This window comes from Phoenix dactylifera, chromosome 7, assembly GCF_051530095.1.
Source record: "Phoenix dactylifera cultivar Ajwa chromosome 7, Ajwa_hap1_PhDact_Kaust_v1.1, whole genome shotgun sequence".
In the NCBI taxonomy this organism is placed as follows: Eukaryota; Viridiplantae; Streptophyta; class Magnoliopsida; order Arecales; family Arecaceae; genus Phoenix; species Phoenix dactylifera.
The window spans coordinates 30,228,848-30,484,789 of record NC_143196.1 but is presented as its reverse complement, the minus strand read 5'-3'; the positions used below and the strand labels follow the sequence as shown (position 1 = coordinate 30,484,789).

The window sequence follows — 255,942 nt, the reverse complement described above, 5'->3', positions numbered from 1 at the left end:
AGGCATTAAAAAATAACGGTAAGATAGCCACGGATCTCAGTTATGAGAATATATTTATTATTATTTGGCATAGAGTTGTATTTTTTTATATTAAACTAAGGTTTCCCAGACTGGGCTAGTTTTGGTCCTGTGATTTGAGTTCCAAGGCACGGACCCTATTGAATCTGTGGGTTTAAGGGATCAGCCTTTGGGTTAGGTCTCAATTTTACGAGCGAGAGAGCATGAGTTGAACCATTAAGTAGATGTTGGTCCATCCAATACACTTGCGAGAGTATAAAATAGATGGTCGTGATTCCCAATTTGATTAAATATTTTTTATTATTTATACAACTTCATTATCCAATCATGTTTCTTTGATTTATGTTTCCTTCTCTCTTAAACAAAGAGAAATTAAGGAGAGAAGGGAGATATGCTTGTAAACTAGCCTTCAAATAGGTAGGAACACCGAACAAAGTTGGCTACATAATATATGTAGCAAGAGATTTTTACAAATCTTATTAGATTGGATGTATGTAAGTTTGTGAAGTCACAAATGGATTCTAGTCAACAAGCTTATCCGGTCTGGAGCAGCGAGCCTGACCTAATGTTCTGACTCCCGAAATTGATTTGGATAAGAACAGGTTCTAGGTTAGGCAAGTTTAATTCTCCGTTCAACTTAGTGGATGATGGAATGGCATTTAGATAGTATAGCTTTGGGAGCGTCAATTTGCCTGGGCTTTGGTGGGCAAAGTTAAAACATGGAGTTTGGCTTGTTTTGTGACTCGGCTAGGTAGTGACAAAATTGTTCATTTAGAGACGTGAACAATCTCATGCAACATATGTCAGTGGAAAATCAATTATTGAAATCTGCCTTTATATTTTATATAAAAAATATGTTATCATATTTTCTATAAGAAAATTCCGTTTGGCTTGTTGCATGTCTATTGCCATAATTTCATCTCGTGAGCAGCTATAGTGATAAATTTATCTGGAATTTATATAAGCATTATAGTACTTTGTTATATTAGCTGAAATCCATAAGAGCTACAAAATGCAAGCTGAGAACATTTATTGTCACCATTTATCTTTTACACATTGGCGATTGATTCTATCATCTTATCACTGTCAAATTATCAAGTTCAATTAAAGCTTCTTTCCGCACTTCATTTATAATGTCACATATTTTTATCTCTTAAAAACATATACCTATGGAGAAAAAAGGCATAGCATACGAAATATATCCAATAACCAAAATATTTTCATTACCGTAAGTTTCAATCCATGGGCTGCACTTTCAAATGGCGGTCTAAGACTGAGACCCTCAATCTTAGACCAAACATAGAGGTCTCCCCCCCAACTTGAGGAGAAATTATTGCCTACATGCACCTTACGGCGGTGCATGCAGCCAATCACGGCTTACTTTTTTCCTCATTCATCAAGCATGCATCTCGGTGCACCACTACAAATTTCAGCAGCTATGATTGGCTGTGTGCATAGTGACATGGCAATAATTTCTCCAATCTGAGGGAGTCCTTTCAGTTTAGAATGAGGAAAGATGATGGATATTTCAATATTCTGATTGGCAATGGATCCCATTCATCTTCAGCATTGTAAAATTTTCCTTTTAGGCCACAGCCCACTCAAGAAGTCTAAAGTTGGGCCTAACGCCACTTTAGACTAGAGAAAGATAGCGGGTGTCACTTCTGCAAAGAAAGAAATAAAAAACTAAATATTAAATGATAGACCTACCAAGAAACTTTTAGTCCTCGCCTCTTTTTCTTAAATTACATATTTTTCATAATATTTTAGACTAAAAAGTGTCTTCAACCATAGTTGCTAAGAAACGTGACGCATACCAAGAAAAATGAATTGAGTTTTGCCTCCAATGGTCATCTAAAAAGTTCTTGTCCATAATTTAGACCTTGATTTGAACACCAAATTAGGCGTCATCTAAAACTTCAAAGATGTGGGGTCATAAATTACATTCATCAGTACACGTCCAGATTAACCACCCATATTGAGTTACAGCGAAAACCATGCAAACTCAATTTATCTAAACAGTAAACTTTTACTTTTAGCTTGTGAAGTTACACCACTGCATTCTCGTAATTGTCATCCTTGGTGTAAAATGGGATTTGATTCCCCTCAAGCTCCCATTAGTTTTTGTTCATCAGATTGAAGGCATACTGGCATTTACGCGTTTTCAACGTACTAAGAGTCTTGAGAATCTTAGCATCTCTGTGACACGTCACTTGTTCATAAACAAATTAAATTCACTCCATGGAGATCCCTATCATGACATTATGGACTGTCCTAGATAAAAGGATGTATTATTCCCTTCCTGCGGTCATACACGCGTGCAAACCCATACGGATACCAATGATGCATTGCATGTTAACATGGCGAGTTCGTCCGAGGCGTGCCTTAGACTCTTCATTAGATTATCTATTATAAAATATTTTGTTTTAATAGTGATGAGGTCAAGGGAGATCGGCCTTCGGCCAGCGCTATGGGGGGATTTGCTACCCTCCGATCTCGTCCCCAGCGGTCTAAACAGCGAAAGCGACTGCTTTTCCTCAGAGGTATTGTTCGCTTTGAAAGGGGTTTTATAGTTTCTTCACAATGCATGGTTTTGCCCCGCAAAAGACACCTCTGAAGAGAAAAGGGTAGCCCCCTTCCATTTAAGGAACAAACCTCTTCGCTATTTAGTCGATGTGGGACTAAGTCTAGGCCCCTTTATTTTCACAACATAGCTCCCTAGCGAGGAGGTCTGTGCCGGAGTCAAGGGGACTTGCATGGCCACTAGTGATGAGGTCAAGGAAGATTGGCCTCCGGCCTGCGCGTCCAGCGCTACGGAGGGATCTGCTGCCCTCCGACCTCGTCCCCACTGGTCTAAACTGCGGAAGTAATTGCTTCTTCTCAGAGATATTGTCCGCTTTGAAGGGGATTTCATAGTCTCTTCCCAATACACGATTTTGCCCTGTAAAAGGCGCCTCCGAAGAAAAAAGGGTAGCGCCCCTCTATTTAAGGAACAGACTTCTCCACTATTTAGTTGATGTGGGATTAAGTCCAGGCTCCTTTATTCCCACAACAAATAGTATTAGTTGCTAATGGTTTAGGCTATCCTTTCACTTTCATCCTTCCTATCTTTTTTCGGATATATACATACCGATCTAAGCTTGATAGGGATATTAATCATTTAAACTTGGTCATCTGGTGGTTCTTTTTGCTGTATTTTGCTCAAATAAAGACATAACAACGTATAAATATTTAGTTGGGCCCTCTCTCCCACCACCATTACTTGAAACTTTTCCTAGCTTTTGATGGGAAACTACACTCGTGCTTTAACATGGTGGACTGCTTTTGAATTGCAAGGTCCCTTTCTTGCTTCAACTCCCAGTAAGTTAATGACGGAGGAACGCACGAAGGGGTCACCCTCCAGTTTACAGGTCAGTTGGCACTACCATCTCTGATAGCCTTCCTTTGTGGGCCTGTGGCTGATGATGAGCCTTGTGGCCATAGGAATAGGTCAAGTGATGGGTAAATTTCCAATGCTTTTTTTCTTTTTCTTTCTTTCTCTCTCTCTCTCTCTCTCTCTCTCTGATTTTCTTTTTTTGAAATTTATACTCACAGATAATCTTCTATTTTCAAGAATTGTCGTTCACATTATCTACTCTCTCTTGTGAACTTCTAAATTTTGTTGTTCCTTTCCATCAAAGTGGTCTACAACAATGCCATTCCTACCACATTAGTGGCTTCTCCAGCCTACTTTCTAATCCTACTTTGGTGCAATTTTTCCTTTATCCAAAGAAATTTAATCCCACCTAGCCTACTTCCTTCCATAAAAAATTTCAAGTGTATCTAAGATATCAAGAAAACCTGCAGCAAAAGGAAGAGTGCTTCATTTGCACTTGTTCTTTCAGCAGATAGGTGCAGATCCACCCAGTTCAATTGCCTCCTCTTGTTTCTTACATACAATTGGCAATTGCAAAGCAGGCAGGTACTTGTTTTACCACCTTTCTGAAGAAGACAATAGAGGGGATTGAGGAAGGCAAGGAGAAGATGTGACGAACAACCACTTGCTTCACATGCTTAAGGGCCCCAAGACAACTTAGCTTTCACAGAGCTTGCAGTGCTTTTTTGAGTGCCAAACTAGCTTTTGTTTGTCCCTACCAACACCAGCTGATGCTTCTAGTTTGCTTTACGAGACGCAAGGAAATCAATGGAACATTAGAGTGGGGTAAAACAGAAGGAAGGAGATCGAATGGCTTCTTTTGTTACCTTTCTTGGGAAGAGGCTACAAAAGAAATCTACAGCTCATGACGGTTCATGTGGGAGCACCACGTTTTATTCGAAATGGTTGTGGCTTACCAAATAACCATGCCTGGATTTATAGAACTAAAATCATGTTTATATTATTGATTATCTGATAAGTTTAGCTTCAGATGAAATTATGAACGAATGCAGGACCGGACAAGGTGATCTTTGGAGAAGATGAGGAATTAGTCCCTGTATTAACTCAGATACCCTCGTACTCTCTTTTACATCTTCATGAGCTAAGGCTAATTGTTGTAATTTAGTTTGATTTTTTTTAAAAAAAATTGAATTAGGCCCCAACCTAATTCCTTCCCTCAAAAAATAATGAAAAAAATCAATGAATGAACTGAATGCTGCAAATAGACTGATGAGCTTTGTTGCATTAAAAGCAGTGTGATTTAAATTTTGCTTTGTTATAATAAGAAATATCACCCATTGCAGCATTATTACAGATCGAGAAAAGGAACAAACAAGGCATGTAGTATTTCGTTTCACCAGCCCTCAAGAATTTTGGTTCATTAGATGCAGGACCAACTCTAGGGAGAAAAATAACATGCTTAAAACTTAAAAGACCTAGTTTTTTGCGCTATGACATCTCTGTGGTCACTTGGTTGTTTTTATCCTTTAAATAAAGTATTGTTCATGACATAGTTAAAGGAAGTCTTTTCTGCTTTCGCTAATTAGGAAATGTTATCACTATGATAGATGACCTTTATTTGTGGATGTCTACCTGGAGTTCAAAAGTTGACTAGCAAGTCTAACAATATTCAACCATTTGAAAAATAAAGTTAGTCATCCTGCAAGTGCAAATGGCATCACTTATAATTAAAAAAAAAAAATCAAAAGTCAAAAAGATTGAGCACCAAAGATCAAAAGTCAGCAGATCAATCATGAAATCAACAATCTCAACCCTTTTGACTGGGAAATGCTCATAATTCTTTATGCAATATGAGTCGACTGCATAAATTAGTTAGTGAAACTTTTTGGAATAGCTTTGCATTCTAGGGTTTCGATATCTCTCTTGCTACTGTTTTGGTGGTTGCTAACCAGAGTTAGGAGGTTCAAGGTGTTTGAACTCATTTACATTTATATTGTAGTAAATTGAGCTCGGTAAAGCCTTAAACCTTTTTTTCCCTCTCTTTCTAAGTATCTGAAATGGACTCTAAACTTTTAGCAATTCAGTTCTGTCATTTTAGGATGTTGTTTCTGTATGAATTGTAGTCATGTGCTAAACTTTCTGGCTGATAACCGCCTGTAATATCTGAGGTGAAAAATTTTGTGACCCTCTTTCCCTCTCTGAAGAATTCTGTTACTGTATAAGTGATCAAAATCCTGCCTGATACAAAGGTGAGCTTTCATCCACACAATTACATGCTGCCCTGGATCTTGTTCAGAATCAGCATAAAGAAAACCTTTAACAAATTAATTCTTTATCAAAGTGGAAAGCCTTGATTTCAAATTGTTATGAAATTCATAAGCTCTTCCTTATGTTTTGTATAGATAGGTCACATACTAATTTAAAAAGTATAGAATAAATAATATTACAAAGAGGAGTTAATCTAGTTACAGATAATAGTATATCAACTCTTATTCAAGCGGTATACAAGTTTGTCCAGATTCGTTATGGCAGGATAGAAATGCACTACATGTGGCACTAGAGAATAGATGACTAGCTTTTTGGAATTATGTTCCTCCTTTATGAATTCAGAAAAGGAGACATTTTTTAGTGGTATTTTATGCCTTCAGAAAGCTCCTTTACCTCCAACTTTGGTTATGAGTTATCTGGACTAGGTCTCTTGGAAAAGAAAGGTGCTGGCCTCTTTGTGGAAGGCATTCATGTATATCATCACAATAGATGGGCCTACAGCAACTTTTGTCCTTTTGCTTTACCAACTTTTATGTATCTTGTTTTGGCTTCAATTATTTGGACTTTCTGCCAGTCTGGTCTCCTCTGTGCCTCCATGAATGCGCTCTTGGATCTTTCGCTGCAACTAAAGAAGGCATGCCTCAGTCCTTTGATTTTTTTGGCCATTGCTCATATCTCTCCCACTTTGGTTAACACCAGCAAACTTGTTATTGACAGAAAAGTAGCACAGAGCGAAGCAAATGAGACAGCTCTTAGATGTAAAGCAGGGAAAAAAAAGGCACGACCGTAAGTTCGTGAAATTATTTACAGTACAACGGCAAGTATCCATTTCTTCCTTGCATCACTCTTTTCTTCTCAATCATTTGATATACATACATGTAGGTAAATTCAGCCAAGACATAAGCTATGTGAAATTAAAGGGGAATTCTACTGTTACATCGAGGAAGGACTGAAAGTCACTTGAGCTACCACCTAGATGGCTTCTGATGGGAAAACCAGAGATACTCTCACTGTCTTCCTCAAGTTCATGGAGTGACCGCACTACGATGATTGCACTCGGAAAATCTCAGGATTGTCAACTTACCTAATCAGTTAAACTTCACTTGCTATATGTAAGAAAGATCTTACAACGGCCTTCAGCTCCACTACGAGCTCTCTTGGAAGTCGAGGGATCGTGACAAAGCTGCAGGATTGGCATACAAGAGTTGGGAGGTTTCTGCAGTGTGATTCTTTGACCCTTCCTTTTTCTGGAAGGCTTTGAATAGCCCTCCACCACTAATTCCATCAGCACTGTCGTATCTGAAACTCATGGCTGCCCATATAGAGTTCTTTGCAGCTTCTTCGGGGCCATGGATCCTCAATGTTTTAGGCATCCAGAGACACCTCTCCTGGTTGCTCTGCTTAGGACTATCTCCTTTCTCTGAATTGGTATGATCGAGCACTTCTCCTTCCCTTGGACGCTTGCCTAATGTTGGAGAACTGGATTTAGCTCCTGAGGAACCATTGCTTGAAGAAGCTGGAGGCGAGATCCATGGGAAGCCCCAAGTGCCAGGGATTGCGCAACCCCAATAAGCCGGTGCAGGGTAAAATGAGAGAGGATAGTTTGAGGGGCAGAAAGCAGGAAATGGGCTCCAGGGATACCGCCAAGGTGATGATCCATTAATGTATGGGATTGGAGCTGGAAATCCTTGACAGTTTTGAATGACTGTCTCTTTCTGATTAGCACCAATTCCATCACCAGTAGAATTCGAAGCTGTCACTGAAGATCCACTTGACTGATCATCGCCATTTTCTACAGCAGGTAATGGAGTCACCTGCTCTTCTGGTCGATGGAATCCATTTCGATTGCAATTCTTCATTGTCTTCTTGGCAAGATTGAACACAGAGGCCATAGATTCACGGAGAGGGGCATCGGAGCCGAAACTAAGAACAGTACCATTCGGTTCTATTGGAGGATGATGAAGTGGGTCGGGAACTTCAGGTCTGACTGTCTGGAAGGTGGCATTGGAGACAGAATTGTGACAAAATTGGGATGCTGAGTTCTTATTCTTGCGGCGACCAGCTCCAACAGGCACATTCCTAATTGTGCCCCCGGCAGTCCAGTATCTCTGACAGTGCTTGCAGAAATGGCGTGGCTGGTTGGCATTGTAGTTGTTGTAGTAACAGAACTTGGTATCTAAGCTGCCGCACCGAGGACAAGGAAGTATCTTATCAGGCTTCTTTATCATTTTCTCTTGAGAGCCACCTGTTTTATTCTTTTGTTCTTCAGGCTCTAAATTCTTCATAGGTGCACCCTCTTGATCAGCAGAGGTTCTCAAGGTCTCGTTTGCTGAGGAGGATATTGATGGCCCGCTTTTTGTTTCTAAATCTCGAGAGCCATGAACTTTGTCCTTGGTTTCATGGATAGCTGCTTTATCTGAACTACCCTGAAATTTCATAGTCGAGTTTCTGTCAGAAAGCTGCAACAAAAAGTGAAGGCCTGTTGCTAATAATTATTGACACAAAATCTTAAGATCATGATATATCTAATGCTGGAATGGTAATACATAATAGCATTTCCTAACTGCACTCCAAACCAAAGTCCAATGGTCAAAGCATTTGAAGGAAATCCAGTATTATTAAATTGCCGCATACTCGCAATAAAACGATTTAATCTTACGATTATCAGTAAGATGGAACAAAACCCAAGTTCAAGAGAGATAATTTGTTTTAACTTTGCATATCAAAACACTTTTTGTAATGATTACATTCAGTAGATTTACACACTAATCTGTAGCATTTAACTGCAAATATAATTTTAGTCATAAAGGGTAAATAATTAACTACATGCGACATATGGAATAACTGCTAGTAGGTGAGAAGGTCAATTTTTTTTCTTTCAGCTTTTGTGCATCGGAATATATCATATATACTAGGTGAAAATTTTGCAACGGAGGGTTCTATTGGAACTAACTCTCAGAGACACGAAAGTTAAAAAGTAGAAATACGAACAAAAAAATAAATTGGCAGGTTCTAGTGGGATGGAAACATCCTTACAAGTAAAGAAAATCAGAGTTTCTTTCTTTCTTTCCATGAAAGTCTAATGAAAGTTAAAAATGTCCATCTCCTTCTCTAGTTTTCCTAACCAAAAATTCACAAGAATCCATCCTAGAAAACCAAACAAAAATATGGGATTAAAAAGCACAATCAAACTAATCCCCAGAACAACCAAAGAATTTCGCAGCAATCCACCACCCAAAACATCGCAAGATCAAATCTTTCCTCCACAAACCCATCATAACATCCAATCCTGATCGAGAACACAAGGACATAAAAGGAACAAACTAAGAAGAGATACTCGTTTCTTTTTTCTTACCTTATCCTCCTCCTCTTTTTGTCTGTCGTCGTCGCTGGCCGGGAAAGGAATCGTCTTGCCGAAGAGCTTGATCGCCGGGTCTCTGCTCTCTGCCATCTCCCCCTGGCTCTCTCTTCTCTATCTTCCACTCTTTTCGACTTTTATTTTAGAAGAACCGGGGAGGGGTGGGGGGTTGCGATTACTTGCCGTGTCTCTGAGGGATCTTTCTCTCGTCGTCGCATTCTTCTTCGTTCGTTTGATGGCTTCTCCTGGTTGGTTTAGCGACAACAGAGGTGGGAAGGAGGGGAATACGAACCACAGGTCAGGCGTTTGTGGACTCCGGGGAGGGCGTTATTTGATTCTTTGCGCTTTAATCTTTCGCCGAGTGGAAAGACGGGAGGGGAGAGGGAGACCCCTCAGAACCCAATACCTCTCTCTCTTCCTTCTCTTTTATTTCTCTCTCTACACTTGGTGATGACTTATTACTTAGCTTTTTTAGTTCATACATCAATTATGGACAGAATAAATTTTAAATATTTATATAAAATTGAAAAATTTAAATAATATTTTTTGATTATTTTTTTGGATGAAATTTTGGATTGTAATAAATAATGTATCACGATCTATAATCTATGCAGGCTAGTGGATACAAATTTATTTGGCGTACTAGTTATGATACTTATGATTAGATTTGAATAAGTTTGAACTTTTAGTCTAACAAGGATGCCGGAGTTTGAGAATCTATGTAGTTGTGTATTTAGTCCCACGTTAGATCTTGAAACTTGGAAACTTATATAAGGTTAAAAAATTTAAATATTATCTTTTGATCAGCTTTATTGTACCACCACTTTTTAACCACCTTCAACCATTTTTTACAGTTTTTTCTTTCCTTTTTATATTTTAAGAAAAGAAGTGGCCTCTTTGCGTGTTCTATAAGACTATTTGAAAAAGAGCGGTTCTGGAAATAAGGAAAGAAAAAGAAAAGAACTTCACCTCGCCAGCTTTGAAAAACCGGCTCCACGCAAGCAAAATTTTGGCATGGAAGGGATGGGCCGTGAGTGTCGGATATCCACTTTGCGGCCTGCAATGCCGAATTTTTTTTCCCCTCTTTGTTAAATGCTCATTTGTGAGAAGCATATGGACAACACTGAAGACATGTCTGCATTTTAGGGGGATGGCCTACTAATTTTCAGGACTTACGAGCTTCATGGAGGAGAAAGAAGATTCAGAAACCAACTAGAATATCCTGGGATCAGCTTGCGATGGAATTCTGTTAGCATGTGTGGCAAGAGAGAAATAGAAGAAATTTCACAAAAACAAAAAACCTCTGTTTTTTCTGTTCTTCTGGAGATACTACATTTGCTTTAGGCTTGGGATCGGCTTGGCTCCCAAAGAACTTCAGAAGGTCATCACAGATCCGGGGGTGTTAGGAGAGGCTTAACTCAAAACATAATGGATAGGTCGGCAATTTTTCAGAGGTTAGAACCGAGTTTCGAAGTATTTCTACAACGGTGGCATATGGCTGAGCAATGTGTTATCTTGTAATCTGAGATCAAAATTGTTGCTGGAAATTGGACCCGGAGGCGGCTGCGACCTGAGGAGGAGGAGCTCCAGCGAACACTGGCGGACGGCGATCCGTCGGCGAGCGGCGTCCTCCGAGGGACCTGCAAGAAGCCGGTGGCCGGGCTTTTCCGACGCCGGCCCTCCGATGCTTAAGTCAGAGGGGGGCTTAATTTTGGAGAAGAGAGAGGGACCGTATGTAGAAGTCCGAAAAAACCCCCTTTGGGAGGAAGAAGCCTCCCTTTTTATAGGAAGAGTGGCAGGGTTACCTGTGATATGACTGGACGAATTAATGGGTTACCGTCACGATTGGATGTGGGCGTGGAAGTAATGAGTTGCCATGGATGGCCCATTTCCATCATGGGAAGAGATGGCGTGCAGCCAGAGCTTGCTTGTGGCGCGCAGTGCAGTACTTTCTTGAAAATGATGAGGCGTTGACAGTCGTAGCAGGGTATAGTCCCTGATTGATATGTCATGGCGTGGCCGGCAAGTAAAGCATGGTACGGTGAGGCTGCTGCAGGGCATGGCCGCAGCATATAGACGACGAGGTCAGCCTTCTGAGGTCAGCTCAGCCTTCTGGTCTCGGCCTGCTGTGCTCGGCCTTCTATGCTCGGCCTGCTGTGCTCGGCCTTCTGAGCTCGGCAACCTTCTGTGCTCGGCAGCCTTCTGGTCTCGGCCTGCTGTGCTCGGCCTTCTGTGCTCGGCCTGCTGTGCTCGGCCTTCGGAGATCGGCAGCCTTCTGTGCTCGGCCTTCTGAGCTCGGCAGCCTTCTGTGCTCGGCAGCCTTCTGGTCTCGACCTTCTGAGCTCCGCCTTCTGGTCTCGGCCTTCTGTGCTCGGCTTTCTAAGCTCGGCTCGGCCTTTGAGCTCGGCTCAGCCTTATGAGCTCGGCTCGGCCTTCTGGTCTCGACCTTCTATGCTCGGCCTTCTGGCCTTAGTCTTCTGAGCTCGGCAGCCTGGATGAGCTCGGCAGCCTTTGTGCTCGGCCTTCTGGCCTTAGTCTTCTGAGCTCGGCAGCCTGGATGAGCTCGGCAGCCTTCTGTGCTCAGTTGCCCGGATGAGCTCGACAGCTTCTGTGCTCGGCCTTCTGGCCTTAGCCTTCTGAGCTCGGCTCGGCCTTCGGAGCTCGGCTCGCTGTCGGATTTGGGTGCTTTAATTGTATTTGTGGGGTGGTCCATTTTTTTCCCCAACACTACCCCTCGACTTCCGAGTTCGAGCTACTTTTTGGCTCGGGCGAAGGAAGTAGGCCAGTCGTCGATCATCCTGTAATATAGCCAAATATGTATAGAGATGTACGTGCTAAGTAGGGTGTATCTCTAATGCAGTTGGAGTTAAGTGCTCCAGGTTGACTCAGCGGTCTTCTTTGGCCTTGTCTATTGGCGATCGAGCCGAAATCAAGTCGAGCTCGATAGTTGGTGGAGATCGAGCCGAGCTCGATTAGTTGGTGGAGATCGAGCCGAGCTCGATAGTTGGTGGAGATCGAGCCGAGCTCGATAGTTGGTGGAGATCGAGCCGAGCTCGATTAGTTGGTGGAGATCGAGCCGAGCTCGATTAGTTGATGGAGATCGAGCCGAGCTCGATAGTTGATGGAGATCGAGCCGAGCTTGATTAGTTGATGGAGATCGAGCCGAGCTCGATAGTTGATGTAGCATGACGTTAATCCTTTAACTGGGAGATCCGAGCTTGGTCGGGCATCCAATCTTGGAGACATACAGGAGATGGACTTCATTCGTTGTCGATCGTGCGCCCTTATTCGGAGCGGGGCGACATTGGAGATAGAGATACCCGTAGGTCGTTTTTTGGGTTCTCCGACCTGAAAATAGATAAAATATTGAAATTATTTGAAGCCAAAGTGGCGTCCTGTACCTTTTGGAGATATTTTGATGGCTCTCGAGCTTCGAAGTCCCTCAGGACTTGGTTCAGCACCGGCTTTCTTTGGCTCGATTTTCTAGGAGGTGTTCTGCGCTCGGGCTTCTAAGCCCGGCGGCCTGCTGAGCTTGGCCTTCTGGATGAGCTCGGCAGCCTTCTGAGCTCAGCAGCCTGCATGAGCTCGGTCTTCATGAGCTCGGCCTGTATGAGCTTGGCGGGGGCTTCTGTGATGGCGTCGCTCTGAAAGGGAGCAACGTCGCGGGCGCCGTCCTAAGGACTCGCCCGTGAGGAGGGAGTACATGCTGGTTTCTTGCTTACTGCCGGAAGACAGAAGACTTGGAAGGACAATGGGATTTAATGGGGCTGTACCCTTTGTCATAGAGGCTTACAATCCCATTTTAAAGCTCCATAACTCTCCTTCTCCAGACCTCAGCTTTTATTTCTCTTTCCACCCAACTCGTTGACGTGAGACTTGGACTACTATTTCTCACTGGTTGCCCCCACATACGTCGTTGCAGCGGGAGCCATGCCTGATTCGAGATGGCTCGGGAGAAAGTTTCTTCCTCTGCTTAACATGATCCCGTGGAGGCGGCACAGGAGGGGCCTCCACTTGTTGCAGGCTTTGGGCTGCAATGGCTAGCGCTTGGACTTGCTGCACTAGCGCATCGAAGTGCTCGAGTTGGACTTGTGGAACTTGATCTACCGGAGATCTTGGTGGTGAATTCTGGACTGAGCGTTTGGGACTTGGAGCATGATGCTGAGAGGCGTTAAAGACTCCTCTGCTCCTTAGTTTCATGGCCGCGACTCGGTCCCTTCCTCTAGCACCAACTGTTGCTGGAAATTGGACCCGGGGGCGGCCGCGACCCGAGGAGGAGGAGCTCCGGCGAACACTGGCGGACGGCGATCCGTCGGCGAGCGGCGTCCTCCGGAGGACCTGCAAGAAGCCGGTGGCCGGGCTTTTCCGGCGCCGGCCCTCCGATGCTTAAGTCAGAGGGGGGCTTAATTTTGGAGAAGAGAGAGGGACCGTATATAGAAGTCTGAAAAAACCCCCTTTGGGAGGAAGAAGCCTCCCTTTTTATAGGAAGAGTGGCAGGGTTACCTGTGATGTGACTGGGCGAATTAATGGGTTACCGTCACGATTGGACGTGGGCGTGGAAGTAATAAGTTGCCGTGGATAGCCCATTCCCATCATAGGAGGAGATGGCGTGCAGCCAGAGCTTGCTTGTGGCGCGCAGTACAGTATATTCTTGGGAATGATGAGGCGTTGACAGTCGTAGCAGGGTATAGTCCCTAATTGATATGTCATGGCGTGGCCGGCAAGTAAAGCATGGTGCGGTGAGGCTGCTGCAGGGCATGGCTGCAGCATATAGACGACGAGGTCGGCCTTCTGAGGTCAGCTCAGCCTTCTGGTCTCGGCCTTCTGTGCTCGGCCTTCTATGCTCGGCCTGCTGTGCTCGGCAGCCTTCTGTGCTCGGCCTTCTGAGCTCGGCTCGGCCTATGAGCTCGGCTCAGCCTTATGAGCTCGGCTCGGCCTATGAGCTCGGCTCGGCCTTCTGGTCTCGGCCTTCTATGCTCGGCCTTCTGGCCTTAGTCTTCTGAGCTCGGCAGCCTGGATGAGCTCGGCAACCTTTGTGCTCGGCCTTCTGGCCTTAGTCTTCTGAGCTCGGCAACCTGGATGAGCTCGACAGCTTCTGTGCTCGACCTTCTGGCCTTAGCCTTCTGAGCTCGGCTCGGCCTATGAGCTCGGCTCGGCCTTCGGAGCTCGGCTCGCTGTCGGATTTGGGTGCTTTAATTGTATTTGTGGGGTGGTTCATTTTTTCCCCCAACAAAAATCATTCGTATATAGATTGCAAAAATATTCCCATGTTCTTTCAATAAAGCTTGGTGGCTTCCAGCCTCCCTTACATTCATTAAAAAAAAAAAAGGAGTTTTAGGATTTCTTTTTCTGCTTCCTGGAAAACAGGATTAGCTTGGGCTGCCATGGATATTCTTTTTTTGTCTGAAGTATTTTTTTATTTATTTTGTTAGTAAGAAAAATTGAAACTGTTTGAGATAGGATCTTAGCAACATTGACTACAATCCTAGATAGGATAGTTATTGGTTTGCAAATGTGGTAATTTGACCTTCAAATTGATATAGATTTGTTGAATTTTTATCTTGAGAAGCTAACTAGCATTACATGCGAGGTAAGCTATATATTTCCTTCATTTGGGAGAATCTCCACTCCAGTGTTGGTCTAACCATTATGAACATCGTTTACAAACATGTTTGCTAGGATGGGGCTGTGAATTACAAGTGATCATCATGCATTCAAAATGGATATGGATCATGCAAGGTATAGGTCAGTAGGACTTGTCCAGTGATTGCCATCTCTGTTTTTTCTTTGTATTTTTCTTTTTTCTTTTTCTTTTGGGTTGCTGGGTTTGGAATCTCTATTTATAATAACGGTGTTGGGTCAAATTCAGAAGGCCTTATGGTCCACGAAGTAATAGGCGGAATCCAGACGTCAGTATGTTTAATATGGCTTAATTTCTTGCCCCAACTTGTGGACCATTTTAAGTATCCACACATTTGTGCATACACAGCACAAAAAGCTTGCAAACAAATTCCAAGTGACCATAGGCCTTGCAATCACTTAAATCTTGTAAAAAGATAAAGCAGATTCAGCGAATTTATGACACATAATTTCCGTTCTCTTTCATTTATTCTTACAACTAGAGATATGATAAGAAAAATAATTGACTCAAGCTCTTCAAAAGAGAAGATATATCCCTTACGATTTCTGATGAATTCTAGTCCTCTCCTCTTCACGTTTCAAGCAGAGAGAATTACGTACAATCATAATTTACCTAGCGGTCAGGTACGTGTAACATACATTCTTAAGAAATTCTGGGCATCAAACAAAAGGAAATTACAAAAACAGAATTAGAAATTCTGAATTTGATTCTTGACAACGTATTCTGAAAAAACTTGGATCTAAGTAATTATCGTACATGTTAGTTTCCTTTCGTTCGAAACAAAAAGAAAATTATTTTAAATTTTTTTATTTAAAATAAAATTTTATTTTTATTTTTTAAATTTATTCTGCTGCTGCTGTTTTTTTAAATCCTGGGGTGACACTTCCTGGCCTTTCCGTTCTCTGTTCTCTTCCTCCTCCCCTCTCCTGTACCTCCCCACTCTCAGATCCCTCCTCACTACTACACTCGATATCACCGTTGGCTCTCGCCAACTCTTTAAGGCCTACGCTACCCCCACCACAGCGTTTACCACAACTTCCTCGTTTCCCACCTTTTCCTTCACCCTGGAAACCATTGCTCCCCGTCTTTGCCCAAGTCCTCCACTCCAACCCCTTCCTCTAGACCACCATCCTCCTCTATTATCCCCACCCCCTTCACCTTTATGCCTGTATGTGCCACCTCTGACGTCCTGCTCCATTCCTCTCCTTCTACTTTCTCACCCCCCCCCCCCCCCCCCCCCTCTCAAGGCTGCACGCCGCCGGCTCCCTCACCATGGGCATTCAGGTCAACACCTAGGCCCTCTCCTTCTACATGCGCTCAGTCGAGGGACTTTCCAAGAGGACCCTGGTGAAGGAGATGCTGGGATGAACCGTCATGGTCATGGGATACATCAATATCCCCTCTCTTATCTATCTTTCGTGCTTCGTCTCTCTTTTTCCAAAAGTCTTCTTCGAAGCATAGAAAGTAGAGGTTTTTATATATCAACTGCTGCAATTTAGGTTGCAGTGCAACTTGAAACAGCCCTGTTGAGTTCTTATAAAGGAGAGATATTTAATGCCACCTTATAGAAATAGTATATTTGCCGTATGTAATGACCAAATACAGTAAAGACAAATAAATATCGTTTGCTACGATCTAAGATTGCCTAATTGAAATAATTTTTAAGGTCCTAATGAACGTTAGGTAATTCAAAATACCTTTTACTTTTTTGACCGATCATATGTTATGAAAACGTAACAATGTCAGTGATTTTGTTTGCACAATATAATGATGGAGATGAGATGATGTTTGACAGCGTTAAGTCATTCAAAGGATTTCAGGCTACTTACGTGAAATCAAGCACTCCCTGGGATTTATGGCAACTATTTTATCATTAAAAAAAAAAGAAGAACACCATGCGCCTTATCAACAGTACCATGCGCCCGGCAGGATATATACCGGTGCCGACTTTATATATGGGTATATAGATTGATTTATGTAGCAGTTAATACATTGGCAAATTGTTATAAATGTATAAGCCCAACCAGGCTATGTGAACTTATGCTAATGATTAGTTCTGTTTTGATTGGTTTAGTTTGGAAGAAAAAAAAAACCCCTTTGAGTTACGGTCACCAAGAGGTTGTGTTAGGTTAGGTCAAGTTAGGAGACTCTGAAGAATGATCCCGGCTACTCCATTTTTTGCCTCTTTTTATACAAGTATCTACTTCTCTTGTAAGTATTGTCACTTAACTAATCAGCCCGCGTAGCTGTCAGGTTGCGATTAGCCCTTCCTTCCTGTCAGTTCTTCAACTTTGATTTCTGTCCATGACTTTGCCCTACATAAATTGCAAAGAGCATGATATCTTTCTGGCAGGGCCATTGCTAGGTGAATTGGTAAAAAGTTTGGACGCACAAGTGCAATGATTCAGGTTCAAGTCCCGGTGCAATGATTCAGGACCGTAACTAGTTAATGGTTCGTTTTTGTGATATCTTCCTAGTTCATGGTGGCTACGGTTGTCTCCTATAAAATACTTTCATAGAAAATAACTTGAAATCATGGATTTGGGGTCATTTCTTAGCTTGTGAAGTGGCATAAGGAATGTAACAAAAAAAAAAAAAAATGGCATAAGGAATTAAAGAACATAATCAATATATTCTTTTAGCATAAGTCATTTCTTAACTAGTCATTATTGTAAAACCCAACTCTTTAAGCGAATTGGGCCTGGTCCATTTGACCGGTTCAATTGAATTGGCCCAACACACACACACACACACAAAAAAAAAAAAAAAAATTGGCACATGCCTAGAAAGAAGAGGATTATTGATGGAAGTCTTCTTTCTTCCATTTTGCCGAAGGGAATCCAACTCCAAGTCAGATTCTGGTCATGGCCGAGGCCTATATAGAGGCCTCCCGATCCCTTTTTCATGCCCAACCGAAGTTCCAGCCATGACCGAAGCTCTTCATCGGATATTTTCTCGTTTTCTTCTCTGAATACCAGTCGCCATCGCGCCGTTGCCGCAAAAAACTAGTAAGGACCCTGCCACCATCGAGCTACTCCTTTCTTCTTTCTTTTCGAATATTTGGAGCTTCGATTTTGGCGGGTGATTGCCGGAATTTGGTCGAGAAGGGTATACCCCAGTTTTTCCTATTTTCAAAAATGAATCTGTTTCTTCTTGTTTGTGGCTGGTTCCGCCGTTGGAGCTTGTCATCGGGGAGCTTTCTTCGGTGCCCCGCAGTGGCTTATGGCCATGGTCGAGATTTTGGCCATCGAGATCCTTTGTTCCACAGTCTAAGGGGTCGGAACTCCTATTTTATTTTTGATGATATTGGTGCTGCTAGCCACCGGTCGCCGCCGGCTGCCCATTGGCCGGCCATGGGTCCCTTGACCCCAGGCACCACTGTAGCCATCGTCTCTCCCTTGAATCCACCGACGAATCGTTGAGTTGATCGCGGACAAAGTCTCTCCTATTTTGGTACTTCTTTTCTTCCGTTTTGTCGGTCATCGCTAGGCGTGGCATGCCGCCGACACCGCCATGGGTTTTGGCCGCTGGGGGTCGTCGAGGGCCTTCCTTTATTTCAGGAAGGAGATGGAGGGAAGGAGAGAGGGCCTCACAGTTTTCTTCTTCTTCCCTTATTTTCTCTCTCCTCTCTCTAGTTTTTTCTCTTATTCTCTCTATTTATCATTCTTTCTTTCTCTACTCATTCTCTCTCTACATGTTTTAATGGACAAGTAGCGAGTTTAGGTATTTTGTCAAGTCAGGTCGACCCTTAGAGAGGTCTCGACCAATATTGTGTGACTTGGAGCTTTGAGCCGGTATTGGTCTCGAGTCGGCATTATGCAACAGTAGGAATGGATCTAGGTCAATGTTATGCAACCATATGAGGGGTCTTGAGTTTTTGGGTTGACTTTGTTCTCTCTATCTTGATGTTTTCTCTCTCTAGCTTGATCTGAAAAAATTTTGGTTAAAGGGACTCAGAGGGTAGTCCTAGATTACTAAATGATGGTGGACCCTTTAGTAGATCAGTAAAGAATTCTGGGTTGTTGGACACCTCGGATGATTTTTGATGTTGATCTAGTTCTATAAGAGAATAATCTTCTGGGCAAAACATTGAGTAGGATTCTATGCACCCCAGTCCATAGATCGCGGTGTGGGCAGGCGATTAGCCTGTCTGGATTGTCAGCAAAGAGGTAAAAATCTTTGTACTTGAATCACAATATATATATATATATATATATAAATATTTATTGGTTTGCATCGTAGGATTTGTATCGTGAGATTTGTATCAGTTTGGCATATGATGGTATGCTTTTATATGATTTTCAATACAAATATATTTATGTAGTTATTACATGTATCAGACGTTGAGAACATGATTATATGAATAAAGATACTTTGAATTTGAAAGAAATTCATTGGATACGTTATAATTGATTTGATAAGAGTGACAAGTAAATCAAATAGATAAGAAATGGTTTGGACCAAGGTATACTGAACCGGTACCGGTAGGTGTACTGGTGGTCTATCAGTCTAGTTCGGCTTATTCGAAACCGGAATTAAAACCGGGCCTGTATCGAAACGGACCCAGCTGGAGCCAGAGGAGACGAAGGCCTAAAGAGAGCGAGTGGGGGAGGGAGGAAGGAAGAGAGGCCCTCCGCAGGGAGGGGGGGTGGTTGGGACGGAGCTCGCGGGGGTGCGACGGAGGCCGAGATAAATTTTCACGGATATTGAATTGAGGAATTGAGATCATTATTATTCACGGATATTGAGGTTGAGATAAATTTTTCTAGCCTAACATATTTTCTAGAGCTCTGCCCTAGGGAGTGTATGGTCGTGTCACGTTTCAGATTCGGGTGCTGGATTCAGGGCCTGACAATTATATTTGCTTCATGGATATAATGGACATAGGATAAAGAATGTCTTTTGCCTTCTAAATATTTTTTTAAAAAGCAGACATAATTAAAAACTAGTTATTTTAGTGAAATCCTTTCATGCCAACCATAACTTCTCAAAAAAAAAAAAAAACTCTAACTATCTATACCTGGTGCAAAACCTTCACTCTTTTTTTCCTTGAAGCAAAAAACAAAGCTTTTTTAACCTAAAATTATTCTAGAGATTGTAATTGAATAAAAATAAAATGAATTGAGAAATATCTATTTCAATAGCTATGGCTATTCCTATTTTCTTTTCCCGAGACCTAAGGCAGCCTTATGGGGATCAGCTATGAGATGAGTAATACCTTGTTTGCTTTCTTTTTTGCCGCCCGTTGGTATCCAGTGGCTCTTGGAGCTTTTGGGAGGAGAAATATAGTGCGGCCTTTAACCGTTTAGTTTAAGGAAGAAAAGTAGAACCGCCCATGCTTGAAGTCTATTTGTCAAACTGTGGCTATATTTCACATCAGAGGCACAAATCACTGGACTTTTGACTTAAACGAGGTGCTATAACTGCCTCTCCTATCATGCGCAGTAAGCGCAATGAGGAAGTCATAACTAGTGGTTGCTCGAAATGCTAAAGGCACCACTTATTATTTTATGACTTGAGTGTAGAGTACGAGCCTTTACTTATTTTATGCCTGAACCTTTTCCCAAGACCTCACAAAAACTTTGGACTTGAACTAATTGGTTGCACTCTTGAGCTCTCAGATTGTTGGATATCACGATCTATCTAATGTCATAGCCCACTCCTAGAGTGGGTTACTCCTTTTCCCCTCCATGTGGACTTGCATCTCCCCCACTTCCAGTCAAGAATAATCTAAGCTTCATTGGCCGCTGTCCCACCCCCGTGATAACCTACTCACCCACCCCCAACTAAATATCCATTATGATAAGCTACTCACCCACCCCCAACTAAATATGTCATTTGTAGCCTTTTTCACCTAAAAAATAGATAGTCCTGCATATATCTAATATCTTCTCAGCAAATAACCAATATTGGACTAAACACACACCTGCACGAATTCTTACAGACTTCCTTGAAATTGCTTTGAATTCAAATCCATTCAAATCTAATCACAAGTATCACGATCATCGACTCGTAGTTAACCTTTATGAGCCTGTACTGCAGTATTTCCGAGTCTATATATATTATGGATCGGATTTGCTATGATACCATTTGTAATAATTAAGGATCGAAAAGTATTTTTTTGGAGCTTCTTAGTCTTTTATAAGTAAGATTTTTTTTGACGAATAACCAATATGAGATCAAACACACATCCGTATGAATCCTTACAAACTTTCTTGAAGTTGCTCTGTATTGACCAAACACTCCTTGTGCAGCAATTACTTTTCTTGGTACACCACAAGGGCATCATTGTCGTTCCCTATACGAGGGCAGAGTAAGAATCATGTGATGCACTTTTTTGAGATGGAAATCATATGATATTTTGTTCTTGGGAACAGCAATGTGACAATAAAGAGAGAGAGAGAGAGAGTGGGAGTTAGGTAGATGCCCATTTGCATTCAGACCGGGTGTTTCCTAATCTTTCTGACTTTTGGTTCAAGTGTGGAGGAATGTGCCCCACACGAGAGCTGTCCATGATAAGGAATTGTATAAAAGGAGATTCGATCAAGGAGCAATACATGTGATATCAACACCTGCTTCGCAGTGAGAGCTTGAGAAATGGCAAGGGCCTTCCTTCATCTACTTGTAATTCTATTGGTCTTTTGTCACCACATCACCCCCTCCCATGCTGTTCCTTCCACAAGTAATCATCTACTAGCCCCCACTCAATGTCGCAGCGATCCCCCCCAACACCCCCCCTTTTTTTAACTTCTTAGCTTTTTTCTATGAACTACTTTTGAGAGGATTCTCCTGAACTACTTGATTGTTTGTGTTTGATGCAGGGGTTCAAAAGCTGCTGCAGGAGACTGGAGATCTTCCATCACTTGGTGATACTTCAAAGGTACCAATAATTTCATCCAAAAGCGGCAACTAAAGTTTAGGTTCATTCAATGTTTTTGACATCTTCATCTCAAGTATCCCTTGTGAGGCCCAAGCCGAAGGAGAGGCCGGAATCCTCGGCTGCATCTTCTCGAGCGTAACAGGGGCGAGATCCGCGGCGGCCATTTGAATGGCCGATGAACCCGCACAACCGCCGCTGAAATCGCGGCGGTAATTTGAAAATTTTCTCTCTAAAATCCCCCATTGAACCGCATCTGAGAGCCTCTAACCCCTTTTCCCTCCTCCGCTGCTAGGGTTTGGAGCTCGCACCAGTGCCGCCGGAGAGAGGAGCCGCAGCTTCTCTTCATAGCAAGGTAAGCCTTAACCCTATATCCTTCCTACCTTATGATAATGAAATAAAAGAAGAGAAGAAGAGGAGAAAAAGGCGTATCTGTGGTTGTTAGCTTGCCGGCTCTCGGTCGCAGGTATCGTCTGGCTTCGGCCGCAACCACCGCCAGTCGTCGGAGGGGGCTGCAGTCGGGTCGAAGTCCTTCCCTTTCTCCCTTCTGGTGGGACAAAGGGGGCGACTCTCGTCTCTTTCCTGGGTGAACAGAGGAAGAAAGAAAGAAAGAAAGAAAGAAAGAAAAAGGGGAGGGGACTCACCGTGGACTCACTGCGGCGCCGGAGGCCGAGGAACGTCGGCCGCAGGCGCGGCCTGCGACTACGGGCGCCGGAGGCCGGGGAACGCCGGCCGCAGGCGCGGCCTGCGACTGCGGGCGCCGGAGGCCGGGGAACGCCGGCCACGGCCGCAGCCGCGGACCGCAGGTGCGGCCACGGCCGCAACCGTGGGTGCCGCAGGCACTGCGGGTGCCGCTAGCCGGCCGAGGGGGCGTCGCCGGCTGCTGCTTGGCCCTCTCGAGCCCGATCTTCCCTTGCGGGAGAAGAAAGAGGGAAGGAGAAAAAAAGAAGAAGAAGAAGAAGAAGAAGAAGAAGAAGAAGAAGAAGAGGCGGGGAAGCTTCGAGAATGAAGAAGAGGGGAGGTTTCGGGAGAAGAGAAGAAAAAAAAAAAAAAAAAAAAGAAAAAAGAAAAAAAAAAAGAGAGAAAAAAAAATAATAATAATAATAAATAATAATAATAAATATATAATTAAATAAATAGAGAATTAAGGTAATAGATGTATTTAAATAAAATGAAATAACAATAAATAAATAAATTAAATAGAAAATGATAATCTGTCCTCAATGATGATGATAGGTACAGTGAAGTTGTCATCTGGTTCTAGAGATTCGTGAGCGAATCAAGGTAAGTAACCTTGGCACTGATCTTAAAGTTTTTAAATTACTATTTATTCATCATTATGAAAATGCATTGCTTTACGATATATTTTTCTCAAAATTAGGATCAAGTATATGATTGCATGTGATACATGAATTTGATTAAAGAGTATCCTTCATGAATATTTGATGATGTATGAGTTATGAAATTATGATTATGTTAGACTGCATGAAAAATGATATTTGAAGCATGATTATGCATTTTAAATTATATAATGCCATTTATCATTTTCAAACCTATTTATGATGATTATGATTTATGAAAGAAAAAGAATATGATTTATGAACTCTCAGATAGCTATGACCACCTCTAGAAATAGAGGCCAGTCGACACCCTGGAGCTAGCATCCAACGAATATGGCCCTCTGCCAACGGGTTAAAGTTGGTAACGAATAAGAATAAGTTATAAAACTTGTCGACTACGAATACGAACCCTGTCACGGGATTATAGTGACCATAGCAGCACATCCGTCTGAGAGTAAGATTTATAAAGTATGGATGAATGGCAGCATTTTATAAGACTTGCATTATCATGTTTATGAACTTGCATGGTTGAAGCATATTTTGCTTTATAACCTGTTTTGAATAATTTATCTATGAAATGCTTTATTTTCTGTTAAGTTCTTTAAATGATGCATTGGCATGAGAAAAATTATGCTTAATCTAATGAGATAGTACATGGTTACTTACTGAGTAGCAAGCTCATACCCTTCCTGTTGTTTTCTTTTATTTATTTCAGATAATTAAGGCGATTAGGAGCAGGAAAGAGTGAATGAAAATTGGAGTTGAAGCATAGTTACAGGGACTCTTAGTATCTATGTTAATAAGTTTGAGTTGTAATATTGCAAACTCAAGTATTTGATTTAGATGCTCGGTATTTGCTTCTTTATGATTAGTCAATAAATTTGATCGGATTTGGTTTTATTTCATGAAATAAAATTGTTATCATGGGCTGCGTGTTATTGTGGGCAGCAACCTACAATAGCACGGCCATGTCATGAGCCGGATCTGGGGTGCAAAAAAAAAAAAAAAAAAAAAAAAAAAATCATGTCCGGATCTGGGGCGTGACATTTAGTGGTATCAGAGCAATAGGTTTGATCATGAATAAAAGTTAGAGCTTGGTAATAGGCACACTCAAAGTCTAGAAATAGATGGTTAGGTCTCATTCACTTGGGTCTAACCAGTTAAACAAAAGTAGATAGATTTTCATAATCCTACCGTTGCTCAACAATGGAAACTGATAAACGTTGGCCTTCTGATAGGTAAAAATGAGGAACAGAGAGGAACAAGCCTTGAGGAATATTGCAGCTAGAAGGAGAGGGACAAGAGCAACCTCTCAAGGAACTACCAGCCAACCAGCTGAGCCAGCTCCCACTGCGACCACTACCCAACCAGATTTTGCTGGGGTATATCAAGTGATGACTCAGCTCCTTCAACAGCAACAGCAGATGCAACAACTGATACAACAACAGATGCAGGCCATGGTCCGACCTGCACAACGTATGGACTCTTGTTATGAGAGGTTCCGTAGGCTGAATCCTCCTATGTTCGAGGGTGGAGCTGATTATCTAGCTGCTGAGACTTGGATTCGGGAAATAGAAGAAATGTTTGATGCACTACAATTTCCCGAAGACGTCAAGATCAGACTGGCGATACCCATGCTCAAAGGAAATGCCAAGTTTTGGTGGACGGCCATGAAAGCTACATTCGAGGGTGATGATGAACAACTGACTTGGGATGAATTCAAGGATATATTCTATGATCAGTATTTTCCTAAGTCAGTAAGGCTGACAAAGGAGAATGAGTTCCTATCTTTAATGCAGTCAGAGAATATGACGGTGCTGGAGTATGCCAATAAGTTTAATGAATTAGGCCGGTTCTGTCCTCGACTTATGGAAGATGATCAAAGCAAGGCCAACAGATTTGAGCAAGGCTTGAGATACGGAATTCGATCCCGGTTGTCAGTTCTAATGTTTAATAGTTACAGGGATGTACTCGACAGGGCTCTGAAGGTTGAAGCTGAACTGATTAGATCAGAAAGAGAAAGGGGTAGCCAGAAGAAGCCTAGAATATTAGGGAATCAAATCAAACAGCCAAGGGACTCTGAAGGTCCTCCAAACAAGAAGAGATTTGAAGCTTGTTACTACTGTGATAAATTCCATGCTGGACCTTGTCTAAAGAAAGCAGGAGCCTGTTTCATTTGTGGGCAGCCGGGGCACATAGCACGTGACTGTCCGAATAAAAAGGAGAATGACTCTGGGCCTGCCAGACCTACGGATCAAAGACAGAAGGGTGGTGCACGGGTTTTTGCACTAACACAGCAGGACGCTAGTGCCAGTGACGAAGTGGTGGCAGGTATGATTCCCATTAATACTATAGATGCTTATGTATTATTTGATTCTGGCTCTACTCATTCCTTTATATCCTCCAAGTTTTCTGCCTCCTTGAATCGCACACCTGATAAGCTAGATGAGCCACTACATGTTGCCACTCCTCTTAAGAAAACAGTAGTAGTTGATTTTGTTTTTAAGAACTGCATAATTCAGATAGGAGATAGAGAACTGATGGCAGACTTGATACAATTAGATATACATGACTTTGATGTGATTCTTGGGATGAACTGGCTGTCTGAATATCATGCTCATATTGACTGCTATGGCAAGAAGGTAGTGTTCCAGATACCTGATGAACTGAAATTCTTCTACCAAGGTGATGCACCCACCATGAAGCCCTCCTTGCGTATTATTTCTGCTATGAGTGCAAGGAAGGCACTAGGAAAGGGGTGTCAGGCCTATCTAGCCTATGTTGTGGACACTCAAAAAGAATCAGGACTGGATGATATTCCTGTTGTGAGGGAATATCCAGATGTTTTTCCGGAGGAGCTACCTGGGCTACCTCCTGATCGAGAAATTGATTTCGAAATTAATCTCATACCGGGTGTTGGACCAATCTCTAAGGCTCCTTACCGGATGGCCCCTGCGGAGCTGAGAGAATTGAAAGTTCAGCTACAGGAGCTTCTAGAGAAGAAATTTATCCGTCCGAGTGTTTCTCCATGGGGGGCTCCTGTACTATTTGTAAAGAAGAAGGATGGAAGTATGCGGCTGTGTATTGATTACCGAGAGCTGAACAAGGTGACAGTGAAGAACAAGTACCCTTTGCCCCGCATTGATGACTTATTTGATCAGCTGCAAGGTGCCCAAGTCTTCTCCAAGATAGATTTGCGATCCGGTTATCATCAATTAAAAATAAGAGCTGAGGATGTGCCTAAGACTGCATTTCGAACCCGATATGGCCATTACGAATTTTTGGTTATGTCTTTTGGACTAACCAATGCACCTGCTGCCTTTATGGACTTAATGAACAGGGCCTTCAAACAATATTTGGACCAATTTGTTATTGTTTTCATAGATGACATCTTGGTCTATTCTAAGAGTAAGGAAGAACATGAAGATCACTTGAGAAGGGTATTGCAAACTCTTCGGGAGAAGAAGCTCTATGCCAAATTGAGCAAATGCGAGTTTTGGCTGGACAACATCGCATTCCTTGGGCATGTGATTTCCAAAGAAGGGGTATCAGTGGACCCAAAGAAAATAGAAGCAGTGGTGGACTGGCCTCATCCTACAAATGTGACTGAGATTAGAAGCTTCTTGGGCTTGGCTGGGTACTATAGAAGATTTGTGGAAGGATTTTCCCGGATAGCTACTCCTCTGACTCGTTTAACTCAGAAACGAGCAAAGTTTGAATGGGGCGAGGATTGTGAACGAAGCTTTCAGGAGTTAAAGCAAAGGTTAGTGTCTGCTCCTGTTCTCACTCTGCCGTCTAATATTGGGGGTTTCACCATTTATAGTGATGCCTCCAAGAAAGGGTTGGGTTGTGTACTGATGCAAAATGATAAAGTAGTGGCTTATGCCTCTAGACAGTTGAAACCCTATGAGCAGAACTATCCGACGCATGATTTGGAATTGGCAGCGGTAGTCTTCGCTTTAAAAATTTGGCGACACTATCTGTATGGGGAGCCATGTGAGGTATTTACTGATCACAAAAGCTTGAAGTATATATTTACCCAGAAAGAGTTAAACATGAGGCAGAGGAGATGGCTCGAACTACTGAAAGATTATGATCTAAATATTCAGTATCATCCGGGTAAGGCTAATGTGGTGGCAGATGCCCTCAGTAGGAAGTCAGCAGTGGGCACAACAGCTTTGCTCACTACTCAAAAACAAATTTTGAAAGATCTCCATATGATGCAGATTGAGGTGACTACCAAGGATGCTGAGAACATGCTGGCTAGTTTGATGGTACAACCCACCTTGATAGAGAAAATAAAGGTTGCTCAACAAACAGATGCACAGATGTGTCAGCTCAAGAAAGATGCAGGAAGAGGGTTGCGACCCGAACTCAGGATTCACCCAGATGGTACTCTACGATTTGGGAGTAGACTGTGTGTACCTAAAGATGCTGAATTGAAGAAAGAGATTTTGGAGGAAGCTCACCAATCCATTTTCTCTATTCATCCTGGTAGCACTAAGATGTATAGAGATTTAAGGGAACATTTTTGGTGGAACGGTATGAAAAGAGAGATAGCCGAGTTTGTATCTCGGTGCTTGGTATGTCAACAAGTGAAAGCTGAACACCAAAGACCTGCCGGATTGTTGGAGCCATTGGAGATACCAGAATGGAAATGGGAACACATCACCATGGACTTCGTTATTGGGCTTCCCAAGACCGTTAAGAAAAATGATGCAGTGTGGGTGATTGTTGATCGCCTCACAAAGTCAGCTCACTTTTTACCCTTTAGAGTTGGCACTTCACTTGATAGGCTGGCGCAGAGGTACATTGAGGAGATCGTGCGCCTACACGGAGTACCGGTGAGCATTGTATCTGATCGAGACCCACGATTTGTATCTAGATTCTGGAGAAGTTTTCAAGATGCTATGGGTACTGAATTAAGGCTCAGCACTGCTTACCACCCTCAGACCGATGGTCAGTCAGAAAGGACGATCCAGACCTTAGAGGATATGTTGAGAACATGTACAGTTGATCTTGGAGGTTGCTGGGATAATCATATAGCCTTGGTGGAGTTTGCTTATAATAATAGTTACCATTCTAGCATCAAGATGGCACCATATGAAGCTCTTTACGGGAGGAAGTGCAGGTCTCCTCTGCATTGGGATGATGTTGGAGAAAAGAAGTTATTGGGTCCAGAATTAGTGCAGAATGCCAGGGAGAAAATCTTGTTGATCAAGGAAAGACTCAAGGCAGCTCAGGATAGACAAAAGAGTTGGGCAGATAAAAAGAGGAGAGAAGTAGAATTTCAAGCAGGTGATTTTGTTTTCTTGAAGATTTCACCCTCGAAAGGTATCATGAGATTTGGAAGGCATAGTAAACTAAGTCCACGCTACATCGGGCCTTTTGAGATTCTGGACAGAGTTGGAGAGGTTGCTTACAGATTAGCCTTGCCACCCGGGCTATCTAAAGTACACAATGTTTTTCATGTTTCCTTACTAAGGAAGTATGTCTCGGATCCCAGTCATGTGGTACAGTATGAGCCATTGCAAGTTGATGAAGATTTGACTTATGAAGAATTTCCTTTACGTATTATCGATCGCAAGGAGCAAGTTTTGAGGCGGCGTACCATCCCATATGTGAAAGTACAATGGAGCAACCATTCAGAAAGAGAGGCAACTTGGGAGCTTGAGGATGAAATGCATGCGAGGCATCCGCAAGTCTTCGAAGTCTCAGGTATGTGAATTTCGAGGACGAAATTTTATTTAAGGGGGGGAGAATGTGAGGCCCAAGCCGAAGGAGAGGCCGGAATCCTCGGCTGCATCTTCTCGAGCGTAACAGGGGCGAGATCCGCGGCGGCCATTTGAATGGCCGATGAACCCGCACAACCGCCGCTGAAATCGCGGCGGTAATTTGAAAATTTTCTCTCTAAAATCCCCCATTGAACCGCATCTGAGAGCCTCTAACCCCTTTTCCCTCCTCCGCTGCTAGGGTTTGGAGCTCGCACCAGTGCCGCCGGAGAGAGGAGCCGCAGCTTCTCTTCATAGCAAGGTAAGCCTTAACCCTATATCCTTCCTACCTTATGATAATGAAATAAAAGAAGAGAAGAAGAGGAGAAAAAGGCGTATCTGTGGTTGTTAGCTTGCCGGCTCTCGGTCGCAGGTATCGTCTGGCTTCGGCCGCAACCACCGCCAGTCGTCGGAGGGGGCTGCAGTCGGGTCGAAGTCCTTCCCTTTCTCCCTTCTGGTGGGACAAAGGGGGCGACTCTCGTCTCTTTCCTGGGTGAACAGAGGAAGAAAGAAAGAAAGAAAGAAAGAAAGAAAAAGGGGAGGGGACTCACCGTGGACTCACTGCGGCGCCGGAGGCCGAGGAACGTCGGCCGCAGGCGCGGCCTGCGACTACGGGCGCCGGAGGCCGGGGAACGCCGGCCGCAGGCGCGGCCTGCGACTGCGGGCGCCGGAGGCCGGGGAACGCCGGCCACGGCCGCAGCCGCGGACCGCAGGTGCGGCCACGGCCGCAACCGTGGGTGCCGCAGGCACTGCGGGTGCCGCTAGCCGGCCGAGGGGGCGTCGCCGGCTGCTGCTTGGCCCTCTCGAGCCCGATCTTCCCTTGCGGGAGAAGAAAGAGGGAAGGAGAAAAAAAGAAGAAGAAGAAGAAGAAGAAGAAGAAGAAGAAGAAGAAGAGGCGGGGAAGCTTCGAGAATGAAGAAGAGGGGAGGTTTCGGGAGAAGAGAAGAAAAAAAAAAAAAAAAAAAGAAAAAAGAAAAAAAAAAAGAGAGAAAAAAAAAAATAATAATAATAATAAATAATAATAATAAATATATAATTAAATAAATAGAGAATTAAGGTAATAGATGTATTTAAATAAAATGAAATAACAATAAATAAATAAATTAAATAGAAAATGATAATCTGTCCTCAATGATGATGATAGGTACAGTGAAGTTGTCATCTGGTTCTAGAGATTCGTGAGCGAATCAAGGTAAGTAACCTTGGCACTGATCTTAAAGTTTTTAAATTACTATTTATTCATCATTATGAAAATGCATTGCTTTACGATATATTTTTCTCAAAATTAGGATCAAGTATATGATTGCATGTGATACATGAATTTGATTAAAGAGTATCCTTCATGAATATTTGATGATGTATGAGTTATGAAATTATGATTATGTTAGACTGCATGAAAAATGATATTTGAAGCATGATTATGCATTTTAAATTATATAATGCCATTTATCATTTTCAAACCTATTTATGATGATTATGATTTATGAAAGAAAAAGAATATGATTTATGAACTCTCAGATAGCTATGACCACCTCTAGAAATAGAGGCCAGTCGACACCCTGGAGCTAGCATCCAACGAATATGGCCCTCTGCCAACGGGTTAAAGTTGGTAACGAATAAGAATAAGTTATAAAACTTGTCGACTACGAATACGAACCCTGTCACGGGATTATAGTGACCATAGCAGCACATCCGTCTGAGAGTAAGATTTATAAAGTATGGATGAATGGCAGCATTTTATAAGACTTGCATTATCATGTTTATGAACTTGCATGGTTGAAGCATATTTTGCTTTATAACCTGTTTTGAATAATTTATCTATGAAATGCTTTATTTTCTGTTAAGTTCTTTAAATGATGCATTGGCATGAGAAAAATTATGCTTAATCTAATGAGATAGTACATGGTTACTTACTGAGTAGCAAGCTCATACCCTTCCTGTTGTTTTCTTTTATTTATTTCAGATAATTAAGGCGATTAGGAGCAGGAAAGAGTGAATGAAAATTGGAGTTGAAGCATAGTTACAGGGACTCTTAGTATCTATGTTAATAAGTTTGAGTTGTAATATTGCAAACTCAAGTATTTGATTTAGATGCTCGGTATTTGCTTCTTTATGATTAGTCAATAAATTTGATCGGATTTGGTTTTATTTCATGAAATAAAATTGTTATCATGGGCTGCGTGTTATTGTGGGCAGCAACCTACAATAGCACGGCCATGTCATGAGCCGGATCTGGGGTGCAAAAAAAAAAAAAAAAAAAAAAAAAAAATCATGTCCGGATCTGGGGCGTGACATCCCTTCTCTTTTATCATTTCCTTTACATTTCATTAGTTTTTGTTTTTATGGCAAAGGACATCATTAGACATGCTCCTCCAAAACAGCATATCATAAAGCGTCGAGTTGTAAATTCGAGTTTCCTGGGTTTCTTCAGTTTTTTTTTTTAAAAAAAATTTTACTTGAACAACGCTAATTATAAAAATCTCATGTATGTTTGTTTATCAGAAAAAAAGGAGTTTCGTGCAATTTAGGAGAGATTCTCGGTTACTTTGAAAATTGAAAAATCTACAAGTCAAGTTGAACCTTCAGATGAAATGATCTATTTAAGGATTTCTGTTTCCGTATTTTATTTGGAAACCTGGACTAGACTTATGGATTTATAGCAAAATGGTTAACTTGTCACCATCATTTCATTAAGGAAACGAAATGATACAAAGGAGAAGAAAACGAATAAAGAAAGGAGAAATAAAAAGAGAGAAAAAAAGAAAGAACAAGGAGGAGATCAAGATATAACAACACGCCAAGGCCCGCCCCTTCATCGGCCACCCCCGTACATAGCCAACAGGAAGCGCAGGCCGGCCTTTACACGCCATAAACCCCACCCAGATCTATGCTGCAGACTTTGGAATCTTAAAAGATATCTTGGTACCTCTATCATATAGGACTCCTTTGGTAGTAGGGGAAAAAAAAAAAAAAAAAAGTGTGGTCAACGAAAGTTTTCAATAATAATAATAATAATAATTTTTAAAAAAATTATATTTTATAAAAAAAATTTATATGAGAATTAAGATTTTTTTTAAAGTACTTTTTAGCTTTTAGATAGTATGTGGTAGGACTTTTTTCTTCCTTAAGAGCAACAAATTTTTACACAGCTTTCTCAAAAAAATAAATGCCCAATCAATGTAGGCTACCATATAATGTACTTTTTCTATAGTCAACCAAACATATAAAAATTACTTTTTTTAGAATGATACATCTAGATATTAGCTTTGCAGGAAAAATATCCAGTGAAAGAAATTTTTTTCTATGAACCAAATGAGCTTACATTTTCAAACATGCATCCGCAACTAAACATTATGGAAATATCAAGGAGAGACTCTTGTTTAGGTAGTTCTACCAATATGTTGGTCCTTGGCACAGTCTGCTAGGATTTTTTTTTCTATATTTTATGTGAAATCATGAAGCAGACTAGCTAGTTCTTCATAATAATGTATAGATATCCAAACAACAATCAGTAGACGAACATCTTTGAGAAGGCCTTTAATATTATGTTTCTCTCATGGAAAGTATAATTTGTTTCTTCATATCTAGCATTAATTATATGAAATGCGTGAACTATTTGCCAGACAAAAACATTAACAAGAAAAAAAAAGCGAAGCAATCCAATGAAAGAAAAGAATCCATATTTCTAAAAGATATATACATTTTTCATTGAGAATATATATTCAAGGCAGTGGTTGGTAGCAGGTTTGAAAACAAGGGATCCATTTGCTATAATCTCTCCTCTCTCTCTTCTTTTCATCTTTTAGGCTCTCACATAATTTTTGCTAAGCGAATTGCACCAATAAGTCATCGGTAATGAATGCAGATAAACATAGAAGAAGCCATATCTGAAGTTATCAGCGGCAGGATGGATTTGCAGATCAGCAACGACTATCCGGGATCTGGTGCTAACAATCGCCACACTCCGAAGCCACCTGGAAGGAGCTGACTCAGAACTAGTTTTAAGATGATTCGATTTTTCATTAGTCAGTGCTGTTACTAGTAGTCTCGTACAATCTAACAACTTATTAGTACTGAAATAGTTTAATGGGATGAATGACAAGAAGCAAGAGTTGTTGTTGTAATAATGTACTCTGATGTGTGGTGAAGATGACACTTGAATACCATGTTCTGATGCTTCGTAACCTACCAGACTATCAGACAATGGTGAGAATGGGAAGTACGTGCAAGTACTTAGATATATGGAAGTCTTTAATGTAACAGAGAGAAGACTAGAAGTGCGCCGGATTTCTTTTTAGTTTAGTTTTTCTGAATTAAAGCCACTGTAGGCTTGTACCCACCCAATGGACACGGATGGTTTTCCTCTTTTTTTTTTGAATGAAAAGGAAGCAGGAAATGCCACCGAAATTTATTAAAAATGAAGAAAGGGAAACTATCTTCATGAAATCCGATTGCCTAAGCAATCAGCTGGCAATTACAAGCAAAAGTTCAGCAGATCAAGAATAGTACAGCCCAGGAAAATAAATGCTTGAATCATTTCTATTGACCAAATTCAACTTACATTCCGACCATACATTGCAGAATGAGGATCCAAGGATGGTTGTGCTTTGGCTGCTAGGATATTGAGTCTGATCTCATCGAGTCTTCACCGAATACGAGAACAAGTGGTATCGGCATACGATTCTAGCCTAGCCTCTGACTGTGTTATAACAATAAGAAATATTATAAACAAGGCGAGGGAGAGAACTGGCCAAGATGGTAGTTGACAGATTAGAGGGGCTTCAATTTGTGTGATGGATCGAAGGAGAAGGTGAAGTCTGAAGGTACTATGAATTAAAGAGATTTGGGTGATCGACACTGAAGAGCCCTTCGTATAGGCATACATGAATGAAGAATCTGGAAAGTTGACCTGAAATTAATATTTGAGATAAAGTTTGTTGGTTCCTTACCATTACAAATGACTGGCTGGTCTGATCATGGTATTGGGAGTTTACTATGCATACATCACTAAAGAGAAAGGAAGCCAATAACATGTGGATTTCCATTTTCTAATTATTTAAGTTTGAAATCAAATCATTACTTTTGATGGCAATGTCAGTTTTAAGTTTAGTATAATTAAAATAGTCACCTGTATTTTTGTCATTATCGTATTAATGTACACCTTGGTGCATTAAAGAAAATTTTATAAAATAGAAATGAGATATGCAATATTATATGACTCAAAATATTAGATAATAAAAAGGTTACCAAAAAAATAAATATAAGAAAAATAGTAATATGAGATATATGGGAGGCAAATCCACAGAGGATAGAGTAAGAAATGAGCATATTACGGAAGTTACAAGAGTTAAGAAGAAAATAATTAATAACTAACCAAGATGATATGGGTTAGATAGTAAGAAGATCACGGAAGCTTCACTAAGGAGGGATGCTATTTAAGGTTGTAGAATAAAAAAAAATGTTGTGACAAATAAGAATGCTTAGGCAAATGAGGATTATAAAGTTGTCCCAATAGTTGGAACAAGGTTGGGTTGGTCATGATAACCAAATCATGACTTAGTCTAAAGCTCCATTTGGAGAGCTTTTGGAGGGTCAAAAAGCACTTTTAAATAAAATAGAAGTGTTTGATAAAAATTTCGAAAAGTTGTTTTAGCTTTTTCAGATAGCTAAAAATAGCTTTTTGGAAGAAGCTCCATTTTAGAGCTTTGCGAAAAAGTACTTTTAGGCCCGGTCAAGAAGCTATTTTTATGACCAAAAAACTCATAATAAAATATAACAATTATACAAAATGTACTCTTTAATAATTGTTTAACCAATTTTACCACCTAGCTAGAAAATTTGTTATATTATAAAAAATTAATTTTTGATAATAATTATAATATTTTATATTCTTATTATTATATTATACTATAAATATAATATTATATTATATTATATCATAATACATTGATATGTTATATTAAATAATTTAATATTATATTAAATTATTATGCTATAATATACAATATTATATTACTATATTATAATAATATTATATTTCATTACAATAATATTATACTATATCATATATTTATATATTGATATATATTATATTTTATTATACTCTATTGTATAATTTTATCTTACATCTAATTATTGATTTTATTTCTGCTACTTTTGCCATATCCCTAATAATCATAACCTTTTGCTCCGGTATATTTCTATCATAATCTCTAGTGATTTTAAACCTAAGCTCTGATGCCATTTCTATCATGTCCCTACCTTCAAAGTTGTTAAGCTTGTTTGAGCTTTTAGCTATTCTCAAAATTCTATCTACCAGTTTCTTTGCGGATAAGGCCCCTATATGTTTTCCTTTAGCACATGGGGTCCTCCTCTGTCACTATCTTGTGAAGCCTCAAGGAAGAGAAGAATCATCTGTTCTTCTGATATGGTTGATTGAAGGTTCTTTTGAAGCCTTTAGGATGAGATATTGGAACATAGGGTATCTAAACAGGATAGAAAACATCATGTGAAGGTTGTCATTGTTACTATAACTAGATTCTGTTCTAGTCTTCATGGCTAAAAGATACTAAACTATTAATTATCATGCAATATTGAGGTATCATTATGTTCTCTTTAAAGGTGATTCCTCCATTTGATGCTTGAGGATCTCCATTGTTTCATCCGTCATATGACCTTCTTTTCACCTCGTGATGTCCTTTTGTCTTCGTAAAAACTGTACGAATGTTTTTGAAGTGGAGATGCACATTGTGCAGCTCTTCGTTTCTTTTGTTGATGCGTAGGAGTTGAAATGTGATCATGATGTCGAATTAGAGATTGTCACTAGAAACCAAAAGGATGAGTTTTCTGGTATGCATGGAATGATCCCTCATATATTCCAGACTCAAATTCTCAAAATGTATACTTGGACATGCTGACCGAGTCAAACCATCTAGCTGCCAGGAAATCATCTTTATATCCTTGACTTTGTCAGCTTTGCAGGTAATAACATTTGGTATTTAAATTTTTACCAAATTATACTACTCAAGTTGATTTCACTGGGAGTGGATGACACTGTAGGCAAGAATGTGGTCCTTTGGCAAATCAAGTGTAGGCTAGAGCTTCAATTTACCAGAAGAATCGCAGTCGTAAATCATCATTATTAAGTAAATACAATGTTGTACCTGCATTTCTTGGTCAGTCATTCTGTTTGGAGCATTTTTCATCATATTCTTTGTTTCTGCAGTCCTTCCTATATGCTGTTGGGCTTGTACCATATCACAAATTGATGTGCAACTAGCTGTATGATGCCTAAATAAAGGCCCAATGGCTTTGGTAAATGCCACAAAAGTAGAGGTGATGATGAAAGCATCCGCAGTAGGTGCCGATTGGGTCAGAGTCGGTAACTTGATCTATGGTGCTTTAGCCCATACTTTCAAAATTTTGCAGCTTTGGTGTGTCCCGTGTTGGATATTCTAACTAGTATGCTCTCCAAGTATGGTCATATTTTAGGCAGCTGAGCTTGGCAAGCCAGCTGTAATTATAGCTACTCCTCCCTCACAGAACTGAATGCTGTCATCAGAATCTTGCTGCAGCTTTTGAATCGGATTCTCGATTCTTTCCATGTACATCTGAAAGCACAAAGCCAGCCAGCCACTTAGCCAAGTCATGTTTGAAGTTGGGCTGCGGATACCTGAGTCAGACTTCTAATATCTTGTCAGGCTCAGCTAAGGTTATCCTGCCTTTTTTCCTCAGAAAACAAGGATCATCTTGTCTTTTAACCATCTTTCCTTCAAATATGATGATTCATGAACGCATCCATAACTTGGTCAAGAAAGTTGGTAAAGTCCATCATCAACAAAACACCATCTCATCATTCATTTCCATTGCGCCAATGTGAAATCATGCTCACATAATATTGGAAGTTTTCTGTATACCATCCTTGCGACTGCAATGATATATATGGAAATTCTTTTAGGTGGGGTATCATGCTAGTTCCTTTCTTGATTCCTTCGGCCATATTCTCACCTCCTTTGCATGCTTTTGGATTTAGGTTGATGAGCTCTTTGGGAATTATTGATGGGCACCTTTGCCAAATGACTTATGAGTAGACTCACCTACTGCCTACTGACCTTGGGTCTCTCAGCATCATCCCGGAATCTGCTTTTCTTTTTGTGGAATATATTAAAGCAAGAAAGCATTCCAAAGTACAGCAGTTGATTAAAAAAAAAAGGTGCCTCAATTGTTCGCATCTCTTCTATACTTTAAATATTTTTGCTTACTTCAATATATGGAAAGTATTCGGAGAGATATGATTATTAGCTCCTTGCACAAGAAAACCTGGTATTGGGAACTGTAGTGTGACTTGATTTTGGCTATAGGAACCATTCCCAGAGGTCAAATGGTTAAACAAAACCTTTGAACTACTATCACAAATCTTTGTTTTTTTTTTTTTTAGGGGAATGCTATCACAAATCTAATATTCCAGCATGCCATCTTGGTGACTCACCAAAGGAAACATAGCTGATTGTATGAGGACCCATGCGAGCGTGTGTTTAATCCCACATCGGTTATTCACTGGGTATATTTTGGGTACTTATACAAGATTAAGGAACCTAAATAATATCTTCTGGCTAGCCTTTTTGGGTGAGGTCCTGGGTTGTGATAAATAGTGTCGGAGCGTCTAAGTTCAAACAAAAAAAACCAAACCTATAATCTTTACTATTCAGAAAATCACTACTAACTACAATTTTGTAATGAACTGAAGAACTAAAGTTCTACTCTACTATATAGATCACCAAGCTTGCTAGTACGAACTCTCAGCCCAGACCATCCTTACCTTTCACTAGCATGACATCATTTATGGAAAATAACATATATTCTAAAATAAGCATCTCATAATACAGTATATTAAGAATATGTCATAAAGCAAATCGTGTATGAACAAACAATCCATCTGTTATAAATATAGTACCATGTTCATTATTGCAAATAATTTCGTAAATCATTCTTCATATCATTTAATCCTATCATAGATCAAAATATTGCTCACAGATATTCATGCTATGGTCACTATAACTGGTGGTAGAGCCATTTTCCTAAACAACAAGATATCATAGTTCATATTCGTTATTAACTTTAACCCGTTGTTAGAGGGCCATTTTTATTGGATGTCAGCTCCAGGGTATTGATTGATCTTATTTCTAGAGATGGTCATAGCAATCTGAGAGCTTTTAGAAAACTTATATATTTTTCTTTCAAATTTACACATATATATAAATAAAGAATAATAAATGACATGATCAGATTTATATTTCATAATAAAGTTATTTTCATCAAATAATTCATGAAACTATTTTTCATAATAAAACACGATTTTTATAACACATATGCCGATTCATTATTTTAAGAAATACATGATACTTCCACAAGCAAATTTAATGCATGGAAGACATGATCATTTAAAAGATAATAAGGAGTGCAAGATCTACTTACAAGTTCAAAAACTAATAAGGAGTACAAGATTTACTTACCTCTTTCATTTTAGATTGTCAAACTTTAGTAGACAATTCAGTTAACCCTATAAAAATATTAAAAACAAAATTAATTTTGGTTTGACAATTTTAATCAAATTAAATAACAAGAAATAGGGACGATTGTTCGACGATTCCAGGTGGGCCAGGCTCGAGCAATTTGATTAGTAAATCATAAGCAATGGACTCGATCAGGGCCAAGGTCGTTTAATATAGTCCATCGGACCAATGGACACTAGATAAGGCCGGGTGATTGGTCCAGTAGGCGACTCGAGAACCAAGGCAATTTAGCGACTCATTTCAGGGGTCAACTCGAGTTTGCAAATTAGGTTGACAGGGCCTGTCCTATGACCTATGTGGATTAAGGGACACTGCAGCATGGGCTCATTGAGGCTGACCACAGGCCATCTGGTACTTGTGATAAGATTTGAATGGATTTAGACTCTTAGTCTGACGAGGACGTTAAGGCTTAAACGGAGGGAGCATGTGAGGACCTATGCAGGTGTGTGTTTAATCTCACATCAGTTATTCGCTTGGTAGATTTTGGGCACTTATACAGGATTAAGGAACCTAAATAATACCTTTTAGCTAGTCTTTTTGGGTGAGGTCTTGGATTATGACAGCTGAGGGCACTTAGGAATGAAGCAATAAAAGATAAAGGCAAGTTTTCATTCTATTGGATTACATTTGCTTTCACACCGAAAGTAGGGACCAAATTTGCATCATGAAGATGGGGTCTTTTTTTTTTTTTTGGAGGAAATAGACACCAAGGACTACAAGTGGTGCTGTTGAATAAGTGGATGCTTTGTCAGATCCTTTTATTATTGCTTTGATTGTGTGCTGTTGCACCGACACAAGGTTAGAATATAATATGGCACTATTAATGTCTAAACTTAGGCAGATTAGCATGATTAACAGACCATGAGAATGTTTGGTAATGACATGGCAGCACTTGAAGATGAATCATCAAATTTTGATTTGGGAAAGCACATTTAACAATCCGCATCTCAAGAAATGTAAGTAATCTGCTTGTCCTTTCAGATGTGTTAATGGACTCATCTCATCCATCCCTTCTGGATTAAGGCAATAGCCTACAACAACCACAAATACAATTCCTCTTGAAATGTATGTTTCCATGCTAACAATGCAATTGAAACAATCTGGTGCAAAATTGTCATTTTGCAAGAGCAGGATTTCATGTTCAAAGAGATGAAGTAGAGAACGATATAGCGTCCAAACTGCCCACTTAAAGATTACTGGAGTGTCCCTTTTCTCGACAATTTTAATAATGAGTGATAGATGCAAGAGCTTCAGAATACCATGATGTCCAGATTCAGAATGGAAAAATGGCCTCAGTACAACCTGTGCAAGGCTTTTGTTTCTGTATTTCAGAGTCTGAAGCACTGGTACAACATGGATTTGCATCCCATGCTGAGGTATTTCAGGTATCTGTTTTTATTGCCAGAAATATATGAGAACTTGTGCCAATAAGAGGTGCTGCTTTTCATGGAGTGCAAATCTATGTACTAGCACTCATTCCCTTCAAGAATTATAATAAAAAGCATGTGAAGTCACCATCTGGATACAGAGTGTGTGCTGCATTTTAACCGCTTTTCCATACAGCTCTAGCTTAAAAAGTTTGATTCCAATAGGGATATTATCTTGCTTCTTTTGTATTCTTGTCATCCTCATTGCCCTCTGGAGTATTGTGTTTCCACGGAACTTTTGTCTTTTTGCATGGACTAACGAGCAAGAGAAGTTCCAAATTTTTCTGTTCTGAGATCTAGATTGGATTCTTTGGTTCTCCTACCAGCAGAAAAGCCAAGTACAATCCTCCACTTCTATCAAAAAAATTTGTTGCCTTCTGGAATGAGAAATTTCCTTTCGGGCAATCAAATACCTTTGCTGTGGTGATTAGGAGAGAAACATGTGATAAAGAGCAGTCAATTATATTTGACATTCGAAGCTACATGCTGCTGGTGAAAGTTGCAACCTCATTATTCAATATGGTAGGGGGGAAATCCAGCAAAGAGAAGATAATGTGGAATATCGAAAAAAATGGTAGCTACTTTTCTTTTATTTTCTATCCTTTCGAGACCCAAATTTGAACTGTTTTGCTTTTATCTGTTTACTGCGCCAAAGATTCTCTCCCTATCAAGTCAAAAGAAGTGGAAGAAATAGAGAGGAAAACAATGAAAGAAAGATGGCATGGATTGGAGAAAAGATGAACCACAGCTCATGCATATATTCCTCCACAAGGCCCACTCATGTATTCATACATGAGAAGGCTGAGTGAAACCCAGAGACAGCAGGAGAGCATCTCCTGCAATAGATATATGGTGGAAGAGAGGCAAGGACCTAGGCCCCATATCAGACTCCAAGGGTGTTAAATACCTTCTGCAAGTTCTCGTGCCTTTAGTTTCTTGATGGGTTCGCAGGAAACGCCCAACCAAGGCAACAACCGAGGATTGGTCCTGTCAGTTGATGCTAAGCCACGGCTTAAATGGACCCGACAGCTTCACGAGTGCTTCGCTGATGCAGTCTCTCAACTTGGTGGAGCGGATAGTAAGTGTCAATCTCTAACTCGTTACATTAGAATTGTTAATCTGCACTCTCTCTCTCTCTCTCTCTCTCTCTCTCTATTCTGAAGTTACTCATTTCTCTTATCCAATCACAGAAGCAACACCGAAATCATTGATGCGGACGATGGGAGTTCCCGGGCTTACTCTCTACCATCTGAAGAGTCATCTTCAGGCATGCTCTCTCCCTAACAAGATTCATACCTTCAGTATCTTCTTGAAAGGAGAATTTTTTGAAGTATGGATACTAAATCCACTCTTGTATCTTTTAGAAATATAGGCTAGCAAAGAATCGAGATACGAACACAGCGAATGATGATAGGAAAGAAGGTCAAGTACTCTAATTTTGTATGTGTTTGAACTTAAAACTTCTCTTGCTGGACTAAAAGGGTCTTCTGCAGCAGATTGCGAGGCAGCAAATAACAAGACCGTAGAGAATGAAGCTGTGCATATTGACGAGGGGAAAACACCAGCTCATTTTAATGGGTATGATGAATGAAATCACAACCCTCTTCTTTTCTCAATCTATGCTCCCAGTATTGGTGCTGCATACGAAACAAAAGTTCTCTCTTTCTTTTAGGACCATGTTGCAGATGCAAATAGAGGTGCAGAGAAAATTGCAGGAACAAATTGAGGTGAGATCAGATGATACTTACAGCCATCTGATTCAACCAAAGTTTTTTTCTAATGGAGGACTCGAATGGCTCCTTCAGGTGCAGAGGCACTTACAGCTCCGCATAGAAGCGCAGGGGAAGTACCTGCAATCGGTTTTAAGAAAGGCACATGAAACACTTGCTAGTTGCAGTTCCAATTCATTGGGAGTGGAGGCTGCCAAGGCTGAGCTCTCGGAGCTGCTCTCTGCAGTGGAGACAGAGTGCCTGAGTTCTTCCTTGTCGCTAGGTAGCTTGATTCCCAAACGAGCTGAACTTGCTGATTGCTCCACAGACAGCTGCTTAACTTCATCTTTAGGGAGACAGGAGGCTAAGATTCAAAAGCAATGGAAGCTGGAGCGCAGCTCTTCTCTTGACAATTGGAGTGAAGGGTCTGAAGAGATCAATCCTAATAGCAGGAAAACAATTGAGACTCAAGCTAACAACAAGCTCAGTGGGGCGAAGAGAAGCTGCAGTAGCATCCATGGGGAGGCCAGTGTTAAACAGCCAGCAATTGGCATGCAGGAAACTAATAGTTTTGGGGTGCCACGAGGGCTTGATCTAAACAGATAGTTGAGCAGTAAAAGCTGGGAGCGAGCAATGCCATCAATAGCCTATGAGGCACTCGTGAGAATTTTCTCCTTTCTTGAGGACCACAGCATCTGAGAGCTCATCTGCCATTAGCTGCTGCTCTCCTATATGTTTGTTGCTGTTGATGTATGCGTATGAATGGTGGCCCGAACCAGACCCTCCTCCTCTCTTTTTTTTTTCTTCCTTTTTTTTTTTTTCTTTTGTAGGGTGAGAAAACCCAACCCTTCTAAAGCTTGGTCCTCCACTATAGCTCGCATATACTGTATGTTTATTTAGGTATGTTTACTTAGGAGAGATGACACATGGCATTTGAATGTGTTTTGCTTGAGCCATTGTTAGGTGAGCCTGAGGTCACCATTTTTAGGATGCTCCATGGGATCCTGGACCCTGTTCATAGGGTTCTCTGGGATGCCGACCAGCCTTTGCCCAGTCTGTTGGGACCCCTTTACCCAGCAGTTGCACTGGGGAGAGATTCCAATAGAAACTCAGGCTCTACCTCTTCTGAGTCTAAAGGCAATAATACAGTATTTTATTGGAAGGCCTACACTATTAATTATGATTTATATCACTAAATATTTAGAAATCAAATATCATGCATTTTGGTGGTCTCTAATCTAGTATCATAAAAACACAAATATGAACGATTTTTATTGTATTAGTAAACTAAAATATATGATAAAATAATTAAATTAATAATCTATTTTATTGATTATAGTCTATAAATGTTAAAATATGTATAGACTGAGAAGCAAAAGATTTTAATGCTCGGATCATAACAAAATGTGGTTTCATATCATTTTACTATGAAAATACATGTTTTTTTTTGTTTCTACGTATTTTTAGTGATATAAATTATGACAAATGGTGAGAATATTTAATTTGGATGCCCAATTTTTGATTTTGATCTCGATAGTAGCATACACCTCTTTTTAAAAGGAACAAAGTCTATCTTGCACTTGCACGAATATATATAAAAGAGAGAGAGAGAGAGAGAGCAAGCATGATTTGGCTACACTTGAGTGGATTTCTACTCAAATTTGATCAGATTTATAAATTGAAATATCTATATCGATGATCTAAGTAGTTGGATATGATCTACTATCTCTAAATTGCTTACATACGAAAAGTTATACGATTAAATATCTCTACCCTATGCTTTAAGTAGTCAAAAAAAAATGTATTTTGTTTGTATTATTCAAATTGTCCAAATTTTGATCAGTTGATACATAAGTTAAGGGTCTCCGAATTATATAAATTTTATTGTATAAGTAATCTAGAGATAGTAGATCACATCAAATAGCTCGGATCATCGATATGGAATCTCCTAAGTCTAATCTAAACTTAGCAGGGTTTAAGAATATATTCATATATGGATGCATATATATATATATATATATGTGTGTGTGTGTGTGTGTGTGTGTGTGTGTGTGTGTGGTGATTATAACTCAAACTAGACTAGAAGCCATTGGTATTCTATTGCAAGAACTTAACCGGAAAGAAATTATATAGCATTAAACAATAATAATAATGAGACATTCACAAAAGATATGTTATAAATCATGATGACCATTATCATGTGCTCCACGACCGTCTAGATAGCAGCAAGTAGGAACCACACATGTTTCATGAAATCAAAAGGATTGCTTGGAAAAGAATGATAATTTTCCCACAACTATTGTTGGCCATTGAGAGCCAGCTTTGCTCCCTACCTTTTATTATTGCTGTTATTGTTATTTACTCGTTTGGGCTTCTGAATTTGCATATTTCCTTTTATTTGTTAATTCTACTATAATATATTTAACCAAGTAACTTTTTATTTTATTTCTCAATGCTTTCCTTTTACTTTAATCGGTGCATAACATGTCAACTGCCAACGTCCCTCAGAAACATTGATATTCTCAGAAACAATAGGAACTGCCAACGTTCTGTTGGGATTTTTTTTTTTTTTTTTCTGAAATGACAAGAAAAGATTTCGAAGTAATATCTAATCTATTGGGATAATAAATTTTAAAAGTGTGAGCTTCTCAAATTCAAGATATTGGAATTGGTACATCTTAATGACTTCACTAAATCATCGGAATGTTTACTATCAGAAGTTGTACAACCTACGCCAGATGCATCGCATAGTTGCGTACCATATCAATCAAATTTTTCGTTCATGTAAGCTTCATACATCACGCGGCTTGTTTTGAATTATTGCTCCCTCTTTTTTATCAAATTATTTTTGCGATGTACCGCTGATGTGGTGCATATGATGTAGGTATAATTTCTAATTTATTATACATTTTGAGTCTTTTTTTTTTTTGTTAAAACATGCATTTCATATATTACAGGTACAAATACATCCAATAAAATCGAAAAACAAAATATTCCAAAGTGCTTCGGGCATAGGGTATCTCCTAAGTGGCTCGCAATATATGCTGCCATCCAGCCGGTCGCCCCATTGGCCTATCATGTAGCCTGGAATGTGATACCCTCCCTCCCCATTCGGTTGGATAGAAATGAGGTCCAAAACGTGGCCCTGGAAAACCTGTCTTCAGCCATGGTGCCTTTAAATCACATCACATGTATTATCTTGCTCGCAAATTGCTTCTCATGTTATATTTTTTACACTCTCACATATGTAATGAAAAGAATGTGAAGTCCTGCACGTGTGTTGGATTTCTCTCTATTAGTACGTTGGAAGTTCAGCACGGGGACTCTCATGAATCCACCGAGCCCACTGCAGAGCGTTCTCTGAAGCTTCCAAAATCCAGCAGGTGATCCTCTAAACTCTAGTTTTGATATAGTATGAAGAAATGCTTCATCTCACACTGAGATTTATTTAGCAAGCGTTTTTTTCTTGAAATGTTAGGGATAAGGTTTGTATTTTGGCCCTTAATAAGACACCTACCCATTGTGTTTGGTAAAGAAAAGATCAGGTTTATACTAGCATGTCTGGCAAAGTAAAAGAAAAACTAAGGTTTACACCCATTCGAAGAAGATTATGTGGGAGATTATCAAGTAAACATAGTAGTGTGCTAGAGACAGAGTGCCTCTTTCTAAATGTTTGCTATTTCCTATCTCTACTATTATTTCTATCTTTAATAGATGTAAACATTTAATATTAAGAAAAATTACAGAAACGACCATTGAAATTTAGACGAAAAATATTTTGATGCAATGTGGCTAAGCTGTTTATCTCTATTAGAAATCATTATCATATAATGGTCATATGATAATAAAATAATTATAAATTTCAGGATATCTCTCCCTCAGTAAATTAGGAGCGGAATTTTAGTTTTGGTGGAAAGTTATTTAAGGTCAACTAACTTCCGCCATCCCTGCCGAATTCAGAAAAATAGTAGCTTTATCCTTTTGTAATGGAACCAGTTAAAGTTATTTAGCCATAAAGGAATATCTAACCCAAATTTTTTCTATATACATTCAAGGCCCTATCCTTTCTTTGTACATTTATACTCCAATCTCAAATGAGATTAGAAAAGGTGTCTCCATAATTTTCCCTCATGTAAAGAAAGAAACCAAGTCAAAAAATTTGATGCAAACCAAGAAATCACAATCTCATGAACATTTTATGCAACCTATAATCACAAGGATCCCGTGACATCATGCAAAAATCCATAACTGGTTATCTAATTGGGCCTCTCAAATTCAATCACAAATTAAAAAAATTTGAACTCTTAAGAGCTCACATCTATTAATCATGCCAAATCTAACATGCGAATCTAGATATCAATAAATGTTGACTAAAAATAAAAGATTGCTTCAGCTTTCATCAACTGCACATAATCTCTATAAACATAAAGGGAAAGAATCCCTTAACAAAAAAAAAAAAAAAAAATCAAATCCCAAAGCATCAACCTGCCTCCCTAATGATCGCTTGCTTCCTCCTCTCTTCCCTGTCCCCCGCTCAAAGCGATCGTAACCCAAACCTCCCTCCTCCTCCTCCTCCTCTCTTCCTCCGCCTCCCCTTCTTCCCCGCCGCCGCCGCCGCCGCCCTTCTTCGAGTCCCCCTCCTCCTCCGGCGGCATCCGGAACCGGCACACGGGGCACGACCCGTGCATCCCCAGCCACTTATCGATGCACTGCCCATGAAACCTATGCCGGCACGGCATCTCCTTCACCACGCCGGCGAGCTCATCCAGGCACACCGGACACTCCCCCACCTCCTCCCCCTCCTGCCCAACCTCCACCATCGTCATCGCCTCGATCGACGCCCTCGACGCCGGCGGCGGGCCGCCGGATCCTCCCCCGCCGCCGGCTCCCCTTCCTGACAGGAGCTCCGCCACCAGCTCCGGGTCCCCCTGGAGCACCACCATCCCCTGCGTCAGCGGATTTACCAGCACAATCCGGTCCGGCGGCGGCACCGGCCCTCCGTCAGCCGGCGGCGGCGGACCCATAACGCCGACGTAGATCGGGAAGAATCTCCTCCTCTCCCCGCCGCCCGCCGACTCCGCCGCCGCCTCCCTCACCCGCTCCGCCGCCTCGCTCTCCGACTCCGCCGCCGCCTCCCTCATCCGCTGCTCCGCGTTCGCCTCCTGGCTCTCCGACTCCGCCGCCATCTCACCTCGCGAGAGAGATTTTGGAATTCAGATTAGAAAAGAAAAGGAATAGAATTTAGAAGGGAGGCGGCTCGGGTGGGGGATTAAGAAGGACTGATGATGGAACTCTAGAATGATCTGGAAGTTTCCTTACAAGTCCAACTAAGCCAAAGTTTCGTAATTATTTATTTATTTATTTTTTTTTTAATTCTTTCTGGTTGATTCCAGAATCATGCTATCAATGTTTACCGACCTAAAAGTGACGTTTTCTTTCTTTGGAGATTTTTAATGCTATGGTAGTCTTGTTACGGTGCGTGAATAAATAAATGAATAAATAAATAAATAAATAAATTAAAGAGAGACAGCAAGAGTTGTCCTGGCGTCGATTTGGTCCTGCTGGCGGAGGAGGAGAGATTACCTCTTGCCTGGCTGGTGTTGGCTTGGGGTGGATGCGCCCAATGTTTTGCTTGCGTCCTTTTATTTTAGGCAAGGAAGAGAGATATTTTCGAGTTTGGAGCACTCCCGGTGCTGATACCGCACCGCTGGCATTAAATCATATCAAACATAGATTTTTATAATATCTAGTCTAACCTAACCTAATCTCCTTTTAAGACTATCAGTTCAGCTCAAATTTTATTCAACTTTTCCTTCTTTTTTTTTTCTCCCTCCCTTTGAAAGAGAGGAGGGGTGATTATTCCAACTAGCTTCATACCTGAGATCCTAAAACCAAATCAAGAATTCATAATGTAATTTGTGATGTAAATCTAAACTTGAATAGAGACGGTTTACTTCGAATATAATTAGATTTGGTCAGATTTTTCTGAAAAATAATTCTGTTATTCTGAAGGAGATGTGAAGCAAATGAGTAAATGGGTTGGAACTAGCTTAGGTTGTCCCGGGCCAGATATTTATGAATTCCGAAACCAAATTTATTTTTTTAAGAAAACCAAATTCAATCCGCTGAAAATAGAAATATAAACCAAACCAAGCCCAAAATGCATATTAGGTTTGGTTGTGTTTAGCGACGCAGGACTTGTCAACTTCTCTTAGTGGAGGTGACAGCATAAATCCCCCACCACCTTTCTTCCAAGTTTATCTGGAATTCAGAACCGTGGGCGCACTAGTTTGTTTGCAAGCTTTGGGCTTATCATCTGGCCAGACGATGAAGCTCCTATCCACACGACTAACTCTTCTGTCTGGCACGTGGACTGCTATGTATTTTCATCCCTGAAACAAAGGTGGCTATGTCCCATCCGCAGTTGGCCAGCTTGGCCCACGTCATTAACTGGGTCCAGTCATTCATTGGATACGCTTACCAAAACCCAAAATAAAAATTAGCATAAAAATAAATAATAAATATATTTTTTTTATAAAAAAGGAGAAAAATAAAGATAGACTATTACACTAGGCGACACACCACCAAGTGTGCAGAAGCTCGGCCTGCTAATTTTTTCTCTTTTGATGAACTTATAAGCGGAAAATCAAGAAGTTGCTAGGGTGTGGAGCGTACAGAGTTTTTTTTTTTTTATATTATATAATGCTGGCGCTAAAGACGTACGGACACGCCCAATAAAAGAGCGTAGAGAATTTTCAGACACCTTCATTTGCAAACACTTGGCTTCACGTACCTCGAACCAAAAACGAGAAAGAAAGGAAAATTATCAGCTTTTTTATAAACTCATTCTTCACTTGCATCCGCGTAGCTAAAACCAAATAGGCATCGACTGGATCCCAGTGATTCTGCATGGACTTCCCTGCAAGCAAACTATTTCTTGGGTATTCACAAACACGACAAAGTCCAATAACATGCGCCTGATGCTCGAGTCATCAGGTTCGTTCACTTCTATGTATGTATGGACAATTGGACATGCATCTCATCTTTTGTTTGAAGAAAAAATCCGTCACAACTACGACTAGTTTGTCATGATAGTTCAGCAGCATTGATCAGCTCCATACACGACAGAGCTTTGCTGCAGATGAGTGCTATATTTGCTTCCTACCAGTGTAGTTGCTTACATGAAACAATGCATCAGCCACCACAACCAGAACAACGATATCATTAACCAATGGTTAAAATTCAAGTTTCCTCAAAAAAAGAATCCCTCAAAAAAAATAAAAAAATAAAAATCAAGTTCCGGCTTTGAAAAGAGAGCCGGGGGCATACAATGTCATTTTACCTCCTTTTCCTCTCTTCTACATATAAAAATAATGCATTCATATAGTCATCAAATTTATGCTTCTACCTGGCAAGAAGAATGGTGGAACTTCATGTTAGATGAAACATGAAATCACCGGAACAAGGGCTCCAAAAATCTGGCCCTTCTTTCTTTAATTTTTTGTGGCCTCTGTTTGCCTATACTGTTACAAATGAGCAATTACTGAACTCGGGTTTCCCTGTCAAGTGTCAACAGCTTCTTCTCTCATCATATGCGATTTTTATGATCTAGCAAAAGAATTGTCAGAAGTTATAGAAATGATGACTAACTGTGCTGGCATTGCTATGAGTTGGGGGTGAAGGTGCCAACATAACCAAAGCCGACTACCAAAAATGCAAGAGCTTGGAGGCAGATATAAATGTAGTAGTAATTTTCTCCAAAAGCAACATTGTAGCATGCACAAAAGAAGAGGAAGACTGCGAAACCAATTTCTGAGAACGTGAATCTGATGAAAGAATGCAAGACGCTGATGTCAGTAATATGTCCATCTGATGTAAACATATACGATATGCATTGGTGTTACCTGTCTCTCAATCTGATCGGATGCTTTTCGAGTATCTGGGTCTCAGGCTTTCCCTTGAGAGTATCTCCCAGTTTCTCTGTCACAACCCACTCATTTACACCTCCAGCCTCAAACAGACCAACCATGGTTGCTTTCATCCGGTGCATGGACATCACATTTTCAAAAAGAATCCAAAATGGCATAAGATGGATCGACCTATTGACAGCCAAATCAAAGCATAACATGTTAAAGAAATTAAGAAAATGGGCAGTTTGTGCACATGTTTTTGCTTAAAAGGACAATAAATGTAAGATCAAATAGTCAGTGATTATGTTAAGAAGACGGTGGGGCTACTTTTAAGATGTGACTCTACTACTCAAAAGCAGTTCATCAGGGGAAAAAGAATATTTAAATAATTTTTGAAAGTTTCAGACCTAGGATTTCTGATGGCATTGAGAACCGTAATGGTTGTTGGGATATAAACCACTCCCCAGGTAGGAATGCTGACTTCGGGAACCAGAACCGACACTGGAATTACAATACAGTAGAGAATAAAGGTGACGATATGGGCTACAACCTTCCTCACAAAGAAAAAACTGTAAAGCACGTGAAACTTCTTCCAAAATGATACCTCCTGTTGCATATAAAGAACATATCAGATAATACAAAACACAATTTTCTACATAATATCCTCATACCCTGCACCTTGCAAGAATGCTTACCTTGGTCATTACAGTCTCTATGGCCACCTTCCTGAATAAATTTGCTGCCCCGCAAGTCCACCTATGCTGTTGATGGCGGTATGCCTTAAAAGTACTTGGCAGTTCACTTCTGACCTACAGTCAATGTTAACATCAAAAACAATTGGTTTCATCAGAGATTTGCAGATTAAAACGCTTGACAGAATGTGGTACACAGACAATAACCTGTCAGAGAGTCAAAGTGAAACTGAGATGATTTCATAGCCTACAGAATATCTGGTAATTGTCAGTGCTCCCGATACTACAAGAATGATTAATCTAGTGGGAAGTTCGTCAACCCTTTATTTTGCAGAAATAGTTCAAATTCATACATTATATACGTATATATAAGCTAGGTTAAACAACTTTATCCGGTAATAGGCCATTGGTGATCTTCAATTTTTATTTCGCTGGATTCCGGAATAGCGCCAGTCATAACTTGAAGGTCTGTGATCCCATCTTGCATGGATCGATTTGTCAATTTTATTCAATTGGTGCAATTTTCCTGTAAGGACAGCGATAAAACTTGAAAGATACAAATGAAGACACTTAAACCATTATCCACGGTTTCACTTAAAGTGAGGCATTCATCAAACCATGACAATGGTTAAGACTTAAGAGAACACGACTTTGTTTTTTTCCACATAAACTAGGTTACAATGTCCCGTACCTCAAACTTCAAAAACAAGCTTGAACTAAGGCAGATTTAATACCTTAATATCACCAACGTATACAAATTTCCATCCTTTAAGACTTGCCCGAACAGCCAAGTCCATGTCCTCTACTGTAGTTCGATCCTTCCAACCTCCAGCTTCATCAATAGCTGATTTCCTCCACACACCAGCAGTTCCTATAAACAGATCCAATATATAAGAAGCTATCAATCTAAAGAGGTTAAGTCTTAGTATATCAAAAAAAAAAAAGAAGTGGTTAAAGTCCTAGAAAAAACATCATTTCTTGCAGAATGTGTTTTCAGCTTATCACTTTTGTTTAGTTCCTATTCCATTTTTAAAGCATCCGGTTGATTTGCTTCAGTACTACTTAATCGAAGTTCAAGTCATTTTTCTATAAAATAACAAATACCAAAAAGAAACTTACCGAGTTATCTTAACAAAAAAAAGAGTGCAAAATTGATATATCTACTAGGACAATAAACAAATTTCTATTCCAAATAATTAAACTGAGATTAAAAGGAGTGGCAGTTTACCATTAAATCCGAAGAAGCCAAAGGTGGATGAACCTGCTTCCTGCTCCACTTTGAAGTGGTAATCTAGGGTCATCTTTTGTATCCTTGTCATCAAGCACTCAGTAGAATTCACTGCAAAATCGTCCGGGAAATGCCACGTCAGCAACTTCCTGTCAATTAAAAACAGAAATATCAGAACGAATAAAAACTTTTTTTGAAAAAACTTGTTGAGGAAACTTTGCAGAAAGAGTATCAAGCCTCATACATCACCAAGTGTAAGGCAAAATTGCTGCGATGACTCATTAATTTTAGCATACATGTTATTCACTCTCTGTCTCTTTTTTTTTTTTTTTTGGTGCAATGGGGTGGTGAGGGAGGGGAGGAGAGAGGAGGGGTGGAAAGGGGGCATTGATAGTCCCTTACTAGGTCTGGAATTGTTGGGTTTCTGCTTACATCGCCATTAGAAAAGCCAGATTAGCCAAGTCCCATTTGGAGTTGATTATGGGACCCATAAGGATAGGACAAAGTCCTTGTCTAACTTGGGTAATAAGAGAACTGATGCCTTCTCTCAAGTCATATAAAGAGGGACTGCAGTGTCTTTTATGCAGGAGTGGAACAAGGTTAGATTTCTTGGCAAAGTCTTGTTCTTACATTTATCTTTCTTATATTTTTTTGGATTATTTTCCTTGGTGAACTCTTCTAAAAGGCCCAATACTATATTTATTATAGTGGATCTCTCACTCCTCCGGTGGATATCCAAATTGTTGGTGACTCACGTTAAATCTTGTAACGTGACAGATTTATTTTCTATTATTTTTTTATCATTTTATTTAGCTGTTCCTGGGGTTATAACAAGAAGGACTTGAACCTATCCATCCCCTTTTCACCATGAGTATGCTGACTTGACAAAGATCATATATGCGGTGAACCCATAGATAGCCACACAAATAATTCTCTTAGACGACTCAAGATAACTGCTTCTACGAAAAAATAACATGCTGTTTAAACAAATGGAAAGTAAAAAATCTTCACCAAACAGTACATGAAATGATTTTTAACAAACAGGAAGCAAACATCAGGAGAAAAAAGGCAAGAAAACAAGGTAGGAAAGAAAGGCCAACAGGCAAATTGTTTCATCATCCTCAAACCAGACGTTTATGTTTATAGGAATGCGATGAAAATGGCACCTGAAGGAACTCCACATTTGACTGTGGAGTCAAAGTTACAGCCATACAGAACACTTCTCCCAATTAAAGCATCCCAGCTAACTTTTCACATTCTTCTTTCAACCCTCAAATTCTTGCAAGTGTTATCTTTTCCTCAATTTTTTTCATCATTCTTGAGCTCTCAATGGCCAATTCTAAATTCATGATTCAACTTCCCTAGAACTTAAATTACAAAATGAATAGAGAGTATTTTGTTCTATTTGGTTGATCATGAAGATCTCATATCCACTTGTCTAGGCCACTTTCCAAGTCAAATTGTCTCGGGATAAAATTCCACCATTTGCATTTCATCACCACATATGCATCTATTAAACTTTCCTTGTGCTTAAAATGCAACCTAATTATTCAGAGTACTGTGTTCTATTTAGCCAAACTTTATGATTATGTAGCTTGTTTTAAACATCTAGTGTTTTAAAAGTTTAACTGTTTTTCTATAAAGTCTACTTATCAGATTAGGCTGCATGTTTGCGTTGACAAGATAGATTTCACTAGGGCTAAATTAATGTCATCTATGGAGATGAATTAATGAAGCTTTGAAGTGGATTCAGAATTGCAGACACATTTACCTAAGTTTAGATTCAACAGGGAAGACAGCATTTTCTGTCTACCAGTAAACAGGAGTTTCTGCATGTCTTCAAACTTGAAGTCTTTCTTTTTTTTCCCTTTTGTTTAGCTGAAGGTACAGTCTTGTGCTTAGGTATGTGAGTCACTCAGAAAAATGCAATGCCTACATATGCATGCATAAATATAATGATTCACAATTTAGATCATGTCCTACTTAATGGAAAGTAGTTTTAAGCTGTCTTAGCTGAAGTAATGGCATCCATTATTTTTGGAACTCAAATCACTTGGCAATTTAGATATACAAAATAGATGCAGTCTGGAGCTAGCACATTATGAAATGAGTCATTAAGTAACATAGTAAAATTCTTTTATATGTGAAATTACTGCTATGGATATTGAAGCTTATGCCGAAGAACGTGTTGATCTTACCAAAATCCCAACGTGCTTGAACAAGAGCAATATTTGGATTATACACCAGAAAAGGGATAGCCCTCATAAGAAAGTCAGATTCTGGTTGGAAATCAGAGTCAAAGATGGCAACAAATTCACATTGTTGAACATAGCTATGTTCCATTCCTTCCTTTAGAGCACCTGCTTTGTACCCTTTCCTGTTGCCTCTGACCTCATAATATATATTCATGCCTTTACTTGCCCAAAACTTGCATTCCAGTTCCACTAGATCCTAGCATGGAAATTTTGCAAAAGAAAATTAAGAGCATTAGAAAACTCAAATTTTTTAAGAAAGAAAATTAATTTGCTAGCCTATTTATCTGGCAGATAGAATTGGAAATTTGGAATCATTAAAGTATTTGCTGAAAAACCGTAAACTTACAATTAAGACAGGTTAAACTACTTGGCTGCAACAACCCCTTAGGTAAGGTTTGGACTCAAAGGTATATCTTTGATATGTAATAATATATCAATGCCAATTTTCAAGGCAGGTTTCCTCGAATTAATTGGGTGCCAGATACCAACAGCTTCAGATGTCAAGATAAGCCATGTAAGAACCAGAACCTTGAGTTTATTGTTACTCCCATGTCCATAGAAAATTGGCATGAGGGTTTAATTTTATTTATTTATTTCTTTTCGATGTTCACTATTCCAATGCAATCTCTTCATAGGTGCCCTGAACATAATTTGTTACTGTGATGTGTTATGATGACCCAAGTATTTGGGATGAGTCTTGAAGGTTGGTAATGATTATGTGATATGATGTGCTATCAATGCTTATTTTAATGAAAGGTACCATCAAAGATATAGTTAAACGCTAACTTTAGCAGCATATGCTTGCTGGATAAAAAACAATATCATAAGAGCCTAGTGGAAATATGCTGTATGTAAATTTCGATCATTGGCTATGATTATTGATACTTGTTGATGCATCTGAAAACATCAACAGATGCATGATTTTTAGAATTGTAACAAATAAATAGAATATATATCTAAACTGAGTTCTGTTCACAAAGAAAAAGAAGGTTACATCAATGATATAATCAAGGAGCAGAAGGAACTGTATGCTGGGTCACAAATCTTAACCTACTCTAGAACCTGATAAAGATGGGCTAAGAGGCTTGGCATAGTTGAAAGGTAGTATCCAAATTCCTTAGAACTTTTAACAAGTGTGAATAGCCACACCATAGCAATACACACTGCCATTCTTTGTAGGTGATTCCAACCAAAATTATACTTTGAAATGCTGTACTATATACTAAGTGGCCTGAGCTGAGGTCATACACTAATGGATTATAATGATTTTAAAGAGAAGATGGTTGGGAAAATTACCATGGTTTAACCAAGTTGACCTGTCTACTGATCTTGAGTTAAGCAGAAAGCAGAACTTCAAAAAAAAAAGAAAAAAGAAAAAGCTAAACCTCCAGCAATGATATCTTTCTTTTAGTTGTACTTACAATGCAGACATTGTAATCCGAATTAACTAGAATTCACTTAGTTGCAGCTAATTCAGAGGGTTCTTTATATTGACAAGCGTATGTTCAACTAACTAAGAAACAAAAAGAACAAAAGACCATAAGGAATAATTTATTCATATTTTCAGATGAAATTTGGGCCACTAAGCATAAAATATCTTCAGAAGAAAAACTTGATGAAACTGCCAACCGGTGGAGGTCATTTGAACCAATTTGAACCATATCGTATAAAAGAAACATCAAAGTTCAACAAAATTATCCCGTCCACTGCCCATTTAAGCATCATGCTGTATATCCAATCACTACAGAATATTTTCAGGTAAATCACCATGATTCTATATTAATGGTATTACAAATAACTGATTAGTCCTTTGAGTACAAATAACATTTCTGTCTTTGACTTGCTAAATCAATTTTTCATACGCAATTTTTCCCTTTGGAATCAGCATGCTCACGGCAGACAGAAGGCCTCATTATGGCAAAGTTAGGAGGAGCAAATAATCATGTCCTAAATTGGGAGGAAAACCAAACTCCTTTGGACCATAATCTCAATGAAAAACTTGTGAACAATTACCACCCAGTCAGCCCCTCCTCAGATTAGGAATAAATAATGAAACCTCCAAAAAGAATATGACAAATGCTACACCCCCACCAAACCTTAGGACTTTTCTCACAGTTCTTCCATTTTCAGAAGTAAAATCATACTCTCACAAGTAAGGACCACCCGCACAGCATCCTTCTTTCCATGTCTCTTTCCATATTTGTTTTCACAAAGTTTGTCTCGATGTCATTTTCTTAGAAAATCCCCTGGGCAAATTCGGATGCCATCACCCAACTTATTAAAAGAAGTCCGTCTGCAGCTCACCACAGTTTTTTATCTCGAACCTAGACTGACCAAAGGATTAACAAAACAGGCCACTCATTCTGACCAACCCAATAACAACAAATTTACCATGCGAGACAAGTATAACTTCGAAAGTTAAATTGACATAATTTTGTCTCACACACCAAAAAGAAGGAAAACACAACTCCACCAATAGTTTATATCAAGTTGATATAATGGGACAAGATTAGCAAGGTTAGTATCCTAGGACCTAACATCAGATGATCCCACAATTCCCACGGACTCCAAGGGGCAGGAGGAAGTCATTAAACAGGTCCGGTCGTTAGCCGTCTAACTCACAACCACCCATGTACGACCAACCCGCGCGCCTATTGTTTTCTCATATATAAAATTTTAAGCGCACGCCAGCCAAGCCACAAGCCTAGGGATAAAAAACGTTTCGCGATGTGTGGGGCCCACGTGTTCACAATTACAGGGATACTTTCCATGTGACGCGATACGGTAACTTTCGTCAGCCGCATTTTTTACCCTTCCATTATTAGGTCGAAGAACGTAAAATAATGATATTCTCATCCGATGCTTTTCTTGTAGCAGGAAAACAAAAAAAAACAGTAGACTACAACTCAGTGGAAATATAAAAATACTGGGTGAAAATAACATTATCTCACCCGATCGAACAATTAAAATTTGTAAAACAATGTGAGGTGGGAAAATGTAAAATAATGGGTGAAATTATCAATTATCGAAATGTAAATGTAGTTAATTAGCGAATCTACCTGGTTAGTGATATATATTTATATGCTGTAATAATCCACCTACTAATCGAGATTATGATGCAATGTACCTTGATCGTTGGATCCGTGGAATCGTCGAGCACTTGGATTATGATTCGATCCGACGGCCAGGAGAGCCCACAAGCTGCCCCAATAGATAGCTTGTACACCTATGAGCAACCAACCATTCCCCCATTAATCCCCACAGCGACTGCAAATAAACCTAGAAGAGAGAGAGAGAGAGAGAGAGAGAGAGAGAGAGAGAGAGAGGCACCTCTATCTCATTGTACATGGGGATCTGGACAAGGACCATGGGGTAGCCCAGATTGCCGGACTCGAGATCGCCCTTGATGGGCTCCCATTTGTACCGCTTCTCCGGCCGCCGGCGGAGGAGCTTGACGGAGAGGCTGAAAGCGGCCATGGAGACCACCTCCACCAGCAGCATCACCGACATCGCCAGGCACAGAACCACAGCTGCTCGCAGCAGAGGCGCCACCGCCATCTTCCGCGCCACCCTCCACGCCACCACGATCCGATCCAAGAAGTCCCCCTCCTCCCATCGCAAAAAGAACCCCAATCTCCGCGAGATCGAGACCCGGACGGACCGAGAGACGTTCCCCAACCAATCTTCTACTCAAATGGAAGCAATAAGAACCCTTGGATGATTTGAGAGGAGGAAGAGGAGGAGAGGGTTTACCTGCGTCTAAGGAGGTCGAGAGGAGGAGCGCGGTGGCGGCGTCGCTTGTCGCGGTCGCGGCGGCGGTCGCGGTCGCGGCGGCGAGGACGATGAAGAGAGCGACTCTCACGGCACTCGCCTTCATTTCTTTCTTTTTTCCTTCCTTTTCCGCCCGCCGCTCTCCTCACTCCAATTCTTCCGCTGGTTTTTGAGCTATGGGGTGCTTTTCCTCCACCGTCCCTACTTATAAAAAAAGTAAGATAGGTCTGGGGCCACGTTTGCGCTGCATTTTCTCGCATAATGTTCTCGCACCTCGCAAAGGGACATAAAAATGGGACCTATTTCTTTATGGCACCGTTCTCTTTGATTGGATCCCTTCGTTCTTACGTTTTGCCGGTGCGCAAATTTTTGTTATTCGGATTGGCTGTGAGATTATCTGCAGCGATTCCAATGAGGGTCGGGCTACTCTGAATAATCGGTTGCATTCGCGCGAAACAACGGTGTACCTTTTTCCGCAAGAATCCACCGTTGGATCTCACAATGGAAGCTTCAAGATCTGTAGAAGCCGCGAAGGGAGAAATCAATTGAGTTCCGTGTGAGATGCGATCCAACGGTCGTGTAGCCAAAACAATGATCAATCGTTCTTTCGCGCGAAAGATACAACCCGAACCCGGTGGAGAATTGGGTACGTGATAAGATGTGAGTGGTTTAGCGCAGGTGTGGCTCCATAGTATTTTAGGGGATTGGGCAGGGCTCCCTCTCAAAGCAGGTCAGTCAGGGGGCCATCTCCGCCGTCCATTTCATGGATGTAAATCTAGACGTCTGATGCTTGTAGAATTTAGGTAGACATATGGAAGCGCGAAATAAAACTGGAAAAATATCCCCTCATTCAGCTTTTTTTTTTTCCTATTAAACGTTAAACAAGAGTAATTATAAAGGTTACTTTTTAATTTTGTAAGAAATATTCAGCTGGAAATCATGGAATGGTTTTATTTAATAGTGCTTTTGGTTTGCGATCGGAATGGCCATGTTCTTCGACGCGTTTGATTCGTGGCTGAAATCGGAGTTGGAGTCGGAATAAAATTTGAATATTTTAGAAGAGCCGAACCTGTATTTTAGATGCTTGGAGTGCTTTCATTCTTTTCTGAAATCGAGATTTCTCCCAATTAAATGGCAAGAATATAAGTCATTCATTTTATTTTTCATTCTAGCAAACTTTTTTTCGACCAAATATGCCCTAGATATATTCAGCTAGCATGGATCTTTATTCTAATTTACTATTTCTTTTTGAATAACTGGGATGATAAAATTTGTTGCCGGAAAGAAAGAAGTTCTTTGAGATGCCATTGTAGAATTAGTGGCTTCGTCCACAAGGAATACAAATATAATTGTTCCGAGACATGCTGCCATCTTCAACTTGGGCTTTTCTTCATTTTGCTTTTAGAAATTTTAATCATTTGAAACCTAATTGCCATGCACCTGGTATCCTATGCAGGCATCACATGGATGGCACCCACAGAGCAATCTAAATTATTGTACGAGGAAGTTTGGATTTTATATATTTTTCCTGAGCAAACACATGAGTGTCATGCGGAAAACGTCCACAGTTGATCGTTTGAGGGCGGTCCAATCATTCAAATCACCTTTTCGTTTTAAAGAACTTTACTCGGTTAACTTATCCATGGAACAAGGGTTACGCCACTATATTGTGCCTCTCCTAGATTCCTTTTGTTGCTGGAAATTGGACCCGGGGGCAATCTTCGGTCGAGGGAGAGGGAGCTGCGGGTCACCACGGCGGGGCGGCGACCAGTCGGCGGGCGGCGTCCTCCGTTTGGGATGGCCGGAGAGAGGGAGCAGGGGTCCTCACGGCGGGGCGGCGATCCGTCAGCGGGCGGCGTCCACCGTCTGGGGTGCCTGCAGGCAAGCCGGTGGCCGGGTTTTCCGGCGCCGGCCCTCCGACGCTCAAGTCAGGGAGGGGGCAGAGTATGTAGAGAGGAGATAAACAGTGTTTGTAGGGCACGGAATTTCCCGACCCCCTCCTGAGAAGCCAAGGCTCCCTTTTATAGGTGGGGGTCGGTTTACTTGTGATGTAACAGGGCGAGGCCATAGTACGGCTCGGCATGTGGCTCAGGTCGGCGCACGGTCAGGCGAATCATTGTGCTGATGTCGGCGGTGAGGGCGTCGTACGACCCGAACCAGTACGCTACCAGGCGAATCATTGTATTGGTGTCGGAGGTATGGCCGAGATCAGAGACTTATCATGGTTGACCAGACTCTGCTGGGCTAACTTGCCGTGGAGAGCTGAGAGTCCGTAGATGACAGGAGCCATACGCATTAAATGTGGAGTAAGCCGGAGATCCGCATTAATTGCAGAGTAGGCCGGAGATCCGCATTAATTGTGGAGTAAGCCGGAGATCCGCATTGATTGTTGAGTGAACTGGAGGTTTACAGTAGCCATGTGCAATAAATGCTGAAGCAGCGGCAGGATATGGTCCTTAGTTGGACCTCGGAGGAGTACGGCCGTAGTAGGTGGCTGACAAGGGTAGACCTTGAGCATCAGGATTTTTCTAGGTCGGAGGTCTCGAGGTCGGATGTATTGAGGTCGGGCGTTCCGAGGTCGGACGCCGACTTTGGCTGTTCAGGGTCGGCGATTGTGCGGCTTCTTGGGGGCATTCGTGCCACTTGGGGGGAAAAATCTTATTCCCCCAACACCTTTAATGGAACTTTTCCCAACTTACAAGGCACAAAAGGGAACGAGCATACAAGTAGCGTATGGCAGGATGGTGCCCGTTAAAAATGAAAATGTTTTCACATTTGATTTTCTATTTGATTTTGTCTTGAGTCTAAACCATCTTCGGAAGAGAAAAATAACAAAAATAAGAAGCGAGAATTCAGATTGCACGGAAAACAGGATTTTGTTACATACATTATCTTCGTGCTATGTGATGGTCCAGTCCACTGGATCAGCCCAAGTCCCCTTCCAACCCCCCACCCCAAAAATGGTAAAAGAAAAGGCTGGGCGTATGCCTTGCACCTGCCTAACTAGAGGAAGATTCTCAATGAAAGTTTTCTTTCTCTGGAGAGTTCGAAAGGAACTGGAAATCGAGGACAGAGAAGCTCATTAGAGCCAAGGTAAGGCCACCAATGCTTATCAGTTGCTCCCTCATGACTAGATGTTAAAGCCTAGACGCCGGTGAGTGGGCTGGAACTCAAAAAAGACCGAGCAAAAAGGGCCTTTTTGTGGGAAAAAAAAATTATTTGGATTTATTTTGTATTAAAATAGAATTATTTGTATGCCGAATAATATATATATACATATATTATTCCTTTTAAAAGTTTCTATTAATTGTATTTATAGATTCATTTGTTTATTTAGGTGATATTATGCTAACAATCCAAAAAATTGTTTATTCATTTTTTTGTTAGTAATATATAATTCATTAAATCCTTTATTACAATTGTGACATATTAGATTTTAATTAAAATAATTATTTTACTGTCATAAAAATTAATAATCAATTATTCTAAAAAAGGTAATAATTTGCTTAACCTCTAAGAGGTTTATTATATCTCCATTTGGACTCCTCAAGGAGTAATTTTCAGATCTCATTCAAGCGAAAAATTCGGAAATTGGTTAATGCATAATAATTTAATTCATTAAATTAACTTATTAGATCTCAATCAATTATTCTAATAAGATAATAAATCTTATAATTCATTTAATTGACATTTTAGATTTCAATTACAATAATTGATTTGTTAGCACAAAATTAGCAATCAATTATTCTAATAAGGTATTAAATCTTATAATTCATTGAATTGACATTTTAGATCTAAATTATAATAACTAATTTGCTGGCACTGAATTAGTAATCAATTATTCTAATAAGACAATAAATCAATTCTAATATATATATAATTCATTGAATTGACAAATTAGATTTCAATTACAATAATTGTTTTGCTAGCATTAAATTTAGTAATCAATTGTTACTAATTCGAAAAATTCAAACGGAAAATTCGAAAATTAGTTAATCCATAATAACAAATTTAAGTTTGCACTTAGGGTTTTCTAAAAATTGAATTTGTGTGATTTCTAGTAACTATATCCACTAACTAATAGTGTCAAAGAAAAACTTGTCAAAAAGGCATACGTGTCTAAGAAAGGCTGGTACTTAAGTGAGCCTAGTGCTCCACCATCAATCTTGAGCTGATATGGCTATTAGTTTTTTGGATATATCAATTAGATATCTAAGTTCAATATAAATATTAGTGTAATTTTTTGACATTGACTTTTTACCTTCATTCAGGTTTCTGTTCCTTCTCTTTAACTTTGAACCTATGGCCTCAAACACTAGTGACCACCTTAGTGCCAAACCTGAAAAATTTGATGAACATAACTTTAGGAGGTGGCAGAACCAAATGCGGTTTTGGCTCACCACATTAGGGTCGATCTCAGCTATAGGTAAAAGCACTACTGAAGTTGATAATTGGTCCAATCCAACTACTTCACGATATGCTACTCGCCAAAACTCAATCTCCTTCAACACTTAACCTTCTGCCTCCACCAGCACACACTCTAGGACACCTGATGAGATAGACTATCATTGCATCCATAGAATCCTAGATGCCCTTACTGAGAGGCTGTATGATATCTATTACACAACCAAGAGTGCCAAAAAACTCTGGACACCCTAGATAGCAAATATGGTCTTCATGATGCTGGGGTAAAGAGGTTCAAGGTCTTCGACTTCAATAATTTTAAGATGGTAGACTCAAAGCCTATGAATAACCAAATTCATAATTTTGAAACCTTGATCTACCAGCTTAGGACTAATGGAACCAATTTGGATGAATCATGCCAGGTGGCATGTCTGATAGATAAACTATTTACTTCCTGGTTTGATTTTGCTAAGACTCTGAGCCATACTCAAGGAGGTCTCATCCTAATCCAAGTTTTGAACTCCATTAGAATTGAAGAGCAACATAAGCTCTGGAGTAAAACCTCTACTGAACACAAAAATAATGCATAATGTAGAGACCCCTCCTAGAAAAATCAGAACCAACTTTTCCGTAAGAATTTCAAAAAGAAACCTTACAATCCTATAAACTCTAACCACCATTACAATGGGAAACCTATTCAACCGCAGGAGCAGAAGAAGAAGAAAGAGGAAGGCGATGCTCATTTCTGTTATGTGTGTGGTCGGACCAACCATTTATCTCCCTAGTGCTTCTATAAGAAGACTGCACCTCTTCAATCCAAGAAGAAAGGTCCACACACAACCAGTGCTCAAATCAACATGGTGACTTCTGACGCTGGCTCCTCTGAGATAGCTTTCAGGTCTGTTTTCTTCACTCCTGAAGTTAACATGACTTTACAAGTACTTGATTGGTGGATTGATACCGAAGCTGGTATTCATATTTGTTCGAATCGCTTCTGGTTTTCTTCTTACCAGATCTCAAATGGATGAGCTGTGATCATGGCAAACAGCTCGGAGGCGCGTGTGTTAGGAGTGGGATGTGTGGACTTAAAGCTTATCTCTGAAAAAGTTCTGTCCCTGCATGACGTCCAACATGTTACAGTTGTTAGGAGAAATCTAATTAGTGGTTCTTTACTTGTCCAGCAGGGCTATCGTCTTGTTTTTGAGTCCAATAAAGTTGTAATTTCTTCTGGTGTAATGTTTATTAGAAAAGGGTTCCTAAGTGAAGGATTCTTTAAGTTGAATGTAATAGCTCCTTCAATGAATGAAAATCTTTTGATTATGAATATAGAACCTCCTTCTATTTGGCATGGTAGATTAGGTCATGTAAATTATAATTTAATTAAGCAACTTATAAATCTAAATCTAATACCAAAAAGTGATCTTAAGAACTATGAGAAATGTCAAATTTGTGTAGAAGCCAAACTCCTAAAGAAGTCTTTTAAATCTATTAATAGGGATTCAGATCTATTAGAGTTGATCCATAGTGATGTTTGTGACTCGGGTAGAACTTCTAGAAAATGTAACAGATACTATGTGACCTTCATAGATGATCTATTCAAGTTTTGTTACATCTACCTAATTAAAACCAAGGATGAGGTGCTCAGCAAATTTAAGATTTTTAAGATCGAAGCTGAGAACCAACAGAAAAAGAAAATTAAAATTTTTAGATCAGATCGGAGAGGTGAATATACATCTAATGATATAACTCAATTTTGTGAAGATAATGAATTTATTCATGAAGTGACTGCACTCTATTCTCTCCAATCAAATGGAGTAGTAGAAAGAAAGAATAGGACTTTAATGGATATGGTTAACTCCATGCTTATAAGCTCAGGAGTACCAGAGAATTTGAATAGAAAAACTCTAGTTTCAGCCTGTTATATTCTTAATAGGATTTCCTGTAAAAATAATGATCTAACTCCATATGAAGTTTGAAAATATAGAAAACCTAGTCTTAGCTATTGAAAGCGGGGGTGCTTGGCAAAAGTAAAAATATCTGATTTTAAAAGAAAAAAAGAGGACCTAAAAGAAAATAGAAGCCATGGATGCAACATACTTTGAAGACACCTTTACATTTAGGACTAGAGTAGATAGTGATATAGATAGCAACTCTATTAGAATAAGGACAAGTGAAATAGAAGTAGAAGCAGAACCTAGAAGGAGTAAGAGATCCAAGGTAGAAAAAATATTTGGAGATGACTTATATACCTTTCTCATAGAAGACTCTCCAACTACCTTTGAGGATGCAATGAAATTCTTGGATTCATCTTTTTGGAGAGAAGCTGTGGAAAATTAGATGCAGTCAATTATTCAAAATCATACTTGGAAATTGACTGATCTTCCTCCTGGCTGTAAAACTATGGGGTACAAATAGATCTTTAAGAAGAAACTTAGGCCTGATGGCTCTGTAGATAAATTTATGGCTAGATTAGTTGCCAAAGATTTTACTCAGAGATCTGAGGTAGATTTTTTTGATGTCTATGCACCTGTAGCTAGGATTACAACTATTAGGGTCCTTATAGCATTAGCCTCCATCCATAGGTTAGTAATTTATCAGATGGATATCAAGACTGCTTTTCTAAATGGAGACTTAAATGAAGAAATATATATGGACCAGCCAGAGAGATTTGTAATTCTAGGCCAAGAAAATAAAGTTTGCAGACTAGTCAGATCTCTTTATGGTCTTAAACAAGCACCAAGCAATGACACTTGAAATTTGATGAAACCATAATGACATTTGGATTTGAAATCAATAACACAGACGAATGTGTATATCATAAGAGAGTTGGATACAAATTTGTGATCTTGTGCCTCTATGTAGATGATATATTGATCTTTAAGATAGATCTTTAGATAGTTGATGAAGTAAAACAATTCTTAAGTCATAAGTTTGATATGAAAGACTTGGGACAAGCTGACTTAATTTTAAATACCAAAATAATTAGAGGTGCAAATAGAATTGAGTTATCCCAAAGTCATTATGTTGATAAGATACTCAATAAATTTAATTATTCCGATTGTCAGCCTATCTCTACTCCCTTTGATCCCTCTACACACCTTAAAAATAACTTAGGAATTTCAATCCTTCAAAGCCTATATGCTCAAATCATAGGCTCACTAAGATTCCTAGCAAACTACACCAGGCCAGACATAGCATATACTGTGAATAAACTTAACAGATATACTATTAATCCAAATAGAGATCACTGGACAGTATTAGAGAGCATCCTTAAATATCTTAAGGGTACCAAGTCCTATAGTTTGCACTTTAGTGGGTTTCCTGCTGTTCTAAAAGGCTATAGTGATGCCAAATGGATTAGCGATACCTTAGATGCTAAATCCACCACAGGATATGTCTTTCTCCTAGGAGGTGCTACTGTGTCTTGGAAATATACCAAACAAACCTTGATATATTTAGTCTCACATCAGTTATTCGTTTGATAGATCTTGGGTACTTATATAGAATCAAAAAACTCAAATAATATCTTTCGGATAGCTTTTTTGGATGAAATTTTGAGTTGTTACAAATGGTATCACAATGGACCCAACTCATAATCTTTGTGTATTAGAGGATACGGTAGCATAGGTTCATGGAGGATGACCATGAGATGACAATGATGCTTGTGATTAGATTTGAATGGGTTTGAACCCTTAGTCTGACGGGAACATTAGAGCTTAAACGAAGATAGTATATGATGACCCGTATAGGCGTGTGTTTAATCCTACCATTGATTATTTGTTGAGTAGATCTTGGATACTTATATAGAACCAAAAAAACTTAAATGCTTTTTTAGATGAGATCCTAGGTTGTTATTCTTTTTAGAAAAAAAACTAAATTTATTCATTCTATTAATAGAACTATTAGAGCAAAAATAATACCAATGACACTTTTCAAACTCGCTTCCATTCTTCAAACAATATCAATAGTTCATTAACATAATAAGAGAGATACATGTAATCAAGTGATTAATATTCATCAGAATGAAGTTTACACCAACTCATAATAAACCAAAGAATTGTTCTTGTCTTTATTGCTGCGCAGAGTACTTTTCTGTATCACTTCGTTCCCCTCATCATGTCCTTCCTTTTATTGTTATCTAGAGCAATTTGGCTTCTTTTTTTCCCATTATGTATGCTTTCATTACAAGAAGTTTCATGATATGAGCTGAATGCTTCATCATAAGCTATGAAGTGCCCTTTTATTATACACATTGACAAATCCAATGAAATCATGGAATGGTGGAAGCATAAAAGAATTTGATTGGAGTAGCTTGAAGAAGAGGATATCACTAGGCTAGTGCATAATTTTGGAGTCCTGGTATGTTCAACTACTTGCTTCCAGGGACAAAGGTACCAACGTAACCAAATCCCATAATAAGAAAGGAGAGAGACAGTGGGAAGATATATATGAAGTAGCGGTCGGTATTGAAGGCATAGTCATAGGAAGCACACAGTATGAGGTACACTCCAATTGCAATCTCCGCGAAATGGAATCTGAAAGAAAGGGCAATGCAATTGAAGATTAAATAAGTGTGAAGTGAATCTTTGTCTTATTATCCTTAACCATGGTAATTTAATTAAAAATAGATTTTGCTCTGAGTATGATCCATAGTACTAAAAAAAGCTTAAAAACTAAAAACTCAAGTGTTTAATAATCTTTATCTTATGCATCAAGTAAATATAAAAATAAATAACTAAAATTATGAAATACCATATTTTTTTAATATATATATATTAATATATTTAGATCATCATTAATAAGCTGGATTATCAATTTAAATACTTTATTACATAATCTAGGATACTAGCACAATGAAAATTATTAATTTTTGTATCCACATGATGCATAAATTACAGACCATTACAATATGCCATATTTAGTTTTTAGAAATTATTGGTGGGATCTTCCTTTTAAATGGTTCATTATTAATTTTGGAATCATGAGAAGTAGATAATCTCTCCTCTTGATAGGAGCATAGTCCATCCTATTTAATTATATTTCACAAAATTAAAAGAAAAATTAAATTTTAAAAATCTACCAGCAAACGAACTGCTTGGGGAGTGAGCATTAGTTTTAAATGCAAGATGGTAATAAAATACCTCTCCCAGAATTTGGTTCCGAACTTCTTAACTACTGTGGAAATTGGTTTTGCCTTCATCATGTCCCCGAGTTTCTCAGTGACAATCCATTCATTAACCCTATCTGCTTCTGTTAGACCAATGAAGACTGCTTTGCATCGATGCCAAGACATGGCATTCTCGAATAAGATCCAAAAGATGGTTAGATGAATAGAACTGCAACAGAGAACAAGATTTAATAAGATCGAGATTTGTCACAGAAGAGAGTGCAACCAAACAATATTGTTAGGTTTTCACAACTTGGGCAAGACTTTTTGTGATCCTTATCTATCTAAATTTCTGAATCCATGAGAGAGCTATCCTTTGCTGGTAAACTCAAAAAAAAAAAAAAAAAGAAATAGTTTTTTCAATTTATGGAAATAGTTTTGATTAATAAGTGGACTTAGATGAGAATTGAAGAAGTTGCAAACCTTGGAGTTCCAACTGAATTGAGAAGTGTAATGGCTGTCGGAATGTAAACTGCTCCCCACCTTGGAATTTGAATTTCAGGGGAAAAAACAGATACCGGAATCACCACGCAGTAGAAAAAGAAGGTAACGTTATGAGAAATAATTCTCCGAGCAAAGAAGAAGTTGTAGACCAAAAAGAATTTCTTCCCAAGAGGTACTTTCTGCAGCACCAAAAAAAAAAAAAAAAACAGTTATACCAGCTCCGCATTCACCATCATTTAAATCTTAGTTTCTTGCATGGGCTGCTAGCCTAAAACTGCATCGATGAATCGGGTAAATACCAATTCAGCATTGAATCAGCAAGTTTAAGTTTCTTTCTCTACATATATAGCCAAGTGCAGGTCTCTTGAAGCATATGAATACTTCCTCATGCATGATGTTTATTGCAATCTACGACTCACCTTGGCCTTTATTATCTCCATCGCCACTTTCCTAAACAAATTTGCTGGTCCACAAGACCAACGGTGCTGTTGAAAGCGATAAGCTTTATAAGTGCTTGGCAGCTCGCTCTTAACCTATGTGACAAGAGCAATGGAGGTAGATGAAATCTGCAACTTATGTGAAAAAGGTGTCTTGCAATATTAGACATATTTGATATGAGATACTTTTAAGTATATGGAAGCATAAGAGACGCTTCAGAATCAAGCAGCTGTGAGTTTATTGTTCATATAAAAATTTAATATGATTACCTTAACGTTACCAACATACACAAATTTCCAACCTGCCAGAGATGCTCTAACAGCTAAATCCATGTCTTCTACAGTTGTTCGTTCCTTCCAACCTTCGACTTCATTAATAGCTTGGATCCGCCAAACACCAGCAGTCCCTATATTTGAACAATCACAGAAAAGCTTCCTTCCTTAATAGGTTTGCATAAGGGTGTTGCTAATTTTTCATAGGTCTTAGGGCTATCTCAGATAATAACTTTAGCGATAAAACATTACTGAAACTGCTTTATGCCAGTATTTCACTGATATTTTCATTATACTAATAGAAGCCAAAGTTATAGAGTTGAAGTTAAATACTGGAGGATTGATGCCAAAGAAAGATCATTTCATGGATATATTGTCAGAATATATAAAATAGAAAAGTTTAGAATATGCATCCACTGTGTGGTATATATAGGATCATCCTCTTTGAGCGCCGATTTTCATTATTATAAAGAGAAAAAGAAGATCCGTTGATGCATATTCTTGCAGAATAGTTCCTTTTTGAGAAACCATACAGAAATAGTTCTTAGCTATACATTTTAATTTAAATCTCTTAATGTCACTCTAATGGAATCTTCTTTCTCTTTCAATTTCCAATTGTACCATGTGAAATTTTAGCCATTAACTTCTATACCATTTAGATTCTCTTTAACATGACTACTTTCCAGAAAGAAAGGACAAAAAGACCAAAAGAAAGAAGTTTATTTTCCAACTTCGGGATTGTCTCAAGCATGATAAGAGTTACCATTAAAACCAAAGAAAGCAAAAGTTGATGAGCCAGATTGTTGTTCAATCTTGAAGTGATAATTCAATGACATCTCCTGTATCCTTGTCATCAGGCATTCATCAGCATTCACTGTTTCACAAGATACCAATTGTAATTAAGCATCATCATAGAACATTAAAGAGCAGGGAAAGATTACAAGAACAAAAAATATATAATTTTTTCTTTAGATGTATTAGTTGTAAGTTTATCTTTATATCCGTTTTTCTTTCTAATTGATGATAGGGTTTGGTCCTATGCACTACTATGCTCAGATGTAGTGCTTACTCCATATATGATGCCTCGCAAAGAGTGCAGTTCAAAAAACCATACCCAGAAAACCTCATGTGGTCATTTTTCCTAGTGCATCTGTTACGTGGAAAATCATAATTTCAATTTGTCACAATTATAATTCCATAAGCTTACCAAATTTCCATCGAGCTTGAACAAGAGCAATTTCGGGATTGTTCATCAAGAAAGGGACAGTTCGTATGAGAAAATCAGATGCAGGTTGGAAATCAGCGTCGAATATTGCAACATGTTCACATTGTTGTACATAGTCAATCTCCATTGCTTCTTTCATTGCACCAGCTTTATATCCATTTCTATTATCTCTTGATATATAATGTATATTTATTCCCTTTCCTAGCCATTTGTCACATTCCTTCTGCACCATATCCTGCAACTCAAAAAAAAATAAAATCTCATGCATATACCGATATTAAATAGATAGAAAATGTTCATTAGATTAAAAAATCCATCAGTGAGAATTTTAAAAATTGGGCTTCGCTTAAGGTTGATTTTTTTTTTCATCTTAAAGTTGAATTATGAAACTAGCTAATAGTTTGTCTCAGGTGATTGCTAAATTAGATTAATAAATACATTATTAAGGTAAAACGATATCACATGCAGGTTTTCTGATAGCGAGTTTCAACTTGCAGAGTTAGCGAAGTCTCTCGTATACAAGAGACTTGGATTTGATCCCACCTTCACCCCGATGTTTGGCCAGGCATCCATGCATCCAAGTTCTCCAAAAACATAGGCATTTCGACTCGAGTAAATCATTAGTCCATATGTGGTTTTTGAAAATTGGTTGCTTGTCCACATTGATAGTGTCTGGTAATAAGCAAAGGATACATGGGGATTATGGCTGGTCCACAAGACTTGTGTTTTTGTTCCTCGCTGGAGATTAGCAATGAGGTGAGAACATGTCTTTAATTTCAAAAGAATTGAGGGAAAAATGAAAATGGTTTTAACTAGTGAATTAATTTGCATAGGGTATATGTATTTGGTATATAGATTCTAAATTATCCAGAGGTAGCATTTCATCTTAAGGAAACCAGACCTGCTAGGTAGGCTAAATTAGAATTAAAGATTGTTTTTTTGTCATGAGCTACTGGCTACATTCTTGTCTGATACTTGGATAAATTAGGAAGGCAAACAGAGAAAGAAACTGGGAGTAGAAGGCAAATTATATAGCTATACTAGGTTTTTAGGGGCAAAATATGATAGGGTAGTGAAATTATAAAACAAGCTATATTAGTTTCTTATTTTTCATTTCTGGTGAGAATAATGATATTAGAATTATGTAATTTAAATACTTAACAAAAACTCCAAGATTAGAAGCCAGATTGTCTTCCCATGCATGTGGTGGAGTTCAACCACCAGGCTATAGGCCAGTTTGCCAATTATACTAGAGTTAATACAATTGGTTGGTTCCCAGAAATATGAGGAACCAAAGATTAAGTTTTGCCTACATTACGGTTTGTCTTCACCTCAATGTACTTTGGAATAAATTTAACTTGTTTTTATGGCAATGGACATGGGCACTTGTAACCATATCCTTGATGATCTATTAACAGGTGATAGTAACCTACATAAAATCAAAATCTAAGTATCATTGTAAATGAAATAAATTTTTGAAAAAGAAATTAGAACTCTAGCATCCATATGGTAGTTCTTATAAATCCATTTTGATGCTTGGTTCTTCAATCTAATTTTTGAAGCATGGCTCTATTTCTCTATTCATCAAGGACATTAAAGAATTGTCAACTAATATACCAAAGTCATTAGCCTCTATAGTGAAAATAAATCATACGTATCTAATTTTTGCTAAACGATGCATTTTTTCAACTGAAAAATCTTTCAGCATACGAATTCATGAGGTTGCACCATAACAGTATCCATGCTAGCTAAATACTAAGGGTTTGAAAGAAAGAATGGAGATAATAAAGGAAGAGAATCAAACCCTGATTGTTAAATCAGTCGAATCATCAAGAACTTGTATGATGAGTCGATCAGATGGCCACACAAGATTGCATGCAGCTCCAATCGATAGCCGATAGACCTGCAGAAAGCTCACAGAACCAAAATTAGCAAATGGTAGAAGTTATATGCAAGCCATTAAAAAAATGAAAATCTAATAACGAAATTACTATCTTAACAAGGTTAGTTTCCAAGTCTAATTAGCATTAGTTTCTTTGTTAAAAAAAAAAATAAGGATATAAGATCTTGAATACAAAAATTCAAGGCCCTCAAACTCAGTTTCAGCATTGAATATAGGATTGCAAGATGAAATGAGGCAATATTGTTGCGGTACCTTTTTTTCTGAAATGAGGCAATAAAACTCACTAGCAAGGTTCTTGTCTCTTTTTAGTGTTTTCTGGGAGTATGGTCAATATATTATGGGATATTAGAACATAAGGGTTTCGTTTTGAGCTTTGATCATTGAGTTACAAAGCTTTAAACAGCATTTTTCAGAGCTTATTTAGTCAATATCTGGCCATATTGAGTTGTAGCTGTTGTCATATGTAGCGTTCTACAAGAAGGCAAAAGAAATAGTTTACTGCAGGCCTTTCTCTTTTTTTTTAAAAAAAAAACATAGGAACCATTATTTTTCTTTTTTAAATTCTCGGTGAAGAGGAAAGATGTGGAATGTTATTAGAAAATGAAGGAGAAACAGAATATCTCCAACAGGGAGTTCATGCAAAGGAAAATGTTCCAGTTACAATGACAAGAAAATGATTTTTTCTTCTTCACCTGATTGTTTTTCTTAGTTTACACTTCACATACACATCAACAACTACACACACATGCACAACTGTGTAGGTACTGTAGTAACCATTTTTTTTTTAAGTAAAAAAAAGGGTAGGAATTACAGGAACCTACCTACATGTTTTATCTATTTTGATTCAATCTGTTTCATGGCTTACCATTTCTTTGTATCCTTTTTATTTTCTATAGTCAACTGCTTTTCCTGTGACTATCTATATGTTGAACCCTGTTTCACTCTTCACTTATCTACTGACTTATGCTCAGATTTCTCTGCTTTCCAATTTAAAAACAATTCATTATGTCAAAATATATAATAAACAATATATCACATATATGATATCTAATATATCATACACACGTGTGTGTCTTTGTGTGTTTTTATATATATAGACATATATATATATATATATATATATATATATATATATATATATATGTATATATATATATATATGTATATATATATATATGTATATCTATATATGTATATATATATATGTATATCTATATATGTGTGTGTGTGTGTACTATATGCGTATAAGGTGTATAAATGTACATAAGTATGTTCCACATTTATACGCCTACATATATACATCTGCGCATGCATCTTTAAGTCATGGACGGTTCAAAGGTGGCAGATTACCTCTCTCTCATTGTACATGGGAATTTGTACAAGGACCATAGGATAAGCCAGAGTTCCCAACTCCTCGTCCTCTCTGATGGGCTCCCATTTGTAGATCTTTTCCGGCTTCCGGCGGAAGACCTTAACATAGAAGCTAACGAGCCCCATGGAGAACTTCTCAATGAACAGCATCACTGACATGATCAGGCAAAAGATGATCGCAACCCTTACCACCGGCACGAGCACCATTGCCCTCACTTGCAGCCATATCAATCCAATTTGGTCCGGCACAACGCTCCCGACCGATGAGAAGACGAGCTCGAAGGCTTCAGCAAGCGAGAGCGCAAGAGGACGAGAGGCATGGGCTACATTGCAAAGAAAACAAAGCAACAAGCCGTCAGTAGACAGTGTTGGTACTTTTCTATGAGTCGTTAGATAGATTGGAGTCAGAATCACTGTACCTTGCAATGCCATGGCCTCCTCTTGCTTCCCCTCTGTACAAGCTCTGCAAGAGAAATGATAGAGAGTGCGGCCTTTCTTTGGATGGCTTAAGCTTTTATACAAGCTCCATTAACAGAAAAGCAGATGGGCCTTTAACTCAGCACCACTCTTCCTTTGAGGAAGGTGGCTGCATGAAAGCAACCTTGATCAAACATTTCAGCTCTTTGACATTTAAGCATATGTTTTTTTAAGAAAAGAAGTGCAATTATTTAGTGGTGATATGGCTGCAATCTCACTCCCTCTCTATTTTAGTTGTTCCTATGAAATAATAAATGGGTTGAGACAAAATGGAGAAATAATTCAGACGGAACAAAAGTTGATAGGCTGTTTAAACTTTTGGGAAGTTGTTCAAACTATATGTCAATTTACTTGGTTTGGATTCCAAGACCTGGAATAATTAGGGCAGCATCGGTTCCATGGATGCAAAGCTCTCTCCTCAACCAACATGTTGCAGCATCCAACGTTTTGGACCTGTCCTCTTCTATGCAATGATCGAACCGAAAGGGGCTAGTTTTTCTTAGTTAGCCTTCAGTATCCAATGTTCTAGGGCAGGTCCCTTCTATGAAATTTGTATATACGAAAAAAACTAAGTGGGTTAAGGTATGTTGATTACCATTTTTTTTCTTCTGTTCTCCCATTTTAAACCCCTTGACTCGGGTTCCTAGTTACAGGTAAGATTGTTTCATCAGAATATATGCCTCTCCAACAATAAAATGTATGTGAAAATTATGACAGGTTTTCTGTTTATTTAGCATGATAGAATATATATACTACTAGCTAGGAAGGTTAGGTTCAAGTGTTACCCTTTTTTTTTTTGAAGGAAAGTTCAGTTCTTTTGCGCATACAAATATCCTTCTAAATCAAGTTGGCAATTGTCCTTTCCCTCAAGAAAAACTCAAGTTCACAAACTATGGAAGGAGAAGTTGGAAATTATATGTGCCAAGTGGATTGAGTACGTATATAATATGGCTCATACATATATAAGGACCACATAATTTCTGATGGACTTGATTGCCTTCATGTCTGTCCATTAAAATATATTTTATAAAAAGAGATGGAGACAAAAAGGAGTGTATTCAATCTAAATTATAAAGGATCCTTAATTATCACTCTCATATTCATCCTTGAATTAGACTTGAGGAGGCTTGGCTGTCTTCTTGTCTTAAAACCAAGTATCACTTGTGCCACTCAACACAAGTGATGACAGACGACAGATCTTTTCAATAGACAAGTTGAGGCACATGCTCGCTGCCACCGCTCTTTGCATTGGATCTCCCAAGGTGGTGGAAGACAATAGTTGGCACCCCACAAGAGACCTTGTCCATGGGCACCTCTCTCTCTCTCCCGCGCGCACGTGCGCGCGCGCGCTCGGCCTAATTATTTTCAAAATATGCGAGAGTTGTCAGTTGTTGTGTACTAGCTGCATGTATGTCAGTTAATTCACAATCTAAAATGCTTAAACTATTAGGCGGAGAATTGACCTAGACTTATAAACCCATATGGCACCCTTTTATCAACCGGCATAGGACTATGACATATAGCTAACCATCACAGTCCATGCTTCGACTATAGATATTCAGCAATTGTAGATTGCTCTTTTCTTTTTGTTTTCCTTCTTAAACAAACTGTCATATTTTGTTTGATAATGATAGTAGGAATCCTAGTTGGTAAGATAGCCCAACACCTTATGATGATAGAAGCCAGAAGGGTCTTGATTGGTGAAGGAAGGTGTGAGGACCGTGACAATGGCATTTTGTTGCACAATTGTGTCCAAATCCATTAGTGGCTATAGCATGTGACAGGATGGCTGGTTGAGTTATAATGAGAGAGGACATGAGCTTACTGCAACAACTTCATCACTTGCATAATTTGCCATCCGAGTAACATCGTTATAGGAACCACAAAATTTAGCATGCATGGCTTGGTCTAGAAGGGATCTGTAAGCCCGATCAGATCCAAATTAAAGCCTCTTTCAACCTAGATTGAAGTCAGAGAATGGCTAGAAATGACAAAAGAGAAGGCCATAGTACACACTTAGTCAAGAGACGTACAGTTTGATCTATGCCATAGCTTTTCCTTTGGCTTGAAAACTTTCTTCACGTAGTGGATTTATTGACCGTCCGATATGCTACAATAAAGGTGGCGTGGGCTGAAACTGCTCCTTATAAGAAGAGATATAGAGCACCTATCTGCTTGAGAGGTGGAGCATGACAAGATCGTAGTACCTGCTGTTTTTTTTTTTTTTTTATCACACAACAGGTATTAGTGAGATCTGCCATTTGATGTAATGTTCTAGCTGTGTTCCAATCTCTCTGTTGGGTTTGGCTGGAAAAAGTCTCAAGCTGCCCATTTTCTTCCTCTAAACAACACCTCAATTCAACAATTATAATCCAACAAAAATGTCTCAATTTGCTCTTTTGTCTTAAAGTTCCTATTCAACCTGATTTAACTTAATTAACATGGCACATCCCAACTTAACTCTACAAACCCGACTCGACTAGGATAACCCCACCCTAAACTAGGTTGCATCGGGTTGTGCCAGCAAGTTTAGGTGCCTCAGCAAATAGTTAGGGTTCTTTGATACCCATCTTAACTTTGATATGTTATTAGAAACAGTAATACTCTCTCCCCGCCAATGGATGTAGGCATCTTGAAAAAAATCATTCTGTTTTGCCGCCTTAATTTGATTTATTTACTTAAATTTATTGCCCTGTGCTTTGGTAGCAAATGATTCTAAGTCTACTACTTAAATAGCGAAGCATTCAAAGTTTTTATTGTCTTCCTATCTGTCCATACCCACTTCCTATCACTGACCTCCCATTCTCTCTTTTCCTATTATTATAACCAATTTATGAATAATAGATAAAAAAAGTTAAATTTAATTATGCTACATCTAAAATTCAGCAAATTATGCTGGAAATGATATTGAATTGAATTTCAATCGAGAGTCAATATTATGGACACTTATGACTTTCATTTAAAATAAAATATAGTAGAATACAATATTCAAATGAAACATTGCACTAACATAATGAGTCCAAATTATCACCTGTATCACCAGTGTTAAGCAACACATCCATTCATTCCATCATGATCTCTTTGAAACCATCCATATGTAGAAAACATAAAATAAAATAAAAATAGAACGAGGTTTTAAATGAATCTGTGTGTGTGCGTATGTGTGTGTGTGTGTGTGCGCGTGTGAGTGTGTGTGTGTGTGTGTGTGTGAGAGAGAGAGAGAGTATGCCAAGGGGTGGAGTAAATTATAGGATAAGATGGAAAACTTTTAGAATTTTTGTTTACCAAAACAAAATGTAAAAGTTTATATTTATCACCTGTCAGCAGCCAATCCATTTCGTTCTCATGAACCTGTTTGAAACCATCCACATGTACGAGTGGAGAAAAATATAGTAAAATTTTAATTTTGACAAAAAGTTTTTGGCGTCGCCCGGACTCGAACCGGAGACCTTCAGTGTGTTAGACTGACGTGATAACCAACTACACCACGACACCGCATTGATTTTGTCTGATGTTGTTTAATTAGTCATTTACATGTTAAATGCATTGTGCCATTTTTTTTCATAAGAGAGAGAACAAGCTGCAAAATTTATGCATACCACACACATCCAGATTTAAATATTGGAGATGTACCATCTAAATTTTAAACCCAAAATATCTGATAGAAAGATGATCGGCAAGCCCTAATTCATATTTCATTCAAGATCATTGGATCGAATATATTTTAGAAAGATTACATTAACTTAATCCATCAACTATTTTAGGAAGATTAAATTAACTTAATCTAGATGCTTGTTCTAGCTCGTACTATAGTTTTGTTCAAGTATTCTTATGTTTAGTGAAAGATCATTGAATGATTAAGTAGCCATCACTTTGCTTGGATGCTCCCACTATAGTTGCCACTCATCGAATCCTCCTGCTGAGTGTTTGAATTGGTTTTCTGCTTAATCATTAGTGGTTGTTTTACGATGTTCTAGTGGTATTCGACGAAATGGGCTGAATGGTTGAGCGGCCATCACTACTTAGTTTCTCCCGTCGTGATTGCCATTGCTTCGATGCTCCTCCTAAATGTTTCAATTGGTCTATGCTTGATCATTGGTATATCTCTTGCTCTTTGTTTGTTGATTTTGATGACGAAGTGAAGATTGCTAACAGCTATTCGCTCAGTTGATGTACAACCCTTCCCACCTTGGTGGAGCTCCAATGCTTACCCATTGAACAGGTCCAGGATCCAAACCTATATTATTACTGCAATACTTCAAAAAATATAGTTCATTCCTTTTCCAGTTGGAATCTATTCTTGGTCTTGTTCTTCATATAACTTTTTCTTTTTCACCTTCCATGATGCATTTCTATCATTCAAGAACATTAAATTCAATTGTTGGTGTAGATCCTACAATATCTGCAGCAACAAAACCAGACAAGTGCAGGCTTGCTCCTCTATATGCATGAATGTCCGTCTGAAGTCCACAACCGGATCGTATCCTTTTCCTTTCCATTCTCTCAAATAAATATTTATTTGTTAAGACCTCGGTCAAAATGAGCAGATACAGGTAGAACTCTGATCCCTACATATATACAAAGCAAACACTATCTTCAGATACCATCCACACTATATTCAAATACATGTTCACATAAAATCGGCATATGCTTTCCTTCGCTATGATGCTTGCATTGTCCAGCTAGTGATCAGAAATACACACATCTTTTAGAATCCCTCCCCCCTGCATCTTTGCTTTTATTTGCAGAGAAGAAAATAAGGGCATTCGTTACCTGTTACTTCTTTCTCCATACTAGATAGTCTTTTAATTCTTCAGGACATTCAATATGGCAAAATTAATGACTCCACTTTTCATAAAATTTGATGGATATTATTACAAATAAGTCATTAACAAATATGATGGTTGGATGAAGACAAAAAAGAATTGTACTGAAAAAAAAATGAGAGTGTTCAATGGATTAGGCGGTCCACATGGCTTCTATATCTAACTGGGGATAATGGTGCCCACATAACCAAAGCCCATGATAAAAAATGTGATGGATTGAGGGAAGATGTAGATAAAATAGTAATCTCGTCGGTAGATACAATCATAGCATGCAGAAATCATGAGGAATACTGCAAGCCCAAGCTCCAGGAGGTGAAATCTGACAATGATAAAACAACAAAATGTTAATCAACTTTGGAAAATGCATTAGGAGTAAGAAATTTTAATTGATCCTTCTCCTCTTAGAGTTCGTCGTAAACTTAAAAGTTTTGATTGATCTCTTTTCCTCTTAAAGTTTGTGGTCAATTTGAATAACATAAACAAACAACTACTTTTAGCATCATAAGAAGAGAGTATCATTAGGTTTACCTGTCCCAGAACTTGAATCGAATTTTTTGCGTGACACTAATGTTTGGCTTTGTCTTCAACATATCTCCTAATTTTTCTGTAACAACCCATTCATTAGCTCTCCCTGCTTCTAATAAGCCAATGAGGACAGCTTTACACCGGTGCAGGGACATGACATTCTCAAATAAGACCCAGAAGATAATTAGATGGAAAGAGCTGCAATAAAAAAGAAAAAAGCAACATTACAAAAAGAAAATACAAAAGGCAAATCGTGCATTTCTTTTTACAAATAATAGTGGAACCCCACCATTCTGAGTTGAGCTCAAATCCCTTCCACAGGACAGGCTCTGAGGAAAGTAGTGTCAACCGACAGACCAACTTCTGCTGGCTAAGCATGAGATATATTGTATGACATGGAAGTGTTGATAGCTCTAACTGTAGCAGATTTTAACTCCCTCTATCAAGTTTCGAATATTGAAGCATGAGCATCCATGATATTAATAACTTCCTCATGTAATGGAAGGAAAAGACCCATTTTGTTGTGAGAAACTAAGTCCAAATCTGCTACATGCATTAGTCTTATGGCTGCAAGCAGGTTGAGTAGGCTTGGATCTGACCTGTACCCAAATTGACTTAAACCTGATTCACATCAAATTTTAAGACCCATGAATCATGGATGGTTCCCAAATTAAGACCAAATCTCAATTGAAGTTGCAAATAGATCTCATGAAATGAGACATGACCTGAGCAGGGAAGATCCATTAGAAACTCGAGGGTGTAGCCCTTGGAGTCAATCAACCAAACCTTGTCTAGAAAGAGATAAAATTTGATCCAGACAAATTGAGTGATGAGTTGGACCTGGATCAAAATATGGGACCTGCAAGTAGCCTGGGTCTGGACTAGATCAAGTTGGAATTCTACCCACCCCAATCCACTTGCAGCACTAATTGAAGGCCAGGAAAAACAAGAACAGTGCTTCCTCATGTTGAAAATAAAATGAACAAGGTTGAATACTAGAAAGCAGTTTGAAGTTGCAAACCTTGGAGTTCCAACTGAGTTGAGAAGGGTAATTGTTGTTGGGACGTAAACCACTCCCCACTTTGGAATTTCAACTTCAGGGAAGAAAGCTGATAAAGGGATCACCACACAATAAAACAAGAAAGTGACAATATGCGATACAATCCTCCGTGCAAGGAAAAAGTTGTAGATCACATGTAGTTTTTTCCAGATAGATACTTTCTGCATCACAGAAGGAAATTAAGCAGGTCAGCTTTAGCTTCTTTCTAACAATTATAATCTTAAAATGCTAATAGTCTACGATGCATGACATGCTAGATGTTATTTGACATAAAACCTTTGTGCACTTGTGATATATAATGCATGACCACCTTGTGGATGGAGGCCACACATGATACTCGCAAAGCACATCATGTTTTTTCATTCGATCTCACATCTGTTTACTAAGGAAAGACTGACCTTGGCCTTAACAATATCCCAAAACATTTTCCGAACTAGAACTGCTGGCCCACAAGCCCAACGATGTTGCTGATAACGATAAGCCTTGAAAGTGCTGGGTAACTCACTTTTAACCTAGAAAGCCAGAAAAGGTCTTGTGAGAACAATAACAGTAATGTATATTAGTAAAGCTCAATAATATTAAATATATACTTTATTGGTGTTTAATCGTGTCTTTGGTGAAATAGGGTACTAACGAATAAAAGAACTAGAATCATGGAATGATTAGAAGGTGGCAGCAGATGAAAGAACTAGAACAATATAGGTTTTCTCTTCACAGAAACTAGGGAGCTGATGATGCCCTCATTATAAGAAACTATAATAATTATACACTGTTTTAACCTATTTAAATAAATTAATGTAACAACTATCAACTGTTCCAAACATATTACTTTGGAAGAAATACCTTAACATTACCAACATATACAAATTTCCAGCCTCCAAGACCTGCTCTAACTGCTAAATCCATGTCTTCTACAGTAGTTCGATCCTTCCAACCTCCTGCATCATTAATAGCTTGAATTCTCCACACTCCAGCAGTCCCTATATCAGAACAAGGTTGGATTCAAGAGTCAAATTTAGCAATTATAAATACATAAAAGGTGAATATGACTGCTTGGCAACTTGTGTAGCCCAATTCCAATGCCGGTCATTATTTAGATTCATGTGCATTGCCTTATTCAGAGAAGTGATTAATTAATATTTTTTTGAATATAAAGTAGGTTTATTGAACTGTTCTTCCTCTTTTTTAGAGGTTTTCCCCCTGATTGTAAATGCTGTGCCTCGCTTATGAAAAATTACGGATGATGGAATGAGAAAGTACCCTCCATAAGAAATACTCTAACTTCATATCAAATATAGCTTCAGCACTTTATTAGAAAAAGTAGTTCCAAGTCAATTTTTATCATATAATCTTTATGATGTATCTACAATGATTTATTTTTTTAATCCTGTCATTGTAGTGTGCAAACAAGTGAAACTTTTCATGTTGTTTTTAAGCATATTATTTCATTGGGAAGCCAGTAAGGTAAGTACACATATTTTCAGTATTAAAACTTTGAATTGAACGAGATTCTACCATTATAACCAAAAAATGCACAGGTTGAAGACCCAGATTCCTGCTCCACCTTGAAGTGGTAATCCATTGACATCTCTTGAATTCTTGTCATCAAGCACTCGTTGGCATTCACTACAATACCACAAAAAGATTACTGTCATCACCTTCTCAACAATTTACAGATTTAAGAATTTCAAATAGAAAGATCTAGTTTTATAAAGTAACATTCTCTCCAGTATTTCCCTCCAAAAAACAAAAATATTCTCTCCAATATAGTATATTTTATAGCTTTAATTTGCCTGTGAAAGAGCTAGCATATATAAAACATAGCGTATTCTAGCTGGATAGTGCCACAGTAGAATGATCAGTGTTAATATTGGTTCCTATGTCGAGTTTGGAATCTAACTTTCGTTGTAATTTAGTAGAGGTGCTGATTCAATTGCATAAGATGCATCTAACAGCTGTGACAACATGACTTACCATTTTGATTTACTTATTTCAATAATGTGGCACATGATTCCATTGCTAGTTGTGATGTTATCATATGCCATCACTGTTGTATAGTCAAGATTTGGTTCATCAAACAGAGGGATTCATGTATACACTATAAGGTAGTGGTTTTAATTGTAAATACCATGCAAGCTATCCTGGTTTTTTTGTGGAATGGGCCAGCATACCTGACACTTAGGACAATAGATGTCTCATTTGTCTTGGTCCACTTTTTGACTCATCCCATTCTGAAACATGGCATGATGCCCTGTCCTAACACTCAAAATGGTGGGACACCCCCCTTGTTAATCACTATTAAGAGAAATAGTTTGGAAAAATAAAAGAGGATCATATCTGCTGGTCTCCATCAAGTAAAAAGAAAAAAAATAAAAAAGAAGAAGAAATGAGAACAAAACAGGGAGCTGGAGCAGAAAAGAAGAGCATGCTGCCTGCAGCAAAGTCAGAGAATATAGAATAAAAACAGTCTGATTAATGAAAGAGAACCACTGAAATGATAAAACAAGGATTATCATCAACAGAAAAGAAAGAAAATGAAAAGAAAATAAAACCGGGCTTATGATGTTTTTGAAGTTGTTAAAAGCAGTCTAAGGTGCAAATTGATGTTCGAATCAGCATTAAGCATTTGGAAGATAAATTAAACAACATTGACCAAAAGCTTACTTGCACATGAAGTGTTTCCAACTTTTATACAACATACCCTGCTAAACTAAGTCTTATAAAGTATAGGTTGCAATTTTTCTCCACTCACACACACATGTTGCAGATGCATACAGTGAACAATGCACATTGCACAATAAGACATACATGGAGAAACACAAATCGAACATTGTGACAAAACAACGATGACGACTCTAACATACAAACAAATGCTTCGCTATAATTCTTTTTAAATATTTCAGAAAAAGTTCGAACCACAATTTCTAATAAAGTCAAATGCATATATACAATGTACTAGTCCAGTACTTTAATCATATCTACCATTTTCGTCCCTTATTTCGAAACCACAAAATACACATAACACTTTAATCATATGTTTCACTTGTTAATGTAAAAGGATAGCAATATTCTCTTTGAAGGGTCCCTCTAGATAGCTAGGGTTTGTATTCCATGGGATAAAAATACTGTAACATTTAGCTTTCATCCCATGGAACAAAAGCTTGATGTAACCCTACAAGTAATTCATGGGATGAAAATCCTAGAAGTTTCCAATCCACACAGCAGAAAAATAAACATGCATAAGAATTAAGTGGATTTACAAGTACAAACCATGATAAAGTCAAATAAAAGAAACCAAAACCACATTAAAAATATAAAAAAAAATGTTTCCCAGTCGTGAAACCCATCTTTGATGATGTTCAACCCCAAACAAATTAAACACAGAAGCAGATCAAAAAAAAAAAAAAAAAAAATTGTGCATGCAGTTTTTTTGAAAAAAAAAAACATTTTTCCAGCAATACTAAAACCTAGGATCATCTCAATGTGGAAAATAAAACCCTAATCTTATCTGCCTAAATACGAGATAAAAGAAAAATCCAAACCCCTTTGTTGGTGGTGGGAGCCCAATTAGTTGGTCCTCATCGACGAGAGGAATGCGAATCTTGGAGGCCTTCGCCATCCCAGCGTACGAAAGATCGAGATTTGGTGCTCCAACGGGCCTTTTTTTGCTTTGATTTCCCACTGGAACGAAACCCCGCACGCCACACGCTCTGAATTTGGGTTTGGTATTCACCAAAATTTTTTGATCCGGATCTTAAGAGGTCAGGTGTGGATTCACAAGTAGAAAGACCTTTTATTTTTCCTTCTCAAACGGGCAAGACTTTAAAAAACTATTGATGTCTTAAAAATATCCGATAAAGCTATTAAGATTTAATATCAACAATTTGGATTCAAATCCCTCCTTAAAGAGATTAAAGTTAGATTTGGAAGACCTCGATCCTTGGTATTTCAAACATTGGATTCAGGACACGGGGTGTGTAATTTTTTCTGAGGTCAATTGCGTTGGACTGGGTTATGTGAAACAGTGAATTAACTGAATTCAAAGGGTCTTCCAATCCATTTTACTCTAAGAAAAAAACAAAATAAAAAAGCTCATGAACTAAAGTATATGCAAACTTACCAAACTGCCATCGAGCTTGCACGAGAGCAATATCAGGATTATGCACAAGAAATGGAACAGTTCTCATGAGAAAGTCCGGTGAAGGTTGGAAGTCGGCATCAAACATGGCAATATACTCGCAAGTCTCCACGTAGCTATACTTCATTCCTACTTTTAAAGCGCCAGCTTTGTATCCGTTCCTGTTGTCCCTTGTCTCGTATGTTATATTCTTTCCCTTTTTGAACCATTTTTCGCATTCCTTTTTCACCAAGTCCTGAAATTTAAGGCGACAGTAAATTAAAATAGCATTAATTGTAACAAAGGTTTATTCTGACTTTCTTTAATTAAACGACTGGGAGAATATCTTTGTTCTCTTTGTCATCAACTCTATTGATAAGCTTTTCAATAGGGAAAACTTTAGAAAGCCACTTCTATTGCATTAGATTTAGGTGAAAAGGAAGTGGATAACATGCGAGTCATTAAAAAAAAAAAAACATAAGAATCTATTCAGTGGAGCCATCATGCTGGAAGGAACCTTTTCTAATGCTATTTTTGCTCCTGCCCACCAAAAGTAGAAGACTTGATACCTAAAGGGCGTGATCCGTTGATTGTGGAAGTTCTAGTGTAGCCGACCGGAAAGGCTTAAATATAGCTAAATCCAAATCCAGTTCACCTCAGTTGATGGTCACAATAAACCAAGGATGCTATAGAAAGACTGGAGCAGGTTCCTCCATGGCTGGTAAGAACAGTTGTCTCTCACAAATCATCAACTAGCACAAAGACATATAAATGGAGGGAGACCCAGGAGGTGGGTCACTTGCTTCCTTCTCGGACAAGGTCAGCTTTAAAATCCATATTAATTGTGACATTGTTGGTAATGATCATGAAATAATTTGAGCTTGTATTAGGGCACTGCAACATGCATCTTAAAATGTATCTAAAATGGACGAAAAAAAGGTATTTGTGCTGTTTACCAGCCGTTGGGATGCATAAATGCAGGAATTTTCTACAGGCGTTGTTTACAGAGGTCTTGCAATCATTGCATATGGCTCCATTCATATTTATTCTGGCGTAAACCTCAGAATATCCACCAATAACAATTTGCCATGTCAGCATTATAAATTCGACCTGTTCATGGGTAGGGTAGAACAGTTGTTTTTCTTTTCTTTACTTTTTTTTTTTCAATGGTAGCGTGAATTACGGAGTGATTTCCACTGCAATGCCAAACAGGAAATCACGGACCTGAACATACGGGACAAGGCGGCCACGTAGATAGATGGACAAGATTTGGTGCTCTGTTCCAGCTTTATACCTAGCTGGACTCGTCGGGCAGTGCGCCCGTCGTAAAAAAAGATATTACATATAAATAATCTAGTCTATCACCCGTTAGTCTTCCATCATAGATATAGACTATTACAGAAAGAAGAGTTTACTTTTTGACCATCGTACCTTGACAACTGGATCAGTGGAATCATCCAGTACTTGTACTATGATTCGATCATCCGGCCATATGAGATTGCAGGCAGCTCCTATGGACAACCGGTACACCTGCCATTAAACCATAGCTTTCTCTGAACAATTTTAGATCTGGCTATGAGAGAGAGAGAGAGAGAGAGAGAGAGAGAGATGGCGAGCTGTAAGCTACCTCTTTCTCATTGTACATGGGAATTTGGACGAGGACCATGGGATAGGCTAAGGTGACAAGCTCTTCATCCCGAGCAATGGGATCACACTTGTACATCCTCTCCGGTCTCCGATGAAACACCTTGGCGTACAGGCTAACCAAGCCCATGAAGAGCTTCTCAACGAGCACCATTGTCGACATGATCAAGCACATAACCACGGCGGCCTTCACCATTGGAACAACGACGAATGCCCTGAATTGCCTCCATGCCACACTAATTTGTTCCAGAAAGAAGGCAGTGGTGGTCGAGGAGAAGAGGAGCTCGAAGACCCGGGCAATGGAAAGTCTGAGGCTGTGGAAGCTATCGGCTAAGTTTGGATAAAACAGATGATAGATTAGTGCAGAAAGAAAACCAAGGCTTGCTTCACTTCAAAGCACAATGTAGTAGGAGAGGTTTGTAGAGATGTCTTGCGAGTGTACCTTCCATCGCCTCGGCCTTCTCTTTCTCGCACCGTTGTGCACAGCTTGGCAGGAGATCTCTAGCCTTTTTATACGAAGGAGATGGGCCTTTCTATCGTACTTATGCATGTGATGGATCTGGTCGGCACGTTGTGGCCAATATGGTGTGAACTGATCGCGTCATTAGCGACTGATATTAGTTAGATCAGCATGTATTTTAAAACAAATTGATGGAGGATTACCTTACAGGAAGCAACCAATTACCACGTGGTTTCCTAGATCTTGTTCTTATGTTTTTTTCTGGACACGTGTGCCATTAGTGAGCATATAGATCTAGCAGAAGTCCCCCATATTAATAGAATTTTTAGGTTCCAGGCTAGATTGCAATCTTTTTCGCCTTGCTATCTTAATTTGTAATACAAGTGGAATGTTGTTGCTCCTTACTAGCCTGATAGCTAAATTGTATGCGGGCATGCCACCGGTGTCTAGAGAGCCGTAAAGGAGATAAAAGAAGGGCTGTGATTGTAAGGCCCAACTCTTATAGGCTATTGGGTTGACTTGAAAAGGCCAGGTCCACTAACCTGTGAATGGGTCTATCGGAAGAGAGGGCGAAGAACTCCCACCTCCCCGATCGTGCTGGACTTTGAGAGTCCATGGTGATCCCAACCACCGGCTAGATAAGGTCGGGATGCCTCCTATTTAGTCCTCTCTCTCTCTCTCTCTCTCCCCCCCTCTCTCTCTCTCTCTCTTTATATATATATATAAAATGATAATGGGGGCTTATGCGCATGTTAATTATATGGGCTTTCTGAGTATTGATATGACATTTATTTTACCTGTATTATTTATGTGATTATTTTTCTATTACTTATGGTGTAGCGATTTAGAATTTTTACTGAGCTGGAAAAGCTGATATCTTTCTTTGTATTTTTTTTAGAGTTGTAAGTTAAGTAGTACTTGACTATGGTTGAGATCGCAAGTAGCAAAAATGAATAGATATAGCATCCTTGTTTTCGGAAGGATGAATAATCTTGTAATTTTGTACAAGTTTATTATTTATTATGAATTGAGGTCATTTTTGTTCATGGATATATATATATATATTAAGATTGTGATAAATTTTTAGGTCTTCAATATTCTTTAGGGTGTATATGCGGTCGTGTTATGTGGCCGATCTGGGTAGTGGATTTGGGGCATGACACACACACCTTCTCTATTAACGGCCAGATTTGTTAGTATGGCCTACACATCTCTACACATTTCATAGCCCAAGGTTTCTAATGTTTCCATAGCTGTCAAAGGTTTCCATAGCACACGACTTTGTGCCAAGGTCACTCCCTTGCAATACACGACAGGGAATGTTTATTCAAACTGTAAATATATAATCAAGCATGCATGTTGGCCCTCTTGTTCTGTCAAAAAAAAAAACAAAAACTGGTCACTTTAATAATCGACCAATTGTTCGTGTCGAAATAACGTCAAAATATTGGCAAGAAGAATCACATGACATTAGTAAACTACATCTATTTTACTCATTCAATCACTCAAATTTTTTGAATCTCTGTCATTGGCGTGGCGTAGCAGAGGAATCACGCTGCCGAGTCTCCAGCTGTGAAACCCAATTATTTTTCAGTCCATTATTGACTCTAAGCATTTAGTCAGAGATCTGAATGAATCCAAGCTTGGAAAGAATAGAGCTATTTTCCTGAGCATTTTACTCTTGAAAGCTTTGTACACTATTGTTCCTAATTAGCTTTTATCAAAGAAGTAAACCACCCATGTGTCCTTGGCTGTTGAAGTAAAACCATCCATGTGCAACAAAGAGTAAAAAATTTGTGCCGATTTTAGGATAATTTATATGTCTCCATTCTCATTTGGCCCAATTTGGGAGTATGAGCGTTATGCCTGATAATTCTGGCAAACCGTTTCAATCAATGTGCTCTCTTTGGTTTGATGTTTCTGATGCATGCCCGTGTATGGCAAGCCACGATCGTAGTTATCATCAATAAAAAACTAGGGGTGCAATTTGGAGATTAGGCTTACTCAAATGCAACCTGCTTGCTTGCAATTTTGGATGGTTGGTTTAGTCTGCATCCAACTCGTATTCTGTTTGGCTTGAAACGAACGACATGATTAATTTAAATATGGTGGTACCAGGAGGAAAGCTCAGATATTTCACCCATTCTGAACACAATCCTAGTTCTACATTATGGCTTCCAGCCGTCTCAACCCAAAGTTGATTCATATTTTAAGCCAACCCAACCAGATTTAAGTAACCTAACTAATTCAAGATGTGCTCGGAGTAAAAATATCAGAGATAGGTCTTGTCTAGCTTAGATTTAATTTGAAGATAGATCAGACTTAGTCATCTTTTTTCTCAGAGAAAGATGGGACTAAGTCATTCAGATAGGTATTTTCTAGGCCAGGTTTGGATATAAAATGTCACCCCCCGAGCTCGTCACTTGGGTCAAGCACGTAACACGGCCGCATGAGCTCTAAAACAATGTCTTAGAGATCATGCAAGGCCTAAGATGGCAAATATCCAATAACTCAATAGCGAAGAGCAAAATAATTCAAATAAATAATTCAATCACATTTAAATAATTCAACTGATTTAGTTACATGATCTTCAAATACCTATCAGTATCAACAAATAAACAAACAAACTCACAAATATGATGCTCGAACTTCATGCCCAATCCATTCGTAACTACGCATCCTAAGACCTTGAAAGAAGAAAAGAAGAAGTGGTGTAAGCTTGACAGCTAAGTAAGAATTCTACGCACTCACACCAATATAAATATAGTAAATATAAAATAAGGATTAACTACAAATCTCATCAAAATGCAAACAAAAATCATAAAGCCTTATACCGATTATTCAACATAGCTCAATAAAATCCATAAAAATATGCATCTCACGTGCGAGGCACATGAGGTTACATATCTATTATTTTTTTTGCCTTGCTCTAAGAGTCGTGCAGGGAGTAATAGCCTGTGTAAGTCTTTTGGGCCGGTCAATACCGCGCTCTTAGTCCTGTGATCAACATGGACAATTGGCAAGAAATAAAGTGGACCGGCTGCACGTGAGGAAACTTGCATAAAGTCACGGTGGTGCCATGTGATCAACATGGAGATTTGGTAAGATATGAAGTCGACCGGCTGCACATGAGAAAAAGCATGGAGATTTGGTAGGTTGCTACTTCTTTTTTTTTATTATTGTTAAAGTAAGAGCAACTACACTCTAATCCTCTCATATTCCTCCTATTTAATTCTGACATCGGTTTTGATATAATTTATAGCAACTTATATTCTTATTCAAAAAAACTAGTTGAATATTTAGCTTTTCATATAAATACCAAAAATTTATCTAATGTATAGCTGATGTGAGACTAAATACATGGCCACACGATGCTCATTGCAGCAAGGATGAATATTTACAATTGCAAACCATGAGCAGTTTGTGTTATAATAACAAAGATTAAATCAAGAAGGAGCGAAAATACCTTGATAGAATCCAACTTGTATTATTAAAGTGGTGACTATATACGGGAGGAATAATAATAAGAATTTCTTGAGAGAATCCAACGCCAGTCTCATTTATTTTGATAGGCAGATAATCCTCATGAACAACAAGGACTGCATGCTCATCTCAGCCAAAATCCCCCATGTCTTCGGCATCCCTTTGATAGAAAGAAACAACGGACAGCGGACCAAGGTCATTTAATATTGTCCTCTGGGTCACTCTTCACCCATCCTTCTATTTTCTCTTTCCTTTTTTTTTTTAAGGGAAATGGAGGAAGAAGTGAAACTTCCCCCAGCTTTATTAACATGAATTAAATAGTACAAATGTTGTCGATGCAGATTTTTTTTTTTTTTTTTTGGATGAGAATTCATGAGTAGATGATATCAAAAGAAATGCCATTCTTATCCCAGGAGGCAAGTAATGGCATGAACTACTAAATCTACTAAACTTAATTCAGCATATGGTATTTTAAGATTTATCTCTCTCTTAGAGATCACTGGAACTACATCACCCTAATTCATAAGATTGCACCAAATATATCCTTGCAAATTTGCTTCTTTTGCTAGTTTTTATTATATCAAGAAAAAAAAGCAAGTAATATATAAGCATTTTAGATTCCATCAAGATTGTTCAACACTTCTGCAGTAGTGAAGAAACATAAGCTAAAATGCTTCAAATTCTCTTCTCCCCTCACAATAACGAAAAACCAAGGAAAATCAAAATATTTTGTTTCCCTATTTCATCAGGCAGCCTATCCAAGGTATCATCCTTTTTCTCTATGGTTTTTTTGGTCCCAGTTTTCAGAAAATATTTCATCACATACATAAGTTGATGATTCTCTTCAGCACAAAGTTTGGCCATTCCTTTTATTGAAAGCGGTGTAATAAACGCAATGGATGTCCGAAGGCACAAATGAATTGCATGGACATGGAAAAAGAGCACTGTGACTGTCGCAGGAGCTAAGACTGTCATCTAGTTGTCACTAGGGATGATGGTGCCGATATAACCGACACCCATGATAAAAAATGCTATGGCCTGTGGAAGGAGGAAAACAAAGTAGTAATCGTCTCGGAAGTAGTAGTCATAGCATGCACATATCATGAGATATACCGCAAGCCCGAGCTCCAGGAAATGTAACCTGGTGAACAAAGACCATAATGTTTGATCAGCATTAGCCATCCATTTTTGAGTACTTCAAGTTCGATCAATTCAAATTCATGCCTATTGTTGATGAATGATGTCAGTAGCTTTACCTCTCCCAGAACTTGAATCGAAATTTCCTGGCAACTTTAATGTTTGGTTTTGTCTTCAACATATCTCCTAATTTCTCAGTAACAACCCATTCATTAGCTCTCCCTGCCTCTAATAAACCGATGATGACGGCTTTGCATCGATGCAAGGACATGACATTCTCAAATAAGATCCAGAAAATAATTAGGTGAAAAGAACTGCAATATCAGGAAAAAAAATTAGTGTAAATCGATTTGTTGTATTAAAGAAAAGTGCCCATGTTCAAATAAACACTGAAATTTGCAAAGTTTCTTGAACATTTAAGCATGAGTATTTCTGATGTTAATATACCAGACATGTAAATCCAATGGTGCAGGTAGTATAGATCTAACATGTTAGGGAAATTTCCTCTTCTTTGTGGCGAAAAACAGAACTATTTTTAGCATACACTGTGACTGCTAAGAGATATGATCATGGCTTCTCTCCTTTGTTGATATATGCAAGAACATCTAGGCTGTAGAAGAAAAAAAGAGTTCTATGGTTCAAACCTTGGAGTTCCAACTGCATTGAGGATGGTAATTGTTGATGGAACATAGACCATCCCCCATTTGGGAATTTCAACTTCAGGGAAGAAAACTGACAGCGGGATCAGCACACAGTAGAAGAAGAAGGTGACGAAGTGTGATAGGATCCTTCGTGTTAAGAAAAAGCTGTAGATCACATAGAGTTTCTTCCATATCGATACTTTCTGCATCAGAGGAGGAAATGAAGCACCAATTAGATTAGACTCCGTTCAAAAATTCGCAACCTGACAAGGTGAGATACATGACAGCCTAGATATTTTTTAAATATATTGAAGAATGGCACAATCTTAATTGGTATGACACAACCCCCTAACAAGTTGGGACATTCTACTAATGAAGCCCAAACAAAATTTTTTAGGTAAATTGCTGTCACCTTGTATAACAAACAAAATTTGAACATGCCCTAGCAAAGTATGAGGACAAGTTGTTTTTCCTTCTTTTTTTTTTTTGAAATAAAGGGAGGCGATGCATCACCTTGAGAGTACCAGGACAAGAAATAAAATAAGTTGTGTTCTGGAACTCGTGCAATCATGCCAGCACTTGAGCAACATATGATGTTGTAAATTTGATGTGAGCATTCGTGTGAGTACATATTTTATTCCAAATCAACTGTGTTGAGTAGATTTTCAATACTTATACAAGACCGAAGAATCCGAATAACATTTTCTAGTTAGTCTTTTAAGGTGAGGCCCTGCATTGTTATGAATAGTATTGGAATTGACTCAGCCCATGGCCTATATAAACTATGAAACATTGTAGCACCGGCTTATTTGAGTTGACCACAGAAAATGCACAGTTATAATTATATTTGAATAGAATTAGATTTTTAACTTGGTGAGGATATCAAGGCTTATCAAGCATGCATTCAGTAGATCTTGGATAGTTATATAGAGCCAATAAATCCAAATAACTCTTTCTAGCTAGCGGCTAGCCCTTTTTGATAAAGTTTTGGGCTATTACAATTGGCTGATGTTATGCTACTACAGTGTTTGTTAGCCATAAGCATATATGTGTATGATTTCATCAATGTTCTAGCTCTAGGATTTACAAGAGTAAAAGGAATCTTACCTTGGCTTTCATGATATCACATAGCATTTTACGGCAGAGATTCGCAGGCCCACATGACCAGCGGTGCTGCTGGAAGCGGTAGGCTTTGAAGGTACTTGGTAGTTCACTTTTGACCTAGCAAGTTATAATTGGGCACATGAGAGGTATCAGTTATATGTCCAAAAGGAAACCAAATAATAATGTAAAAAAACAAGAGAGAAAAATGCAAAATCGTATGAAGTTGAAAAATTTACATAAAATATAATGTATTCTTTTTTGCTTCAAAAGTAAATATGATGAGATCATCTACTTGTAATCAATTATTAGACGTTTATCATGGTTAGAAAAAGAAAGAAAAGGTAAGAACACGATAAATTTATTTTAATTTAATTAAAAAAAATGAACAAGTAGCATAGGAAAAAAAGGGTTTGATACGTTGCGGTCGGTAGATACGGTTAGCATCTTTGCATCAAGTGCTGGTTACAATTATTAGGATTAATCATTAGAATGTTATTGAAGTGATCCTCTATTATGATGGTGACTATATTATATAGTCTGCATGATTTCTACTAGATTCGAGAACAAAGGTTCTTTTGCATGTATGAAAGTAGTACCTTGACGCTGCCAATGTAGATCATTTTCCAGCCTCCAAGACCTGCTCTTACTGCTAAGTCCATATCTTCTACGGTAGTTCGATCCTTCCAACCTCCAGCTTCACTTATAGCTTGGATTCTCCATACTCCAGCCGTCCCTGTAAGTGAATAGATTTGGAGAATGTGTGGGTATTATTGATGCATCTTGTCCCTCAATTATCATCTGAGTTAATATTCAAACTATGTAGGGGCTTACTTGAAGTATTATTCAGGCATTAAATAAAAAATTCTTCCTCATTAATTAAGAATCTATATATCTATATACTTACCAAATGTTAACCGATTCTGTTTGCTTTTAAACAAGTTTGCAACTAACAAATTATCATGAAAATTTCGAAGTCATTATTTAAGCATATACTGATTATGTATGTAGACATTAAAAAGGTTTTTCATCTTTGTCTCCCTTCCCTTTTCCTGTCATGCAACAAGTGAGTCCTCATATAGCCTGAGGGATATAATTGCTTAATAAAAAATCTACAATATAATTAACATGCTCTTTAATATAAAATTGTTTGAAGGGAAATATATATGTACCATTATAGCCGAAGAATGAACATGATGTAGAACCTGATTCCTGCTCCACCTTGAAGTGGTAATCCATTGACATCTCTTGCATTTTTGTCATCAAGCACTCATTTGCGTTCCCTACAAACCCGATCAGAAATAATTTTTTCAACTACTCTACAACCAAAATTTCTGAAAATGTACTTAAAACATGAACTTTAATTTTTTTGTGAGAGGATATATATGTTGATTCTAGACATAATAAAAAAAATGACTATATCTTCCCCAAAGGGAGTTAGCATATGTTATATATTGTCTTCAATAGGGTTAAGGCCACATATATTAATGGCTGAAAATTAATATTGATGTCTCAATAAGACGTTAGAAAGGTAATGTTTGGCTACAATTACAATGACAAATGGAAGAGAGAACTTTCTGTAGAGTATTAATGATGCCACCTAAATGAAAGTGGAAACTAGGTCATGATATATTATATAAAATCGCAACGGTCCTTACCGAAATTCCAACGAGCTTGGACAAGAGCAATGCTAGGATTATGCGCAAGAAAAGGGATTGTTCTCATGAGAAAATCAGATGCAGGCTGAAAGTCAGCATCAAACATGGCAATATATTCGCATGTCTGCACATAACTGTGCTTCATTCCTTCTTTTAGAGCACCGGCTTTGTATCCCTTCCTATTATCCCTTGTCTCATATTTTATGTTCTTCCCCATTCCGAACCATTTCTCACATTCCTTTTTCACCGAATCCTGAAACTCAAATGATAATATGATTAGTTCATAAATTATAATGGATAAAGAACACTTCTGCAGGATTCAAATTAAAGAGGGATTAGCTGGCTATCAGTTTCCATGGGGACATAAGCCATGCATTCATGAATTCCTCAATTTTCCATTGCTGCAAATTAGATCATACCTTGATGATTGGATCAGTTGAGTCATCCAGTATTTGTATTATAATGCGATCTTTGGGCCACGATAGATTGCACGCGGCTCCTATCGACAGCTGATACACCTGCCATCACCCCATATAGCTCTACCACTATTAGAGAGAGAGAGAGAGAGAGAGAGAGAGAGAGAGATGGTGAGCTTAGCTACCTCTTTCTCGTTGTACATGGGGATTTGGACAAGGACCATGGGATAGGCTAAGGTGCCAAGCTCTTCATCTTCAGCTATGGGGTCACACTTGTATATCCTCTCGGGTCTCCGGCGGAACAGCTTCGCATAGAGGCTTATAAGGCCCATTGAGACTTTCTCGGCGAGCACCATGACCGACATGACCAGGCACACAACAACAGCAGCCTTCATCACTGGGATGATCACCATAGCCCTGACGTGCCTCCATATCACGCCAATTTTGTTCAAGATGTTGGCGACAGGCGATGAGAAGATTATCTCACAGACCCGAGCAATCGAAAGCACGAGAGGATGAAAGTTATTGGCTACATTTCAACAGAACAGATGTCAGATTAGTATTGAGAAATACTTAAGCCGGCACGTCAAAATGTAGTCGAAGGTGTGGAGAGGACTCCGTTGTGTACCTTCCATCACCTTGGCCTTCTTCTCTTGACACCACTGCACCTGATGATGCTGGAGAGAGGGACCGCACTATGGAACGAGTTCCTTACTGGTGTTTTGGGCCTTTTATATCGAGTTGATGGGCCTTTTGAGCATGTGTTGCATCTACGCAGGCTCAAGACCACGTTCCGGGTCCAGCTGGTGCTGTCGTCGCTTCATTATTGTCGCAATTATTTCAACTTTGCATCTAGGTTTTAAGCCCTGGGAATATGAAGTAAGATCTATGTATAATTTGTGACAAAGATGCCGGTTACTAACTTTTGAGAAGTTAGTAAATCCTCTATTGTTTATTAGGCTGTTAGCCAACTGCACATAGTTAATAAAATGGTAGGGGTTTCACTACCCTTTACTATTATCTTATAAAAAAAATTACATATATCCTAGCAAAAATGGATTATTACATATTTGTTCTCCAAAAATTACTATTCACATATATACATCTCCAATATCCTGTTATTGCATTGATACCTCTCCTGGCTGCGTTAACAAATAGCTGTTTTAAATATAAAATTATTTGTTATCCTTTTGAAGATTGAAATATGTTAAAAAATATAAATATAATTCTTTTCAAAATAAATTGAATACTAGATTTTTTCAAAGGTATTAACCTAATAGAGTAATAGGTCAAATGATCCTCAAAACGGTTATTTTTTAACATCGTCGACTAAACTCTAATGCAAAAACAGGATAAGAGTCATCAAAATCATTTGACAGGAGTATCATTTGACATGGTTCTTGTTTACAGCAACCTCAGATAGATGTGGGAAGAGACTTTCAAGAGAGAGTTCCTTCCAGAATAAGATTTCAGAGCCTTCTTCGAGATAGAAGTAGATGCTAAGCCAGAGAAGATCCAAAAGTTTAGTGATATTTTTCCAGATTGGTGATGCTTTAGTCATTTTCTTCCTTAATATATCATTAAGGAATTTATGCTTTAGTCATAAGTTTGGCCTATCAACAGAGGCCGCACTTTGCATGGATGCGCATACTCATGACGAAGGTCATGCTTGTCACGATCAACTAATTGTGCCTGTAGGACCAATTTGAACAGGGTACTGTATCATTGTTCTTATGTTTAGTTAGATATGGTTTAGAGTGAAATTTTGGCATTACTTTCTACGTATATAACTAAGAGAACAAAGATCTTTTGAAAGAATCCGAAGCCAGTCTCATTAGAGAGATCTGAACATAGGTACTAATGGACAAGTTCTCGGATCATGGGAAGACTGTTTAGTCTGTCTGTAGTTGATGTTGGGGCCTCATGTCATTCACAACATGGCACATGCTCTCGTATATATTATGAACGGTTGGCAATTTCTTATTGCACCTTTTTTTGCCTTGGATCTCTTTCGAGCCTGTTGGAAAGCAAGACCATCGATTTGCTCACTAGTGTCAATTAGTTGCTACTCCTGTCTCCATTGACGTGATCATTTTCTCAGCATAACTGGGCCTCACTAGCAGCCGTATGTTCCCAGTCGTCATTGATTTAAGGTGACAGACCTTTAGAGCAATCACTCAGTGTAATTGGATTAGAAATCATCCTCTAATGATATTAACAATAATTTTTGATAGTACACTTGTCAAAAGAGATGTAGTGGTACGTTTAATGAATAGTGATAGGGAACTTTACTTTTAAACCACTGCTAAGATTGTATTAACTTAATTGTGCAGTCAGGCCTAACCAGAATATGCTCAATTACCCTTTTAACATCCCAGACCAGAACCTGAAAGTCTCCAAATTTCAAACCAAAATGCTTTCTGAGGTGAGACCAAGTCAGGTCGGGTCTAATTTCATTGGTACAAATAATCAGTTCAAATTGGTCCATACTTGAATTTGGTATGACCTGCTCATACTCAACCGTATATAGCTTTTATTTTTCAGTCATGGGCATTATGAGTGCTCAAAGCAGCTCAAGAGCCAGAGTGTAAAATGTACGGTTTCGATCTTTACTGGCCTTTGCTGTTCGACAATTGCAGAATCTATTATACTCACAATGAAGGCATCCTTATTTATTTATTTATTTCGCTTGGCAATGCAGAGAAGTGTAAAGTGTTCGCATTTGCAACCATCAGATAGGTGCATGCAGACAAGCAAAAAAGAAGTTCATAGGTTTCACTAGTCTTAGCAAGTATTTTGTCCCCATCAAATCAAATAAATAACTAATCATCTCAAGTCAGTATGGCATCAATATGCATTATTTAAGTTTTAAAGCATGATTAGTACAACTAAATGAACACAATAATCTTGCCTCCTTGTCAATTAAGATGTGCAAAGACACTGTTTTCTTCACGGTTAAGATTCAGCAAAGGTTCAAATAGTAGTACCAGAAGTTCTTATTTTCCCTCCTCCTTCACCAAAAACAAACAAAAAAAAAAGTTGTTCTTTTCCCCAAGGAAAAATGCACTAAAATTTGGTTGCTGAAAAGATAAGAAAAATGATAGTGCTTAGGACAGATGTGTTTTTTAAGAAGATAGTTGGGATAAATATTGCAATAAGCATTATATTAATTGTCTTTTAGCTGGGCACAGAGGTCCCAACATAACCAATAGCCACAATGAAGAATGTCATAGCTTGGGGATAGATGTAAAAGTAGTAGTAGTTCTTCCCATAGGCGAAGTCGTAGCATGCACATATTAGAAGGGATACTGCCATTCCAAGCTCTGGAAGAAGAATCCTGAGGAAAAGCAATTGCTAGATATAACTCATCTTCAATCATACAAAGAGCCAAAAATTTAACCTCACGTAGAAATTTTAATAAGCTAATACATTTATATAAACCTGAAATATTTAAATTGAATCTTTTTCAAAATGAGCATAGGAAATACACAGAATTTGTTGAGACATTGGTTAAAATCACTGACATTGGTTAAAACCATTTACTCACATATATATCTGCTCAACAAAGTAGAGAACTGACTAGAACCACATGAAGATAATTAAATAAATGTTTTTCTATAAATAATTCCAAATGTCAATGCGAATAAGGTAGGTGCCCAAACTACCTTTTGGATGTTGTAGGTCCAGATTTTTTGCCAGATTCTTCGCCTTCATTTGCTTTTACAGCACTTCCTAGCTTGTCGGTCACAACCCATTCATTTACTTTCCCTACACCCAATAGACCACTCAAAACTGCTTTCGTTCGATGCATAGACATAACATTCTCAAAGAGGACCCAGAAGACCAATAGATGGAACGAGCTGCAAACAAAGAGATAAAATTGTAAAGAAGAAAGCAAAATATTCACTAGTAGACAATTTCCTTTAGAGTTCTTCAACATTTTGTTAAAAGCTATTTAAAGGTAATTGATGTAGTGACACACCTTGGAGTTCCAACTGAGTTCAGAAGAGTAATTGTTGTCGGGATGTAAACCACTCCCCACTTTGAAATTTTGACCTCAGGAACAAGGACTGATGCCGGTATGACCACACAATAAAATGTAAAGGTAACAATATGGGCTATAATCCTTCGAACAACAAAAAAGCTATACATCAAATGTATTTTCCTCCATAGTGATATTTTCTGAAACATTTAAAAGAAAATGGAAAAATGAGGAAACCATTTTAGGGCTAGAACACTGTGAGAATTCATACAGAGTTAAAAATTAAAGATACTAACCACTGTCCTTCGTATCTCTTCCGCCATCTTTCTAAATAAATTAGATGGACCACAAGCCCATCGATATTGCTGATTACGATATGCCTTGAATGTACTAGGCAATTCACTTTTAACCTGAAATAATTTTTTAATTGCATTTGAAATGACAGAGTGGAAATTCCATTCAACAATACTTAAATTATCAAAGCATTATTTTCTTTTTTACTTTTTTTTGAGGGAATATTGAGTCATTAGTTTCATGCATCACAGATAATCACTCATCTTGGCCTTTAACTGCAATAACCCATTCAAATTACAAGGAGGACAAACATCATTTGTGCTCAAGTATCATACATACGAAGAATTATAGTTTCATAGGAATCTCTTAAGAACATCTATATCAGTAACAAACAAATTATTTATGTTCGTGCAAATTTACAGTGGTTTGTAATGCTTGAGTTATTTTATCCTCACAAATGTGGTTTATGTGAAATTAAAAGATGTTGTCCTAATTAAATTCATCATCATTAGAGCACATCTTCAGTCACTGGACTCATACTATCATCCTGAAATATATCCTTTCTTCTTTTTTTTTGAGCAAACTGAAGTATACATCCTAAAGGCATAGTCTAAACCAACCTTGATACAAGCAAGATTACAACAATTAGGCCTATGTAACTATTGTCATCATACAAGATTGAAATGAGAACCTCTTCCCAACATGTGCTAAGAAGAGGGTGCCAACAAGCTCAAATAAGTGTTGTTGGTGCCCATGTAACTATAGCAAACTTTACACAAGAATGGTCAGGTACAATTTCGCAAGTAAAAAATTTAATGATATATAATCAGCTGAGAAGATGCAGTTGTATTCTCGTTAAGGTTATCATGGTAATACCAAAACAACAGATGTAATACTAAAACAACAAATGTAATACCCAAAACTCGTGTAAAATGTGATAGAATAAATGACCAAAAGTGGAGGCTGCCAAAGCTTCACTCTTAACTGTGGTCAGCCTGTTCTGCTGATTATTCCATTCCATTTGACAAATATGTCTTAGCATCTTAGTGGTCATACAGCCAAGGGATAATACATGTTTAGTGTTAAAAAAGAAAAATCAGTGGGAACACAACTGAAATAAACGGACATTCTGGAAGTGGTTGAAATTTTATAGAAAGAGTAATATGCCATAGAAAATTTTATGTTTCCTCGAAACATGAAATGATTTTTTTGGGGCTAAATATGGTGGTTATTTGTCACCATTAGGTTTGAACCTGAGACCTCTCAGGTAGACAAATGGGTGCCAACCGAGCTACCAGCTATTGGCCTCTAAATATGACGACTTTTACCTATAGATTTTATGGCTTAACATCAAAATCCATCCAAAAGTAATATATCTGATAAATTATCATGCATCCAATTATACATAATAATGAAATCAATACCTTGATGTTTCCTACAAAAACGAATTTCCAACCACAAAGAGTTACTCGAACTGCTAAATCCATATCCTTCACTGTTGTTCGATCTTTCCATCCTCCAGCTTCTTCAAGAGCTGAGATTCTCCAAACACCAGCAGTTCCTTTTATCCAAAAAAAAAAAGATGAGAGCATAATTAATGTTTATAACCATGAAATCCTCCATTTTGAATTTGCTTATTTAGTTTCCACATAATGAATGGAACACTGCAAATTGACTATAGCCCAGGAGATGGTTGTAGGTTCAAACATTGGCGTTTCCCAAGTGTTTGGCATAGGTAAACCCAATTTGGTGTTGCTCCAGCAGTTATTCTCAAAAGAAGAGGAAAGAAAAATTATAGAAGAAAAAATATGTCTAAACCCACCTTCTTCATTTGAACCAGTCAACATATGAAAACTATTTAACCTAAGCTCATCTAATCAACTAATTGTTAAAGAGTTTCTTTTACATTTCAGACTGCTTGATATCTATTATAGTCCCATATACATTAGAATCTTTGTTTCCATATCTTCTGTTAGTATTATGTGATGAATAAAATATGTGATGAATAATTTTAGTATAGGTGTTACTTCATGTGCTGTTGCTGAGGTAATTTTAAGTCAGCAAGCACTGACATATGTTTCTTATGTGTTTATCAAGACTAATTTTTTATTTGTTTTATATAATGTCAAAAACTTAGTGACTTAATTGGACTTGGAATATACCATGTAATACTCTGTTTCCATTAAAGGAATCTACTTTTCTAGTATGGTAGCCATTAGATGTCCAAAAAGACCAAACTAAGTTTTCCATTTATAAATTCAAACTTTAGTTATTTATTCTCTCTCCATCGCACAATTGAATTCACAGATCTAATTTAGTCAATAATCACAAGAAAACATAAAGAAAATTGTCAATCCAGTATACATGTGAGATGCATGCCACAAACTCTTCATTGCTACATCTAATAGTACTTTCGTGCATTTTTAATCAGAAATTTTAGAAATTCCAGATGATTGCTTACCATTGAAACCAAAGAAGGAGTACATGATCGAACCAGATTCTTGTTCTACTTTAAAATGGTAATCCATTGACATCTCTTGGATCCTTGTCATCATACATTCGTTGGCATTCACTACAAAATCAGAAAAATCATCTCATGAAAAATATGGCAATGGTAGAACCACAAAAAGTTTTAGTTCCATGTAAAAAAAATGACGAATATATTTAATTCATTCATCTGTAACTCTAAGCAGAAAACCTTATCTGATGAATATGAGCTTCAACATGAAAATTTGAATTCTCCTTACAACTTTATGTGAATGGCATTTCAGACTAGAAAGCTACAACTTTATGTTTTTTTCCTTTCTTCTCTGTATTCCTCAATGAGAATATTCATTATCTTAATGAGAATGCCGATGAGGCACTTTGTGCCTATTCCTTCCTCCAAAGAAAAAAGAAATACAGTCAAAATAGATGATCTTTAATTTACAAGAATGCATCAGTCATATAACTATTATCCTACATATTCTGCATGCATCACATAGGCCTTACAAACATATGAAATGACAGTGTTAAGAGAAATTAAATATACAAATGAATGGAAGACTCACAAATTGCTAAGAATAAGCTAACTCTTGCCCTAAAGGATGACATTGTATTGAAATCTCACAAACTGAAATATGTGAACTCTTACTGGAAAAGATTTTTAGCAACAGTTTCTGTGTAACCCTAGAAGAGGCATCATGAGAAACATATATTACCTTTCATTGTTAACATTAACAATGTTTATTATATTATTAGTCAAACAAGAAATGTAACAAGTATTAATTCATTGGTGCAACTAAGATGGAACAAAATAGTTGATAAATCATCAAATTTTCTTGTAATACAAGGCAATTTACTAGTATAAGCTTACAACTTTATTGCCAATAAAAAATGAGAAAATAAGTTGACCATAAGTATGTTCTCACCAAATTTCCATCGAGCTTGAACTAGAGCTATTTCTGGATTATGGACAAGAAAAGGAATTGTTCGCAACAAAAAATCAGCTTCAGGTTGAAAATCTGCATCAAAAATGGTGACATAATCACAGTGACGTACATAGCTGTGCTTCAAACCTAACTTTAGAGCACCTGCTTTATATCCATGTCTATTGTCCCTTATCTCATATTTAATGTTAATCCCTTTGCTTGCCCATTTCTTGCATTCCTGCTGCACCAAGTCCTATTATTCAAAAACAGATCACAAAATTTTAGACGGCTATATATCATAACTCCTGAAGATTCCAAAATAGGAAAATCCACACTATAAAACGAGTGTGCGAGAGAGAGATAGAAAAGAGAGAAGGGGGATGGTGTTGGGGGTTGGGGGGATAAAGTTTTATCGATTTTAACGGAGCCACAAAGTGAAGTAGGGTATGTATCTCGAACAGATGACATTATAATTTTTATCGATTAGCACCTATCTTGATCATGATGAGCTTATAAGATTACAAGCGCACAACTGTGCATGGGCGCGCACACTTTATCTGCAAACTTATGTGTCATCAACAGTATCAGTAAAGTTGTTCTTAAAAACATGAGCATGTCTATCACTAGCTAACAGGCAATATTTGGAAGATGTTGCACTCATATTATTACCGATGCACTCTTTTTCCATTATCATTACGGATGCACTCATTTTTCGCAACCCTCTTTGACATTATGGTTTTGTAGAACCATAAAATTTTTGAGAAGTGGTTGTGCTGAATAACTTGTAATTCTGCATTGCTATTGGAACTTGTGGTTATTTTGGGATTAACGTGTGTGGGCAATTCAAGCTTTTTGGAAATCTGATTAGTTTAGGAAATCTTTATCCTACCTGTGGTGTTGGATTGTTGTTAGATTGGTTGTTTGACAGGTTGTTAGCTTGCTTTATTGTGCGGCCAAGCTCTATGCGCCTGTGTTGGGTTGACACGTCCCTCGGCATGTATCCTTGGGTCAGGAGACGCGACACAGATACAAGAGAATCATGCACATGATGCCATCTTTTACTAAAAGACGCCCTTTTTTTAATTAAAAAAGGGACATCTTTTACTAAAAGACGCCCTTCAGTTTATTCAGTCCGGTAACTCCAGTTGGTGGGCTGAACTTAGGAAAATGACATCTCCATGTAAGCCTTGGAAACTTGAATTGAAATAGCCTCACATCGTGTGATGGCATTACATGTACCAAAACCAACATTTAAAGAAAGAACCGGCATTAACTACTTGAGGTGAATGAAAATTACCAATTACCTTGATTTCGGGGTCGGTTGAATCATCGAGCACCTGAACTACGATTCGATTGGCTGGCCACGACATTCCACACGCCGCTCCAATGGAGAGCTTGTACACCTGCAAAACAACGCAAGAATTCGCGACACGCACACTGACATTGGGAGAACACACAGAATGAGCAGATAAATGGAAAGCAAGCAGCGGAAATATTTGGCTTACCTGCCTCTCATTGTACATGGGAATTTGTACAAGCACCATGGGATAGGCCGAGCTCCCTTCCTCCAAGTCCTTCTCCATGGGCACCCACTTGTACCGCCGCTCCGCCCGCCGCCGGAAGACTTTGGCGAAGAGGCTGGCGGCGCCCATCGACAACTTCTCCGCGAGCAGCATCACCGACATGATCAAGCACAGGACCTCAGCAATCTTCAGCACCGGGGCCACCACGTTGGCTCTTATCTGCACCCATATCACCCAAATTTGGTGCCAAGAAAACCTCGGCGACGTCTCCACAAAAGAACACAGGGACGCGAAGAAGCCGAGAGCTTGAGAAATCCATGCAGGGAGGAAAGGAGGTAGTGATAAAACCATAAGGGAAAAGGATTTAAAGAAGCGAAAAAGGGGAAAGAGGGAAGGGGCCGGAGGAGGTACCAGCTGGTGAAGGCGATGACAGGAGTGCCGTCCCTTCCATTAAGCTTGACTTGATGGTGTTCCAGTTCCACGTACTTCATCTTGCCCGTGTTTGCTTTTTCCATATTTATGCACGCGGAAGGCCAAACATTTTATCATTTATTTATTTATTTATTATTTTTTTTTAACGGACATTTCATACCTTATGAATAAGAATATACCTGGTAACATTGGCAAACAAAAAGTTCCAAATGCATTGAGCATCTCGTCCTCCACAACTCACAAGGATACTTTCTGAGTAGCTCGCTACATATGCCACCACCTAATCCACCATCTCGTTAACTTCATGATATATATTCACAGTCTGAAATGTAATATCCTCATTTACTATCAATCAAATATTGCGGAGCAAAGAATTAACTCTATCACCATGCCAAAATATATATATATATATATATATATATATATATAGCGAGGCCTAGGAGATTCGGCTGTGTGGCTGTGGTCGATGGACCGGGCTACGGGAAAAGGGACAGCTATTGTTGGAACTTTAGCAGGAAGAGGACTGGCGGGCCCTGCTCGTGTTTTGTGAGTTTGGCTAGATGTTAAAGAGAATTATGTAGCCAAGACTTGCGAGTGCTGCTAGTTTCCAAAACGGAAGCAACCAAAATAGCATCAGGAACTCTGTCTCTTGTTTGGTCCATGTGTTTCATGCCCCTCAGCCACCTTTCATTAAATGAGAAGGCTGCTAAGTTTTTAGTTGTCATTATGAAATTCTTCCAAGACTGAAGCAACCAAAATAACATCAGGAACTCGTCTCTTGTTGGGTCCATGTGTTTCATGCCCCTCAACCACCTTTAATTCACAAAATGAGAAGACTAAGGGGCCAGTGCTTTTGCTTGTTTGCTTGAATGCCTGGTAATTATTCCATGCCATGTCATATCTCAATGCCAACAGTGTGGTAAGGGGTCACTGTACAGAGAGGTCTGATTGGACACAATATAGAATCTGCCAAAGTCTCCCATATATTCTTTCCAGCAATATTACTTTGGTTTGTCGTCACTCCGTATTCACATTAATGCTGGAAGATGACACTACCACCTCTTCTTCTTTCTCTTCATCCTTTCGTCTTTTGTTATGTGCTTGAAGATGACGCTAGTATCTCCAATTCCTTTTTAGAGTCGGTCTGTTTTTCTGTTACTCCAAGAAGAGCTAGCACTGATAAGCTAATCAATGGAATTCATCTGAGAAGAGACTTGAGCCCAAAACAAAATAGCTGGCTACAAGTCATGAGGAACCTAATCCACAAATAGAGTTCTTTTATTCTTCAACTTTCTGCTTTTTTTTTCTAGGCATTTAAACGGGTCATTAATTTGAATCAAGCCTCTCCAATGATTATGCTCGTTAGAAGAGGATCAGGCTAAATCGAGTTGTTGTATCTTAGGAATGAGATCGCTGCAAACCCACATGTAAGAGACAAATCACGCTCTTAGGACAGTGTTGGTCACATGCCTCGATCTCGGCAAACTTACTACCAATCGATTTTGAAAAAAGGTTTTGTATTAAGTTTTAATTTTGATTTATGATTTCTACTCACAAGTAGAAAATAATCTCTTGTGTTTGTAATGCAATTTTCCATTCATTATCTTAATAAAGTCTATAGGCTTTCCCCTCCTTTTTCTCAGGAACAAAAAGTATAATTATCTTCTTGAAAAGCCAAATTAAAGGTGAGCGAATAAATTTTGTTGCCCGGATGATTGTTAGAGTATTCATTCTAATAGCTAAATGATGACCTCAACACAAAAGATGTGGATGAACAGGCATTGGAAGCTTAAAGCAGCATAGTTCAGCGAGCCAGATATGTACTTGAGATGGCCTGTGAGAGTTGAAGTAAAAATGGCATTGGAAGCTTAAAGCAGCATAGTTCAGCGAGCCAAATATGTACTTGAGATGGCCTGTGAGAGTTGAAGTAAAAATTTGTTTTTAGCTGCAAGAAAGGCTTCTGCTTGAGAATTTAGGCCCCATTTGAAAAAACTTTTGAAGGAATAGAAAGTACATATTTGCTATAGTATACAATATTATATTACTATATTTATAATAATATTATATTACATTACAGTAATATTATACTATATTATATATTTATGTATTAATATATATTATATTTTATTATGCTATGTTGTATAATACTATGCAATATCTTTTATAGTCATTTTGTCATACCAAAAGTAATTTCTCAGTTTGTTTACCAAACACATATTAAAGTCTTGCAGCACTTTAGAAATATAATTATTAAACAGCAAATAGCTTTTTATAAAAGCTCTATTTTAAAAAGTTCTACTTTCGAAAACTCTACTGCCAACAACTCTGCCAAACAGAGTCTTAATTTACTTCCCAAGAAGCTTCCTGGTCTAATGGCAACCTTGTACCAGATAATCTTCTAAGTGATTCTTCACAAATGCTCCAACTCACTTAAAAGAGTTAACATTTACGGGCCTAGATAGAAATTACTGAAACCAAAATGAGAGAATCTAAATTTCTGTAAAAAAAAAAAGAAGATAGTATTTGAATATAAAATGGTGCTCACTATTGTGGCAGCGCACTTCAAGAAATTCAAGGGCACAGCTTCAGAAGCTACAGGACTAGCTTGGACTGCTTTAGTATATTACCCAACAATATTTTTCTGTTCAAAGTTTTGTCATTATCTGTTAAGAAATCCTTTGGGGCATAATCCTAACTAGCCGATCACCTTGAATGGAATTTTTCTTGCAAATCTTTTAATGCTTTCAGAACATCCATCCATGCACAAAACAAGAATTTTGGCAAGATTCACAGCAAGGAGGACTAGTAGCAACCGAAATATACGACTAAATTCTCCGTTAAGAAGTTATTCTTTAATATTCCTCTCATAATGGAAGTTGCAATCTTACAAATGGTTGACTTTCCTGACACTGAAATAATGCTACTGAAAAAAAAATCGTACTTGTCAGAGTGCTAGCTTTCTTCCTATTTGACAGAATGGTTGAATCTAATTCTGCAACAGCAGTGTAAATTTGAATGAGGACAATTGTATAAAAATGGTTATTATGGCTGTGAAGCAGCTATATGCAATTGAAATCCTTCGACATGCTCCACTGTGCAACTCATTAGGAACCTGTAATGTTAAGAACCAGGAACATGGATGCCGACGTAACCAAAGCCTGTTACAAGAAATGCCAAGCCTTGAAGGAAGAGGTACGCAGAATAACCTTGCCCGTCATTTGCAAGGTCATAATACCCGCAGAATAGAAGGAATACTCCGAGCCCAAGTTCCGAGAAATAGAATCTGGTATTCAAACCATGAAAAATCATCTACAGTAAATAAAGATACATACATACATACGTACAAATATATATAGAAAGAGAGAGACACACGTATACATATACAATTCAACAAGATCGCCCTACTTGTGATAGAAGCGTATGTATTCTGAACTATGATTTGCAGTAGTTAGGCATATCGAGAACCAAAACTTGGTTTGTGCTACCCCACGTTGCGTCGCCATATCTAGTATTATACGAAGCCATATCAGCACCCTTTTTTTCAGAGGGAATAATATCAACCCCTGTTAGAAGGTCATTAATATCTTTGCAGGCCAACATTTTTTGGCAATTTATAGCATATTGAGGCCCAAATTACAAGGCTTGGTCTAAGCTTAGCTAGCTTCTTTGCGTAAATATATCTAAGAGTTAACACCAATTAAATATAAAAATCCTCAGTAAGACCATGTTTCTCTTGTTGCCAGTTTTAACCATAAAAATAAGCATGCACCAAAGCAGGTTGGAATATACCTATGCCAAAACCTTGGTCGATGCTTCTTTGGTTTGTCGATCAAAGGCTTTATCTCTTGAGCATCTATTGGCTTCTTAGAATCCTCCATTTTGAGAGCTGGTTTTGTCTTGTGAGCGTCTCCTAACTTCTCAGTGACAACCCACTCATTGACTCTCCCAGCCTCTAAAAGACCAGTTGTAGCTGCTTTAATCCGATGGAAAGACATAACATTTTCAACTAGGACCCAAAATATCAGTAGATGAAAAGAGCTGTAACAAAAAAACATAACTTTTCTTTTAAATAATGGTAAGTTAAAATGATGATGATGATGTGCTTTATATTCATATGTAGCCATGATGAAGTAAGCAACTATAGCAATTTTATAGGTGTTTTACCTTGGAGTTCCAAAAGCTTTAAAGAGAGTGATAATTGTTGGAACATAAACCACCCCCCATTGAGGAATGTCCACTTCAGGAACCAAAACAGAAACTGGGATTATGATGCAGTAGAAGATAAAGGTTACTGTGTGAGCTACAATCTTTCCAACAAAGAAGAAGCTGTATATGAAATAGAACTTCTTCCATAGAGATACTTTCTGCGGAAAGGGGAAAAAAATCAAATGATTGTGAAGATCTCCATATTCCTTCCTTCGCAACTCTTCATGAAAAACAGTAAATGAAAAAAGATAAACCTCATTACGTATGATTTCCATTGCCATTTTCTTAAACAGATTAGCAGGCCCGCAGGACCATCGATGTTGCTGATATCGATAAGCTTTGAAAGTGCTAGGTAACTCACTTTTGACCTAAAATACAAGCAAAATTTGATTAATGATTTACTCTCAGGTAAAAGTATAATAATTAGAAAGTTGCGACGAATTCTAAAGAATAATCTGTATGTTATTATTAATAATAAGATGCTCATCAATGCCGTTCTTGGATCTACATAAATTTAACTATATATGTGAATTAAAGTATGGGTAACTTACTTTGATGTCACCAACATATACGAATTTCCAACCTCGAAGACCAGCTCGAACAGCTAGGTCCATGTCTTCTACGGTTGTTCGATCTTTCCAACCTCCAGCTTCTGTGATGGCAGAAATCCGCCATACACCCGCAGTCCCTATAAGTAAAAAAATGTAGATGCTTGAGTAAAAGAAAATTTTTCATTCAAAATTCTTTAGAAAGCTAGTTTATATATTGTGATCTATTATATCTAAACAACTTAAAGAGTTCAAATTTCAAGATATGACATAAAGACTTGCTCATTGATAACATACCTGGTCAGCAATTTAATTACCCCTTTTCTTTAAGGATCACCTTCATTTCGTTTAGGTAAAAATGGACCAGATTGGATAAGGAAATAGCATGTAATAACAACAAATGTAAAATATTGTATTGTTATTTGAACACGTAATGATGCTGAGATAAATATCTTTAGTACTTTATAATGCCCAATACAGATCATGTATGTGTTCATTGAATCAACTGTATTCCATCCTTTCTGAAGCATTCATACATCATATCAAGGCGTTTATGCACTTGCTCGTCCCTATTTCTAGCATGCTTAACAGTCTTTTGTACTTTACTACTCATTCATTATTTTTTTCAAATCTTATGGTTAAATATGAGCAAAAAGACACGGAACATTATATATAAGCTATGTAAAACCATAAGATTATTTTACCATTAAATCCAAAAAAAGCACATGTAGATGACCCTGCCTCTTGCTCGATCTTGAAGTGGTAATCTAATGACATCTCTTGTACCCTCGTCATCATGCACTCATCAGCATTCACTGCATGGTTGCTCATATTTATCAGGAAAACTCTTCAAATTCTAATAAATCTATAGAATAAATAAAATCCATATAATAATAGAGAGGGAAAGAACTTAGTTCTTGAGATTGTCATGAAGCAAAAAAGTTTATTACGTAGTTTATGTGGAGTGCTTTGAGCTTACTTGCATCACTATCACCAATTACAGTATCCTCAAAAATCTATCACCAACTACCATGTTCAATCAGGTAATGTCAGAGGCTCCTTGTAACAATTCAGGATATTATCCAAAAAGGCTAGTTGCAAAGTATTATTTGGCTTCCTTTGCACTATATAAGTACCTAAGGTTTTCCAACACAAAACCAGTGCATGCAGGGACTAAATACACACAAGCAAAAGTCCCTGCGTACTCTCTTGATTTAAATTCTTGCGCCATCATTAGGATAAAAGTCCAAATTCAATCAAATTTATCAAATTCAATCACAAGTATCACCATCATCCCCTTATTAGTCCCAATAGACCAGTGGCACAATATCCCTAAGTTCACATAGGTCATGGATCAGATCCACTTTAATATCTTTTGTAAAAACTTAGGAACTTATCCACAAAAAGTTAGCCGAGAGATGTTATTTATGTCATGCCCCAAATTCAGGACATAACATGCCCCAGGAGTGTGGCCCATGATAACATGAAGCCAATAATCACAATCTGTACTCAAAACCACCTCAAATAAAAATATAGCAAAATGATCCAAATCCATCATCCATTAAATAATAAGGCAAACATCGGTTCAGAGTGTCTAAATCCAAATAAGAATACCAAAACCCATAAACCTTAAAATTTAGAAAGTAATTAACTACAAATTTATAGTCAATTAAAATACTAAAATTCTTCTACAAAACCGCCAAGTTTGCTAGCGTGAACTTCAAACCTGGATTATCCTTCATTCCTAGTGATTCTATTCGTCTGAAAAAAAAAATAAGAAGAGATATGAACTACACAGCTTAGTAAGTAAACATTTTATTACCTTATCAAATCAAGCATAAATTTTTACATACATCGATAAATTATTTAGAGAAGATAACTGCCATTAAAAAAAATTAGAATAACAGTATAATCATAAAACAGTCATGCTCTTGCAATGCATAAATCATGTAAATTACATAAATATAGTTTCTAGTGCATAAATAAAATCATAAATCATACTATTTTTACAAAGTCATAAATCATTTATCATTTTGTCATATCATAATTCATAATAATTCTCTCGGACTAAATGCTAAGGTCACCTTATATCCGTGATAGAGCCATAATCAATATCATGCCAACTACTATAACCTGCTGGCAAGGCCGTATGCCAAGCTACTGTAATCCGCTGGCGAAGGCCATATGCCAAGCTACTATAATCCGTTGGCGAGGGTCATATACCAACTACTTTTATCTATTGGCGAGGGACGTACGTAGCTATTTAAGAATCCATAGTCATATCTTCCTTAAAAGAAATTTTCTTAAGTCATATTTTCTTAAATCATATACAAATAAAATACTAAATTACTTTATAGAGTTCATAGTTCATAAATAAGCCTTTAACAGTAGATTAATCATGAAATTATTTTTTTATTGAAAAGTACAAATTTTATAAATATAGAGTTCATATTTTATAAGCAAGTCATTAATCTTAAAATATGAAGGAACCATTATTTCGCAATAAATCATGAGTTTCATAATATCGCATGCTTGATCCTTAATTTTAAGAAAATATTATTTCATCAACATTTAATATTACTTTTATATTTTTATGTAACTCAGAAAATGAGTAAAAATTTAAAAACTAGTATGAAGTGTCAGGGTTACTTACCTCTTTCGTCTTAGGCTTTCAAACTTTACTAAACGAACCTACTAAACCTATTTAAAGATATTAAGTTAGGTTAATTACTGTTGGGGGAAAAAATGGGCCACCCCACACGTACAATTAAAGCACCCAAATCTGACAACAAGCCTGAGCTCACCATGCAGGCCGAGCTCAGAAGGCTGCCGAGCTCATCCATGCTGCCGAGCTCCGAAGACCGAGCTCATGCAGGCCGAGCCGAGCTCAGAAAGCCGAGCCGAGCTCAGAAGACTGAGCCGAGCCGAGCTCAGAAGGCCGAGTCGAGCTCATCATGCAGGCCGAGCCGAGCCGAGCTCAGAAGGCCGAGTCGAGCTCATCATGCAGGCCGAGCTCAGAAGGCCGAGCCGAGCTCATCATGGAGGCCGAGCTCAGAGAGCCAAGCCGAGCTCCGAAGACTGAGCTCATGCAGGCCGAGCCGAGCTCATGCAGGCCGAGCCAAGCTCAGAAGGCTGCCGAGCTCATCCATGCTGCCGAGCTCCGAAGACCGAGCTCATGCAGGCCGAGCCGAGCTCAGAAAGCCGAGCCGAGCTCATGCAAGCCGAGCTCAGAAGGCCGCCGAGCTCAGAAGACTAAGGCCAGAAGGTCGAGCACAGAAGCTGCCGAGCTCATCCAGGCCGAGCTCATCCAGGCTGCCGAGCACAGAAGGCTGCCGAGACCAGAAGGCTGCCGAGCTCAGAAGGCCGAGCTCCGCAGGCCGAGACTAGAAAGCTACCGAGCTCAGAAGGCTGTCGAGCTCAGAAGGCCGAGCACAGAAGGCTGCCGAGCTCAGAAGGTCGAGCACAGAAGGCCGAGCTGACCTCAGAAGGCCGACCTCGTCGTCTATATGCTGCGGCCATGCCCTGCAGCAGCCTTACCGCACCATACTTTACTTGCCGGCCACGCCACGACATATCAATCAGGGACCATACCCTGCTACGACTGTCAACACCTCACCATTCCCAAGAATGTACTGCACTGCACGCCACAAGCAAGCTCTTGCTGCACGCAACCTCCTCCCATAATGGGAACGGGCCATCCACGGCAACTCATTACTTCACACGCCCACGTCCAATCGTGACGGTAACCTATTAATTCGCCCGGTCACATCACAGGTAACCCTGCTACTCTTCCTATAAAAGGGGAGCTTCTCCCTCTAAAAAGGGGGCTGGAGGCTTCGGACTTGGAAAGACAGTCCCTCTCCTTCTCCACAATTAAGCCCCCCTCTGACTTAAGCATCGGAGGGCCGGCGCCGGAAACCCCGGCCACCGGCTTTTTGCAGGCCCCCCACGGAGGACGCCGCTCGCCGACGGATCGCCGCCCGCCAATGTTCGCCGGAGCTCCTCCTCCTCAGCCGACGGCCGCCCCCAGGTCCAATTTTCAGCAACAGTTGGCGCTAGAGGAAGGGCCCGAGTTGTGGCCATGAAACTAAGGAGCAGAGGAGTCTCTGATACCTCCCGGCATCATGCTCCAAGCCCCGGGCGCTCAGTCCAGAATCCACCACCAAGACCTCCGGTAGATCAAGCTCCACAAGTCCAACCCGAGCACTTCGACGCGCTAGTGCAGCAAGTCCAAGCGCTAGCCATTGCAGCCCAAAGCCTGCAACAAGTGGAGGCTCCTCCTGTGCCGCCTCCACGGGTTCATATTAAGCAGAGGAAGAAACTTTCTCCCGAGCTATCTCGAATCAGGCATGGCTCCCGCTACAACGACGTACGTGGGGGCAACTAGTGAGAAGTAGTAGCCAAAGTCTCACATCAACGAGTTGGAGGGAAAGAGAAATAAAAACTGAGGTATGGAGAAGGAGAGTTATGTACTCCCTCCTCATGGGTGTAAGTCCTTACGACGGCGCTCGTGACGTTGCTCTCCTTCAGAGCGTCGCCATCACCGAAGCCCCGGCCGTGCACAGAGGGCTGCCGAGCTCATCCAGGCCAAGCTCATGCAGGCCGAGCCGAGAGAAGGCCGAGCTCGTCATCCACATGCTGCAGCCACAACCTGCAGCAGTCTCATCCAGGCTGAGCTCATGCAGGCCGAGCCGAGCTCAGAAGGCCGAGCTCGTCATCCACATGCTGCAGCCACAACCTGCAGCAGTCTCATCCAGGCTGAGCTCATGCAGGCCGAGCCGAGCTCCGAAGGTCGAGCTCGTCATCCACATGCTGCAGCCACGACCTGCAGCAGTCTCATCCAGGCCGAGCTCATGCAGGCCGAGCCGAGCTCAGAAGGCCGAGCTCGTCATCCACATGCTGCAGCCACGACCTGCAGCAGTCTCATCCAGGCCGAGCTCATGCAGGCCGAGCTCAGAAGGCCGAGACCAGAAGGCTGCTGAGCTCATAAGCCCGAGCTCAGAAGCCCGAGCGCAGAACACCCCTCCCAGAAAATCGAGCCAAAGAAGGCCGGTGCTGAGCCAAGTCCTGAGGGACTTCGAAGCTCGAGAGCCATCAAAATATCTCCAAAAGGTACAGGATGCCACTTTGGCTTCAAATAATTTCAATATTTCATCTATTTTCAGGTCGGAGATCCAAAAAACGACCTACGGGTATCCCTATCTCCAACGTCGCCCCGCTCCGAATAAGGGCGCACGATCGCCAACGGAATCCATCTCCTGTATGTATCTCCAATGATGCCCCGACTAAGTTCGGGATGCCCCGAGTGTCGACAGTGCGTGCCCAGACCCCTCGACACTTCGGAAAGACGGGGTAGTACCTTCGCGGCCCTCCGTGGCGCTCAACACCAACAATGGGGTAGTACCTTCGCGGCCCCCCGTAGCGCCTCCTCGACTAAGTTCGGGATGCCCCGAGTGTCGACAGTGCGTGCCCAGACCCCTCGACACTTCGGTAAGACGGGGTGGTACCTTCGCGGCCCTCCGTGGCGCTCAACACCAACAACGGGGTAGTACCTTCGCGGCCCCCCGTAGCGCCTCCTTGACTAAGGTCGAGATGCCCCGAGTGTCGACAGTGCGTGCCCAGACCCCTCGACACTTCGGAAAGATGGGGTAGTACCTTCGCGGCCCTCCGTGGCGCTCAACACCAACAACGGGGTAGTACCTTCGCGGCCCCCCGTAGCGCCTCCTCGACTAAGGTCGAGATGCCCCGACGAGTCGACAGTGAGCCCGAGCTCCCTCGACCTCGGGATGACAGGGTAGTACCTTCGCGACCCTCCAAAACGTTCGTGATTGACAACAAAGCACCCCCAAAATGTTCGTGGATAACAACAAAACAACGCCCACACAGATCTCCAATGGCAACTATTTCTCCTATTGTGCCGGCGTCCCTAGAAAGCGGATCCCGAACAAAAGAGCATCCACAAAAGTTAGTCGAGGAAAAAAGCTGCCGACCTCGGCGTGAGACGCTCGACTCCGATAGTAAAAAAAAAGGCTCATGGCCTGAATTTTTACCTTGTCAGCTGGGAGAAATGCGACGCGGAAGATCTGTCGCGTCGTCTCGACGTTCTCGAGAGCTGAGTCAACCACAAGCAAAAGAAGGCTGCTAAGTCGACCTGAAGCACTTGACTCCAACTGCATGAGAGATACACCCTACTTGGCACGCACATCTCCATATACATTTGGCTATATTACAGGATGATCGACGACTGGACTACTTCCTTCATCCGAGCCAAAAAGCAGCTCGAACTCGGAAGTCGGGGGGTAGTGTTGGGGAAAAAAATGGACCACCCCACACGTACAATTAAAGCACCCAAATCTGACAACAAGCCTGAGCTCACCATGCAGGCCGAGCTCAGAAGGCTGCCGAGCTCATCCATGCTGCCGAGCTCCGAAGTCCGAGCTCATGCAGGCCGAGCCGAGCTCAGAAAACCGAGCCGAGCTCATGCAAGCCGAGCTTAGAAGGCCGGGCCGAGCTCAGAAGACTGAGCCGAGCCGAGCTCAGAAGGCCGAGCTCAGAAGGCCGAGCCGAGCTCAGAAGGCCGAGTCGAGCTCATCATGCAGGCTGAGCTCAGAAGGCCGAGCCGAGCTCATCATGCAGGCCGAGCTCAGAGAGCCAAGCCGAGCTCCGAAGACTGAGCTCATGCAGGCCGAGCCGAGCTCATCATGCAAGCCGAGCTCAGAAGGCTGCCGAGCTCATCCATGCTGCCGAGCTCCGAAGACCGAGCTCATGCAGGCCGAGCCGAGCTCCGAAAGCCGAGCCGAGCTCATGCAAGCCGAGCTCAGAAGGCCGCCGAGCTCAGAAGACTAAGGCCAGAAGGTCGAGCACAGAAGCTGCCGAGCTCATCCAGGCCGAGCTCATCCAGGCTGCCGAGCTCATCCAGGCTGCCGAGCACAGAAGGCTGCCGAGACCAGAAGGCTGCCGAGCTCAGAAGGCCGAGCTCCGCAGGCCGAGACTAGAAAGTTGCCGAGCTCAGAAGGCTGCCGAGCTCAGAAGGCCGAGCACAGAAGGCTGCCGAGCTCAGAAGGCCGAGCTGACCTCAGAAGGTCGACCTCGTCGTCTATATGCTACGGCCATGCCCTGCAGCAGCCTTATCGCACCATGCTTTACTTGCCGGCCACGCCACGACGTATCAATCAGGGACCATACCCTGCTACGACTGTCAACACCTCACCATTCCCAAGAATGTACTGCACTGCACGCCACAAGCAAGCTCTTGCTGCACGCAACCTCCTCCCATGATGGGAACGGGCCATCCACGGCAACTCATTACTTCACACGCCCACGTCCAATCGTGACGGTAACCCATTAATTCGCCCGGTCACATCACAGGTAACCCTGCTACTCTTCCTATAAAAGGGGAGCTTCTCCTTCTAAAAAGGGGGCTGGAGGCTTCGGACTTGGAAAGACAGTCCCTCTCCTCCACAATTAAGCCCCCCTCTGACTTAAGCATCGGAGGGCCGGCGCCGGAAACCCCGGCCACCGGCTTTTTGCAGGCCCCCCACGGAGGACGCCGCTCGCCGACGGATCGCCGCCCGCCAGTGTTCGTCGGAGCTCCTCCTCCTCAGCCGACGGCCGCCCCCGGGTCCAATTTCCAGCAACAATTACTATCAATAACTTTATTAGTATTGAAATAACAAAATAAAGTGAATGGTTGGTCATATGACGGCGTTCGGCGACTCCGGGTAGGTAAGGTCTAAACAACTTGATCAATGAATCATAGAGCATGGACTCGATCAAGGCTAAGGTCGTTCAATATGGTTCATCATCAGTGGGTTCCAGAGATACTCAATAGGATGGGGTGATCGGTCAAATAGTCTCCTTGAGCACTAGGGCAGTTTAGGGCTTCTTTGCAGGGATCCACTTGGGTCCATAGGATAGAAAGATGAGACTCTTTGTTGGGGTACATCAATCTGCTAGAGAAAGAAAGAGGCAGAAGAGGGAAAAAAAGAGAGAAATAGGAGAGAGGAACTAGACTGAAAAAGTGGAGAGAGAAGTGGGGATCATCAAGGGTCATGCTAGGAGACTTGGCCGGCGGTCAGAGGTGGTAGACAACTGGCGGCAATGGCCAGCCAGCGAGAAAATCCAAGGAAAGGGCTTGGAAAATAGGAGAACCAAAACCCTTCCCTTGGTTTTGGTCATTGGCCGCTCATCGATGGCTATGGCTTCATCGGGAAGAAGGTAGGGAGGCCGTGGGACTCAACCAGAGGTCCGGTTCCAAGAGGCTACAAGGCTGGTGGTCGGAAAAAAAGAAGAAGAAACTTGGCCAAAATAGGGATGGTGAACAGGGGAGTTTTTCGATTGATTTTCAATCGATTTCTCGGCTGATGTCGTCGGCTTAAGGCCGTGGGGAGAAGATGAAGAAAAGGAAAAGAAGCTTGGGGTTTTACCTCAGCTCTGGTGGTATCCAGCAGCCCCGATTTTCGGCGAGCACAAGATCGGGCAACCACGAACTCAACGAAAGAGAAAAGAGAGAATGGATCTTGATAATCGTAGGTAGAGGTCCATAGGGGGAAATCGTTTATATAGAGGAGACCTAGGGCTTCGGTGGCCCTAGGTCTCCGACTCCTAGTCGGAGTCATCAGGGAGAAGGAAGGAAGGAAGACTTTCGATGGAAGTCTTCTGCCTGCCACGTGCAAAGCACGCGCGGGACTACTATGGGCCAAGCCCGGTTGGGCCGGTCAAGTGGACCGGGCCGAGGCAGGCCTTCACAATTTAGGTCCTTTCTCTCTATATAAGTACCTAAAATATTTTCAGTATATAATAAATATAAAACAAGATACAATGCCAGTACAGGTCCTTACACTCATCCTCATCCTTTGAGAATAATAGTGCAAGCACCACCAATAAAACTTACCTAAGTCAAACTCTTGGGGATGATACCAAGGATTCAGAATCTATCACCATATGTCGGAGGGATCTAACTGCTACCATTGGGTAAGCCAGTTTGAAATATACTTATTTATTATCATCATGCGTATACGTCAAGGAGGACCATATTAGACTCTCTCTCTCTCTCTATGTGAGAAAGGGAGAGAGGGAGTGAACATACAAATATCATTATTTTTTAATGGATGTTTGATGTGAAAGTGTCAAAAGCAGTAGTGCTGAACAATTTGAGAGTTCATTATATTTGCATTCATGAATATCGATTTAGAAATGCATTTTTATAGCGATTTAGATGAGGATTCAATTGTCAAGCAGTAACACCTATCTTGTATTATATCAAACTGAAATTAGATTAACATAAATTAACATGATTTCTCCTCAGAATAAAAAAGAAGAAGAAGAAGAAGAAATCAATAATTAGGGAAAACAAGAAAAATCTCACCGAACTTCCAACGAGCTTGGACAAGAGCAATGTCTGGGTTATGCACGAGGAAAGGAACAGTTCTCATCAAAAAGTCAGACTCAGGTTGGAAATCAGCATCAAACATCGCAACGAAATCACAGCCTTGCACGGAGTCGTGCTTCATTCCTTCCTCTAGAGCGCCGGCTTTGTATCCTTTCCTATTATCTCTAAATTTATAGTGTATATTCACACCATTATTCTTCCATTTTCGGCACTCCATCTCCACTAATTCCTAGCCAATTCATTTAAGGGAAACCATCAACTAAAGTGACTTGAATCAAAAAGCAAAGAAGATGAACAATCCAGTATTCACTCCATGGTATGATGCAATTATCATTCAATTCGATTTATTATAAGAAGTCATCAAGCAAGAAGGAAATGATGCGCCACCAGAGTCCTGCACAAGGTATAGATCCTGCACAAGAAAGTCCTACTTATCAACCATAGATGCCTGATCGGATGGTGTCACGTTTGGGCCTGGCTCGTGCGTAACGGGCCCTGCTACAGGCTATGTGAAGGACCTTGTGGTGCAGTACATGGATCGCCAATGTGAGCCAATCATTGCACAAGCACAGATAAGCCATGGTTCTGTTTAAACACATATGGTCATCAGGTAAGACCCACTTGAATGGATTGTAGTAGGTGAATAATTGGATCCTCCAATAATTTTAGAAACTTGAAAGGAACCTAACTTAGAAGACAAAATGCTGTATTGAGATGAGACGTAAACTGGTCCCTCCCACATTACCATCCACCTCATCCATTGGACCCAGGTTGAGTTTGTGCATGTTTGTATGAATGTGTGTGCATGTCTCACAAGAAATTATATTATGTACCGCATGCACCATAGGCCATACAGCATGACAACCACGCCGTCCCTTTTTGTGGGCTAATCACCTAGATGAGCACATGATAAATGAGGCTTACAGAAATGAGACAACGTGATTGGTATAGTGCACGACCACGTTGGTGCACGTAATGCAGGATATAATTTTTCGTGTCTCACACCTTCAGAAAAAAGTGCTAGGTGGCAAGAAGTCGAGCAATCGCCTATATGGATTGTAGTAGGAAAATAATTGGATCTCCCAATAATTTTAGAAACTCGTAAGGAACCTAACTTAGAAGACAAAATGCTGTATTCATGAGATGAGACATACAAACTGGTCCTCCCACGTTACCATCCACCTCATCCATGGGACCCAGGCTGAGTTCGTGTATGTGTATCTGGATGCGTGTGCTGTTTCATACCTTCAAAAAATCGCCAGGTGGTAGGAAATTGAGCAGTACCCTGGATCTTATAGGCTATGTTGATTTGATTTCAGACAATTCTTGAAGCATTTCAAGTCATTTTTTGTTTACGTTTGGCCCAGTCATTATTAGACATTCAGTGTGACTCACAACTGAACAAATTAGACGAGCTTCCAAAAGTCTTGGGTGCCGGCGCCAGCAATCTTTGTTAGCTTTGTACACAACCTCATAATTGAGGGAGGAGTTGCCCAGTCTTAAGGCAAGAATCACTTAGGCACCACATACTAAGAATCCCTGAGTGTGGGTGAATGCTCAAATCAAAATCCAAACCTGTGCATAAGCCGACCGCACTGTGTGCGGTCCACCGCACAAATGGGTTCAAACAAACTGATTGATTGGTGAGCCAAAGCTGAAAAAGGGTACATAATTATCAATATCATCGAGATTTTAATGAATCATGAAGAATCTTTAACAGTTAAAGATATTAATTGTTTAAAGAAGATCTAATCGCAAGAAATCCTAATAATATGTGCTCATTATTGTTTTAAGGCATCTGACATTAATAATAACTAAAAATCCGCGCGTGCAATGTGGGAATATAGAGGAAGAGTATTTCATTGATGGCTCTGAATTCTAACATTGAGAGTGTGGAGGAAGTGATACAATAGATGCAGTAAAAGGAGCTGGAAGGTCTCAGAAGCTGTCCTTGGGTTGCTGGACTCTGAAGCTTTCAAATTACATATAATGTGTAGATTTTTTTTTAAGGTTGCATCCCCATAAGTCCTAATAATCTTTGCTAAATTTTGTGTGAGGCATGATGTAAGTGAAAACATAACTCTCGAGCAGTCTCAACCATCTACATTAAAATGATAAAGCTGCTGGTGTTCCTTAAAACCCAAGCTACCACACAGAGGCCTTTGGGCCTGAACTTGTAGACCTGTCTTTCAAGCGTTGATAACAAAAGTAGGAAAGTCTACCGTGAGGGTCTTCAACTCATATATCTTTTATGTAAGCAGGGCTGCAGGCAACTGCAAACAGAGAAATTTTTTAACGAGCGTTACTTCTAGGTACCTTGTATTTTGTGGGCAACTGTGCGTCACTCTCTCTCCCACATGGCTTGGAGTCGAAGGACAGAGTCTTTGAGAGGAAATTGGTTGGATTTGAGGCCAGGTAATAGGTGAGATCCAACTCACTCTCATCTGTCAATTGTCATTTATATCATACCACTTTAGCCTACCAACAATGTGCACTCTCTGAAATCCACCCAAAAGCTGCAGGGGGATCAGTGGTGTTTCCTACGTGAGTGCAGCTCAATGATTCCATCCTCTCTCTCTCTCTCTCTCTCTCTCTCTCTCTCTCCCCACACCTTTTAGCCTTTGTATGGTGTCGCCGATAACTAGAACGAAGGCATGGGAAGAAAAACACATAAAACAATATGAAGTTGCCCAACGGAAAGCAAGATCATGTCAACAATGCATCTGTTCAGAGTTTGAGAGACATACCTTAACAGCAGGGTCAGTGGAATCATCCAACACTTGGATTATTATTCTATCCGATGGCCAGTCCAAACCACATGCTGCCCCAATGGAATGCTTGTATACCTTTGAACAACACCAAGGCTTACAGACCAAGTACTCGAAACCTATAGGAGGAGAAGAAAAAAAACAGTGGGGTGTTAGTTTTTTACCTCTTTCTCGTTGTACATGGGTATCTGAACTAGGACCATTGGAAAGGCCGCAGTGCCCTTCTCCAAATCTGGTGCTATGGGCTCCCATCTGTATCTTTTCTCCGGCTTGAGTGCAAAAATCTTAACAATGAGGCTAACCATGCCAACATAAATCTTTTCAATAAGGATCATCACTGTCATGAGCAAGCACAAGAAGATGCCAATCCTTAGCAGAGGCGCGACAAGCGCCACCCGTATCTGATCCCAAACCAAGATAAGCTGCTCGGCGATGCTGCCATCATCCATCGACGCACCTAAAACCTCCCATGCTCGTTCCAGTTGCCTCTCGACATCACCAGACGGTAGTCTGATCATGACTGACGGAGATGAATTGCCTGCATGCATTGGGTTAATTCCAATCCAAGTTACGTAAAGGAAAGAAGACTTGGTATCGTCGAAGAAGAAGTATAAGCTAGTGAACTACCTGTTTGAAGGTTTGATGCCACATTGGCTTCCATTCGCTCTTTTGGCCGGAAGGACGTCTCAGAAAGAGCTCTTCTAGTGCCTCTCCTATTCCATGGACTCTCCTCCTCTAATGGGTAGCTCCGCGAGGCCTTTCTTTTTTTTTTTTTTGTTTTGCCCGCGTGTTGCACGGAGCGCGTGAGGCCTTGATGAGGACCAGATGTTGACTTTGTGGTGCGAGGTCTACTGAGGGAAGCCATGACATAATTAGAAGACGGAAGGAAAGCAGGAAGGAGTTACAGACATAACTTGTGATTATAATAATAATAACGAGTGTTACTTTTCGCCGTTGGAGGGGACGCTTGGACTTACGAATGATACTGCGGCCTGGGGTTTCACATGTTGAGAGGGAGAGAGCATGCGACTTTCCTCCTAGTGTCTTTTCTTTCTTTTTGATCTTATTCTTCTCCTAGTTTTTCAAAGCAGGACTAATTTATGAGGCACCTGGTGTACCAGGATCATCAGACCCGTTATTCCAGGCCAGAGAACATGTGGTTGTGTTTCTGAATACAAGAATAAGATCACGAGGAGCTATATCTTGACAGTGTGTGATAGGCATATATTTATCTATCTTTTGCTTCCTAACTAACAGTTTTTAGATAGATTCTGCACCTATTTTCCAAATAACCCATCTCAGAAATTGTCGGAAACTCACAATTCCCATTTATGTAAGGTAGGTCGCTATTGTCCCCTAACATCACGGGCCTCAAAAAGACTGACATGCATCCAATATCTAATAACTAGAGGAAACTCTTTTCAGATCTTTCAGTTTACCTAGTATGCAATTCCTTTTAGCATCTAAACCAAGAGATTGGCAGACATTAACTTTGATGGTGTCTTCTTGTACTCTTGCCAGCCGTACTTTAGTCATATAGGCTTGGGGGAGATGGTTTGTTTGAAAACGAAATATGGCATTCCCTCCATAAAAATGATATTGCAGTCCCAATTAGAGGTTATTGACAGTTCCAAAGGAGAGGGAAAATAATATATAACTCTTCGTTTGATATCTACACTGAACCGGTTGTCTTAAATTGATTGCTGTTGTGACAAATTGTGCTCATTCAGGTTTAATTGTGTCATGTCCGGTTTTACTTGATGCGTCCCTGAACTTGTATGAAACTAAGGATTGTTTCGGCCCTCGCCTAGCCAAGTGATAAGGATGTCTCCTATGGTTTGGGTCTACATGGATTGGTAATATGGTTGGGTACATGTCCACGCAACCAGTCGGGCATGCACCTTTGTTAGATCCTCCACATTTACATTCATAGCTCACACGAATTGGATATTTTTCTTGCAATCATTAACTGTTTTGTCAGAAATAATTGAGGAAAAATGTTTGATCGTAGATCTATTTGGATTTTTGTGTTTATGCCAATACATGGGTGCAGTTTTTAGATCGATGCTTCTTGAGAACTTTTTTAAGATCTTTTAGGCAGCATATGGGTCGGGAACAGGACTGGCATGAGGCTTATTAAGAACATAAAATACTTTTTCCAGTCAAACTTGTTTATCCCAGGATAACTATTCTAACATAAATCTGTCGTCCGTGCCCACCGGCCTTCCCCGGCCCCCAACCCCATCCTCCTTTGCGTTTGTGGTGAAACATAAATATCTCAAAAATCAACAAAAAAAATAATTATCCTCCATCAAATGAGGAGTACCTGATAACAAACAACAACAAAAAAGGATAAATAAAAAATTTAAAGGAATAAACACTAAGTGCTCAAAAATAAATACAAATTTGCTGGGAGTAAACACCACTCTGAAGAAATAAATACTAATGTGGCCACTATAAACATTAACCTCTAGATAATAAATACTTAGTCTATAGGAATAAAACAAAAATAAATAGAAAAGGATATGGTCTAAGCCAGACCAGGGAGAGAGGGCGGTATATTACATCCCATCCCATGAAAGATGATGTTGCACTGGAAAAAAAAAATATAAGTGTTATTGCATCCCATTAATGCTTTGTCTTTTTTATATTTTTTTTTTTTTTTTTTTTTTGGATGTTGCAGCAGGATTGCTATGAACAATATGTTTCTAGATTTCATGATCCATGTCGATCCAACAGGCAGAGAAGACTAAATCTGGACTTGGCTACACTAGAGTATAGCCTAGTCTAACTTTCTCTATATATAGAGAGAGAGAAAGATAGACATGACTGCACTCAAGTGGATCTTTACTCAAATTTGGTCAAATCTATATTAAATAATGAAGATCTCAAATCGATAATCCATATCTAGAGAGGTAGACCTGATTGCACTCAAATATCGACTCATATTTGATAAATAATTTAGAGATGGTAAATCATTGGTCGATTTGAAATCCTTATTGTTCAATATAAATATAACCAAATTTAAACAGAGTTCAACTCAAATGTTGCCAAATACAACTTTCTCTCTTTCTATACACACATACATTTATGTATATAGACCATCAATGCATCAATATATCACGTGCTGCGCACAAGGCCTGAGGAAATTCCCAATAAGCCACCATAATTCCTAGGAAGTCCAGATCCTAATTGTATTTTTTGGGTCAACAAAGCGACACTGATGCTATGAATTATTTGGCGAGACTGATGGTATGAATTAACCTCGTATGCCACACCATCTAATGTTTTGGGCAAGCAAATTAATATTTTGAATAACAAGACAAAGTGGGGGCAGTTTTTCCATATCACAGACAATGGAGGACAGAGAAATATTACAGAGAAAAGGACGTGATACCATGCCCTACATGCAACTCCCTCCCTCTCCGGCCTCACCCACCGGCCCTCCCCTCAAAGGTAAAACAGACAAAACAGCAAGCAAGCGGGGATAAAAAAGATTAGAAAGAGCATAAAAACAGGGGTAGGTAATAGAGAACCTTTCGAGAGGCTACTCAAAGGCCATAGAGATCCAGATTGTCGTTGTCTGCATGCCCACCTGAACAGCCTTCTGTTCCTATGCAAAGTTAGTAGGAGTTGGAAGAGTCTGATTTACCGAGAGGAAGGGGAAAAAGAGAGCTACAAAGAGAATGAACGGTAAAAACATATACGTAAATAGACAATCGAAATATTTGTGAAATAGATACAATCCCCCTTGAGAATAACTGAGAATACCAAGAACAATGTATCTACATTCCAGGGTAGGAAAGTGATAATTTTCGGAGAAAAAAGAAAGGCATGGGCAAAGTTGGCTATGAGCCACTTACAGCACTCCAGTTAGTGGTAGATAAACTGTAGTAAACTATTTCAAAAAATTTCTGGCCATTCACATTATGATACTTGGTTACCGATTTAGCGGGCCAGCGGATAAAAATATGCAAGTTTACTTGTAATTTGGTCGAATCTGGGATTAAAGTTTTCACCCCCAACCTTCCGGTTTTAACGCCAGTTTGCCTTTACCTTTTTCGGTTTTACGCATATTGAAATACGTGGACGAGATGAATAGAGAGTAGCCTGGTATAACGCTTTAGGTACCGGATAAAAATCTTTGAAATAATTAGTATGGCCATAGAAAGGGCATTTATTAGAAGTCATGCTTTCCCAAAAGGATCTAAATGATGTGTAATCTTTTAGCGGAAATTTTTTTATTATAAAGGGCTAATCCCAGCGTTCCACCCTGCATCCCACCTCATCCTTGAAATAAAATATCAAACAATTTAGAACGAATATTTGTCAAGACCATCTACATAGTAGATCCCGTAAAATTAGCAACACATGACACTATCCAATTCACAACAACGATAGCTCCTCCATAGACATGTTTCATTTCATAAGATCATCGAATTGCTCCCATTATCCTATAATTCTATCTTAAAGGATGGATATTGATGCGAACAAGAAAGCTACCTAAAATTTTAACGCGGTGCCCTAGTAAGTCCCATGCTCCAATACTTAGAAAGTTAGAATGATACTGTCACGGTGGCATTGACTCAAGTTGACATTGGCCCAATGGCCAGATCGATTTGCACACGTGCCAACTCCTCTCTGGGTTTTCATCTATAAAGCCTGTTTACCGGCATGAAAGTTGTTGGGTGTCATATGGGGCTGTCAAATTTTTTGGAACTGTTGTTAGGTGTCATGTTGAAGTGATTAGTTTTGTTTTGTTGCTGCTACAGTAGTTATTCTTGTTGTAACTTAGGAGTAGCAATGAACAATACAATTGAGACTTTATGTCACGCCCTGCCTCCGCGGGGCACGTGCGGCACCCAGCACCCACGTGGGGGCCACATAAGGGAGGAACACGGGGCTTTTCTGCTAGATATTGTCTGGTTCTGAAGACCGCACGCACCGCTCAGATTCCTTCCCGGTTTTATTTTCCACCCAAAACGCGTATGTAGGATTTAGAGACATCCGCCTCAAATGCTCAGGCTCTAGAACAAGTCTTTTCGATGTGGGACTATTGGGCCTCACACCCTTCCCACCATCGGACAAGAGCCGTCCTCGGCTCTGATACCAAATGTCACGCCCCCGTCTGCGCGGGGTATGTGAGGCACCCAGTGCCCACGTAGGGGCCACATGAGGGGGAAAACACGGGGCTCCCCTGCCATATATTGTCCAGTTTCGGGGCTTCACGCAAGCGTCCTTCATCCCTCTCCGATTTTGTTTTCCTTCCAAAATGCATCTGCAGGATTTGGAGACACCCGTCTCATATGCTGAGGCTTGAGAATGAGTCTTTCCAATATGGGACTATTGAGCATCACACCTTTTCCACCATCAGACAAGAGCCGTCCTCGGCTCTGATACTAAATATCACGCCCCCACCTCCGCGGGGCACGTGCGCACCCAGTGCCCACATGGGGGTCATATGAGGGGGGAACACAGGGCTCCCCTGCCAGATATTGTCAGTTTTGGGGCCCGCACGCACCGCTCAGACCCCTTCCTCGTTTTATTTTCCACCCAAAATACATCTGCAGGATTTAGAGACATCCGTCTCATATCCCCAGGCTCTGGAACGAGTCTTTCCAATGTGGGACTATTGGGCCTTATACCCTTCCCACCATCGAACAAAAGTCGTTCTCGGCTCTGATACCAAATGTCACGCCCCCTCCTGCGCGGGGCACGTGAGACACCCAGTGCCCACGTGGGGGCCACATGAGGGGAGAAATACGGAGCTCCCCTGCTAGATATTGTCCGGTTCCGGAGCTTCACGCAAACGTCCTTCATCCCTCCCTGATTTTGTTTTCCTCTCAAAATGCGTCTGCAGGATTTGAAGACACCCATCTCATATGTCTAGGCTCTAGAATGAATCTTTCCGATGTGGAACTATTGGGCCTTACACGTTAAGCATACGCTAAACCCTTTAGTTTCATTCTTTTCCCAAACAGTTCTCATGTAGTTTCACTTAATGAGAGAGATGCCGGCAATATTGGTGAAAGATTCATATTATTTTTCAGAAATGCTATGATGATACCACCTTTTCATGCAAAAATTGGACCTCTTCCAAGCAAGCACATGCAATCCAAATAAATCGGGATCCTATATCGGAGAGAGCTAGTTGTCCAATCATGGCCGTCCATGATTAGCCCCATGGCTATGATTGGATAGGCCCACTAACCTTCTGCCCATGTATGGCATGGGGTTTATCCGATCAATACCTCGCACAAATCATGGACAACCATGATTAAGTAACGAGCCCAGTTGTATCCTTCACACAAATGAAGCTTGCACCTTCCTTCGCACCTCATCAACAACCGGATCATCCCCATTCCGCTTCAATGCCTGCATTGGCAAATGAACGATGGAGTTCAAAATGCTTTAAGAGTTGTGCAATAGATGATCGAATGATTGATAAGCATGAGGGAAGGTGTATCCTTCTTTTGCACTTTGGATGCAACTGAGTCTCCTCTGCCAATACGTAAGAACTAAAATAATATAGTAAAATTAATTTAATATGAATATTGTTTGATATTATAAAAAAAAATTGTAGCCAATATATTAATATCCTATGAACTAGTAACTCAATAATTTATATTAATTAAAAGAAAAATTGAAATTTTACATATTTTTAGAGAGTGCACAATATCAATAGGCTCGTATCGTGGCCTAGAAACTGTGTGTGTGTGTGTGTGTTTAAAAGTCTAATTATATATATATATATATATATATATATATATGTTCTTTCAAGATTTGAAACAGTTTAGTATAAAATATGAAAAGTCAAGTCTTTTTTTTTCCGAAAACCTACAAGTATAGTTTTTGAAATAAAAATTTGCATCACATGCATTGTTGTGGTCAAATGACATTCTTCAAACAAAATGTATGAATTACTTATTTTATATTGTGGTGATAAATGCTACTACATTATATTGTTGTTTTATTTTTTTAAAAGATTTTTGCATATGCACTCCTCATCATGTGTTTAATTGCATGTTTGTCCTTCAAAATAAAAATTATATATTTATCATCAGCACAAAATTTTATATAGTTTTACAAAAAAAAAAAAAATCTTTTTTATATTATTTTTTTTATTTTGCATAATTAACTTTTCAAGATTTTACATATCACTATACTTCTACCTCATGACTATTATACATCTTGCTACAAAAGAGGGAGTCTAGATACAACTATTAATTTTGTTCATTTTTAATTCTTCTATAAGTTTAGTTAGGCAAGTATAGATGTTTCTCTCCATTCTCAAATTTCAAGTGGTTAAAAAAGTGTATATATCTGACTGAAAGATCTCTTTGTTTGCATGATTTTTGCATAAAAGTAGACTTAGTCTTCATAGTCCAGTTTGAGAAGAATGATGATCAAGATTCAAAATTCTAATAAAGAAAAATTTAAATTCAAGAACCTTCAACATATGGACTAGTGTTGAAATGTACATGAGATAACAATCCAAGGTCATTGTGGTATGGTTCGTAATCGTGTAGAGTTATGTATTTTCACGTGTTACCATGATTGTGTCTTCATTTATTATCAATCCTCTAGTAAAAAATATCAAACCTTTTTCTCATATTTATATCTCACTTTAACTGCATTTTAGTAGATCCTTCTGGCGTTCCGCATTATTATTAATAAGACGAAAGCTAAGTATTAATTAGATCAATATATTAATTAAAGCCATGTATTATTTAATTGCAGAAGAAGATTAAAGATGAGAATTCTTGTAAATATTTACTAAATGCTCCATTTGTTTGGTGGTATTGAAGGTATTAACTGGCTTTAGTTTTACTGTAACTTCAATCCCTTCTGACGTAGGGTTGCACTTGATTGATTTATCTTTTGGACAAAATAGAGACCTTGTGTCTTAACTTTTCATGTTACAAATTGTATTCTTTAGTTCTCATGGTCCTGATGATTGTGGAATCGATGCTGCATCCGACCGTCAAAATGATCAAATGAGGACAGGACCATATCCACTCCTTCATCCGCTAAAAGGCAAGTTACTGAACCTTTTTTTTTTTTTGGTCTTAAACCTGGAACTAGTGCTTTTGGAGAGAACAGTTACAGTCTTTTTTGGTCTTAAACCTGGAACTAGTGCTTTTGGAGAGAACAGTCACAGTCCTCAGTAGCCGTTAATACAAGATTTGGCATGGGTGCATGTCTACCTGACCGACATTGTACGGTTCAAGGCACAACCACTGCAACCTGATTACTGGGCGAAGAGCACTATCATCTGAAAGTGTTTCTATGATCTAATTATAGAGAATAGATTCGTTGGACAATTTAGAGTCTAGGAGCATTCGGTTCATGTTATTGTTTTTAAGTAACAAGTGTATCTTTTGTGGTATTGGACTGCAAGGAGTGGTTTGAAGATTTAAGGTAGGACAGGACAGCAAATTGGAGGAAGGCAATCCTTGGCCAAAGGAATTGCCTCAAACTTCAGGCACTACATACTTCCCAATGGTGTGTTCTCTTGGATAAGAGTGGAAAGGCATTACAGTCTAATATAATTGGTCATTTGGTCCTTTCATCATCTGGGAGGTATATTCCTTGCCCAAAATCTGTAGTTTAGTGTTCTTAAACTTCATATTACAATGGCATACACTTTGTACTACTGATTTCTGATTTCGTTAAGCCACTACAATTCAGTCTCATATTATGTAATCTAAGCATATTGGCTTTTTCATTTTTGTTGAAAAGGAAATCTGTTTAAGAAAACAACGAGGGGGGGGGAGAAAGAAAACTAGATTGTTATTTATTTGATGTATCAGAAAAAGACACCAAATACGTCAAGAGCACTTACGGTGAGCACAAAGAATAAATAAATAAGCAAACAAACAAATAAGTAACCTTGCTCTATTATCTGTCGGTGTTGATCAATTTTATACATTGATGACAGATATCCTGAAACGATAGAATGCATAAGGTAATGATATCACAAACATCAATAAGGTAATTTTATAGAGGATCACAATCATCAATAAGGTAGCCTTTGCTCGACTAACAAGCATTGAACAACTCCTGCGCCCAACATACTGAAAAATCAAGAACGAAATTGATGACCGAAAAAAATGAAAAAGGTTTCTCTCAAATGTTATATCATGCAGAACATACTCCCATAAATCAAGCACGGAAGTGGTGATCCAAAAAAAAATGAAAAAGGTAACTCTCAAATGCTACAGCATGCATCTATCAAATACACCTCCCTATTGAGTTATTTAGGCCAATTGCACCTCTTGAATGCTCAGGCTCAAATTTGATGATACATAAAAATGGAGATGAACAGACAAACTTCATAGGAATGAACTGAATTAGATTGCTCTAAGTAAAAATCTTTACAATCATATACCCTCTCCGTCTAGTGTAATGAGAACTCCGCTAACAATATGGTAGACCTACCCAAGATATGGTACGGAAGGGAAGTCTTAATCCTAACATCATCCTGAATGCTAGTCAACGAGTCAGTTGTATCTACCTAAAACTGCCACCAACAAAGGACTCGGTAGCAACCATATCAGAATCTCAGCCAATAATCTACATATTAATCCATGGTAAACCAAAACCTCTGGTCGGTTCTCTTCCTGCATATCGGCAAAATCCTCTCCTATAATTCTCAGTAAGCATAAGAAATGGCATGCCATGGAAAAAAAATCTCTTCTCATGCAAGCTCAGAAACATCCTCAACGCACATCATTCTCCACAACATGTTGCCCGATGTGCCTGCTGGAGCTTTCCCCATAGGCATAGCATCTCCCGAGGCTCCTGATAATGGGCAACCACGTAACCAGCCTCGCAACCTTCAGTATAGACTCGCTCCTCCTTCACATATTTAACATCCAACCCTCGCTTCTTCATCTCATCTATCCATATGCCCATTGCCACATCTTCCAATTTGAACATCTGCACATGAACAATATTTTCAATTTTAAACATGCAATATAGCTTCCCCTAAAAAAAAGGAAAAAGAAACAAGAAAAAGAAAGCAATCTAGCTCGAAAGAACATGCATGCTACCACTAATCAGTACATTTTAATAATGTGTGGCATCCCACATTCTCATAAAGCAAGACAGAAGACAAGTCCTGGCAGGCCTGAAGTTACTTTACATATCTTAATTACACCAAGAATAACGAAAGGTCAAGTACCTTTAATCGACCCCTTTTGTGCTGCTTGTAAACTGCCTTTGCAATATCTTGTGACACAACATAACCTGGCCCGTGTGCCCAAGGAGGATATTTATCTCCAGGCCATTCCTTCATAAAAAAGAAACAGTGCAACTTAAGTAAGAATAAAGAAAACAGCTAAACCATAAGTGAATCAAGATAGAACAAGTGAGACGCAACAAGTAAAGCTAACAAAAATACACACGATAACGACAATACACATGTTGTGGAACTTTCATACAGCTTACAAATAAATCCTTTGTATTTTGAGTCTTCCTTGTGTAGTAAACTAAATGTCAATATATATTTTGTGTAAAAAAAAAACAGATGAGATCACATGCAGCGTAACTAGCAAAACACTGAATATTTGAGCTAGGAAATCTAGGGGCATGAAGAAGTTTCTAATATCAACAAATATACTTGAATAAAAAAAGATATTGAAATTGGGCAGCACACTTAAGAGGCTAAAAATTATAACTTTCAAAAGCAAGTTAATGTTACATAGTGTTGGGACATAAAAAGATAAAGGGATTTGCATTGAGAAGTTCAGCCACTAGACACAAAGCTTAAATATTCTCAACAAGGAAGGCAGCAAGCACGGTTATTAGCCTTGAGAAGTCATGTGAATAGCACCAATACTAGTGAAGGGTAGGTAATTCTGTCCACAATTTCTAGATGCTGCGACAGATCACAAAAATGTTGGAAATGGATCTAGGAAAGACAAACATCAGCGCTGAAAGCAAGGAAAAACTTAGATATAAAGCAAAAGTCAGTCTAACAGAAAAACCTCCGGATGGGGGCACCATTTTACTAGACAAATCACAAGTTTAACTCCAAAGTCAAAAGGAGTTTCCCGAACCAACAGCAAATTTTGTGCTGGTTATGCTTGACAGATATTGCACCATGAAGTAATCAGGCATTTTGAAAATCAGTCTTCCTCCATGGTGTTTTTTCATTGGCAAACTACTTGATAGGTAGATGTAACATTGAAATTACCTCATGACTTATATACCATTTGCTGTCAACATTTCGGTGAGGTTGAGAAGCGGAGTTGATCCTTCCATATAGTAGCCCATGCGTGACATTTGTATTATTTAAAGAAGAAAGCACCTCATCTACACGGACAAAAGCATCATCATCTGTTTTCATTACATACTTGGCAGATACAACTTCTGTCTGTTAGACCAAATGAAATAACCAGTCAGAAGATAAAAAAGAAAATATCAAATAAGCCAACAAAACTACTGGTATTTCATTAACTGAGGTGCAAATTTACCCCGTAGATGCAAATGGCAATGGTTTTCCAGGTAATCAGACTATAATAATCAACAAACGGCATTAACTGGATATCTCCATAGGTGTGTGCCTCATTCCAAAGTTCTCCATTCACCATTTGGTTTTTGTGCTGTGAAGAAACACAAGATATTGTTTAAGGTAACTGTTTGTGCAAGCTTTCAAAACTAGCCTATTATATAGAAGGACAAATAATTAGGAATACATATATATAAAAACAAATAAAAATTTAAACAAAAGGGCAAAGAAAACCGGAGGCAAATTTGCTATCACAAAGAAGGCTAAAACTTGCGTCACATAAAAATAAGTATCCATATACTGAACAAAATATGGATACTCATAGTGATTAAAAGTTGCCTACACTCCTAGATTCAATCTAGCTTGCCAGATTATTTCTGCAGTACGAAGTGTTAGGCCATTCAGATGTATGTGCTATGATTACAAAGAGGGCATAACTTTAACATTTAATGTGGGAACATACTAAGGTGATTGGGCAAACTGAAAAGTAGATATGTAAGTTGGATAATTAGCACAGCATGAAAGCTATAGAATGAGTCAAGCATTTTAAAGCAGACTGCAATTAACAAGCCTAACGTGTACGAGTTACTAATTTCCAACTAATTTTGTTCTAGTTCGGCAGTCTTAGCAGGCAATAAGCCAGATGCTCTTAAGAAAGCATAATATCTTCTATTCTTACTAAGCCAACAAAAAACCGCACTGCTACTGCACCAGATTTCACAGCATCATATTGCATCCATGTTCTTCGAACAGCCATCCTACGCTTGAAATTGTTTGCTGTGGAAAAGATACCAATAAAAAGATCCACAGCTTTATGAATGGGCATAGGTGGTGACTTCAGCATTTCTAAGTCCATTACATGCTCGAAATCTTCTGATGTAGGTAAGCCGCTGGCTAGGACAGATATCAATTCAATGTCTCCTGAAATCCTTGCTTCACTGACAAGCCATGGCTCCAAGCTCTGACAACACAAAAATTTGAAGATGGTTAAACTAAAATGGCAGTTGCTTCCTGGACTTATATCAATAACTGAACAGAAACAAATGGATGTGCTAGCAGTGTTAGTACTTCTCGGTAAGCAAAGGATGTTATATGCTTCCCATCTACTGTCATTTGGATTCCCTCCTCTCCCAGTCGAAGAGTAGCTATAGCAAGATATCCTTGCTTAAATGGAAAATATATTCTAGGTTTTGCACCCTTTCTTGTGGTAGAAGGCTGTCTTGAAGCATTGGAATGCCTAGATGCAAAGATTCTTCTGTCGTCTTTACCCACCATTGCACTGCACTTCTCCAAGTCATCCACTGCAATAAAAAGAAGTCATAAACAAAATCATATAACAAAAAATGGATTGCAAAGAAAATTCACAAACTAAACAAATATGAAAAAATGGAAGCAAAAGGGTATCAGATTATATAGCGCAGGCTTGTTCTCCAGGCTATTTATGCCAAGTCATCACTTATTAGCACCCACATAATGAGTCCACTTAAAACATATCAGATGCCTTAAATAAGGAACAATAAGCATATAGTATGACAGCATCTGATAAATGAAATAAGAAGTTTATATTGAACTTATATATATATATATATATATATATATATATATATATATCTTTCTATGATTTGGGTTATACAATCTATCATTACTGGCCTCCAAGGTGTAAGCTTATACAATCAGGAAAAAACATCTATAATTCCTCCACTATCAAAACAGTGATGGTCTGATGTAGGAATTAAATTCATCTCAAAGGTGCAGATCATAAGCCAAAAGTTCTAGATAAGAATAGAAAATTTATTGTGAAAACCTTAAGATTCCTGGTATTAAAAAAAACTAAAACTACTATTATGAACATCACAGCACAATGATCCCATTATTTTGAGGAATTCTTACATGAAACTAATTACATCACTACTGCAAAACGAAAACTAAACCTCGATACAATATATATTATAAAAGGAAATTCATAGATGGACAACATGCACAAGAACAAAACAGGAACTGGTTCAGCGAAGAAGAAAGAAATATATGCAACCAGAATTTCATTTTGTGCAGGAAGACCATCATAGATAGATGGCAAGAAACCCATAAAACAGAACTTTAATCATGATTAGAAATTCTGCAAGCAATGACTACCTTTCTTATTATCATCATGATCTGGAGAAGGGCAACGCTCCTCTGCACCCCAATCCTTAGCTACAGTCCACGTATTTTGGACAATTACTGGATTCTCTGTAATTTTATCACCATGCAAACGAACATTGTAATGCAAAATAATCGGAGGATCTGGTTCCCCTGGAAGTGCTGCTGCTGTTAAATCTATACGGAAATTACCCAGAAGACCACCAGGTGTGCCAATAAAAGTAATGGAAGAACCCTGAACAAGTCCACAAGGAATCTTCAACTTAAAAATGCCATCACCAAATTCTGAAGCATTCATTCTTCTAATAGAATATGGGCACTGCTTCTCTTTCACTTTCTGATGTGCACTGACATTTCCAGAACCAATCCGTCTTTCATTTTCAACTAAGACCATAAGGCTTTCCCATGCAGTTCCAGCTTCCTTGATAGCCTCAACTGCATGAGGCAAGCCCTCTGCTTGACTGATTAAGTGGTGCAAATGGTACCAAGTCTGCAGAGCTCGTAGCTCTCCGTCAGAAAGATTTCTTGCCAGAAAAAGATTGGAAACTAGTGTATCAGCTGGGACTACTTGGGACCCATTTTCTGGATTTTGAGCTGCAGGTGGATCTCTGACAATCAGCCATCGTAGATGGTCAGAAGAATTGCGAGAAAAGGGATTATAAAGTGATGTTTCTGCCAGTGGATTTTCCATTATCCCATACCTCAAAACCAGCAATGTAAATAAAAACACTAATATGACGCCTCCAGACCACTTCTTCATTTTTCAGGAGACTAAACATGCAACAATGTTTTAAATCTTGCGTTCCATGAGAATAAACTTCTTGGGAAATGAAAGCATATAAATCTAGAATTAATCATGTATGTGAGAAGTCAATTTCAATAAGTCTTGAAATCATCCAATGAGAGCAGCTCTGTGAAGCTCTGCAAAATGGACTCCAGAAATGCATCCAGCCAACTTCTCGTCTAGATCATTGGATTCTTCGATAGCAATCAAACCAGCAATCTTGCCGTCAGAAATTGTAATTTGCTAGGAACCTCAATGGCAATACCACCCAGTAATACTGTCCATACTGTAATTCACCTGAAGTAAAAGCGTCCAAGGAAATCAACATGGCCAACCTTCACTCATGGTGTCTGTTCAAACAGATAAGATGGAAAATTATATATAACTCTTACTTTGATATCTATACTGAACTGGTTGTCTTAAATTGATTGCTGTTGTGATAAATTGTGCTCATTCAGGTTTAATTTTGTCATGTCCGGTTTTACTTGATGCATCCCTGAACTTGCATGAAACTAAGGATTGTTTTGGCCCTCGCCTAGCCAAGTGATAAGGATATCTCCTATGGTTTGGGTCTACATGGTTTGTTGGATCCTTCACATTTACATTCATGGCGCACACGAATTGGATATTTTTTCTTGCAATCATTAACTGTTTTATCGGAATTAGTTGAGGAAAAATGTTTGATCGTAGATCTATTTGGATTTTTGTGTTTATGCCAATACTTGGGTGCAGTTTTTAGATGCTTCTTGAGAACTTTTTTAAGATCTTTTAGGCAGCATATGGGTCGGGAACAGAACTGGCATGAGCATAAAATACTTTTTCCAGTCAAACTTGTTTATCCCAGGATAACTATTCTAACATAAATCTGTCGTCTATGCCCACCGCCCATCCTCCGCCCCAAGCCCCACCCTCTCTTTGCGTTTGCGGCGAAACAATCCTTGGCCAAAAGTTATTCCAAATATTGTAGCCACAGCAGAAAATGAAAGAGAAGGGAAAAGGAATAAAGCGTACCTAGTGCCAATAGGCTATCCTGCTTTTCTCGTTCTAAACCAAATGCAGCCTTAAGCGAAAAAAGAGGGAGTTGGATTAGGCCACACTCGAGCGAAGCCACGTTTTTTTTTTTTTTTTCCTCCGGTCGCCTCTGCTACTGTTGAGTCGGCCCGGGTCGCAGGGCATACCAAATGGTGGTTAAAAGCCAAGCCTGGGCCGTAGCATAAACAGAGAATAAATAGAGAAGCATTAATTAGTGCATAAAGACACACCTCACCTGGCTCTCTTTATCTCTCCCCCTCCGGGATAAACACTAACACCACAATAATTAATACTTAGTCTACGATAATAAACACAAACAAAAAAATAGTTATCCTCCATCATGTGAGGAGCTCCTGAAAGTAAACAACAACAACAAAAATTTTAAAAAAAATAGAGGATTTAACACTAAGTGCTCACAAATAAACACAAACTTGCTAGAAATAAATACCTACTCTGAGGAAATAAATACTAATATGGCCACAATAAATACTAACCTCTAAATAATAAATGTTTAGTCTATAGAAATAAATTAAAAATAAATAGAAAAGGATCTAGATGAGGGAGAAAGAGCAGTATATCACATCCCATCCCAGAAAAGATGACTGTTGTACCAAAAAGATAGAAAAAAAAGTAAATGCTATCCCATCACATTAATACTTTACCTTTTTTTATTTTTTTTTTTTTTGATGCCATAGTAATTTAGGGGTGGCAAAATATGACCCAACCCGCCAACCCGATCCGTGTTCGACCCGCCATAAACAGGTTTGGGTTTGGCCTAAACAGGTTCGGATCGTAAACAGGTCGACCCGTTTAACCTGTTTATTAATTGAGTCGGATACGGGTTTTACATGTCTAAACCGTTTAACCCGTTTAACTGTTGGGCAGGTTAAACAGGTCTAAACAGGTTAAACAGGTTAAACGGGTTAAACAGGTTAAACAGGTCTAAACAGGTTAAACAGGTCTAAACAGGTCGGGTTGGGCAGATTAAACAGGTTGGGTTGGATAGATTAAACAGGTCTAAACAGGTTAAACGGGTCAGGTTGGGCAAACATGTTAAACATGTCGGGTCGGATTGGGTAAACAGGTTACCTGTTTATTAAACAGGTTAAACGGGTCGGGTCGGGTTACCTGTTTAATAAACAGGTCAGGTTCAGGTTTGTAATTCCTGACCCGTTTAATAAACAGGTCGGGTTCAGATTTATAGTTTTCTGACCCGACCTGTATTTGATCCGACCTGTTTATGTCTGACCCGACCCGATTGCCACCCCTACATAGTATGCTTCTACATTTCAAAATTCATGTCTATCCGACTATGGCAGAGATGATTGGGCTTGGCTACACTCGTGTGCAGCCTATTCCAACTCTTTTTATTTAGAGAAAGAGATAGATTTACTGTACTCGGATGAATTTTCACCCAGATTTGGTCAAATCTATATTAAATAATAAAAATTTCAAATTAATAATCCGTATTTAGAAAAGTAGACTTGACTTGAGTTCCACTCAAATGTAGCCAAATATAACTTTCTCTCTTTCGATACACACGTACATTTATGTACATAGACCATCAATGTATCAATATATCACGTGCTGTGCACAAGGCTCGACGAAATTCCCAATAAGCCACCACAATTCCTTGGAAGTCGAGATCCTAATTGTATTTTTTGGGTCAACAAAGCCACATTGATACTATGAATTATTGGGCAACACTGATGGTATGAATTAATCCCGTATGCCACACCATCTAATGTTTTGGGCAAGCAAATATTTTGAATAACAAGATAAGGTGGGGGCAGTTTTTCTATATCGTAGACAATGGAGGAGACCATCTCCAACGGCCAGCTGGATTGGTTGAGGACAAAGAAATATTGCAGAGAAAAAGGACGTGATACCATGCCCTACATGCAACTCCCTCCCCCTCCTGCCTCAGCCACCGGCCCTCCCCCTAAAAGGTAAAACAGATAGATACAAAGATGGCCACCCGTTGATATGGAACACACGTATATTGGTGCGGGAGATGACTTCCTGTCAAATAGCTCATATATATTGAGAGACGAATAGTGCAGCAAACTATATCACCTTTTTTGTTCCCTGACACTCCGAGAAGGTCATCTGGACAAGCCTAGCATGCATTCCACATCCATTGTATTATTTACTTTCGCTTGATATGGTAGATTATACTTATGTTAGAGGTATATGAAATGAAATGCCGTTTTGATTGGTAAAAAAATAAAAAAAAAAAGGAAAAAAAAAAAAGGGTAAAACAGACAAAACAGCAAGCAAGCGGGGATAAAAAAGATTAGAAAGAGTATAAAAACAGGGGTGGATGACAGAGAACCTTTCGGAAGGCTGCTCAGAGGCCATAGAGATCCAGATTGTCCTTATCCGCATGCCCACATAGATAGCCTTGTGTTCCTATGCAAAGTTACCAGGCCTTGGAAGAGTCTGATTTACCGAGAGGAAGGGGAAAAGAGAGCTACCAAGAGAATGAACGGTAAAAACATATACATAAATAGACAGTCAAAATATTTGTGAAGTAGATACAATCCCCCTATAGAATAACTGAGAATACCAAGAATAATGTATCTACATTCCAGGGTAGGGAAGTAATAATTTTCGGAGGAAAAGGAAAGGCTTGGGCAAAGTTGGCTATGACCCACTTACGGCACTCCAATTAGTGGTAGATAAACTATCGTAAAATATTTCAAAAAAATTTTGATCATCCATAGATTTTTTTTACATGAATATTCTCCTAAATATTGAATTTTATATGAATACTCTTCCAAAATTTATATTTACATATATACCTTCGTCAGATAATTGTTTTGCTATTCTACCTTTTTTTATCCTTATTTTTGCATATGTACATGTTGTGGTTTAAATATGGCCCGAAGGTGACCACGTCGGTGAAGCCGAGGGAGCCGTCGGTGCTGCAAAGAGGAAGATGGGAGCTGCCTCCTGCGCGACGGCTGCGGACCTGCACAAAGTCTCACCGGTTTTTCCGGTGAGGACCCTCCAACGATCAAATTAGAGTGGGCAGATTGTGTTCAGCCAAAAGGTCCCTTAGGAATTACCTGACCGAGCTATTTATAGCCTCGATAGAGTGGCCCGGGTGACGGAGGTACTATCAATCCCCATCATGAGGGGGTATGGCTCTGAGCCGGATGGCGTGCAGCCCAGGTAGGCAAGTGGCGTGCGGTACAGCCTGTTCTTAAGAAAGGTAGGGCGTTGACAGTCACAACAGGGCATGGCTGGAGTAGTCAAGGTGCCGTCTGACTGCTGTTGGCCGGTGATGGAGGCATGACACGGCAGTGTGGTGAAGTACGGCCGCGTACGTGGGCGTGGGTCCGCACACTGGTGCGCTCGCTGACGAGGCCGAACTTGTTAAGTAGTCGCATTATGCGTTTGACGAGGTCAGCCTGGCGGATACTAGAAGTAGCTCGGTTTCGTGGGTTCCAGGGTGTGCTCGGAGGTGTGCCCCGAGCTCGAAGATCGGAGCGTATCGCTGGGAGTTTGGCGTCCCGAACTTGGTCGGGACGGGTCGGTGTTTTGTCTAAAGGCACTCCGAACTTGATCGGTGAATGTTCGAAGTTGGTGAAGCTTTCGGCGAAGTTCCGAGGACGAGTTAGCCCTGGGCCGAGATGAAGATTCATCCAATTGTTGTTGGTGTTTACTGGGCCGACACAGGGTGGCTTTTTAGCTGTGGGCTGGATGACCCATTTTTTCCTCTATCAGTACCCACACCATCTAATGCTGTTAAAAAATTAACGGTTTTAAATTAAAATGACTAATATATTCTTAATGGGTAGATGTGCAAAAAAAAAAAATTTATAACGTGACCATAATGGAGGACAAAATAGTAATTTTAAAATTTTATTTTATTTTTAATTATAATAAATATGGTTTTTATTAATGGTGTTAGAAAAATCATATTTATACAAAAATAATATTTAAGGAGGGTACAAAAATAAATATAAATTTAAGAGGTGTTTACATAAATTTGAATTTTTAAAAGGATATTCATTCCTAAAACCCTTCATATTATGATACTTGGTTACCGATTTAGCAGGCCAGCGGATAAAAATATACAAGTTTACTTGTAATTTGGTTGGACTTGGGATTAAAGTTTTCACCCCAGTTATAGGCTCCCATCTTTCCATGGTTCGTCTATCTCAAAGCATTCCGAACGACATGCATTTTTTTTTCCCTGTTCTTTTTTTTCAAATGAACTCAAACGGGTTAGATGGGAAGTGAGCACATATCTCAAAGCATTTCGAACAATCTTTTTTTTTTTTGATGGACTCAAACGGTTTAAGATGGGAAGCGAGCACGTATCACAAAGCAGTTGAACGACTTGCATTTTTTTCAAACGAACTTAAACGGCTACAGGGAAGAGCACAAATCTCAAAGCATTCTATGATTGGGATAGGAAGAAAGTTTTCATTCTACCCGGCCAAAGTACGTATCTCAAGGCAATCCGTGACGGAATGGGAAGGACCAGACAGGATGGGAAGAAAAATTTTCATCCTACCCCAACCTTCCGGCTTTTAACTTGTTTTATTTTTTAAAAAAGATTTTTGCATACGCACGCCTCATCATGTGTTTAATTGCATGTTTGTCATTCAAAATAAAGTTTATATATGTATAGTCGGCAAAAAAAATTATATAGTTTTACAAGAAAAAATTATTTTTTTATAAAACAAGTTATTTTTTTATTTTGCATAATTAACTTTTCAATATTTTACATATTACTATACTCCTACACTCATGACTATTATACACCATGCTACAAAAGAGGAAGTCTAGATACAACTATTAATTTTGTTCATTTTTATTTCTTCTATAAGTGTAGTAAGGCAGGTATAGGTGTTTCTCTCCATTCTCAACTTCCAAGTGGTTATCTGAATGAAATTCTCTTTGTTACCAAGATTTTTGCATAAAAGTGGACTTACTCTTTATAGTCTAGTTTGAGAGGAATGATGATTGAGATTCAAGATTCTAATAAAGAAAAATTTAAATTCAAGAACCCTCAGCATGTGGACTTGTGTTGAAATGTACAGGAGGTAACAATCCAAGGTCATTATGGTATGGTTCTTAATTGTATAGAGTTATGTATTTTCACGTGTTAGCATGATTGTGTCCCCATTTATTGTAAATCCTCTAGTAAAAAATATCAAACCTTTTTCTCAGATTTATATCTCCCTTTAACTACATTTTAGTAGGTCCTTCCGGTGTTCCACATTATTATTAATTGGACAAAAGCCAAGTATTAATTAAATCAATATATTAATTAAAGCCATATATTATTTAATTGCAGATTATTTATGTAGGCACTAATATTAATAATAAAATTTATTGCAAGCTATCCACATAGACATTAATATTAATAATAGAATTTAAATCTTTCTCATATTCCATATTAATAAGATGAAAGCCATATTTTAATTAAATCAATGTGATAAGAGTGTAAACAAATTAACAATTGCAGACCATAGAATAATACTTCTCAGTTCTCCTAATTTGACTCAATAATGTATCTCCATTGAATAAATTTCAAAAAAACAAAAACGCACTGATCTTAAAATGAGCACGTTGAAGTTTGATACTTTCAAATTTGATCGATGAAAGTGATTTGAGAAAGTATCGTAAGAATTTTGATCAGATGAATTGGCCAACATACAAGGTTTTGGATGTGCTGCAGATGGTGTTCTGCCGCTCCAACGCGGCCAGGGAGGCGTTTGTGGAAATGCGTGCAGATGATCATGCACAGGAGATGACATTTGACAGCTAGTTGTATGGAGGATCTAAAGCTTGCAGCGAGCACAATTGGAAGCCTGGTGAGGCCGAATGCATTGAGGAGAGAGATGAACAAGATCACCTTGTAAGCTCGATCAACATAAGAGACTAGTTTAATCTTGGCAAGGTCGCTTTCGCCAATTTGGGTAGCAGCTTGTCAAGGTGGGGGACGGAGAAAAAGAAGTGAATTTGGCATATCAATCGATTGCAGAAGAAGAGAAAGATGAGAATTCTTGTAAATATTTTCTAAATGATCCATTTGTTTGGTGTTATTGAAGGTATGAACTGGTTTTAGTTTTACTGTAACTTCAGTCCCATCTGACGTAGGGTTGAACTTGATTGATTTTATCTTTTGGACAAAATAGAGACCTTGTGTCTAAACTTTTCATGTTACAAAATGTATTCTATAGTTCTCATAGTCCTGATGATTGTGTAATCGGTGCTGCATCCGACCATCAAAATGATCAAATGAGGACAGGACCAAAGCCGAGTTACTGAACTTTTTTTTTGGTCTTGAACCTGGAAGTAGTGCTTTCGGAGAGAACAGTTACAGTCCTCAGTAGCCGTTAGTACAAGATTTGGCATTGGACGGTTCAAAGCACAACCACAGCAACCTGATTACTGGGTCAAGAGCACTATCTGAAAGTATTTCTATGATCTAATTATAGATAATAAATTCGTTGGAAAATTTAGAGTCTAGGAGCATTCGGTTCATGTTATTGTTTTTTAGCAACAAGTGCATCTTTTGTGGTATTGGACTGCAAGGAGTGGTTTGAAGATTTAAGGTAGGACAGGACAACAAATTGGAGGAAGGCAATCCTTGGCCTAAGGGATTCCCTCAAACTACAGGCACCACCTCCTTCCCAATGGTGTGTTCTCTTGGATAAGAGTGAAAAGGCATTACAGTCTGCTATAATTGGTCATTTGGTCCTTCCATCATCTGGGGGGTATTCCTTGCCCAAAATCTGCAGTTTAGTGTTCTTAAACTTCATATTACAATGGCATACACTTTGTACTACTGATTTCTGATTTCGTTAAGCCACTACAATTCAGTCTCACATTATGTAATATAAGCATATTGGCTTCTTCATTTTTGCCGAAAAGGAAATCTGTTTAACAAAACAACAAAAAGGGGGGAAGCAAGAAAACTAGATTGTTATTTATTTGATGTATCAGAAAAAGACACCAAAACGTCAAAGAGCACTTACAGGGAGCACAGAGAATAAATAAATAAGCAAACAAACAAATAAGTAACCTTGCTCTATTATCTGTCAGTGTTGATCAATTTTATACATTGATGACAGATATCCTGAATCCAAAGAATGCATAAGGTAATGATATCACAAACACACACACACACACACATATATATACACTCCGCCCTCTGAAATTATCACGTGCATCTCAAATCAGAGGATCACAATCATCAATAAGGTAGCCTTGGCTCTTGACTAACAAGCATTGAACAACTCCTGTGCCGAACATACTGATAAATCAGGAACGAAATTGATGACCCAAAAAAATGAAAAAGGTTTCTCTCAAATGTTATATCATGCAGAACTTACTCCCATAAATCAAGCACGGAACTGGTGATCCAAAAACAAAATGAAAAAGATGACTCTCAAACGCTACAATATGCATCCATCAAATACACTTCCCTATTGAGTTATTTAGGTCGATTGCCCCTGTGGAATGCTCAGGCTCAAATTTGATGATACATAAAAATGGACATGAACAGGCAAACTTCGTAGGAATGAAATGAATTAGATTGCTCTAAATAAAAATCTTTACAATCATATACCCTCTCCGTCTAGTGTAATGAGAACAACAATACGGTAGACCTCCCCAAGATATGGTACAGAAGGGAAGTCTTAATCCTAATATCATCCTGAATGCTAGTCAACGAGTCAGTTGTATCTACCTAAAACTGCCACCAACAAAGGACTCGGTAGCTACTATATCAGAATCTCAGCTAATAATCTACATATCAATCCGTGGTAAACCAAAACCTCTGGTCGGTTCTTTTCCTGCGTATCGGCAAAATCCTCTCCTATAATTCTCAGTAAGCATAAGAAATGGCATGCCGTGGAAAAAAAATCTCTTCTCATGCAAGCTCAGAAACATCCTCAACGCACATCATTCTCCACAACATGTTGCCCGATGTGCCTGCTGGAGCTTTCCCCATAGGCATAGCATCTCCCGAGGCTCCTGATAATGGGCAACCACGTAACCAGCCTCGCAACCTTCAGTATAGACTCGCTCCTCCTTCACATATTTAACATCCAACCCTCGCTTCTTCATCTCATCTATCCATATGCCCATTGCCACATCTTCCAATTTGAACATCTGCACATGAACAATATTTTCAATTTTAACATGCAATATAGCTTCCCTTAAAAAAAAGGAAAAAGAAACAAGAAAAAGAAAGCAATCTAGCTCGAAAGAACATGCATGCTACCACTAATCAGTACATTTTAATAATGTGTGGCATCCTACATTCTCATAAAGCAAGACAGAAGACAAGTCCTGGCAGGCCTGAAGTTACTTTACATATCTTAATTACACCAAGAATAACGAAAGGTCAAGTACCTTTAATCGACCCCTTTTGTGCTGCTTGTAAACTGCCTTTGCAATATCTTGTGACACAACATAACCTGGCCCGTGTGCCCAAGGAGGATATTTATCTCCAGGCCATTCCTTCATAAAAAAGAAACAGTGTAACTTAAGTAAGAATAAAGAAAACAGCTAAACCATAAGTGAATCAAGATAGAACAAGTGAGACGCAACAAGTAAAGCTAACAAAAATACATACGATAACGACAATACACATGTTGTGGAACTTTCATACAGCTTACAAATAAATCCTTTGTATTTTGAGTCTTCCTTGTGTAGTAAACTAAATGTCAATATATATTTTGTGCGAAAAAAAAACAGATGAGATCACATGCAGCGTAACTAGCAAAACACTGAATATTTGTGCTAGGAAATCTAGGACAGCCAGGCCATACAGCCTGATGCCCCACATGGGCATGAACAAGTTTCTAATATTAACAAACATACTTAAATAAAAAAAAGATATTGAAATTGGGCAACACACTTAAGAGGTTAAAAATTATAACTTCTCAAAAGCAAGTTAATGTTACATAGTGTTGGGACATGAAAAGATAAAAGGATTTGCATTGAGAAGTTCAGCCACTAGAGACAAAGCTTAAATATTCTCAACAAGGAAGGCAGAAAGCACAGTTCTTAGCCTTGAGAAGTCATGTGAATAGCACCAATACTAGTGAAGGGTAATTCTGTGCACAAATTACTAGATGCTGCGACAGATCACAAAGTTGTTGGAAATGGATCTAGAGAAAGAAAAACATCAGTGCTGAAAGTAAGGAAAAACTAAGATATAAAGCAAAAGTCAGTCTAACAGAAAAACCTCCAGATGGGGGCACCATTTAACTAGATAAATCACAAGTTTAACTCCAAAGTCAAAAGGAGTTTCCCAAACCAACAGCTAATTTTGTGCTGGTTATGCTTGACAGAAATTGCACCATGAAGTAATCAGGCATTTTGAAAATCAGTCTTCCTCCATGGTGTTTTTTCATTGGCAAACTACTTGATAGGTAGATGTAACATTGAAATTACCTCATGACTTATATACCATTTGCTATCAACATTTCGGTGAGGTTGAGAAGCGGAGTTGATCCTTCCATATAGCAGCCCACGCGTGACATTTGTATTATTTAAAGAAGAAAGCACCTCATCTACACGGACAAAAGCATCATCATCTGTTTTCATCACATACTTGGCAGATACAACTTCTGTCTGTTAGACCAAATGAAATAACCAGTTAGAAGATAAAAAAGAAAATATCAAATAAGCCAACAAAACTACTGGTTCTTCATTAACTGAGGTGCAAATTTACCCCGTAGATGCAAATGGCAATGGTTTTCCAGGTAATCAGACTATAATAATCAACAAACGGCATTAACTGGATATCTCCATAGGTGTGTGCCTCATTCCAAAGTTCTCCATTCACCAATTGGTTTTTGTGCTGTGAAGAAAAACAAGATACTGTTTAAGGTAACTGTTTGTGCAAGCTTCAAAACTAGCCTATTATATAGAAGGACAAATAATTAGGAATACATATATATAAAGAAAAATTTAAACAAAAGGGCAAAGAAAACCGGAGGCAAATTTGCTATCACAAAGAAGGCTAAAACTTGCATCACATAAAAATAAGTATCCATAAACTGAACAAAATATGGATACTCATAATGATTAAAAGTTGCCTACGCTCCTAGATTCAATCTAGCTTGCAAGATTATTTCTGCAGTACGAAGTGTTAGGCCATTCAGATGTATGTGCTATGATTATACAAAGAGGGCATAACTTTAACATTTAATGTGGGAACAAACTAAGGTGATAGGGCAAACTGAAAAGTAGATACGTAAGTTGGATAGTTAGCACAGCATGAAAGCTATAGAATGAGTCCAGCATTTTGAAGCAGACTGCAATTAACAAGCCTAACGTGTATGAGTTACTAATTTCCAACTAATTTTGTTCTAGTTCGGCAGTGTTAGCAGGCAATAAGCCAGATGCTCTTAAGAAGCGAGAATAGTGCAGCAAGCATAATATCTTCTATTCTTACTAAGCCAACAAAAAACCGCACTGCAACTGCACCAGACTTCACAGCATCATATTGCATCCATGTTCTTCGAACAGCCATCCTACGCTTGAAATTGTTTGCTGTGGAAAAGATACCAATAAAAAGATCCACAGCTTTATGAATGGGCATAGGTGGTGACTTCAGCATTTCTAAGTCCATTACATGCTCTAAATCTTCTGATGTAGGTAAGCCGCTGGCTAGGACAGATATCAATTTAATGTCTCCTGAAATCCTTGCTTCACTGACAAGCCATGGCTCCAAGCTCTGACAACACAAAAATTTGAAGATGGTTAAACTAAAATGGCAGTTGCTTCCTGGACTTATATCAATAACTGAACAGAAACAAATGGATGCGCTAGCAGTGTTAGTACTTCTCGGTAAGCAAAGGATGTTATATGCTTCCCATCTACTGTCATTTGGATTCCCTCCTCTCCCACTCGAAGAGTAGCTATAGCAAGATATCCTTGCTTAAATGGAAAATATATTCTAGGTTTTGAACCCTTTCTTGTGGTAGAAGGCTGTCTTGAAGCATTGGAATGCCTAGCTGCAAAGATTCTTTTGTCATCTTTCCCCACCATTGCACTGCACTTCTCCAAGTCATCCACTGCAATAAAAAGAAGTGAGAAACAAAATCATATAACAAAAAATGGATTGCAAAGAAAATTCACAAACTAAACAAATATGAAAAAATGAAAGCAAAAGGGTATCAGATTATATAGCACAGGCTTGTTCTCCAGGCTATTTATACCAAGTCATCACTTATTAGCACCCACATGATGAGTCCACCTAAACATATCAGATGCCTTAAATAAGGAACAATAAGCATATATTATGACAGCATCTGATAAATGAAATAAGAAGTTTAATGAGACAAATGCTTGGCATAACGAACAAAATAGGCAATTACACTTTCGACCCCATGTGCAGACAATTACGATGAAGAGGTGGTGCTATCCTTGGTCCTCTAATTGGGAAGTCATAGCATGGAAAGGTAAATTAAACTCTCATAGGTTCTAATCTTACTTGGGCGGTACATCTAGTTGATCAACAAAGTTTGTGACTACACATATGTGCGTGCCTGCATAAAAGTACATGTGCAGCTGTCAGGGAAAGGTAAATTGAGCCCTCATAGGTTCTAATCTTACTTGGGAGGTACATCTAGTTGATCAACAAAGTTTGTGACTACACATGTGTGTGCCTGCATAGAAATACAGGTGCAGCTGTGCACAGACACTCTTAAGAACCAAATCCATAGCACATAGTTATGCTTAGTGCAAAAATGAATGGTGGCATTTGAAACAAGAATCCACACCGCTGGTTATAAATATTGAACTTATATATATATAAATATCTTTCTATAATTTGGGTTATACAATCTAGCATTACCGGCCTCCAAGGTGTAAGCTCATACAATCAGGAAAAAACATCTATAATTCCTCCACTATCAAAACAGTGATGGTCTGATGTAGGAATTAAATTCATCTCAAAGGTGCAGATCATAAGCCAAATGTTCTAGATAAGAATAGAAAATTTATTGTGAAAACCTTAAGATTCCTGGTATTAAAAAAAACTAAAACTACTATTATGAACATCACAGCACAATGATCCCATTTTTTTGAGGAATTCTTACATGAAACTAATTACATCACTACTGCAAAATAATAACTAAAACTCGATACAATATATATTATAAAAGGAAATTCATAGATGGACAACATGCACAAGAACAAAACAGGAACTGGTTCAGCGAAGAAGAAAGAAATAAATCCAACCAGAATTCATTTTGTGCAGGGAGACCATCATAGATAGATGGCAAGAAACCCATAAAACAGAACTTTAATCATGATTAGAACTTCTGCAAGCAATGACTACCTTTCTTATTATCATCATGATCTGGAGAAGGGCAACGCTCCTCTGCGCCCCAATCCTTAGCTACAGTCCACGTATTTTGGACAATTACTGGATTCTCTGTAATTTTATCACCATGCAAACGAACATTGTAATGCAAAATAATCGGAGGATCTGGTTCCCCTGGTAGTGCTGCTGCTGTTAAATCGACACGGAAATTACCCAGAAGACCACCAGGTGTGCCAATAAAAGTAATGGAAGAACCCTGAACGAGTCCACAAGGAATCTTCAACTTAAAAATGCCATCACCAAATTCTGAAGCATTCATTCTTCTAATAGAATATGGGCACTGCTTCTCTTTCACTTTCTGATGTGCACTGACATTTCCAGAACCAATCCGTCTTTCATTTTCAACTGAGACCATAAGGCTTTCCCATGCAGTTCCAGCTTCCTTGATAGCCTCAACTGCATGAGGCAAGCCCTCTGCTTGACTGATTAAGTGGTGCAAATGGTACCAAGTCTGCAGAGCTCGTAGCTCTCCATCAGAAAGATTTCTTGCCAGAAAAAGATTGGAAACTAGTGTATCAGCTGGGACTACTTGGGACCCATTTTCTGGATTTTGAGCTGCAGGTGGATCTCTGACAATCAGCCATCGTAGATGGTCAGAAGAATTGCGAGAAAAGGGATTATAAAGTGATGTTTCTGCCAGTGGATTTTCCATTATCCCATACCTCAAAACCAGCAATGTAAATAAAAACACTAATATGACGCCTCCAGACCACTTCTTCATTTTTCAGGAGACTAAACATGCAACAATGTTTTAAATCTTGCGTTCCATGAGAATAAACTTCTTGAGAAATGAAAGCATATAAATCTAGAATTAATCATGTATGTGAGAAGTCAATTTCAATAAGTCTTGAAGTCATCCAATGAGAGCAGCTCTGTGAAGCTCTGCAAAATGGACTCCAGCAATGCATCCAGCCAACTTCTCGTCTAGATCATTGGATTCTTCGATAGCAATCAAACCAGCAACCTTGCTGTCAGAGATTGTAATTGGCTAGGAACCTCAATGGCAATACCACCCAGTAACACTGTCAATACTGCAATTCACCTGAAGTAAAAGCGTCCAGGGAAATCAACATGGCCAACACTTCACTCACGGTGTCTGTTCAAACATTTAAGATACATTAGAAAGACAAACTAGAAAGGTAGTACAAGAAATAATCATGAATTTATATAATTAAATAGTTAACACCACCATGATTATTTACATGGAATCAGAAAGAACCAAATATGCTTCTTAAATAGCAAAGATGGCCTGCATGAGCTTCCAACTTCCTTAGATGAAGTGCATAGAAAACAAACTAGTCCTGCAAACCAGGGATTACAATCCTCAGGTATAGACTTCAACAATTAAAACTCTCTCTCTCTCTCTCTCTCTCTCTCTCTCTCTCTCTCTCTCTCTCTCTTACATTTCATATGTTTAATTTATTTCCCGTGAAACCTAGATTTCCAAAAGGTATTTCTACATGTTGCTGGAAATTTGGAACGAATAAAGCTATATGACATAACAGTAACAAATTCCCTCATAAGTAACAAACCAGATAGGTTCAAACATTGTCCAGTTAATACCATTTCTAATGGTCAAATTAGCTTTCAACCTAACTGAAACAACTGATATCATTTAAATTCAAAAAAAATGAAATGAATGGACTCCTGAGTTTCATGCAATTTGCAATGTAAATTGTCAGTTCATATATAGAAAGTGCATCAAACCCTTACAAAAAAAAAAAAAAAAAAAGAATAATATCCATGCACCCACTCCTAAAATTTTCTACTAAAAATACAGAGAAGCTAATATGCGCCAATCATTGTGAACCATTAATACTATGCAAACCCCTAAAAATCATATTTCAAATTGTACTTCCAAACTGCAAAATGGTAACTAATTTTTCAGCAAACAGTTTGGTTTGAGATTAATTTGTAATTTTAAGCACCCTACTTATCCTTGCCATCCCGCTATTAATTTTTGTGCAGACAATTCCACTTCTTCCTCTTACCACTTCTTCTTTTCAATTCTCACAAGACAGTGAAATGTTAAGTCTACCCAAACTATGAAGTAACATTTAGCCCAAGGCAGATGACACAACCAGCCACTCGCACATTTCATCTACCAAACATTTTATCTTATATCCCCATCTTTCTTTTTTCTGCAACTAAAATAATCAAGCCCAGCTCTAGTTTCAAGCCCGTGTCCTTGGAAAAGTTCAATATGAAATTATCAATAAGGCGTGTAAAAAACAACAATCAATAAAGAGGAGGAGGAAAAAGCACCGCGATAAAAAGCGTTGATAATGTGTAACGCTGGAATGCCCTCTAAATTCGTCGAAACAAAAGCATTTTTGAACCACTTCGAATCCCCAAAGCAGAAGAAAGAGATAATTCTTTAGAGAGAAAAAAGTAAAAAAAGTAAGTTCAGAAGTTTTAAATTTCAAAACCATCAACTTTTTTTGACATTTGAAAGTTAAGATGTTTTAGTAGGTGTTTGGTTGTTAAAAACGATCGAGTTCGAAATTAAATGAAAGCCCAAGATAACAAAGGCGAAAAATCATGGAACTTGGAAAATCCTACTCAAACCTTTAACAAAAAAAAAAAAATCAAATTCCATGATTGAAGGTATTTTGTTGAGTTTTATTGCATTTCAAACGTATCCAAAAGCAAAATAACTGCTGGAGAAGGGCAAGAAAACAAAAAACGAGATTAACTGTAGAAACCCAATCTAATCAAAGCGGAAATCTTGCTACCGTTATCAAATCAAAAGCTAAAGCCCCCCAAAAGTAAGCAAAATCATCGATTAAAAGAAAAATAAAGAAAAAGCACAAATAGCATTAAATGCTTCAAGAAATTATCTCCAAAAAACTTTAATAGACTAATAGAGATCTAAATGCAGCAAACCCCCTCATCTAACCTTCCCCAAGAGACAAATCTACACAGAGGGAGAGAGCGAGAGAGAGGAAGAGAGAGTTCTACTACGCAACAGCTTAGCATCGACCATATCTCAAAAAGAATCCAACTACAAACAACCCCATTAGAGATCCAAATCCACCGATCTAACTAACTTACCTGCAGACCAACAGAGAGAGAGAGCCGTACCTCGGCATTTCCCCGAAACAGAGCGCCAGAGATAGAGAGAAATCCCCGATCCGTTCTTCGATTCGGCTCGGCAAATAGCACGGAGAAAGCGAAGGAGAGGGAGAGAAGGAGAGCTTGGACTCTACGCCAAAGACCCGACCGCCTCTCAATTCTAGTCCGGAGAAAAAAAGAGTTCGAGACTCCCAACGACAAACCAAACGGTTGCTTGCCCTGCTAATTATTTTATCTACCATCTCTTCTTTTGAATTAACCATCTTAATAATAATAATAATAATAATTTAACCTCGTTTAAACCAAACCAAACGATGACTAACGATAGGAACAAAAGCTAAAGGCCATCATAACTTTGGTCTGGTCCTCCTTGAAGCTTTTGTGGTGATGGTGTTTGCTACAGAGACCAGAAAGAAAGAAAGGAGGTAAAAATTATGGGGAGCGATGGTATCTTTTTCCACCTCCCTCTCTCGACCGGCAGCCATTAAAATTTCGGAGCAAGTAAATAATATAATTAAAATAAGAGAGAAGAAGAGTCAGGAGCGCGAGAAAGGGAGCAGAAAAATAAGAACAAGTCGAGAAAGAGTCGGATTCAGAGCCGTCTTTTCTTTTCCTGCTGCCGGATTTCTTCTTTCTTTTTTCTTTTTCTATTTCTGTGTTTTTTCTTCATTATGCTACCCAACAGTCTTAGCAACACGTAGCATTACGTGACTTCAATAAGCGCTGCACGATCCTATTGGTGATTTTGAGCCAATATCCCACTTTACTATCCAATAATTTTATGCCACGAGGCTTGAGAAGCTTTTGGTCGGTGTTTGGGGTCCGTAGCTTTATCTTTTTCGTGGCAGGCCGATGCCGGTCAATACGCGCAGATGATGGCACCGCCCTTTATGGTGGGCCCAGGGAGTCAACAAAGTTACGATTATGCCCTCCAGGAGATAAAAAAAAAAAAAAAAAAAAGGGAAAGGAACCGCTTTAGCTATCCTGTTAATTGACCATATTAACCCTGCATTGTTCTGTTAATTGCGAGGAGACTCCCTACTGTAGTTGACTTCGCTGGAAGGCAATCAGGCTTGGTCGGATCATGTATATACATGTACGGATCAGATCAGATACGGTTTGGATTAAAATTTCCCAAACTAAAATCTGAATATGCTGTATTTAACAAACAAGTAATCCGCTCTAACCTATTTAATTTGTTTAATAAACAATTAATCAATTAATTTGTATAACTTGTTAACCTATATGACATGATAATTCATTAATCTATTAACTTACTTAATAAGCATGTAACCTGCTTGCCCGCTCTAATTCAATTCTTGAACGAGTTAAATGAATTTAGGAGATGGAGCCTGAACCTCACCTAATTATTAAATAGTTTAAATGGACTGATCTATTTACGATCTGAATATATTTAGTTCAAACCAAATCTGTTTATTCTAGGCCGAATATGAATTAGATTGGCGGATTGGATCATATTTTGTCAACTTTACCGGCGGTTAGCGGATTGGTAACTCTATTAGGATTGTGATTTCCGTACAGGTGGTCCGCTGGGGATTAGCATTGTAATGTCCGGGCCCAGAACCTACTAGGCCCAATAAGAAATGGGCCCAGTTAAGGGTTGGGCCCAAATTTCACTGTGGGCAGTGCTGTTATCATATTTAAAAAAAAAAAAGAAATAAAAACGAAGGGATAAGACCGACAGGGAGGGGTGACCCTCACCCCTGCTGACAGCCGCTGCCGGCGCGCCGGAGACAAGGGGAGGCGGCGGCCAGTCCCGGAGCAGGAGGGAATGGAGAGGATGGGACCTCTTAGAGGGGGGTCTCATCCTCTAAATAATCAATTAAGCCTCTGCCGGCAACCCCAAATCACAGACCCCCCTAAACACCGAACGAGAGAAAGAGAGAGAGGGTTTGCCAACCTACTTCCGTCGCCGGAGGAGAGGCTCGTGACTTCTTCCAAAAGCTAGGTAAGCCCCCTGCCTTCTCTCCTCCTGATTTATTCAAGATAATAAAGAAAGAAACAAAGACAGAAAGGAAGGGGAAGAAACAGGGCTCACCGCGTGCGGCCGCTCCCTTGGTCTGCCAGCAGCCGACGCCCGCGCCGACGGGATCAGCCGCAGGCGCGGCCGTGGGCTCAGCCGCAGGCGCGGCTGTGGACGCCGCGAGCTCGGCGGTGGCACTGCCGACTGTGGCTCGGCCCTCCCAAACCCCCCTTCTTCCTTCACAGGGGAAAATGGAGAGAGGAAGAGAGAGGGTTTGGGAGTAAGAGAGAGAGAGAATATGGGGTGGTGCCGGAGGGGAAGGACCAAAGAAAAGAAAGAAAGAAAGAAAGAGAGAGGAGGAAGAGGCCGTAGATCCGGCCGGAGGAGAAGAAGAAGACCGGGGAAGCCGAGAGCTCGGCCGCGGGCTCGGCCGGGGATGCCGTGGGGCTTGGCCGCGGACGCCGCCGGTCGTGGCCCGTCCCCCTCCGCTCGCCATCCTCCCCTCCGCTCGCCGTCCGGCCATCGTCGGAGAAGAGAGGAAGGGGGAGATCGGGAGAGAAGGAAGGAAAGAGAGGAGGAGGGGAGGAAGCTTCGGGAAGGAGAAGAAAAGAAAAAGGAGAAGAGAAGAGAAGAAAAGAAAAAGAAAAAGAAAAGAAAAGAAAGAAAATGAGAAGAAAAAAGAAAAGAGTGGGTTAACGGGCCGGAATCGGGTTCGGATCCGAAACACGTTAAGCCCAAATTAAATTGGGTCCGAATCCAATTAAGCTGAGTTGGTCTCAGCATACCTAATTGATTGTAAATCAGGCCCAATTCAAGCCCAATTTAACTGACAGAAGGTCGAATTGACCTTGGGCTAATCCTGACTCAGACCCAAATGAGCCACGTTGACCAAATCAGAGGACCCAATTGGCTAGAAAAGGTTGGACCCAATTATAAACGAGGCCCAATCCTTTAATTAAAAACCCAATCAACCCAGGTGGACCCAATCTGGTTTTAAATCGAATCCCAAAGGCTTCAAATTGGACTTGGGCTAAATCCTTGGATAGGACCCAAGCAAGTAAGTTCATAGTATGATGAACTAAGAAATTTTATAAGAAATGAAGGGGGAATAATGTAATCCCTATGATGTTGTTTTAGGTGATTGAGGATTAGTCACCTGGACTTGAGCAATTTGGAAAGCGAATTGAGGTAAGTAATCTGTCTTAATCCTATCGTAGATCTTGTAATACGTTTTATAAGATGAACCAGTGTTTTTTTTATACAATTTGAATTGTATGCATGATTAGTGAAGAATGTAAGTAACCTGTCCTAATCCTGTTATGGATCATATTATGTTATTAATGTTTCCTAAGCATTTATTTTAAGTATATATGTTTCATGCCTGATATGTTACAATGCATAAGTAACTTGCATGATCCCAGAAGCTATGGCTATGTATGCGACATGATGATACTGATATTTTAATCATGCATGTAAGTTTATAAAGTCTTAGTTAGCCAAGAGGCACTGTAACGGGCTCAAAGATGCTACTGATCGAATGCAACTGAGCTGGCCTTGCTAGTGGCCGAGAATAACTTCGCTGGCCTTGCTAGTGGCCGAGAATGACTAGCTGGCCCCGCCAGTGGCCGAATGGACTTCGTAGTAGCATCCGAGAGAAAAAGGACCACGGCATGCCGGGGGGCACGGTTTCATATGCATATATTATGAAAATTGTTGTGATTTGCACTACTGCTTTGTTTAAATCGCATACTTATTATGCCATGATGATTATTAGATAAACATGCATGTCAGCTTCTCAAAACCCTGATTTACATGTTTAGTCTACTGGTTGATCCGGTAGGATTATGCAGGATTACTTACTGAGCCGTGTAGCTCATATCCGTTTATTTACTTTTTTCTTTCAGATCCTCACCACTGATAGCTGCCAGAGACACGTTAATTTGGTATTAGCGCTTCTTTCTTTTGGGGTAAAGCAAGTATATACTTTTGTGTATATAAACTACGTAGAAGCTCTGTATTTGGGTACTGACCAGCATGTTGTACTAGATGAATACACATGAAAAGATTTGGTTGGTTTGACTACCCTATTTCCCAGGTATGAGGCTGCGTGCTATTGTGGGCAGTAGTCGGCAATAGCACGGCCGTGTCACGGATCCGGATCCGGGGCGTGACATTTCGTGGTATCAGAGCAATAGGTTAACCATGAGTAAAAATTTTAAGCTTTAATAAGGAAATGGGTAGTTAAGTCTCATTTAGTGAGATTCCGCATAACCGGAAAGGAAAGAAAAGATTTTATTGGTCGCATCATCGGTCTGTCACAAAAATTGCTTGACACAAATATTTTGATAGGTGACAAGGAGCAACAAAAAGAAAGATGTTAGGGCTAATACAAAATCATTCTAGGGGCATGATTGTGACAGGTATGGTATCAGAATTTAAGATTTAAGACTACTAAGGATTTTGGTGTTTTGAATCAGAATGCTAGCAAGCCATGCCAAAATAAGAATAAATTATTTTGGAGATTTCTCGATGGAGTAATTTGTATTTTGGATTATGATTAAAGTATATTTTGACTGATATTAAGTGGAGTACTAGCCATGGAATATTAAAGTACATTGTGATTATTTATGTATCAGTATATAGGTGATATTGGAAGTTTAACTTGGTACTGGGTACTGTGGATGATACTTCTAGTTTGAAGTTAATTATTTTGATGGCAGGATAGGGTTTATTCATAAGTTGTTTCAGGCTTGGACAAGGAAAGATATTTTTAATATTCTTCGAGGATAAAATCTGTATGACAAATTATGCAGGCAACTATTATATAGAAAGAAAGTATATTTGAGAAATGAGATCTAAGAGTTTCCCCTTTGTTTACTTGGAATGTGAAATATTAGATCTTTGCAAATTATAATGCAAGATTAATATTTCGATTGGAAGTCATTTAGTAAATTCTGAGAATAATTTTCAATGTTGAAGAATATTTTAGGCTCAAATATTCTACATTGGATAAAGTGCAGTAGTTTGTGATCCTGTGATAAATCAATTAAACAAATATTAGTTGATGTTTTGATAAAAAAAAAAAAAGAGAGAGAATGATGATGACATGGGGTCATTAGGAAATGCGAGTGGAATCAGCAATAGAATTGATACGGGAACATGCCCAATAGCACATGATGTTGCAGGAGTTTGTATTTAGTGATCATGTTTGTAAGATTTGAAATAAATTATTTTATCTCTAATAGAGGGGCAATTATTAAATGCTTTCATTTATCACTAAGAAGCAAGTCTAAATTGTTTTATGAGGAAGGTAAAAAAAAAAATTATGGATGATAATTCCACATATCATCGTCTAGTGGAAAGAGTACAATAGAAGAAGATTTTTAAATAGAGATCTTACAATAAAAGTATACATCCTTTTCTTTTAACGGGGATGTGAGATCCAGAATCACCTTCTAGCAATGCTAAAGTAGGGCAGATTATTGTTCATGCAATTTAAAGATACCTAATATAAGATTGGGATATTGAGAAATAATTTTCAGAAGTTTACACAATTTCGAGCTTAAAATGTCCTAAGATGATTTGAGAGCTTATCTCGTATTAGGAAAGAAGGCTTATTTACAATGAATGAAGTTGTTGAAAATGTAAAATTCATTTTAAAGCGTTGTCGCTTATTTAAGAGGATCTTATGTTGGGGTACCCTTTCTTTGCTCGCTCATGGAAAAGTAAAAAAAGAAGTTTTGGCTAAGTAACATACGATCTAGATGGAGGAAAGATTTGAAGTGCAAATACAGATGAGGAATTAAATAGTTCTGTTTGTAGGCAAATAGTATGTTGATCAAAAGTTATTAGTGAATTCAAAGGATTTTGATGTTTTGAATCAGAGTGCGCAGCGAAAATATAGTGGTCTGAATTATTTATCTAAGTTGGTTAGAAGTGCGATTCCTTTAATTCGGAAAGTTTTGATCTGTTTTTTGGTGTAGTAGGATTTTTTCTTGATAAATAAAAAGAGAATGTTCTGATTTTGGATAGCACGGTGCTATCCTAGATTCTCCAGTTTTATGTCGTACTAAGAAATTCTTAGCATCTTTTGACTAGAATTAATGGATCATCGATTTTGATCTCAGATCTGAAATATGCTGATATGAACCTCCGTCCTTCTAAATGTGAAGCTTGAATTTTTTTTAATTAATATCAACTCTCCATCTGATTAAAAGAAATTGAGGTTATCAGTAGACCATGATGAATTTCAATCAAGAGTGGACTAGAGTTGTTTATGATCCAATCTTGTGATAGATCGGGTAATCGAGAGCAGTTGATACTTTGACAAAGAAACTTGATCTTCTTATTCAGAATTAAGATGTTGATTTTATGAATAATCTGGAGAGAGAGCTGTATAATCTTCACCCGTGAGTTTTTCTATTATTGGTAACTCCCGGGAGAATCTTGGCATCTTAAATTTAGTATTAACGGATTGATGGTGCCTTGGTTGGGCTTAGACCTGAAATGTTCCCTACTCCTAGCTATGACATCTTCGATCTACCTATCTAAAAGGGGTTTGAAGTTTTGCTAGGATAAAAGTTGATCATAAAATTGTAGGCAAGGTTAAGAGAAGAAAGAAGATTATAGATTATGAAAAGTATTTGATGCTAATGCTCTCACCTATTTTTGTTAAGCCGATTACGATCTTTGTGTGGACTTAATCAAAAGCAATTAATTTCTCGGGCCAAGGATTATAGCATCTAAGGTGGGAAGATTAGTCTTCTTTTGGAAGAGATCAAAAGAACTCCTATATCATAAATAGAAGGGATCAAGTTTTGAGGTGCCATGATTTTGCCAAAATCTTATCAGCAAACATTTTAAGAGGGAGACTAACCGAGAACTAGAGGGTGACTCGATGGTTGAATACTTTTAAAGCCTGAACCTTAAGGTATGACTAATTTCGAGGACGAAATTATTTTAAGGGGGGTAGGATGTAATGTCTGGGCCCAGAACCTACTAGGCCCAATAAGAAATGGGCCCAGTTAAGGGTTGGGCCCAAATTTCACTGTGGGCAGTGCTGTTATCATATTTAAAAAAAAAAAAGAAATAAAAACGAAGGGATAAGACCGACAGGGAGGGGTGACCCTCACCCCTGCTGACAGCCGCTGCCGGCGCGCCGGAGACAAGGGGAGGCGGCGGCCAGTCCCGGAGCAGGAGGGAATGGAGAGGATGGGACCTCTTAGAGGGGGGTCTCATCCTCTAAATAATCAATTAAGCCTCTGCCGGCAACCCCAAATCACAGACCCCCCTAAACACCGAACGAGAGAAAGAGAGAGAGGGTTTGCCAACCTACTTCCGTCGCCGGAGGAGAGGCTCGTGACTTCTTCCAAAAGCTAGGTAAGCCCCCTGCCTTCTCTCCTCCTGATTTATTCAAGATAATAAAGAAAGAAACAAAGACAGAAAGGAAGGGGAAGAAACAGGGCTCACCGCGTGCGGCCGCTCCCTTGGTCTGCCAGCAGCCGACGCCCGCGCCGACGGGATCAGCCGCAGGCGCGGCCGTGGGCTCAGCCGCAGGCGCGGCTGTGGACGCCGCGAGCTCGGCGGTGGCACTGCCGACTGTGGCTCGGCCCTCCCAAACCCCCCTTCTTCCTTCACAGGGGAAAATGGAGAGAGGAAGAGAGAGGGTTTGGGAGTAAGAGAGAGAGAGAATATGGGGTGGTGCCGGAGGGGAAGGACCAAAGAAAAGAAAGAAAGAAAGAAAGAGAGAGGAGGAAGAGGCCGTAGATCCGGCCGGAGGAGAAGAAGAAGACCGGGGAAGCCGAGAGCTCGGCCGCGGGCTCGGCCGGGGATGCCGTGGGGCTTGGCCGCGGACGCCGCCGGTCGTGGCCCGTCCCCCTCCGCTCGCCATCCTCCCCTCCGCTCGCCGTCCGGCCATCGTCGGAGAAGAGAGGAAGGGGGAGATCGGGAGAGAAGGAAGGAAAGAGAGGAGGAGGGGAGGAAGCTTCGGGAAGGAGAAGAAAAGAAAAAGGAGAAGAGAAGAGAAGAAAAGAAAAAGAAAAAGAAAAGAAAAGAAAGAAAATGAGAAGAGAAAAGAAAAGAGTGGGTTAACGGGCCGGAATCGGGTTCGGATCCGAAACACGTTAAGCCCAAATTAAATTGGGTCCGAATCCAATTAAGCTGAGTTGGTCTCAGCATACCTAATTGATTGTAAATCAGGCCCAATTCAAGCCCAATTTAACTGACAGAAGGTCGAATTGACCTTGGGCTAATCCTGACTCAGACCCAAATGAGCCACGTTGACCAAATCAGAGGACCCAATTGGCTAGAAAAGGTTGGACCCAATTATAAACGAGGCCCAATCCTTTAATTAAAAACCCAATCAACCCAGGTGGACCCAATCTGGTTTTAAATCGAATCCCAAAGGCTTCAAATTGGACTTGGGCTAAATCCTTGGATAGGACCCAAGCAAGTAAGTTCATAGTATGATGAACTAAGAAATTTTATAAGAAATGAAGGGGGAATAATGTAATCCCTATGATGTTGTTTTAGGTGATTGAGGATTAGTCACCTGGACTTGAGCAATTTGGAAAGCGAATTGAGGTAAGTAATCTGTCTTAATCCTATCGTAGATCTTGTAATACGTTTTATAAGATGAACCAGTGTTTTTTTTATACAATTTGAATTGTATGCATGATTAGTGAAGAATGTAAGTAACCTGTCCTAATCCTGTTATGGATCATATTATGTTATTAATGTTTCCTAAGCATTTATTTTAAGTATATATGTTTCATGCCTGATATGTTACAATGCATAAGTAACTTGCATGATCCCAGAAGCTATGGCTATGTATGCGACATGATGATACTGATATTTTAATCATGCATGTAAGTTTATAAAGTCTTAGTTAGCCAAGAGGCACTGTAACGGGCTCAAAGATGCTACTGATCGAATGCAACTGAGCTGGCCTTGCTAGTGGCCGAGAATAACTTCGCTGGCCTTGCTAGTGGCCGAGAATGACTAGCTGGCCCCGCCAGTGGCCGAATGGACTTCGTAGTAGCATCCGAGAGAAAAAGGACCACGGCATGCCGGGGGGCACGGTTTCATATGCATATATTATGAAAATTGTTGTGATTTGCACTACTGCTTTGTTTAGATCGCATACTTATTATGCCATGATGATTATTAGATAAACATGCATGTCAGCTTCTCAAAACCCTGATTTACATGTTTAGTCTACTGGTTGATCCGGTAGGATTATGCAGGATTACTTACTGAGCCGTGTAGCTCATATCCGTTTATTTACTTTTTTCTTTCAGATCCTCACCACTGATAGCTGCCAGAGACACGTTAATTTGGTATTAGCGCTTCTTTCTTTTGGGGTAAAGCAAGTATATACTTTTGTGTATATAAACTACGTAGAAGCTCTGTATTTGGGTACTGACCAGCATGTTGTACTAGATGAATACACATGAAAAGATTTGGTTGGTTTGACTACCCTATTTCCCAGGTATGAGGCTGCGTGCTATTGTGGGCGGTAGTCGGCAATAGCACGGCCGTGTCACGGATCCGGATCCGGGGCGTGACAAGCATTGTATGAAATACGATGGAGAGGGATGCAGTGGTTGACGCATGTCCTCTCTTCCGAGTTGACTAGTATTTGTTGTGGGCTTCGGAAGGCTAACCCCACCAGAGAGGTGATGGGGTTGGTGGGAGGAATAGGTTGGTGAAGGTGACGATGGAAAGTGCCAAGGCTTGGGTTGCAGATGGCTTTGGAGAAGGATTTTCCGGCAACCACCAGGTGGAAGGTTCCTGTCATGGAAGGTTTACCTGCTTGAGTATATAATAACTAATTAAGACCATTATTTTGTTAAGGATTTGATGGTATTGTAGCCTAAGGAGCACGCTTGTCACCAACCTATGGAAACACCTAGACTCACTGTCGATGTGAGGGCTAATAACACAAAGGCTACTAATTATGTGAAATAGGATCATTTGTCGCCTTGTTGGCTATTTTGGGTGCATTGGGTCAAGTCTAGATTGGATTGGACCCAACTTATCTTTCTTTTGTTTTTTGTGAAAAAAAAAAAATTAGGCCATGGTACTAGTGCTCCTATCTAGAAGTGTCGCATTCTAGTCTTTCCTTGGCCTTGGTACTAGTGCATGAGTCTGGATTACATGCATTTCTACTATATGTAATTAAAAAAAAAAATCTTCGATTCATGAGATAGGAAGTGATACAAACAAAATGCAATACAAATCCAAACAGAAGACTTAGGAGATGCAGATTATTCTTCTGAAGAAATCTAAACCATCGGCATGTTTAGCATTAGCCACCGAACTCCACTCCTTCCAAATCGACTGTATTTTAGAGAGGATTTGGAAAATGGATTTTGAAGAATGTCTAAAACTACTCTCATTCCTTTGAAGCTAGAGCCTCCACCAAAGAGCCATGGTTCTAAAAACCACTCCGTCCTAGGTATGGAATCTGAACCACTATGTCCAACACAAGATGTCAAAGATAGCAGAAGTGGTTTCAGACCTGTCTAGAAAAGATCCAACCCAAATGTAAACACTAAACTGACTCTTTCCATCCAACAAGACACAATGCTCCACCCCTTCTAATCAAATTTTTGGCAGTAAGAATCCTTCTCTTCGACGGCAAGGTAGCAGAAGAAGACCCTATTTGGCATAACTTTTGAAGGGATAGAAAGCATTTTCTGGCCATCCAAAAGTACTTTTAGATAAAATAGAAGTATTTGGTAAAAAAAAAATCGAAAAATTATTTTAGCTTTGCCAGAAAGTTAAAACAGCTTTTAGGTTGGAAAAAACACTTTTAGACTAAATAGAGCTTCTCCGGAAAAACACTTTTAGGTCCCATCAGAAAGCTATTTTGAGTTATAAATTTTTTCTTTTCTTTTTGGACCAAAATACTAATAATAAAATATAGTAATTGTAGAAAATAATAATATTAATATATAATAATTATTATAAATATAATATTTTATATCTTTATTATTATATTATACTGTAAATATTATATTATATCATATCATAATACATTGATATATTACATTATATAATATGAAATTATTCTATATTATTATGCTATAGTATACAAATATTATATTACTATATTATAAAATATTATATTACATTACCGTATCATTATACTATATTATAAATTTATATATTAATATATATTATATTTTATTATGTTATGTTGTATACTATTATGTAATTTTTTGTATGGTTATGTTGTCATACCAAAAATATTTTATCAGTTTGTTTATCAAACACATATTAAAATTTCACAATATTTTAAAAATATAATTATTAAATAGTAAATAGTTTTTTATAAAAGATTTACTTCAAAAAATACTACTTCTGAAAACTTTACCGTCAACAGAGGCCGTACTTGATTTTCTCTGGGGCATTTGCTTTCCATAGAAAAGAAATTTCCGAATCTTAAATCTGAGGAATTTCCTCCCGGCAATTAATCATTGTCACGTGGCAGGTGCAACGTCACATTTAGCTTCTTTTTAAGTAGGAGGCTTTTTTTCCAGCGTTGACCTTATCTTTACCACGCGGTTCGAATATAGTTTAGATATTTTGAGTCTGAAGCGGATGTGTTTCCGACATGGGAAATACTGCGAGGGAGGAACACGAGGTGAGAGATGTCTAAATTGGTACGAAGACAATTAATGGAGTAGCTTTTAATCAAACCACATGATGCCACGGGCATCAGGAAGGAGAAAGCTTTGTGGTTATTGACTTCTCAAAGTCTTTTTCGACGTAGATGGTGAGTGGTTGATGCCTAGTCCTCTTAGGTTAGGCAAACAATTGGCAGCTGTTGCTCCACGCATCTTCATACGAAATTTCCACCCATATATATATAAAAGGTTCAGGCACATGGTTAACTCTTGAATGATAGGCATCTTTCTTGTTCCCTCTTTCGTGTTACGTTATACATAAAACGATATCACCTTGAGCCATGAGATCATGCATCTCTCTAAAGTAAAAAATTGATAGAATAAGATAGATTTATTTATATATTTTATATTTTCTTATACTCTCCTTCACATGTGGGCCGGACTTTTCTTTAATGGATGAGCTCTGATACTTTGTTAAAATCGCCACTTATCTTTAAAGGTTAAGCTAATAGGATGAGATAGATTTATTTATATATTTTATATATTTTTACACTAGGATGCTTCTTTATTTTTTTGTCATAGGGCAAGAGAAGATTGCTGATGTGCTTCTTTAGATCTTCTTCATTTTTCATGGGCAATGTATCAATTATGACCATTAGATTTTATCCAAATTATGGTACTTTGCCATGTGTACTCGGACCTCTCTTTCAAGGTCATTCATTATACAATAAATGGTAAGCAAAAAATTAAAAAATTATCCTATATGGATCATAGGAAGAACCTAGCAAAACCCAAATTTAGATCCAAAGTGTAAGGCATGCTTGCATTTGAAGTTAGCTAGACTGCAAGAAGAAAAAATTACACCGGGAGAAAACAATCATTTTACTCATTCTCACGCTACCGGCAGCAAAGTTGGGATCTACGCATTCTCACCAAGACCTATGCCGAAATTTCAAAAAATTTTAAACATACAAGATTATACAACATGATACAACATTGGATGCATGGCGTGTGTATTTGTGGTCACCTCTTTCCCTTGTGGAATCCGGTACTTTTAGTGCTGATATTATCTACGCATCATAGATATCTTATTAATTACAGATACTTGAGCAAATCCAAGACGGCAAAGAATTATATGAATTATATAATAAGGTGGCTTTATTCCATTATGAGCACTACGTGAAAGGGAGGTCCTCCATGCATACCGGGCCAACAAAGAGAGAACAGGAACCTGGCTTTAATTCTGTTTGCCCTAGCAAGCATATAGCATGTTGCTTTAATACAGAAGAAGGATCTCATGGGAGTCCTTTTCGTGCTGCACATTCGAAAAGTAGAAGGTCGCTAGAAAGCAAGTCAAGTTAATTTTAGAGAGGAGATGGTACAAATAAGGTTGTTGGTTACAGTGAGATCTTACAAACTTGTGGGCCATGAATTAAGGGCTAGTCTTTATATTCCCTTCCAAGCTTATTCCAAATCTAAACTGCACGCAAAACTCGTTATCTTGCCCTTTCATGGCGTACCGAGGCACAGAAGAGGTTGTTCAATGCATATCATGAAGCAATAGCACTGAAAAAATAATGTTGAGCCTACAGTACTACAGATGACGCTGGGCTGGTTGGTGAGATTTCTCAGTCCGAACTTGGCTAGCGACTTCCCTAACCACATAGGTCACACATGGTGGCTAGCAATATTGTTCCTTGAATGATAACATGAATGGCGATCATTGAAATGTTATTTACAACAATGATGCATGGAAGTACTCAGGTCATAAGCCATGACATGAAATTAAGAAGATATGACTGCTCATATCATGGCATAATTGAATTTGGGATCCAATCTGTATTGATATGTCATGTCCTAGAGATGAGCCATTCCTATGAGAGCTCCATTCTATGTGCATAATGAAAGCACCGAAAATCATAGACATTTTGACCACAAAAAAAATCATTGACATTGATAATAGCGAAGTGGACCCTCTCTATGTATTAGCCACATATGATGGCAGATCAGTTGAGTTCTGCTTTAACTGGGCTTTGATATTAGCCCACACGACGATGGTTGTGAAGTGACAAACCGGGCCAAAGCCTTGAAACATTTGGGCTTTCCCCAACCCAATGGTCGCCTGAGCTCGGCCTTTTTTCCACACTATCAAGATTAGTGTGGCCCATCATCTCTTGTGGGCCGTGGTCTCTTATATCGCAGACTACCTGAACTACAACCATATATTAAACACATCTTCTTTTTTTTTTTTTTAAGCGGACGATTTATACCTGATGAGTACGAACATATCCAATAAAATTAGAAAACAAAATATTTCGAAGTGCCCGATGTAGCTTTTCATTTTCAGCCTATAAGGTACTATCTGCATGGCTGGCCATATAAGCGACCACTCAGTCCGCAGCTTCATTAACTTAACTTGCTTTAAAAATAAAAAGGATCCATTCTTGTGGACTGTGACAGGACGCACCACGCGTGACATCTAACAAGTCCATTCATCCCCAATGGGTTTCCTTGGCCTGCGCATAATTATAAAATATGCCTTGCGTGGTCAACTAATCTATTTGGTAGCTCAGAACTAATCAGTGTTAATTAAATGTAATGTTGTCTGCATGGGGATTGATGGCTGATGGTTTGCTTGAGAAGTCGCCTCTTGGAGAGAGCATAAGCCGCGACAGAGTTCTTGACTAGATTGTTTTAATTAGCATAGAATACTAGACTAAGTTTTCATTTAGCATAAGCACCCTATAAATTATGTAGTGCTTCAAGTAACTTCCGTAATTTCTCACTTAGCTAGACACATAGGTGCTAATAGAGCCTCAATCGAAACCTAATGGTCTCCTACTAATTGGATAAACTAAAACATTTCAATTTGCAAGGAGCAAAGCAGCTGCATTATCTCTAGCATGCAGATATATTCATAGTAAGACGTGCGCTAATCAAAAAGTCATAAAGCTTTTGTTCTAAGAGCCAAAGATGCTTGTGAAATGGGATCGGGTCGTATCTTTCGCGTAAAAGAATGATTGATCTTTTTTCATGGCATTAACTCCAGATCCCATTGCACGGTCCAATGATTGACGTCGTGAAGCAGGATGAATCGTTCTTTTGCACGAAAGCTGCAATCCAAACTTAAGTGCAACTCATGGAACACTCATGGACGATAGCCACCAAGCTAATTAGACTTTCTCCTCATTTCCTTTATCATATTTGGTTTTTTGAATATGGAAAAGTAGTTTAGTATGTGATTGCTAACTACGGAACACTAATAAGAGTGAAAAAAGTTAGTAGGATGAGCTATTTCTTTCTCTTCTACTCTACATCTATCCCATCTTGGGGGCCAATTCCTATTAGAATTGGACCTCCTTTCCTTGCTCAAGTGGCAAGGGATGATACCATGCAAGCATTTGATAATCATTTAATTAATTCTATATTTTTTTTTCATATGTATGCAAAATTAAATAGATATGTATTAGGTATTCAATACACAGACGCACACTAGACATTAAGTAAATATGTACCATGCACTTTAAAAATGTGTGTTGCTCATGCTATACTTACCTCTAGGAGTAAAACTATTTAGGAATCTCTTCTTAATAATTAAGTGAATACATATGTGGAAAAATATGATTTTTTCAGATGAAAAATTGAGTGGAGTGATTTAGCAATTTTTTTCTAAATTATGATTTTTTTATAACTTTATGTCACTAATTATGGAAGTACCAGCCTAACAGTAAATAACTTTATTTGCTAATTAGCTGATTAAAGGTTGGATGCACAGAGTTAAATCCATTTTAGAATGGTTAATTATTCATTATTCAAACACAACCTTGATATAAACTTTTTTAGAAAAATAAAAATTATTTCTCTTGTAAAATTACTAATTAAGTTTATTTTTAACTCAAATTTTAGGTGGGACTGGGACACTAAGTGGTGCTATTTAGTAATTCTTTTTCCCCTAATTATGATGAGGTTTGAACCGACAACAAAAGCAATTACCGAAAAGAAAATGCAGAACAAAAATAATTTCACACGTGCTGGTGAACAAAGTGTCTGCACGTGGGGCCCAGAAAGAAAAGAACAAGCGCTAAGTCACCTTCAGGCTTCGGGGATCCCTCGTCGCCGTCCGATTCGAAGAAAGGTTGTGGGCCCCACTTCATAGCGCTCACGTCATCTCCGCCGTCGATTCAATAGAGGAGGAAAGGAAACCAACGGCGAACTTGGGTCTGGCGAGTTGGACTCTGGTGCAGTGGGGGCCACCGCGAAAGTGAAGAGGGTGCAAAAAGGGTACCTTTTTTGTCGGTGTACGACGAGATTTTCTTACGGACCAAACGGTAGGCCTCCTATAAAAGAGAGCGGAGCCGCCTGCATTGGTCCTCGCCACCCTCGTCCTTTCCGTCCACAGAGAGCTCGGTCTCGTTAGGTATTAATCTCCTTTGTTCTTTCACCTGAATTTAGTTTTAATTTCTTGTGTTTTGATGAAATTGGATTTGTGAATTTTGTTTTAATTCCTTTTGTGTAGATGAAAGCGGATGCCTTGTTTTTTTTTTTTTTTCCTTTTTTTTCTTTTCATGTAGCTGTTAGTCTGTTACTTTTTTCGCTTTTCAATCTTTTTTAGAGTGGGAGTTAATGGATTTGTGGTTCTGGTCTTAGATTTTGATTAGATATTGGAATCTTTAATGTCGGAACTCGTTTGTAGTTGGGTTTCTTGATGGTAGCTTGGACAGGGATTCGGTGTTCCTGGGGAGGGTTTTGTGAATTCTGATGATTTAGTGCCTGAGCTGTAAGATCTTATATTTTGAGGATTTTCTTGGCACGGAAAGTTGGTTTTTTGTTGGTCTTTCTCCTGGATTTGTACAGCTGTCGATCTGGATTTGGCTAATTGAGCAGGGTGGGATGATATGTTTTTTTGAACGTTGAGAACAGAAGCAGGGGCTGGAGGAAACAGAAGGTCGGCTGGGTATGATATGGTTTTTGTGTAGAATGTATTATTTTTTTCTAAGAAGTTTCTAGATGGTTTCAGGGGTTTGATTGTTTGAGTTGGTGTAGTATCAGAGACTCAGAACTACATCTTGAGAAAAATAAATTTTGTTTTTTCAACTGCTTACTTAGCCTGATATGAGATGTCCATATTTTTGTTTTTTATTAGTGGTTTAGTTATTATAGATTGGGAAGACTAATTAGGTACAGAAGTATTATATTTCACATGACACAATAGTGGGCCCTTAGTTGGCATTTTTCTTGATCTGAAGCTGAAAGCATATGTGCATCGTAAATCTATGACGGAATTTCTATTTGAGGATATGGATCTTGACCTTTTAGGATCAACGTTCACTTACGGAGTCTGGTTCCATTTAATCTTGTTTTTAGCTTTATATTTCGTAACACTTGTAGATTTTCATGGATATTTGGTGCAGTTTTATCTGATTTCATTTTCTCCCTTTCCTTCTGGGAGATTCTATCTTCAGTTTCTGTAGAGACGCAATGTTCTTTACGCAAAGCTGAATGTTTCATTCTACTCTATATAAAAATATGTTATGTTGTCCAAATTTTTGCTGAAGAAGCCCTAGTTTTCTGTCATGGGAGCTAGAAACTTAAACTATGTTATCGTGCTTTTTTTTTTTTTTGTGACTTGTATTTCACTGCTTTTGACATGCACTTTCCCTGTTTCATCACTGAACTGAAGTTTCTGTCATAGTTGAAAGATAGCAAGGAGGGATCTAAACGATTAATTAAAGAGTTATAAATTCTAAATGCTATATGTAACTCTTGTTTCTGTATTTTAAATTCCTGGTTAGTTTTAATTAATGATTTTTAATATTTGCTTCATTCTCTCCTTTTCTTTAGGCTTCAAAAAGAATATTTTATAAATTATACATATGCATGTGCACGCATGCTCGTGTTTGCATGCAAGCGCGTGCATGCGTGTGTGCATGCCTTTAGGTTGATCTATGTTTGTGAGTCAATAAACTGAGAAATGGAAGATGTTTCTATGTTGTGCATGTGTGTTATAATCCTTCCCTCTTTAAATGCTATTGGAATTTGCAAAAAACTTTTAAACAATACTGCTATACGTAGTTTGTATGCTTGATTTAGGTCTCTGAACGTGTAATTGTGTTTGAAATTAAAGACCTATTGTTACTGTTGTTGCTGCGAGAACTTAAGTTTCTTATGTGTTGCTTCACATCCATAAACAGAAATGCTAATAGAAAGTTTATTCACTTGACATACATGGACAATCTTCTTGAATAAGACAATTTATTTCTAATATAATTGCATCTAAATGTGGCCAGCAGGACCTTCTGTCTGTTGCATCCCTCTTTGCATGCCCAGGGAAAGATTCCGGGTTTGAACATGGAAAGTGGCATTTTTTCTTTTTTTTTTTAAAAAAAGGCACTCAAATATGAACATAGAAAGCTTATTTCACTTTGTTAATTAGCTGAGAGTGTTAAAGCCTTTGGTCTAAATGTGCATTTATTTAGCATAGGTCTTAGTTAATGTGACGCAAAGTTGAAAGGATATTAATTATGTTTGATCAATTCGAATGAAACTTAGACTAGCTGCTTGGTTTTGGTTCCCATGAAAAGTTCTCCATCATTTGGACATCACTGGCTTAGGGATATGACACTTAGAGCCTACCTTTTTCACTGAGAATATTCTCCTTTATTGCTAGATGGCTGTTGTTTGCTACATAGTTTTGGAAATCTTCTCAAATTTCCCCCAAAATGATTTTATAGATTCTGAAAGTAAAATCAGCAATGTTGCATCTCTTCAAAAAAAAGGGTGACTTCAAGATCTACTAGAAAATGATATTCAAATTTTATCGGCTACTTTTTGCTGGAACAACATTTGGTAGACAATATTTTGTTTAGCATAATTTACCATATGTTTTGGCAATATTTATCTTCCAAGGAATATAATTAATTTTTAATGCAGAAAAGAAGGCTTTTCTTTCTGTTACCTCTGAAATTAACTTTTTTTCTTCCTCTTTGTTCTGTTCTTATTATCAAAGTTTCATACTTTTTTATGGTTTCTCAGCAAGTCTGATGTTTTGTATCTCTCTCTGTTAGATGACACTACCATTTGAAAATTGGCTGCAATTGTTAAACTGGACTCCATAATCTGATGTTAATCAACACACTGAGTTCCATATTCTGAATTTATTGGGACCACAATTATATGTGAAAAAAGCCAGATATGCAGAACGAGCATTCTCAGACCCTTATTATGCATTTGAGGGCTGCTTCCCAACTTAAGCAACCAGTTTTCTGGCACAACTTGCTAAAGCCTAACAAACAATGTTGTGCAGTTTTAATTATCATCACTTCTTGAATAAGATGGAAACACTAGGTGCTGCTTGAGGATTTACTTGCAAGCTTTTGAAACTTACTCTAAGCTTTGTCCAACCCTGATCTTTGTTTTAAATGCCAGGCCTTCAAGTTCTTGAGCATATTAAATTTTATCCTAAGATGGCATCAGCAGCAATCACAACCATGTCCATCAGTTTGGTATATGCTCAGACTGGTTTGGGAGCAAAATCCAAGCCCGTAGGCTTGAATTTTAGTAGCCCAAAATCCTTTAAAAGTTTTAGTGGTCTGAAAGCAGCATCGTCAATTGAAATTGAATCAGAGACATCCTTTCTGGGCAAGGAAAGCAATGCTGCACTCCAGGCTTCTTTTGTTCCAAATATCAAACCAAGACAGAGGTTCCCAAATCAACTCCAGCCCCGAGCATCAACTTATAAGGTGGCTATCCTTGGGGCTGCTGGTGGGATTGGTCAACCCTTAGCACTTCTTATCAAGATGTCTCCACTGGTCTCAGATTTGCATCTCTATGATATTGCAAACGTGAAAGGGGTTGCTGCTGATCTCAGCCATTGCAATACTCCCTCCCAGGTTCTTGATTTCACAGGACCATCAGAACTTGCCAATTGTTTGAAAGGAATGGATGTGGTTGTCATCCCTGCAGGTGTTCCAAGGAAGCCAGGCATGACCCGTGATGATCTATTCAACATAAATGCCAACATTGTGAAGACATTGGTTGAGGCTGTTGCAGACAATTGTCCGGATGCTTTCATCCACATCATCAGCAACCCTGTCAACTCTACTGTCCCAATAGCTGTGGAGGTTCTCAAGCAGAAGGGTGTCTATGATCCAAAGAAGCTTTTCGGTGTTACGACTCTAGATGTTGTTAGAGCTAACACATTTGTTGCAGAAAAGAAGAACCTCAAGCTCATTGATGTGGATGTTCCAGTTGTTGGGGGACATGCTGGCATTACTATCTTGCCATTATTGTCAAAGACGAGACCATCGGTGACCTTCACAGATGCTGAAGTTGAAGAGCTAACTGTGAGAATACAGAATGGTGGGACAGAGGTTGTGGAGGCAAAAGCTGGTGCTGGATCTGCTACCCTGTCCATGGCCTATGCAGCAGCCAGATTTGTTGAGTCATCTCTTCGAGCATTGGATGGAGATGGAGATGTCTATGAGTGCTGTTTTGTTCAGTCCGAGCTAACTGAACTGCCTTTCTTTGCATCAAGAGTTAAGCTTGGGAAGAAAGGCGTGGAAGCTGTGTTATCTGCAGATCTGCAGGGGCTGACGGAGTATGAGGCAAAAGCACTGGAAGCCTTAAAGCCAGAGTTGAAGGCCAGCATTGAGAAGGGTGTGGCATTTGTGCAGAAACAGGCAGCGGAAGCTGCATCTGTCTGAGGCTTTCTACTTTTTCTTCCCCCCAAACAGTCATAGAAAGGAGTAAAGATAGAGCCATTTTCAAGTGCTTTCAGTTTTGCGGCATAGAACATTTTCTTGTTTCCATTCTGGAGAAATGCTCTTGATGACATGTAGGAGATTGCTGGGTTTGAAGGATGTTACTGAAGAGAGAGTACATTACTGATATGTTAGGGCATGTTATCATGGTTACATGGAAATCTCTTTCGGTATTACCATGCAACTGATTTTGTTTTCTTGTTGTCTGGTTGCTTCAATGTTGTAGTCTCAATGTTGTTCGACTTAAAGAAATTCATTAGCAATTCAGTGGTCAGAAAGGGACATATATCTTGACAATAATTTATCATTTGCAAGCAGCAAAATGCATTATAGCATGGAATATTTTGCTATAAGTGACTCAAAACTCTTTGTTCTATTTTCCGTTATTTGGTGCCATTTTTGTTATTCGGTTCTTCATCGCTTGCTGTTGGGTCATAAGTTCTGTAAGAATACCATTTGAACTTGGGTTTAGACCTGATGAGGAACATGTTAACTACGAATATTTTCGACAATTAAAGGTGCATCTCTTGTTAGTTTGAAAGTCTCAAATAAAACAAAATTTTATCTACTGGCAATGCCTGTTTGTATGCATAATAGCAATTGTAACAATAAGCATGCCAAACATAAGTTTCCATATTGGTGAAGAGCTGTGATGGACAGCTTAAGATAATGACTTTTCTCTTATTTCCCTTGAATTTGTTTCTAATGCTTTCTGTTTGTGACTTTGTTGATTTAGGCTTCCATGCGGTTTTGACTCTTTTCCTGAATGTGTAGTATGCTTGAAAAATGGGAAAGATGAGAGCTTCTTTTGACATCACAATGTTTCCTGTAAATTACGTTCACCCTATCAAAGGCTTCTTATGAATTTCTTATCCAAGGCATCCAAATATTCGTAAATGTGGTGCTGCATCGGTATTTTTTTTCTTAGTTCGATATATATCAGAAGTATGTACTTGCAACTTGGCATATGGTCAATATAAATCTCAACATAGGGGGCCATTTCATGCAAATTCTTCGATAACTGAATTAAGGTTTTCTGGAAGATATTTTCCCCTGCATGCATTAATTAAAGGCAACCATGAAGATGTCAATGCGAAAAACATATTTGCTCCTTTCATTTCAACCAGTTCTTACATGATCTTAAAATTGCCACTAGAGAGGAGATAAAAGTATACTTGTTTCAGCATCCAACATTCGTCGGTAGGTCTGAAATGTAGTAGTTCTCCAATTCTTTCTTCTTTTCTGCCAAAGATCACAACGACCCTACTGGGAATTTGTGTGGTGAGATTGAAGAAAAGGACCTTTTCGGACTCAGCATTTGTCGGCAAGAAATGAATTAATGGTGGTTACCAGTGGGAAGAATTGCCTTCCAATCGACGGCAACTACAGAAAAAGAGATGCAACAGAACTTTAAGCAACCATATCTCTTTTGATTGCAGGGAAGGACCACCAGAGAACTTCAATGTGAAAACACTCATAGATACGTAGCGGTCCCACTTCATACAATGATGTCTCCTTTGATTGCATGCTTTCTCCATTCATCATTTCTGCACACAAAGTCTTATTCAAGTAAGACACGAATGCATTGCCCTAAGAAAACTCTCAACATCCTTTTTCTAGTGTTGCATTTTCTTGATTGATTCTATAAGAGTTAACATTTTTTTTTTCATAACCATTTTATAGAACCTGTACGTGGCTCCATATCATCAAGAACCTTACTCTCTGTCTGATATGAGCAGTGCACCGAAATAACATGAGCAACTACTTTTAGCACCTATACGGCTATACCTGGGAAGGCACCTAAAAAAATTGTTGCCCATCTTAGAAGATTTCTGCCCAGAAAGCCATGGAGTCATCCATCAAGTTATACATGACCGATCACTCTTACTATGATGCAAGAAACTTTATATGTCTTCTAAAGAAATCTACGGTGAGCGGTGCTCTTTACATTAACATGGCAGGCATGAAGGAGACGAAGTCATAATCAGTGTGGCAATTCGGCAAACATCTAGCAAGCGTACTGAAACATAAAATAGAGAACTAGTCACACGGCGCCAAGTTGCAGCATAAAAATTTCAAGTAGGGAAAAACTCTTGTTAGAGAATCCTTATTCCTTGTTTTTTGGTGTTTTTTTTCAAGGTGGGGTAGAAATCCAACCAAAATTAGAGCATGAAATTTGATGATTGAATTAGGTGTAACAACCCAGGATCTCACTCAAAAAAGCCAGCCATAAAGTATTATTCGGATTTTTTGGTCTTATATAAGTACTTAAGATCTACCCAATGCATAGTCGGTGTGGGACTAAACACGCACCCCTATGTGAAATCCTTAACAAATTAAAAGTTCAAACCCATTTAAATTTAATCACAAGTACCACGATCGGCCTATAGTCAATCCCAATGGGTCTATGCTGCAGTGCCCATAGTTCATATAGGTCATCATCGAGTCTAATCTGGTACCATTTATAACAATTCAAGATCTCATCCAAAAAAACTAGGCAGAAGATATTATTTTAATTTTTTGATCCTATATAAGTACCTAAAATCTATATGATATAAAATTAAATATATGTTTGCATGGATCCTCACACTAGGTCATTAGTGCTAACACCCACCAATTTTATCAACTAAGCCAATTCACACCCTCATTGAATTTTCAATTTTAAAATTTAAATTTAAAATTTTCTCTCACCATGACCTGTAAGTACGAAAAGATAATACATGACACACAATGCTTACCTCAAGATGATTCATACAGTATGAGTCTGGACCACTGTGGATGAGAATTACGATAGATTGGATTCCAATAAAATCTAGCTAATCCATATGAGACCTAAATTACATGTGTTAAACTTCAATCTAAATCGATAGTTAAATTTAATTTGAGCCCTACACCCATACCCAATAGTAGAGCAGAACATGGTTAGGCATTGATCGAATTTAGATAGTTATCAAGCATTGGGGGAGCCTGTATTTTGCAAAAGAGTGAGGTTAAGGAAAAGCCAGGCATGTTCTACAATAAATCAAGCTTTGCTTCCCCTCTTCGCACACTCAAGCAGTTTGCACAAGTTGTCTCAACAAAGGCAGTAACTGGAACATTCAAACTTGTCAGTAACATGGGACTTGGTGAAGCAAGATGTTTTCCAAGATTGCTTACATTAGCTAATTTTTTTTTGATTTCCTTCACTTCACATGCTGGTTGCACTGTCTTATATTTTCCAGCTAAAACCTTCTGTTGCAAACTTCATCAGCACACCCTCAGCATCATAAGCAGTGTCTCTGCGTTGCTTGAAGCCTACTCCTCATGCCTCCACCTTGAGTTCCTTGGAATCAAATCATATCCTATGCTCTCCCACACAAGTCCAGACTGTAACCTATAGCTTGGGAGTGCGAAATTGCTGGCTTCCTTGGAAACAAAGCTGATGACCGCATGCTGGGACCGCTTCGCACATGTACATAACGTGAGGTTTTCATACAAGAGGCTATTATTTGGTTTTACGCATTAAGAATTGTTACACCCATAGCCTCTCATTTCCACTCTTCCAAAACCAGTGTAACTCCCACAGTTTAGAGCTCGTGATTCTTTTTTCTTTCAAAGCTCGTTTCCTCCCTATCTCAAACACTTCCAAAGTCGTATACTACTACTCTTTTATAAAGTGTATTTCTGAAATTTCAACAATACAGTCATAGGCTCGATGATGATTTGATCATTTAGTTACTCTGTTAAGACATTCTCTTCATGTTAGTCTGAACAAAACAAAGAAAAAATCTCCTTAAAATTAGCGCCATGTTTTCACTATATTCACCAAAAAAAAAAATGTTCATTTATCGTTATTAACAAAAGCAGCTGCTCTTATTCCCTGCGTTGATACAGAACAAAGCAAGGCAAAGTACTGAACAATCAAGCTAGCATCTCAGAATGTAGGGAACTCAATCCGGGAAGAACACTTGCTCCTAGGATACACAGGGCACTCAATGAGATCCCTTGCATTAGTGTCCACACATAGGTAAATCTGATATAATTGGCTGTTGCTTGATTCATCCACATTGCACTCTACTCCGGGGGTGAAACCAGTTGCATCCCTGATGGCCCCAGTGATGCTATCCACACTGTAGAATCCACCATCTGGCTCAATTCCTGCGCCTCGCAAGATTCCAAGGAGGTCCGCTCGCTTCTTGAGGTTAAGAGCTGCTTGGAAGTATGAGTGCTGATCGAGGATGGACTCGGAGCAGGTGCCGTGCTTCTCCCATTCGTGCTCCCAGAAATCCGAGCCATCACCACTTGGGCATGCCAAGGTTGGCCATTTTGCTTGCATTGTAGGTATCAGGTCCCTGATCTGCATGGTATGAGAAGTTTATCAATTCTACCGGACATGAGCATGAAATAAGTTGCATCTCTACGAGGACTAATTCATATTCCATGAAATAAGATTGATGAACTATATATTTCTCATCACATTCTTCTTTCTTATTTGTTTGATCGCTTCATATTTGGGCTCTGCTGTCTTTATTCTGCATCCAATTAATCTGTATTGGTTACTCTAGGATTGATAAACTGTTTCTCTTCTTATCCATTGGGTGTTCCGACCTTAAAATATGAAAAAGTCTTTCCATATACGAGGATGGGACTGCATACATCCGATTCTTCTCGGACCTAGCAATGATAGAAATCTTGTACATGAGAACTTTTTTTCCCTAAAATTTGAGCTTTTAGATAAATTATTGATTTTTTCCCTAAGCAGCACTATTCAACCATGGAACTTAACCTAGATTGTAGAGATTGATTAGTATAGCTTTGGACTAGTTTATGTCAGTCAGCTGCTGCGTCAACTTCTTTTTCTCCCGAGCAGGGGTGTGTCAACTTTTTTCTGAATGTCAAGTCAATGTCAAAAGAGATGTCCCTCAGGCATTCCCCAGTGAGAATTTTTCAGAAAGCAGATCACGTATTTTGCACGTATATTTGAGATGATTTTTTTAATATGTTCCAAAACTCCCTGGGGAAAAACATTGTGCGGATTATAAACGCATATGAGCAACTGCTTGCTGAGTAACCTGACGAGCGCAACCTTCAATTTTTTAATACTTTGAACATTTCAATATTTTAGATGATACCTTCAACCACTCTTAGACTGTTTAATAGAATATTCAGAGTATATCTCGAGTATATTTCTCTGTTTAACCAATCTCACCATGCTTTGCTTTTTAATACTGTACATCTCTCCATTTTCATTAATTAACTAAGGCACAATTAATGAAAGCACTAGAGAGATTCTTTTTCTTGCTTTTGGAGAAAGAGTAGCCATAAACATATTGGATGTCTTTTCTCAGATCAGATTGAGCCAATGGACAGAAAAAAACAAGCAAATTATACGATCACGATGGTATCAAAGACGAAATAAAACAAAGTTAAATACAAGGAACGGAAGAACTAAGATAAAGAAAGAGAAGGGACTTGTGATTTCCTTCAAGAAGAAATAATTAACAACCGTCACTCAAAAACTTGAAATATAAAATGAAATACTTTACTCATCATCAGCTTTTCCACGAATTAGTTCTATCACCATTCAAGAGAAATAATATAACAACAATAAGGAGAAGAAGAATTCAGATAAGTACCTTAGATCTATCGTAAGGGCTGTCGGGGTCGCAGTTGGATGGGTAAGAGCCATCCTTGTTGTTGGGCCAAAGACCATGGATTCCGAAGTCGGCGGCTGGCTTTCCAGTCTTGGGATAGCAACAGCTTCTCCTGGTGTCGCAGTATGATCCCGGCCACTAGCACAATACACGAACCAAACAGCAAAATTAGCATCCAAAAGAAAACCCTCCTATAGTTAGCACCTAAGTCAATAAGAAAACATGTCTTAAAAAAAAAAGTATGGACTTGCGATCATCAAAGTCTATTGCTTGAAGCAATGAAAATAAGAGAAAATGTCTCTACTTTCTTCTTCACTTCTCTTGCAACTTATAAGATATCAAAAAAATATGGTTCTTTTAATCAAAGTGGAGTTCTTTGGCCATTCTTCTACAAAATAATTTGGAAAGCAGCAGTGCCTTAAAAATTTAAAAGTATTCATGTGGTTGGCATTGAAAATAAATTTACATACAGGGGAAGTTTTGGCCAAAAAAAAGGCTGAGCAAGAACAACTGGGGCTAACTCTGAAACTATATCACATCTTTTAATCAAATGCCATTTGCAAAAAGTCTATGGTTTATCCTGAAAACTCAGCTCTAGATAAGGAGCTGGCCAAGAGTTATTAGAGACAAATGAGAACTAGGAAAATTCTTAGAAGTGGATGGGATCAGTTTTCCACAGCAATTAGCTGGCACATCAAAAAAAAAAAGAAAAAAAAAAAGAAAAAAAGAGCTGGCCCAGTTTGTTTAGTAACACATAGATATAGAACTATGTGATAGAGGAGGGAGGAGAAGAAGATAGTAACCTGCTGAACAAAGTAGAAGAAATCAAAATCTCGAGCAGTGGAAACAGCTGCCGAGAGATGCAGAAGAAGAAGGACAAGGAATAATGGTGATGGGCACTTCATTGTAGGTTATTGGCTCGTTCTCGTGTTTGATTGGCGTGATTTAAGTCAAGGTTGGTTGAGGGGTTCCTCATCAGCGTTGCCCATATTTATAGCCAATGTTTTGGGGTCTCGTATGAGGAGGATATGATGAGGCATATTCCATTTCCACACGTCACTCTTTGAGCGGAGAGCAGAATCTAAGGCGTAAAACCGAAAGAGGGAAAATATTAAGAAAAAATAGAAAAAAGGGAAGCCATGTGAGACAAGTGTCAGACATCATGGCCGTCACGCAACCATCATATTGCGTGATAAACGTTCACATTGCCGGCTTTCGTTCATTGGATGAGCATTTTTTTGATCTTTAATTTTTGGGTTTGCTCGCAATGAAGTAGGTGCTGCAGCGCTGTCATGGGCGACAACAATGTTTATAGTGATTAATATAGAGAGTATTCCAAATGCCATAGGGGACTGATCGCAATGGACCAAGTCATGAGCAAAAAAGCTTGCATGCATTTGGCACATCATTTCTGTTGAAATATAAGAACGAGAGAAAAGAAAATTATATTTCTATTTGTCTATTACAATGTATAGAAGCAGCTTTTATATAGACTAAGTTTAGCACAATCAATTACAGTCCTAATCAATCATATGATTCTAACAATTCCCATCAAAAAGCTTTGGGTGGAAGGCTGCATTTTGTCTACAGCGAGGCAAATTGATGCTGCTAACTAGATGACCTCCTTTGTAGCAGTTCAGATAAAATAATTGGACTGATGAGGCTTAGTTGCCAAGAGTCTAGAGAGATATTTTATTTTCTGATTTTTTTGGACCGCTGCACCAAAAATTCTTTCAAATTTTTTTGTAGATTTTATTTTTTAATTTACATGAATGCATTTTCACTAAATTAATTTAATAAATAAATAACTCTGACTATTAAATTGAGGAGAAAATTTGACTTGTAAACCTGAACCTGTCCTTTGTTTCCTGGACTTGCTTTTCCTTTCAGTTTGGAGTCCGCGTTGGGTCCGCTATGAAGTAGAAAAATTGTTTGCTTTGAAGCATTGAATATAACAATGCAACTAGAACTCTTGTTGCTTCTCTCCTCGTCACTTTGATTGCAAGAAATGGAGGGACTTTTTGATCAGCCCTTTCTCAAAATGGAGAAAAAGAAGCATAACTTTCGGTGCTTATCGGAGATTGTTCGGAGATACTTCTTTTGAGACATAATTGATTTTTCCTTTACTCTCCAATGCCAATACGCTGTGATCTTTTCCAAGCATGTATCTTAAGGTAGGTTTATCAATAGAGTAAACAACTTCGTTGCTGCTGGTATTCTACTTGATAAGGGTTTGACCAGTGAGTAGACTAGTTAAGTTTCCCCGGCTTCCTTGTGTATGTAAGCTACTATTTATTAAGATAAAGATGTTGTTAACTTAGAAAAAAATTGTTATTTAAATTTATTTCTATTCAATATCAACATCAATCAACTTGATAGAGTTTTCATTAATTGAAATGTAAGCAATATTTTTGTAGCAGAATGTTAGTTTATTAGTTGATTATACACTTAGCTGATGATTTTTTTGGATTTTTGGAGTTATGAGATTCTGAATATTTTAAATTTTAGATTTAGAAGCTTCATATTGTGTTTTATATGAGATGCATTTTTATATAGATTGTTTATAGTTAGTTTCGTGTTATTGTGGACTAGCAATGGCTGTGTCATGTTCTGAATTTTGAGCATGATATGTTCTCTAATGCATTAGCTTATTCACAAAGCGAGAGGAAAGACCGGCAGCATCACGATTTCGCATTCATAAACCAATCACATACTTTTTTGGGACTTCTTAGTCTTGTTCACCTTAATCTTTAATACGGACACCTGAAAAAAATATTAGAAAACCATGTCATAATCCAACTCCTCTGAGCAAAGAAGAAGAACGAAGCCGATTGAACGTTACGGAGTTGCAACTTATCAATGTTGATATTTCTCGTATTTGGATCTGGCGTTTAGTGAATCAAATATTTCTTTTTTAATTTAAATGTCACGGATCCGTTGGTTTAATATACTAAGATCTATTTCAAGCTTGGACTGTAACGCCGCATGATTAGTGAACGTTTTGCCACTGTGATGGGACAGGGGAGAGCCCAGTAACACCAGCCCTTAATATCATCACCTGCGACACCTTTTTTTTTTTTTTTTTGTTAACACTGGCCTCCATTTATGCGTTAATCAGTTGTCCACGTCGACCAAAATCTTAAGTGGTCTGTCGGCAACTCGGCACCCAGCTGCCTCCCATGGCAGTAAGTGCTTAGCCATTGGAAAACAAGTCCTGAGGAGCTTACCGGCGCTTAAAATCCACAAGCAATAAGCAACAAGCCAAAGGTATATATAGAGAGAGTGAGATCTTCTCTGCAACTTGGATAGGTTGGCTTTCATTGAAGTCTAATCCTAACTATCCAACCTTGGATTAGATTTTTCTCCGAGCCAACCCTAGTCCATTTTCAGATTGACCAAGGTTCCCTGGAGTTTAACTACATTGAATCAGGCTAGTCAGGTTTGAATTGTATAGGTATTTTAAGTTCAGAGAAATATTTGTTATATTAGTACCATGTTGGACGCAATCTTATTTGTGCCCACTTAATGTAATTTTATAACTTAATGGGATTTAAGATATAGTTATATGGGAATACAAGTATTGCATGCAAAACAAATGGATGAAATTTATTTATTAGATCAGGTCTGGTTGGCTGGGTGGTTAGCCTCTGGTAGAATTTCCATTCATCAAGTTGAATTTCCATTCAAGGTAGAATTTATGGGCACCATCACAAGGCTTGTACCCAAAGGCGGTAAGAAATGAAAGATGCTACGTGGCCTAACTCTATTACAAAATCTTCCTTTTACAGCAGGAATGACATGGCGAGTTTCCACTTGCCATGGGCCCATCTTTGGACATGGTGTTCAGAAACTTATCCACCACCCCAAAATCCATCAAAGCCACAAATGAAGTGCACAAGTCATCATAATAGCATTTTATCACAGTTAAAAAAAGCCAGAAATTATAAATCAATGGGACGATACAACTCGACCCATGTGCATTCAGCTGACGATAAGATCAATCCTTTTTTTGTGATACAGATCATCCTTTTTTTGTGATAAGATGGGAACTTGGTTTTTATTTCTTCGATCACTGATAAGAACTAATAATCCAACCAAGTTTCAGTTAAATTAATCATTTTTAAAACATTCCGCAATCTCCCAAACTTTCCATTCTCACAAAATATAGGCCTCAAACTGTCCATTTCTTTCTTGAGAAGAATCAAAATGTCCATTCATGGCATCCTCAAAAGCATCTAGCCTCATGCTCTTATTTTGGCCAAATGGATTAATGAATTTCATCTAGTGCTTTGAACAGAGATAACAATGGAAGACATAGATGAAAGAACATCTTAGCCTCCAAAAATCTACAAGGTAGGACAACACAACTGCTCAGGTTATTTAAGCTAACCTCCACAGACCATCCAGACCTATCAGACTGTCAGAGCCCAACTGATCTTGTAGAATAGAAGCAGCCCCAGTCCAAGACTCCAATCTCCACTTTGTGGCTTAGATTAGAATTCAGATCTGCTTTGGAATCTGAGAATCAATATGTCACTGGCCGTCTCTCACAACAGCCCATATTCCCATCTGCAAGTCTCAGGAGATCTCAAAAGAGAACAGCATCAAAACTTCTCCTAGAGGAGAGTTTTAAATCAGAGAACACATGTAGATGTCAACATGAAAAGAAGGAAGCTACTAAGATCTGCTGGCCTGGGACTTACAGGTACTGGGTTCTCTGCAGCTCAGCCAACAAAAGCTGAGCCAGAAAGCCCTCAAGGGTCGACTTCCAGCAGGATGTCTACTCGAGATTCCTGGAGTACCTGAATGTAGGAACAATGAAGAAGGTGGACCTGTTTGAGAATGGCACTGTTGTCATCGCCGAGACATCCAAACCCAGCACTGAATAAAATTCAAAGAGTCAAAGTGCAGTTGCCCGGACTGCCCCAGAATTTGCTGAGGAAACTAAAAGAAAAGGATGTGGATTTTGCTCCTCATCCTGTGGAACCCAATGTAGTATTTGCAATCCTCAATTTTTTGGTGAATTGGGGATTCCCTCTGCTCTTACTTCGGTCGTTGTTTCTGAGAATTTCATCAGTGAATACTCCGGGAGGCCCCAACTTGCCTTTTGGCCTGGGAAGGTAATATCTGCATATACAAGTAATACTTAAAAAATAAGAAGAAAGCTTCTGAAGATTAAATGTCTTCTTGATGCTCTCTAACATAACTTCACTGGTAAAATTTAGCTCCTTTACCTCACATCTGCAGTCATAGATGGTGTTTGCATGCGTAGCCACTAGAATATTTAACTGAATTAGATATCTATAGTCTATAAGTAGGCATATTATTTTCTTACAAAAAGGCCTATTGTACATTTATTGATAATTTGAATGTTGAACAGGTTTAGAACCAAGTTTCAGATGGAACCGAACAAAGGAATCACATTTGATCAAGCGCTACAAAGCAGTGATGTAGTGTTGAGAATGCTAGCTAGGAATTCAATCTCTGAAAAACTCACAGAAGATATTGACAAGTCAGTAAAAGCAATAATTGACAACTATTACAAAATCGCAAAGACTCACATATGGAATAATTGAGCAGCTATTGGACAGTTGGTTGAGGTGTTGCTAGAAAAGGAAACTCTCACAGGAGATGAATTCAGAACAATTTTGTCTGAGTTCATCAACGTTGAGGTGGGCAAAAGTGATAGGCAAACTATTACAGATCTGATTGCAGCTTGAGTCACCCAAATTATTCATGCTGCAGTTCCTCATGACAGAAGTGCAAATACAAGGTCTATGTAAAGGTTAAAGATTTTGCATGTGTACAAAATTTACCATCTATAAGCACATCACTATGTATTGATCCAGAGTTTTTTTTTTTTTTTTTGCAGATTAAATAGATTTCATATTGCAAAATATTTTTGTTCTGTGAAATTTTAATCATATTGGGGTGCTTTTCTTCGATGGCAAATAGACTGGTGAGATATGATAACATTGGAATAAGTCTCTTGCTCCAATGTGATTTTGGTGGTTAACCATGAAACTTAATAAATAGTGTAGTCAGTTGAATTTAAAATAAGATCTGCACCAATATGCTTCATATACAATATCTTATAAATATATGTATTTTTTTTACCTATTATAAGCAGCACAAGAAATAAGACCCACCAACAAGATTTCTCCAAGGACAATCATGTGCAAAGGGGATTCAAAATTACAGATTTCTACATCAGATAATTTACTTATTTCACAAGACAAATAAAACATATGTTAATTGGGGATTTTTGTACTTTATTGGTTTCCTACTCTAGAGTGCAACATAAATGAAAGGAGATACTCTGTTTTTAGACAAAATTCAAGTAGATATTCAGAGTTTAGAAGCTAGCATATGAAGAATTTTAAGGTATAATTTAGAGCAGAAAAATCATGGATAGCATTGTGTGCATGTTCATGGATTTAACCTTGGTTAGTCATTCAAAGAATTCATTCCTCGCAAGATTTTCAGACCAATCCAATGGAAGTCCAAGAAAGTGAGGGTGACAGAATAATTTTGAATCTGATGTAGACCTTGGCACCTTCTTCCTGGAAGCAACCAATGAATGTGTGAACGTATAGCAGACAATATCTTCATTAATCTGCCAAAAGTCAACAAAGCACTGCCTTGTATCGGTTGAAATTCATATATAGTGAGCTTGGAATCAAGGTTGCAACATCCAGAAACCAAGCTTTATTTCTTGAATGCATCAGCATCCTCCTTCCATGGTCGTGCTTATACATGGACCAATTTTCCTGCACATTAACCCACCAATGCCCTACCAGTAATCATTACATGAACAGCAACCTTCTTTGAAATGGTGGAATCGACTTCGGTCTCTTATGATTACCAGCCGATTATAGACACTGGATAACACTTTTGCAAAAGTATGGCAATCAACACAAATGCGAAGGTTCTTTGCAATTCTAATCGTTCTACCTGGAGGAGTAGCAAGAATACCAAAAGCAATGGCCAGCTTTTCACTATGAAAACAAAGTGCACTCTCCTTCTCCTCCATATCCATATCATGCAACTCAGATGCCATATTTGCGACATAACCAGCAATCTTTAGCTGCCGCCCTATCTCATCAAGCTTCTCATAAATCTCCGCCTTCTGTGGGTGTGAATTATCATCAACAACAAACTCATGAACCTCTCCATTCAATTCTATCGTGCTGCATCCTGGAGTCGTTTGAATTCCCTTCTCCTTCATCAACCTCCTCGTTTCCACTACCTTCTCCCAATTCCCCACAGATGCATATATATTCAGTAACAAAACATAATCTCCAGCTTGTTGTGCTTTTAACTCAATCAGGTGCCCAATTACTCGTTCTCCAAGGTCAACATGACCATGAATTCTACAAGCTCCAAGGAGAGTCCTCCAGATTGTGGCATCTGGCTGAACCTTCATCTCTTTTACTATAAACTCATACGCCTGATCAAGCAATCCAGCACGGCCCAAAAGGTCAATCATGCATCCATAGTGACACACATTAGGGACTAGTCGATACTTAAACCTCATCATATCGAAAAATCTAAATCCTTCGTCAACCAACCCACTATGACTACAAGCTGAAAGTACACCTGTGAACGTCTGATCATCCGGAGCAATGTCCACTCTCGTCATCTCTCTAAAAGCTTCAATTGCATACCTACCATAACCATTCATTGCCAAACCAGAAATCATTGCACTCCAACTAATCACATTCTTATGCGGTGTATCACAAAACACTCTATAAGCCTTATCTACACACCCACACCTTGAGTACATTGCTACAAGGGAATTCCTTATATTCAGAGCACCACCAAAACCACGTTCCTCAGCATACTTATGTATCATCTCCCCAAAATCAAGCGCACCCAAGTGTGCGCATGCCTGAAGCAGAAGCAAGCAGGTGACATCATCCGGTTCCAACCCATACTCTGGTCCCCGCATCACATCAAACAAACGCAACGCATCTTTGGTCCGGTGATTACGACAATAGCAAGAAATCAACACATTCCATGCAACTATATCTCGCTCGGGCATTTCATCGAACACGCGACGCGCATCATCGGCGTCCCCGCACTCCACGTAGAGTCCCATCAATGTAGTCAGCAAAAGCGAATCAGATTGGTGCCCATCTTGCAGGACCCTCGCATGCATCTGTTTTCCACCAGACAAGTAAGAAATCCTGGTGCATGACTTGAGAGCAAAGGAAGAGGTGAAGGTATTCGGAGAAATGCCGAGTTTTCGCATGCGGTTATACAAGTGGAGGGCCTCCTCCGGGGTGCTATCCTGGGAGTAGGATCTTAGCATGGTGTTATAGTGAAAGACGGTGGGTTTGGGTATTTGTTCGAAGACGCGACGGGAATAATTGATATCACCGAGGGGGGAGAGGGCGGCACGAGATAAGAAGGCGGTGGTGATGGACGGGTTGTCGACGAGGGAAGAGCGGAGGAGGCGAGCGTGGATTTGGAGGAGATGGGTCTTGGTGGAGCACGATGTTATGAGAGGAATGCAGGTGGTCGCGAAGGTGGAGAGGAAGGTATTTGGTTGGAATCGGGGTGGGGGCGAGGGGTTTCGGAGTTGGTGGAGGAGGAGATGAGGCAGATGGAGAGAGGGGGAGCAGGGAAAGAGGAGAGGGAGCGGAGGATGGATTTGGTGGTGGCGGAGAGGAGGGAGAGGGGAAGTAGAATGGAGCAGGAGACGAGCCAAAACCATGGAGAGAGATTTTCGTCCAGCCTCGCACTAGTTATGATGCTACTGAAGAGGCTTCACATAAGATCGGCAACGCAACCTGCCGACTTTGGTTTAGAAGGATAAGCGACGGCCGTTGTGGGGGAGGCGGAGGAGCCGGCGAGGAACCAAGGGATTTGTGGCGGTGAGCTCCCACTGCCGGCGACGGCGGGAGGAGGAGCACAGGAGAGAGGGTACGAAGATGAGAGCGAAGGAGGGGCGACAAAGCCGCGCTCCACGACCACCGGCGGACTAAAGTGTCAGCGGTGGCCGCCGACCACTTGAGGACCATCGGACCAGATGGATATCTTCTTGAACGCCAACCATCTGATCTTGATCGAGCGACGGTGAATGGTCCTCACAAAAGCCTGGCTGCTTCTTCATCGGCTCGCGGGTACGCAAAAATTATATGTGATCTCACGCATAACCAATCTATGCGAAGTCTACATTAGAACATGCTCATAAATTTTCTATGCCGCAGTCTTCCCGCATCGAAATTATGATGCGGACGTACGAAGCAACACAATAAACTTTCTATGCGGAACTTCTACGCATAGACATTACTATACCGACAACACCTATGATTTGCATATATTGTATATGCGGCCGAAGGTTCGCATAGAAAAATTAATATGTGGACAATAAGGGTAAGCGCATAACATTACTATGAGGAGCAAACACACAGAGAAATTAATATGCTACATTAGGGTAAGTGAGTATAAAAATTTTGTGCAGTCATATCCGCCTAGATATTATATGCAGACAAATCAAAAAATCGCATAAAATGTCTATAAGTTTAAAAGTCGCATAAAACTTTTTATGCGGCCATAAAGAAAGCAACAAATCCAGGCGCATAAAAGTCATACATGGACGCAATCCATAAAGAAACACATATACGGACTTATGGGAGTAACGCATAACATTACTATGAGGTGTAAATCCACATAGCAATTACTATGCGAACTAAACAAGTGAGTCGCATAAAATATCTATAAGGAAGAACGTCCATGTAGACATTGTATGCGGAATTCATGTGTTACCTAAAATATCTATGCATTATAATGTCACATACAGATTGATATGCGGACATCATTGAGCACCAGAGAGCGCGCCCATAACATTTATACGCAGACGCAATTCGCGCAGAAATTAACATGCGGAGTTCAGTCTATGTGCGCATAAAGTAGCTATGAGTACATTATCTGCATAGAGGTATATGCGAACTATGGTGAGGTGCGCATAAAATTTCTGTAAGGTCTAACATCCTTATAAATATTATATGCGGACGTCTCGGTAAGTGCCTAAAATATCTATATGGATAAGGGAAATCCGCATAGAATTTGTTAGGAGGACATATGGGTGCACGACATAAAATCTCTCTATGGAAGTAAATTTCTTTATGAGGATACCTAGTTCCGGAAATTCCACAGGCTTTGGAAGGGGTCGGCGATTATCGCCCGCTTTTGAAAGATATCCGGGCCATAGTTCATGACGGGTTGGTGTTTCAGGCGAAGCACGTGTTTAGAGAGGCCAACAGGGCGGTGGATTGGATAGTATCTTTTGTTGCCAATCATTTGGGAGACCATCTATGAAAGAGAGAGGCGGAGTTGTCTATTGCTCTTCGTGATATTCTACTTCTATTTTCGATATTGATGATGAACCATTTTCTTTGTTTTCTACTATACTGTTGTAACATGTGTAACCGGTTGCCTCTTATCAAAAAAATTGGGTGGTTAATTAACACCTCCCTTCTTATCAAAGAAAACAGTTCCTTCACCCATGTGTTTGTCGAATTACTATTAATAAACATCCTTTATATAATTGATATTGTTTATTTAATGCTCGGTATAGTATGTTTCAATACTCTTGCATTATTTATATTCATGTCTATTTTATTTCTTGGAATGATTGGAAAGTTAAATATTCTTGCAAATCATCACTCCAGCTGGGTCACTGAAAATCCATGTGAATTGAGTTTCCAAAAATTTCAATCTATGTTTAGTATGGACATGCCGAAGCCAAAATCGTGACACAGCAAACCGTAAATCTGAAAACAAATGTGACAACTGCACGAATTATCATACCAATTGTGCCAACTTAAGTTATCAGCGATGATCAACAATAAAAATTATGTGTGCGAAATTAAGCGGCGAACCGTGCTAGATCCTTAGCTATTCTTCATGTTCTCACCTATCCTTTTCCTGTTGATCTCTGTCAGCATTTGTCTTTGATCTAACCAGGCAGTATATATGTAAAATGCTGAACGTACCGAGCAGCTGACTTGATCTCTGTTACCCCAAATGAAAAAAATCATCAACAATAAAACTGAAAGATGTGAACAAAAAACTCCATTAAGATTATCTTTCTCAAAAAGTTACATTAAGATTACGTTTCTGCTTGGGCTCTTTTAAGAGTTACAGCATATATACAAAAGCGAGAAAAGATAGCAATTCCACTAGAAAATCTATACTAACGAAGACTGATGTGAACTAGCATAACTCTTTTGAAGAGGCCAAAAATGGTTAGCATTCTCTGATCTTCATCTGAACTTTCTCCATTAAAAGATCATCCTGTCAATGAAGACACGTACTCATCATGGCCTTCTGTAGAAAGATGTAGTCAGGAGACGCAGATTCTTGCGATTCCTCGAGTGCCGCGAGCCTTCTCTTCTTGTAGTTGGCTTTGAAACAAGCTTGCCTTAACCTCTTGGTCTTCTCCTCCAGCTGCATCGCGGGCTCCTTCTCCATCAGCTTCCTTTCTTGCTCCAAAATCGCTGTTGCACTCGTAACGAGCTGTGCGTCACCCACATCCCCCTCCTCTCCCCCGTGTTCCTAAACAAAACTAAGCTTGTGAAGAAAACGTACCATTTGCTAATGATGGACTATATTCTGTTAACTGTGAAGGGACAACAAATTCAGAAACTAAACAGTGGAAATTAATTTGACCGACTCAATCCAAGGAAGCCTGGTAAACTTTTAGTCTTACCTTAACATTCTTAATTAGGGTCTGCAAACTCTTCAACTTGCGATGAGGCCATCTTGGGATGCCTAGCTTCCTGCACTTCCTCTTCAACAACGTGACCCCAACATTGAGCTCCTTAGCTGCTTGTGTAATGGGCATGTAGAAGCAGCGAGATACCTCCTCGAAAGTTAAAGCCTTCTCCTCTCTACTTCTCTCTCCCTTCCTCATTTTCTTCTGCCCTCTCTTCTCCCCATCACAAACCAAAGCCTTCTCTTTGTTCTCGGTCCCACATTTCATATCATCCCAAAACCCATTCTCCCCATCAAACACGCTAAATGGCGCATCTGAAATGCCAATCAAAGCCGGGGGAAGAAAAAAAAGAGAGGAAAAAGAAAGACTAATCAAGTGGTAGACTTAAAAGCTTTCTAACAAAATGAAGACTAGCCAGCTGACCTTGAAACAGGTCTTGGGAAGGGAAGAAGGGCTCGGACGGATAGCTTTGCATCAGAGGAGCAGCATCAAGCACTTCTTCCCCTATGAAACTGCCCAATTGCCAGGTCCAAATTGGCAACACACTACAAAGAGGTGGAAGAGCAACAACAAGTGAGCCCATACTTATCTAACTCCAAAGAAACTGCAAGCATTATATAAAAGCAAGTTATGATCAAAATACTACCTGTGATCTGGCTGCTCTTCTCCAAATCCTACTCCATCGTGGCCAAGCTGCCAGTTCTCTAGTTGCTCGTCGTCCATCTTATCTGAGAGAGAGAGAGAGAGAGAAAGAGAGAGAGAGAGAGAGAGACGAACGGAAGTGGTGATCATCCAATATAAGTAAAGATGGGAGAATATGCGCCAGATCTTCTGCGCGTGGAAAATAACAGCCATGCAGAGGGGATTAAATGAGAGGAGGCGCCTCGATGGGAGTTACAAAGGATCCTCATTGGTGGACTATCGTTCATTAATATGAATGAGTGGATAATTGAAATTTATTAGGGTGTGTCTTCAGCCGAAAACGGTCCACCACGTATCCATTAGCTTTACGGCTTTACCGTTTTCTATGCCTTTTAATTCCTTGAGAATTCTGGGAGAGGACCAATCGGAAAAAGGTTTCCTCTTATCAGATTTCTTGGAAATAACATCACTTAAGGGTACGATCTTGGGTGACTCTCCTCGTGACGTACACACCTAGGAAACTAGTTGGACGTACCAGTATAATGAAAACTGTGAAATCCTCATGGTGCCTATCTAATTAGTAAATATTTTTTTTTTTTAAGACGAAGTATAACCCAACTAGTTCTTTCTTTTTTTTTTTTTTTTAATTGAGATCGTTAGTTGTTATAAATAATATGACAGTAAATCCTATCAATACCCTATATAGACTAGGAGACACAGCAGCATAAGTTCATGGAGGCTAACTACGGATCGATCGTAGTGTTTGTGATTAAATTTGAATAGATTTAAACTTTTAATCTGACGGAAATGTCGGGACTTGAATGAAAGAAGTATGTGACGTATATTTAATTTTATATCATTTATTCATCGAGAAAACTTTAGGTACTAATATAAAATTAAGATGAGCACTGGAGGAGGTCACCTGGAACCACTTCCTTTTGTGCCCATGGGCTCTCTTGTAAAATCAATGAGAAAAAAATTTGCTTAGCTTAGGAGGGAGGAGGTAATGGAATTAAAAGGCTTCAAGGATTTCAATCATGCTTTGTTAGCTGCATGGAGTTGGAGGTTCCTCAAAAAGGTTCCGATTCCTTAGGGGAAACATCTATCTTGGGTCTATTTCAGAAAGATGATGTTATCAGTTGCCAGCAGCTTCCACCCTCTTTTCTAAAAAGACAGTGGATCGATGATGCCCCAGTTGGAACCATCTGTCTGAATCCTTTTTAAGCTTGACATTACAAGTCCAGGAGTGTGGCTAGTTTTTTCACTGCAAGAACCCTGACATGGAGCCTCAAATGTCCTACCTCCTTACCGAGTGAAGCTCAGCTTGAATTAGAACAGCTGCAATATTCCCTCCTTGTTGGTTTACCTCAGTTCCAGGTCCGATAAGCTAGTTTGGAAGCTAAATAGTTCAGGTGAGTTCTCTAATACTGCCTTGTACCGATTCTTAAGTCAAGAGGTGTCAAATGGGATCTTGCTGCCTCCTTATGGAAAATCAAAACTCCATAAAAAAGTAAATGTTTTCTATGGCACTCTCTCATGAACAAATTAGACACTAGAGACAACATATTGTTGAAAGACACTTGGAAGATACTCGGTTGGCTGTGTTTTTTGTGATAATTAGTTGAAATTGTGAATCGCATCTTCATCTTGGTTGGGGGTTCTATCCCCAGCAGGAAATTTGCAGGAACTATATATGCTCTTGGTGGAGACTTCATCATTTTCCAAAGAATATGCAACCAGCCATCTTTCTGCTAATATAAAGCTATTGTTGGAGTTGCGAATTTTTCTTAGAAAAAGGTCCTTGTCTACTGTCATTGCTCTCAAAGGGATTCATCTTCTCAATGATTGGTCTACCCTCTGCAGTGATAGAGAACTACCAGGATTCGTCGAAGTTTGGGGTAAAATCAATGATTTTTACTCTTTGATTGGCTTATCTAACGAGTGATCTGGGCACTTGCACCGCTTGCTCTTCTCACAGAATCCATCCTTATCTGGCTTCGATCTAAATTGAGCATCTTTGGCGACTACGCCTATCTTTCTTCTATTAATTCGAGGCATTGGCTTGACTTGCTGTTGGAACTTCATTCTGCTAATTCTCTCTTACTGCTACAGCGTAAAACTCTGGGGTCAAATCTGCTGCAAGCATCTGGGTGCAATCTCACCGGCACTGCCTCACCTTATGTTGCTTTTGATCTAAATTACTTGACGATTTCTGTTTCCCTTTTGTTCTACTGTCCGATTCTGTTTCTCTGTATATTTTTCATTACATGTTTTGTAAACTGCTACTGTATACATCTTCTCTTATCAATAAAATTTGGTGCCCCCTTCTCCCCGTTTTGAAAAAAAAATGATATAGTAGAATGTTCAGAAGACAAGAAATTTATTGAACAACAGAAATCTAGATTTCAATGGCTTCAAGGAGGTGATCTAAGCATGATGAGGAATAAAATAATGATATCAAGTCTCCAATGGCAATGTTCATGAGGATGATGACAGCACTCGTGATGCTTTTCAGCAGTTCTTCAAAGACATTTACTTCTAGTAACACTGTAAATAATACATAGCTCCCTCCAATAACCCATTGCATTTCTAGATATGAGAATATTTGCCTTATTTCACCTGTTCCAGGAGAAATGCTTATGGTTAGCGATAAAGTCCCAGGGCTAGATTGGTTCCAACCCATCTCTTTTAAAGCTTTTTGGCATATTATTAAGAATGATGTTCAAGCAGCAGTACAGGAATTTCTGTTGCTGCTTCCTGAACTGCCGGAAATTGACATTCACATCCTTGATTCCGAAGAACAGATCAATCCTAAGGAGCCTAAGAATTACGGGCCGATTAGTTTTATGCAATACCCTGTATAAGCTTGTGGCTAAGGTATTTTGTTAGCAGATTGAGGCCACTGCTACCCATTTAATTTTTGAGGAAAAGAGAGCCTTTGTCAAAGGGAGGACTATATCAGAAAACGCTCTAATTGGCACAGGAGGTTTTCCACTCTAATGGGAAGGGCACATAAAACAAAGGCTTTCATAGCAATCAAGGTTGATAGGCTTATGTGCTGTATTGGATTCCTTGGTTCCTGACCAAATGTGGTCTTGTCATCCCTTACTACGTCCCTTTCCTCCTGACCAAGGTGGGCTTCCCTCCCTTTACATCAACAACAAAAAAGAAAAGAAAAGAAAGTCCAAGCATTTTAATCATGTAAAGTTGCTTCTCTCGCACAAAATAAACCCATATGCAGGTCATACCGAGCCAGCCTTGTTGATTAAGTATGTTATCTTAGGTCTCAATTTCAAATCTTATTGACCGTCTAAAATAAAACAAGTAAATAAATCTTATACTCCTTACTAGTTTTTGAATTTATAATTAGATCTATCCTCTTTATTACTTAATTTACAAATGATAGTATCTTCCATGTAAAAAATTTGCTTATAGAAATATTATATTTTTTTTAAAAAATTATGGATCAATATATGCATTATGAAAATCATGCTTTATTATAAAAAATAGTTTAAAGAATATTTTAATGAAAATAGCTTTGTTATAAAATATGAATTTATAAAGTTTTAGAATGACTTTACTCAAAAAAAATCAAAATCAAAATGATCCCAAACAAAATTTATTATTTCCGACAACAAAAAATCTATCCTGTAGATTTAAATCACAGATGGATATTTCTTAAGAAGATATAGGGGCATATATTAGTTGCCATAACACGCAGCAGTACGCGATAGAATCAGTCTTGCGCATTGACTGGTGAAGGTCGCCGTGGCCGATCCATTGCTGCAGTCCATTTTCGTTGGAAACTTTTGCAGACCATTACTGCCATCAAAATGTTTTCACCAACGATGAGAAGTTCCTTTTTTTTTCTGAATATGAAAGGAGGCACAAGAAGATGGCACCAAGAATTCTTATTGGGGAGGAAATAAGATAGAATATATCTTATCCCTGACTTTCGGTAATGTGTAATCGATACGAAAGCTTCAGATTACTGGAGAGATATCAACCATGTTTTCCTTCACGGATATTATTATTGCACATGACCTATACTTTATCACACGAAATGGCGACCGGGAGAGGCATTGGATTCTAGATTTCCGGTTTATAATTTCACACATCCCACCTGCGTCAGTGACCGCCAGTTCCGTTACTTTTTGTCACCTTTCCATTTATTTCGTCCAGCGACAAAAAAAATGAACAAGTTCTACGAACGTTTTACGAGTAATGCCTCAGAGTTAAGATCCTAGGATCCCCTCACTCTCTCTATTATTTGCCTTTGAATTATGAGCCGGTGAGAACCTTCCTCTTCTATCTCATCATTGAGGCAATGAAGAACGCATTGCCTGCTTTTTAGCAAAAAAAAAGAAAAAAAAAAAAAAGAGAGACCGCATTGCTTCCTGAAATCCATCACCTATATAATACGTCCCTCAACTCACCTCTCATCACCATCCCATGCATGATCTCATCAACTCCAGATGGACGACCACAAGCTAGCAGTTGTCTTCTTTGCTATCCTGTCGTTCTTTTATTGTCGAACTCTTCCAATGAGCCATGGCCAGCTGCTTCCCATAGTCGAAGAAGATGCAGCGAAGATCCAAACCTACATTGTCCATGTTGAAAGGCCCGAGAGCTGGGAGTTCCTTAGTAGCGAAGATCTGGAGAGCTGGCACAAATCCTTCTTGCCGAACACCACTTTAGACTCCGGCAAGCCACGGCTCATCTACTCGTACCGTGATGTCATCAGTGGATTCGCCGCGAGGCTGACTCCACAGGAAGTGAAAGCCATGGAAGCAAAGAAGGGATTTCTATACGCTTACCCAGACCAAGTGCACCCGCTCGCAACAACCTACACCCATAAATTCCTGGGGCTGAGCAACTGGACTAGCGGCATATGGTCGAACACCTTCTTTGGAGAAGGAATTGTCATCGGCGTGCTCGACACCGGCATCCTCCCGAGACATCCTTCGTTCCATGACAGGGGAATGCCGCCTAAGCCGGTCAAGTGGAATGGGACCTGTGCGCCTCTTAGCCGCGTCACATGCAACAGAAAGATCATCGGCGCCGTAGCATTCAATGCTGGGTTTTCCGGCTCGGTCATCGACACCAATGGGCACGGCACGCATGTGGCGGGCACGGCAGCTGGAAACTTTGTCGATGATGCCTCGGTTCTTGGCATGGCCAAGGGCACAGCTGCTGGGATGGCACCAAAGGCTCACTTGGCCATCTACAAAGTATGCTTCCAGAATGGCTGTGCCCACTCCGACTCATTAAAAGCCATAGAACAAGCGATCCAGGACGGCGTCGATGTGCTCTCGATGTCCATTGGTGGAAACCGGACCTCAAAATTTTACATTGATGGCATTGTGCACGGTTCACTATTAGCGCTATCGCACGGCATATCGGCCGTCGCAGCCGCCGGGAACTATGGCCCAACGGAGAGCACATTGTCCCACGACGCGCCGTGGGTTCTGACGATCGGAGCAAGCTCCACCGACAGAAGAATAAGGGCGACCGTGAGGCTTGGAGATGGAACAGAATTGGACGGCGAATCCGCATACCAGCCCAGCTCATTCAATGCCTCCGGGCCATGGCCAATCGTCTTCCCTGGAGAATATGGAGATCCTAACAAAATGTTCTGCCTCAAGAACTCATTAGATAACATAGATGTTAGAGGGAAGATCGTGCTTTGTTGGGAGAGATTCATAACTGGCCAGAAATTCATAACTGGCGTTGAGAAGGGCAAGGTGGTATATGACGCTGGAGGAGCTGCAATGGTACTCGGTAACGTACCAGAGCAAGGGTATACCATCTCTGCCGATCCCCATGTCCTTCCAGTCTCCCATCTAAGCTTCATGGATGCGACAGTGTTTCGAGATTACTACTATTCAGGATCAAAATCCAAAAGGTTCACTCCTAATGCAACCATCATCTTCAAGGACACAGTTTTCGGATACCGACCATCTCCAGGAGTAGCTTCGTTTTCTTCAAGAGGCCCGGCTACGATGAACGGTGGCATCCTGAAGCCCGACGTCCTCGCGCCCGGCGTGAACATTCTGGCAGCGTGGCCATTCGACGTCGGGCCGAACCCTTCGCACTTAGCTACCAAGACATTCAATTTCGAGAGCGGCACATCGATGGCAACACCTCACGTGTCGGGAATCGTAGCGCTGATAAAGAGCAAGCACAGAAACTGGCCGCCGGCTTACATCCAGTCAGCTATCATAACTTCGGCTCTTGATCTAGACCTCGACGGAAACCTCGTCGTCGATGAGAATTCCAATCAGACCGCCAGTATCTTCGCGACCGGTGCCGGACAGGTGAATCCAGCAGGAGCCCTGGATCCGGGCCTCGTCTATGGCGTCGATCCGAATGACTACGTCGGTTATGCTTGTGGTTTGGGTTACTCGGACGTGGAGGTTACCATTCTCTTCCATCAGTTGATTCGATGCTCCACCGTGCAAACTATCAATGCATCATCGCTGAACTACCCCTCGATCATGGTGTCGCTGCCGCGCAACTCGCAGCAGGCCGTGAGTGTTCAACGAACGGTGACGAATGTCGGCGACGCCAACTCAGTTTACCGAGCTAGGATTACTGAACCGGCTGGAGTGCGGGTGTATCTCTCCACGTACCAGCTACGTTTCAAAAGGCAATTCCAGGAGAAGAGTTTCCAAGTGACTCTAAGTATCTCTAGTTCTGGTCCAGGGAAAAACTCGACTGCAAGAGGAAAACTGGAATGGGTTTCCAACAAGCGCGTCGTGAAGAGCCCCATCGCCATTAAATTTGTTTGAGATTCCATGCACATGCTCCGGCTACGCACGTAAATAATGTGGAGGGGAAACCAGCGCCTGTCCCTGGCCTCTCTTTCTCTCTCGTTTCTTCTATTGTTTGTTTTCTCATTTCGGTAGCCAATAAAATGCAGCATTCAACTGAAAAGATCGGTGTGCTTGCAATAGCCTTTTTCCTTGGAATGTAATAAGGAATCCAATCTATGGGCTCCATCTATAATATGTATCATGAGGTTTATTGGCAATAATGCTCCACCGAACATGTACGTGTTAGCTATTTAAGCTGCAAAAGTTCGGAAAAAGACTCACAAAATAGCCTTGATTTACTGCAGACTATGTGTTTAGTAATGCAAACGGTATATCGATCCTCTATATGTGTATCAATGCAAATTGTATATCGACCAAAACTCACCACCACCTCCGCTTCTTCTTCCCCTACCCGGCCATGACCGCAAGAGACTTGGGATAATTTAATTAATATATAAATTTTAAAAAGACTTGAAAATAATTAACTTTTCAAATGCATTATAAATATCATCTCTGACTCTTGATCCAGAAGAATTTCTCCCTCATCCCTTGAAAGTTCTTGGAGTCCATGTATATTATGATGATATCGTTTTTTTTTAAAAAAGTAGGTTCTTGCTTTGTTGCTCAATTGGATTTTCTCTTGCTTATCAGTGCAAAAGTTATCATGAGTAGGTTTGTTCCTATATATTTTATCCAAAATTTTTTTTTTTCCTTATTCTCAAGTCTAGCACTTCGGCAGAAGCTAGGTAGTCGGAGCCAGATCACCAAGATCTTTACAAGGTCCTCCCTAGGCAAGAAATCCGGTACCCGCAGCTCCATGGTGAGGAGTTGCCCCACCACCACCCACAGTCCTAGGTAGGTTAGGCTTAATTTTCTAATTCCCTAATTTTTGAATCTTTTTTTCTTGTTGAATTAGTATTTAGATGTAGCATGACTGGATTTATCTATACGTATTTTGTTTGCTATTTTCTTTGTTCCTGAAGTTAAGCACAATCAGAATCTCTTATTCCGCAGAAGTCTAGAATGTCTTATATTTGTGGACAGAAAAATCTAAGACTATAATATGAATATTCTAAATCTTTAGTAGAGCAAGCATTATGGTTACTTGCATAACTCAAAATTAAGAAAGTAGGATTTTTTAATATTTTTACTAATAAAAGATTTTGATTGGCCTATTAACGTTAGAATCTCCTTTATAGAAATCCAGCAAAAATTTAGTTAACGACATTATGGGAATGCATAAATTTACTGAAGAAATGATTATGTGGTTATTCTTGAAATTAAAAAATTGAGAAATTAAGTCATTTAACATAGTTTAAGGATTTAAGAACTAAGGATTTAAGGTTGGTGCAAGGAGCAAGGGTTGAGGATTTAAGGATTTTGATTAACGACGAGGTGCAAAATGATCTTCCGCCGAACAAAGTTTCAAATGAAAATTATTCGTTTTACCAAAATAAATAAGTTGAAAATTATTGGGAGGTCCGCAAGCAGACTTTCAATTATTTTAAGCTCTTTCGTAGCCTCTTCTAAAACCAGTCCGGTTAAAGCGGGACCCCCAGGCTAACGTGGAAGCCTCCTTCCCATCTTTCCCCAATGTTGCTCACTCCCTCCCCCTTCCTCGCCTGCCGCCTCTCCCTAGCCGCCTCCCGCCACCTCTCGCCATGCCCGCCGCCGCTCGCCTCCACCCGCTCGCCGCCCACCCTCGTCGTCCGCCGGACCCTCCGAGGTTTGTCTTCGTCCCTGCCTCCCTCTCTTTCTGAAAGGTTGTCGGTTTAATCGAGGAAGCGGTTGGGATTGGAATAAGGTCGAGCGGTTCTCTCTCTGAGATCAGTCTGATATCAGAAGTCAGTCATAGGGCTTAGGGTTCGAGAAAGGTGCGAACTTGCTGCTAGTTCTCGCTCTCTAGTTGCTGTTCCTCCCCTAGATGGTTGTCATTATTATATCGGCCAATTGTGAGTTTATGGTGGGAGTTTTTGTTTCCTTTTCCCCCTTCTTTTTACTCGATTTTATTAGTTTTCTATTACTTGAAATAATCACTCTAATTTGTGGTAGAAAAAGGTTACGATGATCTGTTGTGAATTACTAGAGTCATAATAATATACCAAATCCTATAAACCTTAAATATCAAATTTTGGAGACTCTAATTATTGAAATCATCCTGATAACATAGCTTGTTAGCTTTGCTTCCCCTAATTTGCTTTTCACACTCCATGTACTTAACGTTGTAGCGGAAAGTGCTGATTTTGTGCCATTAGAGTCTCCAAAATTTGATATTTCCTCGTTAGTTCATCTTTTTAATATGTCAATACTATTTCTTTGATTTACTAGCGACGTAGGTTTGAGATTGCCGTCATAGTTTCTGGGAAATAGGTTTGTTAGATGATTCATTCTGATTGATGGATTCATAAAAGATTCTGTCGATCTTACGTAAATCCTTGCTAAAATTAGATTTTGGAGACCCCTGTTACTGTAATTCCTGCGTGCAATCTCCGAGAGCACTCAAAGCTGAAGGTTTATTCTGAAACTTTTTTTTTCTTTTTTTGTTGCAGTGCAATCAATTGCTACCCCTGCAGAAGCTACAGCAGGGTTTGATGAGATGGCTGCAGGGACTCAGCGGAAGTATTACATGCTTGGTGGTAAAGGTGGTGTTGGGAAAACGAGCAGTGCTGCATCCCTGGCTGTTAAGTTTGCGAATAATGGCCATCCTACCCTTGTAGTGTCTACAGACCCTGCACACTCTTTAAGTGATTCTTTTGCGCAGGTACATGAATATATATGCAGTGGAGTTATTCCTGTGTTGAAAAAAATTGTAAGATTTCCTTTTATTGGTTACCAAATCTCACAAGCTCAGGAAAGCAAGTTTGCTATATACTACCTTATTTTGCGGTAAAATTCAGAGTGGAATCTCAATTAGTCTGTGTTTTCTACTCATATTGTCTCTAGGATTTGAGTGGAGGAACACTGGTGCCAGTTGATGGACCAGATTCTCCTCTGTTTGCGCTAGAGGTAAGAGTGCATATAGTTGGAGTTACTTCTATAAGGCTTCTCACTTTCTACACATCTTTGCAAACTCTTCTTTTTTGAAATAATTTGCTTCTCCTTATTGACATGCTCCAATAAATGTTGAACAGTAAAGTTTCTTTTACAGATAAATCCTGAGAAGGCTAGGGAAGAATTTCGCAGTGCAAGTCAAAGGAGTGGAGGGACTGGGGTTAAAGATTTAATGGACAGTATGGGTCTTGGACTGCTTGCTGAACAGGTACAGCCTAAAAAGTTGTAAATTGTCATTATTACCAGCGAAGTGTGCATTAATCACTTGTTTTGATTTCGTTCACACAATCATGGATATGCTTCTAAATGAACATGCTTCTAAATCTTTTCAGCACACAACTAAATGTGCTGATTGATCACAATCCCTAGTATTTGAATATGTTTGTTTCTCCATTTTCACGTCAATTCATGTAAGAGGAATGTTTTTTTTCAATAAATTTTGTACAACACAAAATTGTCTTTGAGAAGCTAAATGCTGACATCTATGCCTGCTATTTGTTTGACATGTCAGACCTTTCATTGTACGAGTCAGGGTCTAAAAGTTTGATTGGTTTTTTGTAAATGGTTTAGCTCCAGAGGTATCATGAAAGAAGTGGGTTTTTCTTCTTTTCCTTTTATGCTCATTAGTACTTTCATAAGCAACCATCAAGCAATTTGATCAAGAATTATCAGAATATACTAAATGATTGAATCAGTTTATTTTTTTCAATCAGTTTTCTTTTCCATTGTTGTTGAGAGAGTTGTTATCTTTGCAGAAACGACCTTACATTATCATTGCGTTTTCTTAACTTAATTCTTCTCTGTTCAATTGTTAGCAATTCTGAGACTGCGAGTTTGCCCAAGACAACTTAGGAATTTGTTAAGTTATTTGTCAAACTCTAGAGACTAGAGAAGTTGTAGTCCAGTACTTTTGGTGGCTAATCCATATTTTGTGGCAATATCAGTTGTTTCATCACAAGGCCATCTGTAACTAGTTCCCTCTTTCTTTCTTATGGTATTAGGGCAAGGTAATGTGCCAATTTTGGTTCTGAACCACTTATTTGGTTCTTGCATGATTTTCTAAAGCACATAATTGATAATGGAAACAGGTACATCCAGATCATGTCTATAAATGTCCAAGTAAAATTAGACTATAGTAGAATTTTGAACTTTTGGGTATTCATTCCCGCTGTATTCTCCTTTACATTGTGCACACGAGCTCATTTCATTGCTGAGGTTCAAATTCCATCATTTTAGCTTTAATCTCTGAAATATGGTACTATAATTTCACTTTGAGCATGCACTAAGAGTTGCAAAAACTGATATGAAATAAATTTCCTGCAAAATTTTACAGATTGCTTGTTAGTTTCTTGTCACTTTGATTGATGCTACGCTTGCCTCTGTTTCTATTGTCTTCTACTAACTTTGTGATCACAAACCATCCAAGAGTACTAGTACTCGTGTGACATAGACCTTAGAAGGAGGGTGAAAAAACAGTGCTATATTCCCTCCCCATCACAAACCAGCACAAAGACAAGCATCTTTCTTCATTAAGGAAGACAATTAAAATTAATTGGTCACGATTACATGCAAAAGCATCTTTTGTTCTAGAACATGTAAAATCTGTATTCTTTACAATAAACCATCTAACTCAGACCCTAATCTCCCCTTGTTGATTCCCCAAAGATTGCTAAACAGGCTTACTTGTTAGCTTTCAAAAGTGCTAAACGAGATGATGGAGCTCTATGTTATGATCTTCTTCAAATTATATACACGACTTTGTTCTTTTGCACTGCAAATTAGTTTCAAAGAGCATATCCTTGAGATACTGCATGCAGAAACACTTTCACTTTAATGACATTCAAATTACTAGAAGTAGGTGCAGCAATTTCTACTCTGCCAAAGTTATGCATTTTGTTTGTATTTTTCTCTACGTTTATAAAATTTATCTTGTTTTAGCAGCCTACTGTTGGTGTGGTGAACCTTGTAGATTAATTTTTCATCCTTTACTCACTGGTTGCCTTTTTATGATTAGCTAGGAGAACTAAAACTTGGAGAGTTGCTGGATACACCTCCTCCTGGACTAGATGAAGCTATTGCAATTTCAAAGGTATAAATCTGAATTTTTGTAACAGTGGATGCTAGCTACTTCTTTTTAACACCTTTTTTCGCTGTCTTATTTTATCTCAATTTCGATCCCTGTACTTTTACCAGGTCATGCAATTTGTTGAAGCACAAGAGTATAGGATGTTTAACCGTGTAATATTTGATACTGCTCCAACAGTAAGCACTCTGTAATGGATTACCTTTTTGCTATCTATTTAAAAATTCCTATGCCTGTTTTGCTCTTTACTCATTTATATGATTCCATGTTCATCTACTGTTAGGGTCATACTCTTCGACTTTTGTCCTTGCCAGACTTCTTGGATGCTTCCATTGGCAAGATCATGAAGGTGTGACTTTTGTAATCAAATCTGTAACTGATACCTGCCATGAATTTTTTTCCTCGTTTGTTTTTTTTTTTTCACATCCACCCTAGTCATTTTTGCTATTTGCAAGCATGTTTATATATGATACATGTTTGGCTTCTTTCTGAATTAAAACTACATCAACAAACAAAATTGATATAATATAAATGTTTCTCCCCTTATGAGCCAGAAAGACTATCCCTGAAATATATATATTTTTTAAGTAAATACATCCATATTTGACATAAAGGTGACCATATTTAGCAACGTTAACCCACCATGTTAAAAGTACCTTGTCTCTTTTTTCTATTATGTGGTTGCTTGCAGTGCTGTATTGCCTATTGTTATTATTTACTTTTACGTGTAAGTAGTCACAAATATTTATGAATTTCCTATGTGGAGTGATTGATTGTAACCCTATTTGATTTTGATGAGCTCAAAGCATTTGAGTATATCTTATGTTTACTAATGAATTCAATCTAGTGTTTCAGTGAAAATCTTGTAAATTTATGGTTAAGAGTCTCTAGATTTGGTTCAAGACAATTTGGATAAGTTAAGAAGGCTATATGAACCAAAGTCTGAGACTCGAGTCGACTCCGGGATATTACGAGTCGACTCCAAGCGTATCAGAAGCATTGGCACAGGCTCGAGTCGACTCCGGAACATTACGAGTCGACTCCGACTAAGAACAAACAGACAAACAGAAAGACCCAACTCAGAACCTGTCAGCGAGTCGACTCCTGAAGTGCGCGAGTCGACTCCGATGCTAGCCGAGTCGACTCCTGAGGAACGCGAGTCGACTCCGATGGTTGGCAGGTCGACTCCAAAGAAAGTGAGAGTCGACTCTCAGTGTAATACAAGGCAAAAGTCAGAGAGCAACTTTCGGACACTGAGGGCCGAGTCGACTCCCGCAAAGGCCGAGTCGACTCCGAGACAGCGCGACCTCAAAAAGACAGAAGACAGTATTTGTGTCTCTAAGACGCGAGTCGACTCCAAGGCAGCGCTACTCCAAAAAGACAGAGAACTGTTTTCCGGATACTGAGAGCCGAGTCGACTCCGGAACAGTTCGAGTCGACTCCAAGACTGGACGAGCCAAAAGACAGAAGATCGGGAGTTCGGGCTCTGAGCACCGAGTCGACTCCCAGATTTCACGAGTCGACTCGAGTGAGCCAAGTTGAAGAATACATCCATGGATTCCTTGGCATGAGCCGACTCCAAAAATGCCAAGTCAGCTCCAGACTTTGGGGAGTCGACTCCGGGTTAAGTCGACTCGACTCCCAGTCGAGAAGACCACTTTAATTCAAATCTGGAACAGTTGCCGAGCCAACTCCAGAAAAGCATGAGTCGACTCCTGCTACAGCCGAGTCGACTCCAGATCGCGCGAGTCGACTCCGATCCCAACGGACACATTGTCAGGATGTGCAGAATGTGCAGAACGACTAGAAAAGTGTGTCTAACGGCTAGTTTCCGTGGGGAATGGCTTAAATAGCCACAGAGGACTGTAGCAAAAAAAGAAGGAGAGACTCCATTCAAAGCTAAAGTGATTTTCACCTACCAAAGCCTTTCTAGAGTAAATACAAGAGAAAGAAGGAAGAAGTGCATTGAAGTCCATACTCCCAACGTCTTCTTCGCATTCAAGGCTCCTCATCTGATAACAAATCTTCTTCCCACTCACGAGGAGATTGCAGAGTTCGAGAAGCCTCCTTCCTCAAATCTAAAAATCTGTTTGAGAGCTTCTAACTCTTCTTTAGTTATATTGTTTATATTTGCTTTTCAAGAAGCTATTCCTGTATTCTTTATAAACTGTTTTCTTGTCACTTGATTCAATCGGGGGATTGAATCAAGGGTGTAGAGGTTGGTTGGTGAGCCGAGGGTAAAACCAACGTGTAAGGGTTCGATTGTGATCCCGGAAAAACAATCGGGTGGTTCTAGTCGGTGAGCCTGGGAAAACCGACCGAGTTCGTTGTGACCTCGTAAAACAACAAGTTGGGTTGTGAGCTTGTAAAACAACCGGCTGTAATCCGAGGAGTTATAGTGAATTCCCAAGTGAGACTTGGGGAGTGGACGTAGGAGCAAGGGTTAGCTCCGAACCACTATAAAAACATTGTGTTTGTGATTGCTTGTGTCTCTCTCTCTTACTCACATTTCACTCACAGCACATAGCAACTAATTAATCATCTTGCAAAAGTATTAATTAGTCATCCACAAACGTTTTAATTGCAAAATTATTTTAAAACCCAATTCACCCCCCCTCTTGGGTTGTCTATCTGGGCAACAAGTGGTATCAGAGCCGGAACTCTTTTACCCTAAGAGTAAAAGATCAAAATGACAACCCCATTTGGATCTTCCCACATTGAGGGCCAGTCCACCCAAAGACCCCCATTCTTTAATGGATCCGACTACTCATATTGGAAGGCTAGGATGAGAATATTTATCCAAGCCCAAGACTATGAGATGTGGACCATTATACTAAATGGACCCTACATCCCATCCATCTATGTAGAGGGTGTCACTATACCCAAACTTGAAAAGGATTGGGATGACAATGACTTTAGGAAGGCACAACTCAATGCCAAAGCAATGAATGTGCTCTACTGTGCATTAGATAGAAATGAATTCAATAGAGTCTCCACCTGCAATTCTGCAAAAGAGATTTGGGATAGACTTGAAGTGACCCATGAGGGCACGAATCAAGTCAAAGAATCCAAAATAAATATATTAGTTCATAAGTATGAATTATTTAAGATGGATTCTAATGAAACAATCACCTGCATGTTCACTAGATTTACTGATATTGTCAATGGCCTAAAAAGCCTTGGCAAAAATTATACTAACAGTGAGCTTGTCAGGAAGATTCTTCGCTGTCTACCAAGGTCATGGGAAGTCAAGGTGACGGCAATCCAAGAAGCCAAGGACTTGAACAAGCTTCCACTTGAGGAGCTTCTTGGATCCCTAATGACGCACGAGCTCACAATGAAACAACACAGCGAAGAAGAGTCCACCCATAAGAAAAAGGTAATAGCTCTCAAATCTACATCTTCTAACAAAGACTTGTCTTGCAGTAGCAGCAGTGAAGAAGAAGATCATGAGGGAGATGATGATGATGAGGCTCTTCTCGTGCGCAAGTTCAGAAAATTCATCAACCGAAAGAAGTCCTTTCATCAAAGGAGAGGCCCCTCAAGTTCCTATCACAAGGATAAGGGTAAGGAAAGGGAAAATGAGGGGATTGGATGCTATGAGTGCAAGAAGCCGGGGCACATCAGAGCTGAGTGTCCCTTGCTGAAGAAGGGGAGAAAGTACAAGAAAAAAAAAGCCCTTGTCTCCATCTTATCGGACTCCGACTCATCATCATCATCATCGGATGAGGAACAAGAAGAAAAGGCCAATTTCTGCTTCATGGCAAATGAAAATGAGGTATCATCCGAAACGCATCTAGATTTTACCTTTGATGAATTGTATGATGCATTTAATGAATTAATGGTTGAATATAAGGCTATAAATCTTAAGAATAAAGAGCTAAAACTAACCAATCAATCTCACCTCCACAAATACGATAAGTTAGTTAAGGATAAGGACTCTATCACTAAAGAAAATGTAGAACTTAAAACAAGGAATCAAATGTTGATTCAAAAATCTAATACCTTAACTAAGGATAATGAAAAACTAGCCAAGGAAATTTCTAAACTTAACAAGGATAAACTAACTAAGGAAATTTCAGAACTTAAAAACAATAAACAAATCTTGAACGAGAATCTCACAAAAGAATTAAACACTCTAAAAACGGAAAAACAAAAACTAACTAATGAACTTGAAAAATACAAACCCTTGGTTGAAAAATTTACATATAGTTCTAAAAAATTGAATATGATACTTAATAGTCAACGAGCTGTATTCAATAGAGCTGGTTTAGGGTATAAACCTAAAAATAAGCAAAAACTTCTTAGTAATTTCTTTGTTAAAGCAGGGGAGAGTAAAATTAAGAAAATAACATGTTTTTGCTGTGGAACATTAGGACACAAAGCAAATGTATGTGATTATAGAAAAGGAAAAACTAATAGAAAAATTAAAAGGGTTTGGGTTCCAAAAGGAACCAACATTACTAACTATGAAGGACCCAAGAAAACTTGGGTACCTAAGATTATATGATTTGCTTGTGTAGGAGTGTCTTGCAGCCAAGGTCGACAAAAATTGTTGGTACTTGGATAGTGGCTGCTCAAGACACATGACGGGTGACAAGGATCAATTCTTCACCCTTGAAGCTAAGAAGGGAGGTGCTGTGACTTTTGAAGACAATAACCCAGGTCACATCATTGGTATAGGTAAAGTACAAATTACCCCTTCAACCTTTATTGATAATGTTCGATATGTTGATGGTCTTAAGCATAATTTACTTAGCATTAGTCAATTGTGTGATAGAGGTTTTGATGTTTTGTTCAAACCATCACTATGCATCATAACCAACTCAAATGACAATAGTTTAGTTTTTAAAGGAATAAGACGTGGGAATGTGTATATTGTAGACCTTGAGGATCTTGCCAAACATAACCCATGTTTAGTTGTTAATGATACTAAGGATAATGATGCTAGTTGGTTATGACACCGTAAGTTAGGTCATGCAAGCATGGACATAATATCAAAACTAGTTAAGAGAGATTCCGTAATAGGTTTGCCAAAACTAAAGTTTGAAAAGAATAAAATATGTGAAGCATGTCAATTTGGCAAACAATCAAGGAACTCCTTTAAATCTATAAATTGTGTCTCTACCTCTAAACCTCTAGAACTACTACACATGGACCTATTCGGACCAACTAGAACCACAAGTCTAGGTGGAAATAAATATGGTCTAGTTATTGTAGATGATTATTCTAGATACACTTGGGTCATGTTCTTAGGTCATAAGGATCAAGCATTTTCAGTCTTCAAGAAATTTTACAAAGAAGTAACAAATGCTAGAGATACTTCAGTCATAGCTATTAGAAGTGACCATGGAACCGAATTTGAAAATTATTTATTTGATGAGTTTTGTAGTAAAAAGGGGATAACTCATAATTTTTCGGCACCTAGGACACCACAACAAAATGGAGTTGTGGAAAGGAAAAATAGAACTCTAGAGGAAATGGCTAGAACCATGTTATGTGAAAGTAATCTCCCTAAGTACTTTTGGGGAGAAGCCATCAATACCTCATGTCATATATTAAATAGAGTTTTATTAAGACCCATTATAAAGAAAACACCTTATGAACTTTGGAAAAACAGAAAACCAAAAGTGAACTATTTTCATATCTTTGGATGTAGGTGTTTTGTTCATAATAATCGGAAAGATAATCTAGGAAAATTTGACTCTAAATCTGATGAGGGTATATTCTTGGGGTATTCTACAACTAGTAAAGCCTACAGAGTCTTTAATAAAAGAATCCTAGTTATAGAAGAATCCATACATGTTGTTTTTGATGATTCTAGTGATATCTCTTCTAGCAAGAGAGTTAATTTTGATGATGATGCTGAAATTTTTGAAGAAAAGATTGATGAGATGACGTTACAAGATGATGAACAAAAATTAATTGGAAATGCATCATCAAGCCAAGAGGATATGATGGATCATGGGCTAACTAAGGCTTGGAGGTATGCTCACGGGCATCCTAAAGAATTGATTTTAGATGATCCATCTCAACCTGTTAGAACTAGAGCATCTCTTAGGAACTTAAATAATCATCTAGCTTTTGTCTCACATTTTGAGCCCAAACACATAGAAGAAGCTGAAAAAGATGTAAATTGGATAAATGCAATGCAAGAAGAATTAAACCAATTTACTAGAAACAAGGTATGGAATCTAGTTGAACGACCTTCTGAATATTCAATTATAGGTACCAAATGGATTTATAAAAATAAACTTGATGAAAATGGAATTGTAATAAGGAATAAGGCTAGACTAGTAGCAAAGGGGTATAATCAAGAAGAAGGTATAGATTTTGATGAAACCTTTGCTCCTGTAGCTAGACTTGAGGCAATTAGACTTTTACTAGCATTTGCATGCTCTAAGGACTTCAAATTATTTCAAATGGATGTAAAAAGTGCATTTTTAAATGGGTATATTAATGAGGAAGTATATGTAGAACAACCTCATGGTTTTGAAAATCATCAATACCCTAATCATGTATATAGATTGAACAAAGCACTTTATGGTTTGAAACAAGCACCTAGAGCATGGTATGAATAGCAAATTCCTACTAGATCATGAGTTCTCTAGGGGAAATGTAGATACAACACTGTTTCTTAAGAAGAAAAACAAAGATATGTTAGTAGTGCAGATTTATGTTGATGATATTATTTTCGGTGCTACTAACAATCGCCTCTGCGAAGAATTTGCTGACTTAATGCAGAGTGAGTTTGAGATGAGCATGATGGGAGAGCTGAACTATTTCCTCGGGCTTCAAATCAAACAATCAAAAGAGGGGATCATCATCAATCAAGCTAAATACATCAAGGAGATGCTTAAGAAGTTTGATATGGAAGGAAACAAGCCAATCAGCACACCCATGAGCTCATCATGCAAATTAGACCAAGATGAATCAGGTAAATCTGTAGATCAAAAGTTATATAGAGGTATGATAGGATCTTTATTGTATCTCACTGCAAGTAGACCTGATATCATGTTTAGTGTATGCATGTGTGCTAGATATCAGTCTAATCCTAAGGAATCTCATCTAATTGCAGTCAAGAGAATCTTTAAATACCTAATAGGAACAAAGAATATAGGTTTATGGTATTCTAAAGATTCTAGTCTGAACTTAATAGGATACACAGATTCAGACTTTGCTGGTTGTAAACTTGATAGAAAAAGCACCAGCGGGTCATGTCAACTCTTAGGAGAAAATTTAATCTCTTGGTTTAGCAAGAAACAAAACTCGGTTGCATTATCTACTGCTGAAGCTGAATATGTTGCAGCCGGGAGTTGTTGTGCTCAAATCATGTGGATTAAACAACAACTTGAAGATTATGGCATTAAACAAGATAAAATTTCCATTAATTGTGATAATACAAGTGCCATTAATCTAACTAAAAATTCAATTCAGCATTCAAGAACTAAACATATTGAGATAAGACATCACTTCATAAGAGATCATGTACTGAATGGTGATGTGACACTTCAATTTGTTTGCACTGATGATCAATTAGCTGATATTTTTACGAAACCCTTAAGTGAAGAGAGATTTAGTGTGCTTAGGAGGGGATTAGGAGTGATTGATCCATCCTAGTGGTGTTCTCCTCTAGTTCATTGATTTTGATGTTTAGATTGTGTTAAAAATAGAGTTTCTCAACTATGATCATCAAATTAGATCATAACTTAGTGTCTCTGGTTTGGTACGAAAATAGCATGATTTTTAGGTGCGTGCCAGAGTTCGAGTCGACTCGAGTAAGTTTCAGAGTCGGCTCATAAGGAGGAGTCGACTCGCACACAGACGGGAGTCGACTCGAGGAAGATGAAGCATAAGGGGAGTCGACTCGCACATTGACGGGAGTCGACTCAAGGCCAATGGAAGCATAACGGGAGTCGACTCGCGCATATTTTGAAGTCGACTCGAGGTCGAGTCGACTCGCAACTCAGTGGAGTCGACTCGAGGTCGGGATCCGGGTTTTTAACCCTAATCCAAGCGTTTAATCAACACTTCTATTCACCGCCGCCACTGTTCAAAAACCCTAGAGCCGTCTCCTAGATCGTCTCCGACCGTCCTTAGGACTTTTTCCGTCGACCTTCCTCCGTCCATTAGCGTTTTACCCCATTCTAGGTCGACCATGCCTCGTAAAGCCGTTGTCCCAAGCCGGAAGAGGCCCCAACCCGCGACCGGCACCGAGCGACGGTCCAAGGCTCGGAACGATCCCGTGAGGCCACAACCTCCGGCTCGTTCCCCGCCGAGGCCCGCTCCCTCGCGTCCGTGCGCCGGGAAGGCGGTCTTCACCGGGAGATACGTCAACTTTGACTATCTCTCCCGGGAGGGCTTCACCATAGGAGAGAGGTTAAGGGCCCAGGGTTTAGAGTTCTTCTGTTCCTTAGATCTCCCCACATACCCAGGGCTAGTTAGGGAGTTCTATGGTACCGTGCATAGGGGCTATGGTGGGATAGAGGGAACGGTAGCCGGTGTCCCATTGTTCATTTCGGAGGATATCATTGCTCAGATCCTCCATCTTTCCCAAGTTGGGGTATCTCCTACACATTCAGAGGACAGGACTGAGGCCCTTACGGCCATTTTAGGGTGTCCACCCCAGTCCCCATTAGATGAGGTGTCCGCCAGCTCACTGTCAGTTGAGATGCGGCTCCTCTTGAGTATCATCTCGAGGACCCTCTTCTCGAAGACTGGCCGCTTCGATTTTGTTTCTGAGAGGGACCTAGCCCTTATGTTCTACATCCTCCAGGACACCCCAATCAACTTTCCGAAACTCATTTACAGATACCTATGTGAGCCACTAGATAGGCCTAGGCTCACCCTTCCCTATGGTATGCTGTACACATTGATCTTTAGGGAGTCTGGGATCCCCATTCCTGAGGGGGAACCCTCTCGCGGTCTGCGATGGACAGATCGCATGGGCGAGGGGACCATGCACCGGATGGGTTTTCATAAGGTAGAGGAAACCTGGGTTAGGAAACCATCTACCTCCACACATACTACCAGACACTCCCCCAGTCCTGACCCTGATTCAGACATTCCCACCTTTCCCTCCACCTCAGCACCATCCACCTCTGCCGGACCCTCCACTGCTCCACCTACTCAGCCATTAGAGGTCCGGATATCACCTGAGCAGCTCCGGGAGTTGCGACAGGAGATCGTCAGGGATCTTCGGGACGACCTACTGAGGGAGCTCCGAGGTCCAGCCAGTGCCCCATCTTCTGCATTAGTTCCCTCATTCTCAGCCGTGACCGAGATGACGGCTCATGTGAGGGAGGAGATCTTCAATGTCAGAAGCCTGGTACAAGCCCAATTCTCAAACCTGAGCGATATCACAAGCAACACACGAAAGTTGCGAGATAGCATCCGACAGGATATGGGCACCACTAGTCAGGGGGCCGAGCGCTTGGCGAATGTGCTCATCGCCAAGCTGGACACACTCCAGGAGACAGTGACTGAGCTCTCCACGACACACAGCAGGGCCACCTCGGCCATTATCCGACAGTTAGAGCACGTCACCAATGCGGTCACCCTACTCATGGAACAACAGTCCAGACTGCCCAAGGGAACCGCATCCTCCTCGAGGAAGCCCTAGTTTATTTTGTTTATCTTGACATGTATTTACTGCTTTACTTATTGTATTCACAAATGTACTTACATATACATCAATACAATGAGTAGACAGCTTTTCTTCAATATTGTGCACATTGATCTCTACTTGCTTGTGTGTTCTGCTTGCCTCCTTTTTGATATGATGACAAAAAGGGGGAGAAATATTTAATAGATATGTAAAAGGAATCAAAATGAAAATAAAAAAAAAACTCTTAAAACAAACAATAATTTGTTCTTAGTGGATTTGATACCTCGAGGCTCATTATCTCTCTGTTGGGGCTCCTAATGCTCCAGAATCTATTCAAGGGATATTCGGAGATTAGTGAATCCTACTCAAGAACAAATTGACAGATTTTCCCTCTAAAAACCAAAAATTTCAATTCAAAAGTTTCAATGCACTAAAAGAAAATTCAGAGAATCAAAACAAAGTTGAATGCATATGTTGAGGGGGAGAATCTGAATTTTTAAGAAAGCAAAATCATTAAATATATATAAGCCAAACAACTGATTGCATGATATGAAGGCTTATATAATTCCAAATGAAAGGGGGAGCTTTAACTTCAAAATTTACTGTTTCACACCTTTCAGTTTTGGATAAATCAAATAACTAGACACTTGAATTCATTTTGAAATTTTACTGTAAATTTTCTTTTTGGTTGAGCAATTCACTTTACATATACTCAATGTTTTGTCATCATCAAAAAGGGGGAGATTGTGGAGTGATTGATTGTAACCCTATTTGATTTTGATGAGCTCAAAGCATTTGAGTATATCTTATGTTTACTAATGAATTCAATCTAGTGTTTCAGTGAAAATCTTGTAAATTTATGGTTAAGAGTCTTTAGATTTGGTTCAAGACAATTTGGATAAGTTAAGAAGGCTATATGAACCAAAGTCTGAGACTCGAGTCGACTCCGGGATATTACGAGTCGACTCCAAGCGTATCAGAAGCATTGGCACAGGCTCGAGTCGACTCCGGAACATTACGAGTCGACTCCGACTAAGAACAGACAGACAAACAGAAAGACCCAACTCAGAACCTGTCAGCGAGTCGACTTCTGAAGTGCGCGAGTCGACTCCGATGCTAGTCGAGTCGACTCCTGAGGAACGCGAGTCGACTCCGATGGTTGGCAGGTCGACTCCAAAGAAAGTGAGAGTCGACTCTCAGTGTAATATAAGGCAAAAGTCAGAGAGCAACTTTCGGACACTGAGGGCCGAGTCGACTCCGAGACAGCGCGACCTCAAAAAGACAGAAGACAGTATTTGTGTCTCTGAGACGCGAGTCGACTCCAAGAAAGTTCGAGTCGACTCCAAGGCAGCGCTACTCCAAAAAGACAGAGAACTGTTTTCCGGATACTGAGAGCCGAGTCGACTCCGGAACAGTTCGAGTCGACTCCAAGACTGGACGAGCCAAAAGACAGAAGATCGGGAGTTCGGGCTCTGAGCACCGAGTCGACTCCCAGATTTCACGAGTCGACTCGAGTGAGCCAAGTTGAAGAATACATCCATGGATTCCTTGGCATGAGCCGACTCCAAAAATGCCAAGTCAGCTCCAGACTTTGGGGAGTCGACTCCGGGTTAAGTCGAGTCGACTCCCAGTCGAGAAGACCACTTTAATTCAAATCTGGAACAGTTGCCGAGCCGACTCCAGAAAAGCACGAGTCGACTCCAGATCGCGCGAGTCGACTCCGATCCCAACGGACACATTGTCAGGATGTGCAGAATGTGCAGAACGACTAGAAAAGTATGTCTAACGGCTAGTTTCCGTGGGGAATGGCTTAAATAGCCACAGAGGACTGTAGCAGAAAAAGAAGGAGAGACTCCATTCAAAGCTAAAGTGATTTTCACCTACCAAAGTCTTTCTAGAGTAAATATAAGAGAAAGAAGGAAGAAGTGCATTGAAGTCCATACTCCCAACGTCTTCTTCGCATTCAAGGCTCCTCATCTGATAACAAATCTTCTTCCCACTCACGAGGAGATTGCAGAGTTCGAGAAACCTCCTTCCTCAAATCTAAAAATCTGTTTGAGGGCTTCTAACTCTTCTTTAGTTATATTGTTTATATTTGCTTTTCAAGAAGCTATTCCTGTATTCTTTATAAACTGTTTTCTTGTCACTTGATTCAATCGGGGGATTGAATCAAGGGTGTAGAGGTTGGTTGGTGAGCCGAGGGTAAAACCAACGTGTAAGGGTTCGATTGTGATCCCGGAAAAACAATCGGGTGGTTCTAGTCGGTGAGCCTGGGAAAACCGACCGAGTTCGTTGTGACCTCGTAAAACAACAAGTTGGGTTGTGAGCTTGTAAAACAACCGGCTGTAATCCGAGGGGTTATAGTGAATTCCCAAGTGAGACTTGGGGAGTGGACGTAGGAGCAAGGGTTAGCTCCGAACCACTATAAAAACATTGTGTTTGTGATTGCTTGTGTCTCTCTCTCTTACTCACATTTCACTCACAGCACATAGCAACTAATTAATCATCTTGCAAAAATATTAATTAGTCATCCACAAACGTTTTAATTGCAAAATTATTTTAAAACCCAATTCACCCCCCCCCCCCCTCGTGGGTTGTCTATCTGGGCAACACCCTATATATTTTTTGCTTGGTTTTGAATCTTTAACTTAAGCTGGCTGAAACTTTGAACAGGAAACATAACCGGAAGACCTACAAAAATGCTTATTAATTTTGTTGCAGGATAAACTTGTTTATTTGTTAGATCTTTATAGAAGTTAGAATAGTAGATTGGTTATTATCTTCTCATGGAAGTTGATGTTAGAAAAAAAGAAAGGCATATCAAAGTTTTTTGCATAACCTAACTTGATTATGACAAATCAACCCTTTTTAGGCAAGCTTTTGATCCATACAAGGTGACCTCTGACATTTCATGAATGATATTGCTTTTTTTCCCCCTGTCATCATACTTGTAAGACATTTATTTGACATAGCTTTGTATAACTAGTTCATAAAAGTCCATATATCATGCTAACTTTATATTCATGGACATAGATCATGTAACTTATTACAAGTGGAATTTGGTTTTGGTATGTGGTATCAGGGGATAAATGTAACTGGCTGCAGTAAATTTTGAAACAATTTCTATATTTCACCTAGCGGCTTTATTGTATTAAATTGTTTTATTATACTGTCAGAGTTCTTTTGAATTTGATAAGCATGCATTGCTTACTATTATACATTTTTCTATGAGTTGTAGACTATCTTAATGACTCTTTTTTTTTATACTGCCCTTCGTCCATTTCAGCTAAGACAGAAGTTAGCTTCAGCAGCATCAGCCATTAAATCTGTTTTTGGACAAGAAGGACCACAACAGGATGCTGTAAGGTCAAGTTTGTTGGGACATAAATTGAGCCTTATAATTCTGCTAACTGTTTTACATTTCCCACTTGTGTAGACTGACAAACTAGAGCAACTGAGGGAGAGAATGATCAAAGTGAGGGAGCTTTTCCGGGACACTGAGTCAACTGAATTCATCATTGTCACAATTCCGACAGTAAGCACTAGGTCCTATCAATTTTTGTTCTCCTCCATCTTTCGATCCTCTCACCTCGCCCCTCTATCTTGCTGTAAGTCTGTCTCTTTTTGTGCATACATGCATGCTGTTGCATGTGTGCATCTGTTGCATCGCCACGTATGCTAGAAACTGGGGGAAAGAAGTCTAGTTTATTCAAGCAGACTTTCGGTGAAACTCATATAGCAGTGCTTTGTTTGATTTGATCTGCTTACAGGATTGAACTTGTCTCTCTGGCTTACACTGTTTGATTCAATCTGCTTACAGGATTCAAGTTGTAGATTTATCTGGATTGCACCTGTATATCTTAGTCAAACATAATTATCGCAGAAAATTCCATATTCTTTTTTTTTTTTGAAAAATATTGACAGCGGTCACGAAGCTTAGTACCTTTATGTTATCAATGCTCATGAAATACAGATATGCATGTTCTGACATATCAAAAGGGGTTCCCATATGCAAGGAACTATTTCAACAAGGGATAGTGCTAGTAATGTGGGAAAGGAAGAGAAAAAGTTTGGAAAAGTATTTTTTTGAAATTATAAATGAAATGGTTGCTGGTAGTGTCATGCTTAGAAAATGTCCAAATAGGGCAGAAAAGTAACTTATTCAGGTATGAAGAACATTAAGTGTCAGATTCTTTTCTTTAAATAGAATTTCAAGGAAAAAATAGATAGGTCAAATGTATCTATCAAGTGCAAAAAAAAAAAGGATATTAGAATCTAATGGGGCTTGAATGCCAACATGAAAGAAATTTTAACTGGAGATGCCTTGTTGTTGACCCAGAAAAATTGTAGTGTCGTGAGGGATTGATTATAACTTCAAATTGCATTTAAGAAGATATAGTGGAAGGAAGTTTAGAGATCATCTGTTGACAAAAGCTTATTGAAGAGGAGAAGGCTTTAATTCAATTGTTATGCAGTGAAGCTCCATTTTGACCATGTTAGCTGGGGACTCTTTTTTTGTTTTTTAACAAATTCATTTACTGAAGCATCTGGGTGTCTAGATTATTTGGCAGGTGTAATGGTTTTCCTAGTTTGAAATGGATAGCAAGATCCTCAGGAGGGGAATGGACAGGCTTATGATGTTCGGAAAACAGGAGGTCTTCCTGTTGGATTCAGTGATATTGTATAAAGTTATGAACCAACTCATTCATACTCTTATATTCCTGGAGAAATGATGGATTTTTGTTATTCAAGCAGGAAAAGATTGTATAATTTGTGAAAAAAAACTTACATACTGGCCTTGCCTCTATATCGTGCTTCACAATTTCATTCTTTCACTGACAGCTACTGCTAAAGCTGCCCTGGCAAGAATAAAACTAAGAGCTTCATAATACCTATGCAACTAAAAGAGTCTAGCAAACAAGACTGCATTCTTCTTATTAAATTAGAGTTGGCAGCCAAGCTTATGCCTGCTGATTCTTGTTTGGTTGCACATAAATTCTTCTGGATGCTTTAATTCACATTGCTGATAATAGTAATTGATCTCTGGTACATTATAACGGATGTGCCTAATATCTAATGCATACATGTAAATGTGTCAAGCTTTTTAACTGAGTTCAGTGTTTAAATTTTCTGAGGTCATGGCAATTAGTGAGTCATCGAGACTCTGTTCTTCCTTGAGGAAAGAAAATGTGCCTGTCAAGAGGCTTGTCATCAACCAGATTCTACCACCATCTGCTTCAGACTGCAAGTTTTGTGCAATGAAAAGGAAGGTAAAGCCACTAATTTTCATAAGTATGAAGTGCTTATTTTCCTTCATTACGTAGCTCAAAATTGTTCTGGATTTGTTGCTATTTCTTCACTTTTATGTGATAAACAAGTACGAGAACTCTGATTGCATGGTGGTGACACAACAGATAACCAAGTTTTCAATCTCATCTTTCTGACTTGCTAGTTATCGCTCTTCTTTTCTAAACATACTAAAGTTTCTGCAGTTATTTCTTGAAAACATTTTAAAATGTCTTCTTCGGTTTGAATTATTTCAAAGACACAACTGTCATTTTGCTCTTTCATTTCAGGATCAAATGCGTGCGCTTGAAATGATCCAAAATGATCCGGAACTCATGAGCCTGAAGCAAATCCAAGCACCGCTGGTTGATGTAGAGATCAGGGGTGTTCCTGCCCTAAGATTCATGGGCGAGATTGTCTGGAAGTAGCATCCAGGTACCAGAAAATGAGCAAGTTGGAGATCATAATTTTGCTAGTGGTCTTGCTCCGTTTATTCTTCATACACCAATACCAGCCCTACGATCAGCACATTACTACATTGGAACTTAAAGGTAAGGCCCATGGCCTGAATATACATTACCTGTTCACACCTGAAGCAGTTGATGGGCTTCAAATGTAAACAGAGCAAGCTAACCTATGAAACAGAGGAAAGCAGTATTAGTCTGAGCTTTATATCATGTATCAAATGCTGATTATCTAGATAAGATTCTTTTTGGAAGGTTTAATGCATGCACACATTCATGTATAGTGCTTAATTCTAAAAGAACCACTGTTTGTTGATGCCTGTGTCCTTTAAAATCTATTTTACTATGACTAATTAAGCTGCATATGTATGCAACTCTGGAAGGAAATATTACTGATCACAATTGTCAGATTGATTTGTTAAGATGATTGAAAGCACTCACAACCAGTAGGTGATTCATCAGGTAATGCAAATGACCATGGTGCAGAAAAAAATGAAAGAAGACTGGAGTAAGACGAGCATTCTAATAGCAATGAATCTGGGGCACACTGATTTGGTAATCTTTCTGTGTCTTGTTATGGTTGTTTTGGGATCTAATAGCAATGAATCTCTGATTATTCAGAAAATCTCCTGATTTTCTTTTTGAGGTTTTGTAAAAACAATTAAAAAGTCAATTGGGGCTAGAAAATATTTCTAATAAATGGATTTTGCAACAAAAAAAAAAAACACTTCATAATGGATTTCACAAAAAGAGATCAGGCTGTATTTTTTTGCAGTCAGGTCCAGATTTAACCTTTTTGGAACCAACTTATCCTGTTGTGTATTCAACAATGTACTTTCTCGATATGGTGGCCAAAACATATATGGTGACAAATTGGCATCAATTTATTGAAAGTGTGGGAGAGGCAGCAGAAAAAGAAGCACAGCATTGTTGGTAAAGTTGAGGTGGGGCTCATGAGCAAAGATGACATCCTAGATGGTATAAGGGGGAGGTATGGTTGAAGATGAGATGCGACCAGCAAGAAGGTCATGGAGGAGGGCGGCCATGTTCCGAATAGAGATAGACGAGGGATGTAGTGTTTTCGCAACTTAGGCCAACCTCGGCAAAGAAAGGTAGAAGTAGGTAGATGAGGTGGTGGGCAAGGATAGGGGGGAAATTAGTGGGGATGGTGACAAATGGAGCAGATGCTAGAGCCGATGAAGAGATTCCATGCATTATAATTAGTTTATTGTAAATTCCTTAAGAAGCCCTTGAATTATCTTTAGCCCCATAGAAATCATGATAGTATTAATTCGAAAAATGTATGTTCCTTGCTCATAGTTTTATGAAAATGTAGAAAATAAATTAGAATTTGCTACATTGGCTACGTCCCCTTCTTTTTAAGAAGGGGAGGTTTTAGGTATAAATCTTGGGTGGCACATTCTTAAGAATTTGAACTTGAATAATTTATACTCAATGGATTCCCCTCCTTTATATTAAAAGAGGAAAAAATAATTGCAGGTCATTTGAGCATATTGAATTTTTTTAGATCAACTAAAATATCCCTAATGTCAAAATTGAAATTACTTTTGATTTAATTAAGTAGGCAGTATAGAATTTATTAAATTTAAATTAAGCATTTCTAACTCAAAATTGTTGAACCCTCTAAAATTATCCAAAATAATAGTTTTGATGAGATTTGTTTTTAATAATCAAGTTAATCATTAGGCATGGAGTTCGGTTTTTAAATGTAAAGAGTTACCGTAAGTTGGATAAATTCTTGAAATTCGACTCTAAGACCTTAAAATAGTGATAATAGTGAAATAGGCCGTGAGATAGTCAATATCTAGTTTGGATGAACAAAACAATCATACAATTAATGATAATAAGAATAAATTACATTCAAAGAGAAAGTCATTTAAGATTTATAATGTTTTTCTCCATTTTGAATTTTTTATACTTCTTTTCTTTTGATGAGATTATTTTCAACACCCTACCCTAACTTATAACAACTTTTGAATTTCATCCCTTAACATATAATGATTCACTAAAAGGTGAAGAAAACAATTTACTTTTGTTAGCGTTAATCTAATCACAAAGATTTCTTGCAATTAAAACTAAATTTATCTAGATCGATTATAAATAGAGAGAAAGAAAGATGTTATACGCACTATCAAAAAAATCTTCAACGTCGAATGCAAGAAATTTTTTTTAAAAAAAATAACTCAGAAATCTCACCTAAATCTACTCTCTCTTATTTAATCTCATCTATCCATACCTCTAATCCTTTGCAACTTCATCCAAATTGACCACCTAGGATTTGTACTCATCATGTACATTACAAGTTCTAACAGATAGCATAACTAAACCATATCTGGAGGATCCCTTGCTAAATTTCCAATTCATAAATTTTTCATTTTTCAGATATGGCGATCGCCGGCTCACCATCCAAATCTTGGAAAATAAACTTATTCATAGGTCCTTACTCGAAACATATAATTTTCAGATCCACCGATTTTTCAGTCCTTCGCGGGCCATCTCCAACGCCCACGTTTAGTGCTGCCGGAACTCCGAAGCAATTATCCCGTCCCATCGTAAACCGGAAAAGCCCAAGATTCTCCTTCAGTCTCTCCATCTCTTCTTCCGGCCGGCGAAGGCGGCGCATGGCGAGGACGCTAAATCCTAGAAGAACCCCATGCCCTCTGCCTCTTCCCCCACCCCCGTCCGCCTCTCGTTCGCCTCCTGGATCTCTTCCCCGGTCCTCAAGAACTACCTCGCTGGCCTCCGGCTCTTCCTCGCGGCGGCCGTTCTCCCTGGCTCTCCGAAATTCGGTATTATATTAGATGGCGGGAGTACCGGGACTAAGATCCATGTCTTCGGGTGTACCATCGAGCGAGGGGCGATGTGGAGCTCGATGTTGGTGTGGTGTCGTCGATGGAGATGAGACCGCGGGCTTTCGGCTTAGTCGGTGGATCCTGAGGGCCCGGGGAGGTCGCTGGTGGAGCTGCTGTAGTTTGGAAAGGGGAGTGCGACGAGGGATCGGTTGAGGGGCTGAAATTAGGCTCATGGCGACGGCAGGCTTTGCGTTTGCTTGACGTTGGAATTGTGGAGAGGATACTGATGTCTTGCAGGAAGGTTCTGTGGTGGTCCGGTTTTCAGTTCCAGAATGATTGCGCCACTGTGATCTCAGGCAGGTGATTAATATCTCAGTTCCTTTTCAACTTTGTTTTAGATCAGCTGGAAGTTCTTAAAAAATGGGATTTTGAATTCATGTTGCCGGTCTTGAATTTTGGTATCAGAATTTCCTACTTTTTGGGTATATTGATATAAGTGATTTAGATGCTTGTGTCAGTGTCGTATATGGGTTGCCAGATGGAGGTTTACTGGAGTTACTAGAGCCAGTTATGCGCTTTGGAGTTTTGTGGTGCTCATAAGTTGTAGCCGTTAAGAGTGAGATGAGTATAAATTCATCGTCAAGTAGTTTTATGACATCAGAAAGAGACCAAATCATTCCCATTATCTCATTTGCTGGAGATGTTTCAAAATTCAACCATTGCTGATGGTTTCTTTTTTGTGCTATCATGTACCTGAGCTTATCTCTTGCATTCTTAGGTACTTGGAGGTGTAAGCAACCCATGTTCCTTAACTTGTTTGGATGAAGCAGGATAAACTATTCAAAAGACCATGATACCAAAGTTGGAACTCAGTTTCAATTTGGACAGAAGCGAACTGTGATTTTCAGTTTTGGCAGCTTAACTTTAGTTTCAGCAGTTTCAGCCAAAAACAATTAAAAAATAAAAAAATACTATACTATCGGGAAACATTAGAAAAATTTAAGAAAAAGGAGTCAAGTAAGTAAGCGCTTTAAAATTTATTGAATTGTTTGTGATCAATAGGCATACAGTTTAAGTGATCTCTTGCTGAAATAGCCAAAAAATCATAATTTTTTAAGTTAAATTGCATTTCACATCATCTGTTTGTTATATATTGATGCACAGTTTAATTATTCTCTAATGCATAAGAAATATTTTTTTATGAGATTTAGGATTTCTTTGTGAATCCAATGTCACAACACTTCAAAATATTGAAACTTGCATATTCAGTTTAGAATTAGATTTTAAGAAAATGCATCTGAGAACATTGAAGAAATGAAGATATGACCAAAGAGGCAAAGATCGCTGATATACAGTAGATTTGACCTTTTAAGTCAAATTTGGGCTAGAGAATATCAGGTGAGACTCTAAGACCAACCACTATTTCTGGTAAGCTCTGGAAAAACCAAAGTTTAGGTATTGGTTTCAAAGTTCAGCTGAAACTGCATGATCCTAACCCTTGATGTAGCCCTCCAATCAATGTAGCAAAACTCAATAAGACCGACCTTCCATATATTGAATATGCTGCCTCATTCACCTTCATAAGCTCAGCGTCCTTCATTCACATGAATTTTAGTTGCTCTTCGGCCTTAGTCTGCTATCTACCTTTTTGTTGCTCAATTTGTATCAATGACTGATATCTCTATGGCTTTGTAGATAGAAAGTTATCATTTTATTAGGAGGCGAACCTAACTGTTCATGCGAGTATTGTTACAGGCTCTGATGAAGGCATCTATGCATAGGTTGCTGCAAATTATGCCTTGGGTACTTGAGAAGGTGATCCGGAAAAGACTGGGATAGTTGAGTTTGGCAAGGGTTTAGCTCAGGTTTCATTTTGCCCTTCGAAATTTTAAGCGAATTAATCCATCTATATAAGGTCTCACCTTTTATTTTTTTTAATAATAGTCATCAACTGAAGTTGACGTGACTTGGTTTGATTATCTTGCAATGATCTTTGAAGGTCTCAACACAACTAAATCACATTTTCTTTTTTATGAATGAATAATTGCTGCAAAAAATAGCCGCTAGGTTCTATGAGTTGTTCAAATTTGAGAATACGACATTAAATTGTTTGTATGTAGGTACCCTTTTAGTGGAAGGTAGGCATAAAGGATTTTTTCAAAAAAAACCAGATACATTTTCTGGCACTGATTTTCCATTCTCCTGCAAGTAGCTGGAGCACCATACTGTTGTCATTTTTTGGGGCAACATATGACTTCTAGGTTACCATATTCACCTTTGCTGAAGCCAAAATTACATCATATCTTGGTGCAGCAGATGAAATTTGAGAAAATTTTCTTTTTCATGATTGCTAGCTTTCTAAACCCACCATCTTTTTTGAAGCTGAACTTGCATCACACACATACATACATACATGCATATACATACATATATATATATATATATATATATATATATATATATATTGTCTCACTTAGGCCTTTTACTAGCTCAAATTTGTTGATTCTATTATATCTCCTTTTCTGAAATTCCATTATAATCTGAAACTATTTATAAAAGAAATATCAATGGAAAATTGGGGATCACATTCCATTTCAGCTTTTTGTTTTAGAAGTTGTACCTTGGAGAGAATTGTAAGCCCCTTGTGTTTCTTCCTTTTGCATAGACTTGTTCCCAACTGGGGGATTGCTACTTGATCGCATGAGCATGAACTGGATAATCAAGTAGAGAGGTGTAGCCATCTAGGTTTAATCTCAAGCCACAAAGCCCTTTCTTGTCCTGAGGTGTCTTCTTTATGACTTAGTACCAATTCTAAAGGATTGACATTAGGTTTAAAAATTGATTATATTGCCTGTTCAAATTTTAATGGATTATTTCAAAAGTTACTCCTTCCGCAACGGACAAGGCTTAATGGCTAATATGCAAGTATAATGTTACTCCTTTTTTGCTTCTAAAACTATTAAGTTGCTGTAATGTTGTGTAAATAACAATAGATGAGATGAAAGCTGAGTGATCGTGGCAGCAACTATCTCATTAAGAATGTAGGACATCTGCAAAGAGAACCTGCTTCACAGAATCTGGTCAATGGGGATTTATATTTTGAAGGGGTTCAACAAATATTAAATTAGAAAGGTGTGGATCTTATTTGGGAGAAAGTAGGTATGCTTCCTCGTAGCTAATATTGCTTCATTTTATGGTACTGATTCTTGGGAATGACGCTTTACTTGATTTCTCATGGTATAGGGTTCTTGGGTGTTCAAGGTTCTTTTAGGTATGCAGATATGTATTTGAAATCAGCTTGGCTTGATAAGTAATCATAAGTTCATATTAGGTTTGATGTTTGATATGGAGGTTTTCTTTTAAGGTTTCTTTAGCTTTGTTAAGTGTCTTTTAGATGGTTTGCATTTCGCTCTTTAATAGTGTCTAGAAGTTTGGTCTAGGCCTCATTTTTGTTCAGGAATAATTAAAGATGGGAAGAGTTTCTTTGCCTTGTCTCTAAACTAGAGTGGAGGAGGTTTTATATGAAAATTCTGTCCTTAAAGGTGCTTATATTAGTAGTGGATTGGTTCTTTTTTACTTAGTGCTCTCTCTTTGATCTAGACCAAATTTATGGTCATTCTAGGAAAGTTTATCACTTCTCATAAGTGTTATCTGTGTTAGAAAGTTGTAATAGTTGGTTTTTGTGCTTATTTGAGACTCTGTTAACATATCCTAGCTGGCCTATACCTTAAATGTGTGCACATTACAATAGTTGAATTGCTTTCTCACCCCCCTGTTTTTTCGATGGAGAAGATTCTTTGGTGGATTGGCCCTTTGACCATTGTTCCTGCATGCTGTATAATTAATGAATGTGCAAAATATCGAGATTAATGAGATAGTATGGTTGATGTAATTGTTTACCAACAACTTGGATGCATTTAATACAGTGTTCTATTAGGGTCCACTTTGACAATTTGTAGGCATCGAAAATGCTATTGTATAGTTGACACTATTCTCTATGTCACTATATTAAACATTTTGTGGTTTGAAAGCTCAGATTTGGTTTTCAGTCAGACCAAATATGTATCAGTTAGGTTCAAACTTATGAAGAGGTAGCCATAACTATCAATCCTTGTCCCAATTGAAAAATGGTCAAACAAAATCAAATCATTCAAGAATACTAAATAACATAGATGCCATTGCAATATATATTATGTTGTGTAGAACCTTAAATGTATCATTTTGGTAGTTTCACATTCGAACAATTAAAAGATTGTATTTTAAAAATAAAAATGTTTAGAAGTTGATGTTTATGGTGTTTTATATTATTGCTGCATTAATATATGATGACAGCAGTGTCTAAATTGAGTTCTAGAATAGCTAGACCTATGTCAACATATTTGCTTTTCCTCTGAATCTCTATATGGTCTAAAATCATATTGCTTTTGGAAGTTCTGAAGACTTGGAAAGTCTACATCTTGCTTGGCACCTCATCCCCTTATCTTCTCTTGGAACATGGTGCTAGATAATGTCACTATCTTCTCAGAAGAGGAATTCTTTTCATGGTAGAAGGATTAGAATCTTCTCGCAGAATGACTTTGGTTGCTTGGAGAAGAAAACCAAGGGCTATGCTATTTTTAAGCAACTGGACCTTTTCTAGCTATCTAAGTGGTCAGAAGTTAGAATATACAGCTAAGTGGTCAGAAGTCAGAATATATCTAAGGCCGTTAAGGTGGAGTTTGCTACTTATGTTCTGAGTATAGGTGAGTTATGTTAGACTCTTTTTGAAACCACATTGCAATACGGGAACTTTAACACTTTATCTATTATGCATAGAAAGGATGAGGAGTGAGATAGCCGTCTTCTTATGCATGTTGGATTAGCCTCATAATGTTTTGGGCATTTGTGTATACCTTAGCAGATTCTTGGATTTTAATTGCTGGATGGCATTGTAATGTATCATAATTGCAAAGATCTGTTGGAGCTCATTCTGGGAGCAATTTCTGGGGACATCTGCTGGGAAAATTATCTTGAAAACGAAATCTATTTTCAGTGGTAACAGTAAATAAAATAGTTGAGACTGATATAAGTTTGGCTAGCTTTGTGTTTCAAATTTTCTGCTAAAAATTTTCTGAAAATTTTTGCTAACTTATTTTCAAGTTGTAGTGAGATTTAGGGGAAAGTATAAAAGATAACTCGCTATCATTGAGAAAAGGTGGTGGCCTAGAACTAGGGATGCAATATTTGAGAACATTACATGACAACCAAATATAAATTAAACAGAAAAACTATAGATGGAGAAGCATGTGGCAGAGAAAACAACATACAGAGCTCCTAGTATTGACAGCAAGAGGAGAACTCCCTCATCTTAAACTTTTCTCTGAAAAATTATTATGTTACTCAAACAGTTAGGCATTTTGTCATACTTCAAATACCTACTACATGGGTTTATATAGATGACAAGGTGACCGTTCACATGGTCAGTGTAGTAATAAAATTTAAAGAACATGTGTGAAATAGCAAAGGATATGTAATGTTTTCATGACACTACAAAGACATCTAACTTATGCATCAAATATCCAAGGGACATTTTTATGACCCTATGCAAAAATCTTCGAGATAGCATGAAATCACATAGCATGAGGAAGGTGGTGCCTGAAACAGGGATAGATACCACCGTGCATTTGATAATTACAAAAAACAAAAAAAAAACACAACTTTGATGTTAGTTTATGTGGAAATCAGAGATGCTTATACGTGTGAGTTTAATTGATGCGAGTTGTATAATATGACTTCAAGAGTGAAACTGATTGGTCTGGATGTAATACAATAGAAAATCTTATAAATGCTGTTTATATGCATGTATGTCATGTATATACAACAACAGCTGAAATTAGTTTTTTCCCCTCCTCTTGGATCGATGAGATCACCTTCGCTCAAAAGCTTGGTGCCAACTATGTGGTGGATCTTCTTGCCAAAGACAAAATTTGAAGAAAATTGGCTGTAGGCCTCTCTTACCCTTGATTGTCTAATCTTTTCTTTACAAGATCATTCATTAGTATTGTATATGTAATATGATTCATTACCTTTCCCATGAACAGACATGAACTTGTGTCATCTCCAATGTTACCTCATGCTGAGAATTGATGATAAATGAACAAAAGAGGTCAAGGTGTACAACACCAGTACCAGTACTTGTACCAGTACCTTACTGGTACGGGCGGCACAGTATGCCATGGTATGCTTCTTGGTTTCCGGACAAAAAAATAAAATAAAAAGGATGTGAAACCATGTATCCTTACACTGCCTGTATGGGGGGCATAGTGGAGTACTGGTACCTTACCGGTAAGATCCAGTACTGTCAGTATGGATTGGTACGCACTGGGATGTAAATTGTTGAAACAGATAATATTTTGACTGTCTTCATATTTATGGTCAAATATCTGTGCTTTATGGTTTAATTCTTTGATTGTGTAAAAGTTTTCTTGTATCTTAATTTAGTTAACAAATTGCTTAATCTTCTGGATACATGCAGATAGATGCTTACATCAAGCTGCCACTTGGGATCATATACCTAAATTGCAAGGGAGATTTTTGGCAACTGAGAATTACTTTTATAGATCAAATGTGAATTCTGTTTTCAGTTTTTTTTTATTTCTCTTGAATGACTATATATCCCTTTGATGTCAAGGTAGGGGTATCCGTGCTATCAAATTCAATCAACGTACTTGCGAGCAGCCTATTTGCAAATAAGCTTATGTCAAATAAAAACTCTGTTTGCTTTGGATAAGTTTGCTATATACTGGGTTACTTCAATTTGTTATCTTCTAATGTTTGATAGTTCTTTGATCTGGGTCCCACATCATTTTTATTCTGATTTAATGTTAGCTGGGGAACAATTTTCGGTGAAGAGTGGTTGAAGTTAAAGAGTAATTATCATTCTATGGATGAGGAAGACTTGTGTTATTGTTTCTCTTCCAGCATATATATTATATAGTGGCCCTACTGCACGGAAGTCTTGGAATCGCTCTTGATGATTAAAAAAGGTATGCCCTGTGCACATCTTATGTTAATACTTGATTCAAATCCATTCAAATTCAGAGTAGAATGTGAAACACTAATTTTTTCTTTTGAGCTTTATAACTTATAAGTTGCTTGGATTTTTTTCTTTTTTTCTTTTTTTTTTTGTTGATTATCCTACATATTATCTTCAACTTTTTAGCTGTCAGACCATAGTAGCGTATATATTAGCTGAAAAAAGTTACTGTAAGGTATTCTTTTACAAGTCCAGTTTTTAGTGAGTGAAATACGTGTTATGGTTTTATTCTGCCCAGTATTTGATGAGAGCATGGACATTTAGGTTGCATTTGGTTCAAGGCTAAAGGAGGGTTAAATGAAAAAGACCCATGCAGTCCATTTATTCCAATGTAATCCACCAAACACTAACCGATTTATTTAGAAAGCAGAGTGAACATTTTAAAGAAAGTTGGTGAAGCTACCTTTTCCACCTAACCTGGGCAAACTGTTCTACCCTTGTTTAATGGAATAATTTATTGTGGAGTAAAGTGGGTCAGGAGTAAGTTGACGCATTTACTCTGGCTTAACTTATATTGCAAGCAGTTGCGTCCTTAGGCTGTGCCTTATATTAGTGGCTAAGATGGAATATGACCCCTCTAAGCTTCTTTTTCCAAGCTATTCTAGCCAAACACCTTTTGACAACCTGCTTTTTTCCAGAGCAGATAGGACATTCAAAATGTTCATGAGAATACTTTGTCATTTAACCCGGAGTAAACTATTCCACCCTATAGTTTCCTCGTGTTAAAGTGGCTTAGGGATAGTTTATCCCATATATTTTGGAGTAACTTATGCATGACCAAACAGCTAAGCTTCTGTCTCAACCATCAAGAAAAGTGGCTTATTGAGAAAAGAAAAAGTTACATGTAATGGAAACTTTGTTATTTCATGAAACGCAGATCTGAGGAAATAATATATTATCTGTCTACAGTGGAATGCTGATATATAGGGGCAGTTTAAGGCCAGTCATAGCAGTTAAATTGGCATCTGCTCTGGCTTTTAGTGCATGTCATTGCTGCTTCAGCTGTCTTTGAAGCACTTGATGCATCTTCAGCTCTGTACTGTCTGCAGGATTGGATTTGCAAATCAGGTAGGCGGTACCCAGCTTGACTGGGTATTGGGTGCCTTAATAATCCAAAAAATGCCAAAACAGAGTCCAGAGCACTCAGACTGGATCATTGCCATTATCGGTAATGACTTGTCAGCATTGCTCTCTCTATTTTTGGTCCCTTCTGTGCTAAGCATGACAGCATGGACTGTGTCAAAATGGAGGAAACCTCAGTTGAAGACCATATAAGACTTGGAGAAAGGATGCTACATTATAAGACAGGTCATCTTGCTTGCAGTGGGACTGGAGTCACTAGAGGTAGATGGCCTCCATCTGTATTGCTTCTGAATTTATATTTTAATTTACCAGTGTTCATAATAGTTCATTCTCATTATTGTACTGTTATATTTGCATTGTATCTCTCATACTGCAAAAATAGAAAAAAAGAAAAAGAAAAAGATATATATATATATATAGTTGGGGCTTGCCAACCCCCTTGTGTACTCAACAGAAATGTTTCTTGCAATGGTCATGTCTTAACTTTAATCATTTTAAGATATGCGATATTTCAGGTATTTTACTGTGGCAGTTTATTTAAAAAAAAAAATAGAAGCTTTGGATTTGATTAGTATTGCCCAAATGCTATGAGAAACTTGATAATGTCTTAGTACCTCTAGCTCTGCACATTGTCAAACTTAGATGTAAAACCGTTTGAGAATAGCAGGTGAAAACATCAGTCATTTGGACTTCACTAGCAAGATAGGGTTGTTATTGATATCCCATCTTGGATTAGTGAGTACCTTAGAGTATCGAACAGGCAAGAATCTAATGTTCCATGATGGCTTAGGGACCACCAAGCAAAAATTCTTCGACAGTCCCTGCAAAAATGTTCTCTTCTGTATATTTTAGATTGTTCTTGCTGATAAACAAGCTGAGAAGGAAACTTAAAAAGGGTCAGATCCTAACAAAAAATTGATTATTGAAGAAGTGTTATTCTCAACCTAATAAGAAAGTACCTTTTGAGGGTTCTTCTTAAACAAGTATGCCAACTTGAAGATTAAAGGAAAAGGATGAGAATTCTATTTCTTTCTTGAGGAAGCATCTTGAGGGAGATGTTGATCCCCTTCCCACCATCTGCTTGCAGTAGGTAATGGCCTCAGTGAGCTTGATATGATACTAATCTAATTAGGAGTCCTACAGTGCTGTTTTGGAAACTCTTTACAGTCAAGTATTTTTTATTAAGGAATTGATTAAGGGAATGTTAGGGGTCTGATTTAGCTTATTATACTAGGAGTATGAATATAAGGAGTATATCTAGGACTTGATTCACCTTTACTAGTTCTATGAGTTCATAAATTGTAAGAGCCCTATGGACAATGATACAACTCAACTCAACTAAGCCTCAATCCCAAACTAGCTGTGTCGGCTGCATGAATCCTTTTTCTGCATCTGTTTAGGGCCCTAAAGATAATGATATCAATGGAAAACTGCTTGAGCTTTCTCTTTATTTGGAAGCCCAATCCCTTGGTTTATCTAGCACTATATCAAGTAGAATCAAATCCACTAGCCCACAATATTAGGCTAGGAGAGATTGCAATGAGCCTACAGACGGCAAATATGGAGGAGAGCAATGAGGGACAATAGCAGATCTCAAAAATGAGACAAGACATTTGCACTATTAGGCTACGAGAGATTGCAATGAGCCCACAGACGGCAAATATGGAGGAGAGCAATGAGGGACACTAATCATCGTTGATCTCAAGCACGGCCAATCCCAAAAATCCACTATTAGTGGAGGAGGGCTCCTTGGGGATAGCAACTGTCAAATCAGTTTTCTTGTTTCATGCCTCCAAAGGAGGGATCGACTTCCCAATGCACATTGTGGTTGAAGTAGATATTCAATCTTGAGTTGCATTCTTGGAATTTTCCCATTTTAACAGAGAAGATTCTGATGGATGGGTCTACAATTGACTTAATTGACTAACTTCTGATGAAGGCGCTGGTCAGGGTGCCGGTTACATTTCTTATTGATTTGGCAAGCAGCTCATAACTTAACTGACCCATTGCTTTGAGGCATCTGGGCCGAAGTTGTCTACATGCCCTAATTTACCTGTTATCCTGCAAAAATTGTAATTTAAAGACGAACCTTATATTTTACTCTTAGGCTGGTGTTATGTGGTATTTAAAGTTTATTTTGTTTGCACCTCATGACAATTTTTGGGTTTTATCAAAGTCGTTGCTGCAATTCTTTTATCAATGACAATGATGTTCAATGAAAGAGAAAGGCTAAAAAGAATTGTTATAAACTATGATAGGTTACAATAATCACACTATACACTTGGAGATGCCTCATGGTAGCAAGTCTAGCACAAAAAGTCCAAGAGTGATATCCCTGTATCCCACTCTTGAGGTCATGGTTGGTTTCTAAGAAGGGTTGGGTGATATCATTGCAACCGACCATATTAGGTGTCCTATCTAACTCTTATGGAAAGTCATTTAATATTAAGTCCTTGTACTAAGAATTTGTTAAGGATTGTTTATGTTTTCTTTATCCAGTACTTATGAGTCTATGACTTGCAAGGGCCTTATGGCTAATGAGATCGATGAAAGTTGCTTGAGGTCTTCTCTATCCTGATGATTTTGAAGTGACCAAATTCACTTTTCTATGGTGCAACCATTTCAAAGCTTCTCGCGGTGATCCCCTAAGACAGATGGCCGTGAAACTTATCCCAGGGATTGGTCTTCAGAGGTGATGAGCTTGTGCATGCTTGCTGCATGCCCAATACTTGTGTAGTAGCCTTCATCACCTGGTGGACCCCCAATAGCTTATTAAGATGTATGCTTTTGTTGTCACTTGAGATTGGCGTTGTTGAGCTACAGCCTTGGTCATATTTGATGAGGCATGAGAACATTGATTTATGGATCGTTTTGGAATAAGCAGAAAAGGACATGTTCCATAGTTGATTCTAGAGAAAGGCTCTTGGAACAACTAGTGGACTAAAAGCGAAGAGGTAATTGATCCTCTGAATAATGTTAGTGCAGATTTTTTTTTGGCTGTCTCCATCCTCCTGGTGTAACTCCCATCTCTTGCTCGCTTCAATGTTTGCATGATGCTGGACCGTAATCCAATGCTCATACATCACTATGCACACCATAGCAGGGAAAGGGAACCAGATATAAGAAACTAGTGTCCAGCAAAAGGAATAAGAAACGAGTCTTCATCCTTGCACAACCACCTCGCCAATTCCTAGAACACACAAGAAGAAGACTGGAAGGGAACTGGGATCTTTTGAAGCTTCTCTATCTTGCTTTCGCCCGATCATATACTCCTTTGCCTTGTCTTGTCATGTGTCGTTGGTGCTGAGCTCAGAGCCGCATGAGAGAATATTACTTGTACGAGATGTATTTTGGGTGCGGACTGTATTCTTCTTGAGGGGGATTCAGCTATGGTGATTGAGTGGATTCAGGGTCGGAGACACGATGCCAATGGGATGTGGCTGCTCCACGACATTTGCACTCTTTTGGGGGGAATGCGCTTTCTTTCGGATTACTCATATCTATATGGAGGCGAACAGTGCTGCGGACTAGATGGCATCCTTTACAGTTCATCACTTCGGAAATTTTATTTGGAAGAATCACGTGTCAATCCCTTCTCCCTTGCACTATTTTTTTCTTCTGATTTTATGAGCTGCACCCACACTCGTTGCGTGTGAGGCGCCGTTGTACCAAAAAGAAGAAAAAAACCACCTATAACTAACACTAGTCTTAAAATAGAAAAAGAAATATTTCTTTCTTATTATATTATTGAATCATATGATACACTTGAGCTTATGCCGTACCTACTAATTAAACTATATGCCCTATCATCAGCAATTTACTAAATTCAATACAAAGTTTGTTTAAGAGACCTACTCTCCTACAGTCCTACTCTTCTATTCCGTAAAATATCCGAGGAGCACGGGAAGAAATATCCACTTTTTTAAGTCATCTTGTGTGTTATAGGTGGTGGCCTCTTCTCTCGTCGTTGTCTTTCATCAGGGTTACGACCATTTCCAAAAGACAGCCGCCCACAAGAACGTCAGGCTGTCCTATAAAGAAGATGTTGTTGGAAATTGGACCGGGGGGACCACGGACCGAGGAGGAGGAGCTCCAGTGGGTGGTGTAGCGGCGGCCGGCTTTCTTCAGAGGACCTCGAGATCTCCCCCTCCTTTTGTAGTTCAAATCTAGCCCGAGGGTGACCATACCGAAGGAGTCGAGGGAGCTACCGGTGAGTGAAAGAAGAGGACGAGCGCTACCTCCTGCGCGGTGGTGGACCTGCACAAAGCCTCATCGGTGGAATTCCGATGAGAGCCATCCGACGCTCAAGTTAGAGCGGAGTTTAGTAGGCCCAGCCAAAAGTCAGAAGTCCCCTTTTAAGAGAAAAATGTTCCCCTTTTATAGGAAGGGTACAAGGTTACCTGTGATGTGACCGGGCGAATTAAATGAGTTACTTTCATGATTGAGCACGATCGTGTGAATTAATGGATTGCCAGGAGTGACTGGACGGGGTTGAGTGAGTCAACTGGTTGCTGTAGATGGCCTGAGATTTTGAGTAAGCCGGAGATCCGTTGAGACCATGCGCATTAATTGTTGACAGTCGTAGCAGGGTATAGTCTCTGGTTGATATGTTATGGCATGGCCGGCAAGCAAAGCATAGTGCGGTGAGACTGCTGCAGGGCATGGCCGCAGTACGTGGACGACGAGCTCGGCCTTCTGGGCTTGGCCTGCATGAGCTCGGCTCGCATTAGCTCGGTCTGCATGAGCTCGGCGTGTATGAGCTCGGCTTGCATGAGCTCGGTTTGCGTGAGCTCGGTCTTCTGAGTTCGGCTCGGCCTGCATGAGCTCGGTCTCACGAGCTCGGCTCGGCCTGCATGAGCTCAAGCTTGCTGTCGGATTTGGATGCTTTAATTGTATTTGCGGGGTGGTCCATTTTTTCCCCCAACAGAAGACAATGGGTAGTTGGTGGTGATTCAGCTAAGCTGTTCTTATATAGCTTAATTAGGCATCATGAATAGAGAGAAGTATCAACTCCTGCCATATCTTCTGCAGACTTATTCTCCGTTCCACTTTTTAATCAAGGATAAGCTGTTTATATATAAGTTCATGAGTAAACCCAGGAGTCTAAAAATTAAAAAAGATGACTTAATTTGTTCTCTCCCAATCTTTAACAACAACAATTTTGACTTACGAGGACGGTGACTCCAAAAACATTAATTCTTTGGTCGTCCAAGAGACTGAAAGCCAAGGAATCTTATTATTGTTGCAGTGAAATGAGTAATTTTTTTTTAAATTATACTTGAAGTTTAACAGAAGGATAAAAAACGAGAGTGGACACGGGAGTGGCATGTTTTATCCACCTATACCACCAACGTCCTGGTCATTGTTTGCTACTGCACCTTAACCTCACCAAAATAAAGGAAAAATGAAATAAAAAGCTTTAATTGGACCTAGATCATTCACTTGCTCATTGGATCGTGTAGTTTTTGAATGCATATTTTGTTGAGGTTCTGTGTTAGGCTAAAGTTGCATCAACAGCAATCTATTAACTTTGCCTTGATAATATGAACATTATTGTTGTTCGTTACGAGCAATTTGTATTGGTTATACCGAAAATTGATTCATCATCGGCCAGACTGTTCAAATTTTGATTAATTAATTATACATAATACTTAGAAAATCTATATTTGGCTACTTGTCGCTCATATAAGAAGTCACGCACAGAGATTTTTTGCTGGAAATAACTTTCTAAATAAAGTTATCAAGGCAAGAGAGAGTTATTCATGCAAGCAACTACTAACAAGCATCAATAAGGGAGTTACTGGAACAAAGAACCAGAAAAGAGGGTAATTATTGTTAGAAACAACTAGCAATTTGTATCATAAGAAGAAAAAGAGGCTTCATTTGGGATATCTCTCACAGCACTACAACAACACTTCTATAAATGCCAAGAAGCATCCTCCTACATCAATCCTACATCATTTAGAATGGACGGTGTGCATTGTTCTTAGAATCTTAAAGTTCAAAACCTTCCTAGACGGTGGACAAGTCACTAATCATCAACAAAGAGGCTGGAGTCTTGCCTACAAGACTTCAAATTACTCCTGAAAATATTTAGTTGAGTTACCTAAAAACCAACCATATGGATATTTGTCTTCTAATCTCGAACATAGGAGATTTACTTATTTAAATAATATGGGTGATCTACTTTAAAGCTTAACCATATAAGAATGAACAAAAAGTGTCTTATGATCTTAAAAAATGCCTAGCAAAGGCCAATTGTCACGCAACATAATAATTAAGGAGTATTGGTTGAAGTTAATTAAAGAAAACCAATTAACCATATCAAAAAAAAGAGATATTAGCCTATAATGCTTGATCAATTAAGATCTAAATAGGCCATTTGACCACTATAGTCTAATACGTCACATGAGAAAAAGGTCTAATTGGTCTAATACTGTACTAAAGTTTCCACATAGTTTGTCAACTTCACCAAAGAAAGTCAGTCGTCGACTTCACTCAGAGAAAAGTCCGCATATGATTTTTTTTTGACTTTATTCAAAAATCATTAAGAAATAGTTTTGCCGAATTGAAAAAAAAAAGAAAAAAAAAAAAAAAAAGGTGTTGAAACGAAATAGGGCACCCTACTATTTCAGTCAGAAGGGAACCACCCTGCCATTGACTTGATCTCAAGGGGCCCACTGGGGATTGCAACGCCCATTGGCAATTCTCCTCCTGGGGAGTCGTGGACCGGCTGCCGACTGGCCAAAGGATGGGGAAGTCAGTGCTTCACCCTCTCTAAATCGATCAACCTTTCCTTCCCCCGACCGGCTGCTTGGAAGGCCACTGCCTTCCTCCCTAATCACCTCCGGTAGAGGCCACCTTCTTCCCCTCACCACCCTGTTTTCCTATTTAAACCCATATATCGACCCCACTCCACCGCGCATCACTTCTCCTCCTCCTCCTCCTCCTCCTCTTGCCTGTTTCATTTGTGAATCCCCTATTTCCAGATTTGGGGTTGAGGATGTCGCTTCGCTCGACGACGAAGCCCACCATGACCCTCTTTATCACCTTCTCGTCTGTTGTAGCCCTTATCGGTAAGTCCTTCCTCTTCTTCCACTTCTTCTTCTTTATTTTCTCTTGCAGAGCTATGGACGGCACAAGGTTGTCCCTGCTTCACTAACTCCACCACCACATCGTCGGGGGTCAAGACCGCCTCAACTATGAGCCCTTTCTCGCTCTCTTCCCTTCTTGCTCGGTCGAACATGGGCCCACCTACGTATCTTTTCCCTATTTCTCTCCTTCTCGGGCATTTGTGAAACCCTACGGTGGGGGCCCACTTACCTGCGGCCGCACCATAAAACACGAACACGCTCGTTTGGTCCGTGGGAGGAAAAATATGGTCGACGGAAAAGTAATAAGATGCCTCTTATTTAGTTGGAGTTTTCAAAGAGAGAGATGAAAAAGTTATATTTTCATTGGAATATGATTCCCACATTTCATAGAAAAGTCTTTTCCATGAAAAACATAAGAAAGTTACTTTCCCATGAGGCGGAAATCACTCCATTTTTATTTTTTCCCAAAAATGCACTTCAGCATTAAAGAAGCATTAAAGAGGCATTAAAAACCTAATTTTTATTAAGGGCATAATAGGAATTATACATAACTTTCTCAGGAAAGTGCATGATCAATCAAACATAAGCACTTTGCAAATTTGTCACTTTTCCATGGTCAACCAAACATGCCAAAAGTACTTTCCTAGGCATCCTCTTCCAAGGAATCTATTTTCCAGAAATCATATTCCTAGGAGGGAAAATGCTTCCCGTGAACCAAACGAGCCCGAAAAAGGAGTCTCAACCCCACTTGGATTAGGGGATTGTTGGTACCCCTAGGGCTTAGATTTGGGCTCACTGATGTGTACCCAAATTCTGGATATCGATTGATGAATTTGGAGTCATAACCCATAGTCTCGAAGGATCTTAGGGCTCGTTTGGTTCGCAGGAAGCATTTTTCTTCCTAAGAATATGATTCTTTCTTCCTAAGAATATGATTCCTGAGAAGAAGATTCCTAGAAAGAGAATGCCTGAGAATGTACTTTTGGCATGTTTGGTTAAACATAGGAAAGTGACAGATTTTCAAAATGCTTATGTTTGGTTGACTATCTACTTTCCTGAAAAAGGTATGTGTAATTTCTATTAACACTTAATAAAAATTAGATCTTTAATGCCTCTTTAATGCTGAAGAGCCTTTTTGGAAAAAAATAAAGATGGAGTGATTCCCGCCTCATAAGAAAGTAACTTTTTCATGTTTCTCATTGGAAAGACTTTCCCATGTTTCCATGAAATGTGGGAATCATATTTCCATGGAAACATAACTTTTCATCTCTCTCCTTTAAAAACTCCAACCAAACAAGAGGCATCTCATTACTTTCCATTGACCACATTTTTCCCCTTCTTTTTCCGCGAACCAAACGAGCCCTTACGTCAAGAAGCTCTAGATGGACCCCATAAATCTAAGAATGCCCAAGATTTTAAAGTGATATCTATATTTATTTTATAAAATAATTTAATTATTAATATATTCTATTTAGATCGTGCATTATTTGGTTAGGCCACTTTTTAGCCGCTGCTTTTGTCTTTTTCAAAAAACTTTCATTAATGGAGGGAGCCTTCATACTTAAGTGTTGTCAAACAAACTTCTTACTTATTATCACACCCCAAATTCATCACCTAAGTTAGCCATGTAACACAGCCGCATTATCTGTAGAGCGATGACTTAGAGATCGTGCAAGGCCTAAAGTAAATAAATATCCAATAACTCAATAGTAAATAACCAAATAACCCAAATAAATAATTCTATCATATTCAAATAACTGATTTAGTTACATGATCTTCAAATGTTCATCAGTATTAAAAAATAATCTAACTAACTCATTATTCTGATGCTCGAACTCCATGCTCAATCCATTCGAAACTATGTATCATGCGACTATGAAAGAAGAAGAAAAGAGATGGTGAGAGTTTTATAGTCCAATAAAAATTCTACACACTCATACCAATATAGATATAGTAAATTTAAAATAAGGATTAACTACAAACATCATCAAAATACAGACATTAAAGCCTCATAATTATTATTCAACATAGCTCGATAAAATATGCATTCATAAATATCTCATCAAACATATAACCCATTCTAGAAAATATATAAAATATTATCATGCAGTGACTTTATATTTTTAATCTCCTATTTTTTTTCAAATTTCTGATCAACTATTACTTTTCTGATTTGGACTATTCATGGTCACGCTTCGGCTCGTGACTGGCAAACCATAATTATACGCTTCGATCTATGGTGGCAAATCAAAATATCCGCTCTTTGGCCTGCAGCGATAATCTAAAATATTTGTGCTTCGGTCTGCAGCGACAATCCAAATATTCGCGCTTCAACCTGCAGCGACAATCCAAAATATTCGTGCTTCGGACCGCGGTGACAAGCCAAGATAATTGTGCTTCGGCCCACAGTGGCAATCTTGAATATCCGCACTTCAGTACGTCGTAGCAAACCAGAATATCCACGCTTTGGCCTACAGTGGCAAACCAAGATAACTGCGCTTCGGCCCGTAGTGACAAACCAATGTATCACGATTCGGCCCGCGATAGGCAATCCATAATATGTCTGGTCCAAATTCTGTTGTTCATCAATCAAACTATCCAATTTCATCCATACTAGAAAAACTATAATTTTATATTATATTTTATGCCTAAATTTTAAAATAATAAGTATCTTATCTCAACAACCAAAACCATAATCCAAGCAACCATAATCACTGATATTTGATATATCTATATATTAATGAAATATATATGTCAGTAATCATTAAGAAATCATACAGAAAACGATGCAAATTTCAAAATCATCAACACATGTTACAAGATATATATATATTATCCATAAAGATAATTATGTACATGACTTCTTATCTCTATCTATGACAGACTCAAATACTAGGTACATTGATCCTCTCCTCGATCTACGAAATTAGGGGCAAAATAGTATGCTCAAAACCTCTTACCCAGACGATTGTCCCACTACAAGAGCAGGCCTAATCATCAGAGTGACTGCAACAACCACGATCAATGGTATACAATTATGGAAGGAACGATATTCAATTTTAACATTGCCTGCTCGGACCCCCTCGTTGCTTAATGCTGACCCAAGACCTTTGATCGTACAATACTAGCCTGAGACCCCTCCTAGGGTCTACTGAATAACCTGAGTTTACCTAGATATTCGGACCCTCTACTAGTCCTAAAATATCTAGGAAAAGGAATAAAGAGAGAAAAAGAAAGAAGGCAAGAGAGAAACAAGAGGGAGAGGGAGAGAGAGAGGAGCCATGGCTTGCCACCCCGCATGGCAGCGACCTCCGACAACAACGGCAATAGCAACGACCACGGCCCTCGGCAGCAGTGGCCGACCGGACAGAAAGAAGAAAAAGGAAGAAACAGAAATTCCGTCCGATCATCTCGGGAGAAAGAAGACTCCCAATGGGAGTCCTCTTCTCTCCTTGCACATGTGTAGCACATGCGGTAATTTGTTCCCCTGCTTTAATATTCGTGCAGGAAAAAGACTTTGGGCCTATGCAAGTCTTATGGGCCGGTCAATGGGCCGGACCCTTACACATATCGTTTTGAAAGAAAACAAACAAAGATATTTCTTACCAAAACCTTTCTCCCTTTTCCTCTTTTGAGACGTATGAAGGATGTTCCGAGGCTATCAGCAAACTAGCAGGCCTTAATGATCTAATTTGACTGACATCTGCATCCTAGTTTTCCTATTGTTTAATACAAGGCTTGGACTTACAAAATGGAAGCACCTTCAAGTCATCTGGTTATCTTTATAACATCCAACAAAGTGGTCAGCTGCTTTTGCAGACACTGAAGTAACCTCAATATTTATTCTGCGTTTTAAAAGTGAAATGATATCGAAGAACCAATTAATCTAACATTCCAACAAGAAAAACAAACTTGAGTGCCCATAAACAATGACATAAACAGTAAGGAGGCTGCGTATTTGCCGATGATGATAAGATTTACAGGTAAGAGTATGAGATCATTTCATGCCGACAGACATTGGAACGACCTTACCATCCTTATTCAGCATTAGCAGCAAGTGGACCGAATCAGCATTATGGGAAACTTAAAGCTCGCAGCCTTCACTCTCATTGAAGGGTAGCAGTTGTAGTTTTGCGTACCCTTCCCTCTTCTTTAAATGCAAGTGGATTAAGCAAGCTTTCAGAAGGCACCAATGAGGATTCGGTTCCTAAAGGTTTTGCTCCGAAAGGTACAAGATCCAAGCAGTCCTCATCCAAGCAGAGCAAAACGTAGCTAAGGCATATCTGCTTATTAAATTCGAACGGTTTATATTCCAAAGGCATGGAAGCCATTTAAAATTTATTAACTTTGGTTAGAACATTGGACGAACTCTCATACCACCTAATCCCTCCTATCTTTCTCAAATTCCTACACAAGCTCAAGCATTCCGTGGTCATAATACCAAGGGATTTTTGTTAGAAAGCTACGGTGCAACTGCCACTACTTTTCTATTGTCACAATCTCTTGTAGAATATTCTTTTCCACAACACATTGGCTCTCAATTCTTATACATGCATGAGAGGCTCGATGACATAATGGATAAAAAGGATGGAGGATTTAATTAGAAACTAAGGGCGTTGTATGGTATATTATAATGTTTACATGGAGTTTTTTTTTTTTCTTTCATTTTTATGATGGAACATAATGAATCTCCCCAGCTTTTGGGCTAAGTTAATTACTAGGAACTATTACAAGCCCATCATATCAACAAACACAAACGCCATCTTAGCTACGTTCTGTCTTCTCCTCTATTGATCATCCACGCCGGAGAATAAACTTTAGATGATGACCGAATCATGAGTTCAACAGATTAAAATGGTCGGTGGGTATCGGGTTCTCTATTGGCCGGTGATTAGATTAAGAGGTATAAAGAAGCTCTAATAATTTACCTTCTTCTATTGGCTTGTGAGGTGTACTCTGTCCCTTGCGTTAGGCTTGACCTCCTGACTGTCTTATATAGCAGTTGATTGAATTTATTATGAAATTAGGTAAAAGACTCATGCATGCGCCATGCATGAACAAAACATGTACCGTATGCTTCGTACAGTAGTGGCTTGCACATTATCTCATTACATTTTAGAAGGAAGAGACCAACTGGCACGTTACGTCGGGATACATCATGCATCTAACCGCCACGACCAATAAAATCTCAGTCAAAACTAATCTGCTCTCGTAAAAGTGATTATATAGAACCTTGTTGAGGTGGTTGATGGATCCATTAACAAATTACTGTGAATGGTCTACTGATAGGGAAAACTGCTTTAAAAACATGCAGTTTGATTGAACTAGGAATGAATTTTTGTTTATGGAATGGAAGTGCCTGCAACTTAAGAACAATCTGGTTACTCACAGGATTAAAAGGCTTTAATAACATGCAATTTGATCATCCAAGAAATGAATCTCCACATATAGAATGGAAATGCTGACATCTAAAGTTATCTTTTTATAGATTCAAACATCTCTCTCTCTATATATATGTATATATATTGAGAGAGACAGTAGCATGCAAGTCATTCTTATGTCAAAAAGCACTTCTGTGCAGTATCTTTTGAACTTGCACAGGTCATACTGACGCATCATTCGCTTATGCCCGTTTCAGAGTAATTGAGATTACTCTGTAAGCTAGGATGATATTGTTCCATTTCTCCCAGCCTATATCTATGAACCAATAGATCATATCCAAAGACAGATAGAGTACGGGATGAATACAAATGTAACCATGCAGCATTTGGCGAGAATCTTTTTCTTTTGGGATCCCTAGCGCGTCAATGAAACGCCTTTTCAGATTGAGCCCGTTAATTACCCAATAAAATTAAAATGCTTTAGGGACAGTGCACGTCAGTCTTGGATTATAGGTGAATAGATCACTTATGCTCAGTCACGGATTATTTTCTTTATACGATCATTGTGTGATATAATTATAAGAATAATCAGGAGTTGACCTTGAAAGGGTTTTACTTTTAGGTTCAAGAAAGTACCATAGATGGTAGGCAAGTGGATTTATTTATTTTTTTTAAAAAAAATGGAGCTGACATATGATTAGAATTATTATTATGGCTAGGGAAACCGACCATCGATCCTTCTCATTTCAGTAATTGGTTTTGGAATGTGCAACATGAAACAAATTTCTCTAGTTGACCATAAAAATTTATCTAAAGTATTCCCAACCGCCACCATCGACGTTAGCTTAGTTTTATCATCTTGGTTTATAATCATGAAAGAGGTTTTGCACGACCAGCTTAGTTTAGTAGAAACACAGGCAATGCATTATTGGTTTGAGAAATTATCATTGCCTAGCTCATCAGAAACGTAAGCTAGTAAGGCTGTCCCGATACTCATTTTCTTTTCTTTTAATCTTGAGGTGTTGTTACATAAAATAAAATTAATACAAAGACACAAGAATGTAGCATATGATCAAAGAATATAAAGTATAAACGCATGGTAGAAAGTAATTCCTCTTGTCCAAACACATCAAATTAAGATATTTTTGTAAGAAAATATAAAATATATAAATAAATCTACCTCATCCTATCAGCTTAAGCTTTTAGAATAAGTGGTGATTTCTACACTTTTAGGTGAACATCATGTGTTCTCCTTTGCATGAAAATGTACGGTAGGGTACGGGGGTTTCATTGGATTTTATTCAAAGCCTGTATTCATTGTCCATATAGTAATGATGATTTAAACCAGTTCCCAGTATCGTGCAAAATTGGACTTGATCATAATGATTTTAGTAAAAACGACGGTCGAAGAGTCTGGAACTAAATGCATAAAACTGTTCTCCATCAGAAACTCTTAGCTTGTTCTTAACCAATAGATAATGCTAGACAACTAACTCTTTCTTTGGAAAGTACTCTTTCCTCCTCTGATTCAGTCTGGTCATGAAGTAGTTCTGAGACTATAATCACAATCATGCATCCATACCACCTTTCACTTTACATCACATCAGTATTATTGTTTGTATGCAACAAATTAATTATTTCTTCAAATAGAAAGGAAAACCGGCAAAAATAAGTTAAACAAAAGGAAAGTTAATTATTCTTGTGAATTCCCAAAACTTAAGAAACAACACCTCTGCCTAGCTACTCTCTCTCTCTCTCCCTCTCTCTATCTATCTATCTATCTATCTATCTCTAACCTCACCTTTCTTTTGTATTTATTTGTTTATTTTTCATTGGCAAAGGAAAGGGGACTCATCTTAACAAGAAAACAAAGGAGAAACAGCTGTACCTTAGAAAAATAGCTAGACAGCTCTAGGCATCCCCTTGAGTTGCCAACAATACCTATGCTGGGCTGCTCTACTTGACAAGTATGATTGGCTGAGAGTTTAACACACACGAACACCTTATTGACCCTTCTCCTCTTGTTTCAACTGATCGTAATAGAAGAGTTAAAAAAAAAAAAAAATCCTGATTGGATCGCAGAGCCATCTTCTAACCATATTTCCAGCCAACGTCCTCTTTTTTTATTTATAATCTCTCTTTAATGAAACTAAACTGTGATGCATGCATTCATTCACTTGTATTTGTATAGATGAGAAAGCTCCCTGCAAACTGAGAAAAGGGAAAGAGAAAAAAAGAAAAAAGAAAAAGAATGAAATAAAATGAGATGTCAGGTTTTGTAAGGTTTGTTCTTCGTAGAAGAAGACTATACAGTCTTTGGAGGTTGGCTAAGCGAAACAGGATAGGAAAAGTTCATAGCAAACCTTCGCCCATGCTTTTCCTCACATCCATGGCATGTGAAGATTGACCGAAAGTAAAGGAAGATCCTCATGAGCCTCCTTTGCCTCTCACTCCCCAAGTTGGCACCATTCGTGGTGGAGGTTGGAATGGGTCTATTCCATGGGACCGGCTAACCTTTTGCTCGGGTTGCATGGTCGAATTGGCCAACCTCTCCATGCCTCACATCTCTTGTCGTCGACTGCATAAGTAGGGAGGGGTCCAGGGTCCATACTGCCGGGAACTCAAGATTGGCATCTCTTTATCCCCTGATGGTGTCGGCTATTCCTTGCGGGTTATCGTGAAATAAAGAAAAATTATTCTTCCTCTATTCCTGGTTATTCCATCAAGCAATGTTTAACAATCCACTTTAAGATATAGGAGTTAAAGGAACACGAAAAGAAAACGAAAAATATCATTTTACCATTAATGCATAATAAATTCGTTCTGTATTTTCTTCGATTTGAACTAAAGTTATTTTGAGTCTATCAGTCTTCCTGCAGCCAAACAAAACTTTACGGAAGAACCTTCCGGGAAGGCAGCGATGATGAATTAGGCTACCAAGTAAACTATCGGTGATCTAATTAGATAGAAAGCCAATTAATTCGAAAATGAAAATGATGATTTTTTTTTTTTTGATCGATTGTCGGGAAAAGAGGACCATTACTATTGCTACAACCTGATACAATCTACAGGCCAAGATTGATTCGGTCTATGGATCGAGAACCCGCGCGGGATGTACTTTCTAAGGACTTGCTCCTCAGGCTATACTAAGCGGCCTTCCTAGATCTACTATTTCAACGATCTACATTATACCAATTGCAGTAATTAATTTGAATGTGGTGTAATCGAGCAGTTGTTGTTAGTACAGTACTCCTTAACCATATCCAAAATATAAAATCACAAATTATATGGATTTTTTCAATTGGAGAATTATGATGTTCAAGAAATCTATCCAGTATTATTGGATTATCGATCTGAATCTAAACAAACCATATTTTTCAGAAAAAAAAAGAAATCCAATCTACCATCGAATTGGATCCGGAACTCAGACTTGCTTAGATTCAATCAATTTGCATCCTTAAAAGAGCGACATAGTTCACCCGACCGGCACCTTTCTAGGTATTGCCCACACATGCCACAAAGACTATAAGAATGAAATCCATCAGCCTAATGAATTGAGTGCGAGCATGGGCAAGACACACAGCATTCAATAAAGAAACCCTCTCCTGGCCAAGCACCACATCTGCTATATTTGAAGCATCATAAATGATAGGTCTTTAATATCGTGCCGGCCTTACCTTTTAGCTCAGGCATGGCCAAGTATTGAAGTCAGATTTCGTCTAATTGGCATCACATAATGCCTTGGATCATTCTTTTGGCCTAAGTAGTGGGAAGAACTGCAAACGATAGCAACATCTCTCCCTCCCTCCCTTGGTCTTCAGGTAAGACCTTCCCCAACTATTATCTGCTCCATCAGTTGACCTTGTGGTAGCCATTGCAGGTTATGTTACTATTCCCACCCAAAATATACCATCACACAATAGTTTGCCTTACCCACTCGGAAAACAGGTGTATGGACGTTAGTGATGCACTTGATAACAATCCTATTCACTTGTAGCCATCTGATTTCCCTTTCACTCTTTGTTTCTCCAACACCCACCCCAAGAACTTCGTGGTCCCAAATCATGCACTGTTTGCTTCCATTCCTCCGTTCTCGATCCGCAATCATTGGAGGCATTGCTAAGGCCGGAAGCAATCGAAGCCGAGCACAGCTTTGGACTGTTCGAGTTTTGCTCATTAATTTTACCATCGAACAAGCTTGTTATCTAGTGGAATCGAGCCCTCATGTGAGAGTTGAGCTTGACCTCCTAGTAAATCTAGTTCGAATTCACTTGTGATCAAATCGAGCCTCAATTATTCATGAGCAGTTCGTGTCATTTGTAGCACTACATACAGCCAACCTACAACAAACAAGATATATAAACAGAGCAGGATCGAGGATGATGTTGATTTACGTCTATTGAACTTTGATCCATCTTACGCCACGTGAAACACATTAATTAGTAGGCATAGATAAAGATTAATTTCAGGTGAAGTTAGAAGAGAGCATAGTTCCAAACACTAACTGAAATGCTTGTCACTATCCAAAGGATTGGCATGTTTATGAGCATGCTCGCACTTCATAGGAGCTGACATTTCCTAGAGAAGGACTTGTGAGAAGAAGTTATTGATTGGACCAGATCTCCCCCAGTTCAGTGGTGGACCAGTCCAACCACGAAGCGACGTACACATACAGGAAAAAAAAAGAAACAAAAGGAAAAGAGCGCAATACAGATGTGTCGCTTCGTGGTTGTACTGATCCATCGCTGAGCTGATGAACCTGATTTGGAGCGAAAAATTTTCAAAGCGTACCATGGATGTGGCATTTGTCGCCTATCCATCGTGCTAGGGTTGGCCCCGGGGTCGCCATTTTCCGCGCGTGAAGCCAAAAGAGTGGGGAGATGCTCCCAAATATGTGGTTTCTATGCACTAGGGCCGTACTTGGAACGTGCACTGTCCCCTTTGTGAAGGTTTTGGAGAGAATCCCCTTTGTGAAAGTTGACTCCTATGCTTCCCTATCAAGGATGGGGAAAAAATTGGAAGAGAAGTGTTTGTTGATTGCCTTGGCCAAAGAAAATAAAGACTATGTAAATGCAACAATCTGAAGTCTCACATTTCATGGAGAACTAGTCACTTCCCATTAACAATTTAACATGGACTAAGTGAAGCGAGGTAGAAGCTTAGGTATCAGTAATTGACACTAGATTAAATGGGAAAAAATTCTTAGTATGTCTTATTTATGTTATCGTTCATCCACAATGAATCAGTTTTTATTTATGTTATCAAATTTTAGAAGCATTATGAAAAAAAAATCACTAGAAAGGTACAGGGACTGACAAGTGTACAGATTATGAATCTCAGATATTTTTGATATTATAAATAATGAGTTGTGCATGTCACGTCATTTCTTAGTAACCTCTAAACAATTTCTATTAAGGACTCATTTGGTTCGTAGAAAAAGAAGAGAGAAAAGTATGGTCAAGAGAAAAACAAAAAAAATACCTCTTATTTGGTTGGAGTTTTCAAATGAGAAAGATGAAAAAATAATATTCCTATGAAAATAAGAATCGCATATTTCGCGAGAAAGAGAAATTCAGAGAGGATATGGAAAAACTAATTTTTCACCAGTTGAAAATTAGAATTTTTTTTTCAAAAGTACCAAAAGTATCCTTAAGCCATCAAAATCTATAGATAAGATTTTTTTCTTTATTAAGGGTATAATAGATATTTCATACAACTTTTTTATAAAAATACATACTCAACCAAATATAAGCCACTTTGAAATGTACCACTTTTTTATGATCAACCAAACATGCTAAAACTATTTTTTCCAACATTGTATTCTTAAAAATATTCTTTTCAAAAGAAAATTAGTAAAAAAAAAATTCTGTATACCAAATGAGTCCAGAGAAAGCATGCTTTAGTGATTTCTAATGGGTGAAAGAAGAATGCCCCGCTGCATCACCCCAAAAAAAAATAAATCTATCAAATGTTAAACACGTCTACCTCCTTTAATTTCTTTTTCTCTAATGTCACTTTCAACTTTCAATCCTTCTCCCACTTTAAATTTTTATGCTCCCTTTGAGGTGCTAGTTTATGTGTTTTTTTAAATTATAAAGTGATAATATTTTAAAATATTGTGATTTAGAAAATTTATTGTATAATATAAATTCTGATGTTGATCTGAAAGATTTACGTACTTAGATATAATGTTTTACCTAAATTGTTTGAATGAAGAGTTCTTTTGCATATACATGCAACGTTTTGCCAATTTTGCATATTAGACCTTCATATATTTCTATTTGCAAATCGACTCAGATAATATTTTATTTATTTGCAAAATACTCAATTCTTTTAGGCTTCTGACCCCCATACTAATTACATCCCAGAGTAAGTTAACTAGTCTTGCTAGTTTTTCCTGGAGCCTACCCTACTGTAGAACCCTAACCCCCTCCCCTTTATTGCTTCCTAATATCAACTCCACTTGCACTGCCCTTGGCCTTATCCTCTTCGTACTCAAGGTCATTTTGTACATAAATATTATATTATCTGAGTTGATTTGGAGATAAAAATGAGGTAGGTTTAATATGTAATATCTAATGAATAACCAAAAACATATTAGCATTTTTAAATAAAATTAGAACATTTACTATTTAGAGATAAAATTCATGATATATTTATATAATAATAGATGTGTTGTCTTTTGCATAATGTACTTTCATTTTACTATCCTAAAACATGATCCATGGAAATTTAGTATATTATCTACTACTGTGATGCAATGTTCACGAATTAAGTAAACTTATTTAATATCTAAACTCTCTATTATATCTATAATAAATAATCAATGTTGTGCTAGTTTGTAGACTTTTGCGTATAACTGAACTTGGTAAAATAATTCGAATATTGTTACTAAATTATATTCAATATCTTATGAAAATGTGTATAATGCATCACCGTAGATGTACTATTAGATTGTAAACAAAGAGAATTTTGCGTCACTTCTTTCAAAAGACAAAAGTTATAATGGTAAATAACATCAAAAAGTTATTAAAAGTTTTCAATTGGTTACAAGTATGTAATGTCGGTAGTAAACAATTTCTTTTTTTTTACGATAGTCTGATTGGTATTAATTAGTCATTCATATCTTTTTTGAACTTTCCGCAATGTTAGCAGAATCAATTACTTATATGGTTTCTAGTAATTTCTATCACATAATTTTTGTATGATTGCATTTCATGAGAAAGCTCTATATATCTTTCTCAAGATAAAGAAAAATTTCATATATCATGAAATTAAATATTGAAATTATCTTTGCAAAAATTAAAATTGATAGATATTTTAACAAACTTTCCTCTATATATAAGATATGTTGCAACAACTTTTCCCAGTCTATATGTCTTTGAAATTGATTAATACTAATAGTCCTCAAAAAATCATTGCAACCTAGAAGTATAACTTTGGATGAGTCTGCCTTACTCTATTGACATGACAAAAGCTCAAAAATGTGACTGGCATGAGAAAATGATAAAAATCTTGACCGTCCTGCATCATACGTGTTTGTATGCCATAAAAGTTTATATTTACAATTTAACAGCATAAATAACTTCATCTCTAATCAATATTATCTTAATTCTCCTCAACAGTGCATTTTGTGAAGGAATCTCCACTTTTCATAACTATAGTCTAGAATTTTCTGCCAAAAAATGTTATGATGGAGGCTCCCATATCAAAAAGGATTGAACCTGTCAACTGGCTGCCTAAACTCAAAAGTTGTGTCACAAAGTGCAAACATATGGTGGCTCCTTTCTGCCAAATCTTGCAAAGCTTATTATCGTGGACTCTAGGCTTTGTATATATACACCAAAACTTGATTAACCTAGTTGAACAGAACATGTTTAAATAATGAAGAACTCATGCCATGTGAATGAGAAGCAAGCTAAATATTTCAAGCAACCTGAACCTTGCTCCACTCGAGTGTTTGTAATGATTGTAATTACTAGCTTAGCAATGGTGAACATATCTAACTTAGCCTTTTGGTTACCCATCTTACTTTCAAAAAAGGTGCCATGGAAACCAATGGAAAAGAGGTATCTCATGAGATTCCCCCCAGTGTTACACTTGGCCATTCAGTGATAGCTCACTCCACTATGTTATAATAATATACATAAATTTTGCAACCTTTCTTGTCACAACGTTGCTAAGGAGGAGTGCCACCTTCTTCTGCCAACAAAGCTAAAATGTTTCACCACAAAAATGAAAGATTATCGGACGACACGGCTGGAAGATCTTGATGACCGGCCGAATCACCGTAAATCCGCGGGCGTCAGCCTGCCCAAGCCCAAACCCAAATCCAAACCCGCGTTGCTGCCAAGGAAAGTGCCATTGATTGGCCACCCTTGGCCAGGCCTAACCATCCCAATCCCATGCTCATTTTTTAAGGCCTTAAACTAAAGGCCTCATCAATCCGAAGGATCCCATCCTTGGATTTCGAAAAAGGTAAGGTAAGATGTGGAAGATCCGAAAGATCACATAAAAATCATCCAATTAGGATCACTTCCGAGATAAATAGCTAGGATCTACTGGCTTTGAATAAAGAAAATAGTGACAAACAGTGCGAATTGGATGGCATTTCTTGCGGCTCAGCACTCCAGAGGCTTCATTTGGGATAATCATTTCTTGGTTCTCTCTCCATTGTACTCTCTCATTCTTTTTGATCTTATAGGCGACACTCGCACCACTCTGTGTGTGAGTAGCGTTGTATCAAAATAATAATAATAATAATAATAATTGAAGGAAATGGACGTGTGGTGGTCCCTAGTCTTTGGTGACACAGTGACCAAGCTGACCAGTTGTCTGGGCTTCTTTATGTACATGGCATGGTATACTTCGGTGCCTTTCCCTTCTATAAATAGAGGGCTATAGGAACGCCAGAAAGCACAAAGCCAATTGAGCTCGGAGGGTGCTTTAGAGTTAGAGCTAATAGAGAGAGAGAAAGATGGCTTCCTTTCCAAGGCCTACCCGCTCCAATGAGATCCATGACATGGCCACACCTCAAAACCCCATTACTTCGAGACCTCCTCAGTACAAATCACTTGAAGATCTCTTCCCACCCTTTCTCCTTAAAAAGGTAGTCCAGTCTTTCTCAATACATGATGATGTCTCAGCAATTTCTTTTTTTTTTCCTCTTCTCGTCTTTTCTTTTCCTGAGAAGACTCTTCTAGTAATGTTTATCTTTTTCTTTTGTTAGTTTGGCAGAAGTATTTAGTGAACAAAACTTGACGTTTCTGAAGAAACATAGGTTGATGATTCTTCTTTATTTCGTTTCGTGGCCTCTTTGTGTTTTTGATGGAATTGCAGGTCGTTGCCGAGATGATATCTACATTTCTACTAGTATTTGTGACCTGCGGCGCGGCTGCGTTGTACGGTAGCGACAACAGCCGGATTTCACAGCTGGGGCAATCAGTGGCCGGAGGACTGATCGTGACGGTGATGATATATGCCGTTGGGCATATCTCGGGTGCGCACATGAACCCAGCCGTCACCTTGGCTTTCGCTGTGTTGAGGCATTTCCCTTGGATTCAGGTTAGCTTTCCTGTACCCCTCCATAGCTTTCGTTGTGGTCTATATGGACATATGTTTCTTTTGGTGAAAGCTAGTGTAGCCGATTCCTAGTTTCCATGCCATGGAAAGTATGCTACTGTATTCTTCCTCTAGTAATAAGGCCCATCATGGCCACCAACTCCTGATTCCTGTTGGTTAACGCGATTTAATGAATTTATTTTCATTCCATGCGTTTATTTTTCTGTTTTTCAGCAGATAAGTGTTTATGTTTTCTCCCGATCGAACTCCATTTTTGTGCCTTTTGCAAGTAGATATGATTAGAAACTGATCAGATGGGAGGCAATAAAATAGAGAGCTTAACAGGGAGAAAAGAAAGTCAAATGTTTGGGTGGCGAGTTATTGCACCCCGAGCATGCCGCATGTTTTAATTAAATAATAATGTTTTCTGTTCACCTCTGTATTTTAAAATACCATCTTTTCGTCGAGCTTTTCTGATCCGCTGCGCTGGCATGAGCTTGAAAAAATCAGCTGAACAATTTGAAGCCTTCCATGCCTTCTTCTTTTTCTTTCGTTCTCTTGCGTAAGAGTGCTAGCTGCAATGGTTAAGAGTTGTCATCACAACTATGTGGGCTTCTTCCATGCGTTCTTGGACAAAGAGATTCGCATGGCCTTTGCTTGCCGTGCTACTCCATATAAACGCAGGTGCACCACCTTCTTCCTGGTGCCATGCTATAACTTGGGAGGTTTATCTCTTCCAATTCTTAAAGTCATAACGCACTCAGACTATCTGTCTTTATAAAACCATTACTTGTTTCGAAAGGAACATCAGAAATGATAAGCTTATAATAATTCTATATAATATATATATATATATATATATATCCAAATGCACTCTCATTTATTTAGTTATTTATTTTGTTGCTTAAGCCTTGCTTACTTTAAGCTCCAACGGGAAAGTAGAATCCATAAACCTAACCCCAATTAGAGTTGTTGAGATAAGGCTTCCCTTACTATTTGTAAAACACATTATAGACAACATGAGTGTTTAGCTTACTCAATAATGCCACGTTCTGATTCTTTAATTATTTGAAAGGGAGAGAGAAGAAATGTTCTTTTATCACTATTCTTTCTTTCGTCACTATTCTTTCTCCATGAAGCCATTTCCAAACTAGAGAGTATAAAAAATCTCTATCAAATATTCAATCATCCAACAGTACAGCATATGACCTGGTATAATAGGCCAATTCGATCGGCAACCGACGACAGCAAGGACAATACAAGGGTCCTATCAGCCATGTATGGTTCAAAGAACCTTATCATGGAAGAAGATGCTCATGTTTCAGAACCTCTGGCAATTATTCTGGCAATTGGATGGTGCAGCGATAAGGATAGGGTAGGTGCCCTCAATGGGCTGTCACAGTTATGCATCGCATGTTGGGAGCGGAAGGCATCTTCTGAGGCCTTGATCTCCTATGAACGTAGGAAGCCCTTTTGGTGCTTCAGGTAGATTGATTTGACCCAGAAATTAAAGAAGACAAAAACTATGCTTGGCTGTATTTATGAAAAAATAGGGAGTGATAAGGCTATAAATAATTAGCTCTAGGCTACCTTGAGGAGGCTAAGTTGATAGATAAGGATGTTTTCTTAATTAGTTTTAATTCCTAGAAGTCTAAGATGTTGAACAATCTCCAAGTCCTTATTATCTGAAAAAAAAATCAACTAAACAGTACTCATCTACTTCTCTGTGAGATGGTAGAACTAGAAACAGTTGACAATCAAAGTAGGTAAATGAAAAACAGTTCAAAGACTTTATTTTAAGAAAAAATTCTGGAGAGTCAGAGCTACCCATACCAAAATAAGCTGAGCACAGCTAACTTGTAAAGCAAACAGCTAGCCGAAGTAGTTCCAAACAGGACGAGTCAGAGAAGGCATGCAGAACCAACCTGTAGTGAGCCCAATCCACCACTCTTCTCAATCAGGCTCGGGACCAGGTTGGATATGTTCCTAATGGTGCTTTAACAGGGCCCAAATCTCACCTGTCCGCACGCGGATCTGAAAGCTTTAATCCATTCCACCAAGCGTGCATGCATGCCTCCGACATGGTCAGACAAGTCACGTCATGGCTAACCTTTGCCAGTTAGTGACTCGTGATGCCTTTAGGCCAGAAAGGGGCCTTTGGACCCCAACGAATATCTAGATTCCTTCAATCTTTGCTTTGTAGCGATATAGCATGGTTACAATAAAACGTAAGAGTACTATATATACTACCAGTTTCTATGCACCTCTTGATTGAAAGTAGAATTGATTTGAATTTTTGGAAACTGCTTCCAATCATGCACTGCTATATCATCCTCCTGAAAAGTGAAAACTATGCATTGGCATGATATTACTCTTTTATATTCATTAGTTGTCACTGTGTACATGTTTATATCTGGGAGTAGGATAAAAATTTGGGACTTACATGCATCTCGCCAATTACACTTGTAGGTCCCCTTCTACTGGTCAGCTCAGATCTCAGGGGCTGTAATCGCCTCATTCATCCTCCGCCAATTGCTCCATCCGATCACCAATCTTGGAACCACGACGCCGTCGGGTACACCATGGCAAGCATTGGTCATGGAGATCGTTGTCACATTCTGCATGATGTTTGTCACGTTAGCGGTGGCGACGGACACAAAAGCTGTAAGTCTTTCAAAGATTTCTACTTCTTGTTACGTAATTTTATGCAGATCTCCCTTATGTTTCTTTTTTTTTTCTCTTGATTCATATAAATGCAGGTAGGGGAGTTGGCAGGCTTAGCAGTTGGATCATCAGTTTGCATTACTTCTATCCTAGCGGGGTAAAAAATAGAAATATCGCACTTTGATCTAACAGTAAAGTGAATTAGTTTAGGAACATTTCAGGATTATAACTCATAACTCAAGCCCAAACTTAGTCCAGAACCATATATATAAATGCACCCAATATAACCGAATCCTGACAATCAGCTGGATTACTTGATTCAACCCACTTCATTTTTTTTACAGTTTAGATGAATAGGGCATTTATTGGGCACATATTACTAAAGAGTGATGCATATAATTATTGGTTCGAGTTAAGCAGCCTCTTCCGGGCTACTTAATTAACCTCAAAATGGGTATATTGCAGCCCTTGATTTACTTCCAAAAGGAATTATACTAAAAAGACTTTGGCATTTTGCCAATGCCGACATACATATACCCAGCTTGAGATCAACTCATTATCATTTGGAAGGAAGACACCTTATCTCCAACATATTTACCTAAATTTTAGGGAGTCTATGAGGCCCAACCCATGGCCTTACTGGACCCGGGCTTCTTGGGATTCCCAGCTTAAGAAGGCCATTGGTACAGCACATTGACATCTATATATAAGTTCACAAATTGGGTGTATTGCAGAAGGCACCCTAACCCCAATGATAATGCCACTTATAAAGACAGTCCAAGCCTAACAACAGAATATCATGGAATCAGGTTTTGTGCTATAACCTCAAAATCATGTATGCATGACCATTAATTTGCAATCCAACCATAGACATCGAACTCAACCCAATAGATTCTAATGTGCAAAGTGTAGTCCTAAAACTTGAACCTAACCTAATCTAGCTGCTACAAACTTAATTATTAACCTTTAAACCATGAAAATGCTTAAAAATTAAATTCTTAATGTAAGAAATGTAGCATGATAAGGGAGTAGCTAGGTTCACGTGTCTTAAGATGAAATCGAGTTGTGCAGGCCGGTATCAGGAGGATCGATGAACCCGGCAAGGACATTAGGACCTGCGATCGCGAGCAAGAGGTACAATTCGCTTTGGGTGTACTTCCTAGGCCCAGTGTTGGGTACACTATCTGGGGGGTCAGCCTACACTTTCATACGTTTAGCTGACTCCAAGTTGCAAGATGGCAGTCAGAGATCATCTTCACTCAAGATGCGCCGTTTACAGAGGCAAGGTTCATCTAATATCGATGAAGATGTTGAACTGGTAGACGTATGATGGATCTAAGGGCTTCAATCCTGGAGGCCACTTTCTAAGGGCTTAGCCCAAGAAATAACATGGCGTGGCCAACCATCTTTGTATGCAGTTGTGTCTCTTGGATGGAAGGATCTTGGTTAAAGAGACCTCCATCCCTGAAACTATTGTAAAATGTCAGCTTTAAGGCATTAAGATATATCTCTTTGCTTTTTAAGGCATTAAAAAGAGACCTCCTTTTTTTCCGGTGGAAGTAACGATATCTCTCTGCTTTTTAAGGCATTAAGATATATCATTTTGCTGCTTATTCTAAAACTTAAACCTTGTGGATTGCTATCGTCCAACATTTTTGCACCTCCGGTTCCCATCTCGTTATTTCGTATTAAGGGCTTGTTTGGATGTTGCTGCAGGATTGAGCTAAAAATTCTATAGGTATCGGATCTGGCCCATCCAGAACATATCTTCTTAATAATATGCATAAATTATGTCTAATGTTATCGAATATGAAGCCTAGCACAATTCATATCAATTGGATCTCTTGCAGTTCGATCCTGTAGGGTGGAAAGAAAGATCGAGTAAGATCATTTCTTTCTTTCTATGAGATTCGAATATGCCTACTTGGAAAAAATATTTGTGAATACTGTGAAATGAGTCTTGTCTGTCCTAATTGTTGCGAAGCCTGTTGGACTGCACCAGATTATCCAAACAGGCCCTAAACTTTGGGGTGATTCTTTTATTTATTTTCTCATTTTTTCTTCGATGAATTGAGCATTGACATAATCATAAGTAGCATATGAAGGTGGATATTTTAGGCAACTTTAGTTTCATGCTCTTATGGTGACAGGATGAGATGACGAAAGGGAATAACAATATTATTATATCAGCAAAATTGCCTTATACCTGGGTTATTGGTTATCTCCACGAGCTTTCCTATAATTTTAAATCTAGACTCCAACTAAACATAGTCGGTCAATTAGGCCCATAGATTCAGAAAATAGACTTACATTGTGATTTCCGGCATCTTGACCATCCCTATTGGAAACGCGTTTCTAATTCTATTTCAAACTATATCATTGAACGTGTCAAAATAATTTTTTTTGATGATAGAATGTGTCAAAAGAAATGAAAAATGTAATTGGAGATTTCACCAAGATAAGGGTGATCGCTGTCATCTCAATTGGTTGGCATCGAAGCTCTCCATTGAAGAGGTCTCGAGTTTGGTCTTGAGCAGCAATGAATAACCACTATAGTATCGAAAAAGATATGCAAACTTTGTATTTTCTAACGTTTTTATTAAACGTGACAAGACTTTCCCAAGTTAGGTACTTAGGCCCATGAATTTAACAGTAGAGGCCAAGACTGACAATCCTCGCATCTCAGCCATCTCATTTGGACTTTCAAACCATATTATAAGGCATGTTAGCGGACATGAAAATATATGCGGAGACTTCTCCAAGAGAAAGGAGATATTTGAAGCTTGTAACGAATAATTATTAGCAATAATCACTATACACATATATTGCTTCTTGCATTGGAACGATATTCAAAATTTATTATTTTAAAAATTTATTATTAAATATAAGAAGCTATTTTTAGGGTTTGCATTGTACACAAAAGTTAGCAATATTTTATTTTAGAAAATAATTAATTTTTTTTTATTTTAAGAACATATTTGATTTGCAATTAGAATCGAAATTCGAATGATTAATGTGAGAATTAAAATAGCTGATATGTTTGGTCAGTAGGAGTCGAGATAGAATTATAATTAAAATAAAATTTACATATTAAGAATATAAAAATTAAATTTTAGAGAATTAAAATATTTTTTATTTT

At 39.0% G+C, this 255,942-nt stretch overlaps 18 protein-coding genes, 1 non-coding gene and 1 pseudogene across 34 annotated transcripts; 6 read left to right on the top strand and 14 right to left on the bottom strand.

Annotated features, from left to right (window-relative positions):
- Nucleotides 1–6,465: 6,465 nt before the first annotated feature.
- LOC120111013 (cyclic dof factor 1-like) lies at nucleotides 6,466–9,466 on the bottom strand. The gene is made up of 2 exons (XM_039127281.3): nucleotides 9,018–9,466; nucleotides 6,466–8,088 (listed from the first exon to the last, which is right to left on the bottom strand). Exons 1-2 carry the CDS (start codon nucleotides 9,111–9,113, stop codon nucleotides 6,808–6,810), a joined length of 1,377 nt encoding a protein of 458 aa, XP_038983209.3. The 5' UTR covers nucleotides 9,114–9,466; the 3' UTR covers nucleotides 6,466–6,807.
- Nucleotides 9,467–21,094: 11,628 nt separating this feature from the next.
- LOC103705237 (uncharacterized) lies at nucleotides 21,095–33,075 on the top strand. The gene is made up of 3 exons (XM_008788883.5): nucleotides 21,095–21,343; nucleotides 21,483–21,541; nucleotides 32,515–33,075. Exons 1-3 carry the CDS (start codon nucleotides 21,259–21,261, stop codon nucleotides 32,635–32,637), a joined length of 267 nt encoding a protein of 88 aa, XP_008787105.2. The 5' UTR covers nucleotides 21,095–21,258; the 3' UTR covers nucleotides 32,638–33,075.
- Nucleotides 33,076–39,820: 6,745 nt separating this feature from the next.
- LOC103702988 (myb-related protein 2-like) lies at nucleotides 39,821–42,311 on the top strand. Of its 2 annotated transcripts, XM_088701610.2 has the most exons (7): nucleotides 39,826–40,222; nucleotides 40,304–40,726; nucleotides 40,839–40,915; nucleotides 41,013–41,070; nucleotides 41,145–41,226; nucleotides 41,321–41,375; nucleotides 41,454–42,311. In XM_088701610.2, exons 2-7 carry the CDS (start codon nucleotides 40,588–40,590, stop codon nucleotides 41,961–41,963), a joined length of 921 nt encoding a protein of 306 aa, XP_088557736.2. In that variant the 5' UTR covers nucleotides 39,826–40,222; nucleotides 40,304–40,587; the 3' UTR covers nucleotides 41,964–42,311. The 2 variants fall into 2 exon arrangements, with proteins under 2 accessions (XP_026658864.4, XP_088557736.2); XM_026803063.4 differs by having other exon boundaries at nucleotides 39,821–40,222; nucleotides 41,321–42,311.
- Nucleotides 42,312–45,643: 3,332 nt separating this feature from the next.
- On the bottom strand, nucleotides 45,644–46,663 carry LOC120110994 (uncharacterized). The gene has a single exon (XM_039127228.3). It carries the CDS (start codon nucleotides 46,541–46,543, stop codon nucleotides 45,851–45,853), a length of 693 nt encoding a protein of 230 aa, XP_038983156.3. The 5' UTR covers nucleotides 46,544–46,663; the 3' UTR covers nucleotides 45,644–45,850.
- A 1,901-nt stretch (nucleotides 46,664–48,564) lies between these two features.
- On the bottom strand, nucleotides 48,565–57,416 carry LOC120111012 (putative glucomannan 4-beta-mannosyltransferase 3). 3 transcript variants are annotated; one of them, XM_039127279.3, is made up of 10 exons: nucleotides 57,196–57,416; nucleotides 56,773–57,128; nucleotides 56,570–56,668; nucleotides 53,386–53,638; nucleotides 51,188–51,298; nucleotides 50,694–50,830; nucleotides 49,963–50,076; nucleotides 49,675–49,874; nucleotides 49,262–49,456; nucleotides 48,565–49,183 (listed from the first exon to the last, which is right to left on the bottom strand). In XM_039127279.3, exons 1-10 carry the CDS (start codon nucleotides 57,317–57,319, stop codon nucleotides 49,021–49,023), a joined length of 1,752 nt encoding a protein of 583 aa, XP_038983207.3. In that variant the 5' UTR covers nucleotides 57,320–57,416; the 3' UTR covers nucleotides 48,565–49,020. The 3 variants fall into 3 exon arrangements, with proteins under 3 accessions (XP_038983207.3, XP_038983208.3, XP_088557735.1); XM_039127280.3 differs by having other exon boundaries at nucleotides 56,773–57,125; XM_088701609.1 differs by lacking the exons at nucleotides 56,570–56,668; nucleotides 56,773–57,128; nucleotides 57,196–57,416 and having other exon boundaries at nucleotides 51,188–51,336; nucleotides 53,386–53,525.
- Nucleotides 57,417–65,850: 8,434 nt separating this feature from the next.
- On the bottom strand, nucleotides 65,851–73,001 carry LOC103705244 (putative glucomannan 4-beta-mannosyltransferase 11). The gene is made up of 10 exons (XM_008788896.6): nucleotides 72,857–73,001; nucleotides 72,417–72,760; nucleotides 70,968–71,066; nucleotides 69,146–69,398; nucleotides 68,702–68,812; nucleotides 67,936–68,072; nucleotides 67,648–67,761; nucleotides 67,208–67,407; nucleotides 66,759–66,953; nucleotides 65,851–66,152 (listed from the first exon to the last, which is right to left on the bottom strand). Exons 1-10 carry the CDS (start codon nucleotides 72,867–72,869, stop codon nucleotides 65,987–65,989), a joined length of 1,632 nt encoding a protein of 543 aa, XP_008787118.4. The 5' UTR covers nucleotides 72,870–73,001; the 3' UTR covers nucleotides 65,851–65,986.
- A 3,334-nt stretch (nucleotides 73,002–76,335) lies between these two features.
- Nucleotides 76,336–76,409, bottom strand: TRNAV-AAC (transfer RNA valine (anticodon AAC)). Its single transcript has one exon. It is a non-coding gene; the product is annotated as a tRNA-Val (tRNA).
- Nucleotides 76,410–77,763: 1,354 nt separating this feature from the next.
- LOC103703027 (glucomannan 4-beta-mannosyltransferase 1-like) lies at nucleotides 77,764–85,715 on the bottom strand. Of its 2 annotated transcripts, none has more exons than XM_008785729.6 (10): nucleotides 85,529–85,665; nucleotides 85,070–85,416; nucleotides 84,874–84,972; nucleotides 83,446–83,698; nucleotides 80,841–80,951; nucleotides 80,169–80,305; nucleotides 79,724–79,837; nucleotides 79,287–79,486; nucleotides 78,269–78,463; nucleotides 77,764–78,059 (listed from the first exon to the last, which is right to left on the bottom strand). In XM_008785729.6, exons 1-10 carry the CDS (start codon nucleotides 85,533–85,535, stop codon nucleotides 77,900–77,902), a joined length of 1,623 nt encoding a protein of 540 aa, XP_008783951.4. In that variant the 5' UTR covers nucleotides 85,536–85,665; the 3' UTR covers nucleotides 77,764–77,899. The 2 variants fall into 2 exon arrangements, with proteins under 2 accessions (XP_008783951.4, XP_088557734.1); XM_088701608.2 differs by lacking the exons at nucleotides 77,764–78,059; nucleotides 78,269–78,463 and adding exons at nucleotides 78,565–78,886; nucleotides 78,991–79,190 and having other exon boundaries at nucleotides 85,529–85,715.
- A 3,847-nt stretch (nucleotides 85,716–89,562) lies between these two features.
- On the bottom strand, nucleotides 89,563–94,686 carry LOC103705252 (glucomannan 4-beta-mannosyltransferase 1-like). Its single transcript, XM_088701607.2, has 10 exons — nucleotides 94,611–94,686; nucleotides 94,168–94,511; nucleotides 93,986–94,084; nucleotides 93,567–93,819; nucleotides 93,081–93,191; nucleotides 92,508–92,644; nucleotides 91,915–92,028; nucleotides 90,811–91,010; nucleotides 90,286–90,480; nucleotides 89,563–90,170 (listed from the first exon to the last, which is right to left on the bottom strand). The coding sequence occupies exons 1-10, from the start codon at nucleotides 94,615–94,617 to the stop codon at nucleotides 90,005–90,007; spliced, it is 1,626 nt and encodes a 541-aa protein (XP_088557733.1). The 5' UTR covers nucleotides 94,618–94,686; the 3' UTR covers nucleotides 89,563–90,004.
- A 2,257-nt stretch (nucleotides 94,687–96,943) lies between these two features.
- On the bottom strand, nucleotides 96,944–103,921 carry LOC103703038 (putative glucomannan 4-beta-mannosyltransferase 9). 2 transcript variants are annotated; one of them, XM_088701606.2, is made up of 12 exons: nucleotides 103,803–103,921; nucleotides 103,603–103,696; nucleotides 103,174–103,496; nucleotides 102,973–103,071; nucleotides 101,831–101,921; nucleotides 101,669–101,761; nucleotides 100,720–100,830; nucleotides 99,683–99,819; nucleotides 98,261–98,374; nucleotides 97,965–98,164; nucleotides 97,648–97,842; nucleotides 97,120–97,319 (listed from the first exon to the last, which is right to left on the bottom strand). In XM_088701606.2, exons 2-12 carry the CDS (start codon nucleotides 103,640–103,642, stop codon nucleotides 97,160–97,162), a joined length of 1,563 nt encoding a protein of 520 aa, XP_088557732.2. In that variant the 5' UTR covers nucleotides 103,643–103,696; nucleotides 103,803–103,921; the 3' UTR covers nucleotides 97,120–97,159. The 2 variants fall into 2 exon arrangements, with proteins under 2 accessions (XP_088557731.2, XP_088557732.2); XM_088701605.2 differs by having other exon boundaries at nucleotides 96,944–97,319; nucleotides 101,669–101,921.
- A 2,352-nt stretch (nucleotides 103,922–106,273) lies between these two features.
- LOC103705261 (putative glucomannan 4-beta-mannosyltransferase 11) lies at nucleotides 106,274–120,614 on the bottom strand. Its single transcript, XM_088701604.2, has 7 exons — nucleotides 120,516–120,614; nucleotides 117,745–117,997; nucleotides 109,082–109,192; nucleotides 108,381–108,517; nucleotides 107,788–108,197; nucleotides 107,413–107,661; nucleotides 106,274–106,906 (listed from the first exon to the last, which is right to left on the bottom strand). Exons 2-7 carry the CDS (start codon nucleotides 117,983–117,985, stop codon nucleotides 106,744–106,746), a joined length of 1,311 nt encoding a protein of 436 aa, XP_088557730.1. The 5' UTR covers nucleotides 117,986–117,997; nucleotides 120,516–120,614; the 3' UTR covers nucleotides 106,274–106,743.
- Nucleotides 120,615–129,932: 9,318 nt separating this feature from the next.
- On the bottom strand, nucleotides 129,933–135,153 carry LOC148703007 (beta-1,3-galactosyltransferase GALT1-like). The gene is made up of 7 exons (XM_088701603.2): nucleotides 134,185–135,153; nucleotides 133,120–133,352; nucleotides 132,731–133,012; nucleotides 132,017–132,145; nucleotides 131,737–131,916; nucleotides 130,723–130,830; nucleotides 129,933–130,478 (listed from the first exon to the last, which is right to left on the bottom strand). The coding sequence occupies exons 1-7, from the start codon at nucleotides 134,948–134,950 to the stop codon at nucleotides 130,269–130,271; spliced, it is 1,908 nt and encodes a 635-aa protein (XP_088557729.2). The 5' UTR covers nucleotides 134,951–135,153; the 3' UTR covers nucleotides 129,933–130,268.
- An 8,390-nt stretch (nucleotides 135,154–143,543) lies between these two features.
- On the bottom strand, nucleotides 143,544–152,134 carry LOC103703054 (beta-1,3-galactosyltransferase GALT1). Of its 4 annotated transcripts, none has more exons than XM_039127231.3 (9): nucleotides 151,461–151,659; nucleotides 149,579–149,677; nucleotides 148,332–149,472; nucleotides 146,831–147,063; nucleotides 146,442–146,723; nucleotides 145,716–145,844; nucleotides 145,436–145,615; nucleotides 144,389–144,496; nucleotides 143,544–144,145 (listed from the first exon to the last, which is right to left on the bottom strand). In XM_039127231.3, the coding sequence occupies exons 3-9, from the start codon at nucleotides 149,095–149,097 to the stop codon at nucleotides 143,936–143,938; spliced, it is 1,908 nt and encodes a 635-aa protein (XP_038983159.2). In that variant the 5' UTR covers nucleotides 149,098–149,472; nucleotides 149,579–149,677; nucleotides 151,461–151,659; the 3' UTR covers nucleotides 143,544–143,935. The 4 variants fall into 4 exon arrangements, with proteins under 4 accessions (XP_038983159.2, XP_088557728.1, XP_038983158.2 ...); XM_088701602.2 differs by having other exon boundaries at nucleotides 151,431–151,517; XM_039127230.3 differs by lacking the exon at nucleotides 149,579–149,677 and having other exon boundaries at nucleotides 151,461–152,134.
- Nucleotides 152,135–167,371: 15,237 nt separating this feature from the next.
- On the top strand, nucleotides 167,372–172,190 carry LOC103703073 (malate dehydrogenase, chloroplastic). Of its 3 annotated transcripts, none has more exons than XM_008785774.6 (2): nucleotides 167,372–167,484; nucleotides 170,493–172,190. In XM_008785774.6, the coding sequence occupies exon 2, from the start codon at nucleotides 170,531–170,533 to the stop codon at nucleotides 171,767–171,769; it is 1,239 nt and encodes a 412-aa protein (XP_008783996.3). In that variant the 5' UTR covers nucleotides 167,372–167,484; nucleotides 170,493–170,530; the 3' UTR covers nucleotides 171,770–172,190. The 3 variants fall into 3 exon arrangements, with proteins under 3 accessions (XP_008783996.3, XP_088557727.2, XP_026658888.3); XM_088701601.2 differs by having other exon boundaries at nucleotides 167,446–167,484; nucleotides 170,132–172,190; XM_026803087.4 differs by lacking the exon at nucleotides 167,372–167,484 and adding an exon at nucleotides 167,707–168,021.
- A 3,407-nt stretch (nucleotides 172,191–175,597) lies between these two features.
- LOC103703064 (extracellular ribonuclease LE-like) lies at nucleotides 175,598–178,438 on the bottom strand. Its single transcript, XM_008785763.6, has 3 exons — nucleotides 178,263–178,438; nucleotides 177,442–177,597; nucleotides 175,598–176,162 (listed from the first exon to the last, which is right to left on the bottom strand). The coding sequence occupies exons 1-3, from the start codon at nucleotides 178,362–178,364 to the stop codon at nucleotides 175,740–175,742; spliced, it is 681 nt and encodes a 226-aa protein (XP_008783985.1). The 5' UTR covers nucleotides 178,365–178,438; the 3' UTR covers nucleotides 175,598–175,739.
- Nucleotides 178,439–181,642: 3,204 nt separating this feature from the next.
- On the bottom strand, nucleotides 181,643–186,584 carry LOC103705268 (Pentatricopeptide repeat (PPR) superfamily protein). 4 transcript variants are annotated; one of them, XM_089924427.1, is made up of 3 exons: nucleotides 183,902–186,584; nucleotides 182,163–182,586; nucleotides 181,643–182,075 (listed from the first exon to the last, which is right to left on the bottom strand). In XM_089924427.1, the coding sequence occupies exon 1, from the start codon at nucleotides 186,176–186,178 to the stop codon at nucleotides 184,253–184,255; it is 1,926 nt and encodes a 641-aa protein (XP_089780553.1). In that variant the 5' UTR covers nucleotides 186,179–186,584; the 3' UTR covers nucleotides 181,643–182,075; nucleotides 182,163–182,586; nucleotides 183,902–184,252. The 4 variants fall into 4 exon arrangements, with proteins under 4 accessions (XP_089780553.1, XP_008787150.5, XP_038983162.3 ...); XM_008788928.6 differs by having other exon boundaries at nucleotides 181,643–182,586; XM_039127234.3 differs by having other exon boundaries at nucleotides 181,643–182,586; nucleotides 184,008–186,584.
- Nucleotides 186,585–188,403: 1,819 nt separating this feature from the next.
- Nucleotides 188,404–189,693, bottom strand: LOC113462385 (protein RKD1-like). The gene is made up of 2 exons (XM_088701600.2): nucleotides 189,179–189,693; nucleotides 188,404–189,024 (listed from the first exon to the last, which is right to left on the bottom strand). Exons 1-2 carry the CDS (start codon nucleotides 189,449–189,451, stop codon nucleotides 188,767–188,769), a joined length of 531 nt encoding a protein of 176 aa, XP_088557726.2. The 5' UTR covers nucleotides 189,452–189,693; the 3' UTR covers nucleotides 188,404–188,766.
- A 4,580-nt stretch (nucleotides 189,694–194,273) lies between these two features.
- LOC103705286 (subtilisin-like protease 4 pseudogene) lies at nucleotides 194,274–196,859 on the top strand (annotated as a pseudogene). Its single transcript, XR_015967480.2, has one exon. The product of XR_015967480.2 is annotated as a subtilisin-like protease 4 pseudogene (transcript).
- Nucleotides 196,860–198,180: 1,321 nt separating this feature from the next.
- LOC103703082 (ATPase GET3B-like) lies at nucleotides 198,181–217,448 on the top strand. Of its 2 annotated transcripts, none has more exons than XR_003384933.4 (11): nucleotides 198,181–198,367; nucleotides 199,191–199,402; nucleotides 199,585–199,647; nucleotides 199,790–199,900; nucleotides 201,707–201,781; nucleotides 201,886–201,954; nucleotides 202,059–202,124; nucleotides 214,669–214,743; nucleotides 214,819–214,917; nucleotides 216,501–216,652; nucleotides 216,959–217,448. XR_003384933.4 is itself a non-coding variant. In XM_008785783.6 (11 exons), exons 1-11 carry the CDS (start codon nucleotides 198,235–198,237, stop codon nucleotides 217,094–217,096), a joined length of 1,176 nt encoding a protein of 391 aa, XP_008784005.3. In that variant the 5' UTR covers nucleotides 198,181–198,234; the 3' UTR covers nucleotides 217,097–217,448. The 2 variants fall into 2 exon arrangements, 1 of the variants encoding a protein (XP_008784005.3); XM_008785783.6 differs by having other exon boundaries at nucleotides 216,518–216,652.
- A 32,000-nt stretch (nucleotides 217,449–249,448) lies between these two features.
- On the top strand, nucleotides 249,449–254,341 carry LOC103703092 (aquaporin NIP2-1-like). The gene is made up of 5 exons (XM_008785804.6): nucleotides 249,449–249,687; nucleotides 249,918–250,142; nucleotides 252,609–252,803; nucleotides 252,899–252,960; nucleotides 253,875–254,341. Exons 1-5 carry the CDS (start codon nucleotides 249,556–249,558, stop codon nucleotides 254,131–254,133), a joined length of 873 nt encoding a protein of 290 aa, XP_008784026.4. The 5' UTR covers nucleotides 249,449–249,555; the 3' UTR covers nucleotides 254,134–254,341.
- Nucleotides 254,342–255,942: the final 1,601 nt, after the last annotated feature.

Excerpts from the sequence above, each read along its gene's own strand:
- LOC103705237 (XM_008788883.5), top strand. The coding sequence starts at position 21,259 with ATGGCAAGGGCCTTCCTTCATCTACTTGTAATTCTATTGGTCTTTTGT. Across the intron at positions 21,344-21,482 it reads CCATGCTGTTCCTTCCACAA|GGGTTCAAAAGCTGCTGCAG; the intron begins GTAATCATCTAC and ends TGTTTGATGCAG. Across the intron at positions 21,542-32,514 it reads CACTTGGTGATACTTCAAAG|ATAAACATAGAAGAAGCCAT; the intron begins GTACCAATAATT and ends TAATGAATGCAG.
- LOC103703092 (XM_008785804.6), top strand. The coding sequence starts at position 249,556 with ATGGCTTCCTTTCCAAGGCCTACCCGCTCCAATGAGATCCATGACATG. Across the intron at positions 250,143-252,608 it reads GGCATTTCCCTTGGATTCAG|GTCCCCTTCTACTGGTCAGC; the intron begins GTTAGCTTTCCT and ends TTACACTTGTAG. Across the intron at positions 252,961-253,874 it reads ATTACTTCTATCCTAGCGGG|GCCGGTATCAGGAGGATCGA; the intron begins GTAAAAAATAGA and ends CGAGTTGTGCAG.
- LOC103705244 (XM_008788896.6), bottom strand. Across the intron at positions 68,073-68,701 it reads TGCTTTCTTTGGTTTTAATG|GGACTGCTGGTGTTTGGCGG; the intron begins GTAACTCTTATC and ends GTTCAAATATAG. Across the intron at positions 67,408-67,647 it reads TGGAGATAATAAAGGCCAAG|AAAGTACCTCTTGGGAAGAA; the intron begins GTGAGTCGTAGA and ends TTGGTGCTGCAG.
- LOC103705261 (XM_088701604.2), bottom strand. The coding sequence starts at position 117,985 with ATGGAGTGCCGAAAATGGAAGAATAATGGTGTGAATATACACTATAAA. Across the intron at positions 107,662-107,787 it reads AAAGCTTTTGGAACTCCAAG|CTCTTTTCATCTACTGATAT; the intron begins GTAAAACACCTA and ends TTTTTGTTACAG. Across the intron at positions 106,907-107,412 it reads CGACCAAGGTTTTGGCATAG|ATTCTATTTCTCGGAACTTG; the intron begins GTATATTCCAAC and ends TTTGAATACCAG.
- LOC103703064 (XM_008785763.6), bottom strand. The coding sequence starts at position 178,364 with ATGAAGTGCCCATCACCATTATTCCTTGTCCTTCTTCTTCTGCATCTC. Across the intron at positions 177,598-178,262 it reads TCTTCTACTTTGTTCAGCAG|TGGCCGGGATCATACTGCGA; the intron begins GTTACTATCTTC and ends GTATTGTGCTAG. Across the intron at positions 176,163-177,441 it reads GCCCTTACGATAGATCTAAG|ATCAGGGACCTGATACCTAC; the intron begins GTACTTATCTGA and ends CATACCATGCAG.
- LOC120111013 (XM_039127281.3), bottom strand. The coding sequence starts at position 9,113 with ATGGCAGAGAGCAGAGACCCGGCGATCAAGCTCTTCGGCAAGACGATT. Across the intron at positions 8,089-9,017 it reads AAAAAGAGGAGGAGGATAAG|GGTAGTTCAGATAAAGCAGC; the intron begins GTAAGAAAAAAG and ends ATGAAATTTCAG.
- LOC103703054 (XM_039127230.3), bottom strand. The coding sequence starts at position 149,097 with ATGAAGAAGTGGTCTGGAGGCGTCATATTAGTGTTTTTATTTACATTG. Across the intron at positions 147,064-148,331 it reads TCATGATGATAATAAGAAAG|TGGATGACTTGGAGAAGTGC; the intron begins GTAGTCATTGCT and ends TTTTTATTGCAG. Across the intron at positions 144,497-145,435 it reads AATGGTATATAAGTCATGAG|GAATGGCCTGGAGATAAATA; the intron begins GTAATTTCAATG and ends TTTTTTATGAAG.
- LOC103702988 (XM_026803063.4), top strand. The coding sequence starts at position 40,588 with ATGGGTTCGCAGGAAACGCCCAACCAAGGCAACAACCGAGGATTGGTC. Across the intron at positions 40,727-40,838 it reads TCAACTTGGTGGAGCGGATA|AAGCAACACCGAAATCATTG; the intron begins GTAAGTGTCAAT and ends ATCCAATCACAG. Across the intron at positions 41,227-41,320 it reads ACACCAGCTCATTTTAATGG|GACCATGTTGCAGATGCAAA; the intron begins GTATGATGAATG and ends TCTTTCTTTTAG.
- LOC120110994 (XM_039127228.3), bottom strand. The coding sequence starts at position 46,543 with ATGGCGGCGGAGTCGGAGAGCCAGGAGGCGAACGCGGAGCAGCGGATG.
- LOC103703027 (XM_088701608.2), bottom strand. Across the intron at positions 80,306-80,840 it reads TGCATTTTTTGGTTATAATG|GGACTGCTGGAGTGTGGAGA; the intron begins GTAGAATCTCGT and ends GTTCTGATATAG. Across the intron at positions 79,191-79,286 it reads AACTCAGTTGGAACTCCAAG|TGCTGCAAGTGGATTGGGGT; the intron begins GTTTGCAACTTC and ends GCCTTCAATTAG.
- LOC113462385 (XM_088701600.2), bottom strand. The coding sequence starts at position 189,451 with ATGAAATGTGGGACCGAGAACAAAGAGAAGGCTTTGGTTTGTGATGGG. Across the intron at positions 189,025-189,178 it reads CCCTAATTAAGAATGTTAAG|GAACACGGGGGAGAGGAGGG; the intron begins GTAAGACTAAAA and ends AGTTTTGTTTAG.
- LOC120111012 (XM_039127279.3), bottom strand. The coding sequence starts at position 57,319 with ATGAAGGCGAGTGCCGTGAGAGTCGCTCTCTTCATCGTCCTCGCCGCC. Across the intron at positions 56,669-56,772 it reads CCATGTACAATGAGATAGAG|GTGTACAAGCTATCTATTGG; the intron begins GTGCCTCTCTCT and ends GGTTGCTCATAG. Across the intron at positions 49,457-49,674 it reads AATGCCATCAGAAATCCTAG|GTCGATCCATCTTATGCCAT; the intron begins GTCTGAAACTTT and ends GGCTGTCAATAG.
- LOC103703038 (XM_088701605.2), bottom strand. The coding sequence starts at position 103,642 with ATGGAAGGGACGGCACTCCTGTCATCGCCTTCACCAGCTG. Across the intron at positions 103,072-103,173 it reads CCATGTACAATGAGAGGCAG|GTGTACAAGCTCTCCATTGG; the intron begins GTAAGCCAAATA and ends GTTGTTTTGCAG. Across the intron at positions 98,165-98,260 it reads AAGAGATACGAAGGACAGTG|AAAATATCACTATGGAGGAA; the intron begins GTTAGTATCTTT and ends TAAATGTTTCAG.
- LOC103705268 (XM_008788928.6), bottom strand. The coding sequence starts at position 186,178 with ATGGTTTTGGCTCGTCTCCTGCTCCATTCTACTTCCCCTCTCCCTCCT.
- LOC148703007 (XM_088701603.2), bottom strand. The coding sequence starts at position 134,950 with ATGAAGAAGTGGTCTGGAGGCGTCATATTAGTGTTTTTATTTACATTG. Across the intron at positions 133,013-133,119 it reads CATCCTTTGCTTACCGAGAA|AGCTTGGAGCCATGGCTTGT; the intron begins GTACTAACACTG and ends TTGTGTTGTCAG. Across the intron at positions 130,479-130,722 it reads ACAAAAGGGGTCGATTAAAG|ATGTTCAAATTGGAAGATGT; the intron begins GTACTTGACCTT and ends GTTCATGTGCAG.
- LOC103705252 (XM_088701607.2), bottom strand. Across the intron at positions 90,481-90,810 it reads AATGCAGTTGGAACTCCAAG|TTCTTTTCACCTAATTATTT; the intron begins GTTTGAACCATA and ends CTGATATTGCAG. Across the intron at positions 90,171-90,285 it reads CGATTCAAGTTCTGGGAGAG|GTTACATTTCCTGGAGCTCG; the intron begins GTAAAGCTACTG and ends TTTGTTCACCAG.
- LOC103703082 (XM_008785783.6), top strand. The coding sequence starts at position 198,235 with ATGTTGCTCACTCCCTCCCCCTTCCTCGCCTGCCGCCTCTCCCTAGCC. Across the intron at positions 199,403-199,584 it reads TAAGTGATTCTTTTGCGCAG|GATTTGAGTGGAGGAACACT; the intron begins GTACATGAATAT and ends TATTGTCTCTAG. Across the intron at positions 214,744-214,818 it reads AAGGACCACAACAGGATGCT|ACTGACAAACTAGAGCAACT; the intron begins GTAAGGTCAAGT and ends CCACTTGTGTAG.
- LOC103703073 (XM_088701601.2), top strand. The coding sequence starts at position 170,486 with ATGCCAGGCCTTCAAGTTCTTGAGCATATTAAATTTTATCCTAAGATG.